The 288,358-nt window shown below is 38.4% G+C and overlaps 1 protein-coding gene across 6 annotated transcripts; it reads right to left on the bottom strand.

Moving 5' to 3' along the window:
* Window positions 1-45,501: 45,501 nt before the first annotated feature.
* On the bottom strand, window positions 45,502-234,074 carry LOC131033192 (imidazole glycerol phosphate synthase hisHF, chloroplastic). 6 transcript variants are annotated; one of them, XM_059218048.1, is made up of 22 exons: window positions 233,930-234,038; window positions 233,527-233,686; window positions 232,329-232,415; window positions 231,673-231,929; window positions 187,214-187,308; window positions 186,858-186,961; window positions 157,862-158,031; window positions 157,627-157,741; window positions 145,748-145,806; window positions 145,599-145,655; window positions 145,278-145,376; window positions 145,137-145,199; window positions 144,878-144,940; window positions 144,631-144,713; window positions 115,628-115,736; window positions 115,465-115,518; window positions 82,159-82,246; window positions 81,893-81,930; window positions 58,179-58,284; window positions 57,746-57,912; window positions 46,169-46,352; window positions 45,502-45,946 (listed from the first exon to the last, which is right to left on the bottom strand). In XM_059218048.1, exons 4-21 carry the CDS (start codon window positions 231,877-231,879, stop codon window positions 46,293-46,295), a joined length of 1,737 nt encoding a protein of 578 aa, XP_059074031.1. In that variant the 5' UTR covers window positions 231,880-231,929; window positions 232,329-232,415; window positions 233,527-233,686; window positions 233,930-234,038; the 3' UTR covers window positions 45,502-45,946; window positions 46,169-46,292. The 6 variants fall into 6 exon arrangements, with proteins under 6 accessions (XP_059074031.1, XP_059074030.1, XP_057820322.2 ...); XM_059218047.1 differs by lacking the exon at window positions 233,930-234,038 and adding an exon at window positions 233,769-233,923; XM_057964339.2 differs by lacking the exon at window positions 233,527-233,686 and having other exon boundaries at window positions 233,930-234,074.
* Between the last annotated feature and the right edge of the window lie 54,284 nt (window positions 234,075-288,358).

Genomic DNA, 288,358 nt, shown 5'->3' with positions numbered 1-288,358 from the left:
GGAATAAAATGATCAAGAGGTGGAACTCAGGGTGAGCTCAAATAAAAATTGATAGTTGAACTGCTGATTGTAGGAGTGAAACTCAATAGATTGCATAGATTAACTGAGTCAACTGATTGAGAAAAAGATGACTGAAGGAAGAAAAAAAAATGATTGGAGGAAATAAAGAAGATGACACAGAGAACTTAATTTAGAAAAAAGCTAACTAAAGGATTAAAATAGAGGTGGGAGAAATAAATGATTTAATTAATTAATTTAGCATGTGCTTGCATTTAGACTTAAATTCTCAATTTAATCTTTGCATGATATTTATTTAAATAATTGAATTTATTTTAATTCAATTTAGCATTTATATATATTTAGAACTTGACTTTGATTTTCAATTTGATTTTTGAAATCATGCACATGTATTTGAAATTTAGAAGAAAATAGAAGAAATAAGAAATTAAATGAAATTAGAATTTGGGGATTTGAAATTGAAGAATTAATTAGTTAATTAAATAATTTAAAGAAATTATTTAATTATTTAGAAATGGAATTTAATTAAATAATAAAGATTATTTAAAGTAAAGGAATTAAATCATAATTAATTAAATAATAAATATTTAATTAACATTTAGAAGAGGGTTGAATGATTAGATTATTAGAGAGATAGAAATTGAATAATTAGTTTATTTGAATAATAAAGATTATTTAAATTAGGGAATTAACCACAATTAATTAAATAATAAATATTTAATCAATATTTAGAAAATGGTTAAAATGATTAAATGATGATGAAAGAAATAGAATAATCAGTAAGATTATGAGGGAATATGAGATTAGAAGAATTTAAATAAAATGAACTTAGAAGCATAATTAATTAACTTAATTAGCAAAAATCTCCAAATAATATCGTTCTACAAATTTTCGCGGGTATGGAGGACAGTCATCGGTTGGGTTCATGGGCAAATGTCACTTGGGAAGATCCGCCGCATACCCCGCAATGGGTTTTCACCAGGGGTTGATGGGAAGACAAAGATTGGCATATTACCAAGGCTGGGCGGAAGGGTTTGTATCGACCGGTTTTGCAATATTTTCAGGGCTTCTTTCGCAGTCAGGGAATTTCCTCTCGATGCCAGTTTCCTACATCATCATCCCATCGTCTGCACTCTCAGGGCTTGTGGTCTCATCAATAGTTCATTTCAAAAACAAAATGGAGTCGTCTCTGTGGTGATAATCGTTCTTTTGCCCAGGTTGTGAATTCAGGAACTAGGGTTTCTTTGACAAATGCTTTACATTTTGCAAATTTGAAGAACACGGTAATCTCAAACCCTAAAGTTGCTTCTCTAGTGAAGGAAACGGCAAGCACCCCTTTGGAACCCATTATTTCTCCTTCTGCCTTGGTGCCGATACCTTGCATTGATTTGGTAGGAACCCTAGTTGACAAGAAAGCGCATTGTTTGCATTTGAATGTTGTGTTGGGGGAAATTTGTGGGGATCAATTGGGTTTGTCCAAGCTTTATATGAAATTGCAAAAATGTTGGAAAAATTTGCATTACTTTCAGTTAAATTCAGCGACTTCTTTCATTATTGTCTTTGATTTACCTCTGGTTTGCACTGAGGTTTTGGGTTTTGAACATCATTGGTTTGGAAACCACCTCTTGTCTGTGTCGATTTGGAAGCCTTTTTTTGTGCCTGCTTGGTCAAAAAAGAAGTTAACTCCTTATTGGTTTGGTTTACCAAAGATTCCCTTTGAATTTATGGATCCTGTTGTTTTGCAACAAATTGGGAATTCATTTGGCACTTTTATTACTTGAATGGATTTTTCAGAGGGGGAGGTTCGAGTAAAAATTAGTGTTTTGGTTAAACCTGGCTTTGTGCATCCCCGTACATGTAATATCAAGTCTCAGGAAGGGATCTGACGTCATAATATTAAACGGTTGGATTCTAAACTTCTTCAACCCCCTCTTATCTTAGATGCACCATTATTCATGGATTTTAAGAAACATTGTCCTCTGGTCGAATTTGTTCCCAAGACTTCTCCTATATTTTTGCATGTTGATTAGTCGGGTACGAGCACTTTGAGTAAACCTTAGAATAAACCTGTTGTAAGTGTTAGGTCCCGAAGACAACTGAGAGGGGGTGGGGGGGCGGGTGAATCAGTTGTCTAATAAATTTAAACCAAAAATTAATACCAGTAGATAGTTTATCAGTTAATTGCAGTACCGGTAAAGATTAATGCATGAAACAGAAAGATAATAACATCCACAGCACATAACACCAATATTTGTACGTGGAAACCCTGTAAGGGGAAAACCCATGGTGGAAAACCTTACCCACAATCAGATGATACTACTGCAGATAGTATGTGTATACAAATGGGGTCCGCACATGCAGAAAAGCCAAGCACCTAGAGCTCACTACTCAATCACAAATGGGAGTCACACTGACTATAGTTGGATGGTTAAATCCAATGATGATGTACTGCTCAAAATAGCATCTTCATATGTTGGATTCAGTACCGGTGTAGTTCTAATTGCTTTTACAAAAACATTGCTTCACCTTCAAATGATGTCTGCGTGTATAGCTCTGCTTAATATCGCATATACCAAATTACAATCCTTCACACATTCGCATTCTCATCTTACAAATAAGACCTGACATTTATTCCATAACCTAAGACCAATTTTAGTAGGTCGGCTCTAATAGATATTACAATAAAATCAATTACAAATAAATTAATGACCGATGCAATAACCGATACAACATGTCGACTTACTGCATTTACAATAATATGAAATCATCTCCTAACGTGTCGTACTGGTCTGGAATAGATAAGCCTGTTGGTGCTTAACCTGGACCTATTTGCCGATAACAGCAAAAATACAAATACAAATATACCAATAAATAAATCTCCAAGACAAAGTGTCCAAACGATGTCTTCAGCATAACCAAGTATTCTCCATGTTATTCCATGTGTCGGTGTACAATATACCCTGCCGGTGAACCAGATACCAGTGACTGCAAAGTCACTTGTCTGTCGGTGAACATTGCCAATTCTCTAGAGTTGATAAGTGTTTATAGGTGTTGACATCAATGAAAAAACCATATCAACATATCCAAAATACCAACAGTAAGAGCTTCTCATTTGCTCCATGTTTAGTCAAACATTCCATCTAGTTCCATCATAGGGGATCCTGAGTTTTTTTTTTATCCTCAGAAATCTGTTAATAATCTTGGTTTACTTTCTACTTCCAATTGTGGGTTACACCAGATTTCGAATCAGGTTGATGTTTTTCCTTCTAACCTTAAGCCCTTGGATCCGCCTAGGAAGGATAAATGTACTCAATCTAATCCTAAGGTTCCTAATGTCGTAACTCCACAGGATTCGATTCTAATTTCTAAAATTCAGAATCTTGCTTCTTCTCTTGCCCATCAGGGGCAAAATGTTTTTGATAAGGAAGTAAATTTGGGTTCTAATATGATGCCAGAAGTATTTGTGCCTGATACAGAATTGGTTGAACAGGTAAATGATTTTTTTATTAAACATGCCCCTCAGTCAGAAGGGGAAGTTGCAGATAGAGTTATTGATGCAATTGATAGTGATTTAGGTGGGATTAATTCTTCCCTTCCTGTTAATTTAATAGCTAACCCTTTTGAGATCCTGGCTTCTAAGGATTTGGGGTCTATCATGGTAGATGGCTTAGCTTCTCCAAAATCTGGTAAGACTTTGCCAATTGTTCAAACTTCTTTATTCTTAACTCCACCTGTTGGCTCGCCTAGATGAGGTAGACCCCCTATGAAAGCTCAGCTCAACTAAAAATTGATGCAGGGTTACAAAAAACTTTGTCCCTTTCTCCTAGTATTGGTCAGGGGAAAAAGACTCTTTCCCTAGGAAGACCTAAAAAATCTAGCTCGACTCCATTAAAGGGGAAAAGGAAAAAGGGGAAGCCTCTACTGACTAGTCGTCATGTGACTAGGTCAGGGGCTGTTAAAAGAAACCTACAGAGTTGTTTTGGTAATAGAAATAAACCTCTGGATGTTGAGAAGAGGGGAGCTTCGGCCTCCCCTCAAGGACAACGAAGATTATCTCTTGGAATGTTAGGGGCATTTATGCCCCTAACAAGAACCGCTTGATTAAATCCCAGATGGATTTAATTAAGTGTGATATCTTTATGTTACAAGAGACTAAATTATATCAGGCTTCTGCTGGTGTGCTTTTTTCATCTTGGAAAAGGTGGAATTTTGTTTTTCACCCAGCTACTGGAGCTTCTGGAGGCCTAGCATTACTATGGAATAATTTCAATATAGATGTGCAGTTAGTAACTTCGGTTGCAAACTGGATGTTGTTTTTTATTCTTAGCAAGATCTCTAAGGTTAAGATTTGGTTATTTAATGTTTATGCTCCTTCTGTGATTCAGGCAAAATCCAAGTTATGGGATGATTTGAAAAGGATTGCTTCTCCCTTGAGGCAGGGGTCTTTAGTCATATTTGGGGGAGATTTTAATGCAATCATAGACTCAAGTGAAAAGAGAAGAGGCATTTTACCAACTAAGAAAGCTATGGTTGATTCTGGGAATTTTATTTTTGATATGGACTTCTTTGATTGTAAATTTCAAAATGGGGTTTTTACTTGGACAAATATGAGAAGGGATTTTTCTCAAATAGCAGAGAGGCTAGATCGTTTCTTGCTTTTAGAATCATGGTTACAATCAGATTTTGAGTTTTTTTCCTCAATTTTGCCTTTGTCGGGTTCTGATCATTTTCTGATTTAGTTAACTATTTTGGAGGGTAATCCTAGTTTTAAGTCTTCTTTTAAATTTGAACCCATGTGGTTTAGGGATTCCTCCTTTTTACCCCTCCTTAGGGTATGGTGGGAATCTACTCCTTTTTGTCCAGGGTCTCGAATGTTTCAGATTGTCAAGAAACTTAGCTTTTTGAAGAAAAATATTAGAGAATGGAATTCTTCACATTTCAAGAATATTTTTCATGAGAAACAAAGAATTCAAGATATGATTGAATGTTTAAACATGCATGTACTTACTCATGGTATGGCTTCATATGTGTTTGATGAATTAAAATCTTTAAAATCAGAATTAGAAGAAGTCTTAGCTATGGAAGAATATTATTGGAGACAAAAATCTAGGGAAGTGTGGCTTTCAGATGGGGATAGAAATACAAAGTTTTTTCACTCTTCCACCAAGCTAAAAAGGAGTCGAAATAGGATATCTTGCATAGAGGATCCCAATGGGAAGTTCCTTATTGAATCAAAAGACATTGCATCAGAAGAAATTAACTTTTTTAAATCATTATTATCCTCAGAGGGTGGGTGTGGATCGAATGATTTTATTTCTGATATTCCCTCCATAGTGTCCCTTGAAGATAATAGGATGTTGATGTTTCCTTTCCCTTTAGAAGAAGTCAAATGTGTGGTTTTTGATATGAACCCCGACAAGGCCCCGAGGCCGGATGGGTTTACCACTTTATTCTTCCAAAAGTGTTGGGACTTTGTGGGCAAAGATGTCCTTTTGGCTCTTGAAGAGGCTAGAAGAAATAGGTCAATCTTAAAAGAACTTAATATCACATTGATTGCTATTATCCCAAAAAAATATGTCACTAAGACCTTTGCTGATTTTCGTCATATTGCATTATGCAGCACCCTGTATAAAATCTTTACTAAGGCAATTTCCCTTCGATTGGCAAAAATTCTTCCCAAAATCATCTCCTTAGAGCAAGGTGGCTTTGTTCCCGGTAGGGAAATACCGGAGGGAGCCATTTGTTACTACTTACTAAGTTGCCATTAGTTTTATATCCAAAGTCATTCTATATACTCTAGTCGGTAAGCATAGAGCAGTCGGTTATAGAAGAAAGTACTCACAGAGCCGAGTATACGCCAAGCTGTCTACCGAGTATCACTAATATGTCTACCGAGTAGCAAAAATGATATACCGAGTGAACACACACCGAGTGAAATGTGTTACCAGATTCATTGAACCTAGACACACATGGGAAACGTGTTACAAGATCGAGGAACAAGGAATCATTGTCACATTGGAAATTGCACTTAAAGATTTCGTATGATCTTGAGGTCATCTATCCAATGAAATATTTTGTATGGTTATTCATTCGATAAATCATGTTTGTAAGATCGAAGCAATGAACCAGATCACTGACATAAGAGATCTATTTATACAGCATGAATTAAGGATCAAATAAGGATATATGAAGCAAGACATGTGTGATAGATAAGGAAGCACTGAGTATTGTGACTGTTAGAGACACAGAGGTCACCGAGAAGGATTTCAGAGAACAGTCAAGGAATAGAGTAAACAGAAGGGTTTACCGAGTTACTTTATGGATTATTGAGGTATGCTATAAGCAAGGTAATCTCATTTTGAGCACATAGAATCTGCTATAACATTTCAGATGTGAAGTTGCAGATATTTGTAAAGATTTTATTGTAATATTTTGAGTTGTAAGAGAAACCTTTAACAGGGTAAAAGACTCTAACAAAGTCTATAAATTGTAAAGCCTTTAACCAGGTGCAACATTTAGAATAAGTGTTGTAAAATACTTTAGCAAGGTAGATCTAATGATCTTGATACTCCTAACAGGGTAAGCTATCAAAAATAGCTGAACATGTAGCTCTAACGGAGAAACCTTTATTATTGCAGTAGTGAAGTTGTGGGTGCCATCCCCACCGCAGTTTTTCTCTCTAACCAAGAGTTTCTGCGTAACCAAAATATATGTGTTATGGAGTGAATCATGTATGATTGTTATTTATTTGTTTTAGCTTTATGTTATGCTACAGTAGTTTTTGGTTTATGCATAATAGTAAAGTTATTGTTGAAGAAAGGATTTGAAGTATTGATTCACCCCTCCCGTCTCAGTACATTAGCTTTCCATATTGGGCCTAACAATTGGTATCAGAGTTTCAATCTTGGAAAAGGGATTAACAGCCTAAAGAAAAAGCTCTTATCAATGGAAGGCTATAAACAATCTCGGAGAATTGTGTATCTACAAGAAGAGTTGGATCATGCTAATCAAGTGATTACAGACATGCAAAGACAAATGCAAAAATCTCTGTAAGTCAGAAGAAGATTATCTGATGATTTATAGGGCTCTCAAGAGTTAGTAGAACAAATTGAAACATCATTTGAGAACAGTATATCTAAAGAGACTGAAGAAATGATTGAAGAACTGAAGGAAAAGAACAAAGCACTGACTGATCAGCTAAAAGCAATGAAAAGAGGACATGAACATTTTAGCACACAGATAACTGAAAATCTGGATGCATTGAGGACAACCGAGGATAAAGTAAGAGATCTAGAAAGAGAAAAACAACAGCTTGAAGCATTAGTATCTGAAAAGAATTATGAAATCACAAGGTTGACTAGGATTCAACAAAATCTATCAGATCAATTGGGTTATGCACATCATGAAGCAAATCTAAAAGATGATGAGAATCAAGCATTGAAACTTGAAGTATCAAGGTTGACCGATGAACTTGAAACAGAGAAGAAATCCAAAGAAACACTAAAAAAGAGTTATGAAGCATCAAAGATGTTGGATGAACAACTGAATACAAAAAGACCCAACAAAGTTGTAGGACTTGGTTACAAAGGAAAAGACTCTACCGAGAAGGGAATCCAGACCGAGAGAGGAGAATCATCAAAGCAAGCTGGAAACAAGAAGAACATCAAAGGAAAGAAGCCTATTTGCAACTACTGTGGAAAACAAGGACATACTGTCAATATGTGCCAAATCAGAAAAGGTAAGCAACCGAATGTCACTAGGTCTAATGGTTATTGTCACAATTGCAATAAATATGGTCACACATCTAACCAATGTAGGACAAAGTCTGCTGGCAATTATCAGAAGGCAAAATTCAAAGGATTTTGTAAAAACTTCAATAGATATGGACATAGTACCTATTGGCATTATGTGAACCGACATGAAGACATAATGATATTGTATGTTGTCATTGATGTCAATATGAGACATAGTGTGAACCGGCACATGAGATAAGTGAAGAAAGAGGTACCGGCATATGTGTGAACCGGTATATGCCAAAGTGAAGCGGCACATTTGTTCAAAGTGAACCGGCATGCAGTTATGGGAACCGGCACATGGAAGCACTGTATGACTACCGGTTGGTAAGGCAGCTTCCACTTCGAGGTTTCCGGTTGGAGTATCTCAAGTCTGTGTGACTCAATCGGTGATCTTTGTGTGATGAGTTAGCAGTATGATGGAGGATAGATCGTGTTGCCATGTAAGCTCTATGCGCGTGAAGGATCTTGCATAAAGAACAAGTGAAGATAGCAATATCTACTTGAAGTCTGAAGAAGATCAGATCCTGATCTGTGAAGTTTTTGTTGATGACATCATCTTTGGTGGAGATGACAAGATGAGTCATGAGTTTGCTGATGAGATGAAGAAAGAGTTTGAAATGTCACTCATAGGGGAGATTAAGTTCTTCATTGGACTGTAGATCTAGCAGATGAAAGATGGAATCTTCATCACTCAGTCCAAATATGTCAAAGAGGTGTTGAAGATTTTTGGCATGGAAGATAGCAAACCGGTTGGTACACCGATGGTGACCGGTTGTAAATTGACAAAGGAGGATGACTCTGCACTGGTTGATGAGAAGGTATACCGATCAATGATTGGTAAGTTGCATTATGTAGTGCATAGTAGACTGGATATTGCACTTGCAGTTGGCATCATTGCAAGGTTCTAGAAGAGTCCAAGAGAATCTCACTTGAGTGCAGTCAAGCGGACTCTTAGGTATCTGAAGGGAACAATTGACTATGGATTGTGGTACCCATACAACAATAATTTCAATCTGAAAGTATTCACAGATGCTGATAGGGCTGGTAATGTGGATGACCGGAAGAGCACAACCAGTGGTGCATTCTTTCTCGGTGGTAGACTGGTCTCATGGATGAGTAAAAAGTAGAGTTGCATCTCTCAGTCTACAGTGGAAGCAGAGTATGTTGTTGCTTTCATGAACTGTACTCAGACAATCTGGATGAAGCATGTATTGGAAGGCTTCAAGATCCCTGTATCTGAACTGGTAAGTATATTCTGTGATAACACAAGTGCTATCAATATATCAAAGAATCTGGTTTTACATTCTAGAACCAAGCATTTTGAGCTTAAGTATCATTTCTTGAGGGAAAAGGTTCAGAATAAAGAGATTGCACTGGAGCATGTGTCCAGTAAGGAGCAGTTAGCAGACATATTCACCAAGCCTCTCCCAAAGACAACATTTGTGCATTTGAGAGGTGAATTAGGGGTATTGCCCCTTCAGGAGGTGAACTAAAAGTGGTTGTTCCACTTCAGTCAGGTACTGGATAGACAAATATTTGGTTGATTGGTGTGCTTAAGGATGCTACTCCTCAGGGGGAGTAGCATGAGGAAACAGTGATGATTGTACCTCCACTTTGGCATTGTTGTCAAAGGGGGAGAAGAAGTGAAGTGAAAAGATATCTCCAGCAAATGGGGAGAAGATGTGAAGCAGAGAAGATATCTTTTGTATATTGCCATCAATGCCAAAGGGGGAGATTGTTGGCATTATGTGAACCGGCATGAGCCTTATGTAAACTGGCATGAAGACATAATGATATTGTATGTTGTCATTGATGTCAATATGAGACATAGTGTGAACCGGCACATGAGATAAGTGAAGAAATAGGTACCGGCATATGTGTGAACCGGTATATGCCAAAGTGAAGCGGCACATTTGTTCAAAGTGAACCGACATGCAGTTATGGGAATCGGCACATGGAAGCACTGTATGACTACTGGTTGGTAAGGCAGGTTCAACTTCGGGGTTTCCGATTGGAGTATCTCAAGTCTGTGTGACTCAATCGGTGATCTTTGTGTGATGAGTTAGCAGTATGATGGAGGACAGATCATGTTGCCACATAAGTTTTGTGCGCGTGAAGGATCTTGCATAAAGAAGACTATTCCTATCTACCTCGGGAATGTGCGAAGTCTGTCAAATGGTGATAACGCATGATGGGTTATTAGCCGCCATGAAAATGGTGGATAATGGATGATGGAGAATGTCTTGAGATCGACTCAAGACTAGTGCATTTAATGCAGTATGTTTCAATGGTCAGGATCGAACCATTTGAATTGCTCAACCTAACAGGTTTAGGCTTTAAGGTTTTTGCTACCGACCTGTATGTTCCCTATAAGATCGATGTTAGGTTTCTATCTAAAGTTGTTAGCAAAATTTGTGAGTGTGTATCCAATGAAAGTGATACAAGATTCTTGCCAGACCATAAGAGAGAAGAGATACCTGCAAAGTGTATGTGCAGAAGGAAAAGAGGAACCTAAACGGATCTGTATTAGTATTAAGTGCTATTAATAGATCATTGTAATACCTTTTGATCTCTAACCACTTCAACAGTTGTAAAATCCCCTAACAGGGTAGCCTTAACTGGCTTGATTCAAAATCCCTTAAATCGGGTGGTCTTAACCGGCTTGCTGTAAATCCCTTAACTGGGTAACTCGAAGCTAATGAGTTCTGAGAAGCTAGAGAAGCTTAGGAGACCCTTTCAGCTATTGAGTTCTTCACCCTACCGGGTTTAACCCTTAACAGGGTATCCCTTAACCGGGTGATCCCTAACAGGATCGATTCCTACCAGAACCTATTGTAATGTTCTTAACTGGACAAGGCTCCTAATAGAGCGGACTTCTAAAGAGTTCAAAAAATAGCTTGTGGGTATTCATCCCCACTGTGGTTTTTCCTAGTTGGGTTTCCATGTGAAAAATATGTGTGTCATGTGAAATGCTTTTGTCTTGTGATGCTTTGTTTTATCTATTATGCACATGAAGTTTCTATGTTTTATGCCTATCTATAAAACATATTGAACTCACTGTTGTGAAGATTTGATGGTTAAGTCTACTAGTTCATGCATGAGAATATTATGATAATGTGGTATTGAGCTAAGAGAAAAGCTTAGTGAGTGACTGGTTCATGACTGACTGAGCTATACGGGATGTTACCTGTTGCACTCTGTTTTACCGATATCTCTGTTTATCAGTCATTGCGAGTGTTTGCTGTCAAACTAGTTTTGGACTGTATTTGTGTCTATACTGATTCACCCCCCCCTCTCTCAGTGCCAGTTTGGTACTAGTGGTTCATCATCGAGTTATCAGTACCGAGAAGTGTTGGTTTAAGAAAATATGTGGTCTGCACACCGAGCAAATACTAGATACCGAACACACACACATCCTAAACGACAGTATTCTACAATACCATGGAATTACAATACAAGGATATGGTGTGAATGTTGTGGAAGATATGGACATATAAGTGCCAACTGCTTTATAAGGTTTGGAATGAACAACCTAAGATCATGGAGAAATCCTGGTATGGCATGTTTTCATTGTCACAAAGTTGGACACTTGGCTAGAGATTGCAGAGATAAACCTAGAGGAGACACTGAGGAAATAAAAGGCAAATTACAAATGATTTGGAAAAAGAAGGAAATTGTGTCAAACGAAGAAAGCACCTTATCTACCGAGTTAGGTGCACCTATTCCAAATTAATCGGTAAAGGTATGAAGGGACTACATTCTCTAAAGGTTAAATCTTAACAATTCCTATTTTATCATGTACTTAATTCAAAATCTGCATAACTAAAGATGCATTAGGAAATTTGAAAATGTTTATCAAGTCTTTTGGAAGCCTGTCTAGTCGGTAAATACAGGAAGTCTGGCTACTCTGTAAAAGCATAAAAAGGAAGTGGTACCGAGTGCATTTAATGCATTCTGACCTAACTGCACGGAGCCCGATAAGGTATATTGTGTACTTAAAGCTTTTGTGCGGTCATTTTACACTTACCAAGTTTTCAGAGAGCAGAGCAAAGCGATTCAAAGGCGATCAAATTTCCTCCGAAGCGAAATTCAAGGTATTTACATCAATCACAACGCATTGTCAAGCTAGTTTACCAATCATATCAGTTGTGAATATCTGTTTTACATTTGTTAAGTGGAAAGTGTCTGTCATTTAAAAGTTTTCAAACCCTAAGGATCTTTTCTTAGTATTTATCCGAAATTTGCAATGGCACCTAAGATCCAGAAGCCCGTTGTTGTTGAGAACATTGAAAAACCCTCACTGAAATACTCTCTAACTCCCAAAGTAGCATCTGAACCGGATGATAAAACTGCATTTTTACTCATTCCAGATAGGGTTTCACTAGTTGAGGATATCATATTCTTCACTAAGTGTCATGTTGAGGAACTGGGTCATGTTGAGATCAAGGACACATATGATGAATTGTGTACCGATGGGAAATTGGATAGCAAGTATGAACACATTAAAATCAAGGTATTGACCGAAGCCCTAACCTACCCATGAGTCTTCAAACCCGAGTGGGTTAAGTTTGTTTAGAGCAGAGTTCATGATGATTTCATGTGGTTAGAGGAGCAACCATTCAAGATCACCAAGGAAATCATCCACTTGATCACCGGTTACCCTATTTTTTATCATGCCCGAGCTTAGAAAATGATATCACAAAAGGAATTGATCACTTTAACCGAAGTTGAATCTAATTGCAGAGGACTAAAATTGAACAATGTGACAGATGCACAGCTAAAGTTTTCCATTAGAGTAATAGGTTATTGTTTCTTTCAATCGGCAAGGGAAAACAGTCTACCCTGTGCAGCAGTCGATTTAGCATATAAAATTGTGAAGAAAGGAATGAAAATTGATCTATGCGAAGTATTGTTGAAAAACCTATTTGCGAATCTAAACACCATAAGGAAGCCAAAGAAAAACAACTCGGCTAACACACTGAAGTTTGGATCACTTTTGGTATGCATGTTTTTCTATTTTGAGAAATTCTTTCCATCAATCGGTAATGTAGTTTGGGAGCTACACTGACCAATCACCCATCAAACCAATGACTTCATCAAATGGCTAGGTGATAACTTTAATGATATTATGGATGATTACTTTAGCAAGTTTCAAGAAAAGATGCATAACAGGTATAGAATTCCACCCTAGTTAGTAGAGAAATACAAGGATGACATATGTTTTGAAGTAGACACCGACTACTGCTATGTTAATGTTGTGGAACCGAGAACTCAATCTTTGCCACCTATGGGTTATGAGATTGATTTTGACATCACACAACAACAGATAGATGTTTTTCTTACATTACCAAGGCATGCTACTGAGCTGAGATACGGTACATATGAAGAAGTTAAAGAGAAAGTTAAGATGAGTATTGTAGTACCCAAGGCTACAAGGAAAGCAACAAAAATGATCAAGGCATTGACAGAGAAATTTGGAGAAGTTTCTTCCTCCACACCTATCAAGGGCACTCTAGTCATCACCGAGGAGGAATCTGAAGCCCAAGAAGCAGCCATTACATTGAGCACTGAGTTGCCTAAAGGGAAAGTTTTGAAAAGGAAGAAACAGGATACAGTAAAGGTATCACCGACTCCTTCAGTAAAGTGCCCAAACACAAGATCATCTGCAACGTCACCAAGTAAGAAATCAAAGAATGTTGCCGCACCAAAGGTAACAAACACTTATAAGAAATCTACTCAGAGACTCATTTTGACTAAAGAGTCCAATGACACTGAATCTGAAGACAAAAGTAAATTTCAAATTGTCAAGAGTAAAAAGGAAGATGTACATAGTGTTGATAATTTTTGTGCTAATCTGAAGCAATATGGTGGATTTGGAGCATTTAGATATGTAAAATATGACTCCAGATCTGATGCAGAAAAGAGACAAATAGAAGAAGCCGTAATCTGCACACTTCTGAAATTCCGATTGGTCCCATTGGAAGTAACTAATTCTCTTCCAAAAGAATTGTATTTGCATATTGATAACAGGTGGAAGTACGCTATGGACTTAGAGAAATAGATGAGAGAAAGAAGTCTGGTACATCTCTTTCTAGACATGTCGGTAGATGAGATCAATGAACATCTGAAAAACTACCACACAAACTTCCTAGTCAAGCAAAGAGCCTTGAAATTGATGAATGGCCTTTATCTAGATGTAGAGAATGAGACCAAGGAAAAGTGGCAGGAAATGTTTCGAATCAAGAATGCTGGTGAGCAAGTTGAAGTTGAAATAGTTGATGTCACTGAGCAAGATCCTGATATCACTGAGCAAGACCTTGCTGACACTATACAAATTGATGAGGATATCATGGACACCAAGGTACAAGAACGGGAAATGATAGAAGGGAATGCATATGCCAAACTGGTATCTAGTGAGTTAGTTTTGAAACAAGTTCAGCCCTATCCTCCGATCACTCAGCCTATTTCAACCGAGGCCCCACAGGATAGTGAACAAGGAACAGAGGGTCACAAGTCTCAAGCTCCTTCTAGCGCTGAAAATGTTACAACTGAGACCCTAAGCAAGGATTCACCGAAGGCTACATCAGAGGTTCAAGAAATTGACAAAAGTGTTGCCTCTACCGAGCAACCTACCGAGAGTCAATAAGCCTCCCAAGCCATTGTATTAGTTCAACTGGTGAAAGTTAAAGAAAAGAAAATGAAAAAGCATAGTTTCAAATTAGATTTGTCAAAACCAATAGTGTTGCCAAATGTAGACATATCCAAATTAAAAGGGCAAGCACTCATTGAATTCGGTGAACTATGCAAAGCCAAAGCAGAACAGGAAAAACAAATGGCTATTCAAAGAAAAAACAAAGTACTTCAGAAGGTGAAAGCACTATTAACAGATATGCTACCTGAAGCTACAGTGACAAAAGATGCAACCATCCATATTCAACTGGATGAACTCCTAACTAAAATAGAGACATCTGAATATTTGAGCAAATCGAAGGACAAAGAGATCACTACAAAAATGATTGAAGAGGTACAGAAAGCCATTGCTATTGGTAAAGTAAAACTTGTCAAATTTATTGCTGAGTTGTCCCCTCAACTCAAGCACATTCTTTATTTATTTCAGAAACTCTATACATTCTCTTTATTCATTAAAGATATCAAAAGTAAAACAGAAGTGATTGAGAAAGAGATCACCGATCTCTCAAATAAATTGACCATTGAGTCAAATTCTATTCAGCATTTCTATACAAAGTTACAAAAGCTCATGGCTCAACAATTGGAACTTAGGAATGAAGAGCAAAAAATAAGGATGGACATTATGACTCTTCAAACCTTATTCATTCCACACTTGTCCTCTGTCCAAGAACAGATCAACAAGGCCACCTCCCTATCCACTCAACCAGAGGGAAGCACCTTAGATGGACTAATTTCACTGTTAGCTGACATTATAGCTCAGAATTCACTCATGGATAGTGTCAAGGATACCCTCTCTATCGCTCTTACCGATGCAAGGACATAGTACAAATCCATTTTTGACCAGTTGCCTCCATCGAATGGTAACTAAGTTTTGATTTTTGTCAAAAAGGGGGAGTATAGTATCAAAGTATCAAAAGGGGAGTGTAGTATACAGGGGGAGTATACCGAGCAGAACAGAGTATCCAAATGTACAGTTAATTTTGATAAGGGGGAGTAGTGAACCGAGCAGTGACAACCGAGTAGTTAATACAGAATATTGATCACAATGCATGCATAATCAGAGTTTTGTACAATATATTGATAAGGGGAGTATATCTTAATATACTATTTTATTGACAAATGTATATATTGTCTAATTAGTCAAATTTTGTAAGTATATAGATTTTTGAGTTATGACTTTGAAAGAAGTTTTGTCAAACATCTCAACTAATGTCAAAAGGGGAGATTGTTACTACTTACTAAGTTGTCATTAGTTTTATATCCAAAGTCATTTTATATACTCTAGTCGGTTACTACTACTGAAATATTCAGTCGGTAAGCACAGAGCAGTCAGTTATAGAAGAAAGTAGTCACAGAGCCTAGTATACACCGAGTTGTCTACCGAGTATCACTAATGTGTCTATCGAGTAGCAAAAATGATATACCGAGTGAACACACACCGAGTGAAACGTGTTACCAGATTCATTGAACCTAGACACACATGGGAAACGTGTTACAAGATTGAGGAACAAGGAATCATTATCACATTGGAAATTGCACAAAGATTTTGTATGATCTTGAGGTCATCTATCCAATGAAATATTTTGTATGGTTATTCATTCGATAAATCATGTTTGTAAGATCGAAGCAATGAACCAGATCACCGACATAAGAGATCTATTTATACAACATGAATTAAGGATAAAATAAGGATATATGAAGCAAGACATGTGTGATAGATAAGGAAGCACTCAGTATTATGACTGTCAGAGACACAAAGGTCACTGAGAAGGATTTTAGAGAACAGTCAAGGAATAGAGTAAACAGAAGAGTTTACCGAGTTACTTTATGGATTACCGAGGTATGCTATAAGCAAGGTAATCTCATTTTGAGCACATAGAATCTGCTATAACATTTCAGATGTGAAGTTGTAGATATTTGTAAAGATTTTATTGTAATATTTTGAGTTGTAAGAGAAACCTTTAACAGGGTAAAAGACTCTAACAAAGTCTATAAATTGTAAAGCCTTTAACTAGGTGCAACATTAAGAATAAGTGTTGTAAAATCCTTTAGCAAGGTAGATCTAACGATCTTGATACTCCTAACAGGGTAAGCTATCAGAAATAACTGAACATGTAGCTCTAACCGAGCAACCTTTATTATTGCAGTAGTGAAGTTGTGGGTGCCATACCCACCGCGGTTTTTCTCTCTAACCAAGAGTTTTTGCATAACCAAAATATATTTGTTATGGAGTGAATCATGTATGATTGTTATTTATTTGTTTTAGCTTTATGTTATGTTATAGCAGTTTTTGGTTTATGCATAACATTAAAGTTATTGTTGAAGAAAGGATTTGAAGTACTGATTCACCCCTCCCCTCTTAGTACATTAGCCTTCCATATTGGGCCTAACACCATTGTGGCTCATGAAGTGCTGCATTCTATCTATACTCAGAGGGTCTCGTCCATGATTCTCAAATTGGATATGATGAAGGCCTATGATAGGGTTGAATGGGGGGCGTTAGGTTGTGTTCTTCTCAAGTTAGGTTTCTCCAAGGCCTGGGTCAAATGGATAAATGTTTTTATTTCCTCTACAAGATTTTCGGTTTTAATTAATGGTTCTCCTTGTGGTTTTTTCTCCTCTTCGAGAAGACTGAGACAGGGGGATCCTCTGTCCCCTTTCCTGTTTATACTTTTAGCTGAATCCTTTAGTTGAGCAATTAAGGCTGCAAAGTCAAAAGGATTATGGAAGGAGATTATGGAAGGGGATGTTGAGAAAGATCTCAAGCTGCATTATGCAAAGGTTTTGGAAGAAAGAATGATTATCCTATCTGACTTTGAAGATGAACTTGTATGGACAAGGCATATCTTGGGCAAATATACGGTTAAGGATGGATATAATTCTCGTGTCTATCAAAGACTCATCCTCTTGGCCACATAAGCTTTTTTGGCATTCGGTCTGTCTACCAAAAGCTGGGGCTTTTACCTAGTTAGTAGTTCAAGACAGGGTACTTACAGGCATGTGCTTGGATAGACTTGGTATCACTAATGTTTTTTCTTGTGTGTTATGCAACAAAAACTTGGAATCCTCCTCTCACCTTATCCTTCACTGTGATTTTACATTTCAATGTTGGCAGTGGCTTTTTGATAAATTGAATCTAACTTTTGTTATAGGGAAAGATCTCATTTCACACTTCAGAGTCTAGCCTCTTCTATTTGCTTCATCTTTCTATGCTTGTCTTTGGATCATTTCCCCTTCTATTTTAATCTAGAATATTTGGTTAGAAAGGAACAATAGGATCTTGAAAAAGACTAGCTCTTCTCTTGAGGAGATCTTACTGAAAATTGAATCTTCTATTTTAGAAGTTGTCTTGTCTTATATCTTCAAGAACCTAGAAAATCTTTCTTCTTTCTCGCACTGGGATAGTAGAGTGACTAGGGTCTGGAAGTTGTTATCTATCTTGCCTTCTCATGGATCCATTTTGAAAAACAAGGATGCTTTAACCAAAATAAATGCAGCTATTTGGAAGCCTCCTCCTCATGGGCATTTTAAATTGAATTTTGATGGTGCTTCTCGTGGAAACCCTGGTTTGGCAAGAGTAGGTATGGTGATTTTTTACCATCATGCTAATATTGTCCAGGCTAGATGTCACGCTATTGGGCATAAGTACAATAAATTTGCAGAATTTAATGCCCTATCTCTGGGCTTGGACATGGCTATATCCTTGGGAATTAAGGATCTGGTAATTGAAGGGGATTCAATGGTAACCATCCAATGTGTTATGAAGAAGAAATCTAACTGTTGGAAATTACAATATGTTCTGGATTTAATTTTACAATAGTTGGCTTTCTTTGATTCTTTCCTGATCACTCATTGCTCCAGAGAAATTAATAAAATAGCGGATTTCTTGGCAAATTTAGCCATTGACATTAATGCAAATTTACGGGATATAAATATGGAGGAGATTAAGCCTTCCCTTCTGAACCATTTGCAATAAGTTTTCTTGGTTTTTCCTAAGTATGATATCATAATTTCTTTTAGTGCCTTTATGCCTTGAGAGGTAAGCATGCTTGGTGTAGATGCACAGGTGGTAAGGATGCTTAGTAGGCAACTCCTAGTTGGTTGTTAAGTATGTTTATGATCTGTCATAGGCAACAAGGGTGGGTACCTGTTATGGTATTAAGGTGGCGCCCTATCAACAGTTATGATTCAGCATGTTTATCTACTTTGTTCTCGCACGAGTGTTTTAAAGGTTTTATTGTTATATGCAGTACATAGGGAATGTGCTTGGGTTGTAATCAGTCACGGTTTTTTATGCTGTCATTATGGTAGAGTAAGTAGCTTGTTATGTGGCATTGGCTGGGATACAAAGTACTGTTTTCTCCAACCGCCACCATCGTGCGAAGTCCTTCATTTATGTGTTATCTCGTATGAGCTTTAATCTTGCTTTAATTGGCTTTACTTGTAATCATGAAGTAGCATGATTTGATCAACTCATGTTTTTAGTGGCTGTTGTCTTTAAAAGTCGATATCTTTCTCAATACAATAGCAAACATTTGAATTGTTCTTGTTGGGCTTTGTTCATATGTCGAGTGCTATTTCTCTTTCAAGATATAGGGTCATTGTCGAGTGCCAGATTGAGAGGGATAATGAGGTTCTGAGTAATAATTCTGAAATGCTTGGGAAAGTGTTTTGTTTGCTTACTCCTCAAGTGGATTTTGAGGTTCTCAGGTTGTTAGGAACTCTCTGGTTGTAGTCTAGTCCTTCCTTTTCTGGCTCTGAGATTTTGTCTTGATTTCTTACTGTTTGCCATGACATTTTGCTTGATAAGGATTTACTCCAACTCTTGGTTCATGCGTTTATCCCTCCCTCGATTTGCTCCTGGGAGCTTGTTAGGTCTACATTGGATAATTATCATTTTGAGTTGGGCTCTTTTTATTATGGGGGCCTTCTTCCTCATTCTGATTTGTTGGATAATGGGAGGTGTGGGGTTTTATTGTTTGAGATGAGAATGAGGTTATTATGTGACAGATTGGGGGACACTTTGTATGCATTTGAAACCTTGTTGGAATTGATTCCCTCACAGTTTGTGGATAAAGCATTGGTGGTGCTTATGGGTTTACATTCTCTGCTATCTTTTGGTTTTTTGGCCTCAGCTCCTCCACGGTTGGAGTTTCCCTTGCAAACCATTCCTCCTTCGAGCATGGATAGAGAGCCCCCTGTTGAGAGCTCAAGTTCTTGGTTTTGGATTTAACTATGCTTTGCAGATATCTGTGGGTTGATGTCTTTTTGATGTAAGGTTCTAATCAATTGATATGTTCGAATTTTGGCGAGCCTGGGAAGCCTTGATGCTACAAACCTCCTCTACAGATCACATCTCATGTTTTTTTGGTTCATATGGATAATAATATGTATATCTTTGAAAGCCATGTAATGAGAGGGTGATCAAAATTAGACATGTAATTGGGTATATGGGGTTTTTCATTTTTTGCTTTTTGGGCCACAACCAGAGGTTTTCTTGCAGGTTCTTTCCTGCCGGTATGCCCTTTGAACCTATTTGTATCAAAATTCAATATAAATAAAATATAGTTTAGTGGCTTGCCCACTTTAATCAAAAATAAAATAAAAAATTAATTAACTTAATTAAAGAATTAAAGAAATATTTAACTAATTAGAAGAATAATTAGTACATGTTCAATGAGACATTTTTAGGTGTCTACATTTACCCCTCTTTGAGACAAAGTCGAAACAACATTCTTTCAAAGAAAACGAAAAATTATGCCCCAGTATGCCTTGGTACTGCTGTATAGTGTAAATATGCCCCCTCAGAAAATGTGGTCAAAAAATTCAAAAATTGAGACCATGTTTTCGATAATGGTGTAACGAGCAAGCGTGTGAAGTTTCATGTGATTTTGAGATTGTTTGAGTAGGCTACAAGGTGTTTAAAGCTGGCGGGGACCACGGGCATCGAGGTGTCAAAAAACCCTAATTTTGAGCTATAAATAGGAATTTTTAGGTTTTCATTTGCTCATTTGCACTTTGGAAATTTCTTGATTTTCTCTGCAATTTGTGTTCTTTTATCTGAGTATTTGATCGTCATGGTTGGTTATAAAGCTCGATTGCATTTATCTGACCGAGTACGTTCATATCAGAGACCTCTTGGGACTGGCGGCATGTTATTTTCCAAAATTTTCCTGATTTCATGCCTGTTTTTAGCTAATTTTCAAAAAGAATTCCATGACCAATTTTTGCATTGGATTACGGATTCGATTGTTGGTTTTTACGCATAAGTGTTAACTATACCGCAAACAATTTTATTGTTACGCATGCATCGTAAGTGTTATGCATTACCTTTAAACATACCGCATTCATGTATATCTTTATGCATAAGTGTTTATTGTTATGCAAGAGCTCATATCATTACGCATTAGTATCAAACGTCACGCAAGAGTCATTACTGTTCCGCATTAGTCATAACTATCACACATTCGTTGATTGTATAATTTTTGTCATACGTTTTGAAAATATTTTTTGATTTTCTTGATCCAGTATCTGATATTTTCAACATTTTCTGATTGCAGGAGAACATTGGAGTGTTATACTGCCGACAGAGCAGACCCAGTGGACTTGATCTTCATGCGGATTTACTTGATAAGGAGATTGAGCATATCCGATAGCTTGGTCTATATCATGTTTTACACTTGCCAGAGGTTACGACCAACAGGGCCATGATTACAGCTTTGATAGAGCGGTGGCACTCTAAGACTTGTTCTTTTCATATTCCGCCTAGTGAGGCATCCATCACATTAGAGGATGTACGGTGTATACTGCATATTCTGATCCATGATGAGAGAGTTGTGTATGATCGTGATGATGGCATTGTTGGGTTATGCGCCTCACTTTTCGAAAATGAGATTCAAGATTTATAGATTAGTGGTCATTATGACATCCCTTGGGCCCGATTAGACTATGATGACCTGACCATTCTGTTATGCAGTGTTGTCGGTGGTTTACTGATACCTGACAGATGAGGTCATGGATTTCTAGTTGGATGGGGCTGAGTGCTCAATGATATGATTGTTCATCATCGAGTGTATGCTTGGGGTCCTTGTCTTCTAGCCATGTTATACTATCAGATGCATGGTATTGTGTATCTTAGATATCGTTCTATCAGTTGTGGTGTTACTCTGCTCCAAACATGGGCATGGGAGCACATTTCTATCTCGAGGCTTGTCATTCATGTTGATTTGCAGCCTGGTGAGCCTTATGCTTTCAGGTACATAGCATGTATCAGACACAGGGGTTCGGGGAACACCTTGTACTAGAGACACCAGTTGGATATTTTGCAGCATTTCATTTGGAGACCATACTTGGATTGCCCCAGTTGGCCCGATGATGCAGTGCACTTGCCTTTCTACCGTCAGCAAAGATATCTTATTGGTAGGACCTTTGAGACCCAGTGGATCATTGAGATGTATCTTCCTGGGCGGGTTCTCAGACAATTTGGTGAGGTGCAGCTGACACCTGTGGTTACTGCGTACTTTTCTCGAGTATCTCATGAGGTTTCTAATTGGGGTGTGTGTATACAACCTCATGTTGCTTCTGCTGAGTTTGATGCTCTATAGCCATTGCTTTGGGGTTGGGGTAGAGGTGTAGCCGATCCAGGTATGACAACGAAGTATGATGCATGGTTCGCTAGGCATAGGCTAGTGTCACTTACTGATCTTGTTGTTCCTATTATAGCACAACAGATTCAGCATCCTAGACAGCGGTTGAGGATAGTCGCAGGGGAGGGAGTCAGAGGAGGAGAGGGTGGAGTTCATGGAGGAGGTGGTGGAGATGGGGGAGGAGGTGAGGGAGATGAGGTAGGAGAGGGAGATGAGGATGTAGACATTGGTGGAGACACCGAGTCTATTAGCAGTGAGGACAACGATGATTCTTCTGAGTCATCGAGCAGCGAGGGTGGGGATGATGATGAGGATATGCCAGAGTTGGAGGATGTGCCTGCTGCAGAGGGTGGGATAGGACAAGTTGGTGAGGTGGATGAGCTGCAGACTCTTAGAGCGTAGGTCCAGAGCTTGGAGGATGAGGTCGCTAGATGAGATGTCGAGTGGGAGACCTACCATGTAGATTATGGTGCCCTTGATGCTGAAAGAGACCATCTCTAGAGGGAGAGAGATGAGGCAGTGCAAAGATGTCAGATCATCATGGATGCCTTTGATCAGCTCTTTAGAGCAAGTACAGATGTGCGTGACCAGGCAGAGAGATATTTCACTGCTGCACAGGAGGCTATTTATTATAGACAGGCATATGAGAGAGCCATCCCTGAGGGTCAAAGAGAACCTAGCTTCAGTGCATTCATGGGGAGGAGATCGAGTAGATCTACTTCATGACGGACTAGCAGTGGTGGCCTTATGGGACCACCTCGACATCTTGGGGCAAGATCTAGTGGACAAGATCCACCTGCTGATAGAGGCAGTGTTGGTTGATCATGTTATCTGAGCCTTCAGGCTGATTTATTGTATTCACATACATTATCATTTTTGAGTTATATATATATATATATGATATGCGTGTTTTGATAGTGGTCTATTTATGTTTTTCTTTTTCATGTATGCTTATATGATGCTATGAGTTTTGTGACACATATCTATTTGATTCTATGCAATGGTAGTACATGTATGTATTATGATGCTAATGAATGTGGTGGAATCTATAATGAATGTAAATGAATCTACTAGGATTGCTTAATGGATCTATAACGAATGCAATGGAATCTATGAATGCAAATGAATCTATAATGAATGTAATGAATCTATAATGAATACAATGAATCTATTATGAATGTAATGAATCTATTATCAATGCAAATAGAATATATAATGAATGCAATGAGTCTATAATGAATGCAATGGAGCTATATGAATGTTTTTGTATGATAATGGTTGAACCAATTTTAACTCAAATACACCATGAAGAAATGTTAGTTAGATGATAGAGAGAGAAATTGATGATAGAAAGAATGTTAGAAAGAATGTGATTTAGACAGAAGATGAGAAATCAACAAACTATCAATAAGCAAATGAGATGAGAATGAAATTGAAAGAATCATGAACCTGTGTCACATATTTTATTGCGTCAATATATATTCATCACTGAGCCTTATTATTAAACAATGAAGCTTAGCACATCAGGGTATAAGGAACCAAGATGCAAAGATATCTCATTGTAGAAACAAACACGTAGCAGACAAGGAGTGAACCCTCCATTCTGGGAATTACACTAGGGGTCGAGGTATGTGTGGCATCCAATAGCTAGAAGCTCCTATCACAGACACCCACTAGAGCAATTTCCCTAGAATTTCATCGGTTCACACCACAAACAACAAACAAAGAAAAAGATAATGCCCATCATAGCTCCTCTAGTCACTTGTGGAGATCCTTGAGTAGCATAGGAACAATATCTGTCGCCAAATGATAAGAAGATAAAGACCGACCCAAACAAAATTCAGCAGCTATACTGACCTTGTGCCTTCGTTATCAGTTGCTTGATGTGATGGTTGATAATGTCTGATCTCGGAAAGTTGCGGACCCCATTTAAGACTAACCTGTCTGATTTTGAGTGTATCCTCTTCTGTTTAAGACAAGATAATGATCACTTTGATATGGATATGATACGATTGATAAGACAGTTTGATCAGTTGATTACAGATGTTTGACTGGATAGTCGTATCCTTTGTTAACTTCATGCGAAGTGTTTGTTGGATATCTGCTAGGGTATTTGTTTATCACAAGACATTTTATTGCAAGTTTTTCTGATTGATTGATTTTCAATTTTTAGTTCTTTTCCAAGAGCTTTTTCAATATTTTTGGATTATGTAGATCGATATTTGAATGTTTTTGATTGATTTTTTCAGGACTTTTTGTAGATGTTTTTGGTATTTGATTTTTTCTATATTTGGATTTTTTTGGATGGATTTTTCAGGACTTTATATGGATGTTTTTGGTATTTTGAGTTTTTCACTGTTTTTGGATTTTTGTGTTTTTCCATGTTTTTGGATTTTAAGTTATTTATATGATTTTTTCACGACTTTATATGGATGTAAGTTATGCCCCAGTGTGCAGACCTGTATGACATGATGATCTGTAGAATGCATGTGGAGACAAATGAATTTTTCATGACCTATGTTAATGCAATATGCATGATGAAGATGCATTTCCTATTCGAACAAGGTCGGTTGTGTTTGTTTTAGCATTTGTAATACACCCATTGAAATGGAGGTGCAAAACATTTCATAGATAAGCGGTCAATCGATCCCTAAGGTCCCTTGTAACATTCAAACCAACACACTTAGTGACTAGGATTTACAAATGGAAACGCAGAAAACTTCCCCATTGGTTCTTGAAACTTTTATCTTCTTTTGCCCATATGTGTACAGATGAGTTAATTCCTGCTCTTGTGTTCACTAAAGATCCTTAGCATCTTGTATGACTAGCTACATGGATTATCCTAACTTCAAAAGCATCCTGAATAGAGCCTCGCTGCCAATAAGCCTTGAGAGCTCCGACGAGGTTACAGACTGTAATTTCTCAAATATTGCTCCATTTCCAGTAGGCGTTCATAGCCCTGATGGAGTTACTTGCATGTTCCCATAGTCAAGTTTTTTGTCGCACTTGCATGCGTGATATTTCAGTTATATATCATTGCTTTTTTGCCTTAAGATGAATATTTGGCATAGCTCTTTTTCTTTTTCTTTTCTTGCCTTGACTTGTAAGTAATGAAACCTACTTGGGTGTGACAATTATAGTGGCGCTGAAGTAGGATTTTATATTTTTCACTAGTCATATGATCCACTAGGTGTCAAGAATGAATTAGAGATCTTATTGTGTTTGAGATATAGAAATTGATAGATTTTGGGTTAACAAGTCTCAAATAGTGAAATCACTACCCAACCATAAGTAAAGCGTTGTCACAGGGTAATATTGTAAATGAATGCCCTTAGGACCTCTAAGGACTTCATGTCTGAATATCTAAGAAAGGAGATGACCCTTGTTTCTCTTGAATGCAAACGAATGATAAAATTTGTTAGTTGCCTTGTTTTATTGATGGCGCTATATGAAAATGCATAAACTTTGAGAATGCGGTGCATTTGAAAAGAAACTATATATAATGCAATGTTTTGAATGATATGATATGCAATGCAGAAAGTAAAACCTAAACTACACAGCCCTTAGGTATAATATCTTTCAAGGTGCATGTTGTTCATAGGGCCAGAGAGTGGATCTCCTTCCATGGTAGCCAAATTATATGCTCCATTGCCCATAGCCCTTGTTATGATGAAAGGACCTAGCTAGTTAGGTTCAAATTTCCCTGACCTTTCTTATTCCGCTAGGTTCCTTTGATTCTCTTTAAGGACTAGATCTCCCACTTCAAAATCTCATGGGAAGACTCTTTTATTATAACTCCATCTCAGTTTGTTTTGATATCCTTGTAGGTGGTTGAATGTTGTTTGTCTTTTTTCATCAAGGGTTTCGAGTTCTTGTAACCTTGCTACCCTATAGTCTTTCTCTAATATGATATTCTGTAAGGAAACCCTTAGAGACGTTATTTCTACTTCAATGGGGAGTATTGCTTATGTACCATAAACCAAGGAATATGGTGTTGCTCCTATAGGTGTGTGTACTCCTGTTCTGTAAGCCCAAAGAGCGGGATTTAACTCGAGATTCTAGTCCCATCCTGTATCAGTGACAACTTTCTTGAGAATTTTCAATATTGTTTTATTTGTAGCCTCTACTTGTCTGTTGCTTTGAGGGTAGTATGGTGTTGCAAATCTCTGTTGTATGTGAAACTTGTCACATAATTCCTTCACTTCCTATTTTTTAAATGGACGTCCATTATCTGTTACAAAGCACATTGGAACTCTATATCTGCATATAATGTAGTTGAGCATGAATTTTGATATCTGCTTTCCAGTAGTGTATGTAAGAGGAATTGCCTCAACCCATTTGGTAAAGTACTCAGTGGCTGTTAATATGAACTTGTGTCCATTAGAAGAAGTAGGGTTGATTTTACCCACTAGATCTAATCCCCATTGTGAAAATGGCCATGGTGATGTAATGGGTTGAAGATCTTGTGTTGGTGCATGAATGAGGTCTCCATGCATTTGGCATTATTTACACTTTTGTACATATTTGTAAGTGTCTTTTTCCATGGTTGGCTAGTAATAACCTGTTCTCAACAATTTCTTTGACAATGGTGGACCACTTTGGTGAGCCCCACAAATTCCATCATGGACTTCCTTTAAAGAAAGGTGTGCTTCATTCTCATCAGGACATCGGAGAAGAGTTCCATTGAAGCCTTTTCTATACAAAGTATCAACTATAATGGTATATCTAGATGCCTGACGAATAAATGTCTTCTTTTGATTTCTGGACAGATCTGGTGACATGTACTGAGTGTGTAAATATGTATATATTTCATTGTACCAAGGTGATTTTGGACCTACAATTGTACACACATGTTCTACTGAAGTAGTCTGATAAGCTGATAGCATCAATTGTTCTATGATAAACTCATACCGAGTTTCATTAGTAGACATATTAATCAGAGATCCTATGGTAGCCATTGCATCTGCTGCCTTGTTTTGTATCCTTGGGATTTGTTCAAAGGTGATTTTGCTGAAGTGCTCTTTGTAATCTTCCACTAGCATCGTATAAGGCATGAGTTTGTCATCATTCATGTTGTAATCATCATTGACCTGGTTTACAATCAACTGTGAGTCACCATAGACCTGTAGTTCTTGTATTCTCCACTGTATAGCTGTACGAAGTCCTATGAGGAGAGATTCATATTTGGCTATATTGTTTGTGCATGGAAAATTTATCCTAAATGATTTAGGTATATAATCCCCTTGAGGAGTAATGAATAGAATCCCTGCTCCAGATCCATGACTTGTATATGACCCATCGAAGTATAATTTCCACATTAGGGATGTTGTCAATGTAAACACTGATTCGTCTGGAAATTCTATGAGTAATGGATGATTGTCTTGTAAAGGAGCCTCTGCTAACTGATCTGCTATGATTTGTCCTTTAATGGTCTTTCTATCTATGTACTCTATGTCGAACTCACTCAAGATCATAACCCACTTAGCCAATCGGCCGGTCAATGTTGCACTGCTCAATAGGTACTTGAGTGGATCAAAGTGTGCAATGAGTTGTACTTTATGAGATAACATGTAATGTCTGGGCTTTTGGGATGCAAATATTACTGCTAAACATGCTTTCTCTATAGGGGTATAATTAAGCTCATATCCAATCAAACGCCTACTTATATAAGAAATGGCTCTTTGTTTTCCTTTGTCGTCATGTTGTGCCAGCAGAGCTCCTAGAGCTGAGTTTGTTGCTGATATGTATAACAATAGAGGTTTTCCTGGAGTTGGTGATACTAACACTGGTGTGTTTACAAGATGATCTTTTAGAGCTTGGAATGCTTCCTGACATTGTTTTGTCCATTTGAAAGTAACTCCTTTCCTGAGTATATGCTGAAATCGATGGCACTTATCTGCCAACTGTGCTATGAATCTCCTTATGGATTGCAGTCTTCCTTGTAACCCTCTGAGTTGTTTAAGTGTTGACGGAGGTGGAATATCAATGATTGCTTTGACATTGGCAAGGTCTACTTCAATTCCTCTGTTTGATACTATGAACCCTAACAGTTTACCTACTGTTACACTAAACACACACTTCTTCGGGTTTAGTCTGACATTATACTGCTCCAACCGATCAAATATATGTGCAAGGACCATGAGGTGACCTTCTCTTGTTTGTAATTTAGCCAATATGTCATCCACATAATCTTCCATTATGTTGTGGATCATGTCATGAAACAACGTTATCATAGCTCTTTGGTATGTTGCTCCGGTGTTTTTAAGACCAAATGGCATCACATTCCAGCAGTATGTTCCCCATGGGCATGTAAAGGTTGTTTTATGTTGATCTTCTGGTGCAATTTTAATCTGATTATACCCTAAGAAACCATCCATTAAGGATAACATTTATTTTCCAGCTGTTAGGTCCACTATCATATCAATATTGGGTAGCGGGAAGTCATCCTTAGGAGAAGCTTTATTTAGGTCTCAGAAATCTATACATATTCTTATTCCTCCTGTGGGCTTAGTCATAGGTACCAAGTTGGATATCCATTCCACGTAATCAATAGGTCTTATGAAACCTACATCCAACAACTTTTGTAGTTCTATCTTAACCAGTAATGCAATACTTGGATGCATTTTTCTCATTGTTTTCTTGTAAGGTTTAACTCTTGGTATTAGAGGTAAATGATGCAATACTAACTCTGGTTCTAAGCCTGACATATCTGAATAGGACCAAGCAAAGTTGATAGGTCATTGCTTGAAGAAATGAATGAATCTGTCTTTTTCTTCTTTGCTTAGTGATTTTGCTAGATGGATGTTATGTACAACCTCCCCTTCTGCTATGTTTACTTCCTATGTTTCCTCTATAAGCAATGCTAAAAATTCTCTTTCCATAGGGAGATTACCCAAGTCACTTTTGCCATTATGGTTGGTTTGATCCTTATCTTCTGGTATAGAAGCACTTTCTCCTCCAAAGTATGTTGTTCTATTCAGGTCTACAACAAACCCTGCTTTGTGATCTCCTTGTGGAAATCCCTCTCTGACTCCAAAAAATTCTGAAATTGCTTCGTCGTTTTCAAACCAGTCCAGTGTTGGTTTTCCTTCTTTCCCCCAATCAATCAAGTGTGAATGTACTAGAGGTAAATCATTATGGGACTCTGATAACATGAAGACTTGATTATTTGAATGACTTTGTGTATTTTCATCATGTATAAGCCTTATTTGGTACCTTGATATTACACTTTCAACTGTATTGTCTTGGTTACCTGATGTGGTAGCTTTCCCTTTGTCATGCTTAACAAAAGGATCCTTAAAAATTGTATGATTTGTGTTTGTTGAGGTTTTATCGGTATCAATTGTGATGTCCCCTTGGTCTATCATATCTTGGAACAAGTTTTTCAATTTGTAGCAACTTGATGTTTTGTGACCTTTAGTCTGATGATAATCATAGAAATCATTATCATTCCACCATGTGGGTTTGAAAGGGCCTGGTTCATACACTCTTACTTTGGGTAAAGTGATCATGTTTGTCTGTATTAACTTTTTGAGCACTGACTCAATAGGTTCTCCTAGAGGTGTGTAATTTCTTCTTGGAGCGTTTACCTTGGGGTATCTTGTGTTCATGTTTTGTGTAGAATTGACATTTGTGGAGGTCGTGTTGTTCCCTATATGTGGATTAGATGACTGACTTGTTCCCGAAGATAAAACGGGTTGAGTTATGTTTATCGTTCTGGCGTCCACAATACCATCATTGGTCACATTTTTGTTTTTCAACCAAAACTTAGATTTGTCATTGTTGTTGGTGTTGCCATACTTAATAAGAACTTGTTCTATTAGTCCCTTCTCACATTTGAGAACTTTTTCCATGATTTGTTTCAATGTGGTTAAACATTGCATTTGTATCGGATATTTAATCTTGGGAATCAAGTTTTCTGTGAACATGTCTACTTTCTCTATTTCTGGGATACCTGTCTTGCACCTCCTATAGAGAGCCCTCCATCGTTGTATGAAGGACGCAAATGTTTCATTCTCATATTGTTTAGTGGCACACAAGTCCATCAAAGTAACTAGGGTGTCAATGTTGTACGAGAAGTTTGCAATAAATTGTTCAACTAATTCTCCCCATGATGTGATGGTTGGTGGTAAATGTGAAAACCACTCTAGAGCTGGGCCTCCCAAACTTTTAGGAAATAGTCTCATTAGATAAGTATCTTCTAAGGCGACCTCTATACATGCCATTAAAAATTCTCTGATATGATCTCTAGGATCACCCTTCCATCGATATCTATCAAATTTAGGCATTTCAAAATGTTGTGGGAAAGGCGGCATGTATAATGTGTGATCAAATGGATAAGGACGCAAGTCCTACATTGTGTAGCTCTTTTTATCGTTACCGGTCTGCATGGTTGTCATTTATTGTTGCAAATTATATATTTGTTGTGTTAGAATATCAGTTTGTTGGAAGGTACCAAGATTGTATAACATCCAAGCGACCCATGTTTTGTTGGAATATCTTTGCTTAGTGGTTGCATAACTAGGAGGTTGTTGGAAGGTACCAAGATTGTAACTTTGTGTGTTGTGTGTTCCACTAGGTAATGTGAAATAGGTGATATGCGGACCCATGTTTGGTTGAGTTGTACTTGTTGCATTGGCAAGACCTAGATTTGCGTTTTGATGACTATATGTTGATCCCATAGAATAGGAAAGTGGAGGTTGGGTTGCACTTGTTGGTTGTGTTTGAATAGGTGCTGAGACACTTGATATCATTGGTATGCTTTGTGTTGGTATACTAGCATTGATCGCTAAAGATGATGCACTTGTTTGTAAGTTTGCATTTGTGTTGACATTTGTTTGGATAGGTACGTTTTGAGGAAAATTGGAGGTCATTGCTTGTATTTGTGTTATGGGTGGTGTTTGACTGTTATCTTGACCTAAAGTTTTTCCTGGTGGTAAAATCTTTGTAACATCAAAATCCTCAGGTAGTTTTTCCCCATTTTGTGTTAAGAATGAGATATACTTGTCCCTATCACTATGTATAAATGCATCTAGGATCATGAGGACATGTGGATCTTGTTGAGCAGACTCAATTTATTCCTTTGTCAAATGTTGTTGTAATTCGTTTAGGGTGGACATTGTGTGAGTACCTGAGTGTTGACATGTCCATATTCCAAGTAGGGTTTGCAGACTGTGTGTTGTTCGGGTCCATTATTCCTTTTTCTTTTTGTGACCTTGTGACGGGCACCTAAGACTACTATATGAGATGGTTCTATGCAAGATGACGAGTGAAACTAGACTGTAGACTTAAATATGAGGTATGCAAGACTTAGACTCTCTATTGAGGATTTTGACGTGAAACCTGTTGAGTTTTTCTAGATTTGTCTAATGCAAGCTTTTCCATATGTTGCCCAAGTTGTTATGTTGCAATCTCTCTATCAATTCTACGGGAAATCTTAGACTCAATATTAATCTCATGTATGACTCCTATATATTGAGGTGCGCTTCGTTTTATGTCCCAAGCTAAGTTAGCTATACCATCAATGATTTCTCATTCACCGCCATTTGGAACTAGATTAGGTTACTCGAAGGAGAGCAAACCATCACCTGGGAGACCAATGAAGGCACATGCTTTGACTCTATAACTGATAATGGACTTAGACGTATATGAGATCCAGATGAAGACGTATATGATAATGCAGGACTATGTAACTAATATGGATGATAGTTTTGAATAATGAAAAATACTATGCAATAGACTTAGGATGATAATGAGGACGTAAGTGGGACTATGCAAAAGACTTAGGACGATAATGAGGACATAAGTGAGACTATGAAAAAGACTTAGGACGATAATGAGGACGTAAGTGGGACTATGCAAAAGACTTAGGACAATAATGAGGATGTAAATGGGACTATGCAAAAGACTTAGGACGATAATGAGGACGTAAGTGGGACTATGCAAAAGACTTCCTAGGGTCACAAGTACGTAAGGACTTTTGAGTTTTGGTTTCAAAATGGATTTTGTTTTCTGTAACTTCGTGTGTGGGACAATGTTTTGTAGTTTTCCAAATATGAGAACAATTGGTGGGAGGTATGTATACTTGACTGACTCAAACTTCATACAATCTCGAAATATTCGGAGATATGTAGGATAAGGCCTAAAATAGCCCAAAGGACTGACCCAATACTATTCTAGCACAACAATACATAAAAAAGAACGGAATACAATCTTAGGCTGGAAAGTGGACACCATTCAATGAGGCCCCCGCAACAAAATACCGAAACAAGACAAACAGATAGAGAGTCTGGCAGCACTAGCTCCACTCCACGGTAGACACTTCTCAGGCATGCCAATCTCTCTTACCTCGAAGATCCGAAGATCTTATCACCGAAGGATTTCTGTCTTATAATGTAAGATACATGAGGGGTATCTATGGGGTACGATCCGCACTCCCAGAATCACTGAATGTAGGATTTTTGGCAACTAAATTGGTTCTTAGTATTAGGTTTCGAGGGATCTCGATCCAACGATGAATTCTCAGAGCAAGCCACTTAAGACTTTAATTGATCTTATCGGTGCAGGGAAGGCCCCCACATACGTCAAATTTACTCAACACCCTAGCCGCCACAGTATATTTATATAGCGGCTCAAAAAAACCGCTCCAGAGTAGGTTGGGAGAGATGATATCCCCAACACATCCCAATTTGAAGTACCTCTATGGGGTGATGAAATCCCCAGTCAAAGATACCCCTCACTACATAGAATAAAATAAAAATGGATGTCGTTGTCACCTCCTTTCTTTCTCCCAAGACCCCGAAGGCGGGTGGAAAGTCAATTAGTGCAACAGTAGGTCCACCCCAAACACGATAAAGATTATTTACCTTAAGAAAAAGAAAATGATTTAATCTAATGCAGCCTGATTCACGTTCGTTTTATAGCCCAAATGTAGGTGTTAGATACGAATGTGCATGTCCATTTTAAACACCAAATCGAAATATGAAGGCATACATGTCAATTTTAACCATTTGTTGATTTTAAGCACCAAAAGACCAAGTGTGAGATACATGCATGTCAATTTTAACGCATGTATATTTTAAGCACCAAACAACGAAATGTGAGGTTATCCATGCATGTCCATTTTAACTATTGTTGATTTTAAGCACCAAAAGATGAAGTGTGAGGTGATGCATGCAAAATACTAATCTAATCCTTTCTGTGAATCCGCCACAGGCTGTAAATAGGAGATTAGTAGTAAAATCAAACCAATAGAAAACAAAAACTCAAAACTTGACAGAATCGAATGCGTAACTGTACTTGTGCGATTGCGTGATACTTATAGATCGAATGCGTGAACCTGACAAAGCGAATGCGTGATTCTGATAGGCCGAATGCGTGATGATAACTGAGCAATTGCGTAGCAATAACAGGTCGATTGCATGACAGACAGGTAGACAAAAAAAATTAAAAAAATTAAAAATAAAAGAAAACTAAACCTCATCAAAAACTTGCAAAACCAATTGTGAAGTCCTAGCCAAATCTCTCATCATCCACTCAATATTGATTAGGTCATATTTAACTTGATAAGAAAGAACTAAGTTGTTATATCTATCAAAGGCCAGTTGTTCTTCCGAATCTTGGATCTGCTTTTCTGCCTGGAGAACCTTTTGATAGCGTTTGGCTTCTCTTCTTTATTGTTTCGTTCTTCGTGCACCTGAAATCATGAAATGTACTTTTCTTGCCATAAACTGTTATAATAAAACTATGAAATAGAAGCAATTTGATCCCAGATTAAACCAATTTTAGACAGAATTAGACAGATGGAATAACAGACGAAAGAAAAAATTAGACAACAATTCTCCCTGCGAATGCGTGATCTAGAAAGAGTGATTGTGTGATCTGGATAGGGCGATTGTGTAACCCTGTCAGAGCAAATGTGTGACCCCGAGGGGTCAAATGCATAGCCCTGTCTATGTGACTGCGTGACGGAAATTCTTTTCTCAAAATTCGTGAAACCTGAAAAAATGAAAAATTTGTACAATCTGCAAAAATCACACAAAAAATAAAGAAAGTTAATTAGATGTTGATTCATGTCAGGTTCACCAAAATGTCGTATGTAAAATTCATCTTATCAAAACAATCAATTAGAATCAAAGGGAAATCACGAATCCCTATCTAATCAAAGAATTCTAACAAACTAACAATGAAATAATACAATATCAATCAAATAGGAATCAAAATAATTCAAATCAAACTCCCTATTCCAAGATTTCATATAGCTTCCATTTCTCTTCTCTTCTCTATGGTATGATGGCTCTCAGATATTGCACTGGTAACCTGCAAGTGACACAAAGATTCAAAGTTCGTGATTGTTGAAAATGGAGATTGGATGCTCAATTTATAGATTTTCTACCTATGACACATGTCATTCATCTCTTAATTCCTACACTACCTACCCCCTTTATTATTTTCTTATTTCTTTTACCTACCCTCTAATCTTAGCCGACCATTTATCTTTTACACCTCTCAATCTTATCCCTCAATTTCTTATAGTTTTTTCTATATAAGAAGATTATCCCTTCATTATCAACCCCCAACTACTCTTTTGAACTTTCATATATGATCAAGATATCAACCCCCCAACTACGCTTTTAAAATTTCATATGTGATCAAGCTATCAACCACATTTCTGTTCTTTGTTGAGCTCTTGTGCACACAAAATCTGAGAGCAAATATATCAAGCAAAATCAATGGAGATAGGAAGAATGGAGATCCAAACCCTATTGGACATGTGATGGTATAATCTTTGTGATTTTGTTGATTTACATTGTTTTAGGTAATCTTCATATGTTATGGTGGATCTTTGTTGTTGTTAGGCTAGGGTTTTGTGGTTGAATTCATTTAATCTTTCAATATTATTGTTATCCATTTTCACCATAAACAGTTGTTATCCAGTTGATCGTATTATTTGGTATTCTAGTTTGTATTATTGCGCATTGCTCCGGAATTGCTATATCTTGGTTTATAGATTTGGCTGAGTGTTTGGGGTGTTAAGGTGTGTCCTCAATTCAGATGGTTTGTGATTTGGAAGTCTGCAAGTGAATCTTTTAGTTTAACAGTCAATTGAGTTGATGTTCTTAAGGTTCGGTATAATGATGATAAATTTTCTAGCAAGTGGTGATGTTGTAGTTGTTTCTATGGTGATTCATGTTTCTTGTGGATGTTTCTATATTGTTTTCTATCTGTGTTATTAGTCTGGATTAATCATTTTGTGTGGTATTGATCTGGTGGTGTTCATTGTGTTATGCGATATTTTTGGTGATTATAATGTGGTGTGGATGATCGAGGCATAATTATTGGAGGTGTTTCATGTTTGTGGTGGTGATTTGGGTCCAAACCATGTCTTAACTGGAATTCTTTTGGTTTGGATGTATTGTTGTAGTGTGTGAGGATAATATTTTGTAATTTGTATTAAGGGTTTAGCCGACCTTGAAATATAGGTTGATGAATTGTATAAATATATGTAATATTCATTTGAGAGATGTATCTATGTGCGTGAATATTGTTTTGATCTTTCAGTAGAAGAAGAGAAAAGCAAAGAAGTGTGAAAGAGTGTGCAGAAGTGTGGAAGAGCAGAGTTTGAGTATATGTTCTTAACCGGAACTGTAATCAGGCATTGTGAGATGCTATTTCATCAGTTCATATAATCCAGATTGTTGTCTAAATCTTGTAAGGCAGTGAACCTTCCTCAGGGTTGTAGCCCTTCTTGTATTTGAGCAATGACCTCTAGGCAGTGTGCCTCAATGCATGTGCATTCCCCATTGTAATATTTCACTTACTCCTAACAGGGTATTATGTCATTATGGGTAGGTTCCCATCATGGTTTTTCCCTTAACCAAGTTATCCATGTCAAAAATCTTGATGTTATGTGCGTTATTGATGTGGTGGTGATTTGTGCTTTTATTGCTAATAATCAGATCTGAGTTTGTGTTTAAGTTCAGTAAAGTTTGTATGCAAACTGATTCACCCCCCCCCTCTCAGTTTGTTGCATTGTTTCCTACAGTAACTTGCTTGCATCTCAACTTAGATCTCTTGTGGTATTTGTTTGAGTCTCTTATAGCCTATTTGAGGCAGTTGTAAAGTTGAAATCAGAAATCCACTTTACCTTTTTTAGCAAGTGGCCCATTGTACACGCATAAAATGTCAAATCATCATTTTTTATTTTTTGGGGGGGTTGGGGGGAGGGGGGGTTCTTTGATTGAGTAAAATTGGGGTGTGTCTTGTGTGATTGTGCCTTTATTTTATTTGTGCTCTTTCATTTTGTTGCTATGGGTTCTCCTAAATTTCCACTTTTAACTCCACATAACTATCTTTCATAAAAAATTGATGCAAGAGTAAGCTAATGGAAAATAGATTAACTCATTACACTGATGGAACTATCACAGCACTTGTTGGTCCTAAAGCTAATCCTTATGCTCACATGGAACGAATCACTAAAAATGTTATGGCAATAGGGACATTGAGGAAGTATATATCAAAGGATCCCATCTTTTAGAAGTGTAAAACAATAAACTATGCAAGGGATGTCTTGGGAAATTGTATGACCAAACTGATAAGATTAGGGGCTATCAACTTGATAATGATCTCACCATGTTGGATCCAGAGAACTTTGATACAATCCAAGACTATGTCACTAAGACAAATGAGCTATGAGCACAGCTTAAGGATTGTGGCATTGCTAAGAAGGATGCATAGTTGGTCTACAATTTGTTGGGAAAACTTCCATGATAATATGGAGCATTTGTTTCTAGCTTCCAAACTCATCGCTTGACAGTGGATAGTTCTTTAATCATGCCCTCATTTGCTGCATTCACAAAGATGTTGATGTTGGAGCAGTCAAATTTGTTGAGCATGGGGATTCTCTAGCCTTCAAAGTCTATGGCTTTAGTGACTAATCAAGAGAATCAAGGAAATGATTCCAATAAGAAGAAGCACTTTAAGCCTAATATACAACAAGATAGAGCACAATCTTCCTCTCCACAACAAAAGGATTTTACATCCTCACCTAAAGAGAAATCATATAAGGAGAGACTTTCTTGCTCATATTGCAAGAAAAATGGTCATGATGAGCATCATTGGGGACACCAAGAAGATTGATGAGTTGACCAACATCATCAAGAAGAACAAAATTGATTTGTCATCCAGTTACAAGAAGGATTCATATCCTTCCCCTTTATCACAGTCAAAAAGAAAGGGACAAGCTCTTTGTGCTACTACAAGTCACGATTCAAGGAGATGGCTTCTAGATTCAGGAGCTTCTCATCATATGGCATCTTCGCAGTCTATGTTCTCTTCATTTGAGACTTGCAACATGCCTCCAATTTTGATGGAAAATCATACATATATGAATGTGATTGGGAAAGGATCTATTGCCATTGGGGATAACTCCTTCAATGATGTGTTGTGTGTACCCAATCTGACAAACAATCTTCTTTCAATCTATCAGATCACTCATGGAGCAACAAGGAAAATTGTGGAAATCACACCTGATTCAATTATCATTAGAGACTTGGAGACTAGAGCTTTTATTTCTATGGGGGTGGTGGATCATGCATCTTGGTTGTACTCCTTTGCATATTTTGTTCCTCTTGATAAGATTGATTCTTCATATGTTGATCATACTTCTTGTGATGATCAAGATATCGAGGAAAACTTTGGTTACTTGAACTTGGGTGTTCTCACATGTGATCCCGTTCTTGAGCCTTGCATTTCATCTCCTCTTATCGATATCACACCTACTATTGCACCTGATGATGCAAATGTTGCTACAGTTTTGGTTTCTTGTGCTTCAATATAACAAGATATACCTTGTCTTCCAAATTTAGTTTCTTGGGATGATTACTCAACAGACATTGCAGGTTTTTTTTTGGAGTCCTACATTGTTGATTTGGGAGACATCATTGATGACATTCATCTTCTATTTGATGAAGATGATCCTTCTTCGATTGTTGTGAGGGAACACTCTGACCCTCTTGTTCATTCTCTACATGATCATTCTTTCGAGGTTGACATGATTGTGGATTATTATCTACAACACTTGAAGGGGGTCTCTTTATCCTTAGAGGAGACATGTGAGTCTTTGGACCGTGTTCTACATTCATCTCCACTAGATCTTGGAGTGCCTTTTTCAGCAATGTTGACTAGTACACCTGATTTGGAGGGGGTAACTTTCAGCATTGACGTGGGGACACTTGAGAAGTTTTCAGAGACTTCATACATCTTGCGTATTTTTCCTACATCTTACCTTCATGATTGGGGAGACCTCATGGATACAAATTTGGTTTTTTTTCTTCCTAAGGGGAGGAACGTTGTTTGAAGATCATGGAACAGTTTCTTCATTCATTTTCGAGCTTCTATCATTGGTGCAGATTCTCCATTGAGGGGGGGCTACTTGGTCTCTCTTCTTCTCTCTTATGGGGGGGACTTTTCCTCACATGGGGTTTTGTCCTTCTCATTTTTCTTTGAGGTTTCTTTTGTATTTTCATCCCTTTTTTGGGGGAGAGTTTTTTTTCCATTGGGTTTTTCTCTCTTTCTATGTTTGTGAGATATTGCATTGTTTTGCATGCATTTGCATTTGTACACGGGTACCTAACATGGCCTAGTAGTTGGGACCCATCTTGCATTGTTAGCTTGAGTCTCCATTCCCCTAAGTTGCAAGTAAGGAGGGTGTTGGTTTAAATTATGTCTCATAATTACGCTTTACTTAAATTGACTTAAGGTAATGCATTTCATAGTAGTTTGGATATGTGACATTTAGGGAAGTGTGCACATAGGGATGAAGGATGTAAGAAAAATTACACCTTTTGCGATCTTATCTTGTTGTTACATTCCACCTTCAGTGGGTGATCCACTTCTTGTGGAATACTTTATTATTTCTCCTACCTACACTCCCCTGCTCTTGTTTCTCATTAAGCCAAATGTCATGATTGTATGCTCACATATCCATATGGCCTTGCCTTTATAAGCAGACTCATCTTCATTGTATGTAATTTTAATGATCCAGTTGATCTTATTTTGCATCTTGATTAGAATACAGCTTATTCTTATCAATATTTTCTCTCTTTTGCGCTATTAATTGTGCTTTAGATCTTGGCTATATTTGACAAATTCTTACAAATCCGAAGGTGACACATGAGCAAGCTATAAAGAGAATTTTCAAATATTTGAAAGGTATTATGGATTATGGACTTTGGTACAAAAAAGGTGGAGATTTTATGTTGAAAGCCTATGCTGATGCAGATTGGGTTGGAAGTGTTGATGACCAAAAGAGTACTAGTGGTGGTGGATTCTTTTTGGGGGGCAGATTGGTTTCCTGATTCAATAAGAAACAAGACTCAATTTCTCTATCTACAGCTGAAGTAGAGTATATTGCACCAACATCTTCTTGTACTCAGGTGATGCGGATGAGACAAACTCTTAAGGATATCAAGGTAACATATAATGAAGCAATTCCTATTTTGCGTCACAATACAAGTGCAATAAACATTTCGAAGAACCTTGTTGTGCATTCAAGAACAAAGCATATTTCAATTAGATATCATTACTTAAGGGAGAAAGTTGTTGAGAAGGAAGTTCAATTGGAATACATTTCCATAAAAGAGCAGGTTATAGATATTTTCACGAAGGCAGTGGCAAAGAATACATCTGAGTTTCTTTGAGAGAAGCTTAGGGTTATGGATCCTCCTTCTTCTAGCTAGGTGCATTATGGGGATGCATCTTTCCAAGGGGAGATTTCATGCCTATTTCTTTTTTCTAGATTGATGTTGTGGCTACTCTCAATGGGAGCAGTGGTGTGTGCAGTGTTGTTGTGACATTTGTCCTTGAATGGCAAAGGGTAAGAGCATGAGCAATTTTGATATTTTGGGGAGAGATTATGGTAGTTCTGACAAAAGGGAGAGATTGAGCAATTTGAGTATTGGTTGGACTAGTGATTGAACAGTTTGAAGATTGAGATTGGGAGAGTGTAGAAATGTGATGCATATTTTTGCAGAGATATTAATCAATATTATTCTTCTTTGAGGTGCAAGTGACATCATGTTTCCGTCAATGACAAGGGGGGAGATTGTTGGAAGTATGCATTGATGTGCTGTTGTGGTTGTCATTGATGTCAACACTTGTTATTTTAGTTTGGTCCGGAATGTATGTGGTACAAAGTTATCTTGTTGTGTTGTTGATGTTGCAATTGTTCTATTGGTTGTTCCAAAAGTGTTTGGATCTGAAATCTATTGTTGATGTTGAGTATTGTTATCTTCATTGGATATAGTTTTGGTATCATGGATGTGATGGTTTTGTGGTCCGGAAACATCTTTGTTCTCTCCATGTGTTGCAGCATTGATCATTGTTGGTTGTGACATTCTATGTTAGACCTATCCTTTGGTCTGGATATGATTTGTGGAAGTGTGTTTGATATATTATGGGTCTCACCATAGTATGTGGAGATCCGGATTTGAGTTATTTGCATTGGAGGGTATGTTTTGACCGTTAATTGCTTATATGGATGCATAATATGAGGATATGTTGTTGGTTATGTTTCGTTGATTGTGAATCAATGAATTGATCTTTGGGAGATGTGTTTTGGTCCCCTCTTTTTTCAAGAGTGGATCAGTGTGTGTATTTTCGGTTTAGAAAGTTTATATTGATTCAGGCCAACTTGGTTTATGTTTAGATGACCTTGTATATAAGGATGTATGTGATTAAGTTAAGGGTGTGATGAGGCATGGCATGTAGATATATGATGCAAAGATAGTTAGTCAGGTTCAGTGAAGAGCAAAACAAGAGTTGTGTTCGAATGATATGCAAGTTGTGTTGAGACTATGATAGAGATTTGTGACAAAGTGCTGGCAATTGAGGTAAGAGTTGTGTGTGTTGATGTTGGTCGCTTGATGCTAAGTTTAAGGACAACATCATGATCAAAAGATCCTTCTTTTCATATTGTTAGCACCCCCTTCATTTTCAAACTTAAAATTTCTGCTACATTTTATTAACGGACTTCTTTATCGGTTATGCCTTCATCGGTAAAACCTTAAAAGGTTCTTGAGTTCTACTTTGACCCGATGTCGCGATTCCAAGGGAGAAGCCATTCTCTATCGGGTGATCGGACGACAATAGGAAATCTGCACTGTGCAAAATGCTTGACTCTTCTCGATGACTGATACTCCCTATAAGCCGATGTCAAGGTATCAAAGATTTTTCAAAATCTTTGGTTGCGTGTCCCATAAGCTCCCAGGTCAACTGATTGTTATACATTACACAACTCCCAATGAACAAATCAAATGAAGATTTGCAAGTACCCTCTTTAATGGTTGATTCAACCACTAAAGGTGCGTGTGTCATGGCATTTGATATTGTTACCTTTGCAGATGGAGTTTAATGCATCACCCTTTGAGTTGGCCAAAGTAACACACACTATCATTGATAATGAATTTCCTTTGCTAGAATGGTTTTGCCTTATGATAACCAGTTGTCGGTTGTTGATCCTAATTTAAATTGGCCAGATAGCGAACAAGGAAATATTATCCAAGGGTTGCATGCCATTGCATGGAAACAACAAACTGGTTTTGTCAGATATAGAAAGACAATCACCTTATTAGGTAAAATTGTGGAACAGACCAAAAATCACGAATGACAGTTGCAAGAAGAAATAATTGTGAGAAAAAACCTTGGTAATTAATTTTTCAGACGACAAAGAAGATGGTGCTCAAAGGGAAAGCTCCAGTGATGCAACCCGATGTCCAATATACGCAAGAGGACATCCTCTTGGATTTAACCGACTTTTCTCAAGAATGCATACAGAATGAAGAGGAATTTGTGGAGGTTCTCTTGGTATTGATTGAAGAAGAGACAAACGTTGAAATGATTGGAAATCAAATTGCGGGCAGGAATCCAATACCTGATGAAGAAGTAGAAAATTCAAATTATTTATGGTATGGGTTTAGTGTTAAAGGTGCTTCTTGATAAGTTTCGCTTTGCTTAGGGTAATTTTTGAAATAATCATTTTCAAGACCGTTACCTTCCCAAAAACCATTACTTGAAATTGCAAATGGATGTTAGTTATTAAAAGGGATTTTAGAAAGGAGGGAAAATGGTGGGAGGATTTTAGTTTTGGGGGTTGGGAATGCAAACTTTGTGTTGTTTTCTTAAAAAACAACATAGATCCTAGTTTATTTAATTTTGATACTTTAATATCAAGGAAGGAAGTTCTTTGGACATTTTATCTGATTAGACTTTGTGCTATAGCAGATAAATTTGTATTTTTCTTATGTGGATGCAATGTTTGTTCAAGCTTTTGTGCACCGAGTCATTAAAGTATATGTTTTTCCTCCATCAATCATTGTTATATAGTGTTTATCTTTGAATAAATATTGCATAGCAATGGTAGTTGTAGATCCTCTAATCTTCCCATTTTGAACCTTACAATCCTTGTCATGCTTTGACATGAAAGAGATGATTAGTTGGAAAGATTCTTACATTATTTGCATGTTACTTTTTTTCCTTTCCTTTAAGGCATTCCGGTTAAAAGTCTCACCTTTCTTACTTTTGGGTTAAAAGTCCCACCTTTCTTGCTTTTGGGTTAAAAGCACACCCTAAAAGAAAAAAACAAAAACTATATCATAAGATGGAGTTGTACCTCTCAAATTCAAAAGAAAGTTGCAAAAACAATTGCAACTTCTCCAACTGTTAATAGTTTGTTCTCATATTTGGGCTGAGTCAATATATTTGAAGAGACCAAAATTTGTTAACCAACACATCAATTTTTGTATCTTGTTCCGAGTGCAATTAGCTTTAGATTATGCAAGTCCTCTTTGTATCTTGCCCCATGAGCAGTTAGCCTTGGTGTGCAAGTCTGAAGCAATGAGCTCTTTATTTTCTAATCTGATATACATAGTGGATATATTTTGTGGGCAAGTGCTCACTGTGACTTTTTCCTATTTGGGTTTTCCACGTATAAATCTTGATGTTCGTGTGTTGGATGTGTGTTGTTGATTAAATGTTCATGTGCTGCATTAATTGTTTGTTTGGATTGATTCACCCCCCCTCTCAATCTTGCCTTGGGTTCAACAATTGTCACCAAGGAAAACCTCTATCATCATATGCTTTGTAAGAAGAAAACCACTCCTTGTGAGGAGTCATTTGGTAGGAGCAACCCGGATCAATAAGTCAAGCATCGTCACTAATAGTGTTAGTTGAAATAAACAAAGCATCAAACTCATCATCAAATGACTTTTTCGTGGAAAAATCAATATCATTTTTCTTAAATTTACATTCCTTCTTAACATGCCATTTTTTACCACAATTCCAACACTTTTCTCTCTTTGGGTGTCATAGAACATCCTTCAAACTTCACTTTTTTATTCCCTTTAGACCCTTTCTCTTTCAACCTTCCCCACACATGCAAGGCATCTTGGGAGACAACATTCATAAACTTTCTCATCTCTTTTGAAGTAAGTATAACAATCAAGTTGTCCATCATTGGCTCTACATCTCATTGCTAATGGCAACAATTAGGTTTTTCCAAGATTTGAGCAAAGAGCAAAGAGCAAAGAAATAAGATACATTTATCTTCATCCTCTAATTTAACAACTATCAATGCAAGCTAATCCAATCAAATGTAATCAAATGATTAGTAATAGATTCACCATATTTCATTTGCAAGGAATACACTCTCCTCTTGAGATATAACTTTTTGGGCAAACTATTTGTTTGATAAATATCACTTATCCTCTTCCACAACTTGTATTTAGGGTCTTTTGAAGAGACATATGACCTTTCAAATGCTTAATAACTCCATATGACTCTTCAAATCTCCCAATAAGCAACTTTTCTCTTCCCAATTTTGGGTGCACAATGCATGACCTTTCATTTCCCAATGTGTATGTCCAAAGGAGAATAATTTGTCTATTTTAATAAATCCTTATCATCTTTACATGTCCACCTCTCTAAATGCAATTATAATTAGCTACAAAGTGCAAATATTTAATATTTATTTCATGTCCTATGGAACACTTTCCAAGGAACATGGAGACATGAATGACACATGATTGCAAGGTTAATGTCACCTTATACTAATAAATGGACTCTATCACATTAACCACACCTAGATAGCTACTGGAGAAAGAAAGAGGAGAAATGATTGATGAGAAAGAAAAAAGAAGGTATAGTGTAATCTCATTTTCAAACACTACCTTCAATATGCCCTATTTGAAGGTCATCACTAAACTTCTTGTCGATGTGTGGCAACTAATCATGTTGTAGATGGTTGTTTTTTTGTTGTTCTAGCCCACACTAAGTGAACCACATTAAATCTATGGTATGAATTGTTATTTTTGTCTTTTATTTTGCACTATATTTAATAGTGTTAATTGTTTCAATCTTTTTGAACCTTATCACTTCTAGCCTCCCAACTATGGGGAGATATAGAGTTATCCTTTTACAATTTGCTCCACGCCATAATTGTCATATCCATGGAAGAGTTTTGTAATATTAATGCATTCTTTGCCTTCAATCCATTGTCAAGAGGGTTATGACACTACATTCACGATAGAAGGGGGGGAGAGGAAGCCCCATTTCAGCCCCACCTATTCAAAAGTTCATCTAGCACCACTTATAGTCCAATTTCCTCATTGCCATTTTGATTTTAAGCATCCTTCTACCACTATTGTTCTCGCTTCTCCCATTACTCCCATGTGCCATCGTATTTTTGCTCATATCACACCAACCAAAAAGCTTTTTAATGAATGTATTGAAGAGAATTTGTTAGACAATTAAGGTACCATCAAAACTCAAAATACACATTTTGCTATCTAACCAATGATTCAAATAAGTGTCATTATTTTAGATTCTTAACTAGTGAGCTACTTATTCTCCATGGTAATTATCAACTCTTCTTAAATAATATGCTATAAAATTTAACAATTTTGGTATTAAGTTTTTCCAATCTTACGAGGCCATAGAATCTTTAAATGTAGATGATTTTTAGATATTGAGAAACCGTAGAGATGGAGTTGTTGCAGATTGGCTGCTTGTGCTTGATGTAACCTCTACCACAACTGTTTGCCTTCTAAATCTTTCTGAAATTATTGGTTTTAAAAGCTTTGGTTTGATAGATTTTGGTTTCCCTCATAATTTAATTTTTCCATATTGTACGCTGTTTTTCTTTTTTACCGTAAATACCCTGTATTAAACAATTGTGTACAATGTTAGAGCTATATTACTATTTTGAATTTATTAGCAACAATTGGTTATTTAACAATATTGAGGAGGGCCACACAATCAAAGTTAGAACAAGTTCTAGCAATTTTAAGAACATGTAATCCAATGAAATTTAACTTTCTTTAGAATAAAAAGTGGGAACTATCTCTAATGACAATAATGTTGAAGACATTGGAACCCTTTGTAATTCAATCCATACACCATAAATGAATCCTAATTAATCCTTCTAAAATGAAGCTATTTCCCAATAAATATATCCGACCTTGATGACCCCTGCATAGTTGTTCACTAAGAATACCAGCATAATTGTAAAAAACCAAAACCAATCTCATCATGGCACCTTAATGCCCTCTCCACAATGAAAACTTGAGGGATCTCTCATTTCTTCTAGTGCAGTAATACATTTATCATGCAATAAATTGAATGGAACCTGTAAATAACATCAAATTGAACCTGCTGCTATTTCTTAGTTAGCTTCATCCCTCCTTTGCTGCCTACATCCCTATCTAGCATCCATCTGCTGTTCGCGTCGCTAGATAGTGCAATCTATAATCAATAACCATAAACAGAATCAGCTGGGATTTTCATCAGTGCAACTATCTCATCCATAACATTTACATGAAATTTTCAACAATCATCGGCCCCTTCCACATAAGGATCAACACAACCACCCCAAGTTCTGGTCCACCTCTAACAATATTTCTGGTTAGAATCATATTTCTGGTTTTCAAAAAAATTGATGCCAATAAAGGAACTTGAAAACAATACCAGTAAAATGCCTTGTCCTGAAGTAGGCTCTCTTTTCAAATAAAATTATTCTGAGATCAATTATGTGTCAAAGATCATATTGAAAATCTTTCTACTCCAATACAGGATTTTATCTGGTACGGGTTCATATCCTAACTTCTGTGCCTTGAATTCTTAAATGCTCTTTGACAGCCATGATTGGTACCTGTTAAGACATAAAGAAAGTTAACTCCAGAATTACCAAGACAGTACTCAGCAATAAACACATTATCAATAAGGGTGAATCCAACAGAAATTGAACTTGGTAAATTATAAAGGACTCAAAATGACTGAAATCATGACTTTCTTTGTTCCATTTTGGATTAACCCTTGACTCATAGTAACTACATGTACTCATTCTAGTCTTCAAACCAGAAGCTGAAAGCATCAACTCTAGAGATATACAATGCACTGAAAGAAAGGTACTAACAAAAACCTTCATTGCAGTCCACTGCAGCATAAACACGAGAAAAGGAAATGCTTTAGCTATTAAACTGGCATCAGAAGTTAAGAACAGGTAAAGAATTTCAGGGGCCCTGTTAGATATGCAGCTGATTTTAGAACATGTGATTATACTCTAGATTCTAAGCTATATTACATAATATTCCAGATTACTTTTCCATTTGAAAGTGTGTTATACAGGGCTTTGGAATGTGTTTTGCAGCCTCGTTTTTTTTGTAAGGCAATACGGCTGTCCTTGTCCACATGTTCCAATGCAACTAACCTTTGCTCAAGAGCAGTGGTGTCAGGAAGAAGTTTGATAGACAAATGGAGAGAGGGGACCTCGCATTCAATAGGAAAAACTGCCTCTACACTGTTCACGATATTACAGGGTTTTAACCCTGTGGCAGTCTTGATGGATGTTCTATAAGCCCATAAAGTGGGGAACAACATATGATGCCAATTAGATTTGTGCTTATTGACTGCCCGCTGAAGCATGGTTCTGAGGACCTTATTTACAGCCTGAGCAAAGAAAACTTCTTTGGCCGATATGTAAATATTATTTAAAACATGAATCAATGAAATTAATTCATGTCTACTTATATAATGAAATTTAACATAGATCATAGGGTATTACATTCTGACTAATTGCTTATGTCTTTGGTAAGCTTGATCATCTTTACCTTTCAAATTAGGACACCATTACAAACTAAAAGGTTATAAGATTCGCAAAATTGGAAGGAGAGGGATTGTTGATATGCTTTTTAGGCACACTCAAACACAGAATAAAATACCCAAAAGTATCTTATCCTCTCTTGAACAAAGTCCTCCCAAATGCTAAACTATGTGATCAAGTGGAAGACTCCAAGGTTCCTAATGTCGGGTCACGACTTGTGGATAAGCACAGTTGGTCGTTGTGATTGTTGTTACTCCAAGGGGACTTACGTTAAATAATTAAATGCTTGAATTGCTGGAACTTAGATTCTAACTACTCACTTCGAGAATAAAAGAGCGAAAGAGATGGGTTTACGAAAACTATGCTACTCCTAAGAATGTGAGAGACAATGAACGATTGGGTGAAATTCAACCAAGCTTTGCTTCGCCATCAAAGAACAACTCTACAAAGCTAGTGCAATCTCCTAAGGCAGGCACATGATGTTCAAATCACTTTCAACAACAAAGACACCATCAAAACAATGCGTATCAAAGTGTGAATAGCAATTGAAGTTAAGCTCATTGAGAATTCCAGTTGACCACGCAAGGCAACCTTATAATCAACAAGTCGCTAATGGTATGGATATATGAATTTCATCATCAATCATCCACAATTCCTTTCATTCATCTAATCAACATGGAAAGAAATGAGAAGTAGAAACCATGTAGCTTGTTGAAATAACACATTTCACCATATCTTCAATGAAAAGATTATATTCATTTACAAGCCTTAGCAACAATTTCTTCTTCTCTACTCTATTCTAACTTTTAACTTCTAACTTCTAACTTCTAATCTTTCTATCCTGCTATTAGCTTCCTATTAACCTTTACAAATGAGAAGTTTGAGCCTTATATAGAGAGCTCATTACAATTCAAAGGCTCAGATCGATATGAGATCAATGGCCAAGATTACAAGATGAAACCCTAATTAGGGTTTGTTACAACAAACTCTTCTTAGCCAATGAAATAATTACAACATTTGGACACATGTCCTCTCTTGAATATTTGACCAATAGTGGGGGTAGGTACATTGGAGTTTGTGACTTCATAGGATGAATCAGGTGCATTGCATCTGGACATGCTGATGTGGAACTCCTTTGGTTGGTGGAATGATGACTAAGATGTCACCTCAACTTGCACTTGTAGACTTGATACTCAACATTATTCCATTAGCTCAATGTGATGATGATGGTGAAGGAACATTCCCATATTATGTCATGTTGTTCAAACCGATCTTCTAACTTTGATTAACTCTTCTGGAACAATCACCCGATGTACTAGCAATGATTCTTGGATTTCCGGAGGAAGTTCAAGATTGTGAAAAAAAAATTCTCCCTTGAGTGCCTTCATTCTCATGTTGTATTTACTTTGTCTCATGTTGCTGATATTGATACCGACCTCATGTCCCACTTGTCTTTGATTTGAGCATGCCGGCATTGATGTGTGAGTCTTCATCTCCTTCAAGTGATAGAGTTCCTTTTTCTTTGCTTCTATAACCTGAAAAAAACACAAACCTTGATCAAGCACAATATCAATCTTAAAATCTGAAATGAATTTCTTTTGTTCCATTTCTGATTTTCATCTCCAAGGTCTGATTTTATCTCTGATTTGGACGATTTTGACCTTATGCATGGGCAAAGGAAGAGATGCTGCTGCTTAGGAAGATCATAGAATGAAAATTTGGTCAATTTATGAGCAAACTAGGAAGTTCGCTCCTCCTGAAGGGCAAAGGAAATAGGTTCGCTCCAATGAAGGAGCAAAGGAATTATGTCAAAATCGCCATCTCTAGCAACTTCCATCAACTCCTCCATCCATTCACTTGTTTATGCCATGCTAATGAGCAAGGTCAGCAAATTAGGAAGTTTGCTCCTCCAAAGGAGCAATGGAAATTTGCTCCTAGGAGGGGGCAACGGAAGTTCGCTCCTATGGATGAGCAAAGGAAGTGACTTAAAATTCAAACTTTCAGCATCATTCCATCACTTCTTCATCAATTTGTCCCTTTTCATCAATTCATGTCTTGAGGTTTTTCTCTCCATGTTTCTAAGTTCATCAATTCATCTTCAAAGAATGCCTTGCATCTCTTAGAAGGCAAAGGAAGAGAAGTTCGCTCCTATAAGGGAGCAATGGAAGTTCGCTCCTATCAAGGGGCAATGGAAATTAATTGAAATCGCCCTCTAGCAGCATTCCATCAACTTCTCCATCAATTCAATCTCTTCTCTTGCTCATGTCATGTCAATGGGCAAAGGCAAGGTTGCATTCAAGGTGAAGCATAAGAAATGCTTAAGATTTGTTCCTCCATTCGCTCAAGTTCCCCAAATCACCCTCAAATGGACTCTTGCATACACATCAAATTTCTATTAGGATGACAATTAAAATGTCTATTAGACCTGGTTGCTGGTTTAAAAAAATCAAATTTGATGCTTAACAAAGGCTCCATATTGCAATTCATGATGATCAAGGGCATCTTGGACCTACTAAAAGGCAAATGAAGTCAAGTCACATCTCTCAAGTAGCAAAAGAAGTCAGATCGCTCCTGTCAGAGGACAAAGGAAGTTATAATAATAAGTTTATCGGGTGAAGAGGCCGACCCCTTCCAAAAGTCACATCTCTTGGGATAAGTCATCCCTCCTTGAAGGAATTGCATCATTTAAAGTGGTATAAAGGGAGAAGGATCAAATGGAATAAAGGAGTTCTTGAATAGATATATCTAAGTATATACAGCACTAAGAAATAACATACAAATTCATATTTATAAACTATGTGCAAAGGGAATACCATTCGACAATTGAGCAGAATTAAGCAGAAAAAAATATGAAGAATGCAGTGGATTTATATCAGATATAAGGCAACATGTGAGCAGATCTGAAGGTATCACTAGCTGACCTTATGAGCAGATTAAAATGCAGATGCATGAGGGTTACATGTGCAGATCTATGAAGTCTATCTGAGAATATTGGTGAAGCATTAGAGCAGCCTTATGGAGGATATTGGAACAGATATAAGAAACCATTAGAATAGACCTTATGAGTGGTTTGTATAGTGATCTGGAAGTTGCAATAGCAGACTTATCAAGTGATCATCAATCGAAGAAGAGAGAAAAAGCATTCGATCAAGCAAGAGATTTGCAGTTTAGTCAGCAGTTTACATACTGGTCAAGTATTATGGTATGAAGTATAACGCATGGCATTCTGCATTGACTGAATTATTATTTGTCTTCCGTTTGATAGGAAGAAGTAATATTACATAGTTAACATATTTTTATTTTATTTTTGATCAGTAATAGGCCGAAGCCAATAAGATGTACATACCCTACCCCCTATGGGATTTGAACTTGTGACCTCTCTTTCAAGAGCACAAGTTCTCCACCACTAGGCCAACTCAGGCTGTACTACATAGTTAACATATTGCTACTGTTATATATATTTATATATGTTGTTATTCTTGCTACTATGTTATCTATGTTGGAATCACCGCTGCCGTTACGCCAAAAACTCGAGCTGTCAACGAATGCCACAGTGGCCAGAGACAAGGATCCATGGGAGGCGCTTAAGCACATGTCACGAATCCTGAAGGAGGTGGTGACCACTAAGTCAACAATCTCCCCCTCAGCACCGACTAAGGGTTCCGCACCGACGGAATGAAGGAAACCTCCCAAGATTCGAACCCATAAACCAGCGCTCTGATACCACTTGTTGGAATCACCACTACCGTTACGCCAAAAACTCGAGCTGTCAACGAACGCCACAGCGACCAGAGACAAGGATCCATGGGAGGCGGTTAAGCACATGTCACGAATCCCAAAGGAGGTGGTGGTCACCAAGTCAACAATCTATGCATAATATTATAGATATATAATGATTCCTTTAAAGCTGTCATCCAATCTGCCATCTCATTATGGAGAGGAGAAAGTGCAATATGAGGAATGCAAGTAGCTAGGAAGCCATTCAGATAGACACCCCAAGTGGGGCTGGGAGGCCAAATGGAGGGTTCCATTCCGTGCTTCTGGGCTTGATGGAACGGCTTGAGGCACCTTGTATGATCTCCCATGGTGCTTCATAATATGGATGGGTTGTTGGGTAAATCCTTAAGGGAATCCACATGCATGTTATGTAATTTACAATGATGATTAAGATAAGTTCCTAACCCTAGTAGGAAAGATCAATTTAATATTTAACATGATTGAGGGGTCTCAATCATAATCTAATTGGTAAATGATATCTCTATTCCATTTCTTAGTGTACTTGGAATTGTAATTTTAGGGCAAAAACCAGGGCATTGGAAAAGGGGAAATCACAATTCTATTAGTGGCATGATTTGTGCAACTTGGAGTGAACTGATTGATTCTCTTGGAGAGATTTGTCAAGGAGCTTGGTCATCAATACGTTGTATAAGCCTCCTTATCAGAGCCCTTTGAAAGACTGAATCTCATTGGAAAGATCATGCTTGAACAAATGCTAAAGCAATCTTTTGTTACATTTTGAACAGTCATCTCAAAACACAAATTTAGTGTATCTGAGAAGCTGAGGTAGTTGGCCATCAATTATGATTATGTTTGGATGAGAAGGATAAGCACTTAACACCTATAACTGATGCTTTTAAACTTCATAGATGACAGGTGCCAGTTAAAGGTCTTCTCAGCAAGCAGAAATTAACAAGAACCGGTCCCTTGGAGGGTACATAAAAAGATTTAAAACCTATTTTGAGGGAGTGTAAGTTTCTAAGGCAGCACTGGCTTATATTGGCCAAAAGTCCCAAGGTATCTTTGGTTCCCTATCTATTGGAAGTCAGACTTATTTGGTGGTCCTTTAGTTTGTAAATGGTCTGTATTGTCCCTATGGTATTGTTGATGTGTATTTTGTACACAGCCAAACACAGAATAAAATACCCAAAGGGTACCTTATCCTCTCTTGATTAAAGCCTCTGAATGCTGAAGATATCGCGAAAAGGATCAATCAGGATGACTTCAAGGTTCTTCGTTGTAGGATCTCTACGTGTGGATAAGCACCAGTGGTCGTTGTATATGTTGTTTCTTCAAGGGGCCTTACGTACTTTCTGAGAAAGCTTGTCCGTATTACTCTCTTTTTGACTCCAGGAACAGGATCTTCCTAATACTAACAGATTCTCAAAAAATAGCAAAAGATAAGGGTTTCAAGGGATGAATGCTAATCTAATCCTAAGAATGACTCAATGTAGGCTAGACTTGGTAAGATTCTACCAATTTCAGTATCGCCAAGAAATTACAACTCTACTAGAATTGATGCGATCTTCTAAGGTGATTCAGTAATTTTCCAATCATCAAGGATATAGATACTATCATAGAGATACATATCAATACTTCCAAAAACGATTGAATTTTTTAAGCAATCTCAATATTTCCAGTTGACCACACAAGGCGTCCTTACAATCAGTAAGAAGCTAGTGGTTTGGAACGTGAACCTCACCAAAGATCAGGCACAACACTTAGTCCTTCAAACTTAAACTTAAATACTACTTCGACTGAGAATGATTCTAGAAAATAAACAATCATGAAGATAGCCACAAGTATTGCAATAAAACACCATAACTTCAATATTTTATTGATCTCAAAGCCAAATGGACAACAATTGTTCAAAATTCTTTCTTCACTACTCAATCTTGCTACACAATAACTTCTTCTCTTTAAGCTCTCTCTCTTCTCTAACTTCTAACTATCAAAATGAAAATGAGTGAGGGTATATATAGCATCCTCAAATACAATGGATGGTCCAGATCGAAAGAAGATCAATGGCTGAGATTTTGACACCTAAACCCTAATTAGGGTTTGTTACAAAAAAGGTCCCCATTTAGATAAACATCATTAAATGCATAGCCAATATTTAATTGGCACAAATATCGAGGAAACATAGACCAGTAGGAATTAAGCTGCCACATCATCCTATAACAACTTTTCATCTAGAATTTTGTTCCCTTTCCTATGCTCTTTCTTAGCATATCCAATTAATCTGGACACAATTCCCTCAATCTCAGAAATGGGAATCTCAGGAAGATTCTTCATTCGTTCTTCCAAGTGAAGGACTTGATCAAAAGCAGTGAGAAGAGTTGTCTCCCATCCAGGTTCAAGTTCTTTGATCTTCTCAATCAGGAACATAGTAGTGAACATCTGATCTCATTGCTCATCTGTGATGACGTTCCCCTCTTTGCAAAAGATGACCTTGACTCTCTCCTCCAACTCTTGGATGTCCACATCTGTCTCAATCTCGATCCGCCTGCCAAGAATGGTACACAACACTTCAAACACCCTATCTTGAATTGGATGGATGATACCTTCAACTTGACTGCATTTGGTGTTGATGTCTTCAAAAAGGACCTCTTTCATCTCGAGCAGAGCTGACCACTGTAGGAGGTTATGGGTTCCTCCATCCATTATCTTTTCTTGTGCCAGGATCCGTCTTGGTGTTTGCCTTATCACTTGTAGGACAGGAATGATAACATCTCTAGTGTGAGTGAAAGCGGCTACAGTTATCATTAATTTATGAATAACTTCAAGGACCTGGATAGCTTGATGAACTGTCTTCATCATTCTTGTTGCAAATTCAACGGCTACCATGTGGGATTTATCAATCCAAGAGCTCATAAGCTGAACCAAGCTCTTGACCCTTTCTGCCTCACCAACTGATTCAAGAAGGAGTGCTTGTAAAAGAGATACTGCTGGATCCTAACGTCTCAAGGGGTGATTGAGATGACTAAAATAACCTCTCCAAGCACCTCTCTCTCTCTCAAGCTTCTTATTCTTTTCCATTTCTTCTTTAAGTTTGTCTTTAAGTGCTTCAAATGAATCGGTTGCCTCTTCCATCGCTTGTTCGGTGGTAAGTGGACCAAGCTCAAATGTTTCTAAGTCATACTCATCTGCAAGAATCTCACCCTCATATTTGTCCACTACTGGTGTAGCTATTTGCAATTTCCTTGATCTCGTCTCGTCCCTTATTACCTTGGACATCTTTGTGGCCTTCATCTTTTCCATTACCTCTTGAGAATTTCCTATAAGGCTTTCTAAATCAAATACATCTTCTTCCTCTTCAACCACAACCACCCTTGTCAGTCTCTCTTTTAACCAATCCGGAATGGCAGATCTTGTTTCTCTTACTTGTATCTCTTTAAGCAGTGGTCCATCCTCTCGGAAAGGAGATGTCGCTTCATCATCATTCTTCTCTTCATGTAGCTCATTAGCATCAACTTGGGGAGATTGACTTGATGAATGTTGAGGCGTCTATCCCTTTTCTGGCTTGTCATTTTGCACCATGGATTCCATAGATTCATCAATTTCATGTACCATCCTCCCCTGATCTTCCCCTTGACTTGCCTTCTTTTCATGTCGAGAAGATGTGCTTGGTGGGTGATCGGGGTTTGTTTTCTGCTTCTTCTAGGAGGGTTCCCTTTTCTCAAGTCTTTCTTTCCTCTTTGAGCCTTTGGAATGAGAAGCATTCTCACTCACGCTTGCTTCTCCTTCTTCTGGTCTTGCCTCCAAAGTAAAAGTCATTGATACACTCTGCTCCTTCAACTTCTGATGTTGCACATCCACCCACCTGCGAGTGCATGATAAAACAGGAGCCATCAAAGCTCTCAAGTCTAAAACCTCGAGCTCATTCCAATCTATCTTCACTCCTTTGTCTTCTTTCTCATAGGACGACTGGAGGTATCTACCATTATCCTGGGCTTGATCAGCTACTCTATAAACTTTGCATTTCCTGATGAGATCTAAGGGTAGCCTGGAATGCATCTTTCTTTTAACCTCTAAATCACTTGGGAGATTCATCCAAAAGTCCTCCACCTGAAACTCATGTTTGTACTTCTTACCGATTGTCTCCTCCATATAACCGTGAGGATCAAAATTCTCTCGCGAGGCAAAGGATGTGAATGAATATAAAGATAATTCCTTCTCTGCATCTTCCGAGGCTTGAGTGTTAGGACATACTTCAAGTGAATTCCCCAGTATGATGGGCACAGGAATCCCATTTCCATGCTTGTGTCTGGATGCCTTTGCATAAGCTGCCAACTGCCTAGTTACCTCAAGTAGCACTATCTTATCTGTCGGATACCTCGGCAACATGTAGGGAGGTGAAGGACACCCCTGAACTCTGATGTATGTAAACTTTTGAAACTGGATGAACCATGCACCATACTTCTTCACAAGCTCTTGTGCATCCAGAGATAGTCGATTATGAATCCCACCTTGCAATATCCTAGTAATGTTCATTGTGAAGGTGTCATTGACTAACTTGTAGTCACTTCTAGGCAAATGATGCAGATGAACATAAGAATCACAAACTCTCATTTCTCCGGGTCCTCTTCCGATCACTCCTTTGTGAGGTAGCCCTGCATACTCGAAACTCCTGATTAAGGCATATACAACATATGAGCTCATGTGGAACGATTTGGTGGGTCTTAGCCTTCTCAACTGCACATCCAGACAATTGCTAATAATTCTGGCCCAATGAAGCATTCCTTTTCCTTGGACTATCACTTGAATGAAGAAGAACATCCACTTTTCAAAGAAGGAGGCTTGAGGAGCCCCTGTAACTCGATTGAGCAAAGTTATCAAATCTCTGTATTCCTCCTGGAAGTCGATCCTATGCGGTGTATTGGGAATCTTGTTCAGGCGAGGCCGACTTTTGAGCAACCAATTCTTATTGATGAGATTCGGACAAGTATCGGGATCATCTTTATAGATTGACATGGCTCCTTCCAAGCTTTTGTAAATCATATCTTTATGGTCTGGAAGATGAAGAGCTTCGCTTATGGCTTCCTCTGAAAGGTAAGCTAATAAGTTCCCGTCCTTGGAACATCTTAGAAGATTGGAAAATTACTGAATCACCTTAGAAGATCGCATCAATTCCAGTAGAGTTGTAATTTCTTGGCGATACTGAAATTGGTAGAATCTTACCAAGTCTAGCCTACATTGAGTCATTCTTAGGATTAGATTAGCATTCATCCCTTGAAACCCTTATCTTTTGCTATTTTTTGAGAATCTGTTAGCATTAGGAAGATCATGTTCCTGCAGTCAAAAAGAGAGTAATACGGACAAGCTTTCTCAGAAAGTACGTAAGGCCCCTTGAAGAAACAGCATATATAACGACCACTGGTGCTTATCCACACGTAGAGATCCTACAACGAAGAACCTTGAAGTCACCCTGATTGATCCTTTTCGCGATATCTTCAGCATTCAGAGGCTTTAATCAAGAGAGGATAAGGTACCATTTGGGTATTTTATTCTGTGTTTGGCTGTGTACAAAATACACATCAACAGAATTGGCGCTAGAAGGAGGGCTTGTACACGAAAGTTTGATTATCAAAAGGAACAGTACTATCCAGAAAATTCAAAAAAAATATTTTTCAACATGATCATGTATCACGATGGTGTTGCCACATGAAGGATTGAATGAGGTAGTACAACCTAATTTGGAAATAGGCAACATTCAAGAAGACATTGTTTCAGGATTGAACCACCTAGCGTGGGACTTAAAGAGAAGTGAAGCTGAGTATAACAGAGTTAGAATCATTTTGGAACAAGAAGCAGACATTGCCGAAGAATGCCACAGAGTCGCCGCCAGAGAACTTCGCAATCAAAGGAACCTACAATAATCTCCACAAAACAGATTTTCACGCTGGATCGTATTGGTTCTTTCTCGCCCGAAAAACATCAAAGAATATTGAGGTCGACACCAGGCACCAAAAATTTGAATGAACTTCAGTTCACTTCAAGATCCTGTTCCTGCAATCAAAAAGAGAGTAATACGGACAAGCTTTCTCAGAAAGTACGTAAGGCCCCTTGAAGAAACAGCATATACAATGACCACTGGTGTTTATCCACACGTAGAGATCCTACAACGAAGAACCTTGAAGTCATCCTGATTGATCCTTTTCGCGATATCTTCAGCATTCAGAGGCTTTAATCAAGAGAGGATAGGGTACCATTTGGGTATTTTATTCTGTGTTTGGCTGTGTACAAAATACACATCAACAGGTATGTTCACTGACTAATCCTTCTTTCTTCTATAATGTAACATGTAATGTCACTTTTGAAGGTACCAAAATCTCTGCTGAATTCTTTTCCTTTAGAATTATACTGTGATTGAGAGCTTCAACCAGATATCCTATGATGCTCCATTCTTCTTGATATACAATACTTCTTTCCATGTAAAATGTACCAACATGCATCCTATGATGCTCCATTCTTCTTGATATACAATACTTCTTTCCATGTAAAATGTACCAACATGCATGCATGTCTATCCCACCAGTAGAGGATTGAGTGCAAGAAATTAATATCAAGTTTTTTTGGTGTGTGTCCACAGATTCATCTAGACATACATCACATATATAGAAACAATATGGAACTACGAAGGATGTTCAGCTTAATGAACTCACCTCCCTCCGATGAAAAATACCAGCTGCAAGAGCAGCAGAGGTAGATGTCTGTTTAAAGACTGCAGAAAAATGTTCCACTGCACCAGCACCACTACTGGCAATTACAGGGATATTAACAGCTTCTGAAATCAGCTTGACCAGATCTATATCAAATCCTTGTCCCTGCCCTGAAAGAAACAACATCACCATCACTTGGTTAAAGATTTCTAATTAAAATTTCAATCATAATTGAAAATAAAAGAACCTAAATTTGGGAAGGAAAAAGCTTAGTTTACCTGTGTCTGAAATAAAATAGTCTATTGTGTCCAGTATAAAAATCCTATGTATAAGCTTGTTGTTTATGACATTCATTAAAATACATCTCACATTTACTTTCTTCGGTTTGATTGGATCATTATATGTATACAACGCTTGTTTGTAAACTAATTCTCACCATCACAATCTATGCAATTGAGTAGGATTTCCCCGGCTCCTAAGTCTTCAACTGCTTTTGCAAGCTCATATGCTCCAATAGGCCTGCCTTCCCTGCCACCATTAACCTGTAAACAAAACAAAGTACTTGTAAATCATCTTATTCCAGATTCAATGTAGTTGTAAGCTTAAATTTTATTTTGAAATCTTTCTAATGAATTCACAAAAAAATGATTCAACCTTCCTTCAAAGCTAAATTATAAAGTTTGGAATTATGTATTTATGAACTCTCAGCATTAAAAAAAAAAATTTAAGGGAGCCCATTTCTTAATTGAAGGCTCTTGAAAACTGTACACTAGTTCATTTCAAGATTTTCTGAAACACTAACAAAGCAAGTAAAAAATTTATTACGGATGGTTACCCTATTACATCTATTTTCAAACACAGTTATCACTAAAAAATCCATCTTCACTGCCTCATCTATATGGGAGACCCCTAGGAAAAGGAAACCTTTTATTTGTCACTTGAAATGTTTGAAATTGAACTATTATTATCCATTTTGGTGTAACTTCCATCCTTGTAATGGAGCATATTCATTTGTAACATAGATACAAAAAACACATGGCAAAAATGATCCAGACATAAAGTACTCATAGATCCATACAACAGGTGTAGCTAGTAAAGAACAAGAAGTACATCTCCCTTCAAAATTATCCCATTGTGATGTTCCCGATATAATTAAATAATAAATATAATTACTTTATTGTAAGGCCCCAAATTTAATAAATCTTTCAAGCCCTTTTATTCAATTAGATTAGGCAAGTTTTGGTTGGTCATTTCGGCCCGTTTGTAACCCTTCGGGAAGTTTCCCGGAGCCCATATATATGGCCGTGTTAGTCTTTGTTGTAGGCATGCGATTTTGCTATTTTTCTCTTGTTTGTGCGAATTCTAGTTGGAGTTCTGTTATCCACCATTTCGGAGGTGAAAGACCCTCCCTATTTGGTTCTCACAGTTTCGGTGGTAATAAATCCTCACCCTACTCTACCTTGCTCTCAATCCCAGATTGTTGTAATTTGAAGTGCATTAATCAAGCTATTCTTTGGCTCGTGCAATAACATATAAATCTTCTTGTTCATCGTTGGTCTGGCATCATACCTTACTGCAAGCTTCATCGACTAGTCTTCACCACTGTACGGTTTTCACATTGTATGAACTGCACCCTCACCGTACGGTCTCACACCGTACTGCCACTCCTCACACCACCGTACATCCTTTCACCATACAACCTCCTCCCTCACACCACAGTACGATCTCTTTCCGTACGGCCATTCCAACCCCCACTACCGTACGACCTCTTCACTGTACGGTCACTCCAACCAACACCACTGTATGACCTCTTCACCCTACGACCACTCCATCCTCACCACACCGTACGACACTCACTCTACTTCACTCTATACGCTCTTGCTCGTGCATCACCGTACAGCCAGGAACATTTCAAACCGTACGAATTTGACAGTACACTACCATACGGTTAGGGAACATTACAGTGGTACCAAAGCTTGTGATCTTGCCAGCCTATCTTGTAGTGGATTCAAGTGTACACCAGAAGGAGGTACCATTCGGCCGATCGAATGGGGGCACCATAGGACCTTGCAAGAGAAGTCATGGCACTATTAAGGGAGCTAACCAAAAACCAAGCTCAGCTCAACGACACCTTAACTACAGGAGAGCAATGACAAAAAATCATGGAGGAAACCTTACGACAATTCGCCTTGGGAAAAACGAATGGAGAACAGAATGGGCAGGGCGATGATTCGGTCACAGGAAGGTCAAACGTCCAACGCTCACATTCATGGCCGTTGATGCAGACTTTTCCCCAGAAATCAAAAGCGCCACGTGGGGAGCAAGAGCCCACCTTTCAGGAGATGCAAGCGCAGTTGAACCAAGATTGGAGGGATGCAAATCTCAAGGGGGACATATCCTTCAAGGATTATGTGGAGCTCCGGATGAAATACTTGGGCGGCAAAAGTCAGAGCCATTATGGACACTATAACAATGACATCAAGCGGAAGGTTGGCAAGATCAACCTGTCATCCTTTGATGGGGCCGGAGCGACCTCAGCATGAGCCTGGGTTCAAAAAGCAGATACCTACTTCCAACTCAACCCGATGCCTGGAGATGAAGCTATCAAGTTTGCAGCACTCCACCTTGAAAGAGTCGCGCATGAACGGTGGCATCATGGAATGGTCACTCTTGGACATGACCAGATAACTTCCTATGCCGAATTCACAAAGAAGCTCATAGATCAATTTGATGGGAAGGATCCAGAACTCAATTTCAAGGAGCCAGCACAACTAAAGCAGTCGGGACCTGTGGACAGTTACATCACAGAATTCCAGAGACTATCCGTGTTGGTAACTGACATCTCAGAGCGGAGGTTGGTGGTTTTGCTCATGGACGGATTGATGGAACCACTGAAAGGTTGGGTGAAAGGGTTCAACCCCAACATGCTCACGGAAAGAAAGATCCCAAATGGATCGTTTTGCTGTTGCTGGTGTAAATTCTTAATTAAACATACTATATTTTTGTAATTTTCCGGTGATCTTATAGAATAGACAGAAGTTGCAAAAACGGATTGTTTCTTTTTGGGTTTTGATGTTATAAGTAAAGTAATTGATAAATAGCAACAACTGTGAAATAAAATAGTAAACAATGTTCATATGTAAGAACACTTAACCAATCTGAAAATACTGCAAATCATACCAGGCAAATAACCTAGTTTTGTATTCAGCAAGAATCCATACATTTATTTGGAGCTGTTCTCAATCTGGATTGATGCAAGATGGAGGAATATTACTGGCAACAAATAAGGAAGACCAAATAAGCTGAATACAACCCTTCAAGCCAACATACAAACTAGGCGTGGTTGCAAAGGAGGCATGGAAGCTGCTGCAAATCACGTGCCAGCTAAAATAGACCAGCCGCCCTATTGAAACCCCCAATATGCATGCTGAATCTTCAGGCCAAGAAGATGTGTTTTTTACCTTTGACAATCTTTGTGCAATCCTGGATAAATCCACTGTCAACTCCTGTTGAGGGCTACGTCCCAGCAAGCTCAGACCTGGGGTTTGCGTCCCAGACCAAAATCACTCTTCCAGAGCAATTCCCAAATTCGCAAGTTTCAAAATGATCAAAGATGCTATCAATTAGGTTTTCATCTCCTTATAACTCCTTTCCCTTTGCAAGTCGAACCCTAAAGAATAATAAAGCTTGCGCTTTATAATTAAAGTGACATTTTCCCAATTATGGCGTCAAACTATAGAAAAATATCACTTTATTGCGAATAAATAGCTTCAAGCATCCAAAAAGACTCCGGGAGGTGGGAATCATGTAGCAAAGTTCAAGACCTTTCCAACGAGCTATAACACAGGCATATCAAACGAGATGAAGTCAAAAACCCCTTTATTACTCCGAAATGTCTATATACATAGCCTTATTTAAATTTATTTAATCGCTAACTTAGGAAATATTTAAATATATTAAAATATTTCCATAGATCCAAAAATAGCCCAAAACAACCAACCAAACATGAATCTGACTTTGTCACCTGTCTGTGACTGATGCTAGACAAGATGGGCCAACTGGCAATCCCATCCCTAAAATCTAGGGATGCTCCTAGAAACTAGAAAACATACCCAATCTTCCTGAAACTGAAACCATGGTATGGTCCCGTGGAACCTCAAATATGGAAACTGCCACAACCTCCTAAAAAGTAGGGAATCTCCCTAAAATCAAGGAACTGCTCCCAACGGCCCACAAACTGCCTGAAACACCAACTCCGGAAATTGAATACCCTGTGTGAGTCTCTATCCACCACTGCCAGTCTACGAGACCCCCATAATAGGCTAACTCACATGTCTCTACTAGACAAACTAAAGAGGGGACATGACACGGAAGCAATAAAAAAGGCCCGTAACATGGCAACATCTTCCTATTCCAGAAATTTTGCACAAACCAAACCACCTTTCGTTCCGAAGGAGAAGGATAATAAACCCTTTCCGAAGGGGTCATCGCTCGATGAAGCCACAAGACAGGAACTCAGAAGGAAGAAGCTTTGTTTCACCTGCAAGGAGCCATGGGAACGAGGACACCGATGTTTGGGCAAAGGAAAGATTCACTATATTGAAGTGATGTTCGATGGAGAAGAGGAGCATGAGGAAAGTGAAACCTCAAGGGAAGAATCGGCCGAAGAAACCAGCCTGGCGGAGAGAATCTCCACATTGGTACGGAGGGGGGGTGTCATTGCCACACTGGCGGGCACCCCAAGGTGCAGTGTATTTAGAGTACGTGGTACACTCCAAGGGCAACGAGTTCTTGTTATGCTCGACAGTGGGGCCTCACTGAACTTCATAAACTCATCACTCGTCACCCAAAGAAGTTTGTGTATAAAGGAGAATGAAGGGTTCGATGTCAAGGTGGTAGGAGGCAATCTCCTATCATGCACTCACCTAGTTCCGCAACTGAGCATCACCATGGGAAACTACACGGTGATCGATGATTTCTTTGTTGTAGATCTGGATGACACGGATGTCATATTGGGCATTCAATGGATGGAGACCCTCGACCAGTACACACAGAGCTTCAAAAGGATGGAGTTCTCATTCGAGTTGGATGGCAAGAAGGTGGTTCTCAGGGGAATGTCGAATGGCGGCCCAAGGGAGATTTCTGCCAAAAGGATGGAAGCCATCTTCAGACATGATGAAGTAGTCTGGGCAGCACATTGCTTGATCTCAACAAAACCTGTGAAAGAGCAACGGACTTACTACCAGGATGAGGAACTTCAATCGGTCTTGGATGAGCATAGTTTGGTCTTCGCTGATATTCCACCTGGTATACCCACACACCGAGGGTTTGAGTATACCATCGAGTTGGAGGAAGGAGCAAAACCCGTTATCACCACACCCTATCGCCACCCGAAGAAGTTCAAAGATGAGATAGAGAAAACGATCCAGGAACTCCTCGATAAAGGATGGATCCGACCCAATTCTAGCCCCTTTGCGTCCTCGGTGGTACTAGTGAAGAAGAAGGACGGAACTCTCAGAATGTGTGTCAACTATTATGCACTGAAAAAAAAGACTATCAAAACTAGATACCCCATTCCCAGGATCGATGAGCTACTAGACGAACTACGTGGCGCAATCTATTTCTCCAAGATTGATCTCCACTCCGGCTACCATCAGATCCGTATGAGGGAGAAAGATATGGAAAAGAAAGCCTTTCGTTACCATTACGGACACTATGAGTTCTTGGTCATGCCATTTGGATTAACCAATGCTCTGGCCACTTTTCAGTTCTGCATGAACCACATCTTCAACAAGCAACTGCGTTAGTTCCTATTGGTATTCTTCAATGACATACTCATCTACAGCAAGACCTGGGAGGAACATGTGGGGCATTTGAATGAAGTATTGGGGATTATGGAATCACAATCACTATATGCCAAAAGGTCCAAATGTGAATTTGGAATGACCGAGGTCTTGTACTTGGGTCACGTCATTAGCGCCCAGGGGGTACAAGTTCACTAGGAGAAGATTTAGGCAATTTTGGATTGGCCTCCACCCAAGACTCTCTCGGAGCTGCGTGGATTTTTTGGTTTGTGCAGTTATTATAGAAGGTTTGTGAAAGGATTTTCACAACTTGGGGCACCACTGACAGATCTAACATAGAAAGGATCCTTCCATTGGAATGCGCAAGCACAACAGACCTTCAACAAATTAAAAGAAGTTATGAGTATGTGTTCGGTTCTCGCACTACTAGACTTCACTCGCCCTTTCATTCTGGAGTGCGATGCCTCGGGGGAAGGCATTGGAGCGGTGTTGATGCAAGACCGTCACCCCATTGCATTCGAGAGTCGGAAGCTCTCGAGAGTTGAGCAGTTTGCATTCCATCTTGGAGTAGAGGGATCTGAATGAACGACAACAAAAATGGGTGAGCAAAGTCCAGGCATTTGATTTCGACATTGAATATGTGAAGGGAAAGAATAATGTGGTCGTTGATGCCCTGTCAAGAAGGCTTGCCATATGTTCTTTATCCCAGATCTCGGCAGACTGGAAGGAAGACCTGTTGGTTGAATACTCCAAGAACACTTTTGCCTGCGAACTGATGGATGGTCAAGTGCAGGATGACCGATACAAGGTGGTTGACGACATCATTTATTACAAGGACAGAATTTACCTGGTACCTGTTGTGCGTTGCACACGCTCCCTGTCGCCGACAGGGTCCCCCTTTCCCTTTTTGAGTGTCTCGCGTCCTTTCGAGTGAGCCCGCTTTCAAGTTGAGGCAATGATGATGTTGAAAGAAAAGAAGCCAGTGATTCCATTAGGCTAGTCTAGCCCTCGGGCACGAATTCCAAGAGATTGTTCAAAATTGTGAAACCGCCTTGAATAGACGTAAGATGATAGAGGTTGGCGAAGCCCGCCAAGCAAAGGACGACGCGTCTGAAGGTCGCATGAGGACCCAAAGTTGCCTTTTTTTTTTTCTCGCATAAGAGCGATGAGATAGATTGCATGATGTTTGTTCTTAAAGAGTTTACAAGATTTGAACGAATGACGATTTTCGCCAACTGAGAGGAGCGAATTTCGTTGCAAAAGGCCAAAGTTGACAAACTCACTCAAGTGCCCAAGCTCGCACTTCTTGAGGAAAAGTTTAAAATCGCCAAAATGCCCAGGAGGGGCGAATTTCGGACTTCCTGGCCAAAATGAGAGAAAATTCACAAAAGTTGGCAAAATGGGCCTAAGGTCCGAAAAGTAAAAAAGTTTGCAAAATCGCCCAACGGGCCGAATTTCGAACCCTGGGGTTAAATTTCGAAAAGTTACGAAGTTTGCAAAATCGCCCAGAGGGCCGAATTTCGGACCCTGGGGTTAAATTTCGAAAAGTTACAAAGTTTGCAAAATCGCCCAGGGAGGCAAATTTCGAACCCTGGGGTTAAATTTCGAAAAGTTACAAAGTTTGCAAAATCGCCCATGGGGCCGAATTTCGGACCCTGGGGTTAAATTTCGAAAAAGTTACAAAGTTTGCAAAATCGCCCAGAGGGCCGAATTTCGGACCCTGGGGTTAAAATTTTAGAAAAGTTCAAAGGTTTGCGAAATCGCCCAAAGGGCCGAATTTCGGACTATGGGGTCAAATTTTCAAAATCCACAAAAGTTCACAAAACCTCTAAAAGGTCTGAAAATTAACAAAGCTGGCAAAAGGTCTGAATTTACCTTTAAGTTGCCAAAAACCTCTAAAGGTCTGAGATTCACTTTAAATTCGCTAAAATTGCCAAAGTGCCTTATGAGCCGAATTTCGGACCCTAAAGGCAAATTGAGAGAATTTAGTGAAAAGTTGCCAAAGCGTTTAAAAGGTCCGAAAAAGATAAAAACGCCGAAATTCCCCAAGGTGAAAACAAAGTCTAAGTTTTAAAGGGCTTCCATTTCCCCTAAATCGCGAGCTAGAGGAAAGACGTGAAGAAGATGCAAGGGTGAGTTTTGGGCGAAATTGCCAAATGGTCCGAAATTCGCCATCAATGTCAAAGTCGCGACGCGTAGGGCAAGTAGAAGGATTTCAAATCGGTAAAATCCCCCCATTCCTCCGAAGAACATAGCGCAGAAAGTGTAATAGACAATAAAACGTGAAAGAGTGCGAAGTTCGCGATTTAAGAGCAGGACATATGGAGTTTAAGAGCAGGACATATGCCAACCTTCCTACATCACATCCCATGTCAAAAATTTATTTTTCAAAACAAGACACATTTAAACACTAGTCTTTAGTGGAGATATGAACTTCCGAAGGCTCTCCCACTGTGAGCATTATGAACCTCATTAGTACATTAAAGTTTTACATGAAGGATCTCGCCATATAAATTTAACACATAGAGACATCTGCTGGCTGCACTCTAAAGTAAATGCATGTGGAATAAATCAAAATAAGCCATATTACAAATATATGAGGCTCTCAATAGTCACAAAATTCAAGATTTGTCAATATCATAATAAGTATAAATGGTATAATTAGGAGTATCATTTATCGTGAGCCTAATTAAGCAGGATTAGTCACCAAACATCACTATAAAGAAACTGAACCTATCAACTTTAGGGACACAACCTACCATCATGTTCTTGACTCATTTGTATGTGACAATTATCTGCAGAAAAGTAGTGAATGGTAAATCTTCAACACACTATACCAATCTAAAATACCAGTTCGGTGGATTGTCAAGCTCTAAATCTTTGATATTGATACAAGATTGCATAACTCCCATGCAAAAATTACTTAAGTCTTTTTGTGGATCCTTCAGAAATCATGAAGCTATTATATGTATAGGAAATTTTGATATCTCCACATCAGGTTTGGCAAAGGAACAAGATCTATTATTTGGAAAAAGTACCCAGGGAAATGAACAAACTTAATCCTTATAAATTGAACTTGAGCCTTGATTATCATCATAATATATTAATATTATTGTGATGTTTTCAGTTTTAACTGTACAATGGAAACAAAAGTCAAACATAACCAACTTGGAAAATAGCATGACCCTCAAATTGATATCTCCTAAAAATTTGCAACAACGTTACATGCTCTATCATCGTATGCCTAACTTAACACTTAATTAGATGAAGCAATAATAAACTCTTGAATATGGCGCAGACCAAATAAACAGTAAGAATATCTATGATTTATAGCAGGAAAGGTTTTCCTCAAAAGACAATAAATAAATTCTAGACCTTAAAGTTTCAATCAACACCAAGAAGAATTGGAGATTAAACAGTTAGGATTTTTAGGATCAACTCTCCATTTTCTGGTCAGGAACAGATTCAAGCCCTCATTTATGTATACAAATTCCTCATACATCTATGATTGTGTCAACAAGAAGATCATTTGGGACTGTCATGTTAGTGTAGGTTTTTTATATTTATTTTTCCTACACATTATTAAGCATACTTAGGTTATATTAGGATAGTTAGTATGAGGACACAAGGCATGATCCTACAATCACGTGTCATTCACACCCACATTTGGGTGGTTGAATGTCGTACCCTCTTTTGGACTCATTTGCCACCTCCCCATAACCATTGTTTGTCCCTACCTGAGTTGGTTTGCCACATGTTTGGCATTTCCCAAGTAGGCACAACTCCCACCTAATTTGGTTATTTGGGAGTTATTATTCCTCTTGGAATTATATGCCCTTATTCAGCTATATAATCAACACTCACCTCTCCCTTAGGAGCTAATCCAATTGAGCACATATCAGCTCAGTCAGTACAAGGGAGTTTTGATCCATATTGCATCATTTGGAGTGTGATAATATCATTATTCTGATTATTGCACCATATTTCAACATTTTATCCTCTCTATTGCTCTCGTGTATCAAGTTGATCTTGGTTTTGCAGGTGATCCTGGGAGATTGAGTCCATCAGTGACTCTAACATGGTATCAGAGCTTCCAGATCTGCAAGCCCCTTCTCGAATTTGGGAGACATTCAACATTGAGCTTTTTGTTGGGTGCATTTTCAGTCTAAAAGGACATCACAATCGAGTCCAGGAGGCTGAGCAAACGAATTTTGATATAAAATGTTCTTTATCTCAAAGAATATTAGAAAAGAAAATTTATTGAAAATTAAAAAAACATTGTATTTTTCAAATCAGAAATCGAAAAAGTTGTTTTTGAAAAAATAAATAAAATCGAAAGGGTACCGATAGAGTACCCTACCCCTGGCGGCCCCATACCCAAGCCGCCATAGGTAGTACTATGCAAGCCTGCCTTGGCTTCTGACACCTAGGGCCTCGAATAGGCTGTAAAGCCACGCACCCCTTTCTGAGGCCGGGGAGAGGCTACGGCCCCCCAATTAAAATTTTGATCTTTTATAAAAATAAAAATAAAAACGAAATTCAATAAAATATCTCCATACCTGCACAAGCACATACATGACCTCGATCTTTGTGTCGTATAACAGTACCTGTGACCTGCAACAATAGTACGCCTCGGCCTTTGTAGCAGGCTTTTGGCGGACCTACCAATTTGGCAAAATTGTTTGGCAGTGGCTCCAAATTTAATATTAGTTCAACCATTTTTGGCAATATTCTAAATTTGGCGAAGGTTGACTTTTCAAGTTTGAACACCCCTCACCATTGAAGTTTTCAATTTTGCACCTCAACTTCAAAAGGCAATATCTCAATCATTCGGACTCTGTTTTGGGAACAATTTTTTTTTTATATGAGGCATAATTTCACAGTGGTGGAATCTGTTTTTCCTCAAGTGATCCAGATTTTCCAAAAATAAAGTTTTTTAGCAAATTTGAAGGACAATCCCAGTCTTTTGAACTTCAAAAGGTTATAACTTTAACATATGACCTCGGATCGAGGTGCTTCTTTTTTGAAAAATAATATTTTTCCAAGCACTACACATTGCTGCTAGTTTGAGGTTCTAATTTTGATATTTTATTGTATCTTCAGCATTTGAGTCCACAATTGGACATTGTAAGGCTCTGAAAAACAACTCCAACATTGTAAACGCACTGATTTATAAAATGCCACAATCATATTTTTGGGGGGGGCATCATTGATTGAGTGAAAAAGGGGAGGTCTCTCTTGGTGTTTGTGTTTCTAATCTACCTGCTTGTGCTCTTTCATTTTCAGTTATGGGTTCTCCTAAATTTCCACTCTTAACTCCACATAATTATGCAACTTGGAGAGTTAATGCATGGAGTAAACTAATGGAAAAGGGCCTGAATCATTATGCTGATGGCACAATTTCAAAACCCTCGTATTTTAGTGATGCTAATCTAAAAATGGAATGGCTCATCAAAAGTTCTATGGCTCTTGGAACATTGAGAAAATACGTATCTCTTGATCATATCTTTCACATTGATAAGTGTAAGACAATCAAGGAAGATTGGGATAAACTTGACAAATTATATGGTCAAGTTGATAAGATTAGAGGTTACACACTTGAAAGTAATCTTCTAAATTTGGATCCTAAAAATTTTGATACAATCCAAGACTATGCCACTAGAGCAAATGAGCTAAGAGCACAATGTAAAGAATGTGGCATTGAGAAGGAGGATACAAAGTTGGTTTTCAACTTGTTGGCAAAGCTTCCCTCTGAGTATACATCTTTTGTTACTAGCTTCCAAACCCATCGGTTGAAAATGGGTAGTACTTACACTACACCTTCATTTGATTCATTTATATAATTGCTAATGCTTGAGAAATCAAAGTTGATCACCATGGGGATTCTTAAGTCATCTACGCCACATGCTTTGGAGGCTAAACAAAGGAATCTAGGAAAGGATTCTAACAAGAAGCGGAAGTAATCAAAGCCAAAGCCACATAAAGATCAAGCACAAAATATTTCATCTAAGAACAAGAAGCTTTCTTACGCATATTGCAAAAGGATTGGACATGAAGAACTTTTTTGTTATAAGAAGAATATTGATGAACTGAAACATCATCTTAAGAAGAACAACATTGATCTTCCTTCTAGAATGTCTGAGTCAACTTCTTCCAATTCAAAACAGTCACGATCTACTAAGGTAAAAGGTCATGCAGGACTTGCATCTGAAGCAACAAAGAATAAAGGTAAAGCTCTTTGTGCTACTATAAGTTGTGGATCAGGGAGATGGCTCCTAGATTCTGGAGCTTCTCATCATATGGCTTCTACACAGGCTATGTTCTCTTCTTTTGAGCCTTGTGTTATGTCACCTATTCTGATGGGCAGCAACACTTATATGATTGTGTTTGGGAAAGGTTCTATTGATATTGGGGATGGTAGCTTCAATGATGTGTTGTGCGTACCTAACTTGTCAAATAATCCTCTTTCCATTTATCAGATCACCCACGGTGCAACAAGGAAGAATGTGTAATTCACACTTGATTCAATTATCATTCGAGATTTGGAAAACAAACAGATAATTGCAACTGGGATAGTTGATAATGCATCTCAATTATATACCTTTTCAAACTTTGCACCTAATGATGGTTCTAATCCTTTGGCTGTTGATCACACTCCTAGTGTGAATCTTGATTCTGAGGAGAACTTTGGTTACTTGAATCTAGGTATTCTGACATCAGATCTAGTTCTTGAACCTTGCATTCCTTCTCCATGTACTGTTGCTTCTGAGGATACTTGTGTTGCTACATCCATGATTATTTGTGATTCAATGCAATAGGATATACATTGTCTTCTAGATACAACTACATGGGATGATTACTTGACAGACGTTGCAAATTTGTTCGTGGAGTCTCATCTTGCAAACTTGGAGGACATTATGAATGCTTACATCTTCTCTTTGATGAAGTTACTTCGTCTTCTTCAAATGTTCTGGGGGAACCTTCTTACCCTCTTGTTCTTTACCCACATGATCATTCCTCACAGTTTGACATGATTGTGGCCACTATTGAGCAGCATTTGGAGGAGGCACCTTTGTCTTCAAAGAAGATACCTTTGTCTTTGGATTTTGTTCTATATCCATCTCCACTAGGTTCTAGATTGTCATCTTCTGTAGTGTGTGGCCTAGAACTCCTGAATTTGTTGATGTATAGCTAGGTCGGATCCCTTGGGTGGGCCGACCTAGTCAACCGAATTACTAATGGGCCTTCGGCCTTAGCAATTCGCCTGTGTATTGGACCTATTTGAGAGGGTAAAGTAAATTCACATAATTGTAACATGTAAAGGACTTCATGTAACGTGTGGCCCTAATTGGGCGTATGGGTTAATGTAACTTGTAATTCAATAGGTCAAGACCTATTGAATGAGTAACTTGTAACTTGGGGCTAGACCTATGTAATTTCCAATTTAAATTATGTAACTTGGCGCCAATCTCTCCAAAGCCGACCTAGATCTTCAAGTGTTTTAAGGCATATAAAAGGGGAGCGACTTGAGGTCACAAACATATCCAAGTCAAGTGTCGCATCTCTGCTACATATGCGAATTATGTAATTGTGGTCTTGCTGATGTGTCTTTTGTACTCGACCAAACACAAAATAAAATACCAAGGTATCTTATCCTCTCTTGATCAAAGTTTCCCGACTGCTGAAGATCTCGCCGAAGGATCAATCGGGGTAACTCTAAGGTTCCGTTAGGTAGGTTCTCTACTCGTGGATAAGCTCTTCGTGGTATGATGTGATTTTGCTAGAATCACAAGGGGACTTACATTCGACTGCCTGAGCGTCTGATTTGCTTTGGATATCATTGGAACGTGAGATTTTACTAGTTCTTGATTTAAAAAAGGAAAAAGGATAAGGGCGAGGAAAGGATCTAATTCTAACACTAAGAATGTAGGAGCAATGAATGACCTTTGATGAAATTCTAACTAAGTCTTGCTTTGACATCCTAGGACCATCTCCACAAGATTAGTGCGATCTTCTGAGGAAAGCTTTATGATGTTCAAATCACCGCTACAGGCATGGACACCATCAGGATGATGCATATCAATGAAGAGGTGACAATTGGAGTTAAGCTTAAGCTAAATGATTCCAGTCGACTGCACAAGGCAAGTCTGCAATCAACAAACTGCTAGTAGTATGGATATACAAATTTCACCATCAATCATACATATTTCTTTCACTCATCTAATAACATGAAATAAAATTTGAGAAGTATAGAGACCATGCAAATTGTTGAATTGACACATAAAATTCACCATTTCTTCAATGAAGTTTACAAGTCTTTTACAACAATATCTTGGCAACAATCTTTGCCTTCTCTTTCTATTCTACTCTAACTGTCTCCTACTCTTTGACTATTCCCTATTATCTATTCTCTATTAACCAACTATTAACTATTAGCTAGCTATTCACCGACTATTAACCTTTTCAAATGAGGAGCCAGGGCTTTATATAAAGAACCTTTTACAAACAGATGGCTCTGATTGACTTAGAACCAATGGCTAGGATTACAAGACAGAAACCCTAATTAGGGTTTGTTACAACAAACTTCCTTAGCCAATTAGAAAATTACATTTCAGGAGCGAGGACCAATAGGAAGCAAGGGTAGGTACACCGAAGTTTGTGCTGCCTCTGGTAAATTAGGTACATTGAATCTGGTCATGCTGAGGTGGAGCAATCCGACTGGAAGAATGATGACTGGGATGCCACCTTGTCAAACGCTTGTGACTTGGTTGATCCTCTTCTCTAGTAGCATGTCTCGCCTTGAAGTGTTGGCAAAGCCTTTCTTGGTCATCTTGTGAAAGCATGAGGTCTTGAGGCTAACTGGAACTCCGTGAACACTCCTAGTCTTCCAATGCTTCAAAGCACATTGTCTTCCCTTTTTGCGTGTGGAACGTCCTTGATGGTGATGCTAGACTAGAAGAGGTCGTCCTTGCCCTGGCCTGGTTTTCTCCATCTGCAAAATAAACCAAAAGGTGATTAAGCACATATGACATATTCATTTCAACAAAGCAATTTCCACCTTAAATCATCAACAAGAAGACATCCAAAATGAAGTTTGCTCAAGATTCTCCCCAAGGACAGGCCCTATAAGAATTTCGCTCTGGACCCTTTGGAAGGGTCAGGAGCAAAATTTGCATTCCTGGCCAAGTTAGACCTTATTTCATCATAATCTCACAACTAGCCCTTTGCCTAGCTCAAACAGGGTGAAAAATAGGACTTTCAAAGGATCTCACCCAGGACCTTCTGAAAGGGTCAGGAGCGAAATTTGCATTTTAGGACAAAAACTTCACAACTTGTGACCACAACTTGCTCAAATGCATGTCTAAGGATCCCTATAATCTCAACCAACATCAAGCTCGATGCAAAAATGGAGGAAAAAAAGAGTTTTTTGAGGATATTGCTCTAGACCCTTTGGAGGGGTCAGGAGCGAAATTCTAGTTTAGGCTCAAGTTCTATCACTCCTCCACTCTGAAATGTCTTCCAAGGCAAGCATACACTAGTCTTCTCTCCACCAAGGCCTGGGAATCCATCTCCTGACCTTCATCATGAGCAATTTAGGTGAAATTGAGAATTTTGCTCTAGACCCTTTGGAAGGGTCAGGAGCGAAATTCAAGTTTTAGACTTGATCCTTCATTTTCTTCATTCCAATTCACCCTACAAGGCAAGAATACCTCACTCCACCTTCAACCATGCCATAGGAATCAAATTTTTCGCTTCACACAAGGAGAAAATAGTTGTTTTGAGGAATTTCGCTCTGGACCCTTTGGAAGGGTCAAGAGCGAAATTCTTTCTTTGCTTGTTCTCTTACTTAGCTCCATTCTTCTCACTTTGTTCTACCTTGACTCTCCCTTTGGATCCTTCTCTCATGCTTGCAACACTTTGTTTGACCTCAAAATGACTTGCTAGGAGAAATTCGCTAAAAATCATGGCCAGGGATAGGACCTATCTAGGATTTCGCTCTGGACCTTCTGAAAGGGTCAGGAGCGAAAATCTTGCTTTGAGCTTATTTCCTCATTTTTTCAACCTCAATCAACTTCAAAAGGCAAGGACACACCTTCTCACTTCCATCCATGCCATAAAAACCAAAAACTTGACTTGATTTGCAAGGGAAAATAGGTGATTTTAGGAATTTCGCTCTGGACCCTTTAGAAGGGTCAGCAGCGAAATTCATGACTTGGCTCAATTCCTTCAAATTTGATAATCACTGGCAAGTCAAAGTCACACCTAAGGACACTCCCAATCCTAATTCACCTTGAACCACCCTAGACTTGGCATAAAATTGAGGGAAAAGAGTGGTTTTGGGGAATTTCGCTCAGGACCCTTTGGAAGGGTCAGGAGCGAAATCTGTTGATCTTGGACAAAACACTCACTTCTTTCACTCACAACCCCCTTCTAAGACATGCTTGTGGCAATCTTTAAGCCCAATCTACCTTGATCACTATCTTGGTCTAGCACAGATTTGGAAGAAAAAGGACATTTGGTGAATTTCACCCTGGACCCTTTGGAAGGGTCAAGAGCGAAATTCATGATTTGCTTGTTTTCCTTCACCAAGGTCTATCTTTTTCACTTTCTATACTTGGACTCTTATCCTTGGATCCCTCTCCCATGCTTGCAACATTTTGTTTGACCTCAAAATGACTAGAAAAGAGAATTTCGCTAGAAATCATGGCCAGGGACAGGACCTATAATGAATTTCGCCCTGGACCCTCTAGAAGGGTCAAGAGCGAATTTCTTCCTCTAGCCTAAAATCATCATTTTTGAAGGCAACAAACCATTCAAGGGCAATCCTAGGGGCATCCCCAACTTGGTCTAGGCCTGGCTTGGCACAAAGTTTGGGAGGATAGGATGGGTTAGGAGCGAAAATCTTGCTTTGAGCTCATTTCTTCATCCTTTCAACCTCAATCATCTTCAAAAGGCAAGAACACACCTCCTCACACTCACCCAAGCTATAAAAACTCAAAGTTTGACTTGACCTGTAGGGAAAATAGGTGATTTTAGAAATTTCGCTCTGGACCCTTTGGAAGGGTCAAGAGCAAAATTCATATTTTGCTCAATTCCTTCAAATTCCTAGATCACTAGCAACTCAAAGTCATTCTTAGGGACATCTCCTTCTTGAATTTACCTTGGCCCACACTTGATCTAGCACAAAGTTGAGAGAAAAGAGAGGTTTTGAGAAAATTCGCTCTGGACCCTTTGGAAGGGTCAGGAGCGAATTTCTCCTTCTTGACTTGATTCTTCATCCTTTCAATCTCATTCTTCATTACAACATAAAATTTAATCGTTTTTCACCAAAGGCACAAAGTTTGAAGCCCAAACCAGGCTAAAAAAATAGGTTTGCAAGGAATTTCGCTCTGGAGGGTCAGGAGCGAAATTCATGTTCTAGGCTAAAATCCTTCACATTCTTACATCCCAACACTTCAAAACTAGAATGTAGGTCCAAACAAAGAAGGAAATGAGGTTTATGGGAAATTTCACTCTAGACCCTTTGGAAGGGTCAGGAGCGAAATTTCCATTCTTGGACAAAATCTTCACTTTTCAACGCTTTCAATCATTCCCCAAGGCAAGAACACATCCATCTACCTTCCAACATGCCTTAGAGACCAACACTTTAGCCAAAATTAGGAAGGAAATGAGGGTTATGAGGATTTTCGCTCTTGACCCTTTGGAAGGGTCAAGAGCGAAAATCTTGATCTATCCAATTCTCTCTCAAACTTGATCAATTTCAAGGTCCTTTCAAACTCTATTCATCATTTTAGGCAAGATAGAAGGTCAAATGGAAGATTTCGCTCTGGACCCCTTGGAAGGGTCAGGAGCGAAATTTCCATTCTAGGTTGATTTTCACCATTTTGTAGACTTAAACCTCCTCTACAAGGCAAACATGCATCCAAGTCTCCTCAACTATGCCTCAAAAATCCAAAACTTGGCCATATGAAAGAGAAAAATAGAGGAAAAGGTGAATTTTGCTCTGGACCCTTTGGAAGGGTCAGGAGCGAAATTCATGCTTTAGACAAAATCCACACTTTCAAACACCTCAAATCACTTCCTAAGGCAAGAATATGTCAATTTGCCCTTACCATGCCCAAGGAATCAAGGTTTCCAGTGCAAACAAGGAGAAAAAAGGTGTCTAGGGAGAATTTCGCTCTGGACCCTTTGGAAGGGTCAGGAGCGAAATTCACATTTAGGCTCAAATCTTGATTTCATTTCTCACATTTCTTCATCCAAACAAGTGTTTTGCCCTCAATAATGCCTGGGAATGAGTTAGTTCTAAGTTTGGATCAAACTAGAATGTCTTATGGAGAATTTCGCTCTGGACCCTTTGGAAGGGTCAGGAGAGAAATTCTCTTTGGACCCTTTGGAATGGTCAGGAGCGAAATTTGACATTTTGGTCTCTCCGTCAGGATCCATGTATAGAATATAACATTTAAGTATAAGTGACATTTCCTTATATCTTTCTTCTTTCTTATACTTTAAGTCATATTCCATATATACTGTCAGGATGTTTGAGAGTGGTTTCGGACCTCCAAGAGTTATAATGCAAAATCTAGTTTTTGGAGGATTCTTTAGTTTTCCAGAAAGTCAAATTTCAGGATCAGGAAGACATTCCAGGCTTAGCCAAATTTCAAGGTATTTGAAGATCAGGATGACATTCCAAACTTCATCGCTCACCAATTTGACCTAACTCAGACCTTCAAGGATGATACTCACTCACCAAGCAAGACACAATTAGCAACGAGCAAAACCAAGCCCTAAGGAAGACTCTCAAAGAAACCCTAATTCTGGGGCCCTGTGGACTCACCCTGGCTCAAGCAGAGTCTGCCATCCTAGTGATCCCCCTGGTGACACTCAAAATGCAAAGGTTAACAGACAAAACCCTAAAAACCTAGAAAAACAAACCCCAGAAAGCAAAAAAGCAGGGGTCCCCATTTATAATGGGGCGATGTGTGAATACGTCACAACAGGTCTGCACAAGATAAGCAACAAATCTAGTTCTTTCAGTCAGGGAAATTGTCTTCTAGCTGGACGAACGTCTTCCTAGGTCTAGCGAGCCTACCCCAAGACTGTCAAACCTGCTCCAACGCTGCTAAACCTACTTCAGGTTGTGCTACATCTGTTCTAGGGCAAGCGAAATGATCTGCAATCAACAATCTAGGCGATTGTTCAAGTCTGACCTGAACTGTGATTCAGATAAGTTCTTTGTATGCCCTAGAAGGGCAATATTGTAATCTGTTGCTATATCTAATCTAATCAGATCCGAGATCTTTGGTTGCTGGGTTTTTCCTCCAAGAGGGAGGTTTTCTCAGGGTACATGTGTGTTATGCGTATGATTTACTTTGCATTCTGATTTTTGTTCTATACAGCTAATCTGATTGCTACAAACTAACATGGTATCAGAGCTTGGTTCGTACTAGCTATAATCAGATTATCAGAAGCCTTCATCCTCAATCTATCCTTCCAATCTTCAGTCAGCATGGCATAATACATTAGAGCTGAAGATAGATTGGATGGTACATCCAATTTCACTTCATGGAAATTCAGAATCATGATGGCATTGAATGATCTCTCTAAGTACATCAGCAAAGACTCTCGAGCCCTCAGCTAAAGAAGAAAAGGAACCTTGCAGAAAGGAAGACTTCCAAGCTCAACGGATAATAGTGGATTCCGTCAAGGATCATATCGTGCCTCTCATCGCCAAGCTAATGACAGCAAAAGAAATGTTCAGCACCTTGGAGAAGATGTATGAGATCAACAACACCAGTTGCATCCATCATTGAAGCAACAACTTCACCACATCAATATGGCAAAAGGAGAATGTGTAGTTGCATACTTCAAGAGGATTTCTGATCTAAAGGATCAGCTCTCTTATGTTGGGAAAGTTGTTGAAGATAGCGACCTGTCCATGATGGCTCTCAATGGTCTTCCATCATCTTGGGAAGCATTCATTCAAGGAATCAGCGCAAGGATTGAACTTCCACAGTTTGATCGCTTGAGGACAGATTGTTTACATGAAGAGTCACAGCTAATTGCAAGAGGACTTGAGCGTGATCATTATGATGTGGAAAATCAAGTTCCTGCTTCGCATATGGAGAAAGGTAAAGGAAGAAAGTGGGATAGAGACAGAGGTTCTAATTCTGCTCCTAAAGCAAAAAGGAAGGAGGACTTATCTCACATCCAGTGCTTTAAGTGTAATAAGTTTGGTCATTTTGCTCGGGATTGCAAAATCGGGAGTTTTCTTGCTTCCTTTGCAGAAGTTGGCATAGGAACTCCTCAAAAGGAACAAAAGTCAAATGAAGACTTCCTTTTCTAAAAAGGAAGAAAATGTCAGAAGGAGCTTCAGAGGGAGCTTGTTGTTTTCAACTTCAGAAGGAGCTTGTTTGTTGTTTCGGCTTCAGAGGAAGCCACATCCTTGGTTAAGGCAATCTTCTGGGAGAAGATTGAGGTGAAAGCCCTTGGTTAAGGCAATCTTCCGAGAGAAGATTGATGTGAAAGCCCTCGGTTAAGGCAATCTTCCGAGAGAAGGTTGAGGTGAAAGCCCTCGTTCCACCCTCTGCAAGTAGGCATGGTGGTGTTGCATTCTTCTCTGGGAGAAGTCTGAGGATAGAGCCGTCTTTCACCCTCTGCGAGTAGGCATGGTGGGTATCATGGAAGAAATTCCATGATGAGCTAGTTCACCCTCTGGGAGTAGCTTTGGTGAACATTTCATGTGTTTCATCCGTGGGAGTAGCCATGGTGTTAGTCACTATGTGACTTGGTCATTCAGAAGGAATCCTCCCTAGCTAAGAGGGAGAGTTGATGTATAGCTAGGTCGGATCCCCTTGGGTGGGCCGACCTAGTCAACCGAATTACTAATGGGCCTTCGGCCTTAGCAATTCGCCTTTGTATTGGGCCTATTTGAGTGGGTAAAGTAAATTCCTATAATTGTAACATGTAAAGGACTTCATGTAACGTGTGGCCCTAATTGGGCGTATGGGTTAATGTAACTTGTAATTCAATAGGTCAGGACCTATTGAATGTGTAACTTGTAACTTGGGGCAAGACCTATGTAATTTGCAATTTAAATTATGTAACTTGGCACCAATCTCTCCAAAGCCGACCTATATCTTCAAGTGTTTGAAGGCATATAAAAGGGGAGCGACTTGAGGTCACAAACATATCCAAGTCAAGCGTCACATCTCTGCTACATACACGAATTATGTAATTGTGGTCTGCACAAGATAAGCAGCAAATTTGGTTCTTTCAGTCAGCGAAATTGTCTTCTAGCTTGGCGAACATCTTCCTAGGTCTACCAAACCTGCTCCTAGGTCTGTCAAGCTTGCCCCAAGGCTGCCGAACCTACTCCAACGCTATTGAACCTACTTCAGGTTGTGCTACATATGTTCTAGGGCAAGCGAACTCCCTCACATGATCTGCAATCAACAATCTAGGCGATTGTTCAAGTTTGACCTGAACTGTGATTCAAATAAGTTCTTTGTATGCCCTAGAAGGGCAGTATTGTAATCTGCTGCTATATCTAATCTAATCAGATCTGAGATCTTTGGTTGCTGGGTTTTTCCTCCAAGAGGGAGGTTTTCCCAGGGTACATGTGTGTTATGCGTATGATTTACTTTGCATTCTAATTTTTTGTTCTGTACTGCTAATCTGATTGCTAAAAACTAACAAATTTGATGCTGACAACTTTTGGCATCAACATGGGGACACCTGAGCAGAGTATAGGGACTTCATAAATTTTGGACTTTCTTCCTTCCTTTCAGGAATGGGAAGATAGTCTTTATGCACCTTTGGTTTTGTTTCTTCCTAAGGGGAGAAATGTTGTTCAACAATCAAGGTCCATCATCTACATCCAATTTCGGGCATCAACCATTGGTACAGTTTACTACTTTTGGGAAGGCTACATAGTCTTTCTTATCCTTTCTATTTCAGAGGGAATTTCTTCCTTACATGAGATTCTTGTTGTGTTGGGAAACTTGTTTCTTTTTTCTCTTTTGGGGAGGAGTTTTGTCCCACTGGGTTTTCTCCTTTACTCCATTTGTGAGAGATTGTTTTGTGCATGGGTACCTAACATGGCCTTGTAGTCGGGACCCATCTTTGCATTGTTGCATGTTTTCACCCACCTAAGCTATGCTTAAGGGGGGGTTGTTAGTGTAGGTTTTTTATATTTATTTTTCCTACACATTATTATGCATACTTAGGTTATAATAGGATGGTTAGTATGAGGACACTTGGCATAATCCTACAGTCACATGTGTCATTCACACCCACATTTGGGTGGATGAATATCACACCCTCTTTTGGACTCATATGCCACCTCCCCATAACCATTTGTTTGTCCCTACCTGAGTTGGTTTGCCACATGTTTGGCATTTTTCAAATGGGCACAACTCCCACCTAATTTGGTTATTTGGGAGTTATTATTCCTCTTGGAATTATATGCCCTTATTCGGCTGTATAATCAGCACTCACCTCTCCCTTAGGAGTTAATCCAATTGAGCACATATCAGCTCAGTCAGTACAAGGGAGCGCTGATACATATTGTATCATTTGGAGTGTGATAAATTTAATATCATTATTTTGATTATTGCACCATATTTCAGCATTTCATCCTCTCTGTTGCTCTCGTGTAGAAGGTTGATCTTGGTTTTGCAGGTGATCCTGGGGGATTGAGTCCATCAGTGACTTTAACATGGTGACTCTAACATGTCATGTTTCAACCGTTCCTATTCTTTACCCTTATCATCTCTTGTTTGACTGTTATCACATCCTTTGTCTACATGGCTTTGTACTTGTCTATAATCTTCTGTCACTAAGTCATTTTGCCCTTTTTCATAGATTCAGAAGCTCTTATTCAGTCCTTTTTACTGGCACTAACGGGGAACAAGATCTTTTCATTCTTTTACTGCTTAGTTTCTAACCTTTTGTCATTCACTGACCCTGTCATTGTATATGTTCTTAAATACCATCACTAGCATGATTGAATACTATTGTAACTGATCTGCCAACAGTGCATCTCTCAGTTAAGGGTCTTTTAAGACAAAAATTTCAAGCCCTAGCTACTCTTGGTGTTCATACATTCTTCAATCCCTTTACCTGTGTTCTATAGATATTATAGAAATCGTACTGATCAAGTTTGTATTCTTGTCATCACTAATACTGTTTTTCTCTTCATTGGATACCATATACTATCATTCGTTTATCAAAGCCAAGTTAGGCTTGTCCCACTACTGTCATGAGCCATGATTTGTCTTTGGAGTCTTCTAAAGCTCTATTCTTTCCCTCTGTTCAGCATTTTACCTCACTATTGTACCTTGCATTGTTTATGCCTTTTGTGTCAACTCTGCTATAGAATGACAGTATCGTCTTGATATTGATTCTTTGTTGTCTCTGTCTTGTTGGACTGCATTTTGTATTCATTCTTCAACAGGTCACAAGAATTAACAAGTTACAAAAGATTTTCAGCTTATAAGATTTTTTTTAAGCACTTTGGCTATTACAACAGTGACCTTGGCCTTGTATCTCGATTTTCTTCCCTGTTAAGAAAAGCTTCTTCTATCACTTGGAATATGGCCTCAGCATTTAACAGAGGTAAGGACTTCAATCATCCTAAAACTCTAGTATAAGCTTGCCTTGAACTGACCATCAGAAATTTGGGACAGAGACACGGTTTATAGGGCAAAGTAGGCAGATATAAGAGCATAGGTATGCCTTCTTTCTCTCCATGCCAATACTTAGGACACTAGAGACTGTCTGTGTGGTTGTTTCAAACTTTACACTTCTTAATTCACAATAAATCTTCATTCACCTGATTAAAAGATGGTATTGAGAAAAGAAAAATTAAAACAGAGTTGCAATCATTTAGTACCTGAATTTGACAACATATACATTAGTGAAAAGTCTGAGGAATTAGAACTTTAGAAAATTGGACAGAATCATCACATTGAAGATATATAGATTCAGGAAACGATGGTTCATGCAATACGCATCTTCAGAAAATTGGATAAAACCTTCATATTGAAGATACACAGATATACAAGGAAATGATAAATCCACCAATATGGGAGGAACTGGAATCCTGATTAACAATAAATAAGTCAAAAACAGCCATGATATTCTCTGCAGTAATAAACTCTTAGGAAAAATATTATTACTCTTTCTAACCTTTACAATGTGGACATACAAAGAAGTCACATAAATCACTATCAAACTCTAAATATGAAAGGAAATAAAAATGCAATCAATTGAATTGAGTTTCTCTTTAGCATCAGATTTTGTGAAGCAAAAGCAAATAGTTAACAGAAAGAAATGTCACATTTACCGTGCATTGGTACCATGCATATTTTTCTCCTTTCGGTCCTGAATACAACCAAACAATCAAATACTAGTTGATTAAAGCGGTATTCTAAAATTACATAAGCCCTTATATAATGGTTCAACCTCACTGAAAGATGACCATTACATGTATCTCAAAGAGGATAAACATTTGCTATCATACTGGAGAACACAGTTTAACATTCAAGACATCTAGAGGTCAAAATAAATCAATGCTTTCAAAGTCATGACATCAGAGATCCAAAGAAAAACCTGGATGAGTGAGTTCAACCGTCTTGAATGGTACATCTTTAGGACTATTAAGGTAAACTCTACGAGGATCAATGCTCACAACAACAGCCTACAGAAATAGGATAAAATGAGCTAGCAGTTAAAACACTATATCAATCTACTAATTGAATAGAAAATCTAGAAACAAAACTGCATGTGTGCCAAACAGCAAGCAACCAGATATATTATGATAATTTGTTAAACTAAAAATTTCTCATCTTCCCAACAGACTGATCCCTCTCATCTTTCCAGTTTGATTAAAACCACAAGTCATGGTTAATAATCAATAAACTGATGTCTGATCTGTAAACTGTTAAAGATACTCCCCAAACAATCAACAATTAAAGATGCTAACTTGTCAACTCTATTCAATACCTCGTATGAGCTGAGTTCTCATTCTAATGGCTGATCAAAACAGTTAGATTGTCCAACTTGTAGAACACAAACTTACTTCTAAGAGGGGGGCTTGAATCACTAGTAAATGAAACTTAAAACTTTATCCAATTAAACTTTTTTGTTAAATTGCTTTTAAATGGAATACTGAAATGAAAGCACCAATTTGAAATCTGAAAAGGAACACCACATCAAGAAGAAAATGCACAAACGTCTACGTGGAAACCCAAGATGGGAAAACCACGGTGAAAAATGCTGCTAGGATCTACTGTCCTAATCCAGCCTCATAGTTAAAGAAGTTTACACAATTTTAGGGCACCAACCCAAGGAATCATCAAACCCCTTCACAAAGCACCAACTTTTCAAAACCCCAAAGTGAATATCTGAGCACCTACTCGGTCTTTCAACAGTGCTAACATTAAGGGCAATTCAGTGACATAATATGTCTGATTCAATTACAATTTCATCACATTCTCAACAGATAACAACAGACTGTCACAAACTAGATATATGCACCTATATAGGCTGTCCAAGTGAAATCATTAGTCCTTGGATACCATAAACCATAATTTAATATACCCCTTAGATATCTAAAACTAAAAATCCTTTTAACAACATTAAGATGTATAAACCTTAGGAGCCAATTGAAATCGAGCAAACATGAACACAACTTGCATGGTATCAAGTCTTGATGCTATAAGATATAACAAACTATCGATCATAGACCTATATTTTGTCTAATTTGTATCTAGTGAATAATCATTTTTACTCAACTTACAACCCGTGATCATTGGTGTATTGACAGGTTTGCAATCTTCCATTTGGAATTTCTTAAACATCTCTTCGGTATATTTAGTCTAAGAGAGAAATATACCTGCATCCAACTGAGACACTTGCAACCCAAGAAAAAATGAAAGCTCTCCTATCACAGACATTTCGAATTTTGTTTGCATTTGGGTGGCAAAATCTTTGCAAATATTATCATCACCACCAAAAACAATGTCATTAGCATAAACTACTACCACAAATACATGATCACCAATTGACTTGAAATATATGTTGCTACCTACATTACCTCTGTTGAAACCTTGCTGAAGATATTAGGCCTAGTTGAAATATATGTTGCTACCTGCATTACCTCATTCATAAGTGCAACATAGTTGATGAATTTATTAGGCCTCTTGCTTTCCTTGAAGGTTCCTGAAGGAGTAGCGAACTTCTGAGCTTCTGCTATAGTTTTGGTGGCCCATAGTGGTCTTTTCTTGTGATTATCTATAGGTGGGTTTTGTGTTTCACTTATAGTTTCCTCAAGATACTCCCTCTGAAGCTCAGGAGTAGGTTCTTCTTCTAAGTTAGAAGTAGGATTATGAATTTCAGGTTCTATTGTATTTTGAGCCCTTTTGAAGGCTAAATCTTCTTCGAAGATTACATCCCTACTGAGTTCAATATTTCTCTGTCCTTGTACATAGATTTTGTAGGCTTTAGAAGTTTCACTGTATCCTACAAGTATTCCCCTTTTTCCAGAGGGTTCTAGTTTTAGTCTTTTCTCTTTAGGTACATGAATATAGACCGGACACCCAAATATCCTAAGATGGCTGATATCTGGTTTTGTTTTGGTAAAGACTTCCTCAGGAGTTTTATCTTCAAGGTGTGAATGAGGACATCTATTTTGTATGTACACAGCAGTGTTGGCTGCTTCTGCCCAAAGGTTCAAGTTTAGATTTTGATCTAGTATCATGGCTTTGGCAGCTTCTACTATGGTCCTATTTTTCCTTTCAGCTACTCCATTTTGTTGTGGATTATAAGGTATTGATAACTCCCTCTTAATCCCAGAATTTTCACAAAAGTCTTTAAATAGTTCTGATGTGTATTCCCCCCCATTGTCAATTCTTAAGTTTTTAATTTTGTTTTCAGAGAGATTTTCTGTTAATGTTTTAAACTCTTTGAACCTACTTAGGATCTCTTCTGATTCTTTACATTTCAGAAAGTAGATCCACGTCTTCCTAGAGTAGTCATCAACAAAAATTACATAGTACAAAAATCCCCCTAGCGAGGGTACGGACATAGGTCCACATACATCAGAATGAATTAACTCCAAAACTTTGCTAGTTTTCCTAGTACTATTCTGAAATGCATTTTTGGTATTTTTACCTAAGGCACACCCTTTGCAAGCCTCTGAATGATATTGCTTCAACTTAGGTAGACCTGTGACAAGGTTTCCCATGGTTGACAAAGCTCTATAATTCAGATGACCTAATCTCCTGTGCCATACTTCATTTGCATTAGTTGCTTCATGGATCAATGCTAGATTGGGCTCTGTACATAGCTCATACAAATAGCCTTGTCTTCGACCAATGACCTTAGCGTCTTTGATGGAGGATCTCTTTGGCCAAGCCAACACCTTGTTTTCCATGAAGGTCACTCTGTATCCTTGATCTTCTAGTGCTGATATGGAGATTAGATTTCTTTTGATGCCTGGAACATATAGTACTTCTTCAAGTCGTAGTGACAGGCCTGACTTTAGTTTGATGGTGCAGGTTCCAATTCCTCTGACTGGATGTGAAGAATCGTCTCCGATGGTTACTTCCTCATCATCTTTCTCTATCATGGAGTCTAGTATTTCTCTAAAGCCGGTGATGTGTCTGGATGAACCACTGTCGATCACCCATGAGTTAGATTTGTTTGAAGTATGGCTTGTAAGTGCTGAGTAGAGGACATAGTTCTCGGAGTCATTTTCTTTTCTAGATTTCTTCACTTTTGCAAATGTGGCTTGCTTCCCTTTCTCCGGACAGTTTGCAACATAGTGTCCGAATTTGTCACACCTATAACATTGAACATGTGTAGGTCTTTCTTAGAAGTGTTCTTGCCTTGTTTGGCTTTTCTTTTCTTGAATTGCTTCTTTTTGTACCTTTTATTGATGTTTGTATTTAGGACTTGCAAGTCTTCATCTATATTCTTCTGTGTTATTCCTACTTTGTTCAATCGGGATTCTTCTTGTAGACAGTCATCTCTTAGTCTTTCAAACTTAGGATATTTGGACCTTGCACTGATGCCTTGGACGAATGTGCTCCATCCACTAGGCAACCCATCTAAAGCAATGAGTGTTAGTTATTTGCCTCGGATCTCGTAGTCCAAAGTTGCAAGTTCATCTTTTAGAACTGAAATCCGCATGAAGTAGGCGTTGATTGTCTCCCCTTTGTTCATGGTGATATGATTTATTTCTCGTTTCAGTGCTAGAGTACGACTTGCATTTGATATCTCAAATGTCTTTTCAAGTGCCTTGAACATTTTATAAGCCGTCTCCTGCTTTCTAATGATGGGCATTATATTATTTCTTACCCCATCCACTATTATTTTAATAGCCTTATCATTTCCCTCGATCCATGTGGATTTCTCGGTTTCATCTTCTGGTTGTGCACTTTCAGTTTGGACATATGAATCAACTTTGTTTTCTCTTAAAATCATTTTGATTCTAAACTTCCAAGCTGAAAAATCTTCGCTACCTCCGAGTCTATCTTCGAATCTGATAGCGTTGGCCATTATGGAAATGTGATGTAGTTTGTAACTTAGTCCTTGAATTTTATCAAAATTGAATAGCCTTAGGTTCGATTACCTTGGCTCTAATACCATGTAAAGTTATTTCAATTTCAATTAAAGAACAAGTTATGTACTATGTATGCTATAAATGTATATGAGGAATTATGTTGAAGTCTAATAATTCTGATTTTATCTGCAGGTCTGAAAGAGAGAGATCATTTTATGTTTTCTATGTCTCCTCCAAATGAATTCAATTGGTATATATATCATTTAGGCAACCGGTCAATTGGTGTATTGACCGGTCATGCCTTTTAGGCATGACCGATCAATGCACCCATTGATCGGTGCCTTTGTAATTATACTATTAACACAAGGTTGTTTATCGGTTCAAAACCTCGATAGCATATTGTAATATAATATAATGATTGATCAAGATAATGAATCGGTTCATGTAAACACCGATAATTCAAAATGCACGATGTATGTAATCCAACCGGTGCAGTTGTTTAACCACTGTTAATTCCAAATGAAGCGGTGTATGTATTAAGCCCGATAAAAAATATGCCCGATGATTAAGCCCGATAACAGATGTGGATCGGTGCCAATAGTTATGCACCCGATAGCAAGTATGTATCGGCTAATAACCCGATAACTTATAGCATTTAATATGCTAAGCAATGTTTGTAAAATCCGATAATCATATGCAATATAAGTTTAGACATGAAGCATGTAAATAACAGAACAAGGAAGGTTGGAAATATCTTATCTTGCATAAGCTACCATGCATTAACAAAAATATAGGCTTGTAAGGAATTTCGCTCTGGACCCTTTGGAAGGGTCAGGAGCAAGATTTCCTTCCTTGGCTAAAACACTCATTCCTTAACTCCTTCAAACATCCTTAAAGATTTCAATATGCCCATTTTCTCTTTCAACATGCCTTGGACATCAAAATTGGGTCAAACAAGGAAGGAAATGCATCTTAGGTAGATTTTCGCTCTGGACCCTTTGGAAGGGTCAGGAGCGAAAATCTCATTCTAGGCTTGATATTTCATCTTTTATTGCTTTCCATCATTTCTCAAGGCAAGAATATGTCTATCCCTCCTCCATCATGCCTTCGACACTAAGAACTTGGCCTAACAAGGAAGACAATGAGGTCCATGAAGATTTTCGCTCTGGACCCTTTGGAAGGGTCAGGAGCGAAAATCATGTTTTGAGCTTGATTTTTCATTTCTCCAACACTTTCAAACATTTCAAATGGCGAAATCATGTCCACACTTCCCTTCAAGATGCCTTGCAACTCAAAATTTGGTCAAACTACGAAGGAAATGAGCCTTAGGAGGATTTTCGCTCTGGACCCTTTGGAAGGGTCAAGAGCGAAAATCTCATTCTAGGCCAGATCACTCACTTTTCAAACTCCAAACCACTTCAAGAAGCAAACTTAGATCATTTTCCACCTAAGGAAGAAGGTTTCAAGGTCAAACAAGGTAGCAAATGAAGTTTATGATGAATTTTGCTCTGGACCCCTTTGGAAGGGTCAGGAGCGAGATTCTCCTTTAGGCCAAAATCTTGTTCTTCAAAATCAATCAAACTCCCTCTCAAGGCAAAAACATACCCATTCATCTCCCATCAAGCCAACGCCTAGCCAAAATAAGGAAGAAAACAAGAGTTATAAGGATTTTCGCTCTGGACCCTTTGGAAGCGTCAGGAGCGAAAATCATGTTTTTGACCTTGATTCTTGATTTTCCAAACTCTAATCTTCCTTCGGGGGCAAACATAGATCTTTATTCATGCATCTCCACCTTGGTCCTGACTCTTGCTAAAGGAAAAAATGAGTGTTTCAAGAATTTTGCTCTGGACCCTTTGGAAGGGTCAAGAGCGAAATTCTCATTCTTAGCTAAAATCTTCACTTCGTCCACCTTCACTCACCTCCTAAAGTTAGAACATGTCAAGACACCCCCAAACATGCCTAAGGAACTATGAAATTGGTCTTGACAAGTGATAAATTGAGGTGCACAAAGATTTTCGCTCTGGACCCTTTGGAAGGGTCAGGAGCGAAATTCCTAATCTTGGCCAAGATCCTGACTTCATTTTCACATTTCTTCATTCAAACAAGCGGTTTTTGCCTTCATTCAAGCCTAGGAATGCATTAGTTCAAGGTTTTGGTCAAAGTAGAATGTCATATGGAGAATTTCACTCTAGACCCTTTGGAAGGGTCAGGAGTGAAATTTGACTTTTTGAACTCTCCGTCAGGATCATTTTATGGGATATAACATTTAAGTATAAGAAAACGTATACTTTTAAGTTATATTCCATATATACTTTCAGGATGTTTGAGAGTGGTTTCGGACCTCCAGGAGTTGTATTGCAAAATCTAGTTTTTGGAGGATTCTTCAGTTTTCCAAACTTAGTCAAATTTCAGGATCAGGACATTCCAGACTTAGCCAAATTTTCAAGGCATTTGAAGATCAGGATGACATTTCAGACTTCATCACTCACCAACTCGACCTAGCTCGGACCTTCAAGAATGATACCCACTCACAAAGCAAGACACAATTAGCAACGAGAGCAAAACCAGGCCCTAAGGAAGACTCTCAAAGAAACCCTAATTTTGGGGCCCTGTGGACTCACCCTGGCTCAAGCAAAGCCTGCAATCCAACGATCCCCTCGACAGCACTCATCCTGCAAAGGCTAACAGACAAAACCCTAAAAGACCTAGAAAACAAACCCTAGAAAGCAAAAAGCAGGGGTCCCCATTTGCAATGGGGTGATGTGTGAATACGTCACAACACACACATAAGTTTCTTTTCTTGGACATTTGAATCTTTCTGGTTATTCCATGTATACCTCTTCTTCCAAATAGCCATTTAGAAATGCAGATTTAACATCCATTTGCCACACTTTAAGATTCTTATGAACTAAAAATGCCAAAAACATTCGAATAGCTTCTAATCTGGCTACAAAAGAAAATGTTTCATCAAAGTCAATCCCCTCAAATTGCGCATATCCTTTACACACTAGTCTAGCCTTGTTTCTTACAATTTTACCATCCTCACTTAGTTTGTTCCTAAATACGCACTTAGCAACAATTACATTTTTATCAATAGCCCTAGGAACTAGTTCCCATGTTTTGTTTTTCTCTATTTGACTTAATTCCTCTTTCATTGCATTAATCCAATTTTCATCACTACTAGCCTCATTATAAGACTTAGGTTCTAATTTAGAAACCAAAGAAAGATATACCTCCTCATCATACTATTTGGCAACTAGTCTCCATGTTTGGACACCATCATCTTTGTGGCCAATGATCTGCTGCTCAGGATGGTTTTTCTTTACAAATTTTGAGGGAGCCTTTTCACTGTCAATTTTAGGAATCACTTTGCCACCATCTTCAGATCCTATTTCATCAAAATCATGTTCAAAGGCATTAAATTTCGAATCCTCAGCAACATTTTCAGATTCCTTGTCAACAATAGGTTCTTCAAAGCTATCTTTCTTCACAACTTCATCCACTTTCACATTAGCACTTTCAATAATCCTTTTCAATCTAGCATTGTAACATTTGTAAGCTTTACTATGTGTAGAGTAGCAACCAAAAATACCCTCATCACATCTAGGATCAAAACTTCCTAAATTATTTTCATCTCTTCTAATAAAACATCTACTTCCAAATTTTATGAAATACTTAACAGAAGCACGTCTACCATACCACAATTCATACAAAATTTTCTTATTAGTAGGTCTTAACTGTACTCTATTAAGAGTGTATACTGTTGTATGGACTGCTTCTACCCAAAACTTATCCGATATTTTTGCTTCATTAAGAAGAGTCCTCGCCATTTCATTAACTGCTTGATTCTTTCTTTTGACTACACCATTCTGTTACGGTATCCTTGTTGCAGAATACAATCTTTAATGCCATACTTTTCACAATATTCATCAAATTTGTTAGAAACAAATTCACCACCTTTGTCAAATCTAAAACACTTAATCTGAAAACCATTTCCTTTTTCAACCATTGCTCTAAAGGTTTTAAATCTTTCAAATGCCTCTAATTTTTCTTTTAGAAAAGTCACCCATGTCATTCTGGAAAAGCCATCCACAAATAGCATAAAAAATCTTTCATTTTTTTAACCTCTAGTTCTAGTCGGTCCACAAAGATTAGTATGCATTAACTCTAGAGGTTACAAACTTGAATATTCTTTTGGCTTAAAACTTATTCTAGTTTGCTTTCCCTATTGGCATTCCTTACAAACTAGGTTACCGGTACGGCTAGGTTTTCCTCCGTATCCGAGTGCGGATTCAACTTGGAATCCCTGTCGAATCGAACAGGGTTCCTCTATTTCGTCCTGGAATCGTATCCGCGTTTTTACACCCGTATCCGAACGAATGTGATGCCGACATGGCATATTTCTGACGTTTTTTCAACAGATCTGCGTCGCGCGCGAATTTCAAGATTTTTTTTGTTGACCTTCGCAAAAGGAAAAGGTCATAAAACCCTAAAACGTAAAGTGAACGTATTTTCTGATTTGCCTTCGTTTGTCTTCATATTTTCTGATTTGCCTTCGTATTTCTCAACCAAATAGCAGCTCGTCTTTGGCAGCTCTGTCTTCGGCAACGTAGGCTCAATCTTCAGCGACGCAAGTGACACGATGCACCGCTCACGCCGTCTTCGGCTCAAGCGATGCAACACGACACAGCTCCACTCAAGCATCTTCGGCAGGCTTCGAGGTATGTAGTTTTAAATTTTTAATTTCTTTCAAAAAAAATTTAAATTTCTATAGTTTGTTTATAATTTTTTTTTTTTTATCAGTTTATAATGTTTATTTATTATTTTAGACTCTATTTTATCAGTTTAATCGATGAAAGGAAATATAATTTTGGATGATTTAAATTTTAATTTATATAAATAATAAATGTGAAATATTTATAGTTTTGAATGATTTAAATTTTAATATTTTAATTTATATAAATAATAATGTGAAATATTTAAATTTCATTTAATGTGAAAATAAAATTATTCATAATGTTTAAAGTTTAACTTTTTAAGTAAATGTATAACCATATTAATATATGATAATAATATTTTCACATTTTTAAATTACAAAATTGAAAATAGCTGAAATATTCATATTTATAATTTAAAATAAATTATAATAATAATACAAATAAAAATTAAATATCATATTAATATTTAATTTTAATTTGTATTATTATTATTATTTAAAATATGAATATTTTAATTTATAATTATTGTGTAATTTAGAAATATGTAAATTTTTGAATAACTTAAATACTTAAATATTTAAATTTTAATAATTATTGTTTAACTTGTTGCAGATAGCATTATGGCAACATCTTTTAGCTCTATTCCTCAACGGACTTTCAAAACCGACCCAAATTCACCTTTATGGAAATATGTCAAAATATTTGTAATGTTCTCTAATCGTCCGATAGTGCACTGTCCAATTCGTAGGTGTGAATTGTCCCTGGCCGTACGGTGATGCACCGGCTACAGAGTGGGGCAGAGGGAGTAGTGTACGGTAAAGAGGTCGTACGGTGCGGTGAGGGTGGAGTGGCAGTACGGTGAAGAGGACGTACGGTGGTGGGGGTCATACAAAAAGAGATCGTACGGTGGTGTGAGGGAGGTGTTCGTACGGTGGTGTGGGTGTACAGTGGTGTGAGGAGGTGGTCGTATGGTGGTGTGGATGTACGGTGACGTGAGGAGGGGTGGCAGTATGGTGTGAGACCGTACGGTGAGGGTGCAGTCCGTACAATGTGAAAACCGTACAGTAGTGAAGATTAGTCACCAAACCAATCGATGAAGCTTGCAATAAGGTATGATGATAAACCAAAAGATTATATGCTATTGCACGAGCCAGAGAATAGTCAGATTAATGTATTTCAAATTACAATGATCTGGGACTGAGAGCAAGGCAGAGTAGGGTGAGGAGTTACTCCCACCGAAACTGTGAGAACCAAATAGGGAGGGTCTTTCACCTCCGAAATGGCAGATAACAGAACTCCAACTGGAATTCGCACAAACAAGAGAAAATACCAAATTCGCATGCTTACAATAATGACTAATACGGCCATATATATCCGTTCCGGGAAACTTCCCGAAGGGTTACAAATGGGCTAACACGACCAAAAAAAACTTGCCTAATCTAATTAAACAAAAGGGCCCGAAAGATTTGTTATTAAATTTGGGGCCTTACAACAAAGTAATTAGATTTATTATTTAATTATATCGGGGACATCACAATCCTCCCGGGCCAAAAATTGCATGCCCTCAAGCAATTGCAGACTTGGATGCTCCAGAATTTGTTGGCCTTCTAATGATGTGTTTTTCATGCACATGCGAACACAGAATAAAATACTGAAGTATCTTATCCTCTCTTGAACAAAGTTCCCGACTACTGAAGATCTCGCTGAAGGATCAGTCAAAGTAACTTCAAGGTTTTGTTATGTAGGATCTCTACGTGTGGATAAGCTCTCTGTGGTATGATGTGATTTTGCTGGAATCACAAGGGGACTTACACTTGATGACTAAACCTCTAATTTGCTTTGAATATTGCTGGAACACGGGATTTCACTAGCCTAGATTTTTTGAAAAAAAGGAAAAAGGATGAGGGTGAGGGAAGGATCTAATTCTGACACTAAGAATGTAGGAGCAATGATTGATCTTTGATGAAATTCTAACTAAGTCTTGTTTTGACATCCCAGGACCATCTCCACAAGATTAGTGCAATCTTCGGAGGAAAGCTTTATGATGTTCAGATCATCGCTACAGGCATAGACACCATCAGGCTGATGCATATCAGTGAAGAAGAGACAATTGAAGTTAAGTTTAAGCTGAATGATTCTAGTTGACTACACAAGGCAAGTCTACAATCAACAAACTGCTAGTAGTATGGATATACAAAATTCACCATCAATCAAACACATTTCTTCCACTCATCTAATAACATGAAATCAAATCTGAAAAGTATAGAGACCATGCAAATTGTTGAATCGACCCATAGATTTCATCATTTCTTCAATGAAGTTTTACAAGCCTTTTACAACAACACCTTGGCAACAATCTTTGCCTTCTCTTTCTATTCTACTCTAATTGCTATACTATTAACTGACTTATTCACTATTTCTAACTATTCACCTTCTAACTCCTGACTATCTATTAGCCTTTACAAATGAGGAGCCAAGGCTTATATAGTGCCCTCAATACAATTTGATGGCTCAGATCAACTTGAGATCAATGGCCGAGATTTTACAATGAAAACCCTAATTAGGGTTTGTTACAACAAACTCAATTCTGGCCAATGAAATAATTGCATTATTTGGACATGTCTTCTTTGGAATATTCGACCAATGGATAACCAGGGTAGGTACATCGAAGTTTGTGCCATCTCAAATGAGTCAGGTACATTGAATCTGGACACGCTGAGATGGACCAATCTGATTGGAGGAGTGATGACTGGGATGCCACCTTGTCTGACACTTGTAACTTGGTAGATGCTCAATTTGATGATGCTGAGAAGCTAACTTTAATTAACTCTTCTGGAACTATCTGCTTCTTCAACGAACCCTAGCTTTAACCTCCTTTGTCTTTGATGTGCAGGATGGATGGTATACCTTTCCTTCAAATGCTGGACTGGAAGAGGTCGTCCCTGATGATGCTGGACCAGAGAAGGCCGTCCTTGTTGATGCTGGACTAGAGAAGGTCGTCCTTGTCTTGGCTTGATCTTCTTTCATCTGCAAAAACAAATCAAAAGATGATTAAGGACATGATAAAATCATTTCAACATAGTATTTCACACCTTAAATCATCAACAAAAGATATTAAAATGAAGTTAGTTCAAGACTCTGTCCAAGGACAGGCCCTATAAGAATTTCGCCCTGGACCCTCTGGAAAGGTCAGGAGCGAATTTTGCATTCCTGGCCAATTTAGACCTCTTTTCAACATTACCTCACAATTAGCTCCTCGCCTGACCCCAAACAAGGTGAAAAATAGTAGTTTCAAAAGATTTCGCCCTGGACCCTCTGGAAAGGTCAGGAGCGAATTTTGCATCTTTGGATAGATTCCATCATGTCTCTACTCCAAAATGCCTTCCAAGGCAAGCATATGCTATCATTCTCCTCACCAAAGGCTGGGAATCCACAACTTAACCTTCCTCATGGGCAAACTAGGTGATTTTGGGAATTTCGCTCTGGACCCTCTGGAAGGGTCAGGAGCGAAATTCCTTCTTTAGGCTTCATTTTACACTTCCTTCACTTCAATTCATCTGGACTCCCCCACATTGAATCCACTTCCCAACTTGGCAACATTGGTTTGATCTTCACAAGGCCTAAAAAGGAAAATTCGCTCAAAATCATGGCCAGGGACAGGACCTATCTAGGATTTCGCTCTGGACCCTTTGGAAGGGTCAGGAGCGAAATCCTTGTTTTAGCTCAAAATCTACATTTTTGGTGACCAAAATCCATTCAAGGGCAATCTTAAGGCTTATCTTACCTAGGTCTAGGCTTAGCTTGGCACAAACTTTGGAGAAAAGGATGGGTTTTAGGATTTTCGCTCTGGACCCTTTGGAAGGGTCAGGAGCGAAAATCTTGTTTTAGACTCATTCCTCCATCATTTCAACTTGAACTCACCTCCAAGACTAAGGAAACACCTCTCTTCTCTCATCCAAGTTATAAAGAGTCAAAGTTGACTTGATTTTGTAAGGAAAACAAGGTGATTTTAAGATTTTCGCTTTGAACCCTTTGGAAGGGTCAGGAGCGAAAATCTTGTTCTGGGCTTGATTCTCCATTTCTTCAACTCCAATGCACTCTAGAAGACAACTAGACATCATTCTTCACCCAAGGGATAAGGTCTTAAGCCAAAACAAGGTCAAAAGAATAGGCTTGCAAGGAATTTCGCTCTGGACCCTTTGGAAGGGTCAGGACCGAAATTCACCTTCTTGGCTAGAATCCTTCATTTTCTCAAAGCTCTCACACATTTCCAAAGTCCAAACATGTCCATCCTTCCTTTCAAGATGCTCTGCAAATCAAAATTTGGTCAAACTAGGGAGGAAATGAGCTTTAGGAAGATTTTCGCTCTGGACCCTTTGGAAGGGTCAGGAGCGAAAATCTCATTCTAGGCTAGATTACTCACTTTTCAAACTTCAAACCACTTCAAGAAGCAAACTTAGATCATTTTCCACCTAAGGAATAAGGTTTCAAGGTCGACCAAGGTAACAAATGAAGTTTATGATGAATTTTTCTCTGGACCCTTTGGAAGGGTCAGGAGCGAAATTCTCCTTTAGGCCAAAATCTTGTTCTTCAAAATCAATCAACTCCATCTCAAGGCAAGAACATACCAATTCATCCCCCAACATGCCCTAGAAACCAACATTTACTCACAATTTGAAAGGAAATGAGAGCTACAAAGATTTTCGCTCTGGACCCTTTAGAAGGGTCAGGAGCGAAAATCATGTTTTGGGTTGGATCCTTGACTTTTCCTATTTTCATCCTCTTTGGGAGGCAAACATAGATCCTTCCTCATGCATCTCCACCTTGGTCTTGACTCTTGCTAAACAAAAAATGAGTGTTTTCAAGAATTTCGCTCTGGACCCTCTAGAAGGGTCAGGAGCGAAATTCATCTTCTTGACTAAAATCCTTCATCTTTCAATCTTGACAAGGCTAGAACATTCAAAAATACCTTCAAACATGCCTTAGGAACTAGAAATTTGGCCTTGATAAGTGAGAATTTGAGGTCTTCAAGGATTTTCGCTCTGGACCCTTTGGAAGGGTCAGGAGCGAAATCCCTATTCTTGGCCAAGATCCTGACTTCATTTTCACATTTCTTCATTCAAACAAGCGTTTTTACCTTCATTCAAGCCTGGGAATGCGTTAGTTCTAGGTTTTGGTCAAACTAGAATGTCTTATGGAGAATTTCGCTCTGGACCCTTTGGAAGGGTCAGAAGCGAAATTCGCTTTGGCCCCTTTGGAAGGGTCAGGAGCGAAATTTGACATTTTGGTCTCTCCGTCAGGATCATTTTATGGAATATAACATTGAAGTATAAGAAAGAAGAAAGATATAAGAAAATGAAGAAAATGTCACTTATACTTTAAGTTGTATTCCATATATACTTCCAGGATGTTTGAGAGTGGTTTCGGACCTCCAGGAGTTAAATTGCAAAATCTAGTTTTTGGAGGATTCTTCAGTTTTCCAGACTAAGTCAAATTTTAGGATCAGGACATTCCAGACTTAGCCAAATTTCAAGATCAGGACATTCCAGACTTAGCCAAATTTCAGAGCATTTGAAGATCAGGATGACATTCCAGACTTCATCACTCACCAACTTGACCTAGCTCGGACCTTCAAGAATGATACCCACTCACAAAGCAAGACACAATTAGCAACAAGAGCAAAACCAGGCCCCAAGGAAGACTCTCAAAGAAACCCTAACCTGGAGCACCTGCTGACTCCCCTCGCTCAAGCAAAGCCTACCATCCAATTGATCCCCTGGCGACACTCAAAATGCAAAGGCTAACAGACAAACCCCTAAAAACCCTAGAAAACAAACCCCAGAAAACAAAAAGTAGGGGTCCCCATTTGCAATGGGGCGATGTGTGAATACGTCACAACACCTTCCCAGGTGGCATCCTCGATGGGTAGATTCTTCCAGCGTATAAGGAACTCTTTGACTGTGCGTGTTCTCAACCTCTTTTCTCTGACATCAACGATCTTTGCCGGCTCCAAAATTAGTTTCCCTTCTTCGTCGATGGGTGGCAGATCCTTGGATACTGTGACGCGCTGTCCAACGGCCTTCTTCAGACATGACACGTGAAAAATATTGTGAATCCGACTCCCCTCAGGAAGCTCCCATTCGTAGGCAACTTCACCCACTCTCCGAACCACCCTGTAGGGTCCATAGCAACGCAGCTTCAACTTCTCCTTACAACTTGTCTTCAAGGAGGATTGTCTGTGCGGTTGAAGTCAAAGTTAAACCAAATCACCAACCTCAAAATTCCGCTCAATCCGGTGTCGGTCAGCATACATCTTTTGCTTGTTCTGAGCCCTCTACAGGTTGTCTTTGAGAGATGTCAGGATGTCTAAACTATCCTGAAGCCAATCTTTGGCCATCGGTGCACGACTGTCTCCCAATGCCAGGTCAACAAATGAAGAAGGTTCATAACCGTACAGTGCTTTGAAAGGTGGCATGCCTATCGACATGTGGTAAGTGGTGTTGTAAACGTGTTCACCCAAATGTAACCAGCAAACCCAAGCCTTCTGTTGCGCTGAGACGTAGTTCCCGAGATAACCCTCCAGCCATTTGTTCACAATCTCGATCTGTCTGTCTGTCTGTCTGTGGATCGTAGCTCATGCTGGACGACAGCTCGGTTCCGGCCAACCGAAATAACTCCATCCAGAAGGTACTCAAAAAACGGCCATCCCTGTCACTGACTATGTTTCGCGGTAAACCATGTAGGCAGAACACCTCACGAAAGAACAACTCGACTACTTGAACTGCTTGATATCTTGTGGGGATGGCAAAAAAATGTGCATACTTGGTCAATCAGTCAACTATGACAAAAATGCAATCCTTTCCTTGCACTCTAGGGAGTCCCGTATTGAAATCCATCGAGATGCTATCCAATTTTTGGTCGGGAAATTGCAGTGGTTGCAGTAGTCCGGCCGGTAGGTTATGCTCGGATTTGTTCTGCTAACAGGTGGAGCATTCCCGCACATACTGCAGGACGTTGTCCTTAAGCCCCTTCCAGGAAAACCTTTCACAGATCTGTCTGTAGGTTTTTCAAGTATCTCGGGTGTCCAGCCAAGGGGGAGTCATGCAATTCCTTCAGAACCTTTTCCTTCATCTTGGATTCGGGTACCAGATAAATTCTGTCCTTTGTAATAAATGATGTCGTCAACCACATTGTATCGGTCATCCTGCACTTGACCATCCATCAATTCGCAGGCAAAAGTGTTCTTAGAGTATTCAACCAAAATGTATTCCTTCCAGTCTGCCGAAATTTGAGATAAAGAACTTATGGCAAGCCTTCTTCACAAGGCATCAACGACCACGTTATTCTTTCCCTTCACATATTCAATGTCGAAATCAAATGCCTGGACTTTGCTCACCCATTTCTATTGTCATTCATTCAGATCCCTCTGCTCCAAGAAGTATCACAAGTTGTTGTGGTTCGTTCGCACAACAAACTTTGCTCCGACGAGGTACTGTTGAAACTTCGTCAGTGCGTGTATGATGGCGAGCATCTCCTTGTCGTAGATGGAATATAACCACTCAACTCCCGAGAGCTTTCGACTCTCGAACGCAATGGGGTGACGGTCTTGCATCAACACCGCTCCAATGCCTTCACCCGAGGCATCACACTCAAGGATTAAAGGGCGAGTCAAGTCTGGTAGTGCCAGAGCCGGACACGTACTCATAACTTCTTTTAATTTGTCGAAGGTCTGTTGCGCCTGCCCATTCCAATGGAAGGATCCTTTCTTTGTCAGATCTGTTAGTGGTGCTCCAAGCTGTGAAAATCCTTTCACAAACCTTCTATAATAACTGCACAAACTAAAAAATCCACGCAACTCTAAGAGAGTCTTTGGTGGAGGCCAATCCAAAATGGCCTGAATCTTCTCCTAGTTAATCCAAACGGCATGACCAAGAACTCATAGTGTCTGTAATGGCAACGAAAGGTCGTCTTTTCCACATCTTGCTCCCTCATACGAATCTGATGGTAGCCGGAACGGAGATCAATCTTGGGGAAATAGATTGCGCCATGTAGTTCGTCCAATAGCTCATCGATCTTGGGAATGGGGTACCTATTCTTGATAGTCTTCTTGTTTAATGCACGATAATCGACACACATTCTGAGAGTCCCATCCTTCTTCTTCACCAGTACCACCGAGGACGCAAAGGGGCTAGAACTGGGTCGGATCCATCCCTTATCGAGGAGTTCCTGGATCGTTTTCTCTATCTCATCTTTGAACTTCTTCGGGTGGCGATAGGGTGTGGTGATAACGGGTTTTGCTCCCTCCTCCAACTCGATGGTGTGCTCAAACCCTCTGTGTGGGGGTATACCAGGTGGAATATCCGCGAAGACCAAACTATGCCCATCCAGAACCGACTGAAGTTCCCCATCCTGATAGTAAGTCAGTTGTCGTTTCACAGGTTTTGTTGAGATCAAGCAATGTGTTGCCCAATCTACTTCATCATGTCTGAAGATGGCTTCCATCCTTTTCGTGGAAATCTCCCTCGGGCCGCCATTCGACATTCCGCTGAGAAGTACCTTCCTGCCATCCACCTCAAATGAGAACTCCATCCTTTTGAAGCTCTGTGTGTACTGGTCGAGGGTCTCCATCCAGTGAATGTCGAATATGACATCCGTGTCATCCAGATCCACAACAAAGAAATCATCAGTCACTGTGTAATTTCCCATGGTGATACTTAGTTGCGGAACCAGGTGAGTGCATGATAGGATATCGCCTCCTGCCACCTTGACATCGAATCCTTCATGTTCCTTTGTATCCAAGCCCCTACGGTTGACGAGTGATGAGTTTATGAAGTTGAGCGAGGCTCCACTATCAAGCATAAGAGCTCATTGCCCTTGGAGTGTACACACGTACTCTAAATACACTGCACCTTGGGGAACCCGCCAGTGTGGCAATGACGCCCCCCCTCCGTACCAATGTGGAGATTCTCTCCGCCACGCTGGTTTCTTCGGCCGATTCTTCCCTTGGGGTTTTGCTTTCTTCATGCTCCTCTTCTCCATCGGACATCACTTCAATATAGTGAATCTTTCCTTTGCCCAAACATCGGTGTCCTGGTTCCCATGGTTCTTTGCAGGTGAAACACAGCTTCTTCCTTCTGAGTTCCTATCTTGTAGCTTCATCAAGCGATGACCCCTTCGAATAGGGTTTATTATCCTTCTCCCTCAGAACAAAAAGAGGGTTTGGTATGTGCAAAACTTCTGGAAAAGGAAGATGTTGCCATGTTACGGGCCTTTTTAATTGCTTCCGTGAGCGTGTTGGGATTGAACCCTTTCACCCAACCTTTCAGTGTTTCCATCAATCTATCTATGAACAAGAACACCAATCTCCGCTCTGAGAAGTCAGTCACCAACACAGATAGTCTCTGGAATTCTGTGATGTAACTGTCCACAGATCCCGACTACTTTAGTTGCGCCAACTCCTTGAAATTGAGTTCTGGATCCTTCTTGTCAAATCGATCTATGAGCTTCTCTATGAATTCAACATAGGAAGTTATCTGGTCATGGCCAAGAGTGACCATTCCATGATGCCACCATTCATGCGCAACCCCTTCCAGGTGGAGTGCACTTATTATTTAAATCAACCTCTCATAATCAGATCTGCACTTCTTATTTCCAAATTCTTCCCCCCTCAAATGAGTTTCTCTTCTCCCTTTTATATCTCACGTTTGAGGGAGACATCTTATCAATTCATGCCTTTTGACCTTTCATTAGCTTTAATCAAATTTTAATTATATTTAATTATAGTCTTTTATATTTATTCTTTTGTATTTTAATTTTTATATTTATTCTTTTGTATTTAATTTTTTTTTAATTATTTATTATTAGATTATATTTCAAAGTAGGGACATTACATCAAGTCAGTCAGTCCTCCGAGCAGCTTGATGGACTCTTCATGGCCCTACTTGATGATTGAATTGCGCCATTCCACGTTTTTCTTTGACACATATAGACATTATCATCTAGGTTCTCCACCGATTTCTCAGCTAGGAATTTCATCACCCCATACTTTTGGACATCATTCATCTGTGCGAGAACCACTACCCATTTAATCCTTTCCTTTCCCCAAGCGACCGTCTCCAGCTCGAGCTCTTTACTCACGGCTTTTGCATCCTTATAAACCTTAACCAGATTAATGATGTATTCTGACCCTTGTTGTATAATCAAGTCCAGCCATTTGTTAAACATTTCCGTCACTACCCTGTTCCTTTGAACTTGATCAAGCATCTTCTGGTTTGTGGGGACTTAGGGTCAAATGACACTGGTATCTGCGACAGTGGTTGGGGATTTGGATTATGAATAGCGTTGATGTATTTTGCCATCTGTGTGACCATTTGCTTCATTTCCCTCTTGTCTCTCTCATCTTTCCAAGTCCTTGAGATTATCCTCTTTGTAGAGGATTCCAAATGTTTTACATCCACGACCCTTGATGCAGCCCCCAAATCTATTTTCTCCACAATAAAATCTTCCTCTGTGGCCTTATCTGCGTCTCTCCCAGGAATAGGCTTGGCCACTTCGGCTGTCTAGTGTCCTATTGTGTCATCCACATCAAGCATTGCTTGTGTTTTGAGTTTTTTGGGCTTTGATGCTCTTCCCAAGCATTTACTAACCATGTCCTCTAGTGGAATGGTGACCGGCACCACACTCCTCTTCTTTCCAATGGCGGCTTCCAGCCATCTTGGTGCATTGGTAGGTTCTTTAGGTGGCGGGGTGACCTGTACATTTGGGGAGGTAATGACTACCAAGGTACTCATGGAGTCTTGTTGAATTTCCACTGCTTCATTTGTATCCATTTCTTGCATCCCGGGCTCGCCTTGATCCTATGAGTCCATTGTCTGTTCTGGCTCTTCGCTGGGGTCTTAGTCTACCATGACCTGTTGCAGGACAAGCTCTCTACCCTTCTTTTTGCTTCTAGACCGAGTTACTCGGGCAGCTGTAAGACCAGATGGCAACCTTTTTGATCTTCTTGGCGGTATTTTCTCTGCAGCAGGCTTTGAGACACTTGCAACATCAGCAATCTCTCTGTTCTCCGAACAACATTGAAGGTCCTTGTTTGAATGCTATCATCTTCTTTCTTATTCCAGTCAATTTCTAGAATCGGTTTCCCTTCAATCTCAACACTGAACTCAGGATCCAAGACATCCTCCTCTGTATCTTCCAATACACCGGTTGTATTAATTGGGAGGCTCAGGACAGCTATTTGCCATAGAGTAAATCTCGACCACAACTTCTTTCTCACTTCATATTCATTCTTGCAGTCTTCCCAATAATCCTCTATCTGAGGTTCATGGCAGAAATGACTGTCTATATTAAGGTTCTCCTTTGCATAACCTTTGCTGTCAAATCTCCGCCTAGCCACATATGTCTACAGGTTCATCCTCTTGAACTCTAGTTCCAGGTTCAAGGCATCTGACACTGACTTGCAACTGTAATACCCAAGTTCAACAGGAAATACCACTCCGGATTCACCCTTTGCCCCTAATCTCTTATCTATATAAGCCAACTACCTGCTCACTTCTATGAGCACGTAGCTATCAAAGGCGTACCTAGGTATAATTTGAACGGTTGGCCTTCAAAACCACCAACCCGTATGTAAATAAACCGTGGAAACTGGATAAAGTAACTCCCATATATACTTACAAATTCCATTGCCTCAACGAAACATCCTCTTGTTTACATCACCCTGGAGCTCGAAGGCCAATCTGCCCGCAAAGACTACGTTCCACCTGTCAATCTGTTCAACATGTCTTTGGTGTTGCTATAGAGGGTAAAAATTGTAAACCCTCATTCCATCAATCCAAGGTTCATTGGGTAATTCGGGCCAATCTCTTGTGCAAGCTAAAATATAAAACAAATAAGAAGACATGTAGAACCCAGTCATCCCCACAAAATTGCTTAGTCCCTCGTGAAGTCTCTCCGCAATTACTTGAGACCAATCCAAAAATATGTCACCGGACAGCACTACTTGGATGAAAAAATACATCCAGTCCTCCCAGTAGAAGGAATGTGAATTCCCCTCTACTCTATTCAAAAGCACAACAATGTTGTGCACTTCTGTGATGAGGTGCTCTCTGGTTAGGGGTTTGGGTAATCGTGACCCTCCTTTCTGAACCTTCAAGAGCCAATCTCTTGCAATCACACTCTTGTACTTGCTCTTCTTCTCAGAGAAATAAGCGTACGAATTTCCAATGGTCCAATCTTCATACTCCTTATGCGAAATACCCATTGTCGCCATCACTGTTTCCCTATTAATACTGACTAACACCCCACCATCACTGGTTCTGATATACCTGTTCTCAGAGTCATATATGTTCATGCAGGCCAACACTAAATCTGGACACGACACAACGAGCGGGAATGCAGCAACTTCCACAATACCACTCTTAACTATCTTTTCCATTAATAAACCAGGCTGAAGGTTCTTCATCCTCTCGAGGAAATCCCCTAAATCTACATGAATTAAAGAGGTATCTTCCATTTCCGGCAAAATACTCACCATACCCGAGGTTCGACCAAGCTTTGTAGCACGGGCCTGATGTTAACTATCTACCCCCTTAACCAAGAAATTTTAACAGCAATACAGTATGCTACCCCAACAATTTTCAGATTTCCCCCTTTCTACACTGATAAAACTTCAGTACACAAAGAAATACAACTTAGGAGAGAACAACTGAACTTACCCGTTAACACCATGAAAACCTGAAATTCTTCTGGAGAACAGAGCTGGATTTACCTTCGGCGCCTCCAATTTACTGAAGTATGGCAGCTGCGACCTTCTTAAATATGGAAATAAACTCATACATTGTTCTTTTAATCAAACGGATAAATATCTATAGGGCCACACACGCTTCTTCATGATTTACCCAAGCGTGTGAAGTAACGGTGAAATGACAAACCTGACATCTTCTTAATTATCCATCACTTCCGCACAAGCAATTTGATGTTTGCATGATTACTTTCCACATTTAGAATTTCAAAAAGCCGAATAAGGGAATATTCTTTCTTGTCGCGCCACTTTAATTTCCACTAAAAACTTTTGGGTTAGTTTGAAAAGAACCTATGAACCTTGAACCACTTGAACAAAAGGTTCAATGGTTCAAGTTCACTTGAGAAAGAAAACAGTTACTGGCGGCTGTTGTGACCATTTCACACATCGCCCCATCGCAAATGGGGACCCCCCTCTTTTTGCTTGTCTTTCGCTCGCTTTTGCTTTCGTTTTTAGGATTTTGCTAGTTAGTTAGTCGTCTGGATTTAGGGTCAAGCCTTAGGGTTTTAAATTTTGTCTTTTCAGGCCAAAATCCAGTCGTTTTTGAGAGCTTTTGAGCTTCCTTTTCTAGGATGCAAATTTTGAATGCAATGAATTCGCCAAAATGGTCTAATTTTCAATAGGAATGTTAATGCAGAGCTTAAATTTGTCTAAGTGTTGGCAGTCAATGTGATTTTTTTTGTCCGGTTGAATATTTTGACCAAATTTTGACTTTTTTTGATTTTGATCCTGGGCATTGGAATTGATTTGTTTTCGCCTCGTGAAGTGTTAAAATGTGAAAAGTCATGTTATTTTGGCCTGTAGGAGCAAAATCGCTCCTGTCCCTCAGTGAAGGACGGGAGCTCATTTTCAAATATCTCATCGTCCCTGCAGAGTCCAGACAAATTTCAAGATGGAAGTGATGGAGAACGGCGATATCTTTCCATTGAATATAAATTGAAGATTTTCATGAGCACAGAAATGCCTCCAGGAGGAAAATCGCTCCTGTCCCTCAGTGAAGGACCGGAGCTACAATTCAAATTTCGCCTTGTCCTTGCAAGATTTTGATGACTTAATGATTTGAGGACGTCCAAAGGAAGATGCTTTGCCAAATGAATATAATTTGAGATGCAAAAACGAAGGAGAATGACCTATATTGACCAAATCGCTCCTGTCCCTCTCCAAGGGACCAGGGCGAGATACCTTATAGCTCTCGTCCCTCTCCCAGGGACCAGAGCGATTTCCTTCATTAGACAGGATCCAGGCAAATGTCAAGGCAAGTTTACGTTCAAAAACAAGGAAAAACATGAGATGGACGCATTGAATCCAAATTGAAGATTTTTTAGACGTCCACGATGGTCCTAAATGTCTAGTTCGCTCCTGTCCCTCAGGAAGGGACCAGAGCGATTTTTGATATAAATGATTTTCTTGCAAAGTTACAGATGAGGTCAAGGCATGGACGAATGGAGTGAAGAAGGACGAGTCCGTTGAATATAAATGTGGAACCTGGCAAAGTGAGATAAAGGCTACAAAAGGAGGATCGCTCCTGTCCCTCTCCAAGGGACAAGGGCGATACAATGGCGATGATACTTCCTATGCAAGTTCAAGGTCGTTCCTCCAAAGTTCAAGGTCGATCCAAGTCAAGACAAGGTGGCGAGGGACATTTCAAGACTTTTTTAGCAAGCACAAACATTCAAAGGTCGTCGCAATGATGAAATTCGCACCCTATAGCCTAGTTCGCTCCTGTCCCTCAGGAAGGGACCAGGGCGATGTTGAATGCATTGGCCATTTCATGCAAAATTTACGTAAGGACAAGACTTCGCAATGTTTTAGAGGGTCCAAGGCATCGTATGAAGATAATTCGCAAGGTTTTCAACGTCTAAACATCGCCAAACAATGTAAAAGCCTCACATCGCTCCTGTCCTTTGGACAAGGACCAGGGCGATCTTATCAAAACACTTACGTTCCTTCAAGATCAAAGCAAAGCGAAGTTAGGTAAAGTGAAGGACGGCGTCTAGAGGACATCACAATGAAGATCGAAGTGCAAAGTTGACAAGGTCAAGGAGAAAACATGGATCGCTCCTGTCCCTCTCCAAGGGACAAGGGCGATGATCCCTTTGATACGCCCAAAACTTCATGCGAGCAAATGGAATAAGCGCAAAAGACACGAACAAAGGATTTTATTCGCCAACAATGAAAGATCGAGGAACAAAGATGCAAGATGAACGTGAAAAACATAGATCGCTCTTGTCCTTTGGACAAGGACCAGGGCGATGTACACTCAAAAGGCACTTCAACACACATGCAAGATGATCAAATGCGAAGAACCTATCAAGATGATCGATTTTTAACGTGGAGATGAAGGAGTTGATCGTGAAAAAATGCAAAATCAGGACAAAAATGTTGAATCGCTCCTGTCCCTCTCCAAGGGACCAGAGCGATGAGGTACGTCCCTTCCTTTTTCATATTTTGGCGCCAAATAAACAAATTCGAATTTTCCTCAAATGCTAAATCAATTTAAAAATTGAATATCCATTTTATTTAGCATTTAATATGGCATTATCTTTTATTAATTACTTTTGCCTTTATTAAAAAATCGAAATTTGCAAACGCAAGGCATTAATAATTAATTAATTAATTAATATAAAAATCGATTTGGAGCGCTCAATTAAGCAAGTCGGCCTTGTTATTTTATTGAAAATCATTTAAAAAATGGTTTTATTTATTCAAGTCGGCCAAAGTGGGTAAAAGGTGTGAAGCGCTATATAAGGGGAGTGAAATGTTCATTTTCACATCATTATTTTTTATCCTTTCACATGCGATCTTGAGGAGAAGGAAAGAAGTGCTATTTCACACCAAAAGTGGCGCTAATATCATCAAGTGTGGAGTGCGAATTGCGTTGAAGACCAAAGGTGGTGCGAATTTCATTCATCCAAAGGGTGGCGCTTTAGTTATCAAAGGGTGGTGCGAATTTGAAGACCACACCAAATGCGAACTTGAAGATCTATTTGAGCGATTTGTCAAGGGCAAATTTGAAGATCATTTAAGACCACGTCTAAGGCGATACTTGAAGATCACGTTCACTCCAAAGGTGGCAAAGTCAATTTTGAGGAGATCATATTGAAGATTATTTTATACCTCAATTTTGCCTAGGCGAATTTTGTTTTTGCATTCTAGAGTTAGCTCTCTATTGAGGTATGGCGATTTATTATTATTGCTTTATTCATTCATCGTCATATTTCAAATTTTGAATTTTTGAATTTTGAATCTCTTAGCTCAGTCGTTGTTTTTTAGGAAATGATAACTCTAAAGACTTATCATGATGTTTCCTAAAAAATTTATCTCTCTTATTTACGTTATTTATTGCAAAATCTAGTTCTTATAATGAAATGTTGTGTAGGTATGGCGACCCCAAAGGCGGGAGCATCCACCAGCCGCTCAGCTCTCATGAAAGAAGATCAGAAGACCGAAGAGGTGGAGACCAAGATCATGTCGAAGTGGAGCAACATTGGAGATACCAACTTGGGGAACTTTAGCACGAAGAAGTTTCGAGAGGTCCCCTACATTGGCAAGCCATCACCTGTCACCCGGAGAATAATAGAGAGTGGCATCATCAAGGCGGCCGGTTTTCCTCCAGCTATTCAGTGCCACGAGTTGATGATCGAGTGTGCCCGTCACTACAATACACAGTCCAGGACAATTGTGTCCAATGAGGGAAACACTTTGGCGTACCTTTCAAAGGAAGCCATAAGTGAGGCTTTCCATCTTCCAGAGCACAGGGACATGATATATAAGAGCATTGAAGGAGCCAGATCAATGTACGATGATGATCCAGATGCTTGCCTAAGCATAATCAACAAGAACTGGCTACTCAAGAGTCGTCCCCGTCTAAGCAAGGTACCGAACACACCACACCGGATTGATTTCCAAGAGGAATACAGAGATTTGATTACCATGCTCAACAGAGTTACAGGAGCACCTCATGCCTTCTATTTTGAGAAATGGATGTTTTACTTCATCCAGGTGATTGTTCAAGGAAAGGGTACAATACATTGGGCTAGGATAATTAGCCATTGCTTAGACGTACAGTTGAGAAGACTCAGGGCTACTAAGTCCTTCCACATGAGTTCCTACGTCATTTATGCTTTGATCAGGAGTGTTGAGTACGCAGGACTACCCCACAGAGGAGTGATTGGAAGAGGACCCGGCGAGGTCAGAGCTTGTGAATCCTATACCTACTTGCATCATCCGCCAGGAAAGAACTACAAGTTAGTCAATGATACTTTCACGATGAACATCACAAGGACATTGCAAGGTGGAATTCACAACAGATTATCTCAGGATGCCCAGGTGTTCATCAAGAGGTATGGTGCTTGGTTCATTCAGTTTCCCAAGTTCACTTACATTAGAGTGCATGGATGTCCTTTACCCCCATACATGTTGCCGAGGTATCCGACAGACAGAATTGTGTTACTTGAAGTAACAAGGCAGTTGGCAGCATATGTGAAGGCATTCAGACACAGACATCAGAATGGAGTTCAGGTACCTGTTATTTTGGGTAATTCAGTTGAGGTATGTCCTAATGTCTTAGCCATGGATGACGCAGAGAAGGAGTTAGCCTTGTATTCTTTTTCATCTTTTGCTTGGAGGAATAGTTTTGATCCACATGGACATTTAGAGGAGACGGTCGGTAGAAGATTTAAACATGAGCGCCAAATTGAAGATTTTATGATGAATCTCCTAGATGATCTCGAAGTGAAACGAAAGATACATTCTAGATTGCCTTTGGATGTCATCAGGAAATGCAGGATTTACAGAGTGGCCGACCAAGCTCAGGACAGTGGCAGGCACATCCAGTCTTCATATGATAGAGAAAGCAAAACAATAAGTTTGAATTGGAATGAGCCCGAGGTCGTGGATTTAGATGATTTGATGGCACCAGTCTTGTCTTGTACTCGCAAATGGGTAGACGTTCAGCATCAGAAGTTGAGAGAACAAGGCATAGCTATGTCTTTTACTTTGGAAGAAAAACCAGCCGAAGGTGGAGCAAGTGTTAGTGAAGGCAATCCTAATCCTAGGAATTCAGGTGAAGGTAACCTTCGATGTGCCAGTGAGGGCAATCTCCATTCGAGAGGTTCGAAGAGAAAGGAAAGATCAGAAAAGAAAGAGCCTTCCAAGAAAAAGCAAGGGGCCAACAAAGATCAAGTACCAGGTACTTCTTCCAGACCAGAGGATAGAACAGTTCGAGTGGAAGAGTCCATGGAGTCGATGGTACAGAATGACAGGCAGGAGGAAGGACAGGCACAGCATGTTTCATCAGATGGATCTCTTCAAGACTATGATTTAGATAATGATAATGAAGTAACATCTCCTCCCAGACAAGAAGAAATAGTACATAAAGAAATTCAAGTTCAAGAGACAAGATCGAATATCCCAGATTGGTTGAAGGAAAGATTGACCAAGGTGATCGTAATTGAGGACGAGGACAATGCAATTGATTTAGAGAGCCTTGTTGGACGTTCACATGTGATAACAGAGAAGAAGAAGGCTACAAGGATGTCCAAGATGATTCGAGATGAGACTGGATCTAGAAAACTGCAGATAGCTACACCGGCAGCAGATAAATATGAGGGTGAGATCCTAGCAGAGGATTATGATGTACAGACTTTTGAGTTAGGACCATCCACAGCAGAGCAGACTTTAGATGATGCCACCGACACATTTGAGGCATTGAAGGACAAGTTTAGAGAAGAAGTAGAAAAGAATAGAAAGCTGGAGAGAGAGGTCGGTGCATGGAGGACATATTTCAGTCACATCAATGAACCTTTGGGACGTCAGGATCCAGTTAGATCACCAGTGCAGGCATTGCCCCTTCAATCGATCAGTGAGGCAGAAAGATTCAGGAACCTGGTCCAGCGTACATGTAGTTGGATGGATAGATCTCATACAGTGGCCATAGAATTTGTTACAAGGATGTCGAAGATCATTCATCAGGCTATCCAAGTTCTTGAGATAATCCACAGATTGATGGCAACAGTAGCTGCATTTGCCCATACCAAGGACGTTGTCATCCCTGTCTTGAAAGTAATAAGACACACATCCAGAAGAATTTTAACGCAGGAGAGGATCTTGGAGGGTGATTCTCACAGTTTGTTCCAGTGGTCAACCTTACTCCATATAAAGAGTGTTCTCTTCGAGGACATCAGTGTTAGATGTAGTCAAGTTGAGGAGGTGATCAATCCGATCCAGGACAGAGTATTTGAGGTACTTCGTACCATTCTTGGCAGAAGGATCGAGGTCGAGACAGATGTGGATATACAAGAATTTGAGGATAGAATCAAGATCATCTTTCGCAAGGACGCAGATGTTACAGATGAGCAGTATGATCAGATGTATGCCACCATGCTCCTGATTGACAAAACGAAGGAACTTGAACCTACTTGGGACGCAGCTCTTCTAGATGCATTCGATCAGGTCATCCACTTAGAAGAGAGTATCAAGAATCTTCCCGAGATTCCAATCACAGAAATCGAAGGAATCGTGACAAAATTCATTGCATATGCTAAGAAAGAGAATTGGAAAGGGAATAAGATTCTAGATGAAAGGTTGTTACAGATGACATGACATCTTATTTCTCATTGGTTGATACCTCCTAGATTTTTGTGCCAAATTTAATATTTGGCTATGTATTTAATATTGTTCAGTAAAAAGGAGGTCATTTGTAACAAACCCTAATTAGGGTTTAGGTGTCATGATCTTGTCCGTTGATTTACTTTCAATCTGGACCTTTCATTGTAACTGGGGATGCTATTTATACCCCCATTTTTCATTTCATTTGGTAATAGTTAATAGTCGAATAGTCAGATAAGAGTGAAATAGAGAGATTAGAGTTAGAAGCAATTCTTATTTTGTAGCAAGATTGAGTCTTGAAGAGAGAAATTCAAGCAATTGTTGTATATGATGACTTGGAAATCAATAAAATATTGAAGTTATGGTGTTTTGTTGCAAATTTCTTAAGTTATCTTCATGGTTGTTGGATGTACTTGAATCACGCTCAATCAAAGTAGTTTGTTAATTTGAAAGACTAAGTGTGAGATTTGATATTTGGTGGGATTCGCAATCCAAACCACTAGCTTCTTGCTGATTGTAGGAACGCCTTGCGTGGTCGACTGGAGAACATTTTGAGTCCTTAACCTTCAAGCATTTTCGTATCTAGGATATGTACCTTCGTAGTAGTGTCCTTGGTCTTTGATGCATTGAACATCATTATTACCTTAGAAGATCGCACTAATTTCAATTGAGTTGTTATCTTATGGCAAAATTGAAGTTGGTTGAGTCTTGCCAAATCTCATTCATGCTAAGTCGTTCATAGGGTTAGGCTAGATTAGACTTCCTTAAACCCTATCCTTTTGCTATTTCTTGAAAGTTCCTTTTTAGTTTAGTAGAATCTTCGAGCCTTTGGAATCCGTAAGACGCCTTGGAGGAAACAGCAAATCACATCATACCACTAAAAAGCTTGTCCACACGTGGAGACCCCACTAGAAGAACCTTGGAGTCCATCTAACTGATCCTTTTTGTAGATCTTCAGCAGTTAGAGACTATTTTCTCAAGAGAGGATAAGATACCTATTGGTATTTTATTCTGTGTATGATTGTGTACAAAATACACGTCAACAGCGGCACATGAACAACACCAGGAACGAACGGTAAAAGGAAAGGGTAGTTAAAGTGAACCTTGAACCTTTTGAACCGCTTGAAACTTGGTTCAAGGTTCAAGACCGCATATCAACTCAACATAAAAAGACTCGCGCTCGTCATATAACAATACATTGCTGCGACTCACAAAAAGGCATTTCGAACCTTGAACCTTGAACTTCATGAAATTTGGTTCAACGGGTTCAAAACTTCAATGACCAAAAACAAAAATTGCGCTTGTTCACATGGCGACAAAGACCGAAATGACTTTCTTTTTAAATCGCGCTTTGAACCTTAAACCACTTGAACCTTTCCGACCAAAAAGAGTTCAACGATTCAGGTACGAGGAGGACAAATGACCCAACGGAAGTAAAAGCACAAAAGGCAACCCGCGAATTTGAATATTAAAAGGACAAAATCACGGGTGGACTAACATTAAGAAACAATTATTATTATGTGGGTTGACTCTCTCCACATTGCATTGATTAATGGCAGATTTTAATATTACATACAAACACATTTGTTTGTAAAGGTTGCCACCCTTGAGGAAGGCATAACTCTTGAGAAACATTGTGTCTTGGGCTTATAGTGAGATTATAGTGAAGTGTGTGTGTTTTGTGGAGTTAAAGAAAGAAAAAATACATCATATACACTAGGTTATGAAGAAGATTATTTGCTGACTTATGAAGAGCAAGTTGTGAAAGATCAATTGCAGATTTATGAGAAGTTTGTAAGAAGTTTATAGCAGATTTTCAGGTGGAGATTGTAATTATTTTGTGGCAGATTATGATCAGCTTATAGCAGGTTTAAGAACAAAAATATAGCAGATTGAAAAAGAGAATTGCAGCAAAATTTGAAAAGACAATTTGAATGAGTTGATGACTCTAGTGGGTTGGTGCTCACAAACTGAATGAGGAGTTAGTGCCTCTAGTGGGTTGGTGCTAACAAAGTGAATCAGGGGTTGGTGCCTACAAAATTTGTAACAAGATTAATACAAGCAATATTTTTGCTAATTTTCTCCCGCAAGGGTTTCCACGTAAACTTAGTTGTTGTTGTGTTGCTCAATGTTTGATTTCTCATATGTGGTAATTTAGATTAAATATTGAAGTAATTAAATAAAATTTAGAAGGTAAAAAGAATATTGTTATACTCATTCATTCCCCCCTCCCCCCTCTTAGTATAACCGTGTGCTCATCAAAAGTTGCGCATGGTTCAAGACAACATCACAAGGTTCGAATTCACATTCATGTTTGGCAACAACAAAATTCAGATGAAGTCCTGCAAGGAGAAAAAAAATAGAAAAAATAAAATTGTGATTAAATTCACCTATATAATCACAATTTTATTTTTCTCTCCTTGGCTCAGACTCAGCCTTAGTCACCGCGTTCGAGTCTAAGTTCGAATTCGCCAACATTAAAATTCGGATGAAATTCGGCACGAGAAAAATATTCGAAAAAAAATCAGCATTAAATACATTTTATTTATTTGATTTTTTAGAAAATATAAATAATATATCTAAAAAATATGAGCATAAACAATATTAAATTTGTTTGATTTAATTTAAATTTGTCAAATTTTATATATTGATAATTAAAAATAATATTCTAAAATATTTAATTTTTAATATATTAAATACTAAATTCGGCAACTTTATAGTAACCATTGATATATTAAATGTTTATATTTAAATTCGGCAGCTTTATAAAGTCTTGTTAATTAATGGATCTGAATTTCAATAACATCCCAAATGTTAATTAATATTAGAAAATTAGCTTTGTGAAGTTTTTAAATCCAGCAGCTTTAATGTGTCTTTTTAATATTTAACATTTTTAGCAACATTTATATTCGGCCACAACTTTTGCCGACACAATGTCTACAAACCCTACCTTCGGCAAGGCATCGTGTCAGCCTGCAACTCTTCAATGGCCCTCAAACCTCTTGGCGGCAACTAGGAACTCATCCGCCGATGGAAAAAAAACATTTGTCTGTAATCATACGAATTTAAGCCGAATTTTTGCGAACTTCATACGTGTTTTATAAGTTCGCCGAATTGCGAACCTAAAGCCGAAAATTTGGCGAATGTGGTGACTAAGGACTCAACAAGCTGATTTTGACTTGGACTCGGACTCGGCAAAAACTCGGCCAACACTTGACAAATTGAAAAATCCAAGAAATTCAAAGATTTTTAAGGATTTAAAACCTATTTCATGCATCCTTTAATAAATAAACCTTAAAGACACAATAATCTCAGCAAATAGAAGCTACTTTGAACACATACAAAAGTTTACACTGATTGACATAAGTATAAACGCAAATTTTAGGCTTGACATGAAGGAAATAAGCTAAACTAAATAACACATTAGAAATATAAATAGTGTAAAATGTCTACAAAATTCATGGAATATGAAATCCATGGCATCAAAAGTTCAAAACATATATCAACATAAAAGCTGGAGCCTAGAAGTCTAAGGTTCAGAGGAGCCAATATCAGTGATCACTTGACCCCGCAACCATCCTACGTGTGCATCTAAGATAGGTCCTGGAACATTCTACAACCATGATATCTGCCTGTGTCTCAGCCTCAACCTCAACCTCAATGACATCAACATCCTCATCCACATCATCCTCGGACTCGGGGCCCTCCAATTGGTCTCCTCGTGCTCTAGCCTACTCTACCATCGCTATTGCCTCTGCCTCTCGATCCACCTGATCAACCCATTCCAAGTCTTTATCGCTAAAGACAACATCATCAACCTCAGTGTTCCACTCTGCCTGTGGATCAACCTCCTCTAAAGTGATTGGAGATGTGTCAGTGCCCTTGATCTATCTGTGATGGAAGTGAAGGTTGTAATGAACATACACAAGATCATTCAACCTTTGCACTGCCAACCTTCAAACCTATAAACTCAGTACAAAGTCTACCCACCCCTTAGCACAACTATTGAATCACCTCATCCTACAATGGATAGGGAATTGATACATATATGGGTGAATATGTGTGCAAGTGAGTGTATCTATATTTATGTGTGTTTATGTGTATGTGTATGTGTATGTGTATGTGAATGTGTATGTGTATGCATATGCATATGCGTATGTGTGTGTAAAGGTAATATACATTTCTGAAAAAAGATTATTGTCCATTGGGCAAGGTAATATGAGATGGCACACAAGAAATCAAATTAAAACAGTTTAAAATCTAAAATATATGCCGTGAGCAGTGGTAGATCCAGCAGCATCCACTGCTAGAGAGTAAGATTCTGATGTTCAAGAAGATTGTGATAGGGATTATGACTTTATAGAGTGAGTGAGACCCTCGTAAGCAAGATTATGATTCAGATACTCGTGGTCCAGATTCTGACCTTCATGAGTGAGAACCAGACCCATAGCCAGTAGCAAAGCATGGTAAGCAGCTAGCTAGACCAAGTTCAGTACCAGATACACCAGCAGCATCTAAAGCAGAGGTAGCTACTAAAACTGCAGCAACCCTACTATTCTAAGGTAGCAGCGACCCCCAGTTTTCTTGTTTTGCTACCGGCATCCTTCTTTAACTTTTGCCTTATAAAAGTAGGGCTATATGTAGCGAATATAAATTTCGATACGTAGCAAATATAAATTTCAATTCATTATTTATTAATTTCTAACTGTTGATGTGGTTCTTATAATTTCTTAACTAAAAGTATTGTTCTTCAAAACAACTCAGGCAGCTTGCACGTCAAAAAGTTCTACTTAATTTATTAACGATACTAACCTAGTAACTTTCCTAGAAATTATATCAAGAAATTCACAATAATAGCAATAACTTTGGCTTGAAATGTGCCCTTCAAATCTTTTATGAAACTTCCTCAGTTTTGCTTTGCTCTTGTCTATGAAGGTTTGTCTTTTAAATATTTCTCGATACATACACGTCACATTCTGTGTTTTCTTATTTCTATCTTACATTATTGATCATGTATATTTAAGAAGGAAATTTAATATTACAAATTGAAAATTCGATACCATACAAAGCCCTGCATACTGTGAATGTCAACTAAAAGAAATACTCAAAGAGCCTCCTAGTATACCTGAACGGTATGGAATTGGATATAACTAAAAATGTTCATCTCAATTGGTAATCTTGGATTTTTTAAGGCAATTTAAAAAGTAGAAATTAGAAACAACCTGATTGCCATACACGTATGAAATTTGCTCCAAGCTGGTCGTTCCCATTTTTACCTACATGACAGACACATTAACAATGGACCAACAGAGAAATCAATTATTAAAACCAATTACTATAAATATTCCTCGAGTTAACTGAAGCTTATGACCTCATAGAGCTCACCCCTGTCTTGATATATTCTTCAGCTGCATAGACTGCATCACTTCCAATAGATATCTTATCAGCTCCTGATCTGAAGTACTCAGATGCAACTTCAAGACTTGAATAATACCTGAAAACAATATATTATGAATAATACAAAACTAAAACCATTGCAAAGTTATATAATAGAAAACCAAAATATAAAACAAGACTTGCAGAACGAATCAAAAAATATCTGAGTTTAATCTTACTTCATACTTAGTGCAACAAAATTACAGAATTTGTGATATGATTTTTCAGAATTCAGCTGCACATGGGAAACTCTTAAGAAAATCCAGTGCTTCACCCTTAAGAGAATCACCTAAATGCACTAGGAGACGATACATACAGATAAGTGATGAGTTTGTGCAAACCACTACTTTTGAAGTATGGATCACTGTAGTCAAAAGCTAAAACTGCACAGCTGAATCCTAAAAATTAATCACATAATTTGATGCAGAGCAGAAGTATCACTTGCATGAAAATAGTAGAATTTGCTAAATCTAAATAAACGCCTCAACCAATTATCAACGAAAAAAAAGAGTTCAAAAAATCATTTATAATCTGCAATATGATTGCCTTTTAGGGGTAAGATGGCCATTCCAACTGATCTTAGCACTCTCAAATCAAATTAGGTTGGTCAGAAAGAGGCACCACTCAACCTAAAAAGGACAATTTCATACAAAATCTTTTCATTTAAATTTCTTGTCAAATATAAATTTAAAAATATTTTATCAAAAAGCATTCATTATTAAGTAATAATTGGATGCAAATAATATCATAGAGCATTGATTACCACTTCGAATTAATATATTGTTGCAGCAGTTTCACCTCTAGGGTGATGCACCAAACAATTATTGTGTTCTTATTGCATCATGATAACTTTGATAGAAGGCATGTAATGCAATAGAATGTCATTTGTGCATGGCCTTTTGCTTCTGTTTACTTTCACATGACTGAACCCAAGTTATGATGCTACGCTTCCAGCGCTGTGCTAATGTTCACATGATATTGTAACTGTAGCTAAAGCAAGGCCACGCATAAGCTAAGAAATTAGTGACTTCTGGGTGGGTTGCAAAAACATATATTTCTATTTTCTACATGTCTGTAACTTGAATATTGATACGCTGACTTGAGGCAACCTTTTAGGTTCATACTCCCACTTAAACACTTGATTTTCTTCCTGCTGGTACATTTTTCCTTCATTGCTACCATTGATCCATTGATGAATAATCTTAGATGCCCTTTCGGCCTGCATAGCTGCTTCCCTTGCCACTTCACTGACCTAAGTGCTCACCAAGGCTTTTCTACGTGCTCAAAAATCTCTACTTGCTTACGCCTCTCAAGTGCCCTAACTTCTCCATCCTAGGAGCATCCATTTGATTATAATTATCACTAAAGACATCCAAGTGTTTGTTCTTGTTATGTTTTCCATCTAAACACTTACAGCTGCTTGTTGACTGCTCCTAGGCACCTATTTTTGTGACTTGAACTACTTAAAGTTTTCGACCATGCCTTTGAGTTGCAGAATAATGCTTCTGCAAATCAAATGGTACACAACAAACAGTTCAATCATATAAATACATGGAAATGGATTTGTTAAGAAACAAAAGATAGGTTGGTGCTACTTAGTTTTTGGCACTCTTTGATATCTGGCTTTGATCTTTCTCCCCGCGAACCCATTTTTCCATTAGAAACCAATTCTTAGACACCTAAGATGCCTTTCACCAAGCTCTTGATCTGTCTTTGATCATTACTTGCTTTCATTTGTAACATGGCCAACAAACGGAACAGCTTCAAACATAACTTACTAAATCTAGTATTATTGCTTCTTGTATTCCAATAGCCACAAAGAGATGCATTCTTGTTGTTTTGTAATTTAGGTGGTGTTGGACGGAGTAGAATACTCTCCTTGCATAAAGAGTACCTGTGTGGTCTTTCTTTTCTGATTATATTAGCATTTCTTAGTCAAGTGGCCCATTACATGACAAATATCACAAAATATGTTTTTAGGGCAACTAGTTTATGTGTGCTACTATCCATGCACCATAAATATTTAGGCTCTTTGTTGGATTCGATATTTTCTTTTAAATCCTTCATCATACAAAGCATGTCTCTCCAAAATCTTGCAATTATCCTAGTTCACTATCACTACTAGCATTTAAGTTGCCATTTTCATCAATTTCTTTTCTTGAATGAGAAAAAATCTTGTTCTCGCTTTCTATATAGATAGCTCTATTGTATGATTCAGCATACAATGAAGGTGATACTGGTTTCATTTTCTTCCTTAATAAAGGAATGAGACCGTTGATAAATCATCTTTTTTAGTCTATCAACAAGTTCCTTCTCCAATTTGACCATGATTCCTTGAGTCTGCAATTGTAAGCTATCAGATTCTCACATTCCCCTTTCTAAATTCTTGTTCAAAATCCTTCAATAATTTTTCCCAGATATTTTGGCAAACTGGCTCAATTTTTTGTTGAGAAACAAGGTGAAGAAAACTTGCAATATTAACTTTCTTATGTGATTACGAATCTGAAACTAAATCTAACATGAACATGTGATTGAACCATTCAACATAAATATAAAAACAACCATATGAAAAGAGACAATGGATTTATGTGGAGAAACCCTTTCGAGAAAAAACTCCACTAGAGAACGAGGGCAAATATATTATTATTCTTCAAAAGAGACAACACCAAAATAATACACTTCTCGAAATGATCCCAAAACTACTTGGATACCTCAAAGAAACTATGATCAACTCATGATTAAACAACAATGCCTTGGCTCCAATTTACAGCCAAATGGCAGAGGAAAAACCACTACTATTTTCCCAAAACAAGGGACCAAAACCACTAGCAAAAAACCATGCCTTGGAGAATGAATAGCCAATAGACATAATAAAATAATAACTCTTCAAGTGACTCCTCATCGGCACCAAACCCAAAGACACTTAGTCTTTACACGTTCTGAGTGCTCCGTACCTTGCGATGATTATTAAGATCCCCAAATGGACACCTTTTCTCCTCCCAAACTTGGTCTCCTTATGCATGACCCTTCATGTCTCAATATGGATGTGGGAAGGAGTGTATTTTGTCAATTTATATTTATATTTATCACCTCTTCATGTACACCTCTTGACAATGCAATTAAAAATAGCCATAAAGCATAAATATTTGATATTTTCCTCACATATCCTAGAGAACACTTTCCAAGGAACATGGCGATGTATGAATGACTTACGATTGCAAGGTTAATGTCACCTTATCTTAACATTCTCCCACTTGACATTATACATTCCAATTACATCCAAGAGATACGTAAAAAATAAAATCAAGTACAATGATCAAAGCCCATGACTTTCTTGCACCAAGAGAACTTTTTCATGGTCATTGGCTTCATAAGAGAATCTGCAACATTTTCCGAAGTGTCTACTTTTCTATCAAGACCTTTCCATTCTCAACCACCTCTCACACAAAGTGATACTTAACATCAACATGCTTAGTACGAACATGATACATGGGATTCATGGTCAAACATATAGAGCTTTGATTGTCACATCTGTTCCTCACAGTCCTACAATCAAAACCAAGCCAATATCAAGTCTCTATAACCATACCGCCTCCTTAGAGACATTAGTAGCAGCCACATACTCTGCTTCAGTGGTGGACAAATCAACTATTGACTAAATCTTAGTCATCCAACTTACTACTTCTCCAAACGAAGTATATACATAGCCACTAGTGAACCTTCGACTGTCCAAGTCTCCTACCCAATCTGCATCAACAAATACCTGTATGTCCAATGACTTAACCACAACAATAGTGCCATGATAAACCAAATAGTAATCGTAAATACCTAAAAAATATCTAAACACGCGCTTAACAAAAGTCCAATGCTCTTTACCAGGATTACACATAAACCAACTCAAAACTCCCACTGCTTTGGCTATATCGGATCTAGTGCAAACCATTGCATACATCAAACTCCCAATGGCACTAGCATAAGGAACCTTAGATATATCCTCATAATCATCATCAGGACTTGTACACATGTCTAAACACAACTTAGTACCAAATGGAAATGGAATACTAACTAGCTTACAGTCATCCATATTAAATCTTCGCAAAATAGTATCAACATGCTTCCTCTGGCTTAACCAACGATTTCTATGAACCCGATCTCTGCTAATCTCAATCCCATGAATATATTTTGTAGCACCCAAGTCCTTCATATCACATGTGCATAATGTCCCAATTTTGATAAGCAAATCATTAAATTTTGATAAGCAAATCATTGAATTTAATATAAAAAAAAAATATAGCATAATTAATTGACATTAGAAAAATAATTGAAGTCACTTAACTAATAATCATAACCACGAGAACTGAAATCAATGTTATTTATAGTGGCTTTGGGAATTGATGATATAGGATTGGTTTTGACATTTCTCTTCAGTTTCGATTTAAGAGTTTTCTCAAATTATTATTCTTAGGATTGGAACCTGGCAATACCATTTTCGTAAGTGGAAGACCTGACCTATATAGGGCTTCAAAGAATCAGGCAGATTCTTCAACAAGAGCATTAATGGAGTATAACGGTGACCAGAAGTCAAGATGACAGGTATTACAGAGTTATTTATCAAATGAAATTACATACTTATTTTTAGTATTTAAATATACCCGGCCGGTTTGTATTGCAATGGAAGATTACTGTTGCTCATGGTATTGGAGAATTAATAATCTTGTGATTATTAGAGTTAGCACAAATTCTTATTTAAGTATGCAGTTTATTATTTGAAGCAATATCGGATTGTGTGTTTGCTCGTGGAAATTGCTTGATGAAATATTTCTTATTGGCCGTGAACAAATGCAAAGATAGATTATTGTTTGAAGCAAATATTCCCTTAATTTTGGGTATCAAAAATATTTCCTTTTAGGACTTTTGGAGCATGCATTGCGGGAAATTAATATTTCTATTATTTATTTCCAGTGGCCGTGAATAATTGGTATTAAATTATTAATGTTTGAATCATATACGTCCAACAAGTCTGAAGTTTATTATAAAGTTTAAAATCAATATTGGAAATATTTAGTCCTTGGTTATAGTCCAGGCAAAAATAAATTAAAATTAGGCACTCCTACTGGTTGAGCATCTGCTGCAAAAATATTTTTTCTGTAGCATTTTCAAGAGTCATTGTCACCTGGAAGGATGGAAATGCCAAGTATCTTCAGTGCACACTAATCACTCGGTAACATATGCAAATACAACAATTTTTGATGAGTTATTTCTGAAGACTTATACTTTACCTGTGGTTACAATGTAATCCAAATCACTTGATAGTTGTTTTTTGTGCGGTATCCTGGCATCTGGCAAAAATGTTTCCAGTGTTGAAGAATTGTTTGAGATGTTCGTATATGTTTGAGTTATCAGAAGCAGTTTCCAGTCTGAAGGTAGCAATTGATTAGACTATCAAAGCATTCATATTGACTATTGATTTAATTGTCAAACTCTTTATGAAAGGTCTGAGCATGATTCACTACTTTTGGATAATTTTCATTGTGATAAGGAATGGCTGAAAATAAAGGTTAGGCAATATTCTCAGTGCTATCAAAATTTCTATGATGAAAATATATTTGCATTCTTAAGATTATCTTGAACTCTATTCATAAATGTAAATGTTGTTGTGCTAAGATAAACTCTGTTCAGATCTGCAAACTGAAATCTTATACAAAACTTAGCAAGTAATTTGTTGTCCTGAAAACAAAGTATAACTCAGCCTTTCAGCAGTAATATGCAAACTGTTTGATTTAATGCCCACTCTTTCAACTTGGGATGTAAGAGGGGAAATTTTGAGTTGAGTAATTGTTGGGGATTTTACAGTGGTATCAGAGCTATGCATCCTGCAAGCCTGAGGGTGTTTGGGAAGTCAGCATAAAATAAGCAGGAAGCTTAATACTCACAATTACTATATTAGAAGAAATAAGTCGAACCCTGAGGTAAACGAGGAAGAAGAAGAAAATAAACTTAACATGGGACATCAAGATCAACAGGATCCTAGCACTAGAGCCATGTTGAATGATTTGGCCAGAGGTCAAGATGAGTTGCAGCTGAACATTGCTCAAATATGCACCATGATGACTCAGCTCATGATGAACATTAATCAGAACAATGGAGGAAATAATGGATGGGTAGATGGGTAAATTAATCAATGGGAAAGAGGCACATCTGCCACTACTAGGCCATTGATGCCTAATTTTCTGCCGAAGAATACTCAGGTGGAAAATGAACGGCAATGTTGCAAGATTGGAGGAATTCATGGTTGAAGTTCCACGATGAGATGTCTTTTCAGGAATACATGGACTTGCAAATGAAACATGTGTCTAAAAGAAGATCACACAATCAAGAATTGCAGAAGAAAGTACAAAAACAGTCAATTCCATATTATGACAGATCAGCCAAAACGTCTGCAAGATGATGGGTACAAAAACTAGAAACATACTTTCAATTAAATCCTATGCCAGAAGATGATGCCATCATATATACAACACATCATTTGGATGGCATTTCTCACAACTGGTGACATCATGGGATAGTCACCTTAGGCCACGACCAGATTACTTCTTATGTTGAATTCACAAAACGGTTGATCAATCATTTTGACAGGAAAGATCCTAAGTTGCATTTCAAACAGTTAGCAAAACTCAAACAATGGAGTTTTGTCGATGCCTATATTGTGGATTTTCAGCAGTTATCGTGTTGGTAACTGATATTTCAAAACGACAATTGATTGTGCTATTCATAGATGGATTATCCAATCCACTAAAGAGTTGGATAAAGGCCCTTAACCCATCTACCTTACAAGATGCAATTAAACAGGCGAGAGCCATTGAGTCTTCTACTTCAAAAGGCAAAAATTAAACTAGAGGTTTCCCACCTACGAATGACAAACAACATGACAAAACAGATATGAGAAATCTCAATACGCCAAAATCGACACCACTTAGGTTCAATTTTGATTTGAGAAGTGAGCTATTGAAGAAGAAGCTATATTTCACGTGCTAAGAACCCTGGGAACCTGACCATAGGTGTCGTGGGAAAGGCAAAGCATACTACATTGCGGTCACCTCCAATGTACAGGACAAGGTGACAGATACTAGTTCAGAAAGCAAGCAAGAGGAGGTAAACGGTACAGTTGCTTCCTAACAAGAGGTTCTATGCATAAACCTTTCCGAGTGAGAGGAATGCTGATGGGACAGATAATGATTTGTCTGGTGGCCAATGCAGCAACTTATAATGTTATCAATGAAGATTTGGAAGTGAGACAACGAATACAAGTTAAGCACATTCCAAGATTCAGAATCAAGATGGCAAATGGACTCAAAACACATTGAACTCAAATGATTCCGCAGTTGAGCATCCAGTTGGATGGTTTCACACTCATCAATGATTTCTATGTGATTGGGCTTGATGAGACAAATATGATACTAGAGAATCCATGGATGCACTCTCTTGGTAAACACAGTCAAGACATCTAAACAAGAGCGTTGGAGTTTACTATGTAAGGTAGAAATATAGTATTGAGAGCATGGAACAAGTATCCTTCGAAGGTAGTGTCTACGAAGAGGATGGAACCATTGTGTGAACACTTTGAAGTCATCCAGGTGGCAATCAAAGTAGCGCAGCAGACATTGAATAAGGACAAGCGAAAAGATGGTGAATTTGAACGGTTGGTACAGGAGATTATTCGTCCAATCTCCAAGGGAGATAAATGCATGCCAATTATAGGTATTTTGCAACACTAAGTGTCCAACAAGAGTTCATACCAGCCTCCAACACTAATATGGGATCCTGGTGCCCGATTGCTTGAGGATGAGCAATCTTGGGTAAGAGGACTTGTAATGTCCCAATTTTGATAGGCAGTTATTCAAAGCAAGGGAATTAAGTTAAGCATTTAATATTGAAAAAATAATATTAAATAATTAACTGATTTTAGAAAAATAATTAAACTCAACTAATAATCATAACTGCATGAACAGAAGTCAATGTTATTTATAGTGACTTTGGGAATTCATGATATATGATCGGTTTTATATTTCTCTTCAGTTTCGATTTGAGAGTTTTCACAAATTATTATTCTCGGGATTGGAACCTGGAAATGCCATTTTCGTAAGTGGAAGTCCTAACCTAGATGGGGTTTGGAAGAATCGGGTAGATTCTTCAGTGGGAGCATTAATGGAGTTTACAGAGTTATTTATAAAAAGAAATTAAATACTTATTTTCAATATTTAAATATACCCGACCAATTTGTATTACAGTGGAAGATTATTATTACTCATGGTATTGGAGAATTAATATTCCTGTGATAATTAGAGTTAGCGCAAATAAATATTTAAGTCCAGAGTTTATTATTGGAAGCAATATCGGATTGTGTATTTGCTTGTGGAAACTATTTGATGAAATATTTTTTATCGGCCATGAACAAATGCATAGGCAAATCATTCTTTGAAGCAAAAATTTCCTTAAGTTTGGGTATCAGAATATTTCCTTTAAGGACTTTTCGAGTATGCATTGCGGGAAATTAATATTTCTATAGTTTATTTATGGTGGCAATGAATAATCGATATTAAATTATTAATGTTTGAATCATATACGTCAAACAGGTCTGAAGTTTATTATAAAGTTTAAAATCAATATTGGAAATATTTAGTGCTTGGTTATACTCCGGGCAAAATTAAATTAAAATTCGACACTCCTACTAATCGAGCATTTGCTCCAAAAATATATTTTCTGGAGCATTTTTGATAGTCATTGTCACCTCTAAGGATGGAAACGCTATGTACCCTCAGTGCACACTAGTCATTGAGTAACATATGCAAACATAGCAATTTTTGGTGAGTTATTTCTGAAGACTTCGACTTTTCCCGTGGTTCCTTTGTAATTAAAATCATTTGATAGTTGTTTTTTTGTGGGGTATGGTGGCCTCTGGCATAGCCGCTTCCAATGTTGAAGAATTGTTTGACACCTTTGTGTTGATACGGGATAGGCATTGGGAGCACTTCCAGTTACTCATATATATTGGAGTTATCAGAAGCAGTTTCCAATCTGAAGATGGCAATTAATCAAAGTATCAAACCATTCATATTTGAAGAGCACACAGAAAATACTGAGAGGGGGGGAGAGGGGGGCGTGCGGTGTGAATCAGTATTTTAAACATCTTAAAACAAGAAACCTCATAAACACGAAAAACACCAAATTTTTCTCATGGAAAACCCTTTCGAGTAAAAAACCACGACACACAATAGCTTTCATTAACAAATTGGCACCAACCCAAATTACAAAAGTGAGCACCAACTCTCCTCTCCTCAAAACATCAACTTCAATTTTCAATTTACTTAGGAACACCATGGATTGACTTCATTTTTCACACCTTTGAATGTAAACTCCATACTACTTTTGAATCATACAAAAAAGAAAACATAAAAAGAACTGAATTCCTTGCATCTACAACATGAAACCTCCAACCCTCATACGTGATACCATTGCTGGACTTTCTTAATTTTATTCCACTCTACCTCTGGAATCTCTTTTCAGTAAGGTTACACAGATTTTGTGCTGAGTCTATCTGTTATCTAGGTCGAGTCTGCAACCACAAATCTGTCCTCTAGTTTAGGATTCAAATGTACACAATGCATGTTCCTATTCTTATGCACCAATAGTTTGCCTATGCTTCTTCTTCTTCAAAAATTTGGGGAACAATGTCTGCTCCAACTCTTATGTTCACATGGTTTACCTATGCATACACTATTTTTAGAAAAAGAACTGTTAATATATAGAATACCTTCAAGGGGATGTTATCATATCACAACCAGATGTATTGTGCTACGTTAACCCACAAAATGTGTGTGTTGTCCTTGCCCTATTTTAAAACATGGTTTATTCAATGTATTTAAAAGTTATTGTCCTTACGTGTAGCAATAATTTGCACCTTCCTATTTAAAAGCTATGCACCACACAATGTAATGGGTGCATAATGAATGCACGGCAGAAACATGGAAAAAAAAAACGGTTGCCCAAAAATAGGATATGAGAATAAAAGCAATTTGAAACCATTCACAGATAAGCACATTAAATTCAGACCACCTAAATAGTGAAAATTTCATTGGTGATGTGTCAATGACATACTATGGCTCCAAATAAATCACCCACATAAATGAGTGATAATCCTGCGATGAACTAACACACCAAGAAGGATTAATACGATTCCATAGAAATTTGATAACCTTGAATATTCAACCAATGATGTGGCACATGATCTGACTAGACACAAGCAAATAGCTGACAAACAGCTGAGGTAGACAAACAATCAACTTAAGCTGACACCCAACCAGCTTAGCCACACACACAAGCTGCTCAACCAAACAGGCAGGTAACTGAAACACACAGACAAGTAGCTTTAGTTGACATCCAAGCAGCTCAAGCACCCAACCAGGTAGCTCAACTGAACAATTGATGAAAACCAATGAATAATCAGCATCTTGCCAAGCACTCATACAACCTTGATCATCAACATTTAACATCAATGACAAAATATCCAACAATATTGACTATTGATTTAATTGTCACTCTTTATGAAAGATCTGAACATGATTGACTACTTCAATCATTTTCATTGTGATAAGGAATGGCTGCAAATTAAGGTTAGGCAATTTTCCCAATGCTATCAAAATTTCTATGATGAAAATATGTTTGCATTCTTACGATTATCTTGAACTCTATTCATAAATGTGAATGTTGTTGAGCTAAGATAAACTCTATTCAGATCTGCAAACTGAAATCTTAAAAAAAACTTTGCAAATCATTTGTTGTCCTAAAAACAAAGTATAACTGAACCTTTTTAGTGGTACTATGAAACTGTTTGATTCAATGCCCACTTTTTGAACTTGGGATGTAAGAGGGGAAATTTTGGGTTGAGTAATTGTTTGAGATTTAACAGTGGTATCAGAGCTATGCATCCTGCCAGCCTGAGGTTGTTTGGGAAGTTAGCATAGTATGAGCAAGAAGCCTCATACTCACAATTACTATCTTAGGAGAAATAAGTTGAACCCCAAGGTAAAGAAGGAAGATGAAGAAAATAGACCTCACATTGGAGATTAGGAACAACAAGATCCTAGCACTAGAGCCATGTTGAATGATTTGGTTTAGAGGTCAACAAGAGTTGTGGCAAAACTTTGCTCAAATGTGCACCATGAATACTCAGATCATGATGAACATTAATCACAACAATAGAGGACCCAATGGAGAAAATAATGGACAGGGAGATGGATCAATCATTCAATGGGAAAGAGGCACATTTTCCAGTACTGGGCCATTGATGCCTAATTTTCTATCGAGGAATTCTCAGGTGGAAAATGAACCAACACAGGCAGAGTTGCAAGATTGGAGGAATTCAAGGTTGGAGTTCCAGGCTGAGATGTCTTTTTGGGAATATGTGGACTTACGAATGAAAAATATGCCTCAAAGAAGATCACACAATCAGGAATTGTGGAAGAAAGTAGGAAAACTGTCCATTCTATATTATTACAGATCAGCCAAAATGTCTGCAAGAGGATGGGTACAATGATTAGATACATACTCTCAATTAAACAATATGCCAGAAAATGACACCATCAAAAAAGTAGCGCTTCATTTCGATGGCATTGCTCACGGCTAGTGGCATTATGGGATGGTCACCTTAGGCCACGACCAGATTACATCTTATGCTGAATTAACAGAACAATTGATCAATCGTTTTGACAGGAAAGATCATGAGTTGTATTTCAAAGAGTTAGCGCAACTCAAACAATCGAGTTTTGTGGATGCCTATTTTGCAGATTTCCAGTAGTTATCATTGTTGGTAACTAATATTTCAAAATGATGGTTGATTGTGCTATCCATAGACGGATTATCCGATCCATTGAAGGGTTGGATAATGGCCCTTAACCCATCTACCTGTTGTGACCATTTCACACATCGCCCCATTAAAATGGGGACCCCCTCTTTTTGCTCGGTTTTGCCTGTTTCTCTCTCTGCTTTTAGGGTTTTGGGTTAGTGAGTCAGTCGTCTGGACTGGGGTTAAGCCTTAGGGTTTCCGTTTTGATGTTTTCAGGTCGGTGTCTAGTCCAAATTTTGAAGATTGTTGAGCTTCCCCTCGTAGGATGCAATTTTGAAATAAGGTGAATCTGTCAGGGGGTCAATTGAGTTTGTCTAGGTTCAGTCAGATTTTTGAATGCAAGTCCAAATTTTGCCTAAGTGTTAATGATGGTATTGTGAATTTTGTCCAGGTGATTTTTGGCTATTTTTTGAGAATTTTGATAATTGAGCCCGAGCATTGGAAATGGCCTAATTTTGCCTTGTGAAGTGACTGAAGTCTTAAAATCTTGGTATTTTGGCCTATGGAAGTGAAATCGCTCCTGTCCCTCAGCCAAGGACCAGGGCGAAAATGATATTTTATGCATCTTGGTTATTAATTTATTTCATTTGTCTTGTGCAGGGCCGCCAGGAGATGCAGTTGAGCATGAATTGGAGGTTTCGAAAGATTTTTGAGACTCAAAATGGCAAATTTTTAAAGTTTAAAGTCAAATCGCTCCTGTCCCTCAGTCAAGGACCAGGGCGAAATGACTTACTTAGACCATTCTGACCTCATTTTGATCAAATTGAAGCATCAAGGACATAATGGAAGGTGAAATCAACATGATAGAGCGCCAGGATTGAGTCGTTTGCAATAAAAGTTGAACTTTTGCCCTCAAGGACAAAAATCGCTCCTGTCCCTCACTGAAGGACCGGAGCTTGTTTCTCAAAATTTCACTGTCCTTGCAAGACCAAGGCGATTTTTGGATTGGAAGAGGTAAAGGAGGACATCTTTTGTCCATTGAATATAATTTGAAGAAATTTGCAAACAAGGAAACATGCTATGAAGACAAATCGCTCCTGTCCCTCACTGAAGGACCGGAGCTTGAAATCCAAAATTGCCTTGTCCTTGAAAGATTTGAACGATTTTGCGATTTGAGAAGAACAAGGGAGGTACATTTTACTCGTTGAATATAATTTGATTGTACCTCGAAGGAGAAAATCGGCCCTAGAAGCAAAATCGCTCCTGTCCCTCTGCCAGGGACCAGGGCGAATTTTAATGATAGCTCCCGTCCCTCTCTCAGGGACCAGAGCGATTCCTCCACAAGACAAGTTTTTGGCGAAGTGAAATGAGTTTTTAAGTTTGAGGCAAGTAAAAGGAGGCGTAACGAATCTATTGAATATAATTTTGAAGAGTGCAAGACACCAATGAAGCCTATTTTGTCTTAGGCGCTCCTGTCCCTCTCCAAGGGACCAGAGCGATTTCTTCCTAAGACAAATTTCTCACCAAGTTGAAGCAAATTCCATGTCAAAGATGAGTGAAGGGGAGCATAGCGGATCCATTGAAGATAGTTTTAAACGTTGGCAAAGAATGATTGAGCCTATAAATGCAAAATTGCTCCTGTCCCTCAACCAGGGACCAGGGCGAAATCAAGGCTATCTAATATTCCCCTCCAAGTTTAAACCACTCCAGGCCAAGGTATAAGGGGGCAATGATGTTTGGAACGCCTTGAAGAGAAATAAAGTTGCAAGGACCGCGAAAAGTGATGGAAATGGTCAAGTTCGCTCCTGTCCCTCTCCCAGGGACCAGAGCGAAATGTCTAAGTATGCTTAATTTTGAGGTGCCACTTCCATTTCAAATGTTCAAAAAGGAGCAAGGAACACCATTTTATACTTTGAAGGCAATTGCAAGTTGATACGAACAAGGATTAGCCCAATGAACAAAAGTTCGCTCCTGTCCTTCAGTCAAGGACCAGGGCGATATTCATAAAATCAATCCTTTTCTTCCTAGACCACGCCAAGGCAAAGTTACACAAGGTCGAATATGTCCTTGGAAGGATGATGGACAAGGAACCAAACGTCAAAAAGTGATTAACTTGAGCAAGGATGCAAAATCGCTCCTGTCCTTCAGTCAAGGACCAGGGCGATATTCATAAAATTAGTCATTTCCTTCAAAAGCTTCGTCAAGCCTAGGCCACACAAGGTTGAAAATGTCATTAGAAAGGTGATGAATGAGGAGTTAATGTTAAAAGTTGACAATTTTAAGCTAAAATACAAAGTTCGCTCCTGTCCCTCACCAAGGGACAAGAGCGAAAATGGTCTAGGAGGCATTCGTTTCAAAACATTGGATCAATCAAGCTCAAGATTCCTATTTAAAATGCCAGTTTCAACGTAGAGGAAGTGGCTTTGAACGTGAAAATCAAGATTAAAAAGCTAAGGCGCTCCTGTCCCTCTCCCAAGGACCAGAGCGATGTGGTTTGTATCCCTTATATCTCCCATGTTTTGGCGCTAACATCATTTTGAAATACATTAAATGTTTAATTTCGATAAACCTTGATATTTTTAATTAAAATTGGCATTTAATGGGTGCGCACAAGGCATTTAATAATTAATTTTGCCTTTTAAAAATCGAAGCTATTAATTACAAGGCATTTAATTAATTAATTATTAATTTAAATAAAAAGAGGAGTGCGCTTGGGTTTTATTTTTATATTTTTTACAAAGTCGGCCTCCATTTTTTTTATTTAAAATTTATTTATTATTTGCCTATTTTCAAAAGTCGGCCCAGGGGAGATTGAAGATGTAAGCGCCTATAAAGGGGAGGTATGATATCTCATTTCAAATCATCATTCAATCATTGTTGCATGCGATTTTGGAGAGCAATAGGAGAAAGTGCGAAATATCATCAAGAAAGGAGTGCGAATTTTGTTGCAAGTGGAGCGAATTCTCTATCATCACGTTGGAGACCCCAAGGGTGGTGGAATTGACAAGAAAGGCGCCTTTGCTAAAGGAGGATCACGTTGAAGACTTCAAATTTCGTTTTTGCCTAGGCGAATTTCATATTTTTGCATCTTTTTAGAGTTAGCTCTCAAGTGAGGTATGGCGAAGTCTTCTTTTATCTAAATTTTGAATTTTGAAATTTTGAATTTCCAGTAGCTCAATCGTATTTAGGAAATGATAACTCAAGGACTTATCATGAAGTTTCCTAAATTCAATCTTTAATCTAATTTATGTTTATACATTGCAAAATCTATTTCTTATTATGAAATGTTGTGTAGGTGTTACAATGGCGACCCCAAAGGCGGGAGCATCCACCAGTCGTCCAGCTCTCATGAAGGAAGATCAAAAGAACAAAGAATTGGAGACCAAGATCGTGTCTAAGTGGAGCAACATTGGAGATACCAACCTGGGAAACTTCAGTGTGAAGAAGTTTCGAGAGGTCCCTTACATTGGCAAGCCGTCACCTGTCGCAAGGAGGATAATTGAAAGTGGCATCATTAAGGCGGCCGACTTCCCTCCAGCAATCCAGTGCCATGAGTTGATGATCGAGTGTGCTCGCCATTATGATCCACAGTCCAGATCGATAGTGTCCAAGGAAGGGGACACTTTTGCTTATCTTTCAGAGGAAGCTATCAGTGAAGCTCTTCACTTGCCAGAACATAAAGATATGATTTATAAAAGCTTAGAAGGAGCCAGGTCCATGTATGAAGATGATCCAGACACTTGCCTAGGCATCATCAATAAGAACTGGTTACTCAAGAGTCGTCCTCGCCTGAGCAAGATTCCGAACACACCACATAGGATCGACTTCCAGGAGGAGTACAGAGATTTGATAACATTACTCAACCGAGTTACAGGGGCTCCTCAAGCCTTCTATTTTGAGAAGTGGATGTTCTACTTCATCCAAGTGATAGTTCAGGGAAAAGGAACAATCCATTGGGCTAGAATGATTAGCCAGTGCTTGGACGTACAGTTAAGGAGATTGAAGGCTACCAAGTCCTTCCACATGAGTTCATACATCATATATGCCTTGATCAGGAGCTTTGAGTATGCAGGACTACCTCACAGAGGAGTGATTGGAAGAGGACCTGGCGAGGTCAGAGTTTGTGATTCCTATGTTCACTTGCATCATCCGCCAGGAAGTAACTACAAGTTAGTCAATGATACATTCACGATGAACATCACCAGGATATTGCAAGGCGGGATTCACAATCGGCTATCTCAGGACGCACAAGAGCTTGTGAAGAGGTACGGTGCATGGTTTATCCAATTCCAGAAGTTTACATATATTAGAGTTCATGGATGTCCTTCACCTCCCTACATGTTGCCAAGATATCCGACAGACAGAATAGTGTTACTTGAGGTAACAAGATAGTTGGCAGCTTATGTGAAAGCATTCAGACACAGACATGGAAATGGAGTTCCTGTGCCTATCATATTAGGGAATTCAGTTGAGGTATGTCCTAATGCCCTAGCCATGGATGATGCAGAGAAAGAGTTAGCTTTATATTCATTTTCATTCTTTGCCTTGAGAGAGAGCTTTGATCCATATGGGTATATAGAGGAGACAGTCGGAAGAAAATATAAGCATGAGTTTCAGATAGAAGACTTTGTGATGAATCTCTTGGATGACCTTGAAGTGAAAAGAAAGATGCATTCTAGATTACCTTTAGACTTTATCAGAAAATGCAAAATTTACAGAGTGGCCGACCAAGCTCAGGACAGTGGCAGACATCTCCAATCATCTTATGATCGAGAAAGCAAATCAGTGAGGCTAGATTGGAATGAACCCGAGGTTGTGGATCTAGATGCTTTGATGGCTCCAGTCTTGTCTTGTACTCGCAGATGGGTTGATGTGTAGCATCAGAAGTTGAGAGAGCAAGGCATATCTATGACTTTCACTTTGGAAGAAAGACCAGTTGAAGGAGGAGCAAGTGTAAGTGAGGGTAATCCTAATCCCAGAAATGCAAGCGAAGGCAACCTTCGAAGCGTAAGTGAGGGCAATCCCCATCCAAGAGGCTCGAAGAGGAAAGAGAGACCTGAGAAAAGAGAATCTTCCAAGAAGAAGCAATAGGCCAACCGAGATCGTTCATCCGGCACATCTTCTCGACCTGAGAAGAGGACACTTGAGATAGAGGAGTCTATGGAATCAATGGTACAGAACGATAAAGAAGGACAGGCACCTCGAAGGTCACCAAGTGGGTCTCTCCAAGCTAATGAGCTACATGAAGATAAGGAAGATAATGAAGTAACATCTCCTCTCAGAGAAGAAGAAACATTGCCTAATGAGATACAGGTTAGAGAAACAAGATCTGCCATTCCAGATTGGTTAAAAGACAGACTAACAAGGGTGATTGTGATCGAGGACGAAGATAATGTGATTGATTTAAAGAGCCTTGTTGGAAATTCTCAAGAAATGACAGAGAAGAGGAAGGCTACTAAGATGTCCAAGATGATCAGAGATGAGACAGGATCCAGGAAATTACAGATAGCTACGCTAGCAGTGGACAAGTATGAAGGTGAGATCCTCGTAGAGGAATATGATGTAGAGACATTTGAGCTTGGTCCACTCACAGCCGAGCAGACGTTCGATGATGCCACTGATTCATTTGAGGCACTTAAGGACAAGCTCAGAGAAGAAATGGAAAAGAATAGGAAGCTTGAGCGAGAGGTCAGTGCTTGGAGAGGCTACTTTAGCCATCTCAATCAGCCTTTGAGACGTCAGGATCCAGCAGTATCTCCTACACAGGCACTTCCCCTTGAATCAGTTGGCGAGGCAGAGAGAGTCAGGAGTTTGGTTCAGCTTATGAGCTCTTGGATTGACAAATCCCATACAGTTGCTATTGAATTTGCAACAAGGATGATGCAGACCATTCACCGAGCTATTCAAGTTCTTGAGGTCATCCACAACCTAATGATAACTGTAGCTGCTTTTGCTCATACTAAGGATGTTATCATTCCTGTCCTGCAAGTAATCAGACAAACATCAAGGAAGGTCCTAGCACAAGAAAAGATAATGGATGGAGGACCTCATAGTTTACTCCAATGGTCAACTTTACTCCAGATGAAGGAAGTTCTTTTTAAGGACATCAGTAACAAATGCAATCAAGTTGAAGAGATTATCCATCCGATCCAGGACAAAGTGTTCGAAGTATTATGTGCTATTCTTGGCAGGAGGATTGCAGTTGAGACAGATGTGGATTTGCAAGAATTAGAAGATAGAGTCAAGGTCATCTTTTGCAAAGATGAGAATGTTATTACAAATGAGCAACGAGATCAGATGTTTGCCACCATGCTCCTGATTGAGAAGATCAAAGAACTTGAACCTGGATGGGACGCTGCTCTTCTCAAGGCTTTCGATCAGGTCATCCACTTGGAGGAACGAATGAAGAATCTTCCCGAGATTCCAATTGCTGAGATCGAAGGAATCGTGTCTAGATTCATTGCATATGCTAAAAAGGAGCATTGGAAAGGGAATAAGATTCTAGAAGAAAGGTTGTTATAGATGATGTGGCACCTTAATTGTCATTGGTCTATGTCTCCTAGATTTTCGTGCCAAATTTAATATTTGGCTATGCATTTAATATTGTTCAGTAAAAAGGGGGCTATTTGTAATAAACCCTAATTAGGGTTTAGGTGTCATAATCTTGGCCATTGATCTTCTTTTTGATCTGGACCGTTCATTGTAATTGAGGATGCTATATATACCCTCATTTCTTTTCATTTTGTAACAAGAAAACTACAGATTAAGGAGAAATTAGAGAATTAGAGAGATATTAGAGAATTAGCAATTTGATTTGTAGCAAGATTGAGCTTTGAGGAAGGAATTTCAAACAATTGTTGTTCATGATGGCTTTGAGATCAATAGAATATTGAAGTTATGGTGTTTTATTGCAATTCTTATGGTTATCTTCATGGTTGTTCACTTTCTTGAATCATTCTCAATCAAAGTAGTATTTTAGTTTGAAGGATAAAGTGTTGGACTTGACCGTCGATGAGATTCACTCTCCAAACCACTAGCTTCTTGCTGATTGTAGGAATGCCTTGCGTGGTCAACTGGATAAACTTGAATCACTTAAACCTTCAATCATTGTTGTATCTTGGATATGTGCCTTTGTGGCAGTGTCTATGATCCTTGATGAATTGAAAAATCATTTGTTACCATAGAAGATCGCATCAATTTCAATTGAGTTGTTATTTTATGGCAATATTGAAGTTGGTAGAATCTTGCCAAGTCTCGTCCACATTGAGTCATTCTTAGGGTTAGATTAGACTAGATCTCTTGCAAGCCCTACTCTTTTGATTTTTTTGAGAATTCCTTTAGTTTAGGAAATTCTACTTCGGAAACGTAAGGCCCCTTGATGACACAGCAATCACAACGACCACTGGTGCTTATCCACACGTAGAGACCCTACTTAAAAGAACATTGAAGTCACCCTAACTGATCCTTCTTGCGATATCTTCAGCAGTTAGAGATTTTATTCAAGAGAGGATAAGGTACCCTTGGGTATTTTATTCTGTGTATGATTGTGTACAAAATACACGTCAACACTACCTTATAGGATGCAACTAAACAGGCAAGAGCCATGGAATCGTCTACTTCAAAAGGCAAAAATCCATCTAGGGAATTCACACCTACGAATGAGAAGCAAGATGACAAAACAGATATGAGAACTTTCAATCTACCTAAATCGACTCTACCAAAGTTGGATTTTGAATCGAGAGGTGAGCTACAAAGAAGAAGTTGTGTTTCACGTGCCAAGAACCATGGGAACCTAGTCATAGAACTCTCAATCTACCTAAATCAACACTACCAAAGTTGGATTTTGAATCGAGAGGTGAGCTACAAAGAAGAAGTTGTGTTTCACATGCCAAGAACCATGGGAACCTAGTCATAGGTGTTGTAGGAAAGGCAAAGCAAACTACACTGCAGTCACCTCTGATGTAGACGACAAGGGGACAGATACTAGTTCGAAAAGCGAGCAAGAGGAAGGACAAGGTACAGTTGCTTGCCTAACAACAGGTTGTATGCATAAACCTTTCCAAGTAAGAGGAATGCTGATGGGACAAATGGTGATTTGTCTAGTGGTTAATGCAGCAACTTATAATGCTATCAATGAAGATCTGGTAGTGATACGAAGAACACAAGTTGAGGACATTCCAAGATTCAAAAACGAGATAGCAAACAGACTCAAAACACATTGCACTCAAATGATTCCGCAGTTGAGCATCCAATTGGACGGTTTCACACTCATCGATGATTTCTATGTGATCGAGCTTGATGAGACAAATATGATATTGGGAATTCCATGGTTGCACTCTCTTAGTAATAAAAATCAGGAATTCCGAACAAGAGAGCTGGAGTTCACTAATGAAGGGAGGAATATAGCATTGAGCGCATGGAACAAGGATCCTCAGAAGGTAGTGTCTGCAAAGAGGATGGAAGCATTTTGTGCACACTTTGAAGTCGTCGAGGTGGCAATCAAAGTAGGCATAAGGACAAGCGAAAATGTGATGAGTTTGGCCAGTTGATACAGATGATTATTTGTCTGATCTCTAGGGGAGATAAATGGATGGCAATTATATATATTTTGCGACGTTGTGTGTCCAACAAGAGTTCATACTGGCCTCCAAGAATGATATGATATCCCGATGTGGGATTGCTTGAGACAAGCAAGCTTGGGCAGGGGGGATTTGTATTGTCCCAATTTTGATAGAAAAATTATATAATTCCTCAAAATTAAAATAATTCAAAGGAGGGGAATTAAGTTAATTATTTAATATTAAAAAATGATATTAAATAATTAATTGACTATAGAAAAATAATTAAAATCACTTAACTAATAATCATAACCGCATGAACTAAAATCAATGTTATTTATAGTGCCTTTGGGAATTGATGATATATGATTGGTTTCATGTTTCTCTTCAGTTTTGATTTGAGAGTTTTCTCAAATTATTATTCTTGGGATTGGATCCTGGGAAAGCCATTTTCGTCAGTGGAAGATGTGACCTAGATGGCCTTGGAAGAATCAGGGAAATTCTTGAGCGGGAATGTTAATGGAGTTTCACAGTGACCAGAAGTCAAGATTACAGGTATTATAGAGTTATTTATTGAAAGAAATTAAATACTTATTTTCAATATTTAAATGTACATGGGCAGTTTGTATTATGGTGGAAGATTATTATCGCTCATGGTATTAGAAAATTAATATTCCTGTGATAATTAGAGTTAGCACAAATTCATATTTAAGTCTGGAGTTTATTATTCATTGCAATATCGGATTGTGTGTTTGCTTGTGGAAACTGTTTGATGTAATATTTCTTATCGGCCGTGAACAAATGCGAAGGCAGATTATTGTTTGAAGCAAATATTCACTTAAGTTTGGGTATCAGAAATATTTCCTTTAAGGACTTTGGAGCATGCATTGTAGGAAATTAATATTTCTATTATTTATTTTTGGTGGCCGTGAATAATCAGTATTAAATTATTAATGTTTGAATCACATATATAAAAAGGGTTTGAAGTTTATTATAAAAGTTTAAAAGCAATATTTGAAATGTTTAGTCCTTGGTTATAGTCCAGGCAATAAATAAATCAAAATTAGGCACTCCTATTGGTCAACCAGCTGCTGCGAAAGCATATTTTCTGTAGCATTTTGTAGAGTCATTGTTGCCTGGAAGGATGTAAATGCCAGGTATTTTCAATGCACACCCCTCCCCCCCCCCCCTATAAGTATAACCATGTGTATCTTCTGTAGCATTTTCGAGGGTAATTGTGCTTGGTAATGTTTAGGTCTAGGTTACCGGTACAGCTAGGTTTTCCTCCATATCCGGATATGGATTCGACTTGGAATCCCTGTGGAATCGAACAAGGTTCCTCTATTTTGTCCTGGAATCGTATCCGCATTTTTACACTCGTATCCAAACGAATGTGATGTCGACGTGGCGTATTTCTGACATTTTTTCAACGGATCAGCATCGCGCATGAATTTCAAGATTTTTTTTTTTACTTTCACAGAAGGAAAAGGTCATAAAACCCTAAAACTTAAAGCGAACGTATTTTCTTATTTGCCTTCCTTTGTCTTCGTATTTTCTGATTTGTCTTCGTATTTCTCAACCAAAACACGGCTCGTCTTTGGCAACTTTGTCTTCGGCGACGCAAGTGACACGACGCGCCGCTCACGCGATGCAGGTGACGAGCCGCTCATGCCGTCTTCGACTCAAGCGACGCGGGCTCCACTCAAGCTGTCTTCGGCTCAAGCGACGTGACGTAGCTCCACTTAGGTGTCTTCGGCAAGCTTTGAGGTATGTAGTTTTAAATTTTTAATTTCTTTCAAAAAAATTTAAATTTCTATAGTTTTTTTATAAATTTTTAATTTTTTATCAGTTTATAATGTTTATTTATTATTTTAGACTCTATTTTATCAGTTTAATCGATGAAAGGAAATATAATTTTGGATGTTTTAAATTTTAATTTATAGAAATAATGAATGTGAAATATTTATAATTTTGAATGATTTAAATTTTATTATTTTAATTTATATTAATAATAAATGTGAAATATTGTCCAACGGGTTGAGATTAATTGGTTAAAACACTGGGTTCTCACTGTGGAGACCCAAGTTCAATTCCCAATAGGGACATCTAAAACGAATTCTAAGTTGTGACTCTTGGCCTTCCATAAAAATGGGGAAGGTCTAGGGTCAATCTAGTCAAACATAATAATAATAATAATTATTATTATTATTATTCAAAATACTACGGCTTTGGCCTATTACCTACCAAAAAAAAAAATCTGAAATATTTAAATTTCATTTAATGTGAAAATAAAATTATTCATAATGTTTACAGTTTAACTTTTTAAGTAAATGTATAACCATATTAATATATGATAATAATATTTTTACAAATTTTTAAATTACAAAATTGAAAATAGCTGAAATATTCATATTTATAATTTAAAATAAATTATAATAATAATACAAATTAAAATTAAATATCATATTGATATTTAATTTTAATTTGTATTATTATTATTTAAAATATGAATATTTTAATTTATAATTATTGTGTAATTTAGAAATATGTAAATTGTTAAATAACTTAAATACTTAAATATTTAAATTTTAATAATTATTGTTTAACTTGTTGCATATAGCATTATGGCAACGTCTTCTAGCTCTATTCCTCAACGGACTTTCAAAACCAACCCAAATTCACCTTTATGGAAATATGTCAAAATAATAGACCAAGTAAAAGGTGGTGGAACATTTAATTGGATATGCAACTTTTGTAGTGTGAAAAAAACTAGCTCCTACAACCGTGTCAAAGCCCATTTTTGTGCCATTACCCAACAAGGAATCAAACCATGTCAAGGAAAGGATGGAAATGGGTTGCCACCTCAACAAATCGCAGGATATATTAGAGAGCAAGAGGAAGCAGATGCAAGAGTTGGTAATGCCTCGAACCTTCCTTTGTTGAAAGGAAGAGGAAGTAGATCAAAGAGGCCCCCTCCTTCTCCATCTCATAGTAATTTTCCTAATATCGTGGTACAGAGCCACCCATTCTTGAGCATAATTGATGAAGAACCTGTTATTGTGAAGAGAAGCAGGGGACCATTAGAGAGAGCATTTAAAAATGATGCTAGAGAGATTGCAGATCAATCCGTTGGAAGATGTCTATATGCAAACGGTTTGTCATTTAATGTGGTACGATAACCATATAGGCAGGATATGTTGAGAAAGGTAAATGAGGCACCACAAGGGTACACAGGGCCATGTTATGAGAAGGTGCGTAGCACCTTACTAGCAAAGGAGGTAAAAAGCTTAGAAAATGCATTGGCTCCCATTAGAAATTCATGGAAACAAACAGGGGTGTTCATCATTTCTGATGGATGGAAGGATACCAAAAATTGACCATTAATTAATGTAATTGAAGTGTGCCCTAAAGGGGCAATGTTTCTGAAAGTTGTGGATTGTGAGGGACAGGTGAAGGATGCACAATTTATTGCTAACATTCTTATACAATGCATTCAAGATGTGGGACCTCAAAATGTTGTCCAAGTAATAACGGACAATGCAAAATATTGTAGAGTTGCAGGTATGTGGATTGAGACACAATTTGAACACATATATTGGACACCTTGTGTTGTCCACTCTTTCAACCTCATGCTACAAAAGATGGGCAAGAAAATAAATTGGATCAAACAGATTTATGATGAGGCTGAAGAGATCCAAATGTTCATCACAAACCATAGCATGTCACAGGCCATTTTCAGATCATTTTCACAGTTGGAGTTGCTAAAGGTAATTCAAACACTTTAATTTCTAAAATCTACATTTCACTTTAGTAATCTTTAATTTATTTTTTAAATTTGATCATGTCTTCTTTGTATCTAATTTTTATTTTTAATTTTTTAATAGGTTGCTGAGACTCAATTTGCATCCAACACAATCGTCTTGAGGCGACTTGTGAAGGTGCGGGAGCCACTTGCTAGCATGGTAATTAGTCAAAGTTGGTCCCTATGGAGGCAATCCAATACTGAAAGGGCAAGAAATGTAAAACACATGATCCTAGATGACACTTGGTGGGATCGAGTGAAATATCTTTTGAGTTTCACTGAGCCCATCATGAGTATGATCCATTATACTGACACAGAATAACCATGTTTGGGAGAGGTATATGATGGCATTGACTCGATGATTGAGGAAATGAAAGTCATCATCAATGCAAAAGAGCAAGATCCCAAAGAAACTTTCTTCAAAGAGGTTAATTCTATTTGTGTTGAGCGGTGGAACAAAATGACCACCCCACTACATCTTCTTGCATTTGCATTGACTCCCAAATTTTATAGTGATGAAATGCTTACTAAGCCATCAAGGGTACCACCATATAGAGATTGAGAAGTTAGTGAAGGGTGTAGGACAGCACTTGCTAGACTCTTCATCGATTCTGAAATGGAGGATTTAATGTCAACTGAGTTTGCTGATTTTGTAGCCTCCAATGGTCAACGTGTTTCTGCTCTCCGTGACAAGTATAAGAAGGATGCTCATGCTTGGTGGTACCTTAATGGCCATACATCACCAAACCTTCAAACTCTTGCAATCAAACTTTTATCGCAAGTGAGTCTCTTAATTTTTATTGCTCTCTAAATTCATATTTTTTTACTATCGTCACCCTCTAACTTTGTGTCAATTATTCAATAGGGTGCCAGTTCCTCTTCATTTGAGCGAAATTGGAGCACATACTCCTTTATCCACTCAGTGAAACGCAACCGACTGGCAGCAAATAAGGCGGAAGAGCTAGTTTATGTGCATTCAAACTTGCACCTTCTTACTCATAAACAAAAAGTGTACAAGGATGGGAGCACAAAGTTTTGGGATGTAGATCCAGAGCAAACTGATTTGGATTTTTCAGCTGCCACACGATCTTTACTTTTTGGGGATTCCAATAGCCAATTTGCTGGTAGTGCAAGTGGCAATGACGTTGCATGTGGTTCCACTACTCTACCTACATCATCTGATGTCAATGATGATGTTGATCTTGATCTTCCTAGTGACCCATATGATGCTGATTATTAATTGTGTTATTTTATTGTTGAAACAATGAACAATGAATTCGATATATCTATCATAACTGATTCAAATTTTGACAAACGGAAATTAGATTAGAGTTACAGTAAATTTGTTATATTTATATCATATATGATAGTTCCAAGTTTTGTTTAGCATATGGATGATATTTGGGATTCTAAATTTAATTTTTGTTTCTACTTTTTAGGCTGCATATATGTATATATTTATGATTTTTACTTTTTTTTTGTACGGACGTACCCAAAACGAACCCAAATCCCCCCCCAAAAAAAAAATTTGCCGTACCGGCGTATCGTACCCACGTACCCATACCCGTACCGGCAACTTAGGTTTAGGTTTATAAAAATCATTGTGATACTCATTCAACCACCACCCACCCCATTCACTATTTTCTCTTCACTTGGTCCCCGCATCCCCACATCCCTACATCCCCCATCAAGAAACTTAAAGGAACATTGTAAATAATAGAAATATGTGCCCACCTATGGAAATTACATTTTCCTTTAGACGTAGGCCACAAATATTAAATAATTTCAAACCCCTATGTTGCCTTGGAAACTTTTCAAGGTATTTGCAGACCTATAGATGCTTGCATTCATTTTGTTCACCTAACCTTAACAGAAAATTAGAATAACAATATTTTTGGATGATGTATGTAATGTCCCCACTCCGGAGAAGAATTTAATAATAAATAATAATAATAATATTAAAATACAAAAGAGTAAAAATAGAATTTAAATTAAAATATAAAAGAATATAACTAAATATATTTAAAGTTTAATTAAATTAATGAATGGTCAAAAGGCATGAAATGATAAGTTGCGACTCTCCTAAATATGAGGTATAAAAGGGAGAAGAGGACTCATTCGAAGGAAGGGGAATTTGAAAATGAAAGTGCAGATCTAATTTAAATAAGTGATTGTGAAAGGTTGTGTACCTTTCAAAGGACAGAAATAATGAAGAGTTGCACTCTTTCAAAGGGTGCTAATGGTGAAAGGGTGTGTCTCTTCCCAAAGGGCATATATGGTGAAGAGGTGTGACCTCTCCCATCAAATTGAGAGATATAAAGGAAAGGAATAAAAAAGCAATGAGGACATCACCATTGATCAGATCGGATCAAAACTATTATTAAGTTACAGGCAGTAACATCGTTGTCCTTGGTGGTATGCATGGGGATGTGCTTAATATGTATGCTTAATATATGAAGCCTGATACTGTTCTTATGCAGAATTTAGTATTATTATTAATATAGACTGCAAGATATCTATACAAACACCCTTAGGAGAAAACTGTCTTGGACACAAGATGTCACAATTTTCTCTAAGAAACCCCTATTCGGACCAACAGCAGAAAGAAATGAATTAAACGATTGATGCCTATTATGAGGAACAGATTTACTTAGGGATGTTCTCCATGAGACCCCCGTGAGATGACAACAAGGGCAGCGATCTTGCATAAAGATATTAATATCCTATTAATATGTTAACTAATATCTAACTGATTTATCCATCGATTAGTGTGCCCAAATTGATATATTAACCAATCACCAATTAAGTGTGATTTCACCAAGGGCCCAGCGGTTATGAAAGGGTGGGATACACAAGATACAGAGATGTCTTTTGAGAGGAGGGTTATAACTTTATGAACAAGCAGATATGACTCTTCACCAGTGAAGGAGAAGATACTTATACAACAATCTTATCACTCCAAGGAGGCATCACATCAGACTTGGTATTTCACAAACACTCAGCAGTTCGACTGAATATTGCAGTTTGGTATGAGTCTACTGTGCATAACATGGTAAATGCTGTGTCAATATACATATATCCCTGCATACTAACGATTACAAAGCACTGCTGTTAAAATTGATTATATATTGTATCTGACTAATGATTTTTCTGCAGTTTATTTGTTATATGTAGAATGTCTGAATAATATTGGAACCTTCATATGTTCTGAATGTTCTCAGTCATGGTAGGGGGAACTGCTGTACAAGGGCACCCTACATGATGATATCAGGTAGGGGGAACTGCTATAAGGCACAATACATGATGATATTGGGTAAGGGGAACTGCTATAAGGTACCCTACATGATAATATTGGGTAGGGGGAACTGCGATAAGACACCCTACATGATAATATTGAGTAGGGGGAACTGTTGAACAAGACACCCTGCATGATTATATTCTCCACTATCATAATTTATGTTTCTGTTTCTGATATTACTACACGAATCTCCCTTTATGTTATAACTGCTTATATAATCATTCCCTAGAGTAATTTGAAGCATTTTATGACTCTATTTTGCAGATTTGACTACGGAGGAGGTTGAGGTACTTTCTCTTAACCCCTACACTAAGATCTGAAACACCATAACTAGGATATTTTAAGGTCATTTTATTAAGTGACATTACAATGCAGGATTGCCCTACAGCCTCAAATGCTCCTGCAATACATAGAATTAATACCAATAAGCATTGTTCATCCCAACAGCAGTGCCTATTATTCCAAATGATTATGCTTAACAAGGAGGATGAGCTATGGTGAATGTGCCCATATTACAAGGAGCTCAACAAGATCACTTGTAAAGATCCTCATAAATGCAATATTCAAAGTCATTTAGAATTGCCTAAGATAGATGAAGGTGGTATGTTTATTTTAAAATCCAAGGCAATCATTGAGAAACGAGTGAAACAATCATAAAATGGAGCCATCTCAACATTTCTAATCAAGTGGAAGAATTTTTCAATTGAAGATGCGACATGGAATGATGAAGAATTCATAAGAGAAATTATAGAGTTGCAAAGCATTTAAAGGCAATGCTTTTCTAAAGGGGGTGGGTATGTCATGATCCTAATATAATATATTCTTAAGGGGGGTGGGTATGTCATGATCCTAATATCATATAGTCTTAAGCATACATTACATATTCCTAAGTAAAATAAGGATAAGCACTTGTGGTATGCGTAACCTTAACATTAATTTTAATTACATCCTTGACCCTTGTCATGATCCTAATATCATATAGTCTTAAGCATACATTACATATTCCTAAGTAAAATAAGGATAAGCACTTGTGGTATGCGTAACCTTAACATTAATTTTAATTACATCCTTGACCCTTCTTAATTAGGATAAAAGAATCCATCCCTATATATTTATCCCTATAAATAAGGAAGAGAACTCTCTCCCATATCATCATAACTTTGGATATTGAATTCATATATTATAATCTGATTATTGGAGGTCACTCCCTCGAAGTGGTCTATTATTTTTCTGATTTTTGCATTTATTTCCAATAAATATCATAACATTAAAATTAGATCAAATAGAAAAGTATCGCTTATCTTAGATGTACTTGCATCTCTAACAGTATCCACTAGTCCAACCCACAAAACACTCTCGGTGGCATGTAGGGGAAAATCTACTGTAGAATAAATCAAATTATCAAACTCTTTAAACTGCAATGTGCACAGAAAAAAAAATTTATAACCTCACCTTCCATCTTTATCTGTAAAGTCACGGATTCCTCCTCCAATAGTAAGTGGAACAAACACATTCTCAGATGTCCTGCGCAATACCTGTAATGTAGAGTGGACTGTAAACTAGCATACTCCTCATAGCTATAAAAAAATTATTGGATTTGCCTGCGAGTTCAGACTTTTCACTAATTTAGAGTCTAGATGTCAACATATAACACTGAAGATCTAACATAGGACGGTATATTGCAGCTAAAATATATTACCTCAAGCATCGGCAAATCTCCCAATGGAAAGTCACGGAAACCTGTTATATTTAAAAAGGTCACCTGCAATAACAATTTCCAGTATGCAACAAATTTATCATTTAAGCTCATAATAGAAAAACTTCTCATTAAATTAGTAAGTGCAAAACTATCTGAGAAATTTGAATCACTGATTCATTATTATTTTGTGTTTTCAAAAACAAAAAGACATACAATTGCACCATCCAAGGAAGTATGTTAGGATGAAAAAGAGATATACCTCATCCGCTCCATCTTTGTAATATTGTCCTGCAAGCTCAACTGGTTTCCCAAGATTCCGTACCTTCAAAGAGTGAAACCACTTAAATGTTGTCCGAAAATTACACTACACAAAATGAAGCATGATGAATATGATACCCACCTCACGTTCTTCACTGTGTTCTCTCACATCATACTGGTCTCCTTTGGTGACAACAAGATCTCCTTTGTTGTTTGCCCTCACATCAAGACATGCAATCACCTATAGCAAACAAAAATTTCTATTTGTTACATGCAGAACCAATGAAACACAAGTTGTGAGGCCCCAAGAAAGACTAGTAGAGAAATTGAAGTGTTGAATGTTTATGAAAGATTGGTCATGATTAAACAAAGACAAGCTATCAAATAGATAATTTATGAGCATGGACAAGTTCCAAATAAAATCCAAGCAAAAATCTCCCTAGAACACCTAGAATTCAATTACCCGCTTAGCAAGAGTAGAAGCATGCTTCAAAGGTTGATTTTCTGCAAGATCAGAACTCTACATTTTGCAACACAAATTCCATATTAGAAGCAATCTCCAATTTAAGTAGCAGTAGATAAATAGATGTTTAATGAATTTTATAAACCTACCTTCACTGAATCAGACCTATTTCCAGTCAAAAAACCCTTTAAGATGTCAAGTCCTACATCTGCAATTAACCATGCCAAACAAAGCAATCAATAAACTGTGAAATAATGAGTAACAAAGACAATTAGCAGGCAGCTTCCTATTGGACAATTGATTAATAAGAGAAAAGTAAAACTATATGAAGCTTTAAAATTAGTGAACGGGGAAATAAACCAGAAACATTTCTTGAGTGCACCTACATTGAGGCAAAAAACAAAGTCTGAAAAATAGATGAGGCAGACATATACAATAGACCATATTCATCAGACCATAGAAAGGCAACCACAACCATGTAATGATACCGATGTAACAACAAACAGAACCTAGTCGAAGAAAGAAGTCCACATAAGCCACAAAAATTGATTACATCATAATATTAAGTATATCTTAAGGGGGCCCATTTAAACTATAAGAATTAACTAGATCATTATATATTTTTCCACCCTCGTTAAAATAGCCCATAGTTACCTGGTAACTCATATCCTAGCCCATGGTACTCCTTACTATTATGACCTTTTCACACATCGCCCCATTGCAAATGGGGGCCCCCCAATTTCTGCTTTTTAGGGGTTTTAGTCGCCAATCTTTGAGAGTCTGGAGCTAGAGTTTCATCAAAGTCAATCAGGGAGTCAATCATCAAAATAGTGTTTGGACACCATCAAAGTGCTTAGAGGGCCCAAGGGACAAAAAACACAACTGCTTAGGGTCAATTCTGACAACTTCCTATTTTTGTGGGATTCTACTTTTTCATTTTTGGCATTTTGGGCCCAATCTGAGAAGTAGCTTTTTCGCCTGCTTTTTGCTTTTTCAGCTTTTTAAAAGTTGACCTAGTATTGGACCACTCAGGTCATGACAACAAGGTTCCTGTCTTCGAAATGAGAAATTTGTATCTCCAAGTGTGAAAAGCAAGGGAAAATCATATAGGCCAGGCGTTGATCCAAGGATTCCAGACAAATATGCCAATGAGCAAGAAATCCTCTAAGTGTTCATGGCTAAAGTGGAAGGCAAAATTCGCTCATGGAGAAAGCAATGTATCAAGCCATAGCCAACTACGCCCAAGGCATGATTGGAAACATTCTACCAAGTGTTGAAGTTCGCTTGGGAAAAGCACAAAACATCCTAGCAATGCATGAAGTCCACCTAGTACTTAGCATGAAAATGGCATAGCACATCATGAATTCCGCCCAAGTTTGAAGTAAAATGGCATGGCAAAGGGTAAAGTCCACCCAAGTCATAATGGAAATGTCCCAAGGAATGACAAACCCTGCCAAGCATGAAACAAAGATGACATAACAGTTAGCAAAGTCCAAAATGTCTTGATACCACCTAAAGTTTGGCATGAAAAGGCATGAAGTCCACCCCCAAAGAGTGAATTGGCTTGCCAAGGGTCCAGGTCCGCCAAGGAAAAGCAAGAAATGGCTTGATAAGGTAGGAACTTCGCCCAGCTTCATGAGGAATTGTCCTAAAAGCCTATCAACTCCGCCCAAGCAAAGTGATAAATGTCCCAAGCCATGCTGAAGTCTGCCCAGGTTTGAAGTGAAATAGAATAGCAAAGGGTAAACTCCGCCCAAGGAAAAGCAAACATATGCATGACAAGGCATGAAGTTCGCCCTGCATACAAGCACATGAAGTCCGCCAAGGTTGGATAATTAAAATGTCTTGACCAAGTGTCAAGTCTGCCAAAGGTTGAAGCAAAGAAATGGCATAGCATATGCCAAAGTCCGCGTAGGGGAGATGAAGAATGGCATGACACCTCACAAAGTCTGCCAAGAAGAAAAGTGGCTTGATAACACGCAAAGTCCGTCAAACAAGAGAAAATGGCATGATGCCACATGAACTCTGCCATGACTAAAAGGTTGACCAAGTTTGAACTGTAAGAGAGAAAATTCGCCCAACACTTGGAATATTTTTCAACACATGGAAACTCGCCCAACACTCGGAATATTTCCTAAACACATGAAGAATCTAAAGATTCCTTGCCAACACATGGACAAGATGAAGATAAGGTGTGAAGTGGCACCAAGTGGAAAAATAGAAAGTTTCTTTTGAAATCTTTTGAAGGGATTAAGTTGCCATTTTAAGGAAGATGAGAAGAGGACTAGGTTCAATGAATCCATGAAAGAATGTAAAGATGCTAAAAAAGATCGAATTTGTCAACCTTCTATCATTTTCAACTTGTCATTTTCATTCTAATTCTTTCTCAAGTTCAAAAGTGAAAGGTCTCTCTCTCCCAAGGTCAAGGAAGGAAGATTTTTGAAGGCAACAAGTGGATTTTTTGAAGCAAAGAAGGAATTAATCAAGAATTTTCAGAAGTGAAGGCATTTTTTCATCAAAGTATTCAGTCAAAAGTATAATTTCGAAGTTTAAAATCTGAGTTATTAACTGATTTCCTTCATTCTTTTCTGTCTCAAACACTTATTTTCATGTATTTTACCAAGTGTTGATCAGATTTCTTCCATTTTACAGTCTGTTTTTTCACAGATTTTTTTATCTTATGACAGGCTGAAGGTCCAAATTTAGTACAAAAGAGTTCAAACCAGGGTTAAAATTTTTAAGTTTGTTGAATGTAATATTTAATTTCCCATGTTTCTTGCAGGCAGTAGATGACCACTCAGGAGGGCTTTTAAGAAAGGTCCAAATGGGATTTGCAAACAAAGGAATGCAGCCTGAATCCAAAATCACTTCAAAGTGGAAAAAGGTTGGAGATACCAACCTTGGTCATGTGGATTTCAAGGAATTCAGAAGAAGAATGTACAGACAACATGGATATTTGCCAACACCAATTGCTCGATGAATGATGAGGAATGGCATAGTCCAGGCAATTGGATTTCCACCAACAGTAGAGTGCAATGAGCTGATTGTTGAATGTGCAATACACTATAATGTCCAAGAAAGGAAGATCATTGCACAGGATGGGAGAGTATTGGCTTACCTTGGAGAATTGGCTATCCAGGAGGCATTTGGGATTCCAAGCTACAACCGAACCTCAATCAAAACCTGGTGCAGTCACGGTTAGGAGGGTCCTCAAAGAGAACAATCCGGACCATGCAACAAATGAAACACAACACAAACAACTCAATGCGATGGAGGCAATGTAGAATCAATCTTTATTATATCAAAGAATTCAGTTACAAATTGTAGGCAACATTCGGGCTCACAGATTCGGCTCACAGGCCTGACTACACAGTATCCTGGCTCAAGCAAGAATGCGAGCCAACTCCAAATCTCTAAGTCTTATGATTATTCTTCTATCCTCGATCTATTCTAGCTTGATTGATTCTAGAAGCACAATTACAAAGATTAATATGAAATACAAGCTCCAAGATGATCCGCGTCGGCCCAAGAAGGAACAAACACCGAAGAATGAAAAAATGAAACGTGTAGAACACAAGGTCGGCCTCCGCTAAGGAATCCCTCTAGAAACAAAATAGAATGAAGTGCGGACCCAAAAGGAAGGTTGGCCACGAACCAAGGAACGTTGGAAACAACAAAATCAAGCTCTGTAAGCTACGAGAAAGATCTGCAAGAATCACCAATAGCAAATAGGTCCAGGCAGCTCCGGTACACAGGAAAGAGAACTGTCCCATATTCTGGAAGCGATAACTTGCCACAAAAAGATCCAAACGTCCCACGGACCAAGGATAAGATTGATGAACATGTCCACAAACCAAAAGGTTGCAGTAAGGAAGACAACCAAAAGGTTTCCCACGATTCAAAGGGACGAAACAGGTTGTCGTTCAATTCAGATTGTTGTGCCAAAAGTTGATAACACAAACGAAAGCATTACTCCTCAAGAGTATGAAATTATAACTATCAACTTAGGCCCAACCACCAAGAGGCAGAAAGTTGAGGACTTGGATAATACGGTCATTTCCATCAAGGCAAGATTGGAAAAAGAGATAAGAAAGAAAAGGGACTACAGAAAGGAAGTTGAGCAGTTAAAGAAGTATATCCAACACTTGACCAAACCTGTCGATCAAGGGGATACACCAGCTCTTGCACTCTTGACTCTTCGACAAGAAACCATTGAAGATTTTGAAGAATGACAAGTGACAGCTAGAGAAGCTAAGGAATGGATAGCAGATAACAATGATGAGGCTATCACATTCGGGGAAAAGTTGATGTTGGCATATGGACAAACTTCTTTGCTCTCCAGGATTGCAAACATGGCAGAAGCGTGGAAAGATCTTTATGATATTCAGGATAGAATAATCCCATGCCTAAGGGTGTTGAAAGGAATTCCTAAGCAAGAATTAATTGATGGACTAGTTATTGCAGCAGGGGTTGTATATGATTTCAACACATGGTATTGGGCATTAATTGCACAAAATGAAGTTTTGTTAAAGGTAAAGGTTGATAGCATTGGAGTTGAAGAGCTGATTAAAGAAATTCAAAACAAGATTTTCCTTGTGGCTACTGATATACTTGGGAAAGAAACCATTCAGAAAAATGAAATGCAAGTGGAAAATCCAAAGCTCAAAAGTTAGGAGAATTTCTTCACTATCACAGGGCCAATCCTAAAGCAAAATTTGACTAAGGTATCAAGTTTCTTATCCATCAAGGATGCCTTTCAGAAACAGGAATTGGAGTGGGAGAATGCTTTCACCACCTATGCCAATGACTTGGGCATGATGGAGTTCAAGGTGAATATGCTGCCACATGTCACGATGGAAGAGGTCAATCCTCTTGTGTCTAAATTCATCGAACATGCTGCCACTGAAAGAGGATAAGTATGCACCTTCCTAGAAAATAGCTCCTCACACCACTTGTCTTTCATGCATTAGTTCTTACTGCTATTATGGGAAACCCTAATTAGGGTATCTAAGTTTTGATCTCCGCCATCACTGTTCAATCTAGGCCTTTCATTTGTTTTCAAAAACTCTATATAAGCCCCTCTTCTCTCATTTTCTTTAATGGAGAGATTTTTGAGATTGTTGCTAAGAGCTATTTTGATAATAAAAGTTCATTTGCATTTGCTTTGAATCCTTATTGTTATCACATGGTTGCATGGTTTCATATTTTCTTCAACTTAGAATAGATTTGCTTTATAAAATTGTAAGTTGAATGAAAGATTTGATAATATAGATTGGTGAAATTGTTGCTCATACTTTTTATGAACAGATGACTTTTGTTAATTGTGCAAAGTTGGTTTGAACTTATTTTGTCGATGCTTTAACTTCTAGTTTGGATAAATATTGTTCATTTGATGGTATTATTCATAGTATGAAAATCTTTAGCACAACCCTTGAAGATTGCACCTACTTTGTGTAGTTGTTCTTAGTGTGGCGAAGCAAAGCATGGCTATTGGTTTCAACTAATCTTTACCATCTCTTAAGTTCTTAGGAATAGTGAAAAACTCCTACACCCTTTCCCTTTTATCTTTTTTGAAAGTCTAAATTGAGAAAATCCCAAAAACAAAGCAGAAAGTCTTCATCTTGACTGAAATTCACAAATTGCCCCTTGGATTACCAGCATACATCACCCAAGAAGCTATATTCAACGTTAAAGTCGCTAGTTCGCAGTTTAAATATTGGAATCGCCATATGATCTTCTTTGCAATTTTAGCATACGCGGTGATTTTATTCAAGAGAGAATAGAGTGTCTTTGGGCATTTTTATATTATGTGTTCAGTGTGTCGTAAAACACTCACCAACAGTTACCATATCGAGTCAAAATGTCCTCATCTCAGAGGCACATATGGAGATACTTCCAAACATGAGGAGCCTTCACATGATGTTTCCTAATATCTATATATCTCCCAAAAGGGTCTGTTGGAAAGTGGGAAAGTTCCCATAGAAGTTCCTTACATATATCATATATATTACATTAAATTTTTCTCAATTTTTTAAAGAGTTAAAAGAGCTAAAGAAGAACACTAATAAACATGTAATTATCTAATTTTTTGCACGAAACTTTACAAGTCCTTTTGTAGCAGAAAGTCTTCTTATAATGCTCAAAGTGATACTAGTAAGAAAAAAAAATAATAAGAAGGCGGCTTAAGATGTCTATGTGTAGAAGCTTTATCCAGTGATTGAGGGTTGCTCCACACTAGAAAATTGTGCTAGAAAAATTATATGCTATATATGTCACACTAATACTAAAATTATGATATATGCAAGTGTGCATGCAATCTAGCAGCTTGTACTAAAAAATTCATGTTACATATGTAACACTAACACTAGTTTTCTGATATGGAGTTCTTCCCATTGTGTGTTGGTTAAGTACTGCTAGTGGTGTTGTGACCACAGAGGTTCAACCCCCTGCTGGACCACTTTGATCACAGGCTTGTGCCTTCGTTGATCCAATGTGCTCACGTGTTTGACCCTCAGCTTTGTTAATTGGGAATGAGGTCCCTCGCTTATGACCTCACTGGTTCATAGCTACAAGACAAAAGCATTTTGTGTGGTACCGGAAGGCGTGTCATACCAACGTCACTGGTCATGTTAAAAAGTTTGCCCTGCACTTTAAAAGGAAAAAACAATAAATTCCTGATACGTGTATGTGAAATTTGAATACATCAATGGGTGTGCTTGAATGTCGGGTGTGCATGTGTCCTTGCACTCGCATGTGTGTGCGCATGTCTATGTATAAGTTGGTTAGAGCAACAAATTATTGATCCCAAATCTCATCACAATAGTCATGAATTTAAAAGAGTATTTATTTCAAATAGTTTAGACCATAGTTGGACTACTTGTCGAGTTTTCGGCGAGTTTTAAAAAACTCGTGAGTATTTTTCCCTGGCGAGTAATAACACCATTAACTCGCCGAGTTTTTGCCAAAAACTCACGCACCAGTGCATAAAAGAAAGAAATGGCGAAAATGAGTTTCATTTCATCATTTGTTGACATGTATTTTGCTGAGAAGGGGGAAAACACCCTCCCAAACACTTGCAAACTAATTTCCATCAATTCTTGCCAATTCTAAGCGGATTTGAGGTGATTTTCGAAGAAGAATCAGATTCCTAAGTAGGTTTTCTGATTTTTTTCCTGTTTTTTTAAAACATTTTATTTATTTATTGTTACATCTAGATGAATAGAAAATCATTCCTAAGTAGTCAAAAATGATTTAGAGTCATTAGAACAAGATTTAACACTATTTTTGACAAGTTTTGTTGAATTTTTCACTATTTTTTTTAAGAATCTCTAGTTTTTCAAAAAAACTAAAACCCTAATAGTTTTTTTTTATTTTTTTAACTTTGAATGATGTCTAAAATTATTTAAACTAATTTAGATAGTTTCTTAGATTGTTTAACTAAAATATTAACTTTGTCTTTTCACTTTGTATGCGTAGGTTAACAGTTAACCATTAATTCAATATGGCAAATTCAGGTTATAACTAGCTACTAGAACCATGCCCATCTGGATATATAGGCACCCATCCTAAAGGTGCTAGAGATAAGGCTTGGAGATATGCCTATGAAGGACTGGAACCTAGGTCAGGGATTTGCATTAAATGTGAAAAAATATTTCATGGAGGCATAAACCACCTCAAATACCACCTTGCAGGCATCGAGAAGCATGATGCTAGGGTATGTCCTAGGGCCATAGAAGAAATAAAGAGAGACATTAATGCCATACTTTCAGCTAGAGAAGATAAAAAATTGCAAAGGAGAGGGCAAAACTAGCCGTGTATAACTGGCTACTAGAACCATGCCCATCTGGATATATAGGCACCCATCCTAAAGGTGCTAGAGATAAGGCTTGGACATATGCCTATGAAGGACCAGAACCTGGGTCAGGGATTTGCATTAAATGTGAAAAAATATTTCATGGAGGCATAAACCACCTCAAATACCACCTTGCAGGCATTGAGAAGCATGATGCTAGGGTATGTCCTAGGGCCACAGAAGAAATAAAGAGAGACATTAATGCCATACTTTCAGCTAGAGAAGATAAAAAATTGCAAAGGGAGAGGGCAAAACTAGCCGTGAGACCAACCATACCTGAATCTCAAGGTGCTTCAATTGACATTGAATAAGAAGAAGAAGAAGATTCTGGGCATAGCGGGCTCTCGTCATGGCCCACGTATCCGCAAACTCAACATCACCTCGACCACCACTTGTGCTGCTCTTAGTAGAGCACCTACTACATCACCATCAGCAGCACAGTCTATAGGTAATTATTTTGTGCCCAGGAACACACCTGGAGCACAACAATCATTAGAGGCAACTGGATGAAATAGGGAGGCACATGAGAAAACAGACATTGGATATGTCAATTTTTGGTACTTCAACAACATCCCATTCAATGTGGCAGACAATCCTTATTGGCTAAATTTGCTTACCACAATGACAGCTTCAGGAAAAGGGTACAAGACCCCTTCTCACAAGGACTTGGGTGGGAGGTTAGTAAATAGTCCACCTGATTTCATTTTTAAATGTTTTTCTTGTTTATTGAATTAAAATTGTGTATTAAGACCTATTTTCACTTTGTTCTAGTAGGTTGCTCACAAACGCAGTTGATGGGGCAAAAGAAGTGGTGGAGGACCAAAGAAAGAATGGAGAAAATATGGCTGCACCATTCTTTCCGATGGGTGGACAGATGGCAAAAACTGCACCATTATTAATTTTTTGATTGCTTGCAAGGACAATGTGGTGTTCTTGAAATCGGTGGATGCCTCCAACAAGGTAAAAAATGTTGAGACTTTGGCTGGAATGTTGGAGCACATTGTCATGGAGATGGGAGTTGAGAATGTAGTGCAAATAATCACAAATAATGCAGCAGCATATGTGGCAGTAGGTAGAATCCTCCAAGATAGGCACCCCACTCTTTTTTGGACACCTTGTGCAACACATGTTCTTGACCTTCTTTTGGAGGACTTAGGAAAACTTGACTGGGTGACTCTAGTTGTGGAAGATGCAAGGAGGATCACAAAATATATTTACAATTACCCTTGGGTTCTTCATTTGATGAGAGAGCACACCCAAGGGAGAGATTTGGTGAGAGACGGTGTCACGGGGTTTGCAACGATTTTCTTGATGTTGCAAAGCATTCTTGGTGCATTGACTCCTTTGAAACAAATGTTTGTGAGTCAAGCATGGCTAGACTCACCTTATTCAAAGAAGCCTGAAGGAGAGGGTGTTGCATGCATAGTCTTCGACAACCATTTAGCACAAAAAGCTGTAGAGATTGTGAAGTTAACTTCAAAACTTAAAATTTTTATTATTCTTGATTCAAGTCTCTCATTATTAATTTGTAACTTCATTAATTAATCTTTTTGTAGTTTGTATTTTTCAATTGTAGGTGTCGGAGCCCTTGGTTAGAGTTCTCCGCTTGGTAGATGGGGATCAAACCACAATGGAGTATATTTATGAGGCCATGGATAGGGCCAAGGAGTCTATCAAAAGTTACTACAAGAGGGATAGACTCAAATGTGATCCCATCTAGGAAATTATTGATAAGAGGTGGAACAATCAGCTCCATCAACCCATTCATGCAGCACAGTAATTCCTCAACCCTCATTTTAAGTTTGGGGATTCTTACTCAGATCCTAATGGAGAGGTCATGGAGGGCTTCACTACATGCATTCAGAGGATGATACATGAGGTTGAGATGAGAGAGCTCATTGTGGCCGAATTCCAAAATTATGAGGAAGCAAAGGGGCAAGTTATTCTCTTCAGAGCTGCCTAGGAAAGGAAGAACCACTAAACCCCAAGTATAACATTTGTCATTTGGATTTTGGGGTCTAAAGTAATTGATAAATTGATAAAATATGTTTTCACTTTACACTTTGCTTTCTAACTTTACAATATTTTATTTTGCAGATGCTTGGTGGCAAAGTTGAGGTGGAAATACGCCACATCTCAAAAAATTTCCCTCTGAATCTTATGTCAGCCTTGTAATTCATCCAATTGTGAGCGCAATTGGAGCTTGTTTGAGACCATGCACACAAAGAAGACGAGCAAGTTAGCTCAAAAACGCCTCAATGACCTTGTCTTTGTGCAATATAATCTTTAGTTGTGCATAACGAAGGGAGAGGAAGCAACAGCCGGTCCAATTCATTTGGATGATATAGATCCTTACAATGATTGGACATCACAGGAGCAACCTCCATTGTTTACAGAGGATGACGTTAATGCTTTAGAGAGGCGGGCTATGGAGGAGGAGGGGGGTGGATTTGGTTTCACACTGGATGACATTGATGAGGATGAGGAGGATGAGAAGGATGAGGAGTCATTGCCAGTGCCAAGAGAAGCTAGAGGCGGAGCTACATCCAAGATGGACGACAAACCACAGCCTGAGTCAGACATACAAAGCGAGGAGGCATAATCATGCCCATTGCAGACTTCTACGACTAGACTCTCTAGTTCTACCTCTCCCCTGGTTTTTACTAGAGCTGGGAAGAGGAAGATGTCATTGTAATGATGTAATTACTTTTAGTTATACAAAAACTATTTACTATTTCACTTCCAGCCATCAGCATTCCTCATGCGGATGCGATTTTGTACCCACTTTGCATTTAAATATATCTAGACTCAGCTTGTTTCTTTTGTGTTCTCATTTATTGACTCATTGGATACATCTTCTCATTGAATATTGCACAAAAAATTCATTTCTAATTAAATTTAAGCAATTTTTTAAGTTCCCGAGTTTTTTGTCAAGTACTAGCCGAGTTTTTCCCGAGTTTTTTTCCAAGCCTTGGCGAGTTTTTGGTTTTGCCGAGTAGTTCAACTATGCTTTGGACCTTATAGAAAGTACACTAGATCCAAGAAATTGCATCAAGGCCAATTGATAAAGATCAACTTAGGAAGTAACATTGAGTTATCATGAGCTTCTTCCATGCCATTGTCAATGTTTTGCCATATCACATTGCTTAAAAGGCCTAGATAGAAGATTTATTTATTAGATCTCGTATCAATCCCTTCGCACTGATCAATGATGGCACCAATCATTCCACCATTCCTAGTCCAGCCTCAGCATCATTGTCATGTTTCTTCCTAGTAACACTGTTCAACTTGTTCTCATGCACAACCCCAGCCACAAGGGCATGTGCACATTATGAACTTTTTCACTACTACGAGGGTTACTTTGGCCTTTGATGTTAGATGTGATCCTAGGAGGATTACCTTGCATGACCCTCCCAATCCTTGGCACTCCTCGTTGAGTATTATTAGATTGTGTATTCGTCCTTTCCTAGTAAATGATGGCACAAATGATTTCACCATTCCTAGTCCAAACAATGGTACTTGATGATCTCTAGTTTTCCTCAACATTTACTCTTTGGGGTTCTTCTTCCCCCTTATTGGCCATATGTACTAGTTTGTTGACAAATCTTGCGGGTGCTCCCTTGTTTCATATTTCTTTTCCTTTGTTCTTTCCACAGTGGGACCTTTCTAGGTTTTGCTTCCTAAAGCTTTCTATTGAAAACTTATTTGCGCTTGAGTCCCATTGACCTACTTTTGGTCATCCATGTACTTTAATACAATTTATTTCTTTCTTTCTTCCCAGAACTTTCTATTATAATATGGTGTACTCTCAAGTCTCATTGAACTATTTTTGGCCATCAATGGACATTATTATGATTTCTTTCTTTCTAACTAAACCCATTCATATACTGATGCATAAATGAAGCAAACCTTCCTCACAATATCTCAACTCCAAATTCACAGTGGTACCCATCAAATTCTTAAGTTGTCTTCTATTGTCCCAACTAAATATCATGTCAATATTCCATCATTATCGAAAAGTGGTGAAAATTCCTGAAGACTAAGTTTTACATCTCCCTTGCAAACTATAATAGTTCAATAAATTAAATACATATTTAACTAGAAACAAACAAGTTACAATTATTGCATATATATCACTTGCAAAAAATGTTTTAAAAATAAAATAAAATTTCTTACTGCTACTTTTTTCTGGATGAAATTGTACAGCATGCACATTTCCCTTTTCTACTGCAGCAATGAATCCTCCACCATAGTTGCAAGTAGCAGACACCCATTCATTGTTATCATTTGACTGTAGCAAAAAAGAGGTGTTTAATTTCAAAAAAACAAATCAAAAGAAATGAAATCTAAAAATTTAATCTTGTAATGTGTGTCACCCAGACCATGTTAAAAAAATTGGAAGGAAGCTTACAGGCATCGCACGATATGAGTGCACAAAATAAACATGATGGCCTTGGACGCCTTCTAAAATCGCAGATGATTTTTGAATCTGCAGTGCATTCCAGCCAATATGGGGGACCCTCAATCCAGTTGAAGAATCAAAACGACCAACTGCCCCAGGTATTACACCAAGACCTTTAACTGGATATTAATGCACAACTTTGTTAATTTGAAGCTTTTTAAACCTTGCAAATGATGCCAGTGTTCATATTGATGAGCTGCATAATGAAACGATACAACTGTAATGCAAAAATCACAGTTGTACGGCACTATTGTGTATAAAATCAACTTGTGACTTGTGATATGGCTGACTAGAAATTACTCCATTTTACCTTGCTTTAGGTTTCCAAAGTAATAATGAAAAACACTTTATCTAGTTCTTCATATTTGTAAACTCTAACTATGTACAAGGCTACATGTATTGCCTAAATGTAAAGATTTGATTGAGCACTACAAAGTTCACAATCTATGCACAGATACATTATTTTTCACCTGAAACAAAATGAACCATAGAAAAAAAATGATATTATACCACCATACCTAAATAAGAATTTTCATTGAATCAAAAGTTAGTTAATATGAAAAGAACACCAATAAAAATGACTATCAGGTGGTAACTTTAGAGAAGAATTTCATTATGGATTTATAAATACAGTGAATAAAGATATCATTGTTGCAGTCTTGAGGAATTTGTCCCCAGTATCTGTAAAAAATGTATATTGCACCAAACTGTAGTGTTAGGATGCAGTGGAATCCTTATCAGAAAGAATATTTGGTATGTAATCTTTAAAGTTTTTACTATATTCCCTGCACCTTTTAGAATGCTTGACCATCTTTAACTCCTATACTAGACTCTTATGTTTAAAACCACTTAAAAAGTTATTTCTATTGACTTCATGACACAGAACCTGAACTCTCGGATCAGTAGGATCAGTAACACACAATAATACAATTCATCCAATTGGCCATAAGATCTCCAATCCTAGCATTTTCCCAATATCCATGACCACAACACTCCCGATGCAGAGGTCGGCAAGGGAAGCACAATTAAGCCCTAACTCCAACCTTCTGCAGATGATCAATCCTTCTTGTTCACTCTAACCCAATGATCAAGGTCACCTTACTTAGCATGCTAAGGCTAATGGTTGACAAGCCAAATTAGCAAAACGTGGAAATAGTCGAACCCTTCGGTTTAGGGAGTGGACAGGGTTCCCCTATCTTGTTTCAAACTTGTTTTGATCAACCAAGTTGATCCCCAACGGCTCCGAGACCCACAGCAACCAAGTGTTACTAAACTTATAGCCCTCCAGGCACTGTTTTCTGCAAACCGGCCTCAACTTCTCCAAAGGGTGAAGAAAACAAACTTCAGATCTGAGTACCCTTTATTGAGTACTTTCATATTCCAAAAGGACAGGCTCCAACTCCTTTTGTACACCTCTGAACTCCTCTCGGCCAGACAGGCCTAATAGGGATAACTAGGTCTGGTTCTGAAGCAACAACAAAGAAAATGAATTCACAAGGCTAAATAAACCTTAAGTTCGGGTCTAAGGATGCTCCTACATACACAATCCAACCTTGGATTGGTCCGGTCCACTCCCGGAGTCCTTCTGCACTCCTACTTCCTAAACTCTGAGACCAAGCACATGGGCATGCTTGGCCTAGGGTATGGTGTGGAACCTAAGTGTTGACACTTCCCAGGCTGCAACTACCAGAGTCCTAACGTACATTTCTCTAACTTGAACTCCCCTAATGGTCGTTGTGGTCCAATGCAGGAATCTCAAGTTAGAGCCATTGCTAGATGAAACCCTGATTTCACTTTACCCTGGTTGTCAAACTAGAACAAAAGAATTTCTGACTCAGATGTGTCCACCCAGATCCTAGGCCAATTTGAAAACAATTGGAACTACACAATTTAAGCCTTCATGCCCGTGCCAAGTCCTACCAATGCAAATTATTGATTTTCAACACCAAAAGATGTTCTGTGAAACCTGCAACTATATTTTTGTCCGCACCAAAAGATCAAATTACATTTTTTGAATCAATCCACCCCCTGTTGGAAATGATTCACACTTGTTCATATAGATCTCCACCAACGTCCTCAACTGAAATTCAAACCGGTCTAACCGTTGGAAGGAGTTGGGAGACCGAATTCCTTTTCGATTACATTTTCTGGCAGTTGGCATCTTCCATCGGGTCATCGGCATAGGTCAAAAACATGACCTCCGATGCCTGATGAAATGTTTTACAATCATGCGGTTCTATCGGGCCATCCGGTTAACTCACCAACAGTCCGATCGCAAACTTTGCCAGTGGTGCGCTCATATCAGGTCTTCGGAGTAGCTCAAAAACTCTCCACCCGATGTCCGATGAAATGTCCTCAAGGTGGTGCGCTTTCCCATCGGCTCTTCGGGATAACTTCAAGTGTGCTTTGTCGATGCCCGATAACACGTGAACACAAGTCCGCTTTTCCATTGGGTCATCCTAATGACTTCACAACAGCTCCTCCGATAGCCGATGCCAAAACTCCAAGTGTGCTGACTTATTGGGTCATCGAAGTAAGTCAGGATCCTCGACTCCCGATCCCCGATGTTGACTCCTTCCATATGCTACTCTATCGGGTCATCACGAGTGGGGCAAAACCGCTACACCGATACCTGATGAACGTCGCTCCATCGGGTTATCAGGTGGTGCTCAAAACAGCTACACCGATACCCAATGACAATTCTTCAAGAAGGCGACTCTATCGGGATAAGTTACGCTGATAGTGCAACTTTTGCACCTTTTTGCAACATTTGGTCTATCGACCATTTATGCATCTTTCTGCACACCAAAGGTTTCCAAATGAACCCTAAGCACACAAGACACACAAAAATGACTCTTCCTAGTCTACCATAGATCCGTTGACCAAGTTTGACCAAGTGGTTTATAGGTGTACCAACTTGACAAATGGTCTTACAAAAATGGATCTTTATTACAACAAACATGAAAATGGAAAAGGGGCTTCATTGTTGGGGTGCTCCTGCACCATACTCCCCTTGTTTTGAACTCAATTTTGTACTTGAGAGTAGCTCTTGCAATGTGGTGCCATGCTTGATGATTGTCTGCTCATCCATCCAAGTGGCATCCAAGTCTGGTAAACCTCTCCACTTGACCAGATATTCCTTGTAGATGTTCTTCCTAGTCTGTTTTACCACTTTAGTGTCCAGCACTTTCTCCAACTGGAGTGGTTGGCTAGGTGGAAGGTCCTTCAGCCATTCAACCTGTTCATCATCAACTTCCTGCAAAGAATTGTTATCACCTGCAATACTCCTGAATGGAGTGAGATCACAAACATTAAAAATAGGAGAAAAAGCAAGATTAGGTGGTAGAGAGATTTCATATGCATTATCTCCAAGCTTATGGATGATTTGGCAAGGACCAATCTTCCTCATCTGCAACTTGGTGTACTTGCCTTTAGGCAACCTGCCTTTGTTCAAATAAGCCCACACGTGATCTCCTATTTTGAAACTGACATATCTCTTTATGTGATCTGCATGTACCTTATACTTCTCTGCAGTAGATTTCAAAGTCTCCTTCACCTATTCATGAACTTGTTTGATAAACTCTGCCAAATCTTCACCTTGGGCACTTGCTTTGAAATCATTTGGTAGCTCTCTTAACTCCATCACCCCTCTAGGATGAATACCATAGTTGATCTTAAAAGGAGTTTTTCCAGTGCTCCTATTAATAGTATCATTAAATGTAAATTTTGCTTGTGGAAGAATTGAATCCCAAGCTTGTGCATACTGCTTGGTTAGACATCTGAGTAGGTTTCCAAGAGACCTATTTACGACTTCAGTCTGCCCATCTATCTGAGGGTGGTAGGCAAAACTGAAAGACAAATTTATGCCTAACTTCTTCAAAAGAGTTCGCCAAAAATGGCCTTGAAACTTTACATCTCTGCCTGAGATGATTGAGGAAGGCAATCCATGGATTCTGACTACTTCCTTAAAGAATAAATTTGCAATGTGAGATGCATCATTTGTGGACTTGCAAGGTACAAAATGTGCCATTTTACTGAATCTGTCTACAATGACAAAAATGTTGTCAAACCCTTGTCTTGTCCTAGGCAAACCCATAATAAAGTCCATACTCACACTATCCCACGGTTTTGTAGGTATTGGCAATGGTTGGTAAAGGCCTTGATTTGTGCTAACTCCCTTAGCTCTTTGACGGACGGATTGTGCAAGACTCTACAAACTTCCTAATGTCTGTTTGCATTTTAGGCCAAAAGTAGTGCCTCCTAACCAACTCTAGTGTTTCATCAATACCAAAATGACCTCCCATAGGACCACAATGTTTCTCCTTAATGAGATTTCCTCTCATTGAACACTTCGGAATACACAACTATCCCCCTTTGAACAATAAGCCATTATGAATCATATAATCAAAATACAAAGTGTCATATGCATCAGAAAGAGTAATGCAAACCTCATATATCTCACCAAAATCTGCATCAAAATCTGCATCACCTTTGTATAGGTCTTTGAGGGCATCTATCCCAATACTCTGGATCTGAACCTCCTGCACTAAATGAACTCTCCTACTAAGTGCATCTGCCACTTTGTTTTGTGTTCCCTTCTTGTGTTTTATAGTGAAGGTACAAGCCTGCAGCTGCTCAACCCACTTCATATGTATGCAACTTAGTCTCTCCTGTCCATTCAAGAAGCTTAATGCATGGTTGTCAGTGAAAACAATAAATTCTTTGGGCAAAAGATAATGCCTCCACTTTCTAAGTGCCTGCACCATTGCATACAATTCCAAGTCATATGTACTATACTTTTGTTTCGCTTCGTTCAATTTTTCAAAAAAGAATGCAACCGACCTACCTTCTTGGCTAAGTACTGCTCCAATGGCCAAATTACTTGCATTTGTTTCTACTGTGAATAGTTTATTGAAATCAAGAAGAGCAAGAATAGGAAATTGTGCCTCTACCTTTCAGGCATTCAAATGCTTCCTCTGCTTTGGTTGTCCATTCAAACTTTACCTTTCTTCCTCCCTTGATGGTGTCGAGTGGTGCACAGATGTGACTGAAATTCTTAATGAATTTCCTATAGAATGTTGCCAACCCATGAAAACTTCTCACCTCTCCTGGTGTCCTTGGTGTTGGCCAAGTCAAGATGGCATCTACCTTCTCTGGATCCCTTTTCAAAGTACCTTTGGATATCACAAATCCCAAATATATTAGTTCTTCCTGCATGAAAACACATTTTTCCAGATTTATCAATATTTTTTGTTCATGAAGTCTTTTTAACACTTGACTGAGATGTTCCAAGTGCTCTGCCTTGGTCTTACTGAAAACAAGTATATCATCAAGATATACAACCACAAACTTTCCATTGAAGTCCTAAAGAACTTCATTCATCAATCTCATGAATGTGCTAGGTGCATTACTAAGGCCAAATGGCATGACAAGCCATTCATATAATGCTTCTGTCGTTTTAAATGCAGTTTTCCACTCATCTCCTGGCCTTATCCGGATCTGGTGATAGCTTGATTTAAGGTCTATCTTTGAAAAGTAACATGCACCTCCTAACTGATCAATTAGATCTTCAATCCTTCGAATTGGGAATCTGTATATGATTGTGATTTTGTTCACTGCCCTAGAATCGGTGTATAGCCTCCATTTGTCATCCTTTTTAGGGGCTAATACACTAGGGACTGCACATGGGCTCTTACTCTTTTGAATCAACCCTTTGTCTAGTAGATCCTGGACTTGTCTTGAGACTTTTGCAGTCTGATTAGGGGTAAGATTATAAGTTGCTTTGTTAGGTAGTGAAGCACTAGGTATGAAGTCAATGTGATGACATACATCTCTTAAAGGTGGTAGGACATCTGGCATGTCTCCTGCAACAACACCTTTGTTAATGTCGAGAAGTTCTTGCACTTCTTTGGGTACCTATTGTGACGTTTTCACACATCGCCCCATTGCAAATGGGGAACCATGTTTTTTGCTTTTTAGGGTTTGTTCTTTAGGTTTTTTAGGGTTTTGTTAGCTAGCCTTTGCATTTTGAACGTTGCCTAGGGGATCACATGGATAAGTAAGTCCGGCTTGAGTAAGGTCCTGATCCTGAAATTCGGCTAAGTCTGGAATGTCCTGATCCTGAATTTGACTAAGTCTGGAAACTGAAAAAACCTCCAAAAACTAGATTTTGCAATATAACTCCTGGAGGTCTGAAACCACTCTCAAACATCCTGAAAGTATATATGGAATATAACTTAAATGTCACTTATACTTAAATGTTATATTCCATAAAAATTATCCTGATAGAGAGTGCGAAAAGTCAAATTTCGCTCGTGTCCTTCTCCAAGGGTCCAGAGCAAAAAGCGCTCCTGTCCCTCTCCAAGGGACCAAGGCGAATCGCTCGTGTCCCTCACCAAGGGTCCAGAGCGAAAATGCTTAGTTGAGCCATTCCTGACCTTGTTTGGACGAATCGAGACATCAAAGGCATGGTGAAGGACGAAATGAGCATGATAGAGCATCCAAACTTGATCAAAAACAATGAAATGATGAAGTTTTTGCCTAGAGGGTCAAATTCGCTCCTGTCCCTCACTAAAGGACCAGAGCGAAATTCTTCATAAGGTACGATCTGGGCAAAGATCAAGTCAAGTTTATGTTTGAAGGCAAGGAAGGAGGTGAAATGAACTCATTGAAGATAAATTGAAGATTACCAAATGCCATCAAAGGACCAAAATGCTTAAGTTCGCTCCTGTCCCTCATGAAGGGACAGAGCGATTTTTGTTATAGATGATTTTCTCGCCAAGTTACGACCGATCTCAAGGCATGAATGAATGAAATGAAGTATGGCGAGACCATTGAAGATAAATTTTGAAGGTGATAAAGTAAAATGAAGCCCACAAGAGCAGGATCGCTCCTGTCCCTCTCCAAGGGACCAGGGCGATATAATGGTTATATTGTCGTTCCTCCAAATTCAAGGCACTCCAAGACGAAGAACAAGGTGGTGAAGACATTTTAAGACATCTCCATCAAGCGCAAAGCATCAAAAATTGCCAAAGATGAAGGATTTACATCAAGACCCCTAGTTCGCTCCTGTCCCTCAGGAAGCGACCAGAGCGATATTTCCATAATGGCTTAGATTTCGAAAATTTGTCAAGTGTCAAGCGACCAAGGGGATCAAGGGGACTTCATTTTACGCGTTGATAGCAATTACAAGTTGAAGAAGGCAAAGACAAGCTCAAAACGTTGAAGTTCGCTCCTGTCCCTCAGGAAGGGACCAGAGCGATATACACCATATTTGCCAATTCATGCATAAATCACGTTAAGTCAAGGTTTTGCAAAGTGGTAAAAGGTCTAAGGTGTCTTTTGAAGACGATATACAAGAGTTTTGAACGTCAAAATGCTATCAATTGAGCTAAGGAACTTATATCGCTCCTGTCCTTTGGACAAGGACCAAAGCGATTTCTATTAAAACACTCATGCTCCTTCAAAATCAAGACAATGCAAGGGTGGGCAAGATCGAGGACGCCATTTGAAAGATAATGGACGAGGAACAAAGGTTGAAAGGTGGCAAATTCTAGCTAGAACACATGGATCGCTCCTGTCCCTCTCCAAGGGACCAGGGCGATATCACCACAAAAGGACATTCATTTGCAAGAGCAAGACACTCAAACTCGAAGGACCCAACTAAAATGCCGATTTGAACTTAAGGATCAAGATTTTGGACATCAAAAATGCAAGGATCAAGACCAAATTGATGGATCGCTCCTGTCCCTCAGTCAGGGACCAGGGCGATGAGGTACGTATTATTTCATTTTCAAAAATTTGGCGCTCAAACACATTTCTTTAAATTTATTTTAAATGCTAAAATTGATGGATTGCAAATTTAATTAAAAATGGCATTTAAAATTTGCGCTTGATATTTATTAATTATTTTTGCCTTTATAAAAATCGAAATTTATTAATTTAAATAATAAAGGCATTTAATAATTAATTATTAATTAATAAAAAATCAAATGGGGCGCTTGATTTAAAATTTGTTTCATTTTACAAGGGTCGGCCTTTTAAGTTTATTTTAAATTTGTCTTATTTACCAAAGTCGGCCTAAGATCAATATGAAGGTAAGCGCCTATAAAGGGAAGGTGGTTTATTCATTTCAAATCATCATTTAACATCCTTCATTAGCATGCGATTTGGAGAATACAAAGGAGGTGCGAAATTGTCATTCAAGAGGAGGGCGCAGACATCATCAAAGGAGTGCGAGCTTAGTCTCAAGTTGGGCGAACTTGCCAAAGACCACGTCAAAGATATCCTCAAGGGTGATGAATTGATAAAGGGATCGTTCATTTAAAGGAGATCACGTTGAAGCCATCTAATTTTGATTTTGCCTAGACAAATTCCTTGTTTTGCATTCTAGAGTTAGTTCTCAAGAGAGGTATGGCGATATGGATTTATTGTTTTGATTTTGAATTTTGATCGTCATAGCCTTAAATTTTGAAATTTTGAATTTATAGCTCAATAGTCGTTTTTAGGAAATGATTAATAAAGGACTTATCATTAAGTTTCCTAAAATTTGCTCTCTAATTTATGTTATGTATTGCAAAATCATGGTACTAATTTTGAAATGTTGTGTAGGCATCAAATGGAGATCTCTTCAAGGAAAATCAAGCCGGATCCAGGACGGTCTTCGCCAGGACGATCAAGCCAGGACATGGGCGACCTCTTTCAATCCAGCGTTCCAAGGTGAGGTACATCATCATCTTGCACATCAAAGACAAAAGGAGTTAGAACAAGAGTTAATTAAAGATAGCCTCTCAACGACATCAAATTGAATATCTAGCAAGCTACAAGTGTCAGATGAGGTGGCATCCTAGTCATCACGTCTCCAATCAGTGAGGTCCATCTCAGCATGTCCAGATTCAATGTACTTAACTCATGGAAGGTGGCACAAACTCCGATGTACCTACCCTGGCTATCCATTGGTCGATTTTTCTAGAGGGGACATGTGTCCAAGCAATACAATTTTATCATTGGTCAAGCATTAAATGTTATGTAATGGTTGTAACAAACCCTAATTAGGGTTTTCATTGTAAAATCTTGGCCATTGATCTCGAATTGATCTAAGCCATCAAATTGTATTGTGGGCACTATATAAGCCCAAGCATTTCATTTGTAAAGGCTAATTAGCAATTGTTAGAGATAGTATGTAAATAGTTAGAATAGTTAGAGAATAGTTGGAAGCAATTAGAGTAGAATAGGAGGACAAGGCAAGAAATTGTTGCCATTGATTGTAAACAAACTCCATTTTCATTGAAGTAATGGTGAAGTGTGTCGTTTCTTGCAATTTGCATGGTTTCTTGTTGAGTCTTCAATCCTAGATGGTAGATGATTAGATGAATGGAGGAAATGTGATTGATTGATAGTGGAATTCGTATATCCATACTACTAGCAGTTTGTTGATTGCAGACTTGCCTTGTGTAGTCAACGGGAATCGTTCAGCTTAAGCTCAATTTCAATTTGTTGCCTCTTCATTGATATGCATCAACTTGGATGGTATCTATGCCTGCGGTGATGATTTGAACATCATAAAGCTTCCCTTAGAAGATCGCACTAGTCTTGTGTAGATGTTCCATTGATGTCAAAACAAGATCTAGTTAGAGTTTCATCAAAAATCAAGTCATTGCTCCTACATTCTTAGTATTAGGATTAGATCCTCTCTTCGCCCTTATCCTTTTTTCATTCTTTTTTCAAATCTAAGTTAGTAAGAGCCTGTGTCCAGCAAAGCAGATCGGAAGTTCAATCATCATATGTAAGTCCCCTTGTGATCCCAGCAAATCACATCATACCGCTGGAAGCTTGTCCACACGTAGAGACCCTACTAAAAGAACCTTGGAGTCTACCTAACTGATCCTTTATGCGAATCTTCAGCAGTTAGAGACTATTTTCTCAAGAGAGGATAAGATGCCTATTGGTATTTTATTCTGTGTATGATGGTGTACAAAATACACGTCAACAGTACCTCCTTAGGGTTTTCCTGCTACTTGGGTTTCAAGATTAAGGCATAGGCTCCTTTGGCTTCTTTTATGGTTTCTACCATCTCCCTTTCTCCTACCAATAATACCATTGGTTCTTTTTGCTTTTCATTCCTCAGGTCAGGCAATGGTTTCATGGTGTATACATTTCCATCCTTGTTAATGGTATAAGTGATTTTCATTCCATCATGTTGTGCCTTGAGATCATACTGCCAAGGACGACCTAACAACAAATGACACACATCCATGTCTACAACATCACATAGTACTCTATCCTTATATTCTCCTATAGAGAAATCAACCCAAGCCTGTTCATTTATGAGGATTTGTTGGCCTTTGTTAAGCCAAGATCCATGGGATGGGTTGCGATGGGGTAGCTTTACAAGTTTGAGTTTGTCTACAATTTCTTTAGACACTAAATTCTCAGTTGAACCAGAATCAACAACAAGTTTAAAGACCTTACCGTGGCTCTTGCAATGGGTCCTGAACAACGTCTTCCTTTGTGGTAGTTCTTGTGGTGTTGGTGTCTTCAGCAATGTCCTCTTCATCATTAGGCATACTCCTTTTGGATCCAAATCCTTTGAAGGTGAGTGGGAACTTTGTGCATCCTCCTGAACCAGGTTTGTTCTCCTATCCCCTTGCGTGCTTGATTATGTCTTCTCCGAACATCTATTTGCATGGTGGCTTGTTGGTTACAATTGAACCACCTCATAGGGCCTCCATTTCTCCCACCAAATCTGCCTCTGTATCCACCTCTAAAACTGCTCTCTCCTTGTGAGTTCTCTTGGTTTGACTCTCCTTGGGGTCTGAAGTTTTGTCCCTTTCCACTAGACATTCCTTTACCTCTGTTATTGAAGTCCTTTTTGCCTCTACCCCTGTTGTTTTGGTCTTGCCTCCTCTTGAGCTTTTCTTCGACCTTTAGTGCCAAATGATAGCACTTTTGCACCGTCTCTGGGTTGCAAAGGTTCAATTCATCCTGAATGTTTATTCTCGAGCCGTTCAAGTATCTAGCTACCTTCTCAGTTTCACCTTCCATTGTCTTGGATTTCAGACATAGCCTTTGGAATTCCTCAGTATAGCTACTGACATCCATCTCCTTCTATCTCAAGTTCTGTCTCTTTTTATGAAGTTGTACTTCATAATCTTCAAGTACATAAGCTTCTTTGATCTTGGCAACCATCACCTTCCATGAAGTGATCATGTTCTTTCCTGCCTTCACCCTTTCTCCTTGAGTGAAGTTCCACCAAGTCAATGCTGCACCTTTCAACTTTGTCTTTGCTATCTTGACCCTCTGGTTCTCAGGGATCTCATCACATTCGAAGAAACTTTCCAATGCATCCACCCATTCCATAACTAAGTCTAGGTCCATCTTTCCACTAAACATGGGCAAGTCCGACTTACTATCTGAAGTCCTTCTAGCCACAAACTTGAGGGCATGCACAAGGTGTCTTTGGTCTGTAGGAATTTCCTCTTCCTCTTCTTCCTGCTCCCGGGTCTCCTCTTCTTCTCCCCTTTCTTCCACTAGACCTTCTTCCCTCCTCGCAAGCTTGCTTATCAAACTTCGCAGTTCAATGCTCAATCCTTGCACTATCTTTGCAAGTTCAACATTGGTCACCTTCGAAGGGATCCTAAGGATCTCCTCTTCTCCTTCTTGGTTTTGCTCAAAGATGTTCACCTATTTCTTCTCTTAGGCTTCGCCTAAGCTCTGATACCACTTGATGCAGAGGTCGGCAGGGGAAGCACAATTAAGCCCTAACTCCACCTTTTGCAGATGATCAATCCTTCTTGTTCACTCTGACCCAATGAACAATGTCACCTTACTTAGCATGCTAAGGCTAATGGCTGACAAGCCAAATTAGCAAAACTTGGAAATACTCGAACCCTTCGGTTTAGGGAGTGGATAGGGTTCCCCTATCTTGTTTCAAACTTGTTTTGATCAACCAAGTTGATCCCCAATGGCTCCTAGACCCACAACAACCAAGTGTTACTAAACTGTCATGCCAGACTGAATTCAACTTATGGCCCTCCAGGAACTGTTTTCTGCAAACCAACCTCAACTTCTCTAAAGGGTGAAGAAAACAAACTTCAGATCTGAGTACCCTTTATTGAGTACTTTCAGATTCCAAAGGGACAGGCTCCAACTCCTTTTGTACACCTCTGAACTCCTCTCGGCCAGACAGGCCTAATAGGGGTAACTAGGTCTGGTTCTGAAGCAACAAATTGCAAATGAATTCACAAGGCTAAATAAACCTTAAGTTCAGGTCTAAGGATGCTCCTACATACACAATCCAACCTTGGATTGGTTCGGTCCACTCCCGGAGTCCTTCTGCACTCCTACTTCTTGAATATTTCACAAATATCCATAGGGAGACTTTTTCATTTCTATATGAACATTTTCAACCATTCTGGAGTCACTATATCTCTTACCTTGTCTCCTTACTACTAAAACCCTCCAGACCCAAACAATGATATACATCACCAACTTAAACATCAATACAAAATATGCAAAATTCAATATGGGTGTTAGCAAGGAAAATGGGGAACACCGACCAAAGTTCTCAGCCCCAAGTACTTTCTGTGTGTTGTATTTACACCCTGGGCTCAGTTATACAAAAGGAGCAAGGAGTTAATCTGGACAGAGCACTGACTATTTAACTGAACATAAAAGTATATAACATAACATGACATACATGGACTTCTGGTATATTATTATTATCAAAATAAATCAGGTACATTCATCTCATCCTTGTGTCTCCTATTACAACATATAGAATTATCCTTTCTATCTTCTACATATACTCATTCATATATTCCTTCATACATATACATACATATATCTCCTTACTCTGCTACATATATCTTTCAGTATACATATATCTAGCAGATGGGACATGACCCATCTATTCTATCCCTATCCTAGATGGTGTCCTTTGAGTCTCAAGCTCTGCAACCTCTTTGCAGTAGAGTGCAGTAGGTTTTCCTTCGACTGTATCTGCTTAGCTACTCCTTTTCTGCCAACAATGGGCAGTAAAAGTCATGGCATGTTACATGTCATCACTTCAGTTCTTAATTCACTGTTAAGAATTTGTCAGCAACCTGGACCCGTAAAGTGCCAGAAGCACCCTTTCATCATACGGTACAGGGAGATGGGCAGTCAGTCCTTAAAGTCACCTAAACAACCAGTGCCTTTGTTGTCTAAATTGAAGTTGCTTTTGCTGGGTGAAAAAATTATTCCAAATTACCAGGTCACTTTTTGTGTGCTTCATCACTAATTACCGTTTCGGGAAATTCTGGACAAACTTTGCTATAAATTTAAATTGTTTTACTGCTTTAAGGGGATCAATCTGTTGAAGAGGAATTTTCCAGTGAGAAAGCCATGTTTCAGAGTTGGGAAGCTGTCAGTCTTTTTCTAAAGTTGGATATCATTTCTACAACAGGAGCAGCCATTGTTGATTGTCACAGTTAGCAGGCTGCTCATATTTTACTTTAAAGATAGGAAGCCATTTCTCCAACGAGACAGCATATTTCATGGTCAGCAAGCTATTTTTCTTTCTTCTTCTTTTAATAAGTTAAGGACACAATTGCTCCTACCAGAGCATCCATTTTCACTGCCAACACAATGTTTTTATTATTTTCTCCTTGTTAGAAAGTTGGTCAGTCTGTATGGTAATGTTGCTTAAAGCTTGTGTCAACTTTCTTTTAAGTCTTTTCAATGAATCTTTAAGGCCTGCCACAATTATTTGTAGGTTCTATGAGAAGCTATGAAACCCCAAGTTTCTGGGACAAGGGGACTGGGGGACGGGTTTCCAAGACAGATTTTTTGGGGGCCATTTTTTGTGATGGCAGGGAACGGCTATATTAAACTTAGGGAAATTTCAAATATTCATATGATAACATTGATAAATCATTCATCATATACATTATACATAGCACTTGAGTTAAATTGAGAGTTGAAATTCATATACATGATGTAACTTAATAGTTAATACATAGGGTATGTCCCCTACCGTACCCCCTGTTGATCTTCTTGTCATTGATGTCAACGTATATGCAATTTGTTTGCTGCCACATGGTTTGAACTTTGAAGCGCAGTTTTTGCTGTTGCGTGTTACGCACACGTGTCAGTGGATGTCAAGGCTGCCACTTGTCTTCGTGAATCGGTTGGCTATGTTTTGTAACTGTTATTTTTGTCTTTGGCAGTTTACTGACGTTGACAGAGAATTTCTGGTTGTAAATCAAAATTCTACACAAGTTGGTAATATATGTTCTTGACTGTTTCGACTTCTTCAAATCTGACAGTTGTGCCTATTTGTTGATCATTTTCTGTGTGCAGAAGCAGTTTCATATTCCTTGTGTGTGCAGAAGCAATTTTAGTTTGTGTAGAGTTTAAATGATTAATATCTGGACTGTGCGTAAGAGGTTACTAGTCTGAGAAATACGTTTTTTCTCTGAAGTATTCTCCAGATAAAGTCAAAGCTTGTTTGTTGGAAGGTTTGAGTTTTTGATAAGTAAAAAATCCGATTCATTTGGTGTGTGTGAGGTGTGGGGATATGAACTTGAGAGAAGATTTTTAAAGTGTGAATTTTGATGTGAGGACTATTTTTTACAGTACTCCCTGAGTTGCAATGTAAAATAACAAGCAGAGTTTTTCTTGAAAAATAACACGCAGATTTTTCATGAAGATGATATACTGAAATACACATGCAAGATATCAAATGGCAAGGCGACTATTCCAAAATTCATTGTCTGAAATCTTGTTCAATCTGTATTGAAGATATCATAGGTGACTCCAATATAATTTTTCGAAAGTTTTGGAGAGAGAAGGGTGTTTGTGATACATTCCTCTAAGTTTTACAAGAAATTTACAGTCTGATATATATGTTAAAGTCTAAAGTCTGAGAAGCTATAAGTTCAGTTTTATTTCTTCTATTAAGAGGTTGGAACCTTTGTGTTATTGATAGAGTTGGAGCTCTTTATAAGGTCGGTGCCTCTTTTGTTCAGAGTTGGTGCTCTTTATGTGAGTTGCAGCTCACAGTTGTACTTGGGTTGGTGCCCATTTGATTTTATGAAAGCTTTTGATGGTTTTTTACCCAAAAGGGTTTTCCGAGAAATAAATCTTGTGTTCTCTTAGTATTTATTGGTTTAGCTCTGTTGATTTGTTTTTATATCTATTAAAGTTTTTGAAATACTGATTCACCACCGCCCCCCCCCCCCCACCCCACCCTCTCAATATTTCTAATTTGGTTTACAATTGGTATCAAAGCCAAACGCCTTCTTTTTAAAGCTTAAAAGCCTAAAGGTCAATTCCTAGTGTTGATGTTTTATAGCTTCGTTCAGGGTAGTCTCATAAAATCATATGTATAAGTAATGCTAATTATTGTTGATATGAATATATACATATTAATATATGTAATAATAGTAAGTGTTCTTATTATTATATATATGAATATTTATATATACATAATTTATATTTATCATTGTTTATACAAAATTGAATATGAGCACCGTATCTATATAAGTATCGATTATATTGATCAAATGAAATGATCAATATAAATTGATTCTCCAAATTAATAGTTCGATATCAATTAATCGCTATGTATATCGACAATAGTCAATCCCCCTTAAAAAACGATTGTGAGAATCGTTACTTGCAGATAACAGTAAAAACTAACGATTAGGAGAATCGTTAACTGCTAACAAACGATTAAGAGAAATCGTTGTCTAAGTCTCAACCAATAACAAACGATTAGGAGAATCGTTGTCTTGCGTATCGGTTTATGATTTTCGGTAAAGAGACATCTCAATGAAGAGACATGTCTCCACGTACGTGGAGGCATGTCTATTCATCGACATGTCTCCACGTACGTAGAGGCATGTTTGTCCATTGACATGCCTATACCATAAGGTATATATCATGATGCAGTTTGATTTTAATAGGCAAGTACAATAATCGAAAGTGCAAGCCTTTAGATATTGATCTCCTTCATTCAACAGACTCTCAAATACGTTATGCATTGAGTTATGTTCCCTTCACATGGGCAGCAACCTACACTCAAGAGTTCATTGTCATATAGTTTAGTGAGAACCAAGTATTAGAAAATAAAAACTACTCACATATCTAATCTGATCCAAACTTTAACACCTAGTAGTCTAAGATGAGTGCCCTTGAAGGTCTAGCGACCAACAGAGCTCCTCTATTTGATGGGTCTAATTTTTCTTTTTGGAGTGTCCGTATGAAGACTTAAATAATGTCTCTTGGGTTTGATGTTTGGATGAGTGTAGTTAATGGTTACACACCTCCTCCTAATCCACCTACAAATGTTGATGGAAAGAGAGCCTTTGAAAGTAATGCCAAAGCCATGAATGCTATACTATGTGGCTGATTTGAATCTGAGTTTGTAAAAGTCATGCAGTGCGAATCAGCACTAGCTATGTGGAAGAAACTTTAGAATCCATACGAAGGAGATGAAAAAGTTAAGAATGCAAAACTTCAAACTCATAGAATACTATGTTAAAGTTAGAACCAGAAACATAAGACACAGAAATCTGAAACTTAGCAAATCTTACAAGAACAAGATACACAGAATTTTATCTTGGGAAAACCCTCCACCTGAGGGTGAAAAAACCCAGCCACACCAAAAATCAACCTTTATTAAAGGAACAAAATTTGAATACAATGCTCTCAAGCAAGATTGTTAACACTTAACAATCAATGGTAGAAGCTGACAATATATCAGAACTGAAAGCTTCTACAAAATATACAGAATAGCAGAAGAAGAAGATACAAAACTCTCAGCTTAAGTGATCACATATAATAGACTCTCTCTTGTGAATCTTCATACCTCAACACAAACAGCAACACGCCATTTTTAAGGCAATGCTTGAAACATCTCTAAGAAGGAGGAAGAAGAAGGGCCAACACTTCATACGTGCAAAACCCAAAGTGGCAATTACATTGAATGTTGTTACATATTCTGCCACCAACAAGAGCTGAATACACCATCACATTGAATGCCATTACTTTGAATGTTGTTACAATGAATGTCATTACATACTCCACCACCGACAGGAAAGCAACAACAAGGAGATTTTACATCATCGCAGGTATAATGAAATCTCCTGCAGCTATTAACATTAACACTCCCTCTTAGCAAAGGAGATATCATTTACAGATATTCAAATCATGGAGTCTCTCAACATGACAAACACAATGGCTACACTTTATCACGGATTCTCTCAACGTGATAGCATCATGGATTCACTCAACATGATGTTCACCATGGCTACTCTCATGTGTGAAATAAACACAATCTCTCATCAGGGAGTCACTCAACGTGATGTTGTCATGGAATCTCTCAACATGACATCCACCATGGCTACTCCCAGAGGGTGGAACTCAACAAGGGCTTGCACTTCAAACTTCTCTCGCAAAGAAAAATGCATTAACAAGGGCTTGCACCTCAAATTTCTCCATCATAGAGAAAAATGCATTACAAGGGCTTTCACCTCAAATTTCTCCATCACAGAGAAAAATGCATTAACCAAATCTTCATGATGACATGGCTCCCTTTGAACCTAATATCAACCTTTTGACCTCCTCGTCCAAGGTTGCCTCTAATGAAATAACAAGCTCCTTCTGAAGATGGACATCAGGCTCCCTTTGAAATGCCAGGCTCCCTCTAAAGCTAAAATGTCAGGGTCCCTCTGAAGCTGAAAAGTCGGGCTCCCTCTAAAACTAAAAAGACCATGATCCTAGGAATATGACCATCCTGAGATTAGAACAAAAATCTTCTCTTAGTCTGCTCCCTCTCACTGGGAGAGCCCTCTTGTCTCAATTTTAATATCTTCAATGTTGTAGCAATCAAGAGGTATGTTGAAGTATACCCCAATTCCAAATCTCCCATCAGTAGAGTGACCAACCTCCAGCAATATGTAACATAATGATAGCCCAGACAATGCTCAGATAAGAGCAAGAACACAGAGAAGACATGATCTTGTCCCTCCAAAACAATAATGTGGACTTCACGCGATGCAATACCCTCTATCTCCTCGACCTTCTGCCAACAAGTTTCACGGCATTGCAGTGGATAGCGGCGGGAAGATCTTACTCAGATGAATCTGGAGCATTGTGTGCCTTCTTTTCGAAATAATGTTGTAGCTTTCTCTACTCAAAGCGGCTTGAGGCTAAGTCACGGGCCTGAGCAGAAGATAGATCCCATTGCACATGCAAAGAAATCCGAAACAAGAAGAAATGAAGTCGCATCTTAGAGAATGGCGTTGTCTTTAGAAAAACATAGTCCATATAACACAAACAATGAACAAAAAACCCTCCCAAAATCCTAAGGCCTCCTGTGTGGGAGACAGCCTCAAACCTGGCTCTGATACCATGTTAAAGTTCGAACCAGAAACATAAGACACAAAAATCTGAAACTTAGCAAATCCCATAAGAACAAGATACACAAAATTTTATCCTAGGAAAACCCTCCACCTGAGGGTGAAAACCCTAGCCACACCAAAAATCAACCTTTATTGAAGGAACAAAATTTGAATACAATGCTCTCAAGCAAGATTGTTAACACTTAACAATCAATGGTAGAAGCTGACAATATATCAGAACTGAAAGCTTCTACAAAATATACAGAATAGCAGAAGAAGAAGATACAAAACTCTCAACTTAGGGATCACATATAATAGACTCTCTCTTGTGAATCTTCATACCCCAACACAAACAGCAACATGCCTTTTTAAAGGCAAGGCTTGAAACATCTCTAAGATGGAGGAAGATGAAGGGCCAACACTTCATACGTACAAAACCCAAAGCGGCAGTTACATTGAATGTCGTTACATATTCTACCACCAACAGGAGCTGAATAGACCATCACATTGAATGTCGTTACATTGAATGTCATTACATACTCCACCACCGACAGGAAAGCAACAGCAAGGAGATTTTACATTATCGCAGGTATAATGAAATCTCCTGCAACTATTAACATTAACATACTATTTGAAAGTCTTTAAATGCATGAGGAAGAAAAAATTGCAGCTTATTTCCTAAGAGTTGATGAAATTGTAAACTCTCTAAAGGACTTAAGAGAAAAAATTGACAATAAGACAGTTCTTCCAAAAATATTAAGATCACTTCCTCTTAGATTTGATGCTAAAGTTTCAGCTATTGAAGAAATGGCTGATCTAGATAAGATGATAGTAAACATGTTGCATGGTATCCTAACAGCATACGAAATGCAAACAAATATTGAGTTTTCATCAAAGAAAGAAACTGCGTTCAAAGCTTCAAAGAAAAGCAAAGACAAGGGACATGTATCTACTGATAATACAGAAGAGGAATCAGATTGTGAAGCAGCTCATTTTGAGAGAAAGTTAAAAAGAGACTCTGGTAAATATAAGGGCAAGCTTCCCTTAAAATGCTTCAACTCTGGAATGATAGGACACTTTGCCTCAAAATGTCCATATGAGAAAGACAAGGACAGCAACAGCGAGGAATTTAAATATAAGAATAAGAAATTTGTAAAAAAAATGAAATTAAGTCACGAAATTTCAAGAATTTCCAAAGAGGAGAGTTGTTCTTCAGTTGAAAGTGGAGAAAAGTCCTTTTATGATAGAATTCTATTCATAGCATTAGAAGAGACTATGACTGAAAACCAAGAACAAGATGATTACTTTGATGAAGAAAAGGTTGTAACTGATCTTGAGCAATAACTTATCAATGCACTTAATGAAATCAAAAAATTGAGAAAGAAAAAACCTAAGTTACCGGTACTTCAGGTTTTGCCCCCAAATCCGGATACGATTCATATCGGATTCGGATTCGCCCTGGAATCCCTGTGGATTCGGACAAGGTACTGATTTTTGCCTCCTGAAACGTATCCGTTTTTGGAGTCACGATTCCAGACGCATCCGGTGTAGACGTGGCGATTCCATAGGGTTTTTTTGACGAATCCGCATCGGTCACAAATTTCGAGGGTTTTTTCACAGGTCGAATCATGTCTTTTCACGTTTTAAACCCTAAAGCAACGCTAAATGTTAAAAAACGCGAAACCATTCCACGCCACGCACAGTGAAAAAGCAAAACCGAAAAACACAGGTGAGAGGAGGTGCGACGACAGAGGTGAGAGGAGGCGCTACGACAGGAGGCGCGACGGCACAAAGGCGCGACAGAGGCGCGACGACGGCACAAAGGCGCGACAGAGGCGCTACGACGGCACAGAGGAGGCGAGACGGGACGTGCCAGGGCAGGAGGGCGACAGCTGACGACCAGCCCCATTCTTTTCGACGCATCCTCCATTTTTTCGGGCTTCCCTGTAGGTTTTTGTTAACATAATTATCATAGTTTGTTAAATAATTAAATTTTATTATAGTTTTTTAAAAAAATTATTATTTTGTTAAATTTTATTATAGTTTATTTAATAGTTTATATAAAATTAAATTTAATAATTTATTTAAAATGAAAGTAATTAAATTTAAATTTTTAATTACAAAATTTATTATAGACTATAGTTTGTTTAATAGTTTGTTAAATTGTTTGTTAAATGAAAACAAACAAACTATTAAAAATATAATTTTTTATTTTTAAATAATAAAACTATTTTCAATTTTGCTAGTTAATAATAATTATTATTATAATTATTTTTAAAATATTCATATTTATAATAATAATTATTATTAACTAGCAAAATTGAAAATAGTTTTATTATTTAAAAATAAAAAATTATATTTTTAATAGTTTGTTTGTTTTCATTTAACAAACAATTTAACAAACTATTAAACAAACTATAGTCTATAATAAATTTTGTAATTAAAAATTTAAATTTAATTACTTTCATTTTAAATAAATTATTAAATTTAATTTTATATATTTAAAATTTAGAATCTATTGTTTATTATTAATTTATTAAATATTAATAATTATTTTTTAATTTGTTGTAGAAATCATAATGGCAACGACTACTAGCTCTACTCCTCAAAGCTCTACTCCTCAACGGACTTTCAAAACTGACCCAAATTCACCTTTATGGAAATATGTCAAAATAATAGACCAAGTAAAAGGTGGTGGAACATTTTTATGGATATGCAACTTCTGTAGTACGAAAAAAACTAGCTCCTACAGTGGTGTCAAAGCCCATTTTTGTGCCATTCCCCAACAAGGAATCAAACCATGTCTAGGAAAGGATGGAAATGGGATGTCACCTCAAGAAATAGCAGGATATATTAGAGAGCAAGAGGAAGCAGATGCAAGAGTTGGTCGTGCCTCAAACCATCCTTTGTTGACAGGAAGAGGAAGTAAATCAAAGAGGCCCCCTACTTCTCCATCTTATAGCGATTTTCCTGATATCGTGGTAGAGAGCCACCCATTCTTGGACCCAATTAGTGAAGAACCTGTTATTGTGAAGAGAAGCAGGGGACCATTAGAGAGAGCATTTAAGAATGATGCTAGAGAGATTGCAGATCAATCCGTTGGAAGATGTCTATATGCAAACGGTTTGTCATTTAATGTGGTACGATCACCATATTGGCAGGATATGTTGAGAAAGGTAAATGAGGCTCCACAAGGGTACACAGGGCCAAGTTATGAGAAGGTGCGTAGCACCTTACTAGCAAAGGAGGTAAAAAACATAGACAATGCATTGGCTCCCATTAGAAATTCATGGAAACAAACAGGGGTGTCCATCATTTCAGATGGATGGAAGGATACCAAAATTCGGCCATTAATTAATGTAATTGCAGTGTGCCCTAAAGGGGCAATGTTTCTAAAAGCTGTGGATTGTGAGGGACAGGTGAAGGATGCACAATTTATTGCTAACATCCTTATACAATGCATTCAGGATGTGGGACCTCAAAATGTTGTCCAAGTAATAACGGACAATGCAAAGAATTGTAGAGCTGCAGGTATGTTGATTGAGACACGGTTTGAACACATATTTTGGACACCTTGTGCTGTCCACTCTCTCAACCTCATGCTACAAAAGATAGGCAGGAAAATACATTGGATCAAACAAATTTATGTTGAGGCTGAAGAGATCCAAATGTTCATCACAAACCATAACATGTCACAGGCCATTTTCAGATCATTTTCACAGTTGGAGTTGCTAAAGGTAATTGAAACACTTCAATTTTTAAAATCTACATTTCACTTTGATGGTTACTTAATTTTTATTTTTTTATCATGTCTTCTTTGTATTCTAATTTTTGTTTTTAATTTTTTAATAGGTTGCCGAGACTCGATTTGCATCCAACACAATCGTCTTGAGGCGACTTGTGAAGGTGCGACAGCCACTTGCTAGCATGGTAATTAGTCAAAGTTGGTCCCTATTGAGGCAATCCAATACTGAAAGGGCAGCAAATGTAAAGCGCATGATCCTAGATGACACTTGCTGGGATTGAGTGGAATATCTTTTGAGTTTCACTGAGCCCATCATGAGTATGATCCGTTATACTGACATGGATCACCCATGTTTTGGGAGTGGTATATGATGGCATTGACTCAATGATTGAGAAAATGAAAGCCATCATCAATGCAAAAGAGCAAGATCCCGAAGAAACTTTCTTCAAAGAGGTTCAATCAATTTGTGTTGAGCGGTGGAACAAAATGACCACCCCACTACATCTTCTTGCATTTGCATTGACTCCCAAATTTTATAGTGATGAAATGTTTGCTAAGCCATCAAGGGTACCACCATATAGAGATTCAGAAGTCAGTGAAGGGTGTAGAACGCACTTACTAAACTCTTCCCCGATTCTGAAATGGAGGATTTAATGACAAGTGAGTTTGCTGATTTTGTAGCCTCCAATGGTCAAAGTGTTTCCGCTCTCCGTGACAAGTATAAAAAGGATTCTCATGCTTGGTGGTACCTCAATGGCCATACATCACCAAACCTTCAAACTCTTGCAATCAAAGTTTTATCGCAAGTAAGTTTCTTAATTTTTATTGCTCTCTAAATTTAGATTTTTTACTATTTTATAATTGTCACCCTCTCACTTTGTGTCAATTATTCAATAGGTTGCTAGTTCCTCTTCATCTGAGCGAAATTGGAGCACATACTCCTTTATCCACTCAGTGAAACGCAACCGACTGGCAACAAGTAAGGCGGAAGAGCTCGTTTATGTGCATTCAAACTTGCGCCTTCTTACTCATAAACAAAATGAGTATAAGGATGGGAGCACAAAGTTTTGGGATGTAGATCCAGCACGAACTGATTTGGATTTTTCGGCTGCCACACAATCTTTACTTTCTGGGGAGTCTGATAGCCAATGTGCTGCTAGTGCAAGTGGCAGTGAGGCTGCATGTGGTTCCAGCACTCTACCTACATCATCTAATGTCAATGATGATGTTGATCTTGATCTTCCTAGTGACCCATATGATGCTATTGCTGATTATTAGTTGTGTTATTTTATTGTTGAAAACTTGAACGGTTGAGCCAATGAACAATGAATTCAATATCTATCATAACATTCAAAGTTTGACAAATGGATATTTCATATTAGATTAGACTTATAGTAAACTTGTAATTTTGTTATAGTTATATCAATATGAATCATATATGATAGTTCCAAGTTTTGTTTAGCATATGGATGATATGTGGGATTCTAAATTTAATTTTTGTTTCTACTTATTAGACTGTATATATGTATATATTTATGATTTTTACTTTTTTTTGTACGGACATACCCATACGTACCCAGCCCCCCAAAAAAAAATTGTCATACAAGCGTACCATACCCACGTACCCGTACTCGTGCCCGTACCCGTACCGGCAACTTAGGAAAAAACAGAACTTAAAGTTGCTGTTAAAAGAGGACAGCAACGAGAATTCTGAAATATCTCTTGCTTTAGAGACTACTCAAAAGTTGATTGTTGATCTGAATGTTAAACTTGCAGAAGCTAAGAAAATTGAAGAGTGTCTTAGAAAGGAGCTTAAAGATAAGGAACAAAACTATGAAAAGCTCACAGCTGAAGCTGTTTCTTTGAGAAGGCTAGATAAATCTTCAAAGTTGATGAATCAAGAAAACACCTTTCAAATGTGTATTATGTCTTTGGATGGCTTGCTAAATTCTCAAAAACAGTCTCTTGATATAAAAGTACTGTGGACCTAGAAGAAGGTCAATGTTCAAAGTTTTCCAAAGGCGAACAGCAGAAGTCCAATGCTGATCAAACAAGAAAATCTTTCTTTAAGAATAGGAATGGTGCCTTCAAAAGGCATCCTACTGCTGGACAACCTCACATGGGCGGGTTTAACAACTCCTACTTCTATGGTTATTGCTTTACTTGTAATTATTTTGGTCAGAAGGCCATAAATTGTAGGGTGTTTCCTAGGAAAGATTTCAGTTTTGCAAACAGAAATTCTTTTGCACCTTTTAGAAATTATGTCATTTGTTATATGTCATATCCCCTCAATTTTCTGTGTATTAATGTATCCTCAAAAGGAGAAAATAATAAAGTAATACTCACTGGTTATTAATTTACAAATAATAATAAAACATTATTCACTGGTTGTATTGATTATTGTTAATAATAAAATAATATTAATTGCTGTTAATAATAACATAATAATACTCACTGATTACTATTAATAAATAATATCCATTGATCATTATTTAGAAAATTATTATTAATTTACAAATAATAATAAAATATTATTCATTGAATAATGATATTAATGAATTAATATTAGAGATGATATTAACAGATTATTAAGGGGGGTGGTAACTCTTAATAATATCGTATGATGGAGAGCGGTGACGTTTCAAGGAGTCACCGCCTTCCATATTTTCCCCAACAGCCACGACTTCTCATTGCAGACGTGGAAGGAGGATAAATAAGGAAGTCGGGGGTGAATTACACAGAGGAGACGGAAGAAAGAAAGAGACTATGCCCACCTCCACGCACAGATAAAGTAAACTCTGCAGGTACAAACACATAAAATAGAATAATAAGATTCTAATAAAGATTTCCCTAAATATATTCCTCTTCTGATTTATATACATGATACTTTCACAAATCTGAAACGATATTCTATATATTAATCTGGAAAATAGGCTGCAAACACTATAATGTTCTTTAGCTAATGATACTCTCTGCAACATTAATATTAATCGCTGTATATTAGGATATTCATAAATAACAGTAATAAATTGAATATACTGAATCATTCTGAGAACACGGTATATGACTGGTAAATATTAAATAACAAATAGTATTCTGCAATATTAATATTAAAATGCCGTATATTGGTATATTCTTAAATAACAATAGTAAATTAAATATATTGGTATTCTGCAATTCATAATATGGAAGTAATCAACAGTATTCTGCAAATTACTAATATATTCTACATTAACAATCATGACTGAAATTAGTAATAAATTGAGTATTGATAAATTATCTGAAACTCATAACACTCTAGTACCGAAAATGAGACTGAGAAATTCATAACAATTCAAATATTCACTGCAGTCTTGAGGGAGAACCATCACTAAGACGCCCTCATTGAATACCTTGAGGGAGAACCATCACTAAGACACCCTCATTGAATGCTTTGAGGGAGAACCGTCACTAAGACACCCTCACTGCATGTCTGGATCAGGGAGAACCGTATGTTAAGACACCCTGACAAAGGCATGTGGATTCCTTTGAGTTATAGATCAGACTTTCTATTTCCATAAATGACTAATCCTATTATAATCATTCTTTAGTTGCAATTTTTCTGACTTATCTCTTTCTCTTTTATTTATCTTTCTTAAAGTAATAATCATTCATATGATGTAATTAGAATTCTATTTTCTAACTTTGTTTTGCAGGTTCTTGGATCAGCAGAGACTAAGGTACTCACTTTAAACCCTTATAAGACCTATAATTAGGGCATTTCCAGTCATTTCCCCTAAGGGACATTACATTATAGAAGCAATAGCTTTGGCCATTCGGCAACAGTGTGTAAAAATGGCTTGACAGATATTGCTAAGGATGAAGAAAAAGGAAAAGCAAAGGAGAACAATAAAGTATGGAGGAAGAAGGAAAAGCTGAGTATAGAAATGTCCTTGGTTGTGCAAACTGCATTTCTTGCACAAACGAAAAAGATATATGGCATATTGACAATGGCGGGTCTAGGCATATGACTGGAGATAAGAGTAAATTTTTTACTCTTAAAAGAATGAATGGAGGCAAAATCAGATTTGGAGATAATTCTTCAGCAAGAGTTGAAGGTAAAGGTAATGTTGTTTTAAATGATGGGGAAACCAAGGTTGAAAATGTCTTGTATGTTAAAGATTTGAAACACAATCTTTTGAATGTTAATTATGTTATCAAGGGTATGATCTAGTTTTCAATTCAGACTGTTTTGTCATTAGTAAATGTGGCAAGCATGTTGCTAATGCAAGTAGAGCAGCAAATAATTTGTATATTCTTGATGATACTAATGGTGAAAAGTGTTGTTTAAATCAGTTACAAGAAACCTGGTTATGGCATAGAAGATTGGGGGATATGAACTTTGCGGATCTGGTTCAAATCAGCAAGAAAGAAGTTGTTAGAGACATGCTACATCTTGAAAAACCAGCAGATATTGTTTTCAAGTGTTGTCAAATGAGTAAGCAAACTAGAGCCATGTGTTTACCAAGCCATTACCCAAGGAGACATTTGAATTTTTTGAGGAAGAAACTGGGAGTGATTTCACTTCCTCATTAAGGTGCAGATTGGTCTCAGGGGGGCTATCTACTGCTACATTTTATGCCCCGGTTCAGGTATGCATTTTGGTTCAGATGTATAGTTTTGGCTTAGTCATTGATGTCACAGGGGGAGTAGTAAGACGGGGAGTTTCAGTTTGTTTCAGAGTTGGTCTCTTGGTTTTGTTTGGGTTGCCATCAATGACAAAGGGGGAGATTGTTGATCTTCTCGTCATTGATATCAAAGTGTGCAATTTGTTTGTTGCCACGTGGTTTGAAGTGCAGTCTTTGTCGTTGCGTATTATGCAAATGTGTCAGTGGATGTCAAGGCTGCCACGTGTCTTCATGAATCAGTTGGATCTGTTTTGTAACTGTTCTTCTTGTCTTTGGCGGTTTACTGACGTTGACAGAGAATTTTTGGTGGTTGGTCAGAAGTGCAATCTCTGTCGTTTGTGTGTTATGCAAATGTGTCAATGGATGTCAAGGCTACTACTTGTCTTCATGATCGGTTGGCTCTGTTTTGTAACTATTCTTTTTATCTTTGGCAGTTTACTGACGTTGATAGAGAATTTTTGGTGGTTGGTCAGAAGTATGCACAAGTTGGTAATATATATTCCTGATTGTTTCAACTTCTTCAGATCTGACAATTGTGCCTATTTGTTGATCATTTTCTGTGTGCAGAAGCAGTTTCATATTCCTTGTGTGTGCAGAAGCGGTTTTAGTTTGTGCAGAGTTTAAATGATTAATTTCTGGACTATACGTAAGAGGTTACCAGTCTGAGAAATACGTTTTTTCTCTGAAGTATTCTCCAGATAAAGTCAAAGATTGTTTGTTGGAAGGTTTGAGTTTTTGATAAGTAAAACATCCGATTCATTTGGTGTGTGTGAGGTGTGGGGATATGAGCTTGAGAGAAGATTTTTAAAGTGTGAATTTTGACGTGAGGACTATTTTTTGACAGTTCTTCCTAAGTTGCAGAGTAGAATAACACGCAAAGTTTTTCTTGAAGAATAACACACACAGTTTTTGTTGCAGATTTTTCATGAAGATGATATACTGAAATACACATGCAAGATATCAAATGGCAAGGCAACTATTCCAAAACTTATGTTCTGAAATCTTGTTCAATCTGTATTGAAGATATCATAGGTGACTTCAATGTAATTTTTCGAAAGTTTTGGAGAGAAAAGGGTGTTTGTAATACATTCCTTTCAGTTTTACAAGAAATTTGCAGTCTGATATATATGTTAAATTCCAAAGTCTAAGAGGTTATAAGTTCAGTTTTATTTCTTCTATTAAGAGGTTGGAGCCTTTATGTTATTGATAGAATTGGAGCTCTTTATGAGGCCGGTGCCTCTTTTGTTCAGAGTTGGTGCTCCTTATGTGAGTTGCAGCTTACTATTGTACTTGGGTTGGTGCCTATTTGATTTTATGAAAGCTTTTGATGTCGTGGTTTTTTACCCAAAAGGGTTTTCCTCGAGATAAATCTTGTGTTCTCTTAGTGTTTATTGGTTTAGCTCTGTTAATTTGTTTTTATCTGTAATAAAGTTTTTGAAATATTGATTCACTCCCCACCCCCACCTCTCAATATTTCTGATTTGGTTTACACCCGTCCCCAAGAAGTTTCCCTTTCCAAGACGCCTGGTTTTTACACAGGAAACACGTCCCTGGTTAACACTGATAAGAGATTCTCAACAGCTTTGCCCTAAGTAGTCGTTCTTTTTTCTTGGTTCGGAGTGTGACATCAATTATAGTGTAGGGGAACTGACTGTATATAGCATGCATGAAATTATATTTCATTGTATTCTAGTTTCAATATTTAAAATTTAAAAACATAACATTTACAATTAAGAAAGGAAAGACATTTTCCCAATTATAACTAATTTTCTAATACACCTTATGAAGAAATGTCACAAAACCAGAATATGAATTTCCACTTGTGCAGGTAATTTTCATTATTCCACTGCCATATTCTGTTAGGCCAACAGTATCAAGTTGCTTACAGAATGAGATTTGCTCTTCAGGACATTCCTTCATCTTGGGTTTTGTAAAGAAATAGGACACAAAGACAGGAGAAAATAAATCTGATTTAGTTCAAACCTCCCACAAAACTCGGAGAAAATTATAGATATGATTACAAAGGATTTAAACTTTAAACATCCTGCTCTTTAAAGTTATTATAACAGAGATGGATACCCGATGCTCATCATAGATGACAGGAAACTTTTAAAAACGAACACAGTCAATGAGAAATAGAGCCATACCAGGTCCATTCTCCTCACTGTACTCAAAAAGTAGTTGTAGACCAAGACAGATGCCTAAAAAGGGACGATCATTTTTAATGTATTCACGCAAGGCTTCAGCCATCCTGGAAGCCATTGATTCAATACATAAAAATTCTCATTCTATATGAACAGAAACCTCTGAAAACAATATGCATGCCTGACTAGAAATAGAAACCACATCACAAAATAATCAGACTTTCTATATTAAATAAATTAGATTTCCTTCAGCAGGAAAAATTATCCTCATAAAATTATCATCCAAGCCTGCAGAGAAACATTCTCAATTTGCAGCAAATGGACCAAAAGTTTCAACAAAAACAACATATTGTCCATACCCAGTTTTATTGAGTATGTCCATGGCCGCTGCAAAAGCTCCAACTCCAGGGAAGACAAGTCTCTTTGCTTCAAGTATATCCTCTGGCTTTTTAACCTGATAAGCAGAAAGTCACTATTATGAATAATAAAAAATATGAAACACAAACACACACACACCCAGTATGGAAACAATTTTATAGGAAATGGGTAAAATGACTCATGTATGATGGGATTATGTAATTTGCCATGTGAAGAGATGGCAACAATACAAAAAAAAGCCAATTCCAATACCTTTAATCAAAATTATTCAGAAGCTGCACTGAAATACATTATCTGAAGTTTGAAAGTCCAGCTTTAGTATGAAGATGTCTGGTAGAGTTTACAATAGTCAGAGTAACTATAGGACCCTAATCATCAGATGAAATGAAGACTAACTGTAAAAATCCCAGCATTATGCAGCTTAACCTGCTTACTTATCTCAGCTGGCAGCATAGAAAAAGAGGCACGTTAGGGAGATAAGTAGACAATATCTGGAAGGAATCATTTTTATGCTGTCCAATCATATTCTGAACAAGGAAAGCTACAGAATTTGAATGAAGTAATCAGAAGTCTGGCACTTCTTTCTACCTTTCAGAAAGTTGCTTCCTATAAGTGGTTGATTGTTTTCTGTTACTGGTTAATTGTTACCTGGCTCAGTACAGATTAGTGACAGCTTTGAATTCCAGCCTTAATTTCTAGCTTCGATCTCCATTGGTCCATTGTTAAGGTTTCTTTGAGAGGTATATCTTCAACTGTATGGCTACTTCTATTTGCATTTCAATTATATGGATTTATCTGTTTTGACTTGTCGAAGGATTATCACTTTGGGCTATCCCCATCTAGTTATGCTTTTTCCTAGTTAGTTTCTCTTCTTACTCTTGGGAGTTCATTTTAATAATCCTGCATGCAATTGTATCTTCTAGTAATTTGGAGTCTTGTTGGCCTAATTCAATTATTAACATTATTTCTTTCTTTTGTTTTCCAAAGCAGTCCCCAAACGTCTGGAATGTCTTGCTGCTTTCAAAGCAGCCATCATATCGTATTTGTCATATCTGCCTCATAGTTATCTAAAAACATTTAATGGTGTTGCATGCAGAAATTCAAACAAACTAAAGCCATGCAAAACCTAGTGTATGAAATAGAAACAATGAAACTATTCTAGCAAACGATACTGAAACCAAAATAGCTGAATCAAGTTAGTTTCCAGAAAAGGATATGGAAATGTTCAAGAATCAACATAGTTTAGGAAGTCTAACATAGCCTAAACGAAAAACAAGCTACAGTAGTGGACACATATAGAGAAATGAGAGGAGGCAAAACTGACCAATGAGAAAAATAACTGCAACTACTCAAAAATAAGCAAGAGTTTAAACTCATAGAAGAGATCACCTAACCTTATAATGACCCACTCACAACAACTATGCAAGCTAAATTAAATGTATAGAAAAATACATAATATCTAAGGAAAATAAAAAACCTACACTATCACAGCCCATTAGCCCAACTTAGGTGGGTGAAAAGATAGGTCCTAGCAAACTGAGCCTAATTAAATACCAATGTACAAACATATAGGCCCCAAAGAAAAGAAACAACCCCCCTCCCAAGACAAGACATAGAAACCACCCCTCCCGAAAATTGTGAGCGAAGAGGACCCTCCCACCCAAGAGAGAGGTAGGAAGGACTACGTATCCCCCTAGTAGCCTCCCACACCCCTAGCAAAGCTCATAAATGAAGAAACCTACCTTTTGTAAAGGCTTTGTTGAAAATGTTGACAACCTGCTTAATATAGCAGAGCAATATTAGAGATCAATGACCTATCCATGTATAAGCTCTCAAATATAGTGCACATGAACTTTTATGTGCTTGGTCCATTAATGGTGAGCTAGGTTTCATGAAATCTATATGGCACTCTAGTTGTCAAAGAATATGGCCAATGGTTGTCTAAACTAGATACAAAATTTAGTGAGAAAGTGTTGAAGCCAAATGGCCCAAATGGTAGCATTAACAGCCCCTAAATACTCAACTGCAGTGCATGATAAAGCAATAGCAGATTGGTTTCTACCAAAGAAACGAGAATCGCCAAAAATCGCCGAGTTTGGGCGATTTCCAAGTCGAGTCAGGCTGGGCAAGTCCAAGGGGCTCATGCTCGAACTCGGCCAAGTGTGGGGTCCAAAATAGCCCAAACTCGGACTCAGCAATTTTGGTAGAGTTTGGCAAGTCCCAACTCCCAAACTCAGCCGGCCGCATGTAACTATAAGTTAACAAAAACACTTCTAATATGTTTCGAATTCATTTTTTTTGGTTTAAATTATGCTTTGAGCATAAAAGTGAACTTCATTTCATTCATTTGGCAAAATAGGAGGAGAAAGGTGAGTTGTGAGGAGAAACAATAGAAAAATAACACCCGACGCCTTTATAAAATAATAAGTCTTTTGGCCTCACGAGGTGCTGCCCCTTGACCCCGCCCTGTACCGCGACAAGGAGCGCGCCAGGGGCGCTGCCCCTGGACCCCACAAGGGGCGCTGCCCCAAAACCCCGTCGTAAAATCATGGGGGAAACTATCCGGCTCTCAACTCCAACCAAAGAGTCCTATAAGCTCTGTATCTAGCCTCTCACTATGCTCACTAACCCTCTAAACCTGCAATGCTAGTATCCTTGTCTAAAGTTACCACTACCATCTGTGTTGAATCACTCGACCTAGCTTCTACTTGCCTCTCACTTAATAGGGTGTCCAACTATACAAAACCCTTCTAATTATCTTGCTTATAAAGAGACCCCCAACAGTAAAGTATGGGTTAATGTCTTTACATAGGGGTTATTTGCTTGTCTTTTTATCGCTTTTACTACTCATTCTAAAAATGGCGGCATTCAGAAGCCCCTATAGATTGGTTGGGTCATCCGCTTCTTTATCTTTGAATCTGAAGCACATTAGCCCAATCACCGATCTTTGTATACATTTGACAATATTTATAAATCTATGTTTGTTATTTCCTTCGGCTACAATTTGCATTTATGCTTATCTGATTGATGTATACTTGTGTATGATGTATACTTGTGTATGTAATCAAATTAGCTTCTATTTGATGATGTTATTGTGTCTTTAAGGTGTATTTAATAAAGGGTGCATGAAACAAGTTTTAAATCTTTAAAAATCTCTAAATTTCTTGAGTTTTTCACTTTGTCGAGTCCAGCCGAGTCTGAGCCGAGTTTTTTTTGCCGAGTCGAGTTGGCCTCACCGAGTCCAAGTCCGAGTCCCGTTTCTATGGTTTCTACTCAACCAACATACAGGATCCAAACCAAGCAAAAAGTTGTAACCTAGGGAAGTTATAAACTTGGGTGGACTTAAAACCTCATAAATCAACCTTGAATGTAATGGAGAATTTGCTTGGCTGCCATCTAGTGCAAATCATAGCTCCTATGTAAACTAAGAAAACCCATATTATATGAAATATCAAGCATCCTTAAATCAAATAAATGAGGCTCCCAACAAGTTGTCAATACAAAGTACCACCAACCAATGGTACAAAATACTAAGCCTCAAGTTTGACACGAGAAAGAGAGTAAAAGACGGCTTGCAATCAACCACATGAAACCACAAGAGAAAATCAAAAGCATAATATGGTTGTGCAAAAGTAATCTCAAAAGAAAAACTAAATATTTCAATCCCAAGAAAATAATGCAACAAGCCTAATTCAGTCATCAAAAACCTGTCATTAAGGGTAATTTTGACTGCTAAAATGGATGAAGAACTCCTCATGACCAACAGATCATCAACATATAAAACCAAAATGAGAAGAGAAACATCCTAAAACAAAATCTAAACATTCACATTGGAACAGCAATAAGAAACCCAACCATGGGAAGGAAGAAATTCATCCTCACATACTATACCCAAGGGGCCTATTTTAAGCTATGAATAGATTTTAGAAGTTTGCAAACCATGGAAGAATCCTATAGAAACCATGTGGCTGCTCCTTGTATATGTCCTGCTCAAGGTTTCTCTAAAGAAAGGCCCTCTGCACATCCATCTACTGAACCTCCCAAAGATGAGTTACAAAAATAGCAAGTATGAGTAGAATAAAATTCATCATAGCAACTAGTGTAAAGGTCTCAGGGTGATCAATGCCAAGAACCTAGGAAAACTCCTTTGTTACCAATTATGAATTGAACTTATCCACTGACCCATCTAGTGAAAATTTTGTACAATATATCCACTTAAATTGAAAAAGCTTCCTACACTTAGGAAGGAGGATTAGGTCCCAGCTATAGTTACTAACTAAATAACTATACTCCTATATGCTTGCATCCCACTTAGGAATGCTAGATGCCTCCCAACAATACTATGGAATAGATCCAGAAGCAATGAAAACATGTGTATGTCCGTGGAGCTATGATCTTATCCGCCCGATGTCTAATGCATCCCCAATCTAATAACCTACAACTTGCAATATTTGTTAAGCCCAAAATGGACCTGTTGACTGTGTTTTTCTGCACAATCAAACACAAAATAAAGTATTGAATACTCTATCCTCTCTTGAACAAAGACTTCTCAAACACTGAATATGGAAAAAGATCACTTGAGACGACTATAAGGTTTATAATGTCAGGTCTTGACGTGTTGGATAGCTTCAATGGTGTGATGTGTTTGTTCTACCTCCAAAGGAACGTACGCAATTGTTCTTATCAATTCAAGCTCAATGAACACTATTCTTTGAATGATGTTGCAATATCGCTCTTTCCTACTACTACTCATCTTTGATTAAAAAAAAAAGTGAAAAAGAAGAAAGGTTTAGGGATGCTACACTAATGCTAAGAATGCAAGACAATGGAAAACTTCAAGTGAGCTCAACTAAGCTTTGCTTTGACATGCCATGAACATCTCCACAACGCTAGTGCAATCTTCTAAGAGTAGCTTAATGATTTCAAATCACTACCACAACCATAGAATACCTTCAAAATGAAGCATATCAATGATTAAATAGTAATTGAAGTTAAGTTTTACCTATAATTGGTTCAGTTGACTCCGCAAGATACTTCACCGTCAATGGAGAACTAGTAGTATGAACAATGAGAGCTTCACTATCAATCATGCATATGCATCTTTCATTCATCTATAATACTTGAAGAAAATTCAATTCTAATTTTTTTTTGTCTTTTCAAATATTAAGTTATCTCATAAAAGAGGTGAACGAACAAGCAAATGCTCCAAAACACAATAAGTCAACAACACTTCAATGATTTTATTAATTCTGGCAACATCAAGCAACAATTCTTCAAAACTCTTATAATCCATCCTTTACAAATAAAATGAGTGGAGCTTATATATTGCTCCCAAATACACGGGAGGTGAAACATCCTTTTGCCTATACTCCCGCGCGTCTTGTGGAAACTCTGGATTATTACTAGCCCGTGGATCTGGAGGAGTAGAGAAATTGTTTGGAGGGATCGATGTTGTCAGAGGTTCTTGATTCCTCTGATTTCTATGATAGACTCTCGGACCCATGCCTCCTGAGGATTGGTGGAATACCTCCTTTATCCCTTCAACTAGGACACTATTATTCAAGGGCGGAAAATAATACTCTGAGTCTTCAACAGGTTCATTTGCTGACGCAGGTGGAAACTGGGAACCCGAAGGTACCATTGGTCCATTAGCCAATTCTGGTGGAAATCTCCCATTTTGAGTTTGGTTACTTTCTCCTTCTGGTGAATGCTTGTAGCTACAAGCATTCACCAGAAGGAGAAAGTAACCAAACTCAAAATGGGAGATTTCCACCAGAATTGGCTAATGGACCAATGGTACCTTCGGGTTCCCAGTTTCCACCTGCGTCAGCAAATGAACCTGTTGAAGACTCAGAGTATTATTTTCCGCCCTTGAATAATAGTGTCCTAGTTGAAGGGATAAAGGAGGTATTCCACCAATCCTCAGGAGGCATGGGTCCGAGAGTCTATCATAGAAATCAGAGGAATCAAGAACCTCTGACAACATCGATCCCTCCAAACAATTTCTCTACTCCTCCAGATCCACGGGCTAGTAATAATCCAGAGTTTCCACAAGACGTGCGGGAGTATAGGCAAAAGGATGTTTCACCTCCCGTGGGGGATGAAATGAAAAGACTGGCCATGTTGGTGTTGGAAGAACTCAAGAAGGTCAAAATTAGCCTACCACTCTATGAGCTACTGAAGGTCTCAGAGATTAAGGATGCTGTGATTAATAGTCTGAATGGTTCAAACACAGTAAGGCCGGAATCCATCCAAAGAAATGGCCAACAATGTCCAAGCCACCATCAATGTAATTCAAGAGGAGGTTGATAACAAAGAACAATCTGAACAAGACGAATGTATGGTCCAGACCGTAGCCTTCCCAACCAAAAAAGAAGATATGTTAGAAGGCAAGGTATTACTCAAAAGAGGCGAGGCTAAGAAAACTCAACCCGCCGTCAAAGAGAGCCTCACCACTAGTCAGATTCTTCCAGAAAAGGGAATGGCCATTAAGAAAGATGTGATTAAAAAAGGAAAGCCGCTAAAGAAGATGGACGATTCAAAAGAGGAAAACTCAGAGAAGGATAACAGTCCGAGGGTCAACAAAGTAAAGCATCAAGAACATAGTGGGGATTCCTCGATCCTTTCCCAAGGAAAAGATGAGCCCGCCCCGTTCCTGCTGTCAGTCAGAATTTTTGGGAAATTATTGCACAACTGCCTCTATGATTCAAGAGCTTCTAGTAATGTGATGCCCCTGGCTGTCTGTCAGAGACTAGGTATAACTCCTGCTCCCACCAAAAGAAAGGTCACTCAGCTAGACAAGACAGAAGTCCCAATCATGGGAGAATTGAACAATATCCACATGCAATTGGCTGCAGACCCAAGGGTTCAAAATTTCATAGACATATCAGTCGTAGATATCCCTGACTCATATGGAATGCTACTAAGTAGAGATTGGTCACGAAAGTTGAATGGGTATGTGTCGACAGACTTTGCACATATGTGGCTACCCTGGAGAGGAGTTCCAAACCAAATCAAAATCGACAGTACTCCAAGATTGAGACTTATGATAACTGAGTATGGGGAAGATAATGAGGTCCTATTCTTAGAATCGGATTTAGGGACATACAAACCTAAAGTGGAAGAAATCTTAATGATGCAAAACCTGCAAGACAAAGATGGTCAACAAGAAGTGATGGAATCTACAGAAATTGTCGTGGAAAGTGACCAAGGATCCGACCAAGAGGATGATGGAATGTTTGAAAATTTTAGAAAATTTGTCCACAGGAACGTGCGACAAAGTGTGCAACTTGGCAACATTGCGTCCGTCCGAGACCTACTCCTCCCCAATTGGTGTAGGATACATAATGCCGTCCATTCAGAACTATCCTATGCTTTGTGCTAGACTGCATTAGAACAAGTATACAAGAGGGTCCCGCAGACATTGATTGTAGAAGAAATTGAAGACCCAAGAGTTGAAAGTTCCTCAGAAGATGAAACTATATCTGACACATCAGTCGAAAGCCAAGAGGACGAAGAGACGAAAGACCAAGGAAATGCAATATGGACATTAAGGTTCATTGGATCTAAATCTAAACAAGGATCTGGAGCAGGTTTCGAATTAATTAGCCCGACAGGAGAGACTTACCTCGCCGCTCACAGGCTTCAGTTCCCATGCACCAACAACGTAGCTGAATATGAATCCTTGATTCATGGGTTATTGTTGGCTACCAGAAAGAAAGCTAAAATACTACAAGTATATGGAGACTCAGAAATAGCTATAAGACAAATTAGAAGGCAGTATGTATGTCATGACAAAAGGTTGACTAGATATCGGAATCGAGTTTGGGACCTCATCGAGAGTTTTGAGGCCTTCAATATCAAGTTCGTATACAGGCACCAGAATCAAGTGGCTAATTCCCTTGCACAAGCAGCCAGCTCTTTGATTCCATTAGCGATGGAAGGATTGAACAAGTTCACAGTAGAGCTAACCTCAGTGCCTTCAGTCCCAGATAACATCACCAATTCCCAAGTTTTTGAAGATGACAAGCACATACTGGATTTCTTGACCAACACAGATGTCTTCTTAGCTCAAATCATTGATGAAGAAGAAGTGGAAGGAGCGGAATTAGATGCAGAAGGAGTTTTGAATTTGAAGACAAACACTATTCCAAAAGGAATGGTGGAGCTAGAAAGAATCTTTGACCCCGACAAATTGAAAGAAATGAAAAGCCACAGTATGGAAGGAAACATGTGCGACACAATCAACGTAGATGATGATAGACAAGTTAAGAACGTATTCATTGGGAAGGCCTGCACCGCACCCGAAAGAAATGGTATCTTGAAAAATATAAGAGATTTCCCAGATGTCATCGCATGGAGTTATGATGACCTCAAGACTTACGATATCACAGTCTTCTCAAGAAAAAGGGAAGATCATGTAGATGATTTAAGAAGAGTCTTCCAAAGGTGCAAAAGATATGGTGTTTCTCTCAATCCAAAGAAATGCATATTTGGAGTAACGGAAGGAAAACTATTAGGACATGTTATTTCTGAAAGGGGAATCTCCATTGATCCTGAAAAAGTAAAGGCTATATCAACCATCAACTTGCCAGCCAGTAAGAAGGAACTCAAATCATTCTTCGGCAAGATCAACTTCGTCAGGAAATTTATCACCGGGTTTGCCGAGATAGTCAGACCTTTGAATGAGATGTTAAAGAAAGACGCAAAGATTGAATGGACGACACAGGCCAAGAGAGCATTCGAGGAGATAAAGTCGGCAATCGCAGAAGCACCAGTACTGATCAGCCCTGATTACATGAAGCCCTTCTACTTGTATTCCTTCACCTCTGAATACACTTGTGCGGCTATTCTCACCCAGAGGAGTGAAGAGAAGGACAAGAACCCAATTGCCTTTATGAGCACCCCGCTGAAAGATGCAGAACTCAAATATCCCAATATTGAAAAACAGGCATACGCATTGGTCAAAGCCATTAAAAAGTTCAGACATTACCTGCTAAGGACCAAAATCTATGCAATTGTACCAAATGCAGCAGTGAAGACCCTCCTCATGCAAAATGAACTAGGAGAGAGAAGAGGCAAGTGGGTCGCCATTATCCAAGAGTTTGATATTGAAATCCAGCCTATGAAACTTATCTGAGGGAAAGCTTTAGCGCAGACACTGGCAATCGACGGCCCCGGATTAATCCAGCAGGTTTATGAATTAGAGGATGTCACCCCAGATGAATGGTACAAGGAAATTGTGACGTACCTGCTCAACAACAAGTGCCCTGCTCGCATGACACCCACACAGAAAAGAGCATTGAGGATAAAGTGTCAGCATTATATGCTCCAAGGATCCGTTCTATATCGCAGAAATCATGAGGGAATATATCTAAGGTGTGTTGGCAAAGATGAGGCCAAACAAATAATTGAACATTTTCACTCTACGTTTGGGACCGGACATGGAGCCAACCTAGCTACAGCTCATCAGATCCTGAGGGCAGGTTATTACTGGCCTACACTTTTCAAAGACACATTTAATCATATCAGGACTTGTCATACTTGCCAAGTCGCTGCATTCAGAGAAAAGAATCCTGCCATGCCGCTAAATCCAGTGATCGAAGCAAGACCATTCGCAAAATGGGGAATGGATTTTATTGGGGTCATCAATCCCGCATCTTCGGCACAACATAGGTATATCATCACTGCTACTGATTACTGTACCAGATGGTCGAAGGCTCAAGCTCTCAAGGTATGCACTACTGAGGCCGTAATCAAGTTCTTGGAGGAGAACATTATCACAAGATTTGGGTGTCCCTATGCATTAGTTTGCGATAACGGCTCAGCATTCACATCATTGAGATTTTCAAATTGGGCTTTTGAGTATGGTATAACCCTTAAGTTTTCATCAAATTATTATCCTCAGGGTAATGGGTTAGCTGAGTCGACTAACAAAAACCTACTCAGTGTTATCAAGAAATTATTGGAAAGAAGTCCGAGAGAGTGGCACACCCAACTAAGATTTGCCCTTTGGGCAGATAGAATCAAGACCAAGAACGCATTAGGGATTTCACCTTATTTCCTGGTTTATGGCCAAGACCCGGTATTCCCCATGCAACTTAGGATCCCGACCTTGAGATTTATCCAGGAATACATGGAAGACACCGATGTTGTCCAAGCCCGATTAACACAGTTATTGAATCTTGAAGAAAAGAGGGACCAAGCACTAGAAAATTTTGCAAAACATCAGGGAGTTGTGAAAAGATGGTTCGATCGGCAGGCCAGAGTCAAGGCTTTCCGGATCTCAGATCTTGTTTTGTATTGGGATAAGGCACGCGAGAAAAAGGGGGAACATGACAAATTTGATAAGCTTTGGAAAGGCCCTTATCAAATTTCTGAGATTTTGGGAGAAAATGCATTCAGACTGAAGACTTTAACTGGAGAAGACGTCCCATTGCCTGTCAATGGGAGGTATCTCAAACATTACTTCCAGTCCTAAGATTCAAGAGGCCTTCCTTTGTACATAGTTAGTTTAGTTTGCTTTTGTTTTCGCTTGTCTGGTTTGCTTTGTTTTGGTTTGTCCTTCGCTTTATTTTTTGGTCTTAGTTTAGGTGGTTTCGGTGTCTTGTCTTAGGTTAGTTCTTTTGTCCTGAGGGGTATCCTTTTGAAATTGGGCGATTTTGTCATGAAGCACTCTGACTTCTCGCTAGATTGTTTGTTTCATTTGGACAATTATGAGGTCTTTTGGAAATTCAAAGGAGTTTTCTCTTGATAAAATTTTGAGTCAGGCCGTATTTGCAATGAAGTAAGATTAGCTTATTAGACTCAGATATTATCGTCCTCCAGTTATTATATCTTTTCGCACTTATAATCTCCGAGTCATCGTGATTTTCAGGCAAAGCTGTGATCGGTGAAAAATCTAAAATCTGGCTTCAGCACCACCGCAATCCTCAAACCCTAGTGAGCTTCACTGCTCACAAGCCAAAGAATTGACGGAACGAAAAAGCAACATCAAAAGTAAAAATGAGAAAATCAAAAAAACAAAAAAGAAAATGAGCTGAAAAGAAATATCAAAATTGGCTAATGGGAATATACGGATAACTCCATCGGGGCTATAGACGCCTGGCCGGCAATGGAGCAATGTTCGTGAGCTTGCGGCGATAACCTCATCGGGACTATGGACGTCTGACTGGCAGCGAGGCTCTATCCAGGATGCTTTTGGAGTTTAGATAAACTACGTAGCTTGTCATAGGGGAACCTGGAGATCATGATTGTCTTGTTGAGGGGAATTAACTCATTTGCACACAAATGGGTAACTGTGGAATTAATACTTTGTCTCAATATGAAGGTCTCTTCTTGTAAGTGCTGTTTAATTCCTTGTTTTATTGAGGGAGATTTTCTGAGGTTTTCTTTAAGATGGATTGATTCCCAAATGTTCGAGAACATTCTCAGTGGTGTCGCCAGATGTTGTGACCATTTCACACATCGCCCCATTAGAATGGGGACCCCCTCTTTTTGCTTTGTTTTTGCTTTCTCTCTACTTGTTCTTCTCTCTGTTTTTAGGGTTTTGAGTGAGTGAGTTGTCTATCTGGACTAAGGCTAAACCTTCGGGGTTCCTTTTGGGCATCATTCAGGCTAAGTCCAGTCAAATTTTGGAGAATTGTTAAGTGTCCTCCTGAAGAATTGACATGATTGAAATAAGGTAAGTCTTTCAAGAGAGTCAAATAGGTCTCAGGTTAGGTCTGATAAAGGTTTTTAGGGTAAAATCCAATTTTGACTAAGTGTTAGCATTTTTGAAGGAGAAATTGTATGTTCTTGCCTGGGTAAGTTTTGATCAATTTTTTGAAGTGAGATGATGCCTGAAACAAAAATCGCTCCTAACCCTCAGAAAGGGCCCAGGGCGAAATTCATCCCGAGTGCAATTCCTTGTTTTTTGACGGACTTGCTAACTGGTTCCTGGCCTTGAAAATGACCTGACTTTGCCTTGCGAAGTGATTTGTTACTTAAATTTGAAGCAGTTTGGCCTAAAAGGGTAAAATCGCTCCTGACCCTTGCTGAGGGTCCAGGGCAAAAATGTTGTTTAAGTCATATTTGTCACTGACTTTTCTAATTTGTTTTGTGCAGGGTCTCCCGGAAGGATGATTGAACATCACTGAAGGCGATTGAAGTTTTGAAGGCAGGAAAAGTGATGATTTTTGGCCTAAGAGGGAAAAATTGCTCCTGACCCTCAGAGAGGGCCCAGGGCGAGATTTTGATTTCCTTCATTTTGCAATGCAAAGAGACCAAGTTTTGATCATAAATGGAAAATAAATGACTTTCTCCACCCACCTGAAGAAGTTTTGACTAGAAATGATGAAGGACCTTGTTGAAAACAGAAAAATCGCTCCTGACCCTCAGAGAGGGCCCAGAGCGAAAAATCTTATAGGGGTCATTGCTAGCCTTATTTGGTCGATTTGAGATGTCAAAGGCATGGTGAAGGATAGAATGAGCATAATGAAGTATCCAGACTTTTTTGAACATGATAAATTGAAGGAGTTTTGCCCAGGAAAGGTAAAATCGCTCTTGACCCTTAGAGAGGGTCTAGAGCGATTTTCTTTGTGTGCACATTTTTGGACCTTTCTTGGACATGAATTTTTATTCATAGCATGAAACAAGGCGACATCTTCCTTAGCAAAGAAATTTCGAGATGAAAAGTGAAGCGTTTTGGTCCAAGTAGCAAAAATCACTCCAGACCCTCAGAGAGGGTCCAGAGCGAGATTTTCAAAAGTGCACTATTCTTACAAGATCAAAGTGATTTTTATGATTGGAAGGGATGAAGGAAGGCATGTTCTACCCGTTGAATATAATTTGGATGATCAACAAAAGAGGAAATCAACCCAAATTCAAAAAATCGCTCCTGACCCTCAAAGAGGGCCCAAGGCGAAAAACCTAATATAGGAAGTTTTCATCCAAGTTTGAGGTAAGCCAAGGTTAGGCATGGGTTTGAAATAATGTTTAAAATGCCTTGAAGTGAAAAGAGATTATTGAGAATCGGTATTTTGAGGGCAATTACAAAAATCGCTCCTGACCCTCAGAGAGGGCCCATAGCGATTTTCCAGGATTCTCTCCTTTGTTTGAGGAATTGAGACAAAATCTTGTGTGGATTCGAAGAAGATGTGATGTTTTATGCCTTAGAGGCGATTTGGAATCCAAAAGATGAAGGAATTTGCCTAGAATGAAAAAGTCGCTCCTGACCCTTGCTGAGGGTCCAGGGCGAAAATCACAAAAACTGCATGTTTTCTTCAAAATTGTGCTAAGGCAAGCCTGGGTTAGGACGAAGAGACCTCCAAATGCATGATCAATGATGTTTTGCTTTTGAAACTTGATGATTTTGGTCAGAAAGTGAAAAATCGCTCCTGACCCTCAGAGAGGGCCCAGAGCGAAAATGTTGGAAATCCTCATTTTTCCTTACAACAACGATGCAAATTTGGATGGAGTGGATAAAGGAAGGATGTTGCTTAATGACGAATGAAGTTTCAATGGAAAATGATAGAGAATCAAGCCCAAAATCAAAAAATCGCTCCTGACCCTCAAAGAGGGCCCAGAGCGAAAAACACCAAAACACACCTTTTCCCCAAAATTTGATAAAGCTAAGTTTGCAAGTCAGTGAGAAGGCCTAGTTGAAATGTCTTGAAGAGGTTTTGGACGTTGAAAAATGCTAATCTTGAGCAAAAAATAGAAAATCGCTCCTAACCTTTGTTGAGGGTCCAGAGCGAAATTTACACTTCCACCTATTTTTCCTCATGCAAAATGTCAAATTTGAAGTACAACACGTTAACTGGTTATCAATTTACCCTCCAGGAGATTTTCAAGTCAAGATGCGAAGTATTCGAGGCTAAAATTGAAAAATCGCTCCTGACCCTCAGAGAGGGTCCAGGGCAAAATCATTATGGAGCTTAATCAAGCCTTGTTTTAAAAATTAATATTCTCCAAATTGCACTTGATCGCCAACATTGCTAATTTTGAGGCATTTGAAAAATTAAGATTAAATTAGCATTAAATTAAAAGCTTTTTTGACATTTAATAAATTGGTTTTAAGCCTTAAAAAAATCGAACTTCTATTTTGGAGGCATTTAAAATTAATTTTTATTAAATTAAAATCAAATATGAAGCACCCAAGGCACTATTTTGATTTATTTTGCCAAGTCGGCCCCCTTTTTTGGAATTTTGTTTATTTTTAAACCTCTTTTTCGCCAAGTCGGCCTAGAGGGAGCAAAGGGGTGAGCGCTCTATATATTGGAGGAATTTTTTTCACATTTCAAATCATTCAATCATTGCCTTAAGTGCGAATTGGAGAGCTAATTGGAGGTGCGAAATCTGGTTTGCTTGGAGCGGATTTCTTTCAAGTGTTGAAGACTAGAAGGAGGTGGAGTTTTATCTTTTCCAAAGCTAGAGGAGGCGCAATTCATTCAAGAGAAGGCTTTGATCTACACTTTGCCTAGCAAAATTCATCTATTTTTACATCATTTCTTAGAGTTTAATACTCAAGAGGAGGTATGGCGAAATCATCTTGGCACCCTTGTTGAAGATTTGATTTTTGGGCATTTATTTTGGAAAAATCTAAGTATCGCATGGTCAATTAGGAAATGATAACTCAAGATTTATCATGAAGTTTCCTAATTAAAATCTTAAATCTTCCTTTTAAGTATATATTTCTACACTTCAAGATATATTACTAATTGTGAAATGTTGTGTAGGTGTCAAGATGGCGACTCCAAAGGCAGGAGCATCCACTAGTCGTCCAGCTCTCATCAAGGAAGATCAGAAGAACGATGAATTGGAGACCAGGATTGTGTCCAAATGGAGTAATATCGAAGATACCAACTTGGGAAACTTCAATGTGAAGAAGTTTCGAGAGGTCCCCTACATTGGCAAGCCATCACCTGTTGCAAAGAGGATAATTGAAAGTGGCATCATCAAGGCGGCAGGTTTCCCTCCGACAGTCCAGTGTCATGAGCTAATGATCGAGTGTGCCCGCCATTATGACTCACAATCAAGATCGATCGTATCCAAGGAAGGGAACAACTTAGCTTACCTTTCAAAAGAGGCTATAAGTGAGGCTCTCCATCTTCCAGAGCATAAAGATATGATTTACAAAAGTTTAGAAGGAGCCAAGTCGATGTACGAAGATGATCCCGACACCTGTTTGAACCTCATCAACAAGAATTGGTTGCTCAAAAGTCGTCCTCGCCTAAACAAGATTCCCAACACACCACATAGGATTGACTTCCAGGAGGAGTACAGAGATTTGATAACTTTGCTCAATCGAGTTACAGGGGCTCCTCAAGCCTTCTACTTCGAAAAGTGGATGTTCTTCATTCAAGTGATAGTCCAAGGAAAAGGAACGCTTCATTGGGCCAGAATTATTAGCAATAGCCTGGACGTGCAGTTAAGAAGACTAAGGCCTACCAAGTCGTTCCACATGAGCTCATATGTCATGTATGCCTTGATCAGGAGTTTCGAATATGCAGGGCTACCTCACAGAGGAGTGATCGGAAGAGGACCCGGAGAAGTGAGAGTTTGTGACTCTTATGTTCATCTGCATCATCCACCTGGAAGTGACTACAAGTTAGTCAATGATACCTTCACGATGAACATCACTAGGATATTGCAAGGCGGGATTCACAATCGACTATCTCTGGATGCACAAGAGCTCGTGAAGAGGTATGGTGCATGCTTCATCCAGTTTCAAAAATTTACATACATCAGAGTTCATGGGTGTCCTTCACCTCCCTACATGTTGCCGAGATTTCCGACAGACAGAATAGTGTTACTTGAGGTAACCAGACAGTTGGCAGCTTGTGCAAAGGTATCCAGACACAAGCATGGAAATGGAGTTCCCATACCTATCATATTGGGAAATTCAGTTGAGGTATGTCCTAATACTCAAGCTTCGGAGGATGCAGAGAAGGAATTAGCCTTGTATTCATTCACCTTCTTTGCCCCGCGGGAGAATTTTGATCCTTATGGTTATATGGAGGAGACAGTTGCTAGGAAGTACAGACATGAGTTTCAGGTGGAAGACTTTTGGATGAATCTCTCAAGTGATTTAGAAGTTAAAAGGAAGATGCATTCCAGATTGCCTTTAGATTTCATCAGAAAATGCAAGGTTTACAGAGTAGCCGATCAGACCCAAGACAATGGCAAATACCTCCAGTCATCCTATGACAAAGAAGATAAGAGAGTGAAGATAGATTGGAACGAGCCTAAGATTTTGGACTTGAGAGCTTTGATGACTCCAGTTTTATCATGTACTCGCAGATGGGTGGATGTACAACATCAGAAGTTAAGAGAGCAGAACGTACCAATGACTTTTACTTTGGAGGAAAGACCAGAAGAAGGAGGAGCAAGCGTGAGTGAAGACACTTCTCATCCTAGAGGCGCAAAGAGGAAAGAAAGACCTGAGAAAAGAGAATCCTCCAAGAAGAAGCAAGAGGCCAATCGAGATCGCCCATCAGGCACATCTTCTCGACATGGAAAGAAGGCAAGTCAAGCTGAAGGTCAAGAGAAGATGGTACCTGAGATTGATGAATCTATGGAATCCATGGAACAGAATGATAAGCCAGAGAAGGGACAGACACCTCAACATTCATCAAGTCAATATCCACAAATTGATGAGCTACAGGAAGATCAAGGAAATGATGATGAAGCGACATCTCCTCTCCGAGAAGATGAACCCTTGCTTAAAGAAATACAAGTTAGAGAGACGAGATCTGCCATCCCGGATTGGCTGAAAGAGAGACTGACAAGGGTGATTGTGATTGAAGAAGAAGAAAATGTGATTGATTTGGAGAGCCTTATAGGAAATTCTCAAGAAGTAACGGAAAAGAAGAAGGCCACCAAGATGTCCAAGGTGATAAGAGATGAGGCAGGATCCAGGAAATTGCAAATAGCTACACCAGTAGTGGACAAGTATGAAGATGAAATTTTTGCAGATGAGTATGACGTAGAAACATTTGAGCTTGGTCCACTCACTACTGAACAGGCAATGGATGAGGCAACCGATTCATTTGAGGCACTTAAGGACAAACTCAAGGAAGAAGTGGAAAAGAATAAGAGGCTTGAGAGAGAGGTCCGTGCTTGGAGAGGCTACTTTAGTCATCTCAATCAGCCCTTGAGACGTCAGGATCCAGCAGTATCTCCTGTGCAAGCACTTCCCCTTGAATCAGTCGACGAAGCAGAAAGGGTCAAAAGCTTGGTTCAACTTATGAGCTCTTGGATTGATAAATCCCACGCGGTAGCCGTTGAGTTTGCAACAAGGATGATGAAGACAATCCATCGAGCTATCCAGGTCCTTGAGATTATTCATAATTTATTGATAATTGTAGCCGCTTTTGCTCATACTAGAGATGTTATCATTCCTGTCCTGCAAGTAATAAGGCAAACACCAAGACGGATCCTGGCACAAGAAAAGATAATGGATGGAGGAACTCATAACCTACTACAGTGGTCAGCTCTGCTCCAGATGAAAGAGGTCCTTTTTGAAGACATCAGCTCCAAATGCAGTCAAGTTGAAGGTGTCATCCATCCAATTCAGGATAAAGTGTTTGAAGTGTTATGTACCATCCTTGGGCGACGAATCGAGATTGAGACAAATGTGGACATCCAAGAGTTGGAGGATAGAATCAAGGTCATCTTTTGGAAAGAGGAAAATGTCATCACAGATGAGAAACGAGACCTGATGTTCACTACCATGCTCCTGATTGAGAAGATCAAAGAACTCGAACCTGGATGGGAAGCAGCTCTTCTCACTGCCTTCGATCAGGTTATTCACTTGGAGGAACGAATGAAGAATCTTCCTGAGATTCCCACTGCTGAGATCGAAGGAATTGTGTCCAGATTCGTTGGATATGCTAAGAAAGAGCATAGGAAAGGGAACAAGGTTCTAGAAGAAAGGTTGTTATAGGATGATGTGGCATCTTAATTATCATTGGTCTATGTTTCCTCAACTTTTGTGCCAATTAAATATTTGGCTATGCATTTAATAATGTTCATCTAAAAGGGGAACTTTTTGTAATAAACCCTAATTAGGGTTTAGGTGTCAAAATCTCAACCATTGATCTTCTTTCGATCTGGGCCGTTCATTGTAATTGAGGATGCTATATATACCCTCACTCATTTCCATTTTGTATTAGATTAGATTAGAGGAGATTAGAGATTAGAGAGAAAGTTATTGTGTAGCAAGATTGAGTAGTGAAGATGGAATTTTGAGCAATTGTTGTCCATTTGGCTTTGAGATCAATAAAATATTGAAGTTATGGTGTTTTATTGCAATACTTGTGGCTATCTTCATGGTTGTTTATCTTCTTGAATCATTCTCAGTCGAAGTAGTATTTAAGTTTGAAGGACTAAGTGTTGTGCTTGATCTTTGGTGAGATTCATATCCATACCACTAGCTTCTTACTCATTGTAAGGACGCCTTGTGTGGTCAACTGGAGATATTGAAACTGTTTGAACATTCAATTATCATTGAAATATTGACATGTATCTTTATGATAGTGTCTATAATCCTTGATGATTTGAAAATCACTAATCACCTTAGAAGATCACATCAATTCCAATAAAGTTGTAATCCCTTGGCAATACTGAAATTGGTAGAATCTTACCAAGTCTAGCCTACATTGAGTCATTCTTAGAATTAGAGTAGAATTCATCTCTTGAAAACCCTATCTTTTGATCTTTTTGAGAATTTGTTAGTATTAGGAAAAATCCTGTTCCTGCAGTCGAGTGAGAGCAACACAGACGAGCTTTCTCAGAAAGTGCGTAAGACCCCTTGAAGAAACAGCATTTACAACGACCACTGGTGATTATCCACACGTAGAGATCCTACAACGAAGAACCTTGAAGTCACCCTGATTGATCCTTTTCGCGATATCTTCAGCATTCAGAGGCTTTATTCAAGAGAGGATAAGGTACCCTTAGGTATTTTATTCTGTGTTTGATTGTGTACAAAATACACGTCAACACAACATCAAGCAACAATTCTTCAAAACTCTTATAATCCATCCTTTACAAATAAAATGAGTGGAGCTTATATATTGCTCCCAAATACAATGAATGGCCAAGATTAAATCAAAATCAGGGACCAAGATCTTGCCACCTAAACCCTAATTAGAGTTTGTTATATCAAAAGATAATCTTATTACAACTTATTAAATATTAGCCAATGGGGATGTGACATCCATTCGGCATAAACATGGAAAAAAAACCTCCAATAAGAAAAATGGCACCACATGGGATCATAACAAACTATCTTCTAGAAGCTTGTTTCCCTTATCCTTTTCTTTTGTTGCAAATTCAAGTAATCTAGATGTCATGAATTCAATCTCAGTTATTGGAGCGGCAAGCAAGTTCTTCAACTTTCCTCCAAGAAGCTGACTTCATCTAAGGTAGATGTTGTCATTTTTATGACATCCTTGGTCCATCAATGAGAACCAATCAGAGATATGTTCCATGGACCAGTGCTACCCCAGTTGATCAAGGAAAAAACATTGAAATCATGAAATATGAAGTGTTGTCTTGATGGGAGGCAAACCCAAGTTTCCCAACTCTTCCAAACATCCAAAACCCAAGTTTCCCTAGTCTTCCCAACTCCAAAACCCAAGTTTCCAAAGTCTTCCAACGCAGGAAACCCAAGTTTCCCAAGTCTTCCAAACTCAGAAACCCAAGTGTTCCAAGTTTTCCCAACCCTGGAAACCTGTTGACGTGTATTTTGTCAACGACCAAACACAGAATAAAATACCTAAAGGTACCTTATCCTCTCTTGAATAAAGCCTCTGAATGCTGAAGATGTCGCTTAAAGGATCAATCGGGATGACTTCAAGGTTCTTTGCTGTAGGATCTCTACGTGTGGATAAGCTCTCTGTGGTATGATGTGATTTGCTGGAATCACAAGGGGACTTACACTTGACGACCTAAACGTCTGATTTGCTTTGAATATTGCTGGAACACAGGATTTCACTGGCTTAGATTTGAAAAAAAGGGAAAAAGCACGAGGGCGAGGAAAGGATCTAATCCTAACACTAAGAATGTAGGAGCAATGAATGATCTTTGATGAAATTCTAACTAAGTCTTGTTTTGACATCCCAGGAACATCTCCACAAGGTTAGTGCGATCTTCGAAGGAAAGCTTTATGATGTTCGGATCATCACTACAGGCATAGACACCATCAGACTGATGCATATCAATGAAGAAGCGACAATTGAAGTTAAGCTTAAGCTGAATGATTCCAGTTGACTACACAAGGCAAGTCTGCAATCAACAAACTACTAGTAGTATGGATATACGAATTTCACCATCAATCAAACACATTTCTTCCACTCATCTAATAACATAAAATCAAACATGAGAAGTATAGAGACCATGCAAATTGTTGAATCGACCCATAAATTTCACCATTTCTTCAATAAAGTTTTACAAGTCTTTTACAACAACATCTTGGCAACAATCTTTGCCTTCTCTCTCTACTCTACTCTAATTGCTATTCTATCAACTGGCTAATCACCTTCTAACTACTCTCTATTCTAACTCCTTTCTATTAGCTTTTACAAATGAAGAGTCGGGGCTTATATATAGTGCCCTTAATACAATTCAATGGCTAAGATCAATTTGAGATCAATGGCAAAGATTCCACAATGAAAACCCTAATTAGGGTTTGTTACAACAAACTCAATTCCGACCAATGAAATAAGTGTATTAATTGGACACATGTCTTCTCTGGAAAATTCGACCAATGGATAGTTGGGGTAGGTACATCGAAGTTTGTGCCACCTCCCATGAGTTAGGTACATTGAATCTGGACATGCTGAGGTGGACCACACTGACTGGAGAAGTGATGACTGGGATGCCACCTCGTCTGACACTTGGTTGATGCCAATTTGATGTTGCTGAGAAGCTAGCTTTAATTAACTCTTCTGAAACTATCTGCTTCTTCAACGAACCCTTGCTCTAACTTCTTTTGTCTTTGATGTGCAGGATGATGATGTACCTCGCCTTGGAATGCTGGATTGGAAGAGGTCGCCTTTGATGATGTTAGTCCGAAGAAGGTCGTCCTTGTCGATGCTAGACTGGAGGAGGTCGCCCTTATCCTTGCTTGATCTTCTTTGATGATACTGAGTTGGAGGAGATCATCTTTGTCCTGACCGGATCTTCTTTTATGAGAACCTGCCGAGTTGTAGATACTCCAGCCTTAGGAGTCGCCATCTTGATACTTACACAACATTTCAAAATTAGTCCCTGAGCATTAAAGGGTAGAAAATAAGACTCAAAAGGAAGATTAAGATATTAATTAGGAAACTTCATGATAAATCTAGAGTTATCATTTCCTAATTAATTAATCAACACTTAGACTTTTCTAAAAAAAGCGTCCAAAAATCAAGTCTTGAACAAGAGTGTTAAGATAATTTCGCCATACCTCCTCTTGAGTACTAAACTCTAAGAAATGATGCAAAAAATGGATTTCGCTAGGCAAAGTTTAGATCAAAGCCCTCTCTTGGATGAATTGCGCCTCCTCTAGCTTCAAAAGAATAAATTCCACCGTCCTTAGTCTCCACACTTAGCAAAATTTCGCCTTCAATCCTCTGGATTTCGCTCTTCAAATTGCTCCTCAATTTCGCACTTTAGAAGGGATGAATGAATGATTTGAACTTGAAACAATGCCCCCCTATTATATAGAGCGCTCACCTTCTTTCCATGAGGCCGACCTAGTTTTTTTTTTTTAATAATAAAATAAGATAATAATCCATTAAAAAGGAGGCCGACTTGCTTGCAAAAGCCAATAAATGTGCTTGAGCGCTCAATTTGTATTTTTAATTTTAAAAATTAATTTTAGTGCCTCCAAGGTGGATTTTTTAATTATTTCAATTCTTAAAATTAATTTATTTGTTGCAAAATGTTTTTAAATTAATGCGAATTTTAATTTTCCAAATGTCTCAAATTTAGCAATTTTGGTGATTTAGTGCAAACTGGAAAATATCAATTTTTGATCAAGGTCTCAATGAAGCTTGCTAGTGATTTCGCCCTGGACCCTCAGCAAGGGTCAGGAGCGATTTTTCTTCCCTAGCTCAAAATTGACATTTTTCAAAGCTCAAAATTTCTTCAAGGCATCTCAAATAGGTCCTCTTACTGAATCCCAGTCTTAGTTCTATCCATCTTAGGAGAAAAAGTGTGATTTTGGTGTTTTTCGCCCTGGACCCTCAGCAAGGGTCAGGAGCGATTTTTCCAATTTTGAATAAAAATCCTCACTTCCTCATCTAAGAACTTCTCCACCAAGCAAGATCATGTTTATGTCTCCAAACTAAGCAAGAAAATCCTCTTTCCAAGTTTTTCGCCCTGGACCCTCAGCAAGGGTCAAAAGCGATTTTGCAAATCTAGGCTCAATCCATCATCATTTTTCATTGAAACTTCGTTCATCACTAGGCAAAGGTCTTCTTCTTTCACTCCATCCAAGCTTGTTTTGTTTCTGCAAGGCAAAGTGGAGGTTTTTCAAATTTTCGCCCTGGACCCTCGGCAAGGGTCAGGAGCAATTTTGAGTTTTTTGAGCAAATTCTTGATCATTCTTTTAGCTCCAAATTATTTCTAAGGCATAACACACGTCTTTCTCCCATCCAAGTCATAAAAACCAAAATCCAATCTTGAAATGCAAGGAAAATAGGAGGATTTGAATATTTCACCCTGGACCCTCAGCAAGGGTCAAGAGCAAATTTCCCTTTGGGCATCAAAATTTGCATCTTTAGCCATCCAACCCAACTTCAAGGCAATTCAAATGTCATTTCACACCCATGTCTAAGCTTGGCCTTGCTCAAATTTTGGAGGAAAAGATAGGTTTTAGGATTTTCGCCCTGGACCTTCGGCAAGGGTCAAGAGCGAATTTCCTTTTCTAGGCTTGGTTTTTCCTTTTTCAAACTCAAAATCACCTCAATTTGACCAAACAAGGCAAGAAATGCCCTCTACTAAGATTTTCGCCCTAGACCCTCAGCAAGGGTCAGGAGCGAAATTTTGGTTTTAGGCAAAATCCTTCATTTTTCAAAGTTAAAACTTCTTCAGGAGGCAAAAGGAAGTTGTTCTTGCTTCACTCATGCCTAAAACTTGACTTTTTTCATTGCAAGATGAGAGCTATTGGGAATTTCGCTCTGGACCCTCTCCAAGGGTCAGGAGCGAAATTGCCTTCCTTGTCCAAAATTCATCATTTGGCACGCTTCCAAACCTTTGAATGATGTTCAACCTTCACTCCAAGAGACCCTGCACATAAAAATTTAGCCAAAATTAGTGACAAATAGGCTCAAATAAGATTTTTGCTCTGGACCCTCAGCAAGGGTCAAGAGCGAAATTCACAATTTAGGCTAAACTGCTCAATCTTCAAGTTTCAAATCACTTCACAGGGCAAGGTAAGATCGTTTTCAAGGCCAGGAACAAGGTTTCAAGCTCAAACAAGGTGGCAAACGAAGTCTATAATGAATTTCGCTCTGGACCCTCAGCAAGGGTTAGGAACGAAATTCCCAATCTTGGCCAAAATTCATCATTTTCTCAAGGTTTTCAAACATTTCCAACTTTCCCTTCAAAATGCCTTGCAAGTCAAAATTTGGTCAAATAAGGCAAGAAATGAGTCCTAGATTGACTTTCGCCTTGGACCCTCTGGAAGGGTCAGGGGCGAGATTCGCTTTGGACCTCCTGAGAGGGTCAAGAGCGAAATTCGCTTTGGACCCTCAGGAAGGGTCAGGAGCGAAATTTGACTTTTTGAACTCTCCGTGAGGATAATTTTATGGAATATAGCATTTAAGTATAAGTGACATTTATACTTTAAGTTATATTCCATATATACTTTCACGATGTTTGAGAGTGGTTTCAGACCTCCAGGAGCTATATTGCAAAATCTAGTTTTTGGAGGTTTTCCAGTTTCCAGACTTAGTGAAATTTCAGGATCAGGACATTCCAGACTTAGCCAAATTTCAGAATCAGGACATTCCAGACTTAGCCAATTTCAGGATCAGGACATTCCAGACTTAGCCAAATTTCAGGACATTCCAGACTTCATCACTCGCCAACTTGACCTCACTCAAGCAGAACCTGCTATCCAGGTGATCCCCTTGGCGACACTCAAAATGCAAAGGCTAACAAACAAAACCCTAAAAGACCCAAAAAGACAAACCCTATAAAGCAAAAAGAAGGGGTCCCCATTTGCAATGGGGCGATGTGGAAATAGTCACAACAAAACCCAAGTCTTCCAAACCCCAAAAACCCAAGTTTCCCAAGTCTTCCAAACCCCAGAATCCTAAGCTTCAAACTTGTGACACTTTCAGATTGCGTGATCAACACTCAAAGCTCTCAATTCTCCACAAACTCTTGCGGCTTGTACACTTTCATTCATGGAGCTACAGGGCCGCATTTAATGTTTTTGCAAAATTACCATCAAGTGGAGTTCACGGCCATGCTTCTTTATGGTACCCTGATGGCCTTCATGTCAAGCCTGCATGCTTTGACTTTGGAATGTTAAGCAATCCACCTTCTAGAAGTACTTTTCTTCTTGGAATTGCCTTGTCAAGGTTTGGTCGGGTTGCTTGCATGTACAACATGTCAGGTCCATGCACTTCCCAACATTCCCTGACTAGCATTCCTCTGCACACACAAGGGTCAAGGCTTCTCTTCCTTAACCAATGGTCTCTCCTCTACGACCAGTTTTCTATATAAAGCCTGTTAAGCCTCATTGTAAAGGGTTCTCCCCCTGTTGGCTTGAGTTACTCTTTGCTCTTTCACTCCTCTTAAAGACTTGTATATTTTCTTGCATTTCTGCAATTGTAAGTTTGGTCATTGGCCTTTGAATGAATGAAATTATCAGTCTTGCCTACCTTCAACTTATGCATGTTGTGTATGTTTCCTTACCTTCATCATAGGTGTATGTTTTGTGGCTCTTCTCTCACATATATGTTGTGTTAACTTTTTTTTAGTGTGATTTGCGGGAAATCTTCTCCCCTTTAACTTTCAGCAAATTCTAACCTCCATACATGCGTTCGGGATCATTCATGCAACTGAAGTTTGTGCATCTCCCAGGTGTTTCGATTGATTCTTTGTATCATTACTGGGTGTGGAGAGAAACACCTCTTATCTTGGTGCATCACCTCCTTTCATTTTAGCATTTCTTTCTTCCCTTTTCCTCTTCAAGTTGTTATGATAGGTTTAGAAGTAAAATTTGGAGTGTTGATGTCATGTCCCCTCTTTAGTATGACATGACACTTTACGTGGATTTGCCTATTCCAGACTCTCGTAGGCAGATGGTTGTGATGAGAGAGTCATTTTGGCGTTTATTTGGTGATTGGATGGCTCATTATGCTCTTGGAGACATTATATTTATTATTACTTTGGGGCCAAAATGTTATTGAGGTGCACTTTTTATTTTATGAAGTAACTTTTTATCTAAAAAGTGCAATGAGGCTTCTAGAAGATTCCATTATGGATACTTCTAGAAAGTCATGGATACTTCTAGAAAGACTAAGAGGCTTCTAGAAGATTCTATTATGGATACTTCTAGAAAGTTATGGATACTTCTAGAAAGACTAAGAGGCTTCTAGAAGATTCTATTATGTGTATAAATAGACCCCATGGGTCTCTCATTTGGCATCGAAGTCTATTTTCTCTAGTGCATCTACTTGAGCATTTGTGGAGCTTGAAGGTCTGCAAATATCATTGATCTTTGGGAACGATAACTCCCTTAGATTAGCATAACTGAGGAAGTGAAATATCTTCTAAAGGGTTGCGTTATTGGAGATGGTACTCAGCCATTTCATGTTGGATTTCAATTGAAGGTTGATTTGAGGGCTTGTATTTGGTGAATAAGGGTTTTTGAATTCATCCCAGCTCAAAATTTGGTACTGCAGCCGCACAGTACGACCCGGGTACGGCCTGCAGCAGGGACAGTACGGTAGTGACAGCAGGGCATTCTTGGGACAGTCCAGTCCTCCTTTCATCAGCATTTCATAATCGGAGTTCAAGGAGCAATTTCCAGGTTCCATTGCATGGTTTTTGTTGTCAATTTTTATGATAGAAGTGCACAGTTGTAACAGTCATATATGTATTCAGAAAACAGTCCATTGTAATCAGACATTGCTATCTTGTAGTTGGATTGATATAGTAGAGAAGGTGCATTGCAAGGTCATTGTTCATGTGTGATAGTTTATACATTCTCTTGTCATAAATTCAGTGCTCATGTGTAAGAGTTTGTAACAGTCATACATTTTTAGAAAATTAGTCTACTGAACAGTGCAATCAGAATTTGGGAAATTCATGATATATTAGCATTGAAGTCCTTGCATGAATATTTAGAGTTTCATTATTGTTTATTGTGTTACATTTCAATATTGGTATTGTTATCTCAATTGTACTTGATGCTCAAAACAACTATCATATTGAAACACTACATCACAAACAAAACAATTCAGTGCATGCCAAGTGTTTGACAAATTGTCTCAGTTCAGATTTGGGGTTTATTAGTGGCCTTTATAGTAAGGGTCATTACAGTTGAGTTGGTTCAATACCTGCACTTGGATTGAGAAGGAAATCGGCCTTCTCCAAAGATTCAACCCCCTTGCGTAAGGTCCCACACTTCAGGGTTGTTTCCATGTTTCACAAGACTGTTGAGTTGATAGCTCAGCAAGGGTGCAAATTTTTGTGACAACAGTTTCTGGCACGCCCGGTGGGACAGACTTTCAACTTAAATGCTAAGTATTCAATGTTGATCTTAGTATCTCAGCCTTTGGAGGCAGTCATCTTCCAAGCACTTGACGACTTTGCTCACAAGTCCACTCTCTTGTTCATGACCCGTTGCTGATTTCATGCCCAGAATTCATACAAGGGCGTCTTCTAGAGGTAATTTCCAATTTTCATAACACTCATTTTCAAGTTTTAGAAGACGAAGAGGTAGACCTTCATTGTCACCAGTCAGAGCTGTTAAGGTTGTACGCACTCCATCACATAGGTCTCGTTCTACCCCTCCATTTACAAGACTATTACAATCTAGGGCTCCCACTCCCCATATCAATAGACCATTATTCCATATGGCTCTCCCTAGAAATCAATCTTTTGTTACCTTTAATGGAGGCATCCCTCTAGTTTTACCCCAAAAACATGATATATCAATAGCTACCCTAAAATCTATACCCTTATTTACCAGTGAAACCTCTGTTACCCTAGTTGAACATATCCATTATGTTGCTAGCATTTACATTGTATTTGATGTAACAGAAGATAATGTAGCAGTTAGGCTCAATACATCATCCTTTAAATGTAAGGCCCTACAATGGTATAGGGGATTGCCCTCTAACTCCATTCACAACTGGGATAAGTTAGGTGAAAAATTATGCAAACAATTTGAAGACAAGAGTGATCATTTATCTCTTGTAGAGCAGTTGACCACTATTAAGAGAGCGCCTCATGAATTCATGGGAGATTTCAATTATAGATTTCAAAAGACCTGGGATAGAATCCCTGCCTTGGTCAAGCCATCTTCCAATCATGCCTTCTTGTATTTCCTACGGACTCTCAATAGTGATATTGCTACCATGATACAATCAATGGGAGGAGAGAACCTACAAGATGCATATGACATAGCTATAAGGGCAGAAAATTGTTTGATACAAGCTGGGAAGATAGCTCCAAGGCTGCCAATGCCTCTATTCCCATAAGCTCCTGCTCAAACGCCCAGTTTGGCTCCTATCCCCATGGCACCCACAAGTCAGCCATCCACATCATCTTCATCCTCAAATGAGCTCCATGACGTCAAGACTCTATTACAAAACGTTGGCAATGAGTTCTAAGAATCCAGATACAGTCCTAGTCAGGAAATTATACCAGTTAGCAGGCAGCTATAGGGTGTAATTGATTACGACTGTAGGGTCTTACACCAGTTCCAGCATGACTTGACGTAGCCATTCTCCTTACCCTTGCGGAGGGTCGGGCCACTTCACTTAGAAGTGAGCAAGGGGGATAGGAAACGATCTACGGATGGGTGGATAAACGCCCTGGTGATATCTTTTTCCCCTCTATGATTTTGAGAGAATCTAAAGATGAGCAAGTTTGCCAGATAACAAATGAAAAGTACATTCTAAACCCTTCATCTATTCCTTTATATAGAAAATAGTTGCAAACGTATTTTCTGTTCATGTTTCCAAAGAACTGATGTTTATTTTGTTCAATGAAGAATATTTTTCTTCCTGCACTGTCATTTTGTTTTATTAGAAGCCAACCACCTCTGGCCAACAATATGATCCAAATCAGCCAAATGTTGGCAATCAAGCTCACATGCAAGGAGATTCTACCTTTGTCAATTGGCAAGAGGCAAAATTTTGTGGTATAAACCAGACAAATGGTGAGATTATGCTACAATACACAAGGTTGAAAAGGGAAGCGATAAAGGGTGCCTCACCTTCAACATGAAGAGCACACAGTTATACTGAGAGGGGGGGTGAATCAGTATAATGAAACTTTTTAATTCAATATTTTATATGATAGAATCAATCACTAAAAATAATTTTGCATATGAACACAATAACACAAAGATTTAAGTGGAAACCCAATGCGGGAGAAAACCACTGAAAATGAATGCTATATATTTATGTTCTTTTACAATTTTGTGAGCACCAACCCACTGGAAGCACCAACTCCCTAACTCTGTTTTGTGAGCACCAACCCACTGGAAGCACCAACCCCCGAACTCTGTTTTGTGAGCACCAACCCACTGGAAGCACCAACCCCCGAACTCTGTTTTGTGAGCACCAACCCACTGGAAGCACCAACTCTCTCTGCTAAAATTGTGAGCACCAACTCACTCTTCACAAATCTAATTTTCCATCTTGAACATGTTGCTGTAACAATGGATGATGGACAATGGTAACACTCTTTAAATCTGCATACACATCTTCATACAAATATGTCACAATTTCTTTCTTAAATCTGCTGTAAGCTGATCATAAATCTGCCTTACTCTTCATTTCAAATCTGCATGTGCTAAGTTTATAGATCTGCTATTATATTCTAAACTTATGCTCTTTTAGGACTGATTGTTCATGTTTCTCTTTGCACACCTCTTACTTCACCTACGTGAGGTATACTTTCAAAAATCCACAGTTTTATACAAAGTACATATATCCAGCATATATCAACATCCTTCTCAAAGCATTTTTAAAAAATTCATATATATATGTGCTAGTTCCACCGGTTGCAAACCAACATGACTTTTAGTTTGAAAAGTCATATCCTTCAATATTTCAATAACTTCTTTTTGTTAAATTCTATTAATAAACTTTTTACGGGAGTATTTGTTTGCCAAACACTTTTGTTTATATTAATAAACTCTTATGCCACTATACCTTAGACAATACTTTTCATAATAAACAAACCACTGAACTTAATGAAGCCCGATAATATGTATTGTAAAAATAAGGTATGTAATTTATTTACGATATTATTTTCTCCCAGCCGGTATTAAGTAAGTTCTAGAAAACACAAAGTTTAATAATTTTTGCTGTCGAGATTTATTTTTCACTTTTAATTTTGCCGCTCCATATCTATCTCCGCTTTAATTAATTTAAAGTGTGCCGCCAATAATATTGTTCAATATATTAACGCTCATGAGGTGCCGTAAAAAATACTTGGGTAATACATCCGCCATCAAAACATTTTTTCGCTTTAATAAACTTGCCGCTATATTAATATATTTGCCGATAATTATAAAGTCTTCCCATATTATATATCGGGTAATAAATATATCGGATTATTTATAAAGTCTTTCCATTAATAGTTTTCATTTGATTTCTATTTTTGCCTTCAGATAATGATATAGATACGAACCATGCTCACTGTAATCTTCTGCTTCATCGTGCTGATTTGTCAGGAAACTTCCAAACCAACACCCGACTCTAGGATATATTTTAGATACTTTCATTCTTTCTGTGATGTTATTTTAGATGCTTCCTGCTTTCAATTAATTTGACATCAATGACAATACTTGCATCACAACATCCGCCCAAGCTCCAGCACCCAAGGTAGTCGTCCAAGATACAAGTAAAAATACCATCCACGGTAGCAGTAAGCAAGAGTAGGCCTAGGTCGCCCAAAAAACAAAGGTAGACCTTGTAGCTTCAAGGGGGCCTCCAAAATCAGTTGGAGTTCCTTTCAATATAGTTGACCAAATGAAGAAGGCCAATCTCAATGTCACTATTTGGGAGGCTCTTTCCATCCCATCTCAAAGGGATCTTCTTAAGGAGGCATTGGAGGACATCAACCAATCAAGTTATGAGGCAGCGGTCAGCAAGAAGACAGTCTCCACCAGTTTGGTACAACCCAAGGAGGAAGAAGATTCAAGCAAAATCAGTAAGCCTCCCCCCCTTCTATCTCTCTTTAATCATAGGAGACAACTTAGTTCATAATTGTATGATAGATTATGGAGCTAGCAGCTCAGTCATACCTAAGAAGGTAGCTGACCTCCTTGGTATAGGATATGAACCTGTGACGAAGGGGGTTGTCCAATTGGATGGCACTTCTATTAAGACAGTAGGGGTGGTTAAAAAATTTGAAGTTAACCTTGCACGCATGTCCTAGTTGCACTGTCTTACAAGACATATCAGTCATTGACCTCCCTGCCTTCTTTGCCATTTGTCTGTCTAGAGACTTCACCGCCAAGATAGGTGGATTTTTGTCTTCTGATTGGTCCTATATGCTATTTTGAACAAGGTATGGTAGCAAGGTTACCATAAAGACAGAGCCCATTGCACAAAGCCACATTGAGCCCTGCACCCCCAGCCCTATAAACATGAATTGCACTTTGCGCGAAGAGGGGGAGGAATGTATTGTCCGTGAACCTGCTAATCTTTTGGAGGAGGTCCCCAATTGTTTTCTAGACAAATGGGCCCATGCTTTTCAATTTGATCCATTAGCTGAGATTGAAGAGACTAGGCTTGGTACCTATTGTATTCATGAGGAGGATACTCCTATTCCTAGCCTTATCAAGACACAAGAGGATCTGAAGGGGTTATGGAGCATGTTTTTTTATGGTTCAAGAAATAGGAATAGTGCAAGTACTGGTGTGATGCTTGTTTCTCCTGAGCAAGAGAAGCCTTGACCCAAGGCCTCCAATTTGCACAAAAAAGAGAGATCAGATCTTTGCAAGTATTTGGAGATAGCGAGTTGGTTGTTAATCATATTAGAGCTCAGAGTGTAACAAAGAACAACTTACTCAAATCATACAAACAAAGGGTTTGGGACTTGATTGAAGGATTTGAGGCCTTCAACATCCAAAGCATTCCTAGGAGTCAGAATAAGCATGCTGATAGACTTGCAGCAGCTGGTGCTTAATTTGACATACCAATGCATGTTGCAAGCAAGAAGGAACAACGCAGCAAGCTTGTTGTGAGGCCTATTGTCCTAGACAATCAAGCAAATTGGCAAGTGTTCGAAAGTGATCAGCAGATTGTCAATTTCTTGCAAAATGAAGCAGAATTTTCTGCTAAGAATCAATTTATGCTGCAAGAGCAATATGGAGATCAAATCATGCAGCTCAACTCCAACAAGTTGCCTAAAGGTCTAGTTACCTTGGAAGGCATTTTCAACTCGAATGATCAACTGAAGAAGAAGATGGACCTGGTTGCAAGGAAGTGTGATTATAAGCCAGTTGCCGTTGCAAAGGGTACGTCACTAAATTTGGGAAAGGTATGTTCCTCAACTGAACAAGAAGCCTGTGTTAAGCTTTGTCAAAGATATGACGACATACTTGCTTGGACTTATGAAGATATGACGGGTTTTAACCCTAGTCTAGCCCAACATACTATAGAACTAAACCCAAATGCAAAACCAGTTAGACAAAAACAAAGGCCAATAAACCCCAAAATTGAGCCACTAATGAGGAAGGAGTTAACCAAACTCATAGAAGCCAATATCATCTTCCCTATCAAACACTCCTCTTGGGTGGCTAACCTTGTCCCTGTAAGGAAGAAGAATGGGGAAATCAGACTATGAGTAGACTTTAGAGACCTCAATAGAGCCTCCCTTAAGGATCAATATCCCCTTCCCTCCATGGAGGAAATTCTACAAAAGGTCAGTGGCTCTAAAAGATTTTCATTCTTGGATGGGTATTCAAGCTACAATCAGATTTTGGTCCAAGAGTCAGACCAATACAAGATTGCATTTACTACTAAGTGGGGTACCTATGCTTATTGTAACATGCCTTTTGGGCTAACCAATGCAGGTGCCACGTTTCAAAGAGCAATGGACATGGCTTTCAAGGGTGTATTAAGAAAGTTTGTTCTTATATACCTTGAAGATATAACTATTTATTTGAAGCATGCAGCTGGCCATCTTGGTCATATTAAGCAGGTGTGCATGAAGTGCAGGGAATATGGTGTGTCTTTGAATGCAAGCAAATGTGTATTTGCTACTGATCAAGGAAGATTGCTAGGACACGTTGTATCTAAGGATGGCTTAGCCATTGATCTAGAGCGAGTGTTGGCTATTCTTTCTCTCCCACTCCCCAGTCACAAGAAAGGATTGCAAAATTTCCATGGTAGGATCAACTTTGTGAGGAGTTTCATTCCCAACCTTGCCACCATGGTAAAAGCCCTCACCTCGATGCTGAAGAAAAATTTGGCTTTCAGTTGGACCAAGGAAGGGAGGGCCAGTTTTGAAGAAATTAAACAAGCAATTGCTCAGGCCCCCACTCTTGTCAATCCTATCTATGAAAGGGGTTTTATCCTCTATACCTTTGGAGGAGAATCCAGCATCTGAGCTGTCTTAACACAGCTGAACAATGATAATCTGGAGCAGCCTATTGCCTTCTTCAAGGAAGGATTAAAGGACTATGAGCTCAGGTATAGCTATGTAGAGAAGCAGGTTCTCATTGTTGTAAGAGCGTTGAAAAATTTTAGACACATGTTCTATAACAACAGGATCCAACTCTTAGTTCCATATGCAAGTGGCAAGGATTTCCTTTTAAGCAAGGACATCAGTGAGAAGAGGGCTAGGTGGATGGCCAAGGTCATGGAATATGACATCAACATCAAGATCACCAAGCTTGTAAGTGTCAGGGGCCTATGTGAACAGCTTGTCTCATCTTTTGTGATTCCTTCAGAGGTCGCCCTTGTGTTACAAGAGGATCAACCAACTAGCAACGACACTTAGGTCAGTTGGGTGAGTGACATGACCACCTTCTTAATGGAAGGTAGATACCCCCAAGGTCTAGACAAGACCAAAAGAAGAAACTTCAGGTTGCAGTCCATCTCCTACATCTTAGTGGAGGAGACCCTTTTCCGAAGAGACTCTAATGGAGTCTTGTTAAGATGTATTGAGAAAAATCAAGTCAACGGATTGTTAGAAGAATTTCACAATGGCTCTTCAGGGGGGCACTTCTCTGTAAGGACTACAACTATCAAAATAATGTGGGATGGTTATTACTAGCCAACCATATTTAGTGATTCACATAGATGGGTGAAGAATTGCAAGAAATGTGCTTTCTTCTCTGGAAAGCAAAGGCTAGCTGCCCTACCTCTCCACCCTATTCAAGCAAATCAACCATTCGCACAATGGGGTTTAGACTTCATTGGCATAATAAATCCACCTTCTGGTCCTGGCCACAAGTGGATCTTGGCCGCAACAGACTACTTCACTAGGTGGACAGAGGCAATTGCATTGAGGGATGCCACTAAAGCCTCAATGTTGGAATTCCTTGATGGAATCGTGACAAGACTCAGTGTCCCCTCCACCATCATATCAGATAATGCCAAGGCATTCATTGGAACCCAATTCAATTTTTGGGCAGTGAAGCATGGTGTATACTTGAAGATGTCATCCAATTATTACCCTCAGGGTAATGCCTTAGCCGAATCTTCCAACAAGAACCTGTTGTGACGTATTCACACATCGCCCCATTGCAAATGGGAACCCCTACCTTTTGCTTTCTAGGGTTACTTTTCTTGGTCTTCTAGGTTCTTGTCTATTGACCTTTTGCATTTGGAGGGTCGCCAGGGGGCTCATTAGGATAGCAGGCTCTGCTTGAGTCAGGTGGATCTACTCAAGAGGTCAGGTCAATTGAGTGATTAGGAGTAATTTAGATCATTCGTAGGGTGTTTTTTGTGTACTATCTGACAAGACTGGTGCCATCAAATCATCTAAATCCACGGCCTCGGGCTCATTCCAATTCAAACTTATTGTTTTGCTTTCTCTATCATATGAAGATTGGATGTGCCTGCCGTTGTCCTGAGCTTGGTCGGCCACTCTGTAAATCTTACATTTCCTGATGAAATCCAAAGGCAATCTAGAATGCATCTTTCATTTCACTTCGAGATCATCTAGGAGATTCATCATAAAATCTTCAATTTGGTGCTCATGTCTAAATCTTCTACCGACCGTCTCCTCTAAATGTCCATGTGGATCAAAACTATTCCTCCAAGCAAAAGATGAAAAAGGATACAAGGCTAACTCCTTCTCTGCGTCATCCATGGCTAAGACATTAGGACATACCTCAACTGAATTACCCAAAATAATAGGTACCTGAACTCCATTCTGATGTCTGTGTCTGAATGCCTTCACATATGCTGCCAACTGCCTTGTTACTTCAAGTAACACAATTCTGTCTGTCGGGTACCTCGGCAACATGTATGGAGGTAAAGGACATCCATGCACTCTAATGTAAGTGAACTTGGGAAACTGAATGAACCAAGCACCGTACCTCTTGATGAACTCCTGGGCATCCTGAGATAATCTGTTGTGAATCCCTCCTTGCAACGTCCTTGTGATGTTCATCGTGAAAGTATCATTGACTAACTTGTAGTTCTTCCCTGGTGGATGATGCAAGTAGGTATAGGATTCACAAGCTCTGACCTCGCCGGGTCCTCTTCCAATCACTCCTCTGTGAGGTAGTCCTGCGTACTCAACGCTCCTGATTAAGGCATAGATGACGTATGAACTCATGTGGAAGGACTTAGTAGCCCTGAGTCTTCTCAACTGTACGTCTAAGCAATGGCTAATTATCCTAGCCCAATGTATTGTACCCTTTCCTTGAACAATCACCTGGATGAAGTAAAACATCCATTTCTCAAAATAGAAGGCATGAGGTGCTCCTGTAACTCTGTTAAGCATGGTAATCAAATCTCTGTACTCCTCCTGGAAATCAATCCTGTGTGGTGTGTTCGGTACTTTGCTCAGACGGGGACGACTCTTGAGTAGCCAGTTCTTGTTGATTATGCTTAGGCAAGCATCTGGATCATCATCGTACACTGGTCTGGCTCCTTCAATGCTCTTATATATCATGTCCCTGTGCTCTGGAAGATGGAAGGCCTCACTTATGGCTTCCTCTGAAAGGTACGCCAAAGTGTTTCCCTCATTGGACACAATTGTCCTGGACTGTGGATTGTAGTGACGGGCACACTCGATCATCAACTCGTGGCACTGAATGGCTGGAGGAAAACCGGCCGCCTTGATGATGCCACTCTCTATTATTCTCCGGGCGACAGGTGATGGCTTGTCGATGTAAGGGACCTCCCGGAACTTCTTCGTGCTAAAGTTCCCCAAGTTTGTATCTCCAATGTTGCTCCATTTAGACACGATCTTGGTCTCTACTTCTTCGGTCTTCTGATCTTCTTTCATGAGAGCCGAGCGACTGGTGGATGCTCCCGCCTTTGGGGTCGCCATACCTACACAACATTTCATTATAAGAAATAGATTTTGCAATAAATAACGTAAATAAGAGAGATAAATTTTAGGAAACCTCATGATAAGTCTCTAGAGTTATCATTTCCTAAAATACAACGATTGAGCCAAGAGATTCAAAATTCAAAATTCAACAAAATTTGGAATATGACGATGAACGAATAAAGCAATAACAATTAAATCGCCATACCTCGATAGAGAGCTAACTCTAGAATGCAAAAAACAAAATTCGCCTAGGCAAAATTTGAGGTATAAGATAATCTTCAATATGATTTCCTCAAAAGCGACTTCGCCACCTCTGGAGAGAACGTGATCTTCAAGTATTGCCTTAGACGTGGTCTTAAATGATCTTCAAATTCGCCTTTGGCGTGGTCTTAGATGGATCTCCAAGTTCGCCCTTGGTGTGGTCTTCAAATTCGCACCACCTTTTGATAACTAAGCGCCACCCTTGGATGAATGAAATTCGCACCACCTTTGGTCTTCAACGCAATTCGCACTCCACACAAGATGATACTAGCGCCACCTTTGGTTTGAAATCGCACCACCTTTGAACACACTTCGCACTATATTCGCCTCTTCTTGATTCGCATGAAGAAAGGTAAAAATGATTATGTGAAAATGAACATTTCACTCCCCTTATAAATAGCGCTCATATCCTTTCACCCCTTAGGCCGACTTGACAAATAAAACCATTTTTTAAATGATTTGCAATAAAATAACAAGGCCGACTTGCCTAATTGGGCGCTTCAAATCGATTTTATATTAACTAAATAATTAATTATTAATGCCTTGCGTTTTTTAAATGAGAATTTCGATTTTTAATAAAGGCAAAAAATAATTAATAAAAGATAACGCCATATTAAATGCTAAATAAAAATGGATTTTCAATTTTTTAAATCGATTTAGCATTTAAGGAAAATTTGAATTGTTTAATTTGGCGCCAAAACTGAAAAAAAAAAGAAAGGGACGTACCTCATCGCTCTGGTCCCTTGGAGAGGGACAGGAGCGATTCACCATTTTTGTCTTGACTTTTGCATTTCTACGTCCAATTCCTTCATCTCCACGTTGAAAATCAATCATCTTGATGGTCCTTCGAATTTGATCGCCTTGTGTGCGCATATGGGTGTCCTTTAAGTGCATATCGCCCTGGTCCTTGTCCAAAGGACAGGAGCGATCTTCTAATTTCCACGTTCAATATGCATCTTCTATCTTCGATCTTCATTGTAGGGCGAACAACACCTATGCTTGTTCCTTTTGCGTTTGTTTCATTTGTTTGCACGAAGTGTTTGGACGCATTAAAGGGACCATCGCCCTTGTCCCTTGGAGAGGGACAGGAGCGATCCACGTTTTCTCCTTAACCTTGGCAATTTTAAACTTCAATCTTCTTTGCAATGTCTTCCAAACGATGTCCCTTGCCTCGCTTATCCTCGCCTAACTTTGATCGTGAAGGAATATGCGTGCTTTTGATGATATCGCCCTGGTCCTTATCCAAAGGACAGGAGCGATGTGAGGCTTTTACATTATTTGGCGATGTTTGGACGTTCAAAACCCTTGCGAATTATCTTCAAACGATGCCTTGGACCATATGCTATCTTAGGACGTCTTGACTTAGCTTGATCTTGAAGCAAAACAAGGAATCCAAAGCAAATCGCCCTGGTCCCTTGGAGAGGGACAGGAGCGATATAGTCTCCATGCTCAAAATGATGATCATTTCACGTTCAAAACTCTTGTTTATCATCTTTTTATCATACCATGGACCCTATAAAACATTGCAACGTCTTGTCCTTACGTAAATTTTGCATGAAATGGCCAATGCATCTAACATCGCCCTGGTCCCTTCCTGAAGGACAGGAGCGATCTATGTTATAGGGTGTCAATTTCTTCATTTTAATGTCCTTTGAGTGTTTACGCATGATGAAGACGCCTTGAAATGTCCCTCGCCACCTTGTCTTGACTTGTGTCGACCTTGAACTTCGGAGGAACGACCTTGAACTTGCGTAGGGAGTATTATCATCATTGTATCGCCCTGGTCCCTTGGAGAGGGACAGGAGCGATCCTTCCCTTGTGGCCACTATCTCACTTTGCCAGGTTCCAAGTTTATATTCAACGGATTCGTCCCTCTTCACTCTATTCGTCCATGCCTTGACATCATCTGTAACCTTGCAAGAAAAGCAATTATATCAAAAATCGCTCTGGTCCCTTCCTGAGGGACAGGAGCGAACTAGGCATTTAACACTGTTATGGACGTCCCAAAAATCTTCAATTTATATTCAATGCGTTCATCTCATGTTTTCCCTTGTTTTTGAACGTAAACTTGCCTTGACCCTTGTCTGGATTTTGCATAATGAAGGAAATCGCTCTGGTCCCTGGGAGAGGGACAAGAGCTACAAGGTACCTCGCCCTGGTCCCTTGGAGAGGGACAGGAGCGATTTGGTCAATATAGGTCATTCTCCTTCGTTTTTGCATCTCAAATTATATTCATTTGGCAAAGCATCTTCCTTCGGACGTCCTCAAATCATTAAGTTTTCGAAATCTTGCAAGGACAAGGCGAAATTTGAATTGTAGCTCCGGTCCTTCACTGAGGGACAGGAGCGATTTTCCTCCTGGAGGCATTTCTGTGCTCATGAAAATCTTCAATTTATATTCAATGGAAAGATCTCGCCGTTCTCCATCACTTCCAACTTGAAATTTGTCTGGACTCTGCAGGGACGATGAGATATTTGAAAATGAGCTCCCGTCCTTCACTGAGGGACAAGAGCGATTTTGCTCCTACAGGCCAAAATAACAAGATTTTTCACATTTTAACACTTCACGAGGCGAAAACAAATCAATTCCAATGCCCAGGATCAAAATTCAAAAAAGTCAAAATTTGGTCAAAATATTCAATCGGACAAAAATTCACATTGACGGTCAACACTTAGACAAATTCAAGCTCTGCATTAACATTCCAATTGAAAATTAGACCATTTTGGCGAATTCATTGCATTCAAAATTACATCCTACAAAAGGAAGCTCAAAAGCTCTCAAAAACGACTGGATTTTGGCCTGAAAAGACAAAATTTAAAACCCTAAGGCTTGGCCCTAAACCCAGACGACCAACTAACTAACAAAACCCTAGAAACGAAAGCAAAAACGAGCGAAAAACAAGCAAAAAGAGGGGGTCCCCATTTGCGATGGGGCGATGTGTGAAATGGTCACAACAAGGCTATTTCCACTATCTTGTGCTTGATCTAGAATGTCGAAGACCTTGCACGTTTTGACAATATCAATTAGTAGTCTTCAGCAAATTCTTCCTCTTACCTCAAAATCATCTTGAGCATTCATGAAATGATCTTCCAATTGTAGCTTGTGTTTGTGTTTTCTTCCATTAGCTCTTTTGGTCTGGAGAAGTATGGGATGAGGAGAGATTTCAATTCTTCTTCCACTTTCTCTATTACCTATAAGAATGGACACACTTCCAATGATTGCCCAACTGAAATGGGAAAAGTGATTCTAGTCTTGTGTCTATACTTCTACACTTTGTTATATCTCATCAATTGCCTCACCAACTCCAACAATACTATCTTGTTGGTAGGATATCTTGGTAGCATGTAGGGAAGACAAGAACATCCATGAATTATGATGTAGGTGTAATTGGGAAACTGGATATACCAAGCACCAAATTTCTTTATCAACTCCTTTGCTTGTGGGGATAGCATGTGATGAATGCCACCTTGCAAGGTTCTTGTTATGTGCATGGTGAAGGCATCGTTCACCCTCCTGTAATGTGCTTTGCCTGGATAATGCAATTGTGTGTATGACTCGCATGCTCCTAACTCTTCGGCTCCTATTCCAACTGGACCTCTATATGTCAATCATGTGTGTTCACAGCCTTTGGCAAGTGAATATATGATATATGAACTCATGTAGAATGTTCTAGTGCATGCAAGCCTCTTGAGTTGTATGCCAAGGTTATTGCTTATGATTCTTCCCTAGTTGATCGTATCTTTCCAAGTCGATATTACTTCCATCAAATAGAACATCCAAGTCTCAAATTGAGACGCCTGAGATATTCCCATAACTCAGTTGAGCAAAGTGATCAAATCACTTAATTCTTTCTTAAAATCAATCCTCTGAAGCTTGGTAGGTAGCTTGGATATGTTGGGCCTACTCTTCAATAACCAATACTTGTTAATTATGTTGAGCCATTTGTCGATATCATCTTCATAGAACACATATGCTCCTTCCTTGCTTTTGTAAACCATGTCATTGGGTTCAAGTATGTGGAAAGCTTCACTGATAGTTGTCTCAAATAGATAGGCAAGTGCTTTGCCATCAGGTGCCACTATTGTTCTTGTTCTAGCATCATAGTGTTAAACACACTCAACGATCAACTCATTCTTTTGTATAGCTAGAGGGAAGCCTACTGCTTTCACTATCCGTTCTCAATCATTATCTTTGAAAATTCAGAAGCCCTGATAGTATACGAGGGACCTTGGAACTTCTTCATATTAATTTGCCTGAGGTTGGTGTCTCCTAGATTGCTCCAAAATGATGTATCTTGGATTCCAGCGCCTCTCCCTTCAGGTCTTTCTTGATGAGGGCTTGTCGTGTACTTGTTCTGGTCTTCGGGGCTGCCATGCTCTACGTGCAAGAGTTGTCTAAGTTAGGGTTTTGATATGATTTCAATGTCAACAATGTCCAAAATGCATCTAAGTTAGTAATTCCTTCTAAAAAGCTTATAAAATCATCGAAATCATTGATGAATTACTAAACCCTAGGCGTGGATATAAACCCTAGACTTGTCTAAATCTGAAAAATAATCATCTAATCAAAATGCATTGCATTCAAGCATACTATGTGATCAAAATGCAATAAAAGAAGCATCTTATGAATGAAACCTCTTAAACATAAGGAACCTGAAACTGTACCAGCATCAAATTAAGCTCCGATTTTAATGATAAGGATCAAATAAAACCTAATTCAGGCCTCCAAACAAGTTTAAAACTGGCTGGTAATTTCCAATTTGGTCTCTAATTTGGCAAAATTATCTTTGTATTGAAGTGCTTTTGATATCAAATGTCAATGTTTGTCTGATCACTAATGTAGAATCGCTGATCTTACTGTTGAATTCGCTGATCTGAAGGTTTTGGTCACTGATGGTAGGGTGGCAAATTCGCTGATTGCAAATAGAAGGTTCACTGATTGTTATATGAATTCGCTAGGCAATGATAGAGTTTGCTGATCTTGAATCAAATTCGCCTTGTGAAAATCGCTAAGTACTGAAGCTTGATCAAAATCGCTATATATTGAGAGTGAATTCGCTGCTTTGGCAATGATGTTCTTGACAATATTTTGCTTTTAATGGAATCACTGCTTCCTTAATCAAAATCGCCGCCTGATTGAGATCATTCACTTTATCAATTGCATGTTGATCAAAAGAAATGATCAACATTGCCTTTATAGTCATTGAGGAGGTGTGCTTCTTCATCACAAGGCTGACTTTGCCTTTCATTAATGTTTTGCAATTTCACTTTCAAAGGACAAAAGGCCAACTTGCTTTTATCAATTCAAATTTGAACTTAAAACATCTCTTTCTTTGTGGGGACCCTTTCTCATAATGTGGCAAGAAAAATTAAGTGTTTCTTCCTTTGTCGTGGGTGATGAGGTTTACGCTTTTGCTTGGGCAACAGATGTTCTAATGTGGAAGGTCATGCCTTTGCATGGGCAAAGGAAATGATGGATTACGCTTTAGCATAGGCACTGGAAGTTTGCACATTTGCTTGGGCATTGGAAGTGGCAAGAAAAACTTTGCGCCTTGAAGTGGATACTAGAAGTGGCAAGGTGAAAGATCGCACTTTGAGGTGAGCACCAGAAGTGGCAATATATATGTCGTACGTTTTGGGTAAGCACTGGAAGTTCGCTGATTTGGGAGGCAACAAGAAGTGTCAAAGTAAAATTCACGCCTTGGCAAGGACGCAAGGGTATTGGAAGTGGTTCATCACTTGTCGATTGACTTGGTATTCCATTCCATGGACCAAGCTTGTGATAGCTTGTTAGCAATATTCTAGCAAGGTCGTGATCATCTTCAAGTAAAGGAAATGTGAAGTGAAAGTTCGCTGATTTGGGAGGCAACAAGTAGTTCACACATTTGAGGCTCCACAAGAAGTTCGCACATTTGAGGCTCCATAGGAAGTGACCTCAAGACAGCAACTTTCCTAACTTATCATTTCGCCTTGAGCCTTTTCATGATTACTCAAACTCTAGCCTACCCTTCCTACAAACATTTAATCCAGCACTTCATCTCTGATTAAGCAAAAGATGATAATCAAATGGAATGATTATCATGAATCATTCACTCCAAAACGTTGAGGATAAAAATCAACTCAATCTTATTCCATCTAAAGGATCGCTACTACCAATCTAACCTAAAACTTAAAAACTGGAAACAAAAGAGGGGGTCCCCATTTGTGATGGGGTGATGTGTGAAATGGTCACAACAGGACCTATAGCCAAAGAATCTAGAGGAGATTCCACAACCTCTAAATGATGATTAGGAGAAGGAAGAGATGAATCCTTATCCTCATTCTCAGTATCCGAAGTGGAGGGAAAAGAATCCTCATCATTAAGAATCTACATAGGACAATTTGAATCGTCAATACTATCATCAATGCCTAATGCTCTAATGTGAATGTGGAATAATAAGAAGTGTCAAGTGGAACTCAAAGAGGACCCCTCAAAGCAAACACTCTTCACAATGAATAACTCATGTGGTAAGATGGAGGAGTTGATAAGCCTAAACACCATCTAAATAGCCTACAAAAATGCAAGTTCTGGTCTACGAATCCATGGCCTTACATTTCTTTGTAGGAATTACATGACAAGGAGTAGGGAGTGATTTTAAATTGTACGGCAACCTCACAATCTTCACATTATACAGTAACCTCATTATCTTCATACTGTACAACCCTTGTAGGTTTCCTTCACATTTTATTTTCAAATTTAACCTGGTTGCTTCAGATCCTAAATGATAGAATTTCAAAAATGCAGTAAAGTTATGCCCGCTGAATTTTTGTGAGGAATCCAAAAATGTGATCTAGAAAACAAATGCGCCCCTACCTTAGAAATTGAGGTAATCTGATATATATCACCAGTGAATGACATTCCCACCACAAACTTTGTTAAATATCTTCTGTTCAAAAAAGACACTCCTATTGAAACCAAAATATAACCTAACACTCTGTATGCATTCCTCTATGCACTAAGTAGTTGAAAAGGACCAAAACCTATGGGATTTAAACCCTACGCTTTTGTATTGTGAGATTTTAGTGCAAGATCTCATTGGTCGATAGAAAAGAAAAACCTACGTAGATTCAATAAATCATACACACAAACATTAAGCATATATATACACATGCCCTAAAGGCACTTATATCACAATATACCAATAAGTAGAAAGGATGACTGTAATAAAAAAGGACGATTATAGGTGGGGAAAGCTACCTATTTATACACCTCCTAATAACATGTAGTTCCACTTGACACTCAAGAGCCTACTATGCCAGCATCCATCCCAAGGTAGTCCACAATTATTGAAAACTCCATAGGTTAGATAAAAGATAAGTTTTACAACTCTAACAACAATCTGAATAAATAAAATGAAAATAATGAAAAATAACATTAAAGCCCCAAATCATAAAGTATTATTGATTATGATAAGATTGAGGATATGAGCTACAGCATGTTGCTTGTATCCTGTCTTCATGGTAACACCTACACCAAATCCAGTTAATGGCCCTCAGCTTGCTGCTTCATCCTGTCTGCCAGAGGTTTTTTAAAATTATTAATAACAAAGCCATATATTTTATTTTTTAAATCAAGCAAAATATTTTTTTCTTGTTATGAAGGCTCCATAATGTCTTCTGTAGCTGTGAAAAGTGAACATCAAGTACCATATATGACTTCAACCCTCAAGGGAGCATGCTTTGACAAGTTGCAATCGCCTTCCTCCACTGCAAATGTAATTCTTCTTGTTTAAAATTACTGAATAGTTTGCAATTAATAATAATAAACTATGCTTCCTTTGAGGTTCCTCTATAAACGTGTGCAAATACCTCAAACGGAAGACATACATCCACTATTATATTATAACCAAGTGGTATCATTTATGATAAAAAGGCAAGTGTACTACAGAAATATGTAGCAGCATATAAGCTTTTGGTGTCCATGTTATCATTGATGTAGTCGGGACTGTTGAACCATCCAAAATAATTCAAATCCCATTCAAAGAACTCTATAACTATTATAGGCAGACTTCAAAATACAGCCAATTTAAATTTATAAAAGATCCTATAGAATCATGATTGGAATCTTTGCACTTGCCAACTGTAGTATTTATGTGCCTGTTCCTACCATTGATTTCTTTTTTGCCTGATTAAAGATGTAAATGCACAAACATTTTGAAGTGCAGCACTGAAAATGTCTTCAAACCCAAAGACAACTCATATATGAGACAAAACATATTAGGATGGATTAACAAATAGGTAATTTGTTTCTCAAATGCTAATTCTTTATGTTTTCTGTCATAGAAGCTATTATGTAAAAATTGTAACTGTTATAAATCCTTTAAATTCAAGCCCCATTGAAATATTTCATTAGAAACTATAAAATGCAGAAGGAAATGTGTCCTTGGTAGAGAGAATACAGATCTCTAAAATAATTGTTTTGATAGAAACATAAAGCCAATGATAAAACATACATCCTGGATATTGAAGTTCAGAAGCCGAATTGCATTCCTAACGCTTCTGACATTGCCGGCTCCATAGTCTAACAGCGTTACAACATTGTCTTCTCGGTTGGAAGCGCACCTTATGTTATGACTTTTCTGGCCTGATATAGACTGAGGTGCCATAAAGAGCTTTATTGGAAGCATTGAACCTAAACTTGTAATATTTACTGCCTCCATATCCTCACTCTAGCTCAACTCTACTCGAACTTATCTTTGGATGAATATCTCTGGGAAGAACACGAAAAGCATTAAAACAAACTTCCAAATAAGTCTCAATCTCCAATATATAGCTGATAATGAGTATTTCAAATGACATATAAGTGGCATTAAATTAACAAGCATCACAAAAGCATGTTTGCACTTAATGGGATAACCCAAACCTACCTTGTAATCCTCACACACTGTACAACAAAAAATGTAGGCATACAATAATAAACTTCCCATACACTAGTCAACCACTCTTGTAGTAACTCAAATTGACAAAAGTGGAGGAAATTTGTTGATCAATAACACATCATCTGCCTAGCAGAATATGCTGCAGTTATAATATCATGGACTTCTATCAACCATCCATTTCATCATTTACCTGCCAAAGATTTCTAAACGTGGCAACCAATACAGCATACCTATGATATTCTGTTTTCCTGAATCAGTTTTTGCTCAGCCTCCTGTTGCATTGAGTATAAGAACAATAGCCACAATGGTAAAACTGTCTGCAAGACAGGCATCATAGAAATAATCATGATCAGGGTGAGAGTATCAAATGAAATTATTCTTTTGGATTTTTCAATTCAATTTGTGACAATAAATTTCAAAATATAACATGATGCCAGCTCAATCTTCCAATATACACTAAAGAAAACACTTTCACATTCACTTCTTTATTACAGGCATCACTGAAATAATCATGATCAGGGTGGCTATCAAATAATGTTTCTTTGTGTGCTGCAATTCCACATGCATTGATACTTTTAAAAACATACAAAGGCAATGTTCATTCTTCCAATAGCTGAGAATTTAAGTACACAAGTTTACTAATTATCTCAATTCAATTCATTCTCTTCTATTATGGTCTATTTAACTTTAGTAAGAATAACTCTGAGTTCGTGCTAAAACGTTGATTTAGAGGCAGCCCTAATAGTAGTGATTGTGACAGTCTTCCTACGTCTATTTTACCTAAAGACAAAATATGTTTAAGCAAGATGATAAGCAACTTTTTATTAAGTCCCAAATTTCCTCTAACTTGTTTAATCTGCTCCATAATAGTTCGGTACTGTCTATCTTCTCAAAAGAACAACATCCTGTTAAAGACATACATCTTCCTACTTAAATAAAGAAGAATTTAGAGCCTTGTCACCTTCTGTCAGCCAGGATACCCTTGCTTGTATCAGAGTTTCCTCTAACCTACAAAATTAAAATTGTTGCACCTTGATTCTTTTAACTAACCCTCTACCTATTGATTTTTTTTCATAAATGCAGGCAACATTAATCGCATTTTGAAATACTTCATAATTTTGGTTGTTTTGCATACCACGAAATTTTGATTCTTGTGATATGCTTTGTCATTCATCCAAAATTATGTAGCTTGGTTGTATTAAATAAGGATTACTCTAAAGGGGCCTAACCATCAAGAACACATACAATGGTTGGGATTGGATATGGTCCAATATATTGGCTAAACTATATATGCATATACTGGAAATATTGTTGAGTAATTCTCTTTCATGAAATTAGACACATATCATGCCTTGTATTAATTTTAACACAGCTATTTCTAAGCTCAAAACATATAATGGCCAAACACTACAAGGTAGATCATCTTACATAATTAAAGTTTAGAGCAAAGAAGCAAAAGTCGGCATTGAGTCGCGATTAATCGTGAATAATCGCGAATAGTCAGAAATGCCGATTTTTTCCCCAAGTCGGGCCAAAAAATCGTTGACTATCAGTCAACGACTTTGGCCGATTAATTGCGGGTAGAACTCTGCAAAATCGTGTTGAAATCGTGTTTAAAAATTGCGAAATATCTGGTCGGCTAAAAAAATGACATAAACCCTAAAAATCACCTGTGGAAATAGACCGATTCTGGGTATAGTTTGCATGGAATCAGTTAGAGTTCGAAATTTTTGTCCTTAATTTTTTGGCGGACGTTTTGACTTAAACAAAACCTTAATGACTTTCTGTATCGCTGAAAATTGAAACCTTGCATTTTGAATAAGAGCCTCACCTTGTCTCGCTGTTTCGCCTGGGAATTATAAATAAAAAATCGGAAATAACGTTTCTGCAACTGATAAAGCTTGAGAAATACGAGAATAAGCTTTCCGTCGTTTCCTTATTTTTGGTAGCTTTATATTATTGAGTACTTTAAATTAAAATCTGAACTCTAAATTAAAAACTATGACATCTAATTTGAGAATTATAAACTTTATATAGGTATTTATTAAAAAAATTATAAACGACAATCTTTACATTCATTTATATTATTGTTTATTATATGTTTAATATATAATTAAAAATAATTTAATAATTAACATTATATTAGTGTCATTTATTAAATATAAAATAATTATATAATTTAATAAAATTGTAGATTAGAAATATAAATAATTTAAAACTTATAAATTAAAAATTCGTATCTTTACAAACCATTAATAAATGTAAATATAATAATATTTATTTTTAAGTTATAATATATATTATTTAAATTTTATATATAATTAATATATATAAAATAATTTATAAATTAAAATTACTATATATTATATTAGTGTGTAATTTATTAAACTATAAAGAATAATTATATAATTTAATAAAATTGTAAATTAGAAATATAAATAATTTAAAAATTATAAATTAAAACTTTGCATCTTTATAAACCATTAATAAATGTAAATATAATAATATTTATTTTTAATTTATAATGTATATTAATTAATTTTTAATATATAATTAATATATATAAAATAATTTATAAATTAAAATTATTATATATTATATTAGTGTGTCATTTATTAAACAAAGGTAGACCTTGTAGCTTCAAGGGGGGCTCCAAAATCAGTTGGTGTTCCTTTCAATATAGTTGACCAAATGAAGAAGGCCAATCTCAATGTCACTATGTGGGAGGCCCTTTCCATCCCATCTTAAAGGTATCACATCCCCTCCTATATACTCTTATTTTGATACTTAGTTGTGTTGGTGCCTTAGATGGATACTGGTTACTGAAACAATAATTTTGATGCCCTACAAGATTTTGGTTTTGCTAACAGTGGTATTTGGTTTAACAATGATGCCCTAAATGGTATTGAATGGGAGAAACAGTGGTTTAGCCTAACTGATCCCCTAGTTGAAAATTGTTTTATTTCTTATTTTTGAATATTATAAATATATGAAATGTTGTGATGTTTCATTTGCATAAAGTAATGTTATAACTCATCTTTTGATTTAACGAATATAAACATTAAGGTTGAATTATCAAGATGTCGGACTAACCACTCTAGTTTGGACAAGTGGATGCAGGAATGACTTGGCCTCCAAGAAGAAGGGGAAAAAGATATCACCGGGAAAAAGGGAAGCAAAATGGTTATGGTCAATGATTGTATGGAATATAAGACTGGTATGTACTACCTAATGTCAGCTAGTGTGACCTTGTCAACCTAGTTTTCCCTATTAGGACCATGGGAATTATGTATGTTAGTGTCTTCGACTTGCTCCTGCTCATTTGTCGAACCTTTGCTCTTGCGTTGCGAAATCATTATTATGTATCTTCTATTATTGTCTTAATTGATTCCTTATTAGACATGTTTTCGACTTGCGAAAGTCGACTCCGTATATATTTACATTAAAAAATATGTACTTTGATCAATTGTAAAATAATCCTAATAAAGATATATTGTTATTAAATTTTAAATTGTTTTAAAAGAAAGAGAAATATTTATTAACTTTATTAGTTAATTTAATGTTATTATAAAAAATATATTCTAAGACTTAGTCTTTTAAATCTCTCTTGGACCTTATACGTTCTTTTAAAAAAATCAAAATTTATTAAATGTAAGAGCCTTCTCAATTAAATGTTTTATCTTCTTACCTTATCGAGCTATATTTATACTTTCAAATGAATTAGTATAGGGTGCTATGAGGCTTTTGAAAAAAAAAAATTCCATCGGACGTGATTCCGCCTCCCAAAGTCACGACGAGGGATGGCGGAATCATAGCAAACTTCCCCTCCCATAAAACATTAGGGTGGTGGGGCATATAGGGGAACGAATTTTTGGTTTTTGAAGGGCATTCTTTTCTTCTTCGACAACTCTTGTATTTTTTTCATTTTTCTTTGATGGTCGGGAGAACTAAGAGAATGGAATGAAGGCTCTGTAATTCCTAATTCTTCTGCAGTATAAGGAAGTGCAACCAGCCACTATAGTTGCCAGAACTTCTTTGGTAGCCACGTTGTTCATTACTCTTGTTGTTTCAAAACTCTTCACATTCCTTTAAATGCCTTTATTTTAAATTGACTCTCCTTTCTAATTTGTAGGGTTCCCTTGGGCCTAGATAAAGGTACAGCTAGGCATTCTTAGCAACAAGTAAACAAAAAAATTTAAACCACTTACTTCAAGGCACGCACTGCACTCGCACACACAGCACAAATACAATTATTTGTTGTCTACAAAACCATTACAAATTTGTACCTGCCAACCTGATAAACCTGTGAAAACAATAAACCTTCACGCACAAATCTATTGCTTGCAAAACTTTCAGAATGAGCGTGACATTTGGATGATTCCACTTGCAAATCAACTAGCGTAGATCTTTCACTACTAAAACCAATGTTCGTCATAGATGTTTCTGTCCCCTGGAAAGCTAAAACACACTCAAAATCCCATAAAGGGTTTCACCAAAGATGAATAATCCAAAATAAATAAAATAAGTCTCTTCAACCTCTTTAATAACTTTTTGGAGAACTTTTTGAAAATTTGATTTTAAAAACATTTTTTAATAAATAAACCTTTTTGCTCCAAAAAGTGACTTCATTGTATTATTAACTTTTTCAGCACTTAAGTCACTTTTGAATTCACCTTATAAATAATTAAATTTTTTTTATTAACTTTTTCAACACTTAAGTCACTTTTGAATTCATCTTATAAATAATTAAAAAAAATTGTCTTCTAATTTATGTTTTTTGATAACTTAACTATTAATTATTTAATCATTAAATCATTTCTGGCACATCTAGTTGAAGATGCAAAAAATACAAAAAAGTATGGAAGTGAAATCCGAAGGCATCAACATACTCAGAAACACACCAAATATCGAACTTACTAAAAATAGATACTTTCAAAAAAAAAAATTCTCCAAGAAGTTTGGAGTGCATCAAAATGACGAAACCACTCCCAAAAAGCATCGACAGACTCAACATGATCCACAAAACTCAATGTTAATAACCAAACTCCAAACTGATAAGGAGATCACTCTCTAAAAAAGGTGGAGCAACCACAGATGCTAGAATGACCAAAAATGAGGACATTATGGTCCTCCCTCCCCAAAAATCGCTCATCCTCAAGCAATGCCAAGTCAATCTCGGATACACTTGATTGATCTTGGAATGTGATTCCAATATCCCAAATCAAAAACCAAACTAGGATACATAGAACAGTGGGCATCATGTCAAGTCTTCAAAAAAGTCATCCTCCAAACCAAACTAGGATACATAGGACAGGATTATGTAACATAGAATATTTCACGCCCAAATGCCTCAGTGTAATCAAAATCTGCAATTCCACTATCTAACAAGATCTTTGGCAACAAGAAATTTAAGCGGTTAAACAAGACATCATGGTTCTCAACATATCTCATTATGGTGTCCCGAAAATGATGCAGATTAGTCCCTGTCAAGTGGCTGATACAAATTATGACAGTAGTGTTAAAACTAAAAATTAAATTCATAGCTATCCTAGGAATGCTTCCACTACCATAAATTGATAATATCTCATTAACACTCAATCTTCAAGTGTTAAACTAGCAATCCCGTGCACACCAATTCACATAAACAACTACATTCATCAAAGCAACATCTGAAAATATGATAGCTACCAACATGAAATGATTGCAACCAATACTCAACAATGTGGAAGCTAGAAATAATTGAACCATGGCTGAAAAATTTACGACAATTCACTGCCATAAAACCTACAAATACTGAAAATCAATCAGCTCATTGACTGATTTAATCAAAATCAGCATTGTAAAACCGAGGCAGCAGCTGCAATAATGAAATCCTCTTGCATGCATATGAGATGTGAGCATGGAAATAATTGAAAGGACTTCTCCAAAGACTGGATTATCGTTACCATTCAGCTCCATCCGAAAACCATTCCATTCCTTGGCTGGAAATACTTGACAATCCATCTGTATGCAAGTAACAAAAATCATATGTGGGCTGATTGGAAGGTGGAAGGCAGCTCCAAACCTGAAATCTTGTCCAATGACCCTCCATAGAATAGTTCCCTTGTGAACAACAACCTCAGTTCTTCCTTCTTTGTCAGATGGTCTATCAAGTCAATCACCAATCAAAATCTTATCACATAACTAGGCACATCACTAAAACTCAATTTCTTATCTTCATGTGAACCAAGCGGCCAATCGTGATAGAAATTGTTCTTAATCCATTCAGTTCCTGGAAGTTCACCATACCAATTTTAAGTCATTACCTCAAGACTGAAAAACTTCACTCGAGCCCCGTATCCTATGATTGTCACCAACTACGACACTAAAACCAAGAAATGTTTCATTCTCCATTATAAAGAGTGGATTATTCAAAGTGGTCTTTGCATCCAACTCAAAAACAGGATTATCAGCAAACTGAAAATTACTTCTATTTTCTTGATCCAACCATCCTTCCTGTCGTTCCAACTTTGCATATGCAAACTTTGGAAACTGCACTAAATCAAAATCTGCATGGAGTCTATCAAGCTCATCTAATGTCCCCTACTAAGTTTAAGCTTGTTTTAATCATAATTAATCTATCTCAACGTACTTATGACTTAAACTAAATTGATTAAGAGACAAAACTATCTTCAACATGAATCCAATCAATGATAACAAAGAAACATAGGCTTCTTTCTTATATTAATTTAAGGATTATATCTGGTTTATATTCTAATATTTGTTATTAATATACATATATCTTTATTTATATATGTTATTCTCAAATATTATCGTTATATATTACAACAGATGCAGTTCTTATAAAACATCATCATCATCATCATCATCATCATCATTATTATTATTTAAATTTATATCACTATTAAATTTTGCACAAGAACGTTATCAGACTTCATATATTAAGCATACATATTAAGCACATCCCCATGCATACCACCAAGAACACAGATGTTACTGCCTGTAACTCAATAACCACTCTGATCTGAGTTGTACTATTTGCATACTATTAATCTCTCTTATCTCCCCTTGATCCAATAAGGATGTAAAAAGAAAAATGAGTAATCGATGATTCCCCTCAATTAAATTTAATTCATTTATATATCTTTTCATATGCTGAAGAAGACACATCTCTTGAATAAGACACATCTCTACGTAAGAGTCACCATGCTTTTTAACGTAACCAATTAGTTATCGAGCTCCCAAACTATTGATTAATCACAGCTTTATAAGATTACATGACATCCCTCCCTTTTCTTTTAACAAATCGCACTTCATAAGATGTCTAATATAGACTCATTGTTTGTTCAATTATAGTTTGGAATTTGGATGTAATTAACACGATAATTATGATTTACACCCACATATCATATCATTTTTAAAAAAACTTGTATTATATAGTATTAAATTATTAACAAGCTGTAAGTGATGACACCAATCAAGGTATTGAAGTGTGTTTCTCCATTCAGTAGGAATCTAAAATATTATAGATATTAATACATTGGTCATACTGTGATTCTATATATATTATGGCAATCGACTATATTGGACTGGTAAAAATGTCACTAGAAGGAGAAATAAATAATAATTAGGATAGAATCATTGGCACTTATGTTTTCTTTAATATATATATCGTTGCGTATATATCACTGGTATGAAATCGGCAATATTGTTGATAACCAAAATCACTATCTTCATTAAATGTAAATTATGTTTATAATTTATAATATATGGTTATAATATAGTACTAATTTATTTTTATTTGAATATTTCAAGAATATTATTAGTAATAAATCTTAATTAAACAATAATTTTTAATAAATAAATAAATTTCAAATAATCATTCGTTGGTAATTATTAGATTAATTAATAATAATCGCTTTATTTAGGATATATATATGATCAAGGGGGGAACATGACGGCCTGCCCTTCCCGAAATTGCTTGTCCTCAAGCAATTGACAACTTTCCCAAACTGAATTACCTCCCAATAAAAATACAAGGTATACATATGTATATTTGAAGACATGAAGCATACATGAAATGTATAGACAATACACGTAAGGCAATGAGGCATGAAGCCTGAATACATGTAATACAAATGAATACATGCAAGGAATGATGTATGAGGCATATGAAGCATCTACGTAGGGTATGAAGTAATACACACGAAGTCACGTAAATACATTCAAGGCTTGAAGTATACATGGAAGTCTTGAAACATAAACATAAGTAATGCATGTAGCAATATTCACAAATACGCGTAACATCTGATGCGTAAAGCATGTATATGAAACATATACAAAATAATAGTTATATGCACAAACACAATACATCAAGCATACTCATAAACTTAAGACATGAGTCATACATACAAATACATAAGGTGTAAATTCAAAACATATAAGGCAAGAAGCATCCACAGTGGCAAATATGTAAAGCATGAAGTATGCACATAAGACATGAAAGCCCGAAACAATATACCACTACACATAAGGTACAAAATACGTATAAGGAAGGCAGACATGGATTGGACATGTTGAAGACACATCAGTCATGAAACACACATAAAGACACAAGGCATACATGCTGAAAATATATCAGACATGAGCAATCACATGAATACACAAGGAATACATGAAGCATACATTAGGAAGGTGTAGGATGTAATCATGCCAAAAATGTGACAACATTAAGCAATCTCATAAGCATTCATACAAACATATATAATGGAGGAGTCATGTTGAAGACACATCAGGCATATAAAAAACACATAAATATCTATAGGCTGTGACTATATATTAGAAAGAAATATACATAAGGCACATGAATACACTTAAAGCAATGAGTACACACATAAAACATAAAGTATACACATAAGGCATAGAGAATACACAAGAATATACTTAAGGCAAGTAGCATTCACATGGAAACACATGAAGTATAAATTATACATGTAAGGCACATATATACTAACAAGACATTAGGCATATACATAGAGGTTCATACACATGTAGAACATGAAACATATACAAGGCATGAATATACATACAACCCGAGTCAAGCACATGAAAGCACTTACGACATAATCATACATATGAATACACATAAGGTATGAAACACCCATATGAATACACATAAAGCACATAGGGCATGAAGCATGCATACAAATATATGAGCATTCATTCAAGGCAAAGAAATATATATATATATATATATATATATATATATATATATATATATATATATATATATATATATATATATATATATTAGAGCATATGAAACAAAAACACATTGAATAGTTGCAAGTCATGAATCATAAATGCATGTAAGGCATCAAGTACAATTTTCAGGCATAAGGCAATGAATACACATCAAACATAACCCTTAATAAAATGACCTTAAAATATCCTAGCTATGATGTTTTAGATTTCAGTGTAGGGATTAATAGTGAGTAAGTTATAGGTCTTAGTAGAAATTGAAAGTAAGTACTCTAGTCTCTGCTAGTCCAAGCCTGCAAAAACAAAGTTAGAAGATAGAATTCTAATTACATCCTATGAATGATAATAGTTAAGAAAGATAAATAAAAGAGAAAATAAATTTTGATTGATTAATCAGAAAATAGCAACTAAAGAATTACTATAGTAGATTTAGTCAGTTATGATGTAATGTCCCCTTCCTAGGTGACAGGCAGTTGAGCAGGGATTCGCCTATCATCTAGTTCTCGTAGGCCAATGGAGTGAAGAGGGAACCCATTCAGGAGTCATGGAGCCTTGTCGGGGGCTTTGTGAGCTGATTCAGACATTCAAACGACAGTTCCTAGATTTTAGGAGGTATCCCTACTTTTTAGGGAATGACTAAGAGTTGGTTCTAGGGTGTCTATGAACCATTCTAGATCATTTGAGACCATCTCCTAAATTTTAGGGAGGGGTCCTATTTTTTAGAGAGGACTACCAGTTGACTGGTTGACCACCCGGAGAGCCATAGAGCATAGCAGGATCGCTTTTGAGCATTTCAAGAGGTTTGGAGATAGTTTCCTAGTTTGTAGGAGGATTCCTACTTTTTAGGGGATCACTGCCAATTAGCCTATACGACTCATGTGGCATCAGTGACCATAGCACTTCAAACAAAATTCCAATTTGAGTCTCGGATCTCATTTTATTAATAAATAAGGAAATATTTTAATATTTCCTAAGTTTAGACTTAATAAAATAATAATAAAGTGATATTATAATCACTTTATGGGGAAATAAGTTATAATAATTCATTGGCCCTCTTACCTATGCGTTTTAGCAAATATTATTATAATAATGAAGAGGCCAAATTAAAATAATGATGAAGGCCTCTTGTGGTTCTATTTTCATAAGGAGGCATAAATAAAATAAAGTTATTTTATTAATAAAAGGGGAAATGAAACCCTAATTCAAAACTAGGGTTAGAGTTGAAATAAAAAGTGAATTTGACAATCATTTGGGCATTGAGTTGTTTATTTTTTGAGAGAATATTATCTTCTACAGGCCTGCAATGAGTTTAGTAGAAATTTGGAGCAGATTTGAAGACGAAAACCTTCAAATTGCAGGTGTAGGATGAAAACCCTTTTACCTATCAACAAATTGATCTTCATTGGAGGCTCTTTTTAGGTCATAGGGCCAAATTTCAAGAGCAAATCAAAGTTTGTCAGCGGCTACAGTAGGGTTACAATCTAGTTTTCAGATTTGAGCAGGTTTGGAGATTATTTCAATGTTTGGTAACAATTTGCGGTCAGCCATTCATACCCTAGCTGAATCGTACCACTTGGAGCAGCCTAGAGCTTCAAGAAAATAAATACAAGGGTTTTAACTTGGTTCTTAGGTACAAAATTTATTGTTAGCAGCAACTAAGAAGAATTCCAAAAATAATTTGGTGAAATTGGTTCATTCTGGAGCTACATGAACAAATCAGTGGGTAGAAAGCACACCAAATTGGAATCTCTCATGTGGAAAGTTCACAAATTGCATTGGAATCAATATTTCTTCACAAATTTGTTTTGATAATTATTCAGTAGGTGAATAAAGCTCGTTGGAGCCATTAGTTGCAGTTGGAGGTGCTTCATTCAATCTTTCCACCTGTTCTGGCCAATAAATCACTTTCAATTCCCAGCACTGGACTCCTGGTAGGCCATTATTGGCTTGGGTTTTTAAAAATAATTAGTTATTTCCATTTGTTCTTTGCTGATAAATAAAATCTGAAATCTGAAATTCATTTTCGGTCAATTATTTTATGTATTGCATTGTGAAATTCCAAAAGTCAATAACACACAAGTTATCCTAAAATCTCTTCAAAACCAAAAATAATTATACGTTGGCCAAAGAATTGAATCAAACAAACATATCAGCTATCAAAATCAGTGGTTGGCATCTTTCAATGGTATCAAAGCCTGATTCTGCTAGTCTAAGGATAGAAATCAGTGCTTTAATTGCCAATTACATCAATGGCCAAAATTAAAGGTGGAAGATTATTGTTAATTTTAGGTGATCAGATTATGTAGACAATATTTTCACAATTGAGGATCTACAAACTGCTTAATATAGTTGATTGTCCACTTGCTGTAGATAATCTTCTATCTGTTGTGGATGAATGCACACTGACCTGCTATAAAACCTCCTTATTACTGAAGATGAAGGTCTACACACTTGCTATGAATCATTGAAGAAGATATACTAGTCTGCTAACAATTCGAACTACTTGTGTGATCAATTTAAATTGTTGAAGATGAACAAAGAACACGATCTGTCAAATAATGCACGATCTACGGAAGTGAATGTATACAATCTGCTTGATAGTTAAATGATTCGATTACCTTTGGAAGAAAGGACAAATTGAATCATATACATGGATGGAGGAAGCCAATCAACATGTCTCTTCCAAGATATTCCTCATCAACAATCACGTCTCCTTAATAGTTACATCTTCTCATTAACTATTTGTTATATTTAATTAATATCCTTTGGTGACAATATAACTGATAAGTCTTTATGACAAGGAGTGGTGGGTTTGTCGTTTACGTGTTGCAAGGTCAGTAATTAATCAATATCATTTATTGAATGTGAAAGGCCGATAGGCCACTCAAATATTGAATGGTTAAGTCGGTCCTGAAGTGTCCGACCGAAGCTACACATCAACACTCCCTCTTAGTTAGGGAGGAATCCTTCTAGATGTCTACAAGTCACATCACCTCATCGTGATGTTGACCACAATGGCTACACCCATATATGGAAGGGAAAGATATCACCTCTCTATGATATCAACCATCATGGCTTATCCATAGATATCACCTCATGTGATATCCAACATTATGGCTTATATATAGATATCTCCACATGTAATATCCACCATTATGGCTTATCCATAGATATCACCTCACATGATATCCACCATTATGGCATATCCATAGATATCACCTCACAAGATATCGACCACTATTGTGAGATCGTCACCTCACAATGATGGTAAGATGCACAAGTGTTCATCATTGTGAGATTGTCACCTCACAATGATATTCACCATGGCTCATCCAGAGGGTAAACACACAAGTACAAGAAGATCACCACAAACTCTCTCACGTGGTAGTGTCATGGCGACACACACATGACATCCACCATGAACCATATGAGAGGGTGGAGATAAGGGCTTACATATCAAGTCTCTCTCATGGATAAATGCATTAACAAGAGTTTACACTTTAAACATTTTTGAAGATAATAATACATTAGTATATATAAAAACAAATTAATGAAGTTGAGACTCAATCTCAGCTAGGGCTTCATTCTTCACCATACCAAGCTTACCTTGAAAGTACACAAACTTTACTCTGGAGAGAGGCTTGGTGAGAAAATTTGTTGATTTCTCATCAGTACTAATGTATCTTAACTAAGTAGCATTCCTTTCCACCATGTCTCTACCTAGAGAAACCATCTTAAAATGGTCCACTCCCTCTGAACCAAGATCCTCAGATATCAATCGAAGCACATCCTCTTAGTTTCTCCCTCTACCACAGAAGCATCCCCTACTCACATGGTCTCAATCATGGAAGATATCTTGTTTCAGGAGACTCTCATCATCTAGTATGATCCTCATACGACTAGAAGTGCTAGATCCAAAACCACCATGAATCTACTGTCATAAGATCGAGCCCTAGGCAGGAATATAACCATCCTGAGATTTAGAACAAAATATCCTTGCAATACACTCCCTCTCATTGGAAGAGCCTTTTTGTCTCAACTTGCTTTGTAACCCTGGATGCTATCATCACCTGCATAAATGCCTCTATGGCTTTCACAAGTGAACTGTAGCACTTCTGCAGGTAAATATTTGTTTTATAAAAAATTTGGAAATGCAAAATCTCAAAATCTCCACTAAAGTCCTTTGCATATTCTTCTTGAATTTCAATCTCTTCATCATAAATAGAACTTAAAAACTCTATAACCTGAAAAATCAACAAGCTGTGATTCTAAATATGTCATGTATGTAAGGGACAAGTTTCTCATAGTAAATTAAAGAAATTTAAAAAACAAGATATCCAAATGTAGCTTGTCATAAGCGGACATCTGTTGACAATGTTGTTTCACAAATAACACGCATAATGTAATTGCACGAATTAATAGCTGCGTATGAAATTCATGAACATTATTCAACCATAAAACTTATCTCTTTCAAATCAAAATATATATCCATTTGAATCCTTTTGTGGAAGAGTCTCACCAACATCCACAATGGAAGCTTGAGGCATAGTCTTGGTTGGACATTTCATTGCGTAGTGACCATATTTGTCACATCTAAAGAATTGGATTTCTATTCTTTTTTAAGTGTCCTTTCTTACCTTTCTTCTTTGAGGAGTGAGAGGCAAGAACATAAATATCTTCATTTGTAGAACTTTGACCAATGCCTCTTGTGACCAATTTTGACTCTTCTTGAATGGAGTCTATCTTCAATCGATCAAACTTAGGAAGTTTTGATCTTGTGCTTATCCCTTGAATAAATGACTACCAAGATGAAGGGAGACCATTGAGTGCCAACATGGTTAACTCTTTGCCCTCTATAGTGTGTCCAATGGTAGAGAGTTGATCTCTCAATTCAGTAATCCTCATGAAGTATGAGGTGATGGATTCTTCTTTCATCATTTTGATGTGGTGAAGTTGTTGCTTTAATGCAAGGGCTCGGCTTGTGTTGTTGATCTCATACATTTTATGTAATGCTTTGAAAATGTCATATGTCATTTCCAACTTGGAGATAATTGGCACAATGTGATCTTTCACAGAGTCAACCAACATCTTCATTGCTTTGTGGTTCTTTTTCTTCCATTGAAGCTTCTCATCTTCGGTTGGTTCCAGTATGGCTTTCTTCATGAATTCGTCTAATTCATTTTCACCCAAGGCAAGCATAATTATAAACTTCCAAGATACAAAGTTTGATGCTCCCTCAAGTATGTCTTCAACTCTAATTCCATTCACCATCTTGATGTTTGATAGGAGTAGTCGAACTTGAAGACAGTAGTGGAAGATAACCTTGCTTCTATAAATCTGAACTAATATTTCCTTAAGCCTGCTCTGATACCATTTTAATTTTAGGTGATCAGATTATGTAGACAATATTTTCACAATTGAGGATCTACGAACTGCTTAATATAGTTGATTCTCCACTTGTTGTAGATAGTCTTCTATCTGTTGTGGATGAATGCACACTGACTGTTGTAAAACCTCCTTACTGCTAAAGATGAAGGTATACACACTTGCTATGAAACGTTGAAGAAGATATACTAATCTGCTAAGGATTCAAACTACTTGTGTGATCAATTTAAATTGTTGAAGATGAACAAAGAACATAATCTGTCGGATAATGCACGATCTACTGAAGTGAATGTATACGATCTACTTGATAATTAAATGATTCGATTACCTTTGGAAGAAAGGAGAATTCGAATCATATGCATGGATGGAGGAAGCCAATCAACACGTCTCTTCCAAGATATGTTCCTCATCAACAATCACGTCTCCTTAATAATTACGTCTTCTCATTAACTATTAGCTATATTTAATTAATATCCTTTGGTGACAATATAACTAATAAGTCTTTATGACAAGGAGTGGCGGGTTTGCAATTACGTGTTGCAAGGTCAGTAATTAATCAATATCATTTATTGAATGTGAAAGGCCGATAGGCCACTCAAACGTTGAATGGTTAAGTTGGTCCTAAAGTGTCCGACCAAAGCTACACATCAACAATTATTACCTACCTTCCTTCCTGCTTCACCAATGAAGGAAAAGGTACCTAGCCGTGAATTGCAGCATTTAGATATTGCACATTCAAGAAAAACTAAGGTTTCATCTCCATCAACAAGTACAAGTAAGAGGCCTCATGCCAAGGCATTGAATGATGTAGTTATGAGCAACTACTATAAGTATGATTCTCTTCCTAAGGAGATACAAGACATGCTCTCATTCACACAATTTATGGGTATACCAGATGATGAGGATGATTTGGCATCCACAAGTTCATATCAATTGAAAGAAAAATTAGAAGATAGCAAGGGAAACATTGGGAGAGTAGAAGATATGAAGTCTACAATTGAGGTTTGCAAAAATCTATATGAAGAATTTGATAAACAAGCAAATTTGGGTTATGAGGTTGATATGGATAGTGAAAGTTTTGATTCATTTGTCACTACCTCCTCTTCTCAATTGGAAAGACCACAAGGAAAATTGAAATTTAATGGTGTGTAGAGAATTCGAAGATAGTAGGGGAGAAAAGTCCCAAGTTCTGAATTTGGACAATAGAGGTTCCTTTCCTCATTTGCATGAATCTAAAGATTTGTCACCGAGGTATGACCATAATTCTAAAGTTCATAACAACAGTGATGTAACTTCTCTTCCTCAAGATATGGCAACCTTTGGTCATGAAGAGAATAATGATTTGCATTCTAGATTTGAGGGTACACATGGTGTAAACATGGGTTATGATGATGTGAATGATACAACCTATCCTAAATTAAATTTTGTGTACTTTGGAGCAAAGTTCCCAGACTCAGACTCGACTTGGACTCGGCACGACCGACTCAACTCGTGACTCGCCTATGACTCGGCTACAACTCGACAATGACTTGGAAAAATTAAAAAACCCCTTAAATTTAGAGATTTTTGCTATGGACTCCTTAATTCTCTTAATGCAAGCCTATGGCCTCCCGAATGTGATTTGTGGTCTCCTTGATGCTCTTCTTCCATGTTGGTTGCAAACCTATGGCCTCTTGTTTTCCTTCCTTTGTCTGACTTTTCCTCTCTTCTTCTCACAACTAGCAATTAGAAGACCTTTTAGGGTTAAATGAAAAAGAAATACAAAAAAAAACATGTAAAAAAACTTTTTTTTTTGTTTTTTGCAAGTCAAAACTGTAGACACCTAAAATTGTCCAGTCTAATTAAATAAATATTTTATTTATTTAATTATTTAAGCCTAATTCTTCTATTAATTAAATAAATCTTTATTTATTTAATTAATTCATTTATCCTCTTCTAGCCTTATTTCTCATTTAAATAAATACATTTATTTATTTAAATTATCCGCTTCCTAAATTAAATAAATATTTAATTTATTTAATTATCCCACTTCTTCTATTAATTAAATAAATCTTTATTTATTTAATTAATTCATTAGCTTTTTCTACACATGACACATGTCATTCATCTCTTAATTCATACACTACCTACCCCTCTCATTATTTTATTATTTCTTATACCTACCCTCTAATCCTAGCCGACCTCCTTTTTCCACCTCTCAATCTTATCCCTCCATTTCATATAGTGTCTTCTATTTAAGGAGATGTCTTCTTCACTATCAAACCCTAAGGAAGCATTCTAATGACCTAATCGACAATTTGGAGGATTTGACTACACTACGATCCTACTTGCAACCACATTTCGTTCTTTGTTGAGCTCTTGTGCATATAAAATCTGAGAGCAAATATATCAAGCAAGATCAATGGAGATAGGAAGAATGGAGATCAAAACCCTATTGGACATGTGATAGTATAATCTTTGTGATTTCATGTGATTTGCATTGTCTTAGGTAATCTTCATATGTTATGGTGGATCTTTGTTGATTGTTAGGCTAGGGTTTTGTGGTTGAATTCATTTAGCCTTTCAATATTGTTATTATTGTTATCCATTTTCACCATATACATTTTGGCATGCCCGGTGGGACTTCTTGTCCCTTTGCATTTAACCTTTTTTGTTGCAGATTTTGCGTTTTTGAAGTTGCAGATCGGACATTTTTCGACGACATTTTAGGTTTTTTCGCGTCTGCAAACTTTCGGATCGCGTCTCTGATTTTCAGGAGCGTCTGCGGATACTGGAGTCGCGTCTGTGTTTTTGACAAATTTTATTTTGCAGGTCTCAGATAGGGGCGTCTGTGTTTTCTAAGCGCGTCTGTGTTGTTTTTTATCGTGTTTGTGTCCGATAAGGGCGTCTGTGATTTTTGACCACGTTTGTGAGTCACAGAACCGCGTCTGTGTCATACAGATGCGTCTGTGTCGTAGGTAACAACGTCTGCGTTTTGAATGTTTCAAAATTTTCAAATTTTCATTGATTTGGTTTTCGAATTTCGTACTTAGGGTTTCAGATCTGGTTTATTTTTGGACTAACCCTTTCAGATCTAGCTAACTAAGTTGGTGCAGCTCGCCTTGGAAGCTAAAACGTTTTGGTTGAAGGCCCCTCTTTCACAAAGTCTTTTGGGTTTCTAAAATTTACCTAACTTGTGTGCTTGCAGGAAGGGGTGATCATTTGAAACGACCCAAACTACTAACAAATTTTGTTGCAGGTCCTTGGCTAGGGTTTTGAAATTTTGTTGTGTACCTTGTTTTCATAGATTAGCAAACACTTCCATTGGTGCACTAAAATTGAATCATTGTCTTTTGTGTCTTGAGCAATAGGCTCTTTTTGTTTAATCTTTAGAGGGCCTGTCTTCCCGTGTGGTCATTAGGACTACTAGTGAGAAGAGGACGACCCAAGTGGTAGCGAGGAAAACCCACCTCATCCGAACCACTATAATCAAATGTATTCATGGTGAAAACTATGGATAACGTGTGCTGATTAGTTCATACCGACACTATGTCTCCCCATAAACTCGTTTGATCAAATTTATTTGATCATTTGTAGGGCATAACCCCTACCGGCTGGGAGCCTTCTGTATTTACAGAGCTGAAAGTGCCGCATGTATGGCCACACGAGCGGATGCCCTTACTAGCACCATTTTGTTTTAGAGGCCCAAATCCTTCTAGTTGTTGGGGCAGGAGGTCAGACCTCTGGTAGCGGCCCACACACATACGGTTCTTAGTAGAGATACAAAGTTCGCCATGGGGAGTTTTCATGGGGACTGATGCTTGGCTGACCCGAGAAGTGAGTGCCGAGGGTGGAGCCAGTGAGGTCAAGCATCTAAGTATCCGCTCTGAATAGCGTAGCCTCGGGGGTAAAACCCTATGTGGGATCAACAACTATTGTCTTGGCCAGCCATAAGAATTGTGCTTGACTTATGTTAAACATTCAAAGCATTCAAGATCAAACAACAAAACATTGTGTCTTTTGTGTCTTCAAGTGTATGCAAAACATTTTACATCAAACAACACACTTTTGGAGTCTAAACATTTGCAAACATTGAGTCCTCATCAACATTGTGTCCTCTTGTCACGAAAAACAGTCAAACAGTCGGATTTGGTCACAACAAAACAACTTCACAGATTGGAAAAATTGCACGAAGTTTACAGAAACACGTCTGTGTCTGTTTTAACCGCGTCTGTGTTGTCTAAGCGCGTTTGTGAAGGGCAGAATAGCGTCTGTGTTTATAACAACGTCTGTGTTAAGCAGAGTAGCGTCTGTGTCGGGTAACCGCGTCTGTGCAGTATACAGTCGCGTCTGTGTACAGAATTGCAAAATCTTTACAGTCCAGCAAACATAAACAAGAAAATCGCAGAAGCGCGTCTGGGTTAAACATAGTAGCGTCTGTGTCCGGAAACCGCGTCTGTGAAGGATACAGTCGCGTCTGTGTTCAAAATTGCAAGAAAATTTCAGAGTCCAACAAACAAGAGAAATCAGTTTCGGAATACTTGAGCTTCCTAGGTTGTTTCTTCAGGTTTCATCTAGCATTCAACCTGTCTCTGGGTCTCATACAGTCCATCATTGCTTCACATCTCATTTTACATTCATACTTGTCTAAACTTGAGTCAAAAGGTCACTTGCTTGTCCTCATCATACTTTGTCAACATACTACAACTACACTTTGCTAAGTGGTCCCTCATCAAGGTTTCTTACCTTTGGGTCTCATTTGGTTTTACTTAGAGTCAAGGTTAACTTACCTCATCAAGAGAAACTATCCTCTCTTTGGAAGTCACACCTACTCTACTACTTACATACTTGGTCTTACACTTTGGACATTGCAAGTAAACTTCAGATTCATTTACGCTCCATACAACTCTTGGTCTTCCATACTCTTTCCATTTTTTTCATCTAATCTTACACATCTTGGTCAAACACCTAGTTCATGGTTGAAACCCGTCTTCAAAAATCTAGGAGAAAAGCTAAAGAAGCTCAAGAGTCCGCCAACATGAGTTCTTATGAGTATGACAATGATTTATTTTTCAATCCTGAGCACACTACATTGCCTGACATGGATGTTTATAGACACATTCCAAATGTGGAAAACGCAGACACTACAAACAACAAGGCTACACACAATGACAATGTGGACAACTTTTCAATACAATCAACAGATATAGAAGAATCCATAATGAATCCTCATTTCAATAGATTGGTTGAAGAGATAATGAAGAGGGATAGACAATACTTCTTACACATGATGGCACAAAGTGGAGCTAAAATACCTCATGACTTTGACATGTCTCAACTTATGGTAAACCGACCCTCGCAACAAACTCACTCCAACATGGATCAAAGGAGACCCAATAGTGGAGGAAATAGAGGACCACACATGGTACCTGAATCACCATCAGCTTTGCTTCAAAAACCAGAGGTCCCACATACACATGGTCAAACATATGATACTTACCTTCGAAGACCATTATGGAAGCCTTATGCAGATAGATATGCTCAATCACATGCTCAAGCTATGGATCAATCAAAACAATTGGACACTCAAAGGCATGCTCAAAATTTGGACATAAGGAAACCTCATGTCAAATTTGGGGGCAACACAATAGAGCCCGACGTGCCTATAGAATATGGTATATATGCACAAAATAGATATGGGGTTCCTCAACATGAAGCTATACCAAGTGCTCCCCATATGCCGCATCAATATAAGCCTCCTCCATATGAACATGTCTATGATCAATATCATCCATACATGCAACAAGCTCCTCCTCAAATTGGTGTCCCAAACATGGGGTATGCTACAAGAAATCGATCGCCACCTAAGAATAATTTGGAGCAACAAATCAAAGATTTACAAAAGAAAATGGAGGACATGAGTACACCAAAACCAACATACACTATGAGAGACATATGTCCTTATCCATTTGATAAGAGCATTCCAATGCCTCCATTTTCGGCACACTTTGTGACGCCAAAATTTGACAAGTATAGAGGAAAAGGAGACCCCAAGGCACACATACGACAATTTTTCATAGCTTGCATAGAGGTAGCGGCAGAAGAAACATATTTGATGAGGTTATTCCCGCAAAGCTTAGACGATCAAGCTATGGAATGGTTCTCTCAATTACCTCCTGGTATTAAGTCATGGGGTGATTTAGTAGAGGCATTTATTCAGCATTTCTCCTACAACATAGAAACAGATATCTCAGTCACTACTTTGTGCAATACTAAGCAAAAGGAGGGAGAATCTTTTTCGTCATTTTTACAAAGATGGAGAAATCTAGCTAGCAGATGCTCTTGTGAAATTCCCCAAAAACAAATGGTAGAAATGTTCACTCAAAACGTTAACAAGGATATTGGCTATGATCTAAGGAAAGCTTGTTTGTCCACCTTCAAGGATGTTATTGAAAAGGGCTTAGCAACAAAAAAGGTCCTAATTGAACAAGGAGTCATCAAGCTATTCAAGGAAAACAAAGATGACTTTAAAGGAAAAGACAAGCCAAGATTTTGGAATAAAAACAAGAACACAGTCAACGATGGCGTTGTTGATGCCAATACAGTGAGACCCAAGTTCATCTTTTCAGGATCAAGTTCTACAAACAATCAAGTGAATACTCAAACAACTTCCAGATCACGAAGGAAGTACACTCCATTGGGAGAACCACTTGAATCAGTCTTCAAAAAGCTAGTGGCAAACAAAGTGATCACAGTTCCAGATTTTCCTCCATATGAACTAAAGGTCAAACCAAATTGGTGGAATGATGATGAGTATTGTGAGTTTCATAAGAGCAAGGGTCATAAGACAGGAAATTGCCATCGACTGAAGAATATCATACAAGATCTCATTGATAGAGGTGACATTGAGATTGAGGGACATTCCTCCAATCAAGAACATGAGATGTTTAAGGAACCATTCCCAAAACATGACAAGGGAAAAGCCCAAGTCACAGATGATCAAGCCAACTATACTAGAGCACCTTACAACTATGACTCAACTATCAATCACATCTCAATGGATAATCATATCTCTACTATTACCATCAAGAACAAAAATCCTGAGAATCCTCCTTAGAGACCCAAGATTGTCCTAAGAGGTGTTGGATCTTCTTCCGAGCCTACCTCTGAATGTCATGTTACAACGCGTCGAGGTAAAATTACTTTGCCAGGTGCCTCCACTAAAAACATCGCTTCTTCATCTACTAAACCTGAGTATGACCTTGTAGAACAGTTAGGGAAGACACCCACGCTCATTTCAATCCTTGAGCTATTACGCATATCTCCCGCTCATAAAGCTATTCTTGACAAAATCTTGAGAGACACCGCCGTTCCTACTGATCTGAACGTGGACCAGTTTCAAGCCATGGTGGGATACCTATCCATTCCACATTCCCTTACATTCACAGAAGCTGATGACGCCTCCATAAGTCAGCCACATAATGCACCATTACATATTGAAGCCTTCATACACAAGCATCGAATAAAGCGAGTCCTGATAGATGGAGGAGCTGGTCTAAACATTTGTACATTGAGCACCATTAAACAATTGGGATATTCCGATAAAGCTGTGAATTCAAAGAATCAAATTACCATCAAGGCATATGATGATGAAGAACGCTCATCCAAGGGCACAGTCACCTTACCTCTAAGAATTGGGCCAGTTACAAAGGATGTGGTTTGTCAGGTCTTGGATTTAGATCTCACTTATAATATATTGCTAGGACGTCCTTGGATTCATGAAATGAGGGCAGTCCCATCGACATATCACCAATGCATTAAGTTTCCTCATAATGGAGTCGAGGTAACAGTTAACGGTGATCCTAATCCGTTCATATATTGCAATAACCTGAGATCACATACGGAGACCATCATTCCCAGTAATCGTGAAGCTGTTCCTTCTTCGGCATACATTGACCCTGAGTCATTAAAACCTTTGACATCAAAACAAGGTGAACTTAAAGGCAGATTTCAGGACAAAGGCATGGGAGAATACACTTTAAATCAGACCATGTATTTACGACAAGTCATGAGCTCTCCAAAAGAATTTGGAAGGCCACATCCTAACAAGCAAACATTCATCATGACGCTCAAATGGGATCCTACTACCTTTCAAAGATGGGGCGAACTGGAAGAGGAAGATTTATACAAAATGCTCTATAAAGACATTGAAGATGACACACATGATTAGATCAATATACCTTGTGAGAAATATGGCAAAGGCTTCAAAATTCTACAAAAATTCGGGTATGATGGAAAAAGCCCTCTTGGGTTACGCAAAGAAGGCGTCATGGAACCCCTACAACCTGAATTGACTGTAAGAAGAGAACGCTCAAAGGGACTTGGTTTTCTGACTTCCAAGATCCACACTAAAAGGACAGAAGAGGCATCACGAATCAAAATTGCCAAAATTCAACAAGAGGATTGCTATTCCACAGACTCCAATGAATGGGAATGGGGTTCAGACAAATCCTCCAGTGACTATGAGCTCACCGAGATATTCAGAGAGCCAGATGAACCCACAGAAGAGGAGGAATTTTATAACAAATTCAGAGTTGGTCAAGAAACAACCCATGAGGAGTCTACACAGTCTTTGTCTCAAGGTTCTAGGTTGAAATCACATAGGATGAGAACACCTGTTCCAGAATGCGCTACTAGTAATGATAATTTGGACTCGCTTGTGATCGAGACTGATGAGGAGAGTGCCATCGATGACCTCGATAATTACCTTGACATACCCGAATATAACCACATCTTCACTCTTAGCCCTGCTAACTTCGAAGACATTAACGACCTTCCCCTTGTTCATCACCAACTCATTGACTGGGATAATGAAGGACCTCCACAGTTGGATACATTCCAAAATGATGAAGCTTTTATTGATTATCTAGGCATACGAAACGATCTTCCCCCTGGAGACCATAAAGCAGGATACACCATAGAACTCAATAGCGTGGCATATTTTGGTGAGGGTGTCGGACCTTCCAGTCACAAAAATGTGAAAATAAGAACAAATCAAGGGTCTTATGGCGAAAACCACACTGTAGCGCTATCTGACCCAAAAAAGTAAAAAGAAAGGACGTATCTGAGGGTGAAAACCTCTCTGAGGCACCCGAAGATGGAAGGCTCGACATTCTCCCATCATCATATGAGGAAAAGTCATCCATGTTGGTAGAGGAGACTATCAAAACAAATATTGGTACAGAAGAGGTTCCACACAACATATTCCTGGCTCAATCATTAACAGAGTCCGAAAGATCAAAATTCATAAGCTTCTTCAAAGAACAACAAATCAACTTTGCATGGTCATATGCTGATATGCCTGGACTGGATCCGGATTTGGTAATGCATCATTTGACAGTCAAACCGGGGGCAAAGCCAGTGAAACAGAAATTAAGGAAAATGCATCCACAAGTGGCATTACTAGTCAAAGCAGAGCTGGAGAAGTTATTGGATGTCGGATTCATACGCCCAATTGATTATCCGGAATGGATCTCTAACTTGGTACCTGTCAGTAAACCAGATCGCAGCATCAGAATTTGCACAGATTTCAGAGACATCAACAAAGCTTGTCCAAAGGATGACTTCCCATTACCAAACATTGACTTGATTGTTGATCTCACAGCAGGTCATGAAATGCTATCATTAATGGATGGATTCTCTGGCTATAATCAGATAAGAATTGCACCCGAGGATCAACATAAAACATCATTCACTTTTCCGTGGGGAACTTTCTGTTGGAATGTCATGCCCTTTGGGCTGAAAAATGCAGGTGCTACATATCAAAGAGCTATGACTACTATTTTTCATGATCTCATGCATGTAACTGTGGAAGATTATGTTGATGATCTCTTGGGTAAATCAATAGACAGAGATACACATTTGGACATACTTTCAGTCGCCTTTGATCGATTGGAAAAGTACAAGGTAAGATTAAACCCCAAGAAATGTGTCTTTGGAGTAACCTCCGGGAAACTCCTAGGATTCATCATGTCCAAAAGAGGAATTGAAGCGGATCCAGCAAAAGTCAAAGCTATCTTGGAAATGCAACCACCAAGAAATATCAGTCAACTTCGATCCTTACAAGGCAGACTCCAGTCCATACGAAGATTCATAGCACAACTGGCGGATAAGTGCAATCCTTTTCAACACTTGCTACATAAAAACATCAAATTCAAATGGGATGATAACTGTCAACAGGCTTTCCAGACGCTCAAAGACTATCTCCTAAATCCACCAGTTCTGATGCCACCAGTTCCAGATCAACCACTGTTATTATACATTTCAGCTACTCCAACAGCACTGGGGGCACTCTTAGCGCAACAAATTGCTGACGGCAAGGAAAAAGCAGTATACTATATCAGTCGCACATTGGTGGGATATGAGCTAAACTACACACCAATCGAGCGTGCATGTCTCGCTGTGGTCTTTTCTTCACAGAAATTACGACATTATATGCTCACTCACAAGACTAAGTTGATTGCAAGAATTGATCCATTAAAGTACCTTCTCAACAAAGCTACACTTACTGGGCGGCTGGCCAAATGGGTAATGATATTGAGTGAATTCGACATCGAGTATGTGGACAGAAAAGAAATAAAAGGACAAGCCATCGCAGATCAATTAGCAGATGCTCCCATGATAGATGATGTTCCTTTAAATTCAGAATTTCCAGATGAATCCATTTTAACAGTGTCACGTGCAAAGCCATGGCAACTGTACTTCGATGGCTCATACACACAGCATGGGGCAGGAGCTGGCATCCTCTTTATAACTCCTCAAGGTGATTCTATACCAAAATCATACCGCTTATCATTTCCTTGCACCAACAATATAGCGGAATATGAGGCATTAACAACAGGATTACGAATTGCAGTTCAATGGAAGATCCAGGAACTTCATGTTTTTGGAGACTCCCAACTTGTTATCCGTCAAGCAACTGATGATTACCAAACAAAAGATGAAAAATTACTGCCTTATAAACAAATGGTGGATAATCTGAAACAACACTTTACAAAGATAGACTTTGAGCAGATACCAAGAGAGCAGAATTGCGCCGCAGATGCCATGGCTACAATTGCTTCACTAATTGATCTACCTCAAAATGAGACCTGCTATGAGTTCTTGGTAGACAACCTGTTGGTTCCTTCATATGAGATCACTCCTACTGAAATGATATGTGTTGTCGGTCCTGAATCTCAGTTATATGGTTCCATTTTTACATATCTTCGCGACAATATCTTACCTCCTGATCTATCAAACAACCAACGCCGCACTTTCATTCACCAATCCTCTCAATATGTCATTCTAGCTGATATCCTATACCGACGAGGTCTAGATGGCACTCTTCTTAGATGTCTAGAAAGTGACGAAGCTCAGATTGCGTTACGTGAAGTGCATGAAGGGATATGTGGTCCACATGCTAGTGGTCCTACCTTGGCCAAGAAACTCATTAGGACTGGATATTACTGGCCCAATATGGAAAAAGACTCATATCAGTTTGTCAAGAAATGTAAGCAATGTCAAATTCATGGAGACCTCATACATGCACCGGCACAAGAACTACAACCACTTGCGTCTCCTTGGCCCTTTTGTCAGTGGGGACTCGATCTCAGAGGCAAGATTCACCCTCCTTCTTCCAATGGTCATAAATTCATTATCACTGCCACAGAATATTTTACAAAATGGATTGAAGCCGTGCCTCTCACACAAGTCACTGGAAAACAAATTGCTACTTTCATCCTTAACTATATCATTTGCCGATATGGTATTCCTAAGTCCATTATTACTGATAACGGGCGTCCCTTCAAAAATCAGGATGTTTGTGAACTCTGTGACCGCTTCCATATTTTCCATCGTTTCTCCACACCATATTACCCCCAAGGTAATGGCCAAGCTGAGGCGTCTAATAAAACAATCCTTAAAATCCTCAAGAAGACAGTCGACGACGTTGGCCGTAACTGGCATATCCAACTTAATCCTGCACTTTGGGCCTACCGCACAAGTGTCCGTACACCTACAGGAGCTACACCATATTCACTTGTCTACGACACTGAAGCCATCTTGCCTATTGAGGTCGAGTTACCCTCTTTACAGGTCTCTTTGCAAAACATCATCACTGATGAAGACTACAGGGTCTCTCGCTTACAAGAACTAGAACTGTTGGATGAACGGAGACAAATTGCTTTTAATCATCTCAAGGCTTACCAACAACGAATGAGTCGCAGCTACAATTACAAGGTCAAGCCTCGCACATTTGAGGTAGGTGACTTGGTTCTCAGAGAAAACCCCAAGAATCAGCAAGACAGAGAGAAGAAAGGCAAATTTGAACCAAACTGGCTTGGTCCTTACATTATTACAGCAGTATATGGCTCTGGGGCATATCAGCTCTCTACTACAGAAGGTGAACCTTTGGAGGATCCTATCAACAACATGCATCTTCGCAGGTTCTACACATAGCTCGTTGGAATATCCTAATTCAAAAATACAAAAAAATCAAAAAAATTCAAAAATACAAAAAAAATTATAAAACAAAAAAATTGTTACTTGGTGAAAACCTGGCAAACAGGCGCCTTGTGACACAAAAAACATTGAAAAATTGAAAAAAGTAAAGAGAAATAATTTCATCCAACGGTGAAAACCACTTCGGTGGCGCCCTGGGCAAGTACCATGGTGAAAACTGGGTCACCAGCGCCATGCGTAGAGACATTGCTCCTCTCTCCTTCAGGATTCTCTTTCATCATTTCACTTTGCACACACTCACGACCAATTCGTTCATAATAAACTTACCCATTCCCATCATGGCTTGTTATTGATCTACCTAAGATTGGTTAGCCATTCATAATAAACATTCCTAAACCTCCCTTTCCATCCATAATAAATCAGATCCTATCTGTGGCTAAGGCAAATCCTATGTCTAGTGATGGGTGTGGAACTAAGAACATCACATGTTTCGAGGAGTACAGTTTCTTCCAGCTCTCTCCAGTCTATTCGCGCACAATCCGCAATAAAGCAACATTTGCATCACAGATCCGCAATAAAGTTTCATCTTCTCCGCAATAAAGTATCAGTTTCATAGATTCAGTCAGTTTCAGATGAGACACAGCAGCAACAATGGGCTTCAACAAATCAAATCTTTTCAACAGACTCAGACAACATTATGGTTCAGTGCTATCTATCCTTTCTGTGAAAGTAAACATTGTGACCACAATCAAATAAGACTTATACAGGTGACAAGAGACACTAAACTTGAGGACTACAATGGATGTTGGTGTCGAGTCTTGGTTTTCTTTTGATTTCATCTTTTTTGGTGACATGTCTTTTAGCTTTTCCGGGATGTCTCTGACTAGAGATTCTATCTCTAGGATGTCTTTGACTAGAAAGGCGAGGATGGGGTATCATCACCTATTTGTATTTGCTGTCTGTGGATTGTCTCCTAGTAATGCTATGACTTGTCCAAGGATATGAGGACACTGTGAGTCTAGTGTGAATTGGGGCATTCCTTGTTTGTGACTGTCTTATCTCCATGCAAACAGGTACAATGACTTTCTGGGTCGAACATATGCCTCGATTGTCATAACCTACTTGCCATAATAAAGCTCAATGATGATAACGCACAAGAAGCTCTTTCACTTTCATATCTTCTGTCTTTCATCCCCCCTTTCTTGATTGACTTCCATCATCCTCCTCGAGTCCGCGTAGCCTGCTATCACATGACTGAGTATAATGACACACCAAAAATATTTGCATTTCATGTAGCTGCACCTACATTACCACATATAAGCATTTCACACATACATATAGATCTCACAATTGCATCACATCCTGCACACAACACCTGTTAGCACAAATTACATTTTGCATTTGCATTATCATATTCATCTACATTACTTACATACACATTTGCATCATGCATACACATATATAACATAAAAGAACAAAAATATTGCATTGCATTATATACATATTTGCATCCATATCATAAGCATCACATAAGAACATCTCATCACATAGGTACACATGCATATAGCTGCCGCAAAAATGAATCATCTCTCATATATATAATCAAAAATGTCATGATACAATGATGTCAAAATCATATGGCTACAATCACCCGCAGGTGTCTACAATACAAAAAATGGTACAAATACTGATACAAGGGAGCCCTCTATGGCTATGATGAACTCCCTCCCTCGGAGCCGCCTAGCCTCGACGGAATCTGAGCCCTAGAAGGACCCGCTCCAGGATCACCCTGCCTGTCTGGTGGTGGTGGAGGACCCATGACCCCACCACTCGATGCCTGTCTCCTTCGGCTCCCTCCTGTAGTTGTCGCTGTCCGCAATGGTCTATGGAAGCTCCTCGCCTGCTAATCTGCTGGCACGACACCATAATACAGGTCCCTCCAGTAGGCAATCTCCTCTCCGGCTCGTAGGACATATGCGTAGCCTGCTCCTGTGTCCTCCGTCGCCTGCCTCCCTGCCCTTAGCGCTGTCTCAGCCTCTGTGTAGCGCTGGATAGCCTGATCCCGCTCTCGCTCAGTATCCCTGAGCCTGGTCTTGAGTCGATCCCTCTCCCTCTCCAGATCCTGAATCTCATCTGCCTGGCCCTGGTAGATCTCCCTCAGATCCAACAACTCAGCCTCCACTGGGTCACCCCCCTCTGCCTCTGCCTCTGCCTCTGCCCGTGGCTCTCCCTCTGCGGGTGCCTGCCCCTGTACCTCTCCCTGTACCTGTACTGGTGCCTGAACGGGTACCTGTCTCGGTACATGCCTAGGTCCTTGTACCTGTCTCTGTCCCTGTGCCTGTACTGGCACCTGTCCCTGCACCTGTCCCTGTCTCTGTCCCTATGCTCTAGGACCCTGTGCTGCTGGTACCTGCAGGGGCACTCCACCGCGACCCCTCACCACCTGGGCCTGTCCCTCCTGTCCACCCTCTCTCTGAGGTGCCACTCTCCTCTCCCCAACTACTCCCCTCCGCCGCCGTCGGCCTCTACCCCCATCACCCCCACCATCATCATCATCATCTCGTCCTCCATCTCCATCCAGTAGCTCTCCTGGATCTGTCAATCGGGGGAATGGATTCTCGGCCCAATACGCTGTATACTCTGCATCCATCCCGACGTCCTCAATCTCAGGCCACATGTCCCAAGGAAGGGGTATCATCTCTGCCAGCTATGTGACTACCTGATCATTTGACAATAAAGGCCCAAACTGCGCCTAATCCCTAACTGTACGGGCATACATACCCGAGCCTCATGGCATCCGCTGGATCCGGCCAAACTGTCGGCCATTCCTGTCTACCAGCTACCTCTCCAGTATATAGGGCGTCCGCCCAATCAAATACCTGCTCCGGAAGGTGTAAGGCAGCTCCATTGCATCATCCTCCCACTCCTCACATCCTAGATACGGCCTCTAGATGACGACATCAATGTCATCTATCACTCGCCGCCAATACTCTAACCTGCCAATCCGAGGCTGTGACGTGATCATCTCGTACAGATGAACAAAACTCTGTCCATGACCCCTGCCTCTGAAATGTATCGGCCACGTGATAGGCAGATGCTTGTATGCCCAAACCTGCAGTAGTGTCACTCCACAACCCAGTCCTACTGATCCATGGTAGACAAACTGGTGAAGCTCATAATATAGGTGGGCCAAAACACATGGACCCCACGCATATCTGGTGTGCTGCGTCACCAATGTCTCCAGTGCTCCTCCCCAGCCCACTGCCAACCCCCGTGTCGCTCTGTCCGGACATAGGAACCCACTGATAGCTCCTCCAATCACAGCTGGCAAAGCTAACCCTGTCGCAGTCATGGTATCCCATGCCACATGTCCTGCTCTCATCTCTAGTCCGGGATCCTGAAACACCCGTCTCAATGCCTCCCTGTCTCCGTCACGATCATATGGAATCAACTCTCCATCAATCGGTATCCGCAGAATCCGGTAGACATCCTCGAGGGTGACTGTCATCTCACCCATCGGCAAATGAAATGTGCATGTCTCTGAATGCCATCTCTCAGCCAGCGCAGTCAGCAAACCTATGTTTGCCCGAAACTCAGGCACATACAATACGTGTCTCAAACCCATATCCTCGATGGCAGCTCTATCCTGAAAAGACAACTTAGGTCGCAACCTCTGTGTGGACGGGAATCTCTCCCGTGACTCTAGCATAGGCAAATACTCCTGCAGTCAAACAAATCAATCATGTCAGTCATGGTGGCATTCCCTGTTCATCACAAAATGCTACTCGCTATCTAAATGCATATGGTTATCTATTCTAGTGACACTCACTGTTCATCACAAAGTGTTGCTATCTATCCTAGTAGTGCTCCCTGTTCATCACAAAGTACTACGTGTGTGACATTCCCTGTTCATCACAAAGTGTTACTCACATTTTGCACTCCCTGTTCATCACAAAGTGCTGCTCATACTTTGGGTACTCCCTGTTCATCACAAAGTACTCTATCTTGGTGCTCCCTGTTCATCACAAAGTGCCTTGATCTATCCTAGTCTTCCTAGAGGACCTGCTTGAGTGTATCCTCTCAGCAGCTTATCCAATCGACAGCGTATGTTCATCACAGAACTGTCGATTTGACCTAGAAGACCAAAACCTTGCATTTTCAGACACAAACGCGTTTCTAACTCACAAACGCGCCTATAGACTGCACAAGCGCGCCTGATTGACATAAACGTGCCTACATTTGTCACAAACGCGACTTTGCAACACAAACGCCCCTTAAGGACGCAGACGTGCCCGCATTAGACACAAACGCGGTTCCAGACGCAGACGCGCCTGGCACCGACACAGACGCGCCTGGCGGACACAGATGCAGTTGCACGTTTTTGCACTTTTTTTTGTGCCCTATTCCTAAGCGCATTTATTGCTAACTAGCATGCATTAATGACAAAATTGAATGCGTCAAAGTACGAGGAGGTTTGGTGGTACTTACCAGCTCTCCTGCCTCCGCTGGTCTCTGAAATCGGCGAACGCGGTCGAAACTGTGTACGAAAGCCATCGCTGCTGACTGCTGCTGCTCTTTTTCTCGCTCTGCACTGTGATCTCGTGAAGGTGTAGATGACAATGAGGATGTCTTTTGCCCGTGGTCTATCTTATAGCCTACCCTAGCCCTCGCCTTCATTTCCCGAGTCAGTCTTCATTATCCCGTGACTTTGTCACTTTATCTGACCATTCCATTCTAGCCTTTCTTTCTTATCGAGAGATTGTCTGCAATCTTTCCAGACTTTTTCATCCAATCTCTCGAGGGGGCATATCATTCCCATACTGGGGCAACTCTGTATCAGTTCATCTTATCTTCTTTGAAACAACGCGACAAGCCGCATTATCTCAAAGAGGGGCAAAATGTAGACACCTAAAATTGTCCAGTCTAATTAAATAAATATTTTATTTATTTAATTATTTAAGCCTAATTCTTCTATTAATTAAATAAATCTTTATTTATTTAATTAATTCATTTATCCTCTTCTAGCCTTATTTCTCATTTAAATAAATACATTTATTCATTTAAATTATCCGCTTCCTAAATTAAATAAATATTTAATTTATTTAATTATCCCACTTCTTCTATTAATTAAATAAATCTTTATTTATTTAATTAATTCATTAGCTTTTTCTACACATGACACATGTCATTCATCTCTTAATTCATACACTACCTACCCCTCTCATTATTTTATTATTTCTTATACCTACCCTCTAATCCTAGCCGACCTCCAATATACACCTCTCAATCTTATCCCTCCATTTCATATAGTATCTTCTATTTAAGGAGATGTCTTCTTCACTATCAAACCCTAAGGAAGCATTCTAATGACCTAATCGACCATTTGGAGGATTTGACTACACTACGATCCTACTTGCAACCACATTCCGTTCTTTGTTGAGCTCTTGTGCATATAAAATCTGAGAGCAAATATATCAAGCAAGATCAATGGAGATAGGAAGAATGGAGATCAAAACCCTATTGGACATGTGATGGTATAATCTTTGTGATTTCATGTGATTTGCATTGTCTTAGGTAATCTTCATATGTTATGGTGGATCTTTGTTGATTGTTAGGCTAGGGTTTTGTGGTTGAATTCATTTAGCCTTTCAATATTGTTATTATTGTTATCCATTTTCACCATATACAAAAACGTGACCCGCCGCGGTGCGAGTCTTGGAGCTCGGACTCGGCGAATTTGTCAATAACTCATCTGACTCGCGAATCATGCAAGTTATGCAAAAAACTCGCCAAGTCCGAGTCACGAGCTACCAAAACTTGTCGAGCTTCACTCGACTCGCCAACTCGGGAAACTCACCTAACTCGCGGTGAGTTTTGATACTCTGCTTTGGAGCAGCAGATATAGAGCATTGCCAAAAGTTGAATGAAGGTTGGTTAGCAAGAGCTAGGCAGGCCAAATTGATAGCTTATCGAGATAAGCTTCGAATTCAGCACATTCATGATATTCACCACAATGTTGGTAAGGGGAAATTGGAATTGTCTAATTTTGATTTTTTTCAGTTGATGTTGGTCATTCTCTACATGGTGTTGATGAATTTGATGGTGAGACTAATAGTGGACCAGTCACTAAAGGTTTGTCTATGTTGCAAAATGAAAACATCTACTATTCATCCATGGACTTGTCACCTCTTTCATATGATAGGGCAGTGATGTACTTATTGATTGGTGACTCAGTTTTCTTAGATTTGACAATGGGTTATGTAGATCAGCATGTAAGGGACTTCATTTGGTGCGTGGCTAAACAAAATATTTACTTGGCATCCTCCAATGAAGACATACTAACTTGTGGAGAAATCGGGCAAGTTGCAGCTGCTGATCACAGGTTTTGGAGAGGTTTCAATCTAACTTTCCTTGATGGAAATTGGCTCATTGATGGGTTCATATCAGCATTGATGGTTGGTAGTGATGAATACTAAGAGGGGGGGGGTGAATTAGTATGCCAAAAATTATTGTACTTAAACACTTTACTAGTCTATCAGTAAACCGGTAAAACAATTTAGCAGACAAAATGGTTACCACACATGTAAACCAAATAGAAAATAATGCATTCACCCATAGAAGCACAAACACCATAACACAAGAAATTTTTTGACGTGGAAACCCAAATGGGAAAAACCACGGTGAGATGGAACTCACAAGTAACTATCTGCAGAATAGGAACCAGACCGGTTAAGGTCATACAATGTTCTTTACCAGAACAGATCCTGTTAGGAATCTCAATCTTTGTTAGGAGACAAGTCTGATTAAAGACTACCTTGCTAGAGGATTTTAGATCCACAGATGTGAACCACCTTGTTAGAGGATTTACAAAAGGCTTTTGGGCCTACCCAGTTAAGGGCTTCAGACTTGTCGAAGATGTGAGTAATCAACAAGTGAGTGATCTAGCAAATAGCATAGATTGCTTGGTTAGATCCTTGATAGCTCATTCCTAATGCATTCCAACATTACTTCAGTCTTCAACACATTCACACTCTGCTTTCTCTCACAGACCTGAACTTCTCTTCTATGATCTCTCTTACAAAAACAAAACTCTTCAACCACCTTAAACCCTAGAAACAACATAAAACCCCAGACATGATGTCCTTATAAAGGAATCTGATTTCATGTCGGTCCAATAGAATTACAATACAATTTCCTAGGTTCAATGCATCTAGACATATCTGGTAACACGACACAAAAAGCATCGTTAAAGTGTCGGCACCGCCAAACAATCGGTGGATGGTAACTCATCACAAAATGTCGGTTGGTAACTCATCACAGAGTATTACTGGTTCAAATAGAATACCGGTTTAAGAAAAATACCGGTTGCCGGTTAGACAAAATGAAGACTGGGAAATATGAGTTTTGCCGCTTCGTTCCTTCGTACCGCTTGAGATCCTCAAGCCGCTTGGGGTCTTCATACCGCTTTAGATCGATAAACACTTTCTGCAAAACACCGATAGTCTAAAGACTATAATACATCATATCGGTTGGAACAAATATTGGTTGAGTTTTAACTTATACATACAAAAAGTGATCTCATAGCAAGTGTGTGTCCATCAATGACAATCACAACATAATCATCAAAAATGCCAACAATCTGCCCCTTTGGCATTGATGGCAACACTTAGGAAAATTTTGACATCTAAGTGTTTTACAACAAAAATATGCCATAATCAAAATAATTCCCCCTAAGCATATACACTATCCCTTTTGCAGAAAATACAATGTATACTACTCCTTAACATAAATAACATGAAAGTATACATCAAAACATTCAAAATTTGTACTTCTCCCCCTTTGCCAACAATGACAAAAGTATTGCAGACTAACCCCTGTTTCATTAAAATAATAAGTGTTTATGATAGTAAAGAGTAAAACTTGTCAAAAACTGATTTAAAGTCCTGCAAAAATTGCTTCATGGATAAGGACCACGAGTCAAGTAGGGAGGTAGCCACCTCTTTCTCTATCTGCATTTGGGAGACCTATTCTTCGATGGCATCTATCGTGCTCATCTCTTGAGTGACTGTTAGGGCATCAAGATTTAGGTAGCATTTCTGAAGAATCTGCAGCCTTGGCAGTAGGACCAGTTGAAGTTCCTGCAGATTTCGTGTCCGGTTGCTTATCTCTACCTCTAGTCTTGCAGACTGCAGTTGAAGCCGATGAACAGTTTGTCCATATGTGGAAAAGCAATCATATGGCATCTTGAAGGTGCTAATAAATGACTACATATCAGATTGCAGTTTGTTCTTCTGAGTGAGCACATCATCACAAAATAAATGAGGTTGGCAAATCTTGCTGAGTAGAAGATTGCCCTCATTCATTGCATCTCTAATGGCCTTTTGTGCCTTCTGAAGATTAGACCGAAGCTCTGTTAGCTTTTTCACCAGGGTAGTGTTTAGAGCCTTTTGATGTGCCTTCTTGGCATTTGCTTTTGCGACCTTTTCCAGGCTTTGTACCTGGTCTTCTACAACTGTGCATAGGAGCTTCAATTGTGCAAGTGAGGAATCGGTACTAGGAAGGTTCGTACCGGGTATCAAACTGGTAAGTGTTTCCACCGCAGTTTGGATAACATCTTCCTCCTTTTTCCTCCTTAAAGCATCCAATCACTCTTGAGCAAGCTTAATGCTCTGCAATAGCTCCGATTCATTTGCATGCTAGAGGTCAATAGGACTGGTAATTGCAGCCGGTTTAGCCTGACTACCGGTTTCCATTGGAGTCTCCACCTGTGTGCTCTTTTCCGCCGCTTCCTTGTCCTTGAATTTTTGCTGGTCTTCTTGAGCCTTCCTCTGCTCCTCTTCTTCTTTCTTTCTTTTCTCTTCTTCTTGTCTCTTCTCTTCATCTTTTTGCTTCTTCTCTTCTTCATCCTTCTTCTTCTCCTCTTCCTTCTTCCTCTTTTCCTCTTCTTGTTTCTTCTCTTCCTCTTTCCGCTTCTCCTCTTCTTTCTTTTCCTCTTCCTTCTTCTTCCTCTTGTTTCTTGTTTTCCTCTTCTTTTCTCTTCTTCTCCTCTTCTTTTCTTTTATCCTCTTCCTCTTTCATCTTTTTCTCCTCTTTTCTCTTATCCTCTTCCTCTTTCTTCTTTTCCTCTTCTTTTCTCTTATCCTCTTCATCTGTTTGTTTCTTCTTTTCAGCTTCATGTTTCTTCTTTTATTCTTCTGCCTTCTTTTCCTGTCTTGTTCCTTCTGATGGTGCACCCTGAGTAACATTTTCACCATCTAAGGCGTCTACATCAATGGGGTCCATTTGTTATGTGATCGGTTCTTCTTCATTGTTATATACACCTCATCCGGTTTGCCAGTTTTCGGTTCTCGCTCTGCTTTTCTATTGGCTTCAGCCACTTGATGCATCTTAAGAGCTTCTTGAGCATGACTATGTGTATCTTTGATCACTTCATTAACCTTTCCTTCCAGTAATAGGAGTCTTCTTCATCTCATGAAGAAGAGGCCTTTGTATTTATTCATAACTTCAAAAAGTTCTGAATTTGATACATCAGAAAAATGTTGAGCAAATATTTCCTCCCTCATTTCCTGTTCCTTTTCTATGGCAATGCGCCATTTATTGTCTAAAGAATTATACAAAGAATCCGGTGTCTCAGATCTAATTTCTGAAGGCGATCGATCATTAACACATAAATACTTAATGATTTCTTGTTCAACTGCTTTCTTTTCATCATCATTGAAATCATCAAAATAATTAATTAAATCATTCAACACTTTTCTCCTAATATTCTTTATAGTTATTTGACAATGTGTCAAAGGTTTGTAAGAAGAAATGTCAATATTTACTAGTGCAGATGATGTCGGTTCATTCTTTGTCTTTTTCTTTGTTTGCCTAGTCTTCTTCTTAGGCGGTTCTTCTGACACGGTTTCTTCTGAGTCAGGTGTATTGCTTTTTGTCTTTCGCTTCCTCTCGAAGACTTTTGCAGGTGCCGCTTCCGGTTTCTTCTTAATGGGTGATCACTTGGTCACTTTGGGACTGGTTGCAGTAACCGGTGCCGCTGTTGAAGGCACTGCCTTTCCTTTCTTTTCTAAGGGTTCTTCAACCAGTGTAACCCTTTCCAGATAGGTGTCGGTTCTCTTTGCCTTAGGATCAAGGGGTGAGGCGATTAGGGTAGAAGCATACCCGTCTAACATATCATTCATTACCTCATAGCCCATAGGTTCTACTTCTTCCTGCCTAGGCTCAACGACCTCCATTATGCATTCATCCACTTTGATGGTGAAGCAGATGTCTTCCTCATACTTTTTGACTATGTCACCGGATATCCTTATCCTTTGTCTCATCTTGCGTCTGAACTCATCAAAGTATTTGTTCAGTGCTTTCGGATAGCCGATTCCAACCGCTTGTAGACTTTCCTTGATTTGTTTTGTTATCGGTTGGTTGGCAGACCACTGAATATCACCTACTCATGGAAAGTAGCCTTGAAAGTAAAAGAACAACCCAACTAGTAGTTGTCTAAACTTGAATCTCAATGCATTGTCCTGTTTGATTGACTTAAGATTCAACATAAGTTGTCTTTGCATACAGATGCACAGATCAAACGATGCATCCCCCTTGATCATCCTTTAAGCAGCATTTACCGCTGTAGCAGAGAAAAAATTAATTCTGTTGGCAGAGAACATCCGGTAGCCTATCACCATGCAGGCATACTTGACCAGATCATCCTTGATTGAGTTGACGGTCATACCACATGAGTCGCTCACTGAATCGGTGAGCTTGGACATTTCAGTCTTGCTGACTTTCCTTAGGGCTGGCACTTCCCCTGTATTGCAGAAACCGATGATGACATGAATCGCTTCTGATGTGATATCATGCGTCCGCTCTAGGTACATCTTGTCACCATGTACCCTGCTTAGAATAATGCGAATGTGATCATCCGAAAATTCTTCAAGAAAGTAAACTGCATTTTGGAGTTTCTTCTTTTCCAGAATGCTAAATTCCGGTTTAATCTTCTTATCCTTTCCACAGAATAGGCTCAGTTGGGAATGGATCACAAGAGATCCTAGGTCTTCGATTTAGCAGTCTATGTAATAAGAAATCCCTTCTTCTACTATAACACCAACCGGTACTTGAGACAGGGCAATATATTTCGACTTTCTCTTAATGACGTCCATAGAATCAACAGTTGCACTAGAACTATCATGAGATGCGAAAGCCATGATAAACGAAGAATTATGAAAAATACCTTCGTAGATTGAAATTTAGGGCTTCGCAATTTGAACTTCGCTTGACACTCCTTCGATTGCAGAGATACCGCTTTGCGTTCTACACTCCTCCAACAGATGTTTGCTTCAGATTCTTCTTCGGGAATTTGATAAATTCTTTGATTCGCAGTGTAAATTGCTTTTCCTTTGCTTTGCACTTGAAAAACTTCTTCGCTCGAAAAAAATGCTAGGTGAGAAATGATTTGAAAATTCCTTTTAAATAGGTTCTCTACCTACCATAATAAATGCTCCAATATTAGGGCATAAACCCTAATTTTCCTTTTACCATTTCCGGGATTCTGTCGACTGACAAGTATCTCATACCGATTAAGGTCTTTTATCGGTGTAAACCGGGGGTTCGAAGTATTTCGCCATTTTCTCCCCCTAAGCTTTTCTGATGCTTAGTTTGTCGGTTCCGTGGGTTCCACACTAGGTGCAGAAACCGGTTCTTCTTGCAACACTCTTGGTTTCTTTTTCCAGGTTTTGTTCATATCCGCTTGAACCATTTCAATATCAATCTTCCTTCCGGAGTGACAGGCATGTCATCCGATATGTTCTTTCTTGTTCTACAAAATCTGGCAATGTGACCCGGCTTGTTGCAATGATAGCAGACCGCTCCCGGTGCTCTCCAAGGTTCATTATTCATGTTACCGTTCTTCCTCCTACATGTTGCAGCAGTGTGACCATGACCATGATAAATCAAATAGTTTGCTCTCCATATGGTTGCCGCTTGATAGCCACCGCTTCCTGACTGACGATTAAAGGTATTAAACCAGTTGTGATTCCGGTTCACAAAAGGTTCCGGACCAACTCCTTGAGTCCTCTGAGGATATCTTCCAGTTTTATCAATAACAGACCTGCATTCAGATACTTTATGCCCAAACTTGTTGCATGCATAACAATTACCATTGAACTTATTGGATCTAGGTACGTTGTTTATAAAGTAAAGAAAATTATTGTAGGCTTTGCTCCTACACACATTAGCAGTATGTCCTTCTTTAAGATAGTTAAAGCAAACAGGTTTGAACTTTTGCTTACCTTTACCTTTGAATGTCGGTTGCTTCTTTGATGCTTCAACATTTGCACCAGAGGTCTCACCTTCCTCATGATTGGAGTAACCAAGTCCATCAGTATTCTTGACAGGTTTGGCCGATTTAAGCTTTTGCTCTAGCTTAACAGTACTCTTGTTGAACTTAGCAAGTATTTCCTTTAACTCAGAGAGTTCTTTGGAAATAACATCATTTGATTCCATCAAATTTGCATTCTCAGAGATGGCTATGTTCAGTTCTCCTTGCATGTCTTCCTTTTCCACTTTGCTCACATGGAGTTGAGCGGTTAGGGCACTGATTTCTTGCTTCAGCTTGGAGATTTCATGATCTTTGTCTTTTGCCGGATCTTCAGCTTTCCTTCAGTTCTCAAGCTCTTGGCACATTCGAATAGTTAGTCCTTCCAACTCCTTTCTTAGGTTGGAATTGGATTCATTCAGCTTTTCTACTTCTTCAATCAAGGCTTCCATGTCCGCTTCATCAGAAGAACTATATTCAGATAGCTCCATCAATTTTTTAGCACGTTCTCTCCTTTTTGCCTGAGAGGCCTTATATTTGACCATAAGATCATCATAGGCTTGCTCAGACTGAGTGAGTCGATGAGTAAGTTCCCTCATAGTGTATTCCCCCATATCTCTTTCCAAGTGGTTAGACTTATAGAAAGGTTGGCTCTGATACCAATTGATGAATACTAAGAGCGGGGGTGAATTAGTATGCCAAAAATCACTATACTTAAACACTTTACTAGTCTAGCAGTAAACCGATAAAACAGTTTAGCAGACAAACCAGTTACCACACATGTAAACCAAATAGCAAATAATGCATTCACCCACAGAAGCACAAACACCATAACACAAGAAATTTTTTAACGTGGAAACCCAAATGGGAAAAACCACGGTGAGATGGAACTCACAAGTAACTATCAGCAGAATAGGAACCAGACCGGTTAAGGTCAGACCGGTTAAGGTCATACAATGTTCTTTACCAGAACAGATCCTGTTAGGAATCTCAATCTTTGTTAGGAGATAAGTCCAATTAAAGACTACCTTGCTAGAGGATTTTAGATCCACAGATGTGAACCACCTTGTTAGAGGATTTAAAAAAGGCTTTTGGGCCTATCCGGTTAAGGGCTTCAGACTTGTCGAAGATGTGAGTAATCAACAAGTGAGTGATCTAGCAAATAGCACAGATTGCTTGGTTAGATCCTTGATAGCTCATTCCTAATGCATTCCAACATTACTTCAGTCTTCAACACATTCACACTCTGCTTTCTCTCACAGACCTGAACTTCTCTTCTATGATCTCTCTTACGAAAACAAAACTCTTCAACCACCTTCAACCCTAGCAACAACATAAAACCCTAGACATGATGTCCTTATAAACGAATTTGATTTCATGTCGGTCCAATAGAATTACAATAAAATTTCCTAGGTTCAATGCATCTAGACATATCTGGTAACATGACACAAAAAACACTATTAAAGTATCAGCACCGCCAAACAATCGGTGGATGGTAACTCATCACAAAATGCCGGTTGGTAACTCATCACAGAGTATTACCGGTTCAAACAGAATACCGGTTTAAGCAAAATACCAGTTACCGGTTAGACAAAATGAAGACTTGGAAATATGAGTTGTGCCACTTCGTTCCTTTGTACCGCTTGAGATCCTCGAGTCGCTTGGGGTCTTCATACCGCTTAACATCGGTAAACACTTTCTGCAAAACACCGATAGTCTTAAGACTATAATACATCATACTGGTTGGAACAAATACCGGTTGAGTTTTAACTTATATATATATATATATATATATATATATATATATATATATATATATATATATATATATATATATATATATATATATATATATATATATATATATATAAAGTGATCTCATAGCAAGTGTGTGTCCATCAATGACAATCACAACATAATCATCAAAAATGCCAATAGGTAGTACTTGTGGCTTCAATTGGAATGAAGTTCTCAACTTGCTATATGATGTTCAGATTCACATTAACAGCATAATGAGTATTGACATGATGGATCGATATGACAATATAATGAATTGGGATCCTAGTATCGACAAGTGGTGCATTCCTTCAGTGGATCCATGATGAGTTGCTTCACTTTGGGTATACTGATGTTTATATCAGAGTAGCGTAGCGGTTGGGTGAAGCAACGTTTATTAGATTGATATGGGATCCAGGAATTGGTTTTCAGTGTACAGGTGCAGATTGCTTGAGGGAAAACAATCTCCGGGAAGGGAGGATTGTAATGTTCCCTTCCTAGGTGACTGGCAGTTGAGCAGGGATTGGCCTATCATCTGGTTCCTGTAGGCCAGTGGAGTGAAGAGGGAACCCATTCAGGAGTCATGGATCCTTGCAGGGGGGCTTTGTGAGTTGATTCAAACATTCAGCCAACAGTTCCTAGATTTTAAGAGGGATCCCTATTTTTTAGGGAATGACTAAGAGTTGGTTCTGGGATGTCTAGAAACCATTCTAGATCATTTGAGACCATCTCCTAAATTTTAGGGAGGGGGCCTATTTTTTAGGGAGGACTACCAGTTGACTGGTTGACCACCCGGAGAGCCATAGAGCATAGCAGGATCACTTTTGAGCATTTCGAGAGGTTTGGAGACAGTTTCCTAGTTTCTAGGAGGATTCCTACATTTTAGGGGATCACTACCAGTTAGCCTGTACGACTCAGGTGGCATCAGTGACCATAGCACTTCAAAGGGAGTTCCAATCTGAGTCTCGGATCTCATTTTATTAATAAATAAGGAAATATTTTAATATTTCCTAAGTTTGGACTTAATAAAATAATAATAAAGTGATATTATAATCACTTTATGGGGAAATAAGTTATAATAATTCATTGGCCCTCTTACATAGGTGTTTTAGCAAATATTACCATAATAATGAAGAGCCCAAATAAAAAATGATGGAGGCCCCTTGTGGTTCGATTTTCATAAAGAGGCATAAATAAAATAAAGTTATTTTATTAATATAAGGGGAAATGAAACCCTAATTCAAAATTAGGGTTAGAGCTGAAATAAAAAGTGAATTTGAAAATCATTTAGGCATTGAGTTGTTTATTTTTTGAGAGAATATTATCTTCTACAGGTTTGCAACGAGTTTGGCAGAGTTCTGGAGCATATTTGAAGATGAAAACCTTCGAATTGCAGGTTTAGGACGCAAATCCTTTCACCTATCAACAAATTGATCTTCATTGGAGGCTCTTTTCAGGTCATTGGGACCAAATTTCAAGAGCAAATCAGAGTTTGTCAACAGCTTCAATAGGGCTACAATCAGATTTTTAGATATGAGCAGGAATTTGGAGATTATTTCAAAGTAAGGTAGCAATTTGGGGTCAACCATTCATACCCTAGTTGAATCATACCACTTGGAGCAGCCTAGAGCTTTAAGAAAATAAATACAAGGGTTTTAACTTGGTTCTTAGGGACAAAATTTATTGTTAGCAGCAAATAAGAAGAATTCCAATAATAATTTGGTGAAATTGGTTCATTTTGGAGCTCTAGGAGCAAATCAGTGGGTAGAAAGCACACCAAATTGGAGTCTCTCCTGGGGAAAGTTCATAAATTGCATTGGAATCAAGATTTCTTCACAAAATTGTTTTTGATAATTATTCAATAGGTGAATAAAGCTCATTGGAGCCATTAGTTGGAGTTGGAGGTGCTTCATTCAATCTTTCCACCTGTTTTGGCCAATGAATCACCTTCAATTCCTAGCGCTGGACTCCTGGTAGGCCATTATTGGCTTGGTTTGTTAAAAATAATCATTTATTTCCATTTGTTCTTTGCTGATAAATAAAATCGAAAGTCCAGAATTCGTTTTTAGTCAATTATTTTATGTATTGCATTTTTTATTCATTTTGCATTGTCAAATTCCAAAAGTCAATAACACACAAGCTATCCTAAAATCTCTTCAAAAACCAAAAATAATTATACGCTAGCCAAAGAATTGAATCAAATAAACAAATCAGCTGTCAAAATCAATGGTTGGCATCTTTCATATGAAAATAGAAAGTTTTGATTTATAATTAGAAGAAATCCAGTTCCCTTGATTGGGTGTCTTATCATATGGCTCTCCAAGGTCAAGACCACAGTGAGCGTGTCTTAATGACAGTTCTCCCTCAAGAAACATAGTGAGGGTGTCTTAATGACAGTTCTCCCTCAAGAAACACAATGAGTGTGTCTTAGTGATGGTTCTCCCACAAGATTGCAATGAGGGTGTCTTAGTGACAATTCTCCCTCAAGAAACATAGTGAGGGTGTCTTAATGATGGTTCTCCCTCAAGAAACATAGTGTGAGTGTCTTAATGATGGTTCTCCCTCAAGAAACACAATGAGGGTGTCTTAGTGATGGTTCTCCCTCAAGACTGCAGTGAGGGTGTCTTAGTGACGGTTCTCCCTCAAGAAACACAGTGAGGGTGTCATAATGACAGTTCTCCCTCAGACTGTATTCAAGTTATATTTATAGACATAGATCAATTTAATGATAGAAAATATAGGATCATATATATATACAACATATTCATACTGTAAACATGCTTATAATACCATAATGAATCTATAATTTACTGATGTGTATAACTTACAGAGTTCTTACAACTTGAATCTCTGGCTGATCGTATGGGTGACAAGATGTAGGCTTCTATGTTATTTCTTCTTCTTTAATCCAAGATGGCAGCCTTTTTCCCCAGGTGAGTAGGAACATGCTCTGATACCACTTGTAATGTCCCCTACTAAGTTTAGGCTTGTTTCAACCATAATTAATCTATCTCAACGTACTTATGACTTAAACTAAATTGATTAGGAGACAAAACTATCTTTAACATGAATCCAATCAATGATAACAAAGAAACGTAGGCTTCTTTCTGATATTAACTTAAGGATTCTATCTGATTTATATTCTAATATTTATTATTAATGTACATATATCTTTATTTATTATTATCATTATATATTACAACAGATGCAGTTCTTACAGAACATCATCGTCATCATCATCATCATTATTATTATTTAAATTTATATCACTATTAAATTTTGCACAAGAACGTTATCAGACTTCATATATTAAGCACATCCCCATGCATACCACCAAGAACACAGATGTTACTGCCTATAACTCAATAAGCGTTCTGATCTGAGTTGTATGATTTGCAGACTATTAACCTCTCTTATCTCCCCTTGATCCAATATGGATGTAAAAAGAAAAATGAGTAATCGATGATACCCCTCAATTAAATTTAATTCATTTATATATCTTTTCATATGCTGAAGAAGACACATCTCTTGAATAAGAGACATCTCTACATAAGAGTCACTATGCTTTTTAACGTAACCAATTAGTTATCGGGCTCCCAAACAATTTATTAATCACTCCTTTATAAGATTACATGGCATCCCTCTTTTTCTTTTAACAAATCGCACTTCATAAGATGTCTAATATAGACTCATTGTTTGCTGAATTATAGTTTGGAATTTGGATGTAATTAACATGATAATTATGATTTACACCCACATATCATATCATTTTAAAAAAGACTTGTATTATATAGTATTAAATTATTAACAAGCTGTAAGTGATGACACCAATCAAAGTATTAAAGCGTGTTTCTCCATTTAGTAGGAATCTAAAATATTATAGATATTAATACATTAGTCATACTATGATTCTATATATATTATGGCAATCGACTATATTGGACTGGTAAAAATGTCACTAGAAGGAGAAATAAATAATAATTAGGATAGAATCATTGCCACTTATGTTTTCTTTAATATATATATCAATGGTATGAAATCGGCAATATTGCTGATAACCAAAATCACTGGCTTCATTAAATGTAAATTATGTTTCTAATTTATAATATATGTTATAATATAGTATTAATTTATTTTTATTTGAATATTTCAAGAATATTATTAGTAATAAATATTAATTAATTAATAAGTAAATTTCAAATAATCATTCATTTGTAATTATTATAATAATTAATAATAATTGCTTTATTTAAGATATATATATATATATATATATATATATATATATATATGATCAAGGAAGGGAACATGACAGCTCATCAATCACCTACCTGATTTCTGTAAGAGGCCACCCTGGTTGCTACTAATTTCTTTTGCTACCTTTCTATCTAATTTACCAATGATTTACCGTTTAGGCATTATGTCAAACACTTTGCATCCTCATTGATTGTTCTCCATTTTATGCATTCTTCACCATGAGCATTCAACATACAGTTTGCAAGTATGTGACAGTGACAAGGTTTTATTTGCAGAGTTGTATATTTCAGTTTTAAGAATTTTCAAACCACAATGAACATGGCATATTGCATTGAAAATAAACCACAAAACAGAAGGGAAACTGTTAGCAAGAAATTTGGGTAACACAGACTGAAATTCTAAGCCCCGAGTACTTTCTAACTGTTGTAGTTTATATGCCAGACTCAATCATACAAAGGGAATAGAGATTACATCTAGATAGAAGACTAACTACTCAATAGAACATAAAGAATATCATATAACATATCATATATAGAACTCCAAAATATTTGTATTAATTGCATCAGTTCAGAGCATTCATATATCATTATATATCATTCTATTTCCTTGTACATCATATCCTCTTCTATATATTTCTCATACATCATATATATTCTTGTGTTATACATCCATTATATCAGCCTCTTCTGTCATGTACATCTTTTGATATACTTATATCTAGAGGATGGGACATGACCCATCTATCCTATCCCCATCCTAGATAGTATCTTTTGAATCTCATGCTCTGCGGACTTCTTGCGGCAAGATGTGGTAGGATTTGCTTGACAGTGTTCACTTTCCTGCCAACAAAAAGAAAATAATATCTGATATTGCTTTTATTTAACTGAATACAAGCAACTGTGAACTAAGAATAGTTGTAACTGCAACTTACAAGTTAATAGAGATACCATTCATTGCCTAGGTCTAAGATATTACATTACTGGAATAATATTGTAGAGGTGTCAAATGTGCAGAGTTATTTTTCATTGAGCATGAATAGCAACTATGATACAAAGACTTGACTCTCAACATCCTCAAGAGTCTACAATGAATTGGCTCTCTTGAATGCAATGTCAATGGCTTCAACACTTCGACTCTGGAACAAAACTGGAGCCACTCCCAAGCAGAATTGTTTAGAAACTCCATAACTTCCAGCTTGCCCAAATCCTCAGAAAAATACCCACAATCAGCAAGGGAAGATTCCATGTCTTGCAATATGAGGAAAAGTCGATTCTAATCTCTTTAGATAGTCCACGGCCAGGAAATATTCTCATGTCCCCAAACACCATTCACCTTATCCCTACACCATAGACAGGAACTCGCCTCGACTAACAGATAAGATAGTTCCAGCAATAGTAATAAAGGAAAAATGCTCGGCAATGAACTTCCAGGATCCCTTAAATTCTTTCTGTTGCACCTAGTCGATTTTCCATTCAGCATGTGACTCTTGAAATGACCACCGTTTACTCAAGTAATAGTGTCTAGGTCGAAAGAAGAACCCATGACTCAAGAATGAACTCTACCATCCAACTAAAGTACTAGAATATCACGCTAAGGTAGGAGAATAAGAGTTGACCAGATAAGACTTATTTCCCATGCCAAAACTTCAAGCTAATATTCTTCACTATAAATAATAGATATCGCTCATATTAAACCCATGAATATTTATCAACCTTTGCTAAGGTATTAAATCTATTCTGAAAACTCTTCAAGTAATATCAATCTCTAAAATTTATCTTTATAAAGACTACATAAATTTCAATAACTTCAATTGATTATTCCAAGGCAAACCTAAAAACTTCTTTTTACTCAAATGAAAACCCTAACAGCATTTGCCTCTGAATATCATGAACGAGGGTTTTCATCCCTGCTCAAACCTTCAAAACCCTGTCGATCCCTATGTGGAACTGCTCTAGATAAGACAAAGGGTTTTCATCCTCAGCTTCGAGAAACAATTGAGGTTTTTGTCTCGCTCACAAGAGTTTGGCTAGAAACACAAATCTCTAAATCTTCGTAGAGAAGTAAAACAAGCTTCTAAATCTTTTGTGTCTAGCAAATGAAACCTCAACCTTCTTTTATAACCATCCCAAGTAAATTCTGAAAAATGCAAAATAAAATCACTTAAATATTTAATTAAAACTTATATCCACAAAAGTGATTTATCAAAATATTTTGTTTATTTTGGGCACTTTAGTCACTTGCTTAAGCACCAACATTTAAACTTTTAATTCTCAACCCAACAAGCTATTATCCTAGAGTTCCCATTAAATTAATTTAAATAAAATGGCAAACTAAGTAAAATTAATTAAAATATAGCTCAATATTACACCCAAGTAGTGGAAACGGTCAAAATGCATCAAAATCAAAAACTAACTGCACAAGAGTGATACAAATGATGAATTATGATAAGTGGACCTAACCGAGTGGCTTACTATAAATAGATGCTCTCTCAAGAATCATGGAGAACACACCAAAAGCTAGAAATAGCTTTGGAAAGTGTCTTCTAAGTCGTCTATACCATCTGAGCCCACAGGTAACAACAAATAACCACTATGATAAGGTTGACACACACCCAGAATGTTTGAGCCAACTGTAAAGCAAGAGAATCTAAAAATGGGGACATTGCAGTCTTCCCTTCCCAAAGATTGCTTTTCCTCAAGCAATGCCAACTCAACCCGAAAATTATCAGACTAACCCAAACTGAAACCAAATGTGATCCCAGGGTCCCAATACAACCTAGGAGGTCTATAGTCCCACCTACTCAAAGCACATAAAATTGGTCAACTCCTCAAAGAATTTCTCTTCGAAAAAACTAATCCAAGGCACCATAGGAGTTAGCTCAAGAAAGTCAACATTAGCTCTCTCATTTCCAACACTTTGCACTCCCACATAATAACTATCACTGAAATCTAATATGTTGTCCCAAACATAAGTGCAAGTTGAATATAAGCAATAACAATTATTTGGTGCCCAAACATCCAAGCAACACCAAAACTAGTTACCCAAACCTATCATTCTCTCCAACTGAGGCCCAAAATTAACTCTGACAATGAGCTGATTGGACTGAAATTGCTCAAATTTGCAGTTGTGCGAGTCTAAATTTTCAAAATACACCACTTAAAAATAACAATCACTGCAATAATGAAGTACCTTGGCCAAAATGAAATTTTTTATCATACCCTTGGCTAGAAATGTTTTCCCAAAAGTCCCCAACTCGGTACAATACCAAGTTTTAATCATAATCTCTCCCCTGTCCACTCGCAGGTACTCAAATGGACTCATATGAAGACTGAAATAAGAGGTAGCAAAAGCATTATTATCACCTTTTATGTCCACAACTTCCCATGGTATGCTTCTTCCATCATCTATAGTCACCAATAGCCCATAAAAATGATTTTGTGCATAGATACTAACACAAAGAGTGACTCCACCACATTGACGTTGTGCTACTTTGATTTCCATGTGGACCCCACCAAGAGTACATTTGATGACGCTTGTAGATTCAACATCAATGGTGTCCACCCCATCAAACCGTAGACCACAATAGTACTCCATTCCTCGTGGTCAACCCATGATGATCCAATCCACAATAGTCCACTACAAGAAGTAAACTGCCAACAATCCTTGGTGGCTCAATAGGCAACTCAGCTGGTTCTAACTCATAGTCACACACCACACCTAGATCCCACATCTCACTAGTACTTTCCAAAGAAAGAGATACCTCACCATCCAACTCAAAGAGTGGATTATTGAAAGACAAATCAGCACTCATCACAAATAGTGGGTTATCAACAAACTGAAAATTATTCCCCCTTTTTTATTTTGACCAACCATCTTACTATATCATATCTGAAAATGCCAATTTAGGACTTTACTCTAAGTCAAATTCTTGTTGGATTTGGTCAAGCTCTTCAATCACCCATTTGAATTTATTTGCTCTTTCTCAATTTTCTTTCTCCCTAATCTATTCAATAACAACAAGTTGATTTGTTGCTTTTAGAAGAACTATTTGCATATTTTCCAAGGACTCCTTTGTATCCTTAAGCTCCAAGGTGAGCTTATTTACTTTATCCTCTTTTCTTTTCAACGTATCAGCATACACTTCAACAATCTTAAACATGTTATCTCTGTCTAAAAGTAAATGCAAATAATCAGATTTCATTGACCCCAACATTTCTTTGACTACCTCCAAATCTACAAGGGAAGATTCACCTTCCATGCCTCTTTGTCTCCTCTCAATCTAGGCCTTCCAGCAGAGGTCTTCAATAATCTTGTGAATTTCATAGCAATTTACTAAGGCTACAACAATCATATCTTCAATGACCTTCAATTGATTCTTTTAACTTTGAGTCTCAAAACCAATATCTTGAAAGATATTTTTTGATTGGTTCTCCAAATCAACCCCCCTTAATGTCATCTTCTTTGCATAGTTTAGGCTCACAAGATAGGAAATCCCCTTAGTCAAAAGGAAATTCATCAACTGCTGCAATGATCTCTGGTCCATTTGATAAATCTCCTTCCAACAACCTACTGATTCTTCTCGAATCTGAAATCACCAAGTAAGCATCCTCATTTACATCAACCTCCTCATCAAATTTGGGATCTTCCAAGTTCCTTGTTTTGGCCTCCAAAAATTTATTATAAATGACACATTCATGCATAAGTGGATTGTTGCTAGAAAGCATATTTGGATCATCATACCTTTCAATGGAGTTGTCAATGTCACTGTAGGCATCACAAACCTTGTTGGACTAATTTGAATGGATAGCCAAGGTTGCTGCTTTGTCATCTTTATTAAACAAATCCTCATCATATGACAAGACGTGCATCTTGACAGAGTCATTTTGGGACTCTATCATATTTCCCTCTTGAGGTAGGGCCTCTTCTTAAAGGTCTATACCCTCAAGTGTTTCCTTGTCCTCAACACCACTTGGCTGCAATTATTCACTTTCTTTATTGATCCCACATATGTGACTAGGTGTACAAGCCTCCTGACATGTGAAACAATGTTGCTCTCTTCTCATCTGGTTCTTCCTCTTTTTGGCAGATCATGTAAGCTACAAACCCAATGAAAATCAATTCCTCTTCAGTCAATTGTTTTTTGAACTTCTTAATTTTCTCCTCACCAATCTTGTTGAGAACTCATTAGCTATATGTGAAACATCCTGCTCCTTCCTCCAGATGGCCAACAAGTCAGATTGCAACCACTAGGAGATATCAACATCCTCAGTGAATGCAAGAGCCCCTATCCTTTTTGCCCTTAATTTTTTCAGTTTGGGTTGTTTGACATTTTGCCAAACACTTGGCATGTATTCATCTTGATGTCTGATTTTCTGAGTTTAGTGTTTGATTGATATTGATTTTTTTTCAATCATAAAGACCACAACACAGATACAGATAACAACATATACTAATTGAAGAAAATCATTCAACTCAGAAATGATATAATAATGTTCTGAAGAATCTCAGGACAAATCTGAAAAATGACAAAGGCTTCCCTTAATCTTAGCTTCACTTCAATCTTATTGTGTTTAAAAGTAGTTTCAGACAAACCAATTGAGCTACAATGCTAAGAATGAAGAATCTCAGTCTTACATCAACAAATACCTTTCTTAGTCTTTAACAACAAATCTTCTATAGTTGTTCAATCAATTACAATGAAACGACATACCATGTATCACTTCTCCAGTCAAGATGTCGAGCTCTGAGTGCATCGACAGTAATATTGTCCCTTCAAAACCTTGGCGTCTCACCCAAGGAGGCTTCCAGATGATGTACAACACCTTCCAAGTATGTACAACACTCCCTAGACGGCTGCTCTCAAATGAATCTTTAGTTGACTTAAGCTCAAAGGTGAGCTTATCAACTTCTTCCTCTTTTCCTTTCAATGCATAATGGATCTCTTCAGCAAACTTGATTGTATGATCCCTATCTGAAAGTAAGTTCAGGTAATTTGATTTCATTGTTTCCAAAGCATCTTTGACAACATGCAAATCTATAAGAATGGATCTTCCTTCAACACCTTTCTGTCTCTTCTCAACTTGGGCCTTCCAACATAAATCTTCAATGAACTTGTGTGTTATCAAAATGTGTTATGGCTGAAATAACCTTATCTAGTGTTATGGGTAAAAACGTATGTTAGTATGAATAATAATTATAAGTGTGTTATGTTATGTTTATGTTTATGTTGTTGCCGAGAGGTTCCCGTTGGGTAGTTGGGAGTTCGTGACGGTTGGCAACTTGGCCAACCATCGAGTCTATATATTGTTTGGTTGGAACTTCGGTAGGGGGGATTATGTATGGACAATTCTGGACATTGGAATAAAGATATAACTTTTTGGTCTAGTTATTATCATTTGTCATTTATGTTATGATGTACAATTGTTCTGTTCCATGAATACTTGGTACGTGCAGGAGATACTGTGTTATCTGATTATTCACCAACTATACATTTAGGACTAAACATTTTGGCGTCGTTGCCTGAACGAACCTGTAGATAACCATGGCGGCAGGCGGAATCAACTAATGGGCAAACCATTTAACCAACACTTAATTGTCGTGGACAATGACACGCACGAAGAGAGTACCGCAAAAGAGGAACGAGAGGATCGGTTGACGACAGACTTGGTGGAGTTGTGGGACGTGTCGGTCACGCAGTACGTACGACGAGAGGCTCAGGAGAGAGCCGTCTTGTCAGCACCCCCATCTTTGACCTACTCGGAAGTATTCCAAGGTTACTCGCCAGGAATTTGATTGCACTGCAAGACCAAAGGGAGGAAATGACAAAGGAACTTTGGCGGCAACAAGTTCTCTGATGGTACGAAGAGTGGAGTCATAGGGAGGAAGAGGAGAGGGAGGCCAGTCAACGCCATACACCTGGCACTTGATGCCCCTATGGCTGAAGAAAGACAAACGTACCACTGCTACTGAAGGAGTAAATGAGGGAACTGTATGGCGATCTCTCTGCATAAAAGAACATGCCGACAAGAGATGACAATTAAGAATGGTTGCTGACTTGAGGAGTTCGGAGAAACGCAGCAGAAGTCGGAGTGTGAGTCGGAGACGTAGTCGGGAGAGGCAAAAACTATGTACGTGGAAGGAGTTGGCCAAGTTCGCCAGGAACCTGCCACCTCCAGACGTAGCGGAGGAAGATCTCATCGACCAGGCCCCACACTTGACGTCAAGTGAAGAAGACTCCAGAGCCGAATCACAAAGCACCCAATCGGAATTTTCCAAACAAGGAGAGGAGGCGGTACGAGACCTACATGAGGAAATCGCCACTATTTTTGAAGCAACATTGTCTGGCATTAAAAATTTGTCCTTGTTAGAGGGCATCAAAATAGGAAGATCAGATCCGAAAACCCCGGGAAGGAGAGACTATAGAAGCGAAGGTGACCAAAGTCCAGTTGGCAGGGGCCCAACTAGACCAGGAGCGTACGGTACCTCTCGGACACATAGTACCTTCCCGACATATAGCCATTTCCAGGTGCTGCATAAAACCGCACAGAAAAGAACTATGGCACACACCCCAGAGAAGCAGAAACTCCCAAGATTCATGGGCGACGGGTCAGAGGACCCCATACGACATTGCAAGACATGCGTCACCATCTGGGAAGCAAATGGCCAGGATGACCATGACTACTGGGTGAAGGCATTCCTGATCACTCTGCGAGGTATAGCTATTGACTGGTACACAGACCTTGATGCTCAGCATAAAACATCATAGAACAATCTGAAGAAGGCCTTCTAGGACGAATTCAAACTCCTATCGGATGACAACAAAATTGTGGCGGAAATTTACAACACCAAACAAGGAAAAAATGAAAGTGTGTGAGCATATAACAAAAGGCTGAGGGAACTACTTAACAAAATGGAGAACCAGCCAACAGATGGCCTCAAGAAGCGGTGGTTCGTGGAGGGATTGGTACCATCCTTGAGATGGACGATGAAAGTGGTGCCTCCACCATCGTACGATGAAGCATACAACCGCGCCATGGATATTGAAAGTGAAAACAAGACATCCCGGGGAAAATGACGGACCAACGATGGTGACAACACAGACGAAGACAGCGACGGGGGATCCAAAACGGTGCAAGCACTTTGGAAGGATATGATGAGGATAATGAAGGAGTTAAAAGGTGACAAAGAAATTGGTAGGGAAGGAAAAGAACTATGGTGTATAGACTGCAAGGCGGAAGGACACACTAAAGGAAGTTGTCCCCGTAAAGTTTTTTGTGACATCTGCCAAGTAATGGGACATTCCACTAAGGAATGCCCGTACAAATTGAAAGCACGGAGCAGACAAGTGCTCTACGCCCAACCCGACCAAGCCACACTGCCGGTGACACCGCCGAAGCCAACAACAAACTCTGACGCCTCACCTGGAGGGTATAGAAACAATCGACGGGGTAACAACAGATCCAATAATAGCACACCAAGGAGTAGAATTCAATACGACAGGAAGGGGCGACCCATGATTCAGTGCAGGAAGTGCAACAAATGGGGTCACTTTGCTCGTGAATGCCAAAATGGAAGTGATGCAAGAATTTTGCTGTGCAGATGGTGTGGTCCAGGGAATCATGAGGACATAGATTGTCCAAAGCAAAAAGGGGTGAACATGCTCGTTGTGGAGGGATCAAGAGAAGATGTACTCACAATCACAAGGTTGTAGAACAAGAAAGCCATGTACTCGGACCCTCGCACAAAAAAAGAAAGGCTCCAGGAGGCAAGGGAGGATATCAAGCGGGCAATGGCTGGAGAGTAGAGGGCCTCACACCTGGACGACGATACATCAGTCCGGTCAGAACCAAAGAAAACTATCATCAAGCAGATGTTACAAACCACAATACCCGTACGGGTGTCTGACCTTCTACAGACCATGCCACAGCTGAGGATGGCTCTGACAAATGTAAACGGGGACACCACCCTCGGTCAGGAACACCAAACGATGGTAAAATCTGTCACGGACCCGGTGAAGGAATCTGGTACAGATGCCATGAACCTGATGCTATTGGCGGTGGGCGTCCGACAGAAACCCGTTGTAGTGGAGATGGACATAATGGGAAAAAAGATGACAAACACCATTGTTGATGGTGGGTCTGGAGTCAACGTACTACCAGAGGAAACTTGGCGAAGCCTTGGTAAGCCAACACTCTGGCCACCAACCTTCCATCTGGTCGGCGCGGATCAACACGACATCAAACCTCTGGGTAACCTCATGGCACAAAAGGTGGTAATTGGGATGCAGCAATTCCTTCTGGATTTTGTAGTCATTCCACTGGAAAGGAAAGCCTATGACACTCTTCTAGGAAGCGGGTGGCTGATCATGGCCAAAGCTAACCACAACTAGAAAAGGAATACGCTCTCAATCGAGAATGATAGCCATAAGTATTTAATTGATCTAAGGAATCAATCTATAAGTGAAGAGCTCGCGTCATCAGACTCTGAATCAGAAGATTCAAATCAATGGGAGTGGGGTTCTGAAGGAGACAGAGGAGGGAAAGAGTCCGACGAGGAAGGAGTGTTGGAATTGGACGGGTGTTCTGAGGATGGAACTAGTTCACTGGTAGGACTTCTTCATTGGAAAATGGAGGACTATGAGGTCTTCCACCCGGAGTGTCACATGCTGCAAATATGTGAGATAGGAGAATCAAGTGGCGGGATGGAAGAACAATCCTTTCCCCCGGAGTACGGGAGATACAAAGAGGGAATGGCAAGAATGGATGACACACCATCCCACGAGTTTGAATGGGATAAACCCATCAAATACGAGGAACGGGGTGTGGAGAAGATTAATCTAGGCAATGAGGCAGAACCACAGGTGATACTGGTAGGAGATGACTGGAACCCTATGTTGAAGGCAGCAACCTTCAAGACATTTCTGGAATATAAAGACGTCTTTGCCTAGACCTACAAAGAATTGAAGGGGGTACCGCCAGAGCTATGCGTGCATTGCTTAACCCTCATACCAGGAGCCCAACTGGTACGAAGGAGGCCGTATAGGATGAACAAAAACTACGCAGCCAAAGTAAATGAGGAGATCAATAAAATGCTAGAAGCAGGAATTATATTCAAAGTAGAGACAAGTGACTGGGTTTCCCCAATAGTCCTCTCCCTTAAAAAAGAGGCTAATCAGATAAGGATATGTGTGGATTTCAGGTACCTAAATGTAGTAACCATAAAGGACCCATTTTCGATCCCATTCATTGACAATATCTTGGAAGAAGTCGTCGGGCATGAAATATACACATTCCTGGATGGATTCTCTGGGTACAATCAGATAAGTATTGTGGAGGAGGATAAGCTGAAGACCAAATTCATGGTGGAGGAAGGAGTGTACGCCTATAACCGCATCCCCTTCGGGCTATGCAACACACCCACGACCTTCCAGCGAATAATTCTGCACATTTTTGACAAGATGTCAGTAGGGAATTTCAGAGCATTTCTGGATGACTGGTCGATTTTTAGCGATCAGGACACCCATTTAAATTCTTTGGGGAAATGTATGGAAAGATGTTGGAAGGCTAGGTTAGCCCTAAATCCAAAGAAGTGCAGATTTATGGTACCAAAAGGGAAACTCCTGGGCCACATCATCTGTAAGGAAGGATTGAAGACAAACCTAGACAAAATAGGAGTAATTTTCAACATGGAAAGCCGAATGAACGTAACAGGGGTGAAATCGTTCGTCGGCCATGTCGGCTTTTACTAGAGATTCATCAATGGCTTTGCGCAGGTGTCTTGGCCATTAGATAAGTT

This window comes from Cryptomeria japonica, chromosome 3 (assembly GCF_030272615.1).
Source record: "Cryptomeria japonica chromosome 3, Sugi_1.0, whole genome shotgun sequence".
In the NCBI taxonomy this organism is placed as follows: domain Eukaryota; kingdom Viridiplantae; phylum Streptophyta; class Pinopsida; order Cupressales; family Cupressaceae; genus Cryptomeria; species Cryptomeria japonica.
Note: the sequence above shows the minus strand (reverse complement) of the source record. Positions and strands in the feature narration are given on the sequence as shown.

Excerpts from the sequence above, each read along its gene's own strand:
- LOC131033192 (XM_057964339.2), bottom strand. The coding sequence starts at position 231,879 with ATGGAGGCAGTAAATATTACAAGTTTAGGTTCAATGCTTCCAATAAAG. Across the intron at positions 158,032-186,857 it reads CAGTGAGGAGAATGGACCTG|TTAAAGGTCTTGGTGTAATA; the intron begins GTATGGCTCTAT and ends ATTAATATCCAG. Across the intron at positions 144,941-145,136 it reads ACAAAGATGGAGCGGATGAG|GTGACCTTTTTAAATATAAC; the intron begins GTATATCTCTTT and ends TTGTTATTGCAG.